Source organism: Rhinolophus ferrumequinum, chromosome 21 (genome assembly GCF_004115265.2).
Source record: "Rhinolophus ferrumequinum isolate MPI-CBG mRhiFer1 chromosome 21, mRhiFer1_v1.p, whole genome shotgun sequence".
NCBI classification, from domain to species: domain Eukaryota; kingdom Metazoa; phylum Chordata; class Mammalia; order Chiroptera; family Rhinolophidae; genus Rhinolophus; species Rhinolophus ferrumequinum.
The window spans coordinates 12,825,041-13,113,398 of record NC_046304.1 but is presented as its reverse complement, the minus strand read 5'-3'; the positions used below and the strand labels follow the sequence as shown (position 1 = coordinate 13,113,398).

At 41.4% G+C, this 288,358-nt stretch overlaps 9 protein-coding genes and 2 pseudogenes across 30 annotated transcripts; 7 read left to right on the top strand and 4 right to left on the bottom strand.

Annotated features, from left to right (window-relative positions):
* Positions 1 to 35,102: 35,102 nt before the first annotated feature.
* On the top strand, positions 35,103 to 81,240 carry NLRP1 (NLR family pyrin domain containing 1). 10 transcript variants are annotated; one of them, XR_004421361.1, is made up of 14 exons: positions 35,103 to 35,258; positions 35,614 to 35,952; positions 48,638 to 50,240; positions 53,312 to 53,482; positions 62,769 to 62,939; positions 63,467 to 63,637; positions 65,873 to 65,962; positions 67,091 to 67,252; positions 68,538 to 68,761; positions 73,956 to 74,215; positions 74,752 to 74,877; positions 77,281 to 77,308; positions 79,322 to 79,707; positions 79,797 to 79,921. XR_004421361.1 is itself a non-coding variant. In XM_033090954.1 (14 exons), coding segments are annotated over exons 1-14 (3,759 nt in total). In that variant the 5' UTR covers positions 35,103 to 35,257; the 3' UTR covers positions 80,117 to 81,240. The 10 variants fall into 10 exon arrangements, 7 of the variants coding, with proteins under 7 accessions (XP_032946845.1, XP_032946846.1, XP_032946844.1 ...); XR_004421360.1 differs by having other exon boundaries at positions 77,281 to 77,419; XM_033090954.1 differs by having other exon boundaries at positions 67,154 to 67,252; positions 77,281 to 77,419; positions 79,322 to 79,366; positions 79,797 to 81,240.
* LOC117013632 (actin, cytoplasmic 2-like) lies at positions 55,880 to 57,009 on the top strand (annotated as a pseudogene).
* A 5,536-nt stretch (positions 81,241 to 86,776) lies between the features above and the next one.
* Positions 86,777 to 87,240, bottom strand: LOC117013823 (uncharacterized). The gene has a single exon (XM_033091316.1). The coding sequence runs from the start codon at positions 87,143 to 87,145 to the stop codon at positions 86,777 to 86,779; it is 369 nt and encodes a 122-aa protein (XP_032947207.1). The 5' UTR covers positions 87,146 to 87,240.
* Positions 87,241 to 94,941: 7,701 nt separating this feature from the next.
* Positions 94,942 to 101,265, bottom strand: MIS12 (MIS12 kinetochore complex component). 4 transcript variants are annotated; one of them, XM_033090453.1, is made up of 2 exons: positions 100,942 to 101,265; positions 94,942 to 97,716 (listed from the first exon to the last, which is right to left on the bottom strand). In XM_033090453.1, the coding sequence occupies exon 2, from the start codon at positions 97,674 to 97,676 to the stop codon at positions 97,056 to 97,058; it is 621 nt and encodes a 206-aa protein (XP_032946344.1). In that variant the 5' UTR covers positions 97,677 to 97,716; positions 100,942 to 101,265; the 3' UTR covers positions 94,942 to 97,055. The 4 variants fall into 4 exon arrangements, with proteins under 4 accessions (XP_032946344.1, XP_032946345.1, XP_032946346.1 ...); XM_033090454.1 differs by lacking the exon at positions 100,942 to 101,265 and adding an exon at positions 100,641 to 100,796; XM_033090455.1 differs by lacking the exon at positions 100,942 to 101,265 and adding an exon at positions 100,392 to 100,624.
* Positions 101,266 to 101,406: 141 nt separating this feature from the next.
* DERL2 (derlin 2) lies at positions 101,407 to 116,128 on the top strand. 4 transcript variants are annotated; one of them, XM_033090449.1, is made up of 8 exons: positions 101,407 to 101,548; positions 102,399 to 102,464; positions 104,392 to 104,465; positions 106,620 to 106,713; positions 107,475 to 107,670; positions 107,941 to 108,031; positions 112,932 to 113,011; positions 115,414 to 116,128. In XM_033090449.1, the coding sequence occupies exons 1-8, from the start codon at positions 101,456 to 101,458 to the stop codon at positions 115,452 to 115,454; spliced, it is 735 nt and encodes a 244-aa protein (XP_032946340.1). In that variant the 5' UTR covers positions 101,407 to 101,455; the 3' UTR covers positions 115,455 to 116,128. The 4 variants fall into 4 exon arrangements, with proteins under 4 accessions (XP_032946340.1, XP_032946343.1, XP_032946341.1 ...); XM_033090450.1 differs by having other exon boundaries at positions 101,415 to 101,548; positions 102,402 to 102,464; XM_033090451.1 differs by lacking the exon at positions 115,414 to 116,128 and having other exon boundaries at positions 101,417 to 101,548; positions 102,402 to 102,464; positions 112,932 to 113,438.
* Positions 116,129 to 118,140: 2,012 nt separating this feature from the next.
* Positions 118,141 to 135,374, top strand: DHX33 (DEAH-box helicase 33). The gene is made up of 12 exons (XM_033089561.1): positions 118,141 to 118,840; positions 121,386 to 121,546; positions 122,386 to 122,613; positions 122,815 to 122,985; positions 125,078 to 125,263; positions 126,002 to 126,113; positions 127,234 to 127,393; positions 127,566 to 127,654; positions 129,444 to 129,571; positions 129,945 to 130,148; positions 131,960 to 132,046; positions 134,851 to 135,374. The coding sequence occupies exons 1-12, from the start codon at positions 118,558 to 118,560 to the stop codon at positions 135,157 to 135,159; spliced, it is 2,118 nt and encodes a 705-aa protein (XP_032945452.1). The 5' UTR covers positions 118,141 to 118,557; the 3' UTR covers positions 135,160 to 135,374.
* Positions 135,375 to 138,840: 3,466 nt separating this feature from the next.
* On the top strand, positions 138,841 to 144,363 carry C1QBP (complement C1q binding protein). Its single transcript, XM_033089557.1, has 6 exons — positions 138,841 to 139,152; positions 139,757 to 139,907; positions 142,019 to 142,112; positions 143,374 to 143,469; positions 143,705 to 143,827; positions 143,972 to 144,363. Exons 1-6 carry the CDS (start codon positions 138,927 to 138,929, stop codon positions 144,119 to 144,121), a joined length of 840 nt encoding a protein of 279 aa, XP_032945448.1. The 5' UTR covers positions 138,841 to 138,926; the 3' UTR covers positions 144,122 to 144,363.
* RPAIN (RPA interacting protein) lies at positions 140,481 to 154,233 on the bottom strand. Of its 5 annotated transcripts, none has more exons than XM_033089558.1 (7): positions 154,129 to 154,233; positions 152,354 to 152,524; positions 151,259 to 151,319; positions 149,253 to 149,364; positions 149,051 to 149,114; positions 147,747 to 147,887; positions 140,481 to 141,295 (listed from the first exon to the last, which is right to left on the bottom strand). In XM_033089558.1, exons 1-7 carry the CDS (start codon positions 154,204 to 154,206, stop codon positions 141,083 to 141,085), a joined length of 840 nt encoding a protein of 279 aa, XP_032945449.1. In that variant the 5' UTR covers positions 154,207 to 154,233; the 3' UTR covers positions 140,481 to 141,082. The 5 variants fall into 5 exon arrangements, 3 of the variants coding, with proteins under 3 accessions (XP_032945449.1, XP_032945450.1, XP_032945451.1); XM_033089559.1 differs by lacking the exon at positions 140,481 to 141,295 and adding an exon at positions 144,451 to 144,597; XR_004421255.1 differs by lacking the exons at positions 149,051 to 149,114; positions 149,253 to 149,364 and having other exon boundaries at positions 141,164 to 141,295.
* A 560-nt stretch (positions 154,234 to 154,793) lies between these two features.
* NUP88 (nucleoporin 88) lies at positions 154,794 to 179,994 on the top strand. 2 transcript variants are annotated; one of them, XM_033089445.1, is made up of 17 exons: positions 154,794 to 155,100; positions 158,094 to 158,263; positions 159,113 to 159,238; positions 161,983 to 162,069; positions 164,885 to 165,061; positions 168,848 to 169,034; positions 169,504 to 169,651; positions 172,226 to 172,324; positions 173,677 to 173,767; positions 175,916 to 176,017; positions 177,697 to 177,855; positions 178,147 to 178,272; positions 178,389 to 178,454; positions 178,595 to 178,675; positions 178,960 to 179,086; positions 179,248 to 179,366; positions 179,821 to 179,994. In XM_033089445.1, exons 1-17 carry the CDS (start codon positions 154,807 to 154,809, stop codon positions 179,882 to 179,884), a joined length of 2,223 nt encoding a protein of 740 aa, XP_032945336.1. In that variant the 5' UTR covers positions 154,794 to 154,806; the 3' UTR covers positions 179,885 to 179,994. The 2 variants fall into 2 exon arrangements, with proteins under 2 accessions (XP_032945336.1, XP_032945335.1); XM_033089444.1 differs by having other exon boundaries at positions 168,848 to 169,049.
* Positions 179,995 to 180,460: 466 nt separating this feature from the next.
* On the bottom strand, positions 180,461 to 264,716 carry RABEP1 (rabaptin, RAB GTPase binding effector protein 1). Of its 2 annotated transcripts, none has more exons than XM_033089441.1 (18): positions 264,463 to 264,716; positions 236,478 to 236,606; positions 223,272 to 223,475; positions 221,341 to 221,501; positions 218,525 to 218,644; positions 211,644 to 211,779; positions 208,694 to 208,872; positions 206,021 to 206,152; positions 200,643 to 201,110; positions 199,283 to 199,387; positions 197,413 to 197,529; positions 192,211 to 192,309; positions 190,807 to 190,947; positions 187,862 to 188,051; positions 187,164 to 187,219; positions 184,982 to 185,080; positions 183,909 to 184,025; positions 180,461 to 183,137 (listed from the first exon to the last, which is right to left on the bottom strand). In XM_033089441.1, the coding sequence occupies exons 1-18, from the start codon at positions 264,494 to 264,496 to the stop codon at positions 183,036 to 183,038; spliced, it is 2,589 nt and encodes an 862-aa protein (XP_032945332.1). In that variant the 5' UTR covers positions 264,497 to 264,716; the 3' UTR covers positions 180,461 to 183,035. The 2 variants fall into 2 exon arrangements, with proteins under 2 accessions (XP_032945332.1, XP_032945334.1); XM_033089443.1 differs by lacking the exon at positions 264,463 to 264,716 and adding an exon at positions 263,926 to 263,994.
* A 21,459-nt stretch (positions 264,717 to 286,175) lies between these two features.
* On the top strand, positions 286,176 to 286,360 carry LOC117013716 (metallothionein-2A-like; annotated as a pseudogene).
* The last annotated feature ends 1,998 nt before the right edge of the window (positions 286,361 to 288,358 follow it).

Below are 288,358 nucleotides of genomic sequence, written 5' to 3'. Positions count from 1 at the left end.
AGGTTTAAAAGCCTTGTAGTATGCAAGAGTGACATTCAAAATATTTAACTAGCATGGCACAGCCACCAACCATTCAGAACAAAAGCTGACCTTAGTAACCCATCCAGGCAACCATGCTGACTGTCAGCCCTGCACGTGTTCATGAACAGCCTGGGTGAAGTGGAGTGGACTCTGCTGGGCTCCACAGCCTGGCAGCTTGCCATGCCTGGCACCTCCAGCCTATGTTGGTTACTGCTTTACTCTAAAGACTGGAGGAGTCTCTGCGAAACCCCCTTTGGGGGCCTGGGCTCCCCTTACATCTGTCACTTTACAATAAAGCTTTCTCCCTTTGGCCACCTGACTATCCCCAATGTAGTGAGATCCCGAGAAGCTTTAAATTCAGAACAGCCTGATGCAGCACTATTATGATGCATCGATCGAACTTTAGACCCAATGCTCTGCTGGAAATGAAAAAACATGTTTGGATTTTAGAAGAGAATTTTAAGAGAGTGGTAGATTACTTTTGCAGGGGCCACCCAGCCCCTGAATACCCAGCTATTCTTGGTAAAAAGTTATGACGATATAGCCTCATACAGCAGGAGTTGCATTCAGAAACTAGTATCAGAAACTGGAAATAACTTGTTTCTCTCTCATAAAAAAGAAGCCCCAAAATAGGCCGTAAAAAGTTTTCCATGGTAATCAGGATCTTCAATCTTTCTGCTCTATCATCCTTAGAACTTAGCCTCCATCCTCAACACCACACCTGACCCAAGATGACTGGAGCCTTAGCCATTCTGTCTGCATTCTAGGAAGAAATCAGGCAGGAGAGGAAAGAGGGAAAAGTCACATGTCACCATCTGTCCCTCTGTTAAAGCACTTTCTCAGAAGTTCTATCCAACCACTTCTTTTCCCAGCCAATTGGCCACTGCTAGCTGTAAGAAAGCTTAGTCCTTTTGCTAGGCCCATTGCCACGTGAAATAGAATCGGAGTTCTGCAATGAAGGACAAAGAGAAGAATCAATACTGAGGAGGCAATCAGCATTCCTCGCTTCACCTTATATAAGAAAGTTCCATGACTCTTTGAGGTCATCTGAAATGATGGGAGGTACATCCCAACAATACCTGCCACTGCTGTTGTACCCGCTAAGGCCTTCTGGAAGAATGGCTGACCTGAGCGGATAAGGCAAACCTAGTTCCTCAGGGATCCACACGCTGCCAAAAAGAAGCCTATCCCTCTGGGGGTGGATGAAAAGCTATAACCCTTTCATGCTTTTGGGCCTGGATCTTCCCTTCTCCTCCTCACTGGGTGGCAGAAAGTGGCACTAAAGCTCAGGAACCTGAGCTCTCCGTGAAAAAGGAGAAGAAACTGCTATGCTTAGCTTCATCCTGAGAAAAGGAAATTAGCCTTGAATCAGTTTTTAAAAACCTCAGGGAGACGACAACCAGGGGTTGGGATCGGGGGTCAGTACTAGGTGTCCAGTCAGCATCTCTGAGAGTGGTGGCCGCCATGTTCCATCCCAGGTATCTTTTTCAGGATTTACACCGGAGCGGGCGAGCTGAGTGTAGAGGCAGTGGTATTAGACATCTGTTTTGGGGAAGCTGGAGAGGGTGAGTTGGGGATAGCTCCTGCCCTCAAGGAAATTACATCACAAAGAATTTGTGTTGAAACCAAGTCAGAATGTGAGGAAAGGGGCTACAGATGCTCACCTGGGAGGGATGGGGTCAGACAACAGAGGCATCCTCCTACTCTATGGGTCCAGAGAAGCCTAACTAACTCTTCTTGAGTATGGAAAGGAGTGGATAGCAAGATGGGCCGCATCCTTTGAGACATCAGCACAGGTGAGCAAAGGCTAGAAGAATGGACCTTGTTAGCCTTGTGACCCTCTCCCTCTTCCTCCTTTTTTTCCTCTCACCCTGAATTTCCTTCCTGCTTCCTAAGGAGAATGGGAAGAAGGCTTCCTCTATGCTGACATGTCAGTCCCAGAGGGACGGCTTCACAAGTAATGACGTGCTCGTGCCCCTCAATCACAGTCCATCCCCACCCTCTGGATGCTGTCCGCACATCACTGACACTCAAGGCACTTTTTTGAACAAATTAGTGAGTAAACAACTGAATAATTGAAAGGGTGTCACCAGAGCCGCTGAACTTGCTTTTTGAAGGCTGTTATCCATGCAGGGCAGCACCAATCTACAGAACGAACTTGTTTCGGGCCCACCCAGGGAAAAGTGACCCATAAAATATGTTGGTGCAGTAAAACAAATGATCTGGGTGCCAATTATTTCGAAACAAGCCTCTAATGTGAATAATCAGAAGTGGGGAAAATCAATACACTTCTTCTCATTGTGTAGAAATGGAAAATAGCTTCATTTTACTCCAGCCCCAGGGAGAAAAGAGCAAATTAATGGTTCCTGTCAGGGGCCCTGTGCTACCTCTCTGCCCAGGACCTGGCTCATAAAGGTTACCATTAGAAGGGTTAGAAGTGTCCTGATCTCAGGCCTGAGCTCCCCAAGTGAATACAGGGTACACACACACACACATACACACACCATATAGAGGTGTACATGTGTGTTCTTGTGTGTCTTATACATGTCTATCCATGCCTGCACATATGCATAAACATAAGAGCATCTGTTTACACACATGCATGTACAGAGATGCCACATGTGTCCATCCATCTGGGCACATAGAATGATCACATGTACGTGTAAGTACTGGAACAGAGATGCCTGTATCCATTCACTCACATAGCTACTTACCTTTAGATTTTCTGACACACCAAGCTTGTTGAATTACATTACCGTACTGTGTTGGGTCGTGGCCAACTAATAAAGGAGTAGATGGAAAGTTTGCAGCCCTCCCAGGAATCTTCTAGATTCTGCACCCCTATTTGGTCACCTGAGGGGCTTTCCTCACTCAAAGACATTAGGACTTTTGAAAAGACATACGCACTTAGAAAGCCACATACGTACATATGCAGAAATCACATATTCAGAGATAATCACTCTATTGGTTTACTATTGCTGCTGTAACAAATTACCACAAACTTCATGGCTTAGAACAACACAGATTTATTATCTTATAGTTCTGGGGGTCAGAAGTCCAAAATGAGTCTACTGAGCTAAAATCAAGGTGCTAGCAGAGCTGCATTCCTTTAGGAGGATCTACAGGAGAATCTGTTCCTTTTCCAACTTCTAGATGCTGCATGCATTCCTTTGCTCATGGCCCCATCTTCCATCTTCAAAGCTGCAATGCAGCATCTTCCAATCTCTCTCTGACTCTGACTCCTCTTCCTTCCTCGTGACTACATTGGACCCACCCAGATAATCCAGGACCGTCTCCCTATCTCAAGGTCAGCTCCTACTGAATAGCGTCTATTGATTTGCAACCTTAAATCCACCTACAACTTTAACTCTCCCTTTGCCACGTAACTTAACATAGTCACAAGTTTGGGGGATTGGAACGCAGACACCCTGAGGGGCTATCATTCTGAGGAGTTATTATCTTTGAGGGGCTGTTACTCTGCCTATTGTACTCATACTCTCTTTACATGTTAACATTAAAGAGAACACAGACATTTATGGGATGAGAAGCAGAACAATTTTCTGATTAAAAGCATGGGTTTTGGAGTCTAATTCACAGATGGGTTCCGATGGAGTTCTAATCCTGGCTCTACCTCTGATAACTGTGCAACCTTGAGCATGTTTCAAAACCTCTTTAAGACTCAGTTTCATCATCTTTAAAATAGAAGTAATGGCGTCTACTCTATTAAGTATGTCTTTTAAAAATTACTTTTGTTTTTCAATTATAGTTGACATACAATATTATATTAGTTTCAGGTGTACAACATCATGATTAGATATTTATAAAATTTACAAAGTGTTTTGGATGTCTTTGGATAAATACCTAGAAGTGGGATTGCTGGAGAGTTACAAAACAGTCACAAGATGTAACATATAGAGAATATAGCCAATAATATTGTTAATAACCATATATAGTGTTAGGTGGGTACTAGTCTAATCGTGGGGATCACTTTGTAAATCATATAAATGTCTAACCACTATGCTGTACACCTGAAACTAGTATAAAATAATATTGAATGTCAACCATAATTTTAAAAAATAAATATTTTTTTAAGTTAACACATACAGAGTGGTCAACCCATATTACTCACTTGATCAATATTAGCTATATATATTGGTTCTGGAAAATAAAAATACTTTTTTCACTCCAAAAAAAAAATGAAGTAATCACCCCGGTTAAATCTAGTACCCATCTGACACCATACAAAGTTATTACAATATTACTGACTATATTCTTTGTGCTATACTTTACATCCCCAGACTATTTTGCAATTACCAATTTATACTTCTCAATCCTTTCTTCTTCACCCATCCCCAAACTCTTCCTATCTGGTCATCATCAAAATGTTCTCTGTATCTATAAGTTTGTTTCTGTTCTGTTTGTTAGTTTATACATATATTTTTAAGATTCCATGTCTAAGTGAAATAATATGGTATTTGTCTTTCTCTGTCTGGCTTATTTCACTTAGTATAATACCCTCTAGGTCCATCCATGTTGTCGCAGATGGCAAGATTTTATTCTTTTTATGGCTGAGTAATATTCCATTGTCTATATGTACTACCTCCTCTTTATCCATTCATCTATTGATGGAAACTTAGGTTGCTTCCATATATCAGCTATTGTAAATAATGCTGCAATGAATATATATGGATGCACACATCTTTTCAAATTAGTATGTTTCGTTTCTTCAGACAAATACCTAAAAGTGGAATTGCTGGGTCATTCTTTGTCCCTTGTTACACCATTCCTCTTAAAGTCTATTTTGTCTGGAATAAGTATTGCTGCCCCAGCTTTTGTTTGTTTCCATTTTCAAGAAATATATTTTCCCATCCATTTACTTTCAGTCTGTGTGCGTCTTTCAATCTGAAGTGAGTCGCTTGTAAGTAGCATATGTAGGCACCTTGTTTTCTTATCCATTCAGCCACTCTATGTCTTGACTGGAGCATTTAACACATTTGCATTCAAAGTAATTGTTGATAGATATGTAGTTATTAATTTTATTATTCATATTTTTATCTTTTTTTTATCTTCTTAAAGAAGTCCCTTTAACATTTCTTGTAATACTGGTTTGATGGTAATAAACTTTAGTTTTTTCTTGTCTAGGAAGCTCTGTCTGTCCTGTGATAAATGATAGCTTTGCTGGGGAGTAATTTTGATTGTAGGTCCTTGGTTTGAATATTTCATGCCAATCCCTTCTGGCCTGCAAAGTTTCTATTGAGAAATCAGCTGACAGTCTTATGGGAGCTCCCTTAAAGGTAACTAACTGCTTTCCTCTTGCTGCTTTTAAGATTATCTTTGTCTTTAAGCTTTGGCATTTTAATTATGATGTATCTTGGTGTGGGCCTCTTTGGGTTCATCTTGTTTAGTACTCTCTCTGCTTCCTGGGCTTGTATGTCTCTTTCCTTTGCCAGGTTAAAGAAGTGTTTCATCAGTATTTCTTCAGGTAGGTTTTCAATTCCTTGCTCTCTCTCTTCTCCTCTGGTACCCTTATGATGCAAACATTGGTGTGCTTGATGTTGTCCCAGAGGCCCCTTAAACTATTCTCATTATTTTAATTCTTTTTGCTATTCTGATTGGGTGTTTTCTGCTATCTTATCTTCCTAATCGTTGATTGGATCCTCTGCTTCATCTAATCTACTGTTGATGCCCTCTAATGTAGTCTTCATTTCAATTATTGTGTTCTTTGTTTCTGACTGATTCTTTTTTATGTTTTCTATCTCCATTTTTATGTTTCCTATCTCTTTGTTGAAGTTCTCACTGAGATCATTGAGCATCCTTATAACCAGTGTTATGAACTCCACATCTGGTAAATTGCTTATCTCCATTTTGTTTAGTTCTTTTTCTGGAGCTTTATTCTGTTCTTTCATTTGGAACATGTTTCTCTGTCTCCTCACTTTGGCTGCCTCCCTGTGTTTGTTTCTATGATTAGGTAGAGCTGATATGCCTCTCAGTCTTGGTAGAGTGACTTTATGTAATAGATGTCCTGTGGGACCAAGTGGCGCAGTCTCCCTGGTCATCTTAATTGGGTGTTGCAGGTGTGTCCCATGTGTGGATTTTGTATGCTCTCATGTTGTAATTAAGCCTTGATTGCTGTTTGCACATCAATGGAAGGGACTGACCCTCAGGCAAATTAGTTGTGAGGACTGGTCGTGACTACAGTGGAAAAGCTGTTGTGCAGGGGCTGACCCTATGGAGCAGGGTTTGCTGTAGTGGGGCTATGGTGCCTACCAAGTAGCATGTCTTTTTTTTATTAGTTTCAGGTGCACAAGACAAAGTAATACTTAGATGTTTATCATTTATATCCCTCACACTGTGTGAACCCCCCTCCCCCCATCCACTATCCCTCTGACATTGCACAGAGCCATTACATTTCCACTGTCTCTATTCCTAATGCTGTACTCTGCTTCTTGTAAGTATATGCATATATATATACATATATACATATATATGTATATATATATGTGTGTATATATATATATATATATATATATATATATATATATAAATTATAGTTGGCATTCATTATTGTTCAGCTTCAGCTTCAGGTGTACAGTGCAGTGATCAGGCATCTACATCATCCCTGAGGTGACATTTCTTGCAATGGTGGCTTGGTGGCAATAAATTCCTTTAGCTTACTCTTTTCTGGGAAGCTCTTTATCTCTCCATCAACTTTAAATGATAGCCTTGCTGGATAAAGCAATCTAGGTTGTAGGCCTTTGTTTTCCATCACTTTGAGTATCTCCTGCCACTCCCTCCTGGCCTTCAATGTTTCTGTAGAAAAGTCATTTGATAGTCTTATGGGAGTTCCCTTGTATGTAACCCTCTGTCTTTCTCTTGCTGCTTTTAGGATTCTCTCTTTATCTTTAAGCTTTGCCATTTTAACTATAATGTGTCTTGGTGTGGACCTGTTTGGATTTATCCTGGTTGGAACTCTCTGCACTTCCTGGACTTGTATGTTGGTTTCCTTCTTCAGGTTAGGGAAGTTTTCGGACATTATTACTTCAAATATGTTCTCAATCCCTTGCTTCCTCTCTTCACCTTCTGGTATTCCTATGATGCACATGTTGTTGCACTTGATGTTATCCCAGAGGTCTCTTAAGCCATCCTCATTGTTTTTTATTCTTTTTTCTTTCTGTTGTTCTGTTTGGGTGATCTCTGCTAACTTGTCTTCTAAGTCGCTGATTCGATCCTCTTTTTCATCTAACCTGCTGTTAATTCCATCAAGTGAGTTCTTTATTTTGGTAATGGTGCTCTTTAGTTCTAAGTGGTTGTTCATTGTGATTTCTACATCCTTCTTTATGTCGTCTCTAAGTTCCTTAAACATTCTTATCATCAGTGTTCTGAACTCTGTCTCTGATAGGTTGGTTACCTCTGTTTCATTTGGTTCCATTTCTGGAGGTTTCTTCTGTTCTTTTATTTGGGACATATTTCTTTGTTTCCCCATTCTGGCTGACTTTCTGTGTTTTCTTTGATGTATTAAGTAGATCCCCTAGAGTTCTTAGTTCTTGCTGGGTTATCTTATGTAGTATGTGTCCTTTATATTTGACTTGCACTACTGCGTTCTTCTCCTCTGTGTGTGCTCCAAAGGTGACGCTTGTGTTGTGTATATTGTCCTGTTAAAGAAGATCTTTAATTGCTTTTTGCTTGTGAGTAGGTGGGGTTAACTCCTAGGCTGACTAGGCTGACTAGTGAGACTTGGCTCTGCCCACCGCAGGGTGTTTTGCTACGTGAGGGTTGACCACTTAAATGTGGTTTGGCCTCCATGGGGTCTTGTGCCTGTAGAGAATTCCCTCTGGCTGTGTCACTTGTAGGTCAAACCCGGTAGTACTCTGGTTTGATCTGGAGTTGGCTTCTGGGTGTGTTGAATCTTGTGCCTCTTAAGCTGGGCCCTGGTAGAGCAATTTCAGAACAAAGCAAATCATCAAGCACAACAACAACAACAACAACAACAAAGAAAAAATCAAATACATTCACATGTAAAAACAACCGACAACCCCCACTCAACACAGGCAAAGATATCAAAGATAGAAAGACAAAACAAAACAAAACAAAAAGCAGCACAGCATGTCTTTTTATTCTGATGCTTTTACGTCTGGGGTCTTTCTGACCCTGGAGAGATTGCACCTCCCAAGACTATCCAATTCCTAGAGATAGTAAAGGACTTGCTTGCAACCAAGGCTTTAATATAAATCTTAATCCAGAGTCCGTACACCCCACCATCATCTCTATTGCGCTCTCACACTCAAGGCTAATATTCTTCTGCCATAATCACCCTGGGACCAGGTACCAGGCAACTCAGGACAGCCCCTACATTCCAGAGCCCACTGAAATTATTCACACTAGCCAGTCTAAACCTGTTTATTCTGTCTTGTCTGTTCCTTTCCATAGAAACCACAGTAAAGGCTCTTGCCACATTTTCCCCACTTCTTCTGTCTCCTGGCTGTTCCTGGTTCTTCCCCGTGTGGCCCTATGTGACATCGCATGGCCCTTCCTCTTCAGGATTGTGAGTAAATATCTTTTCAATGGCAATCATCTCCTCATCTCACCATACTTAAATAATAATAAAACTACATTTTTACGAAATTATTATATTATGGAATAATTATAAGGATTAAATGAGATAATGCATGCAAAGTGATTGGTAGAGTACCTAGCTATCAGTCAACTACTGCTGTGAAACGACCCACAAAATCTTACATAAAAGGCCCTAAATTTGGTCTTCTCCCCAAGGCTGTGTTGTAACGGGCACACCTTTGATTTGCTGAGAAACCACTTCATTTTCCAACCTGGTAATTTCTGGGCTTTCTACAGTACCTTGAAATTCTGCTTGCAAACTAACCAACTCCTTCTTGAATTTATCTCTTTCAAATGTAATTAACAGCAGCCAGCTCATATTTTCAACATCTTGCCTCAAATCTCTTTACCCAACTTGACAAACACTTTAGGTACATTTTTCTACCTTCCAGTTTATTTAAAGTGACAATTTTACCAAATATTTAATCATTACATCACATGAGTGCTATTTTGCCAGCCTCCTATAACATTGTCCTCACTATATGCCACCCAGTCTCAAACCAACACTACATATTTCAGGTTTTTGTTATGGAAGCATTCCATTTCAGGTACACATTTTTGCATCAGTTAGCTATGGCTGCATAACAATCACAAAATCCTGGGATCATACAACGATAAGCATGTATTTCTTACTCACTTTTTGAGGGGTTGGAGATTGACGAGAAAGGAATGAGTGATGAATAATAATTTAATCTACTACATATAGTGAGGACATAATGAGGTTTCAATAAATGTCAGCCATTATTGGCTATTATACCAGCTATTACCTTGTTAGCTATTATACAGTGCTACTATAATGGCATTATTAGCTATTATACAGTGATTATTAAGTAGTACATATGCAGAAGAAGTGGCTTCTAATCCCAATTCCATCATTACTTCACTGTGAGGTCTTAAAAAAATTACTCGACCTCTTTCGGCTTTGCCTTCCTCATCTGAAAAGTGGCATTAGCAGGACTAGCGTGTCAAATAGTTGACATAACAGTCACTGCCTCCCCTTCAGGGTCTGTGGCAGACTCATGAATAGATCAAAACACTACTTGCCTCTGAGCCTGAATTTGAACTCAGAATTGCTCTCCAAAAGATGTTCCATTTGGCCACCACCAAAATGATTTGAAGTCGGTTCGTCAAATGAGTGATTTTTGTCTCCTGCACTAGAATTGCAATGAGAACAAGATATGACATTGGTCATCACCCAGTTCAACTCCTTTATTCTTCAGATGCAAACTTTAAGGCCTAGAGAGGAAAACAACATGCCTGCAGGCACAGAGCTGGTTAGTGGAAGACCAGGCCCAGACCTGGGCTGTGTTCCTTTCATACCACAGAGCCAAAACGGAATGACACCAGACCTCAAACCCAGGTCCTCCAATTCCAAGAATGCCCCCTCCATCTAGATCCCTCACAGAGACACTGCTGAGGGAGCTGTTTCCATTGGGTGGAGGGAGAGGAAGTTCTCATTTTTTGGTGGCAGAGAGAGAGCCCTAAAAAGGGTGCAACGCTTTGACTGCCTTTTCTACAAAACTCATGGTCTTTGCTTACACTGCTTCACTCAACAGCTCTTCTTTATAGTCTTCAGAACCATCATATTGCCATATGAAAGTAAACAGGTTGCACACTAGAGAAAGGTGGGAAGGCAGAATGGATAAGAGCTCAGACTACAGCAGGATCGCCTGGATCTGAATCATCACTCCACCCTTATCAGCTATATTATGTTGGGCAAATCACAAGTCACTTAGCAATTTGTGCCTCAGTTTCCTCATCTGTGAAGTGGGAATACTAATAGCAGATCTTCCAAAATAGTTGGGAGGATGCTGTGTTATATATACAGAGGGTACCAAAAAAAATTATACACATTTTAAGAAAGGAAAACTATTAAAATTGTAATACTCCATATATACTGCTAACAAAAGATGAATACAAGTTACATTTGACTCCTACAAGAGGTGCTCAAAGTGGTTACCATCAGCGTCCAGACACTTTTGATTATGGTGAACGTTAACCAAAGTATCCATGTGTATACATTTTCTTGGCACCCCCGGTAAATATTCCGTTATATGTGTATACGTTATATATACATATATATTTATACATATAAAACTTAGAACAGTGCCTGGCACATAATAGAAGTACGTAAACATTAGATATTAGCTATTATTGTTTTATTACCTTAAAATTATGGAAAATGCACCAATTTGGCGAGCTACGCTCAGGGCAGCCCTGCTCCCACCCAGCAGTGTTGTCACCTCCCTGGCTAAATGAACCTTAAGTTCCCTCAGTCATCTCTAAAACACCACAATTCCTCATATCTTATGGACATAGGTGGTGAGAGAGAGCCCCAAGGAGAAGTTCTTTGTCCATGCAATGAGAAACTAGGACTTAATTTTTCAAAAAGAGTTCACATATTTTTAGAACCTGCTTTTAGCAGACAGAGGCTCTGAGTCAAAAGTTTCAGAGGCCTTTTCTATTGGTTTGCCTGACTCATTAAGGGCAATGGTGATAAATGAGAGAAGTTTGTGGAAGCTAGAGAAAGGTGGCAAAATCTTGCTTCAGGTTGGTGGGGGAAAACAATGCGCCATTGTTTGCAATGGATTGCTGAAGGAAATCCTTCTTGCTTGTGAATCATTTGTAATTAACTCAACCTGGGATGAAAAATGTTGTGTATATGAAAACGTTATGCTACCCGTGTAATAATAAATCATTAGCAGATGCTGGGGGGAATGAAGATTGTTATTAATGACTTTGGGAAGAAAGGGGATTGTGGGAAATGTTTGATTCAGAGGGAGAACACGGTTCTTGCTCAACTCCTGCCTGCCATGCTGGCACAGCATTGGAGGTTTATAGCACTCATGAAAAACAGAGAAACCCTATGTGCATAAGGGTCTAGTTTACCCAGGTTCATAGGTGGTCTCCTCCCAGAATGGAAGGTCTGGAACTCACCCATGCCGCTCCCGCAGAGAGACTGCATCGGGACTTCTTACACTGGTCCTCAGTCCTTGAAAGTCTGGGACCTCGCTCCTCCTATGCACACCTAAAGGGCATCTATCTGGGTGTAACTGTCAGACTCGGCCAGGCTAGGAGGAGCCACAATTTCATCAACAATGCAGTCTGAATAGCACCGTGGGTAAGCGTGGGCTTTGAGGTTAACCAGGACCAGGTTTGTCTGTGGTTTTGGCACTTGTTAGTGGTATAATATGATTTGACCTCTCTGATCCAAATGGATTTCCCTCTCTGGTCCTCAGTTTCCTCATCTCTAAAATGGGCAAGCTAGTAGAATCTATCCCCAAGTACTTTTGAGGATTAATGAAGATATGTAAAATACTTAGTCCAATCCTTGGCCAGTACTAACAAGCCCCCACATGTTTCTGATGGTGACGCTTCACAGTCCTCACCATGAGGGTCTTCATATCTAGGTTCTCCACCGCCCACCACCTTTACCTTTGGCACACATGCGCCCTCCACAAGACAGGATAGTGAGCATTTCAGAGCATGACCTTTGGGCCCCACAGCCCTGCCTTCCAGCCTTCTCCTCCACTCATTCTGTGAACACGAACAGGTTACTTCATTCTCGGGCTGCAGTTGTCCCATGTGTAGAATGAGGACAAATAGCAGCACCTCCCACATTGGTACTGGGGACTGAGATGATGGCTATAAACCCTTTAACCCAGCACCTGACACACAAGACACGCCCCCTCAATGCTCAATATTGTTACTCTCCAGATGCTACGGGGCAGGCGGGCTGGAGCAGAAACATGGTCACTGCCCCTCGGAACTCACAGTTCAGGACTCCATGCTGGCAGGAGGCATCTTATCCAGGCTCACTCTGCACAACACTGAGGTAAGCTGACGCTACAAATCCCTTTGATTCAGCACTCTTTCACTCCATATCCCTCCTTCTCCTTCACTGCCCTTCTGCCTCAGCTAGATGCTGGCTTCTTCAGGCCTGGGAGCCAGAGAAAGTTGGCCTCAAGTCCACACTTACTCACTGTGTGGCCTTGGCCAAGTGGCTTAACCTCTCTGAGCCTGTTTCTTCACCTGCAACTATAAAGATTAAATGAGACAATGCATGCAACGTGCCTCGTCCAGAACCTGTCACTGTTTAAAAGTTGAACAGATATTAAGTTCCTTTGATCCTTATTTGCAGTCCTAAATGCAAACCTCTTTCTCCCTGCCTCATGGACTTAATTAACAGTTTTCCTCTGCAGATGTATCCTGCACCTGAGTATTTCCTCCAATATGTCCTATTTAGCCCCTGTTATATTGAAATCAAAGTGTCCTACATCCTGCACTTTCTCTAGAACCACCTTTTCCATTTGCATCCTCTGTAAAAACTGTGAGTCTCTCCCAGAACCAGTTCTCCTCACTGAGGTAGATTGTTGCATTTATGGCTCCAGATTTGTTCACTCCCTCTTGTAACCACCCCACTGAATTATCTTCCCCTCACCTGATTCTGGGATTGCCGGGTGACTTGCTCTGGCCAATGGGATAGTAGCAAATATGAGGCAAGAAGACACCTGGAAAGTGTTTGTGCATATGGCTTGTCCTCTCTTCCCGCTCTTGGAATCCTGAGACAACCATGCAAGCGAGCCCGGACTAGCCTGCTGGAGGATGACAACCCTGGGGAGAGTCCCCAGTCATCCCAGCCGTCTCAGCAAAGACGTCCTAAATCACCCACCCCCAAATGGCCCATCAGCCCAATTAGCTGACCCACAAAACTTGAACTAAACAAATAGATGACATTTTAAACAACTACATTTCAGGTGGTTTGTTACAACTGACACACCCTCTCCCACGGTGCAGCATTTGGGTATTTTGGATGGGCTTAGTCTAATTCAACCAGGGCAATCCCAACCTCCTCGCCACAGGCTCAGAGACGGAGAGGGTTAAGCCTGCCAGCAGTAGAATCCCCTGGCCATCAACTTGTTCAGGAAAGAATCTATGACCCAACCGGAGCCAGAGAAACACAGGAGGGGTTTGCTGAAAGACTCTGAGAATAAAGCTTTGTTCTTATGAAAAAGTCTCCAGACATTTCCTCTTCCTCTGGATTTTTCAGTGTGTAGATGTGAAATAAGAAACGGCTAGCTCTTTTTTGCCTCCATACAAGCAAGCAAAGACAAAGAAAGAGGAGACCACAAATGAGGGGACTCAAGAAAAATGGACCCTGGAGCCATAGGAGTAAGCCAACCTGAACACCACTGGACTTGCCATTATGTGCTCGTATGAGCCAATACATCTCCTAATTGTTTGAGTCCAATTTTATCCTCTTTGCAGCCAAAGTCATCCGAACTGATATATCACCTCTCACACAAAGAAAACTAGATGTCTCCCAAATGACTATGTTTCCCATCCTGCCTACTCCCCCCTCCAAGCTCTTCTTCCCTCCCACCTGAGGGCCAGAGGACCCTAATCAGGGAACGAGCACCTCACTCCTTCTGAACCAACGGCTCTCTGCCATGGGAATGTGTCCTTTAGATTCGGTCTCTTTGGTGTTTAAAGCTATGAGAAGTGAGACTCAGAAATGCCATATGTTCTGCCGTATGAAGAAAGTTATTCACCATTGAAACAGCAAATGAAACAGACATGCCCAAGGGGCAAGGTATGGAAAGAGTGAGAGAAAGGCTGACATTAAAGTCTTTCGTTCCAATTGTTTTAGAGATCCTGCCACTTGCCTGCCTTCTCCACAGCTTGACTGATCTGCCCTTTCTAGGATGCTAGAAGCCAATAAATTATCCTTTTTTTTTTGCTTAAGCTTGTTTGAAGTTGGTTTCTATAATTTTGTGTGTATAGAAGTCTTTAAAATGTGTTCTGCATCTTATCCCCTGATACTATCATCCTTGAATATCCAAGATGAGGCTCATCTAACACCCTGGTTTTACAGTTTTCCAGCCACCTTAACTCCAGGGACATTCTCCTCTTTTCCACTGTCCCCCAAGCCTGGGACTTTGTCACAACTCTGCAATTCTTGACCTCTAACACCGTAAACATGCCTGTGACGTAGTGCATAATGCACTAGGTTTCATCAGAACACCTGAATTCACATTTAAGCTCCTAGAGGATGATCTAAGGATCTGAGCTTGGATATCAAACCTACATGTTTTCACAGGCCAACAGCCCAGCTCCTGGTTCAGTCATCTCCTTACAAGTCCTGGATGAAGTGCTATTCTTAGTGATACCCTGGGTCTTTGAAACCCATGCCTCACAGCCTGGCCCCCCTTCATCAAGGACCTTGTCCTTTGATTCATCTCTACTTCTCAAACCACTGAGTTTTGCTGGAAATGAAATAAACATGATGTGCCAGCATTTCTCAGTCGTTCAGTCCACACATATTTATTGAGCACCAATGATATAGAATGCACTGGTTAATCAGAGGTTAATCCAACCCAGATCCCGCTTTTACCAAGCTCTCAGTCTAATGCGGGATCCATACCATAAGCAAATAACATCAACACAGTACGATAAGTCCTATGTTTAAAATCAGAATATTATAACAGCCCGGCGGGGATGTACCCACTAGGGAAAGTGCCCTAGAGTTCGTGACTCCTGAGTTTAGTCTTGAAGAATTAAGAAGAAGAGGCAAAAGACATGACAAGAAGGAGCTAAACGCAAAGTCACTAAAGTAGTCATTCATAATTTAACAAATATTTGTTGAGCACCTACTAAATCCCAGGCATCATTACAGGTACAGAGGATACAGTAAATGAAAGTCTTCATATCCATGCCCCCCCCTTCTAAACCTTGCCGTCAACTGGGGGTATGAAAAACCGTGGCACATGTACTGGGCTGTTTAACACCTTAGTCACCTGTGGCTCTGCTCTTTCTCTTCCCTCAGCCCAGCCACCAAGAGCCATTGATCACAGACCTCTGTATTGGTAATACTTGAACACCATGGTCAGTTTCATCTCATTAATTTCAGGCAATTCTGTCAACCTATCAAGGTCATTTCAAATACTGACTAATCATTCAATGGGTTCGCTATCACTTCTGGGTTTGCATTTCCTGCAAAGTCAGTAACGCATCTGCCCCTGGCATCTTCATCCAAGCCCCTCACAGAAGTATTAGACACACTGTGCCTGAAATTAAATAAGCATCATGTGCCAGACACATTGTGCTGACCAAGCACAGCTCTTCCACCATTCCCTCACTCAACAAGCGAAAACTCTGACCATATGCTTGACATTGATCTATGACTAGATATGCAGATGTAACTAATTCTGCTCTTGAAGGGTTCAGTATCTAGCCAGACATACAAAGGACACAGACACTAACTCTGACAGGGAAGGCGGGAAATATTCCGAAAGAAGGGGACATTTAAGTTGGCTGTTAGCATATACATAGGAGGTTGCAGTGGATAAGTGCAAAATGATATCTGAGGGGAGGGAACAGTATATGCAAAGCAGGGTACATCAGGGAATCTGTATGTACATGGGTGTGGCTGCAGTTTGGGGCAAATGGGGAGTTGGAAAAGTGGGTAGGAGCCAAATGGTGAGTGGCCCCATGTGTGGTTCTTCAACCTGTCATCATCCATCATGGCCCCAAAACATCTTGAGAAGCTGCCAGTTTTATTGTGGGACTGAGTGTGCCTAAGGTTCCAAGCAGCATCACCTCTTGATAAATAATTCAAAGGCCTGTCTTTATGAGTCCACACATGTTTCTCATTCAAGGAGTACTGATTTATGGTCACAGCTTTCAAACAAAAAAGGCTCTGATTCCATTTTGTTTACAACAAAAACTGAGCAGAAGTACTCAGGATTCACTACACTGAGAGGCATGCATACAAAATGAAAGCAAGAAGGACGATGGACTATTTGATAGAAATATACAGGGATGCTAATATGGTCTAAGTGGAGAGCTATTTTGCTGCCTGCCTCCCGGTCCCTCCATCCTGAGGGGCAGACAGGGACAAGAGTACTTTCTGTCAGCCCCAGTGCTTTCCTATTATAGCTCAGTCCCTGAGCTTCACAGATGGGAAAATTGTCTGGAGCCCCACAAGAAGCGTGGCAGAATTGAACCACTTGGAGTTCTGCATCCCAAAGTCGTACAGTTTCCACTTCTTTGCAGCCTCACCAGTTTCTTCAAACCCAAAGTATGTCTTTCTGCGGACCTCTACATGGAGACAGCCTGGTTGAACAAACAGAACTCATCCTGACGTCATGGAGGTATGAGTTCAGTTGCTAAGTTCTGCCGCTCATCAGCTGCTTGATCTTAGACAAGCTACTTAATCTCTCCCTGCCTCATTTTTCTCATCTCTAAAATGGGGGAGAGGGTAATAATGGGTAGGTGTCATAAGGATTAGAGAATGTTTGAAATGTGCTTCCTATACACACTCAAAATTGTGCTGAAGGGACTTTATGTCTTTTGACATCTTTTTTCCCATGGATTATTGGTCTCTTTTATATTGTTTGTGCATGCCAGTGATGTAAACTAGGGACCTAACTTGCTTTTGTACTGTAAAAATAACATAAATGGCGCCACTTTAAAATGGAGCTGGAGCTGCCATTCCAGAAGAAGTGCCTGCATGTTTTATGCCTCAAACCTTTGGAATGTTAAAACAGGGCAAAATAACCTTTGGACCGGGCCTAAAGCAATATTGTGTCCCAAAGAACTGTTTGCAAGGATAACAAAAAAGCAGCAGATATTATGACTGCTGGACTGATGATTACTAAACTGAAAATTAAAAACATGTTTAGAATTAGCATTACTATCTTAGCTTACCTGCACCAACGGAAATGCCTTCCTTCTATCGGTATCATTGTTCTCCTTCCCTTTTTCATAAATACCCCTTTTCTTTGTCTCCTAATCAGAACACTGTTTGGGCTTCTGCCTGAATCAGGGCTTCCTGAATAGCTATTCTTTGATCTCAAATAAATGCTTGTTACCTCTCACTTTGAAAGGTCTTTCATTTGTAGGTTAACAGTACAAACATCTTTATCATGTACAAAATTAGACAGTTCTTTAATATAGCAGTTATAAGATGAGCAAGTCTAGTGTTGCTTAAGGTTGAGTAAGCAGCCTTTTTCTTACCATGCTGGCAGTGAAAATATAATTGGCATTCGATCTTGGCAAAAAGTGTATAAATATGTAATCAAATTTAAAATATATATACCCTAAAATCCTGTGATTCTACCTCTAGAACTCATATCTTACAGAAATCCTCGCATGGCCATGTAATGCAACATTGCTTATAATAGGTTTTTTTTTTTAAAAAAAAAAAAAAAAAGTGGAAATACAGTGTTGTGTTGCTTAACAACAGGGATATGTTCTGAGAAATGTGTCATTAGGTAATTTTGTCATTGTGTGAACATCACAGAGGGCACTTACACAAACCTAGATGGTAGAGCCCACTACACACCTGGGCTGTATGGTACAGCCAGTTGCTCCTGGGCTACACACCTGTACAGCTTGCTACTGTACTGACTACTGCGGTAATTGTAACATAATGGTAAGTACTTGTGTATCCAAACATATCTAAACATAGAAAAGGTACAGTAAAAACATGGTATAAAAGATTTTTTTAAAAATGGCACACCTATATCAGGCACTTACCATGAATGGAACTTGCAGGACAGGAAGTTGCTCTGGGTGAGTCAGTGAGTGGATGGTGAGTGAGTGTGAAGGCTTAGGACCCTACCGTACACCCCGGAAGACTTTATAAACACTGTCCCACAAGCCCTCTCTCTGCTTCCTTGCAACAGGGTCAAAAATAGAACATCAACAGTGCCAATGCTATGCCTTGAACAGGGATGTGGGCTGGATTGATTGGAAATATCCAGGAGAAACTGGTTGGGTAAGATGTACGTTCCCAAAACAGTGACTGTCAGAAGGGAGTGAAAGGCGAACAGTAGGAACAAAAAATCAAGACGGAGAGATAAAGGAACACAGGAGATTGTCATGGCCATGTGGTTCTGGCTACTGCATGTTGGATCAGTGGTCAGATTAAGAAACTTTGTGATATCCATTTGAAAAAAGGTTGTTTAACATGAAGAGGGTATAATAGACCTGAAGACTCAATATTTTGACTTCAGAAATTTGTTTTTGGTTCTGTTGACCCTATCTAGCACAAAGGGCTCTCTCTGGCATTGAACTGATGAAAGAAATAAAACATCTATGCATTGTATCATTACGACCTGAAAATATTTCCAAAGTACAAGGACAGACTGGCTCCACACTCCCAAAGAAAGCTTTTATTGAAGTGGCAGTGGCACTTACTACTCGTTAAGGTACTGCCTGTGGACTTGTGTCTTTCTATAGGATCTTAGGTCCTCAACAAAGAATTTACAACATACTCTGAATACCATCAAGCTAGGTCTGGGAGGGCTGTACAATCCTCTGAGTACGTACTGCTGGGGGTACAGGCTCCTCGGTGCCGAAACAGGCCAGTGGCTAACTGATTGGAATGTAACCTGTGCACTCAAAATTGAGGTGCTGTGGGCCGGCCCGGTGGCTCCGGCGGTTGGAGCTACGTGCTCCTAACTCCAAAGGCTGCCAGTTCGATTCCCACATGGACCAGTGGGCTCTCAACCACAGGGTTGCCAGTTTAATTCCTCGAGTCCCGCAAGGGATGGTGGGCTCTGCCCCCTGCAACTAATATTGAACACGGCACCTTGAGCTGAGCTGCTGCTGAGCTCCTGGATGGCTCAGTTGGTTGGAGCACATCCTCTCAACCACAAGGTTGCCAATTCAACTCCCGCAAGGGATGATGGGCAGCACCCCCTGCAACTAACAACAGCAACTGGACCTGGAGCTGAGCTGCGCCCTCCACAACTAAGACTGAAAGGACAACAAATTGACTTGGAAAAAAGTCCTGGAAGTACACACTGTTCCCCAATAAAGTCCTGTTCCCCTTCCCCAACAAAATCTTTAAAAAAAAAAAAATTGATGTGCTGTGAGTCAGAGGGAATCTGTTGACAAGACCCACAGATGTTGCTCCCATAGAGAAAAATAAGTCCTCCTGAACCACATATCCTTCCATTTCTTACAGGACCCATATACTCAGTCTATTGTTGACTGAAACATCCTTGGGTGTAACACGCCTGTAATTTAAATGTCTGTCCATATCTAAATGAATAAATTATAGCAACTTCATGCAAGTAAAATTTTACACAACCATTTTCTAAAAGTGCCGTGAGTACAGACTTGGAAAGAAGTCTGCAAAATATTGTAAAGTGAAAAGGGAAGTTGCGGCACAATATGTATCGTGTTAATACTCATTTTGGATTTTACAAGACGTAGATGATAAAAATAGCTAATGATTTATTGAATACGTCTTCTTTGCCAGGCACTTATCTAAATATTTAATCCTTACAACAATTTCATGAGATAAGTACTATTAGTCCATTTTTCAGATGTAGAAACTGAAGCACAGAGGAGTTCAATAATTTTCCCAGGGTTGTGGGGTTAGTAATTGGTGGAGCCCAGAACTGGGCCTGTCAACCACATGTCATAAGCATAGGACAAGTTCTTGGTGGGGGGAGGATGCAGACAGGGACTTTCTCCTCTTGTTTTGTCCACTTACATGTTGTTTGGATTTGTTACAGTGAACGTATAATTGACAAATTAAAATTTTATCACAGTGCCCAACCATGTGGAATCCCTGCCTGGGATGGGAGCCAAGAGGGGGTAGAAGGAGCCATAGACACTTTTCTCAGGTTGAGCTCAAACCTGACTTTACCTGGATCCCCTAACACACACCTTCCTCGTCGGCAAAGAGAGCTACAAGGGCAACGGCCCACCTTCAGCATAAGACAGTCTGAGTTCAATCCCAGTTCCAACAATGACCAGCTGGGTGGGTTTTGTCAAGTATCTTAACCTCTCTGAGCCTCTGCTTCTCAGCTGCAAAGTATTACTATCACCATTATGGGCTTGTTGTGAGGGTCAGAGAGAGAGTGACTGGCACACAGCAGGGGGTTGCTGTGCTGATGGGTCCCATGCTCTGTGCAGCTGTGGTGCCTGGGGACGTGGCATCACATGAAGGCAGGTAGACATCATGTGGGAAGGGTTTATGGTCCCACATTGTCCACATCCAACTTTCAGGTCCAAATTCAATTCAGAGAAAGGAGGATTCACAATAGTATGAAATGAAAGCCCAATGGCTCCCCACATCTCCTCCTAACTGCAAGCCCTCTCCCATTCCAAAGAGCAAAAAGAACAAGAAGAGAGATTTCTCTTCCCATTTTGTCCCATGATCTAATCTCAGCCCTTGGGGTTCTGAGTCTGGTCCACTGTTTGGAAGAAGTAATTTGCCTCAAGTTTCCCTCTCAGTGGGGACCGTAAGAGGCAAAGCTGGGATATGGAAAGAACAAAGCCGCAACTTGGGTCCTGCCTTTAGAAAGCCAGACAAGAGACTGCATGTGCGAATGGGGGATGGAGAAGATTTAGGAGGTGTTTTGACCGCTTTGAAGTCTCTTCTTCAACTTGAATATAACTTTAATACTAGTGTTTCAAATATAACTCATTATTACCTCCATTGATTGGATTGTCCAGATAGTTGCTGGAGTCTCCTCCACCCCCACCTCCACCCGGTAACTACATAGCTTCTCTCTTCTGAAGGTCCTTGCAAAGTTTGTTTGATGCTCTGTAATCTCCCAAGCAGCTTCGTTTATCGCCATTGTGCGTTTCTACAGACTCTTAGTTTAATGACACCCTTTCTGAAGCAGCAGCAATGGTGCCAAATGGCACTTGCATTTCCAGGAAAGCAGCCAAGCTCATTAAGTTAATAAAAGAATTTAGCTATATAGAGATGCCTCCTTCACATACATTCCAAAAAAACCCCACACTCTCACAACTCATCAGCAGCCATTAAACCTCTGCCTCCACCTGCAAAGCCCTTGCCCCACTGAGTCACAGAGTGTGGCCCCATGTGGGGCTGCGGAGCACTCTATGTGTGAGCTTGGGATGCCCTGACTTCTCTCCCATGTCTGCTCCCAAAGCAGCTCCCCAAACACCCCCTCTCTCCAAGCCACAGGGAACCCCACTGGAGCCCCGTGGATCCTTGTCAATGACAGGACAGGCCCCATCTATCCCCTCAGTTGTTACAGCGGGATTGTTTGCATTCAAGAAGGGCCAGATGAACCATTACAACAGCCACATGTGAAGTCTCCCGCCTCAGTCTTTCTCCTCTCCCACCATGCTTCCCCTTGACAGCTAGGGTAATCTTCCTAAACCGTAAATATGATTATATCACTCCTTCCCATTGCTCACAGGAGTACAGTCCCCCAAACCCCTCAGATAGCATTAGGCCTTTTGGGACACCCTCTCCCACCACTTAACCTCTCCAGTATCCCCATCACCATCCACCCACCTCCCCACCCCACACTCCAGCTCCCAAAATAGGTCCTACTCTCTCTCTCCAGATCTTTAAGTACCACTCTCACATGCCTTCCACACCTTTCCCCACTCCTACTGCTTCCTCTTTTTCTGGATAACTGCAACTCATCCTTCAAGACTCCACACAGAAGTCCCTTCCTCCTGGAAGCCTTCCCTGGCCTCCCAAGCTGACCTGAGTAGGTGCTTCTTTTTCAAGTTCCCATAGCAACAGGCATGCCCTTGTACAAGAACTCTTAACACACAAAATCATGGACATCTGCTTTATTATCTGTTTTCTACAACTAGAGCATGAGTGCCCATGGTTCCCATACCAGGAACTACGTCTTTTTCACCTCTGTATTTGCACTTACCCGGCGCATGGAGGTATCAGATCCTCTCTGATAGCATGATCATCAGTACTCTGCATGTTGAGTTCCTTTCTTTCCTGACATCCCATCCCCTCCATGACCTTTGTAGAAATGCCCTTCTCTTTTCTGATCCCCAGATTTCTTTTCCTCCCTGTCTTTTAGCTCGTTCTTTCCTCCTCTCTCCCTGCTCAATGAGAGTCATATTGACTTGTCAAACTGAAACTTTAAATATTTTCATTTCTCCACACCAAGGGAAGCATGCATCTGGTCCCATCCACTTCCGTCAAGTGGCCTCTCCATCTCCTCTCCAGCCCCACTCCCCGTGTCTCAATCCCTACACCTTTAATTCCACCAGAGCTTGGGAAAAGTCTCTTCACCTCCTGCCATCTTGCATAGGTGTATGGGAACCACCCATGGGGTTAACCTTGGGTCTATCTAGCCCTGGTTCTGGGTCTTGGCGTGGTCCCCTAAGGTCCGTTATCACTGCTCCACAGCAGGGGTTCTGCGTGACAGATTCATTCCCCTTAACAAAACTACACAGATCAATTGTGGAGTTTAGCCAGGTCTCTTAGGAAAGGTTTTATATTTCCTATTGGCACCAGCTCTTGGCATAATGAATTCCCGAAGTTTACTACCCTCTGAATGTGTTTCAAACATTCCTCTTCCAAGTGTCAAGGCACAGGTAATTAGCATCCTAGAAATAGTGGCTACACATGGATTGTGGTGTTGTACCACCACCCCTACCTCATCCTGCCAGGACCCACTATCCTCCTTCATGAGAACCACAGGGCATGTGAGGATTGGTTCAGCAAGGACCCAGATCTCCAAAATCACCCTAAGGGAATCATAAGGTACATATAAAATATATATAAAGCATTATAAAGCATGTGATGGCAGGGGACTACTCTGGCTCTTACATGGACCACTAATGGCTGCCTTGCAGGAACACTGTGGTTGAGGCAAAGGACCCCCATGAATAGAAGGTAGGACAGAGTTTGGTCGTTCCAGGAACCCCAGGTCTGAACATTCAGCTGGTCTAAGCAAGAAGACTGTAATTGCCAAGGTTTAGTTGGAAAACCTAAACCACTCTAGTATTTCACACTCAGGGAATTTAATACAGAAGATGGGCCACAGTGAAGATGAAAAGGCTAAAAAGCCAAACAAGGATGGTGAAGCAACCCAAAAATTAACAACAGCAGGAAGCCAGGATCCCCCCAGCGCTGTGGATTATGGTATTACCAAAACCCAGAAGCCAGGGCCACCCAGCCTGAGCTAGGACCACAGCAGAGGCTGCCCAGTAGGAGGTGAGGCCATGGAGGGAAGGATGTCCAGTAGGGATCTGGAACAGTCGTACAGATGGAGCCAGGGCCAGAAAATGTCCTCCTATGCCCAGAGCAGAGAGAGAAGGGGAAAAGCCCTGACTTCTCTCTTCCTCCCAAGCTCTAGTCTCCTGCCAAACTTAGACAGAAACCAGTGGCAACAGGCCTGGGAAACACACCCTGCAAGAGAAAGGCAAAGGATGGACTTGAAAGCTAGAGACAATGACCAGTCCAGGGACCAAAGAACCGATGCACCCCAGTAGTTCATGTACTCTCCACCCCTTTGTTTTCCTTAGGATTTCTTGCTTTCAGTTGTGTCCTTTCTCAGCTTTGGTCCTTCTTGACTGAAGAGTCTGTTCTCAAAGGGCAGTCTCTGTGTCAATCCTATGGGCTCAATTAATTTTACAATTTTCCAAATACTTAAAACACACCAAATACATGCCAGGCCCTCTGCTGGGCAGTGGGAGGAAGGGAATATGAAAAGAAATAAGATACGATTTTTGTTTCCAAGGAGCTTATGGTCTCAGGGAGACAGGTAAGCACATGGCTCTCTATAACAATAAATAAATAATTTATGGGAGGCCAAAAAAAGACTGTGCTTGGGGAAATGGAAAAGGTTTCCAGAAAGAGGTGACATCTGAACTTGTATAAGAAGGAGTTCACAAAGTAAGAAAATGGCATCCCAAATAGAGGGAACAGTCTGACACAAGGTACTAAGTAAGTGGCAAGATATGGTGGCTTCGGGGCACTGAGGAAAACAAAGCTGGAGTGGAGAGCACACATGGAGGGGGATGTAGATAAGACCTGACAGGTGGGCTAAGGTCAGAGGACTTTGAATGCCACACAGCAGAGAGGAGTAATAGAAGAGGTTTATCCAGGGGTGTGACATGATTCGGTTTATGTTCTAGAAAGATCTCTCTGGCTGCCTACATGAAAGATGGTTGGAAGCAGTGAGATCAAAGGCAGGCAGAAGAGTTTCAGAGGTGATTATCACAGTAATCCAGAAAAGAAATGATGAGGAGAAGAGGGGATGGAAAGAAGGAGCAAGTACTAGAAATGAAGATGGCTAAAGGACAGATTAAACGTAAGGGATGATGGAGAGACAGGGCACCTGACACAGCGTCTTTCACTGGGCTTCTGCAGTCTCAGCATATTTCCAAGGTGATGAGGATCCCAGAGATGAGCCCAGAGTCCTGAGAGTGGGTATTCTAGAGTTTGTACAAAGAAAAGGAGGTTTTCCTTTTATGCCTAATTCTCTGCATGGTGATGCCTGGCCTTGGGGACCCTTGTTATTGCTGATGCACTTTGAGCACTGATGTCAGGGTTCCTTGCATCATACTAGAGTTTGAAAGGTTTGTCATTTTCCCCAAATCACTCTGCATATCCACCACTGGGTACATTTATATTGGTGGCTATGAAATTGTATCTCTTCACCCACTTGTTTCTGAGCTGGGCAGCAGAAAACTATTTTCCCCAGAGCCTGTTCATCAACCTGAAATCTCTGGTCTTAAGTTCACTCCCCTGACTCTAGCTTTTGCTCCTGATTCTAACCTTCTCACTCTCTGTCTTCATCTTGTATTATGTGAGGGTCTGAGATAGTGTGAAGCGAAGAACAAAGAACTGGTTCCTTTAGTCAATCCAGATGTGAGTAAGCAAATACAAGTAAGAAATAAATGAAAATAGGGATCCTTCCTCTCTTATTCCTTAGAGAGTATTAACTGAGCCATTCCAGGGGGGCTAAGCTTAGAACCAGATTGGCATTTTCTAGATCCTCCAAACAGTGCTGCACAACTAGAAATTTTGCATCTCTTATTGAGCACTTACTTTGTGCCTGGAAATGCGCAGGACACTGTGAGTACTCAGAGATGGACAAAACACATTCCCTGTCTCATGAATTCATGCCTTACATCCTTCACAATCTGAGTCCAGCTCCCTTTTCCAGCACCATCTCTTGCCACTTTCCCACCACACAACCTTTACTGTAGTGGCATGGGAAGAAATGGAATTGAGAACTTAAAACTCCATATAGATGAGGATTGAAACATTTAACCTATTTGGTCATATGCAGAGAAACCCACTCTTTTGGACCCAACTCAGCAGGATCCCATGGCCCCCAGGGCACAGTAATATTGTCAACATAGTACATAATTCAGCAAGTATGCATTAGGAACATGTTTTGTGGCAAAACCCTGAAAAGAAAAGAAGGTAAAGGACCAATTTGCCAAAGGAAGCCAGCTACTGGTAAGGACCCTGGACAGTTCCATGTAGACTGGCTCTTCAACTATTTATTCATTCTTTTGTTCAACAATACACATTGAGGAGAAGGATCCAAGATGGCAAAGTAGATAAAAGCTGTGCTTGCCTCATCCAGCGATCACATTAAAATTAAACTAAATTATAGCACCATCAACCTGTAAACCATCTGAAGTCTAGCTGCACAGAAATTTTATGACTAAGGATATAAAGAAAACAAATCAAAACTGATAGGAGAGGCAGAGACACAGAATAGGTTAGCCACAAACCTCTGTATGGTAGCTAAAAATCAGGAGGGATATCTTGGCCACAGAGGTGGCCCTGGAGGATCAATGGACCCCAGCCCCATACCAGACCTGGTGCACTGGTGCTGGGAAGAGAAGCCCCCACAACATCTGCCTCTGAAAAATAGTGAGGATTCCAACCATCTGAGTGGGACAGAAGGCTGCAGGAAACCCAGACGTCTTCTTTAAAAGCCTGTGCACAGACTTGCTCACTTGCAGGCACACACCCTGGGCTCTGGTGGAGTAACAGTGACTTGGGGGGAGCCAGAGACATACTGAGAGAATCTGAGTTGTGTGGTTTTGAGGCAAGGACTGGAGGGACAGTCACCATTTTCCCTGTGTGGGGTTTTCCTCCCATGCAGCCAGCAGGCAGGCACCATTTTTCCTGTGTTGAGCCCTTCCCCTCATGGTCACATCTGAATCTGATTTGGCCTGGTGAGCTCCCCTTGTTCCACCTTGGTGACACCCTAGGACCCCACCCAACTTGCCAGATGCCAGAGGCACTTTCTCAGCAAGTATCCAGACTTGCTTGCATTGCACTCTTTCTTGGACAACTCTCGGGGGTCTGAGGGATCCCAGGTGGACTGTAGCTGGCCTTGGTGTGCTCTGAGACTTTTGTTGAGTAATGCCAGGCTCAGAACTGGCACAAAATCAGAATCTACATTAACCTGGTGACCACCATTCATCCCACCTGGGTGACACTGTGAGACCCCACCTCACCCAACTTTCATACTGTACAAGGCGTTCTCAGCACCTGAACCTTACAGGAGCTGGCCAGCAGCAGCAGGCCTCAGGTTGTCCTGGGCATTTTGCAGAGCTATCCCAGGCCAGGTACTGGTGGCAGACATCCTCGGTTTGCAGTGTGGCCTCTCCCATGCACCTCCAGGTCTAGCACAGACAGCAACAACTATGGATTGCTTTGTAACTCCTATCAGGTAGTCCCTGGCAGGTCTCAGGCAGTGTCTGACTTGGACCTCCATGAGAGTCCCAAGAGGCCCCAGAACCAACATACCTAGAGGTCATCTTCAAACCACAGCAAAGCATGATCCAATTAGCCTCACAAGTGGCACACGCAAAGAGAGGTCTCAATAGTCACCAGAACCTGATGGAGAAAATCCCATTTCACGGGGTAAGTAATCCCGCACAGCAGCTTGGACGCTGTGAACATGGCCAAACCCCACAGCCAGTCAGCCTGAGGGTCAATCCCACTCACTAACATGCCAATAGTAATCAAGGTTCAACTATAAAAGAGAGTGCACACAACCTATACAAGGGACTCTCCTGGAGCCACTGGTGCAGGTGACCAGGAAGTTTGTGCCACTGGGCCCCACAGGACATCTACTACATAAGGCCACCTACTACATAAGGCAACTTGGCCAAGACTGGGAGATGTAGCAGATCTATATAATACATATAAACAAACACAGAGAGGCAGCCAAAATGAGGAAACAAAGGAATAAATCCAAAAAGAAAGAACGAGAAAAAAACCCAGAAAAAGAACGAAACAAAATAGAGGCAAGCAACCTACCAGATACAGAGTTCAAAGCAATGGTTATAACAATGCCCAATGAACTTAGGGAAAGAATAGCTGAACTCAGTGAGAACTCCAAAAAAGAGATAATAAGCACAAAATGGAAAACCGTTAAAAAAAAAAGTCATATATGAAGAATACAATAACTGAAATGAAGAAAGCACTAGAAGAAATCATGAACAATAACTGAAATGAAGAAAGCACTAGAAGAAATCATGAGCAGACTAGATGAAGCAGAAGATCAAATCCACAATTTGGAAGACAAGGTAGAAGAAAACACCCAATAAAAACAGCAAAAAGAAAAAATAATTTTTAAAATGAAGATAGTTTAAGAGACCTCTGAGACAACATCAAGCATGACAACATTTGTATCATAGGGGAAACAGAAGGAGAAGAGAGAAAGCAAGGGATTGAAAACCTATTTGAAGAAACAATGATGGAAAATTTCCCTAACCTGGCAAAGGAAATAGACATACAAACCCAAGAAGTGCAGAGAGTCCCAAACAAGATGAACCCAAACAGGCCCACACTAAGATACATCATAATTAAAATGCCAACAGTAAAAGACAAAGGAAGAATCTTAAAAGCAGAAAGAGAAAAGCAGTTAGTTACCTACAAGGGAGCCTCCCATAAGACTGTCAGCTGATTTCTTAACAGAAACTTTGCATGCCAGAAGCAATTGGTAGAAAATATTCAAAGAGATGAAAAGTTAGAACCTACAACCAAGATTACTCTACCCAGCAAAGCTATCATTTAGAATCACAGAACAGATAAAGAGTTTCCCAGGTAAGAAAAAGCTAAAGGAGTTCCTCACCACCAAACCAGCATTACAAGGAATGTTATAGGGACTTATTTGAGACCAAAAAAGAAAAAGAAAAAGATTAAAAATATGAATAATAAAATGGCAAATAATTACATATCTATCAACAATTACTTTAAGTGTAAATGGATTAAATGCTCCAATCAAAAGATAGAGTGGCTGAATGGATAAGAAAACAAGACCTTTACATATTCTGCCTACAAGAGACTCACTTCAGATCAAAAGGCACACACAGACTGAAGATAAAGGGATGGGGAAAAGATATTTCATGAAAATGGAGAAAAAAAACTGAGGTAGCAATACTTATTTCAGAAAAATATACTTTAAAACTAAGCCTATAACAAGGGACAAAGAAAGACCCAGTAATCCCACATCTGGGTATTTATCTGAAGAAACTCAAAACGCTACTTTGAGAGGATGTGAGCATTTATATGTTCATTGCAGCATTGTTTACAATGGTCAAGATGTGGAGGCAGCCTGGGTGTCCATTGATGGATGAATGGATAAATAGCAGGTGGTACATATATACAATGGAATATTACTCGACCATGGAAGGGAATAGGTTCTTGCCCTCTGTGGCAACATGGATGGACCTGGAGGGTATTGTGCTGAGTGGAGTGTCAGACAGAGAAAGACAGATGCAATGTGATTTCATTTATATGTGGAATCTAAAGAACAAAATGAACAAACAAAAGACAAAAACTCATAGATACAGAGAACATTTTGATGGTTGCCAGATGGGTGTGGTTGGAGGTTGAATGAAAAAGAGGAAGGGATTAAGAAGTACAAATTGGTTGCTACACAGTAGTCATGGGGATGTAAAGTGATGTAAAGCATAGGGAATATTGTCAATAATATGGTAATAACTACATATAGAGCCAGGTGGGTACTAGACTAGTAAGTGGGATTACTTCTTAAATTACATAAACATCTAATCACTATACTGTACATTTGAAATGTATATAAAATAATATTTAATGTCAACTGCAATGGAAAATTTTTATTCTTTTTAACTTGGGAGATATTTATTTACTTTCCCATATCACCATTCATTGATAAATCTTATATCTCCTCAGGAAAACATAGCACTATTGAGTGACTGATATATCCTATGGAGAACTTCAATTTTGGTCACAGCAGAAAATTTTTAAAAGGGGTGGGGAGAAGGTGAAGGGAAATAAGAGATTCAAATTTCCAGGTATAAAATAAGTCATGGGGATATAATAATATACAGCATAGGGGATATAGTCAATAATACCGTGATAGCATGGTAAAGTGTCAGATGGTTGCTGGACTTACCATGGTGATCACTTCTTAGGTATATAAATACTGAATAACTATGGTGTATACCTGAAAGTAATATAATATTGTACGTTAACTATATTTTGCTAAAAATCTTTAAGAAAAGGATTTCAATTATTAGTGGTCAGTGCACAGCTTTATCTAAACCTGAGATACACAGACTTTGGGGAAGTGAATTGTCAAACCACTGGATTGCCTTGTTGAGCTCACAGGACCAACCACACACCAAAAAGGAATAGATGTTTTTGCATCAATTATCTGGAAGGAGGTTAATACTAGGCCCTGTGTTAGGAGTGTATGTGGTGATGAGCTTATTCTCTTTCTGGGGGTCTGAAGCCAGACTGACCCGGCCTCCAAGGTTTGGAGGTGGCTGGAGAATCTTGGAGCTGGGAAATGATCTGTCTGTGTTAGATGGAGACCAGCCGAAGTTACAGGGACACCTGACCTGGGATGGCCCTGACCTGCAGGCTTGAGAACAATGTTGGCAGAAGTCCCTGTGAGTGACAATTTGCTATTTCTACTTTCCTTTATCCCTGATCCTTCAGAGTCATACTCCAAGTCATATCTTCCTATTGTGGTCTCAGCTATGCTGTGAAGAATTGGGGAAAACTTTTCCAAATTTCAAGAGGGCACAGAAAAAATGCAGTGCCCCAGATTTGTTGAATCAGAGAAGACACTGGGCCCAGCATCTGAGGAGAACAGAGATGGTGTCTAAGACCGTGGAAGCAATAGCAAAGTAGTAAGAGGAGGAGGTCAGGGAGGAAGCTGAGGGCTGGCTGAAAATGCCCATGAGGCAACACCAGGACACTCTGACACATAGTTGGAAGGAGGGAAATTTTAAGGAGGCCAATTTCCAGAAGATATCCAGGTTTGGATTCAAGTTGTAATAATTTGAATATAAAAAGAAAGTATCCATTTATTCTGGAGGGTTATGGGACATATCGATTACCTACATGCATTAATTTTTAATAAAAATTAGCATTATTTGAATAAAAGTGGGATTTTAATGTGCTCCTAAAAGGCCCTGAAGTATCAGGAAGAGAGCAAAGACCCAAAGCACCAGAAACAGACAACTTCAAAAACTCAGACCTCTGAAGGTCCTCTGTTGACCAAACTTATGAAGCTGTTTAAAGGCACAGAAAGTACTTCACTGCCATCTCGTGGCCAGACGGATAAAAAGGAAATAGCTCAAAAGGCATTCAATGTATGCAACCTTTATTAGCTGACATTGTGAGCCAGGACACTGTTTTAGGCACAGGGAGTACAACAGTAAACAAAATAAGAAGACCCTGTATTCAGGGAGCTAATATTCTATTGGCAGGTGACGGTGACAGAAAGTAAACAAATGAATAAGGGGGTGGGCAGAAAAGTGCTGGGCAGAAAAATAAAACTGGGTAAGGGGCCTAGGAAGTGTTGAGATGCAGGGCAGCTTTACAGGAGGCAAGGTAACAAGCCTTCTGGCTATCTGGAGACAATCATTCCAAGAGGATGGAAAAGCCAGTGCAAAGGCCCTGAGGTGAGAGTATTCTTGGTAAATTCAAGTAACAGAAAGGGGATGTAAGGGGTGGAGCACAGGGAGGATGGAGAACGGAAAAATATCAAGGGCCTCGTGAGCCATTGGGAGGCCTTTGGCTTTTACTCAGAATGAAATGGGAAGTATTGGAAGGTTTTGAGCAGAGAAGTGACCTGACCTGGTTTGTTTTAAAAGGGTAATTCTGGCTGTTGGACTGAGAGTAGACACTCGAGGGCAGTGTCAGGGTCAGGGGTAACCGTTAGGAGGCAGTTGCAGTGATCTGGGTAGGAGAGGATGGCGGGCTGCGTCACGGTGGTATCAGTGGGTGCAGTGAGAATCAGGTTCCGGATCCATTTAAAAGATAGCATTGGCAGGACTTGATGACAGATCGGATGTGAGGTTTGAGAAAAAGAGAAAAGTCAAAGAGGACCCCAATGCTTTGGGCTCAAGCTGTCACTCACTGACATGAAGAGCCTGTGGGCAGGGAGGGCTGGAGGGGAGGCAGGACTGGGTGAAATCAGGAGCTCCAATTAGGGGTGTTCGGTTGGAGAGGACTGTGATACACCCAAGTGCAAAGGTTGAGCGGTTGCTAGATAAAGGCTCTGGGATTCAGAGGAATGATCTGGGCTGGTTAAGAATCCATCCATGGGAACAATTATGGTCCTGAGCCTGAATGAGGCCAGTGGGGGCATGAGTACAGCTGGAGAAGAGAAGTCTGAGAGCAAAGCCTGGGGCTCTGGGGCATCTAGCGCACCATCCACAATCAAATCCTATTTTCAGGTCTTACTCCCTTGTGATCAGGGAAATCCAGGTTCAAACAACAGAGAAAGGCTCCTTCCCCCATGTGGGAGATTGCCACAGGGAAATGGTGCTGCCTGCCACCTCTGTGTAGCCAAGCATGTGAGGGAGTGGTGCTCCCTTAGCTCCAAAGATGAATAGAGCGGTTTGTTTTGTTAACCATAAAGAATTGAGGCTGTAAAACAATTAAAAGTTTATTTGGGGTCATAAAGGATTTGAATCCAAGAGAGATGCAGATTCAGATAGCATCCCAAAATGTGCTCTAGAAAGAACAAAAAAATGTCAGAGTTTAAATAAAGGCAAAAAACCACAATGAGTGTACTTCTTTCATGCAAATGAAAGATTACTCCTAGGTGAATAGGAATTGGTTAGTTCCAATATGCAAACAAAGCAGGTGAACATGACAAGGAAGGAAGTAAAGTCTATATGGCGGTTGTTCCAGGATGTTTATGGCTTGACCTTGAGCTGAGTTGAACAACAGGTTTAGCCCCTCTGACAACTGAGGCACAAGGTGTGCGTAGGTCCTACTTCTTTAATAGCCTCCTGACTATTTTAACTGACGCTCTTAGCAATGCTTATTCCATTTATTTTTTTCCCATTATCAGATGGTTTTTACTAAAATGTAAAAGGTGCATAACCTCTGGATTCTGCTTCTCGGTCGCTATCCCAAAAGACATCAGCATTATCCCAAAAGGCACATGCAAAGACATTCACTGCAGGGTTCTTTTGTATGCATCCAGTATTACATAATAATAAAAAAAATGAAGCATGCTTTATAATAAAACATATGGTGTGTTACAACAAAGTTACATGTTTTATATAGATGCGTTGTGTGTGTCTGGAAGGACATAGAACGTACTAAGAACAGTGGTAAGCTCCATGAAGCCATGTCTGTATTGCTGACAGTTTTCATGATGAAATTGAATTCACGTGTTACTTGGAAATTAAAATTAAATAAAAGTAATATTTTAAATTACTTCTTCATTACATATATTATCTGAACACCAATGCCATGCAAAGCACTGAGCTACTTTTCTGGATCCAAAAAGGTAAGACTCAGTTACCTGCCTTCAAGGAACCCATGATGTTTCTCGACCCTCTGCTACGTTCCAGATCCTGTGCTAAGCATGTTCCTATTTATTCATTTACCTGTCACAGTAATTTGAGGCTTGGCTGTATTCCCTTACTTTACAGACAAGATACATTGGTTCATCCAAGGGCCCAAGGTCACAGTCGGCTGGTGGCAAAGACAGCCTCAGAACACAAACCTGTCAGATCCAAAACCCCTATTCTCTCCATTGCACTATTCAGCCTCCAGGTACAGACAGCTGAACTGCAAGGTATCTGAGATATGCTTAATGAACCATGGAATGGAAAGCAGGAAAGGCTTCATGAAAGAGGTGACATTTGGGTTGGACCTTAAAAAATGAGTAGGGTTTTAGGAGGCGAAATAAGAAAAAGGATAGGTCAGCTTGTATTAAGCATCTACTAAGCGCTCCAGCACCTGTGCTTACTGCATTCATGTACATTATTTGGTTTCATACCCTAGGAGGTAGGCATTATTACCCCCATTTTACAGACATAGACACTGAGGCCCAGCAAGCTAAGCGACTTGTCCACGATCACAAAACTGCTAAAGGCAGAGCTAGACCTTCTGACTCCAAGTCCCATATCCTTTCCTCCAAACTTTGCTGACCTAGAATTAAATGGAATGTGTTAGAAGAGGAAAACTTGTTGGCCCGGGTATTCAGAGATCTGGTTCCTGGTGCCAGCTTAGCTGCTGAGCTGCTATGTCATCTGAGCAAGACCTCTTGCTTCTCTGGGCCTCCACACCCCATTCTGCTGGCCCTCTGGATGTGCCCAAAATTAAAGGATAAGTCAAGGATTTCCATACTCTGTGCTAATAGCTTAGGGGCACTAAAGCGAACGTGATCATATCCATAGGTCAAGAAAAACAGGGACAGGTGACTGGGCCCCTAAGGGTTTTGCTTGGCTGGGGACATGGGTAAAGACAGACACTGGAGGAGTACATTTCTCTGCTACTGTTCTGCTCAATCAGCCCCTCTCTCCTTGGCCTTGATGTCCAAGCCTTCACAGTCTCCAAAGTTACCCAGAGTTCTAGGAGACCTCTTGTGATGTCACAAAAATATAAATCTTTGGTCTTTGTCTCAAGTTCCTAAAACCCTTGGGATCTCTGGAGTGACAAGAGAGTGTTTTGTGTGCTAGTGAGAAGACTGGGGCTGGGGGCCTCTAGATAACTTCTGAATGGAGGCTGGTCACCAGAAAGACTGAAGCACCATGTCCAGGAAGAACAAATCAACCCTGCCTATGTAATGAAATCTCCATAAAATCCTCCAAACCTTGCACTATGCACTTCTTCCATCGGGCTGTTCCTGAGGTCTATCCTTTCTAATCAACCAGTGTTTTCTTGAGTCCTGTGAGTCATTCTAGCAAATTACCAAATCCGAGAGGTGGGGCGTGGGGAGTTCTGAATTTGTTACCAACTTGAACAGAAAGGTGGGCAACCTGGGATCTGAGGTGGGGAGCAGTCTTGTGGGACTGAGCCTTTAAACCCAAGGGTCCTTGGGCTGTCTCTGAGTAGTTAGTGTCACAGTTGAATTGAGTTGTAGGACACCCAGCTGTTGTCCAGAGAATTGGTGCCAGAATTAATTGGGGTGAGGAGGAAATAAAAAATCTCACACCCCTCCTTCAGGCCATACCTCCCACCATACTTGGTCTCAGGACCCTTTATGGAAGTTTCAGATCACTCTGATCATCACACCTCTTAGGACAGCACTTTCTACTCCTGGCAAGTGTGACTGTGGAATGTCCTCCAGTGCGCTTACAGGCCATTTTTTTTTAATGTCCTGGCCACTCCCTCCTCTGGCCACGCACCCATGTGATTTCCTCTGGCTGTCCTTTGTTCCCGCTCTGGCTAGGTGAGACTCTTCTTCCTGTTTCTGTCCCAGAGTATCAAGAGACCTGGGAAGGGACAGCTCTAAGCTCATCCCTGGGTTCTGAAAGACCACCCTTTTCTCTACCTCTCCCACCACCCGATCTCCTGTCAGGATCGCAGCTCAAGGCTTGTTTGCAGGTGTCCAAGTCCCAGGAGAGGAAAGACTAAGGAGCTCAGAACAGTGAGTATTCTGAACATTCCATCTTCCCATCCTCTCATTCCTGCCCCTTCACACTCCTGACTGACCCCTGGCCCCAACCCAGCACCCTAGTAACCTGACTTCTTCCAGTGTTTCCCAGCCTCCTCTGGGCTCCTGCTTCCCATGCCTTTTCCTACCCATCCCCTTCCCTCCTTTCTCCCAACACCATCTACTGGCAGATGCCCTGGGTTTCACAAAAGTGAGTTCTGAATCCTGAATAGGAGTTTACCAAGCAAAGAGAAATGACCCTAGTGGGACTCTTGCATTGGGCAGAGGAAGACCGATAGTCTCTGCCTTCCTGATACCCCTCACCACCCACCACTTACCCCTTCCCCAGTGAACATCCCCAAGAACCCCCCATCTGGGGCAGACATGGCCAGTGGAGCAGACATAGTCAGTGGAGAAGAGATGGCCGGTGCAGTCCAACCGTGGCTGCCCCAGAACTTGGAGGAGCTGAAGGAGTTCCAGCTGCGGCTGCCTGAGAGGGAACTCTGTGAGCCTTCTCCCGGTGGGACCTCAGCTCAGCCAGAGAAGGCAAGTGGCATGGAGGTGTCCTCACGCATGGTGGCTCAACACGGGGAGGAGCAGACCCGCGACTTGACATTCCACATCTGGGAGCAGATGGACATGAGTGAGCCGCGTGTTCAGACCAGGAGCCTGATGGTCTCTGAGTTAAGTGAGTAGATAAATCGCCCTCTGCTTGCTGTCCATCTCCCGCTGCCCAGTACACATACTGACTACCCCCCAATAGACCTTTCTCTGGGCAGTGACTCCAAGATCCAGGCCCATACTAGGCTGGAGCTAAGAGGCTTTCTGGGGAAGGGGTGGCCTTGCTGGACCTCATTTCCAGCTAAGTGCATTCTCAGCACCCCATGTGGTCCTCACATTGCCTGGGAGGGAGTGCCTAGAGGGCCAGAGACTGGAGACTGACAATCAGAAGGCACCAGCAGGAAGAGTATGGGTTTCATGCCCAGCTCCCAAGCAGGCACTTGCCTGACCTTGTGCTATAAGCATAGATGCGAGTCAGAGAGAAGCAGGTCCCAATCCTGGCACTACCTCATTGGGCAAGTCGCTTCACTGCTCTCTGCCTCTATCTTTCCATCTGTAAATGGGAGAGTAACATCCTGTCTCCTGGACAATATGAGGGTTAAAGGGATCACCCATGTTAGACATTTAGCACAGATTCTAATTCCTAGAGAGTGCTCAATAAATAGGAGCTCTGTGCTGTTATTGCTGCCATTGCTGATGTTATTAGTATCAGCAGCCAGGGTCACAGAGGCTCTTAGCCCCACGTGGGAGAGCTGAGGCTCAGAGAGGAGTCATGACTTACGTGGGAAGGTAGAGACAGAATCAGGACAGAGACACACATTTCCTGGTCCCCACATCAGGACATTGTGCCCAGTAGTGTCAAGGGCATTCTTCTCTGATGAGCCTCTGGAGAGGTTGGGGAGGGCTGCAATGGGTTCACTGGTCTCTCCTGACCTGTCTAGTTAAGACAGGGTCTCTTGGTTTCTTGGTTCTTCTTGGTTGAAGAACCCCTGTTTAAGTCCCCTGGTTCCTGCCCCTCCCCTCTGGCACCCAACCTCCTCATCTGCTTCTCACAGCCCAATATCCTCCATTCCTCTACTCCCCAATTGCACCCAAGCAGTAGGCCCCCATGGGGTTCACCTCCACCATGGTGCTGAAATTCTGTGACCCTGAGTTCCTGAGGCTCCTCCAGGACTTAGAGAGAAAGAATTAGAAACACCTGCCTCACACATCTGGACACAGGTGGAAAGTGAGGCTTACTGTGTTGGCCCAAGGGCCCCAGATGTAACTGCAAACCAGCCAGTTGGGTCTCACCCAGGTGAGCCTGTAGCTGCATGGGAACCTGGGCAGAGGGAAACTACAGAAAAAAGAAGGAGGAGCCAGGATTGAGTTGTGGGGTCAGTAGGCCTAGGAATAATCTTGCAGGAACATTTAAGTGATGAGATTACAACCCCTCTGAATTGGCAGATGGGTAAACTGAGACCTGTGCAGGCCAGGCAGTGAGTGTTACCCAACAAGATGCCATGTGTGACATGGTCCTTGTCCAGATTATAATCTTGGTGGACTCAGAAGGTCCTTGAGGTCAGGGTGGTCCAAAAAGTTACAAGGGGAGAGGACTTTGTTCTCCAGATGAAACCCAAGAAGAGGGTAAGCTTAATCCTCAGCCCAAGTCAGTTCCCTCTCCTGACTTCTCTTATTTGGGCCTTCACCATACTGAGTCACCCAGGTTGCAAATCTCAGCTACTCCTTTTTCTCTTCTCATCCCAACATCAAAGTCCGTGCTCACACAGCACTTGGAAACAGAACCAGGACTGGAACTTAGAATCACCCATTCCTGGTGCAGTGATTTCTACCTCCACCCTGCTGCTGCTTTGTGAAGGTTGCCAGCCCCGGCTTCCCTGTCCTCCTTTTCTCTTTCCTTTCCTTTTGTGTCAATTGTCACTCCTCCTGCTCCCAAGCCCTGGTTACCAGCTCAAGTTCCATTGTCTGATATAATTATAGCTACTCCTGCTCTCTTTTGCTTTTCATTTGCATTAAATATTTTCTCCATCCCTTTCGGGTATATGTGTCCTTAAAACTGAAGTGAGTCTCTTGTAGACAACATATAATCAAGTCTTGTTTTTTGTTTTTTTGTTGTCTGGGTTTTTATCCATTCAATCACTCTAGTCTTGTGATTGAAGAGTTTAATCCATTTACATTTAAAGTAATTATTGATAGATAAGGACTTGTTAATTGTTTTTTCTCGCTATTTTATAGTTCCTTTTTTCCTTCCTCTCTCGCTGCCTGTCTGTATGATTTGATGATTTTCTATAGTGGTATGCTTTGATTCTTTCTCTTTATCTTTTGTGTATCTACTATAGGTTTTTGCTTTGTGTCAACCATGAATCTTACATAAAACATCTCAAAGTTATAACTGTCTACTGTAAGCTGATATCAACTTAATTTCAATCACATACAAAAACTCTACTCTTTCACTCCATCACCCATATTTTATGTTTTTGATGTCAAATTTCCATCTTTTATATTGTATACCCATTAACACTTTATTGTAACTATAAAATTATTTTTAATACTTTTGTCTTTTAACCTTTCTACTAGAGTTATTTACATACCACCATTACAGTATATGGTATTCTGAATTTGACTGTATACTTACCTTCACCAGTGTGATTTATACTTTCACATGTTTTCCAGTTACTAATTAGCATCCTTCTATTTCAGCTTGAAGAACTCACTTTAGCAATCCTTGTAAGTCAAGTCTAGTGGTGATGAACTCCCTCAGCTTTTATCTGGGAAAGTCTTTATCTCTTTCATTTCTAAAGCTTTGCTAAATAAAGTATTCTTGGTTGACTTTTTTTTTCAGCACTTTGAATACATCATCCCACTCTCCTGGCCTGTGAAGGTTTTGCAGAGAAATCTGCTTCTAGCCCTATGGGGGGTTCCCTGATATGTGATGAGTCATACTTCTCTTGCTGCTTTCAAAATTCTTTGTCTTTGATTTTTGACAGTTTTATTATAATGTGTATAAGTGAAGTATTTTGGGGGTTGAAATTGTGTCAGGACCTATGAGTTACATCTACCTAAATGTCCATATCCATCCCCAGGTTCAGAAAGTTTTAAGCTTTGATTTCTTTAAATGACTTTTCCTACCCTTTGTTTCTCTCTTCTCCTTCTGGGACTCCCATAATGTGAATATTATTTTATTTGATGGTGTCCTGTAATTTACACAGGCTTTCTTCACTCCTTTTAGAATATCTTTTTACTTTTTTCTCCTCTGACTGGATATTTTCAAATGACCTGTATTTGAGATCACTGATTCTTTCTCCTACTTGATCAAGCTGTTGTTGATGCTTTTTTTTTTTTTTTTAATGAAAGTTTATTGGGGTGACAATTGTTAGTAAAGTTACAAAGATTTCAGGTGTACAATTCTGTATTACATCATCTATAAATCACATTGTGTGTTGACCACCCAGAGTCAGTTCTCCTTCCATCACCGTATATTTGATCCCCTTTACCATCATCTACCAACCCCCACCCTCCTTACCCTCTTGTAACCACTAAACTATTGTCTGTGTCTGTGAGTTTTTGTTTCTCATTTGTTTGTCTTGTTCTTTTGTTGTTTTTGGTTCATACACCACATATCAGTGAAATTCTATGGTTCTCTGCTTTTTCTGTCTGACTTATTTCACTTAGCATTATAATCTCAAGATCCATCCATGTTGTCACAAATGGTCCTATTTCATCTTTTCTTACCACCGAATAGTATTCCATTGTGTATATATACCACAACTTCTTTATCCATTCATCTATCGAAGGACATTTTGGTTGTCTCCATGTCTTGGCCACCACAAATAAAGCTGCAATAAAGATTGGAGCACACGTGTCTTTATGGATAAGTGTTTTCAGATTTTTTTGGTAGGTACCCAGGATAGGGATTGCTAGGTCGTACGGTAATTCTATTCGTAATTTTTTGAGGAACCTGCACACTGCCTTCCATAGAGGCTGCGCCAGTCTGCATTCCCACCAACAGTGTAGGAGAGTTCCTTTTTCTCCACAGACTCTCCAACACTTGCTACTATTTGTCTTTTGATGATAGCCATTCTAACTGGGGTGAGGTGATATCTCATTGTGGTTTTTATTTGGATTTCTCTGATGATTAGTGATGTTGAGCATTTTTTCATATGTCTATTTGCCATTTGTATGTCCCTTTGGAGAAATGTCTCTTCAGGTCCTCTGCCCATTTTCCAATTGGGTTGTTTGTTTTTTTGTTGTTGAGTTGCATGAGTTCCTTGTATATTTTGGATATTAGCCCTTTATCAGAGGCACTGTTTGCAAAAATCTTTTCCCATTCAGTTGGTTACCTCTTTATTTTGTCGATGGTTTCTTTTGTTGTGCAGAAGCTTTTAAGTTTGATACAGTCCCATTCATTTATTTTAGCTTTTACTTCCCTTGCCTTTGGAGTCAAATTCATGAAATGCTCTTTGAACCCAAAGTCCATAAGTTTAGTACCTATGTTTTCTTCTATGCAGTTTATTGTTTCAGATCTTATGCTTAAGTCTTTGATCCATTTTGAATTAATTTTGGTACATGGTGACAGATAGCAGTCCAGTTTCATTCTTTTGCACGTGGCTTTCCAATTCTGCAAGCACCATTTATTGAAGAGGCTGTCTTTTCTCCATTGTATGTTTTTGGCATCTTTGTCAAAAATTATCTGTCCATATTTATGTGGTTTTATTTCTGGGTTCTCAATTCTATTCCGTTGGTCTATGTATCTATTTTTCTGCCAATACCATGCTGTTTTGATTATTGTTGCCCCGTAGTACAAGCTAAAGTCAGGGAGTGTAATACCTCCAGTATTGTTCTTTTTCCTTAAGATTGCTTTGGCTATTCGGGGTCTTTTGTGGTTCCAAACAAATCTGATGATTTTTTTGCTCTATTTCTTTAAAAAATGCCATTGGGATTTTGATGGGGATTTCATTAAATCTGTATATTGCTTTGGGTAATATGGCCATTTTAACTATGCTGATTCTTCCATGAGCACGGAATGTCTTTCCATTTCTTTGTGTCTTCTTCAATTTCTTTTAAAAATGTCTTATAGTTTTCAGCATGTAGGTCTTTCACATCCTTGGTTAAGTTTATTCCTAGGTATTTTATTCTTGTTGCTGCAATTGCAAAAGGAATTGTTGTTTTCATTTCTTTTTCTGAGATTTAATTGTTAATATATAGGAATGCAATGGACTTTTGTACGTTGATTTTGCAGCCAGCAAATTTACTGTATTCGTTGATTATTTCTAATAGCTTTTTGGTGGAGTCTTTAGGGTTTTCTATATATAGCATCATGTCATCTGCAAAGAGTGACTATTTAAATTCTGCATTCCCAATTTGGATGTCTTTTATTTCTTTCTCTTGCTTGACTGCTCTGGCGAGGACTTCCAACACTATGTTGAAAAGCAGAGGTGATAGGGGACAGCCCTGTCATGTTCCTGAACTTAGAGCAAAGGGCTTCAATTTTTCACCATTAATTATGAGATTAGCTGAGGGTTGTCATATATGGCTTTTAATATGTTAAGATATTTTCCTTCTATACCTATTTTATTAAGTGTTTTAATCATAAATGGATGTTGCATCTTGTCAAATGCTTTTCCTGCATCAATTGATATAATCATATGATTTTTGTCCTTTGTTTTGTTTATGTGATGTATCACATTGATGGATTTGTGTATGTTGAGCCATCCTTGTGCCCCTGGGATGAACCCCACTTGGTCGTGATGAATAATCTTTTTAATGCATTGTTGCATTCGATTTGCTAGAATTTTGTTTAGGATTTTTGCATCTGTACTCATCAAAGATATTGGTCTGTAGTTCTCTTTTTTTGTGTTGTCCTACCAGGTTTTGGTATCAGGATAATGTTGGCCTCATAAAATGAGTTAGGGAGTACTGTCTCTTCTTCAATTTTTTGGAAGAGTTTGAGCAGGATTGGTATTAGATCCTCTTTGAAGGTTTAGTAGAATTCACTAGTGAAGCCATCTGGTCCCAGATTTTTGCTTTTGGGAAGGTTTTGGATGACTGATTCAATTTCATTACTGGTGATCAGTCTGTTTAGATTTTCCAATTCTTCATGGTTCAGCCTAGGAAGGATATATGTTTCTAAAAACTTGTCCATTTCTTTTAGGTTATTGAATTTGGTGGCATATAGTCCTTCATAGTATTCTTGGATGATCCTTTGTATTTCTGTGGCATCCGTTATAACTTCCCCTTTTTCATTTCTGATTTTTGTTAGTGTCTTCTCTCTTTTTACCTTAGTGAGTCTAGCCAAGGGTTTGTCAATTGTGTTAATCTTTTCAAAGAACCAGCTTTTTGTCACATTAATTCTTTTTATCGTCTTTTTGTTCTCTATTTCATTTAGTTCTGCTCTGATTTTTATTATTTCCTTTCTTCTGCCAACCTTGGGTTTCATTTGTTCTTCTTTTTCTAGTTCTTTAAGGTGTAATATGAGGTTATTTATTTGGGATTTTTCTTGTTTCTTGAAATAGGCCTGTAATTATATAAATTTCCTTCTTAAAACTGCTTTTGCTGCATCCCCACAATTTTGGCAGGATGTATTTTCATTCTCATTTGTTTCTATGTATCTTTTAATCTCTCCTCTAATTTCTTTTTTGACCCGGTCTTTCTTTAAGAGTATGTTGTTTAATCTCCAAGTATTTGTGGTTTTTCCTGCTTTCTCTTTGTAGTTGATATCCAATTTCAAAGCCTTGTGATCAGAGAATATGCTTGGTATAATTTTAATCTTCTTAAATTTGCTGAGGCTAGTTTTATGTCCCAATATATGGTCTACCCTTGAGAATGTTCCATGTACAACAAAAAAAAATGTATAGTCTGATGTTTTAAGATGAAGTACTCTATAAATGTCAGTTATGTTCATTTCATCTAATGTGTCATTTAGGGCTGCAATTTCATTATTTATTTTCTGTTTGGATGATCTATCCATAGCTATCAATGATGTATTTAGGTAATTGTGTTTTGGTCAATTTCTCCCTTTAGTTCTGTTAGTAGTTGCTTGGTATATTTCGGTGCTCCCTGATTGGGGGCATAAATATTGATGACTGTTATGTCTTCTTGTTGTATAGTCCCCTTTACCATTATGAAATGTCCATCTTTGTCTCTTGTTACCTTTTTCACCCTGAAGTCTGTTTCATTTGATATCATTATGGCTACACCTGATTTTCTCTGGATACCATTTGCTTGGAGTGTCAGTTTCCACCCTATCACTTTGAGTCTATGCTTGTCCTTGTAGCTGAGATGTGTCTCTTGGAGACAGCGTATGGTTGGGTTTAGTTTTTTGATCCAATCTCCTACTCCGTGGCTTTTTATTGGTGTGTTCAGTCCATTTACATTTAGGGTGATTATTGATATGTGAGGATATCCTATTATTCTATCTTTAGTTTTCTGGTAAGATTGTGTCTCCATTGTTTCTTTGCCTTTTTGTTGTTGTCTATTATTTCTGTGTGGTGGTATTCTTTGATTTTTCCCTCTGTTTCTTCTTTTATTACAGTATATGTTTCAGTTCTGGATTTTTTTTGAATGGTTACCATTAAGTTTATGTAAAAGAAAGTTTGATATTTAGAGTATTCCATTTTCTTCAGCATGCTTACTTTCTCCATTCCCATGTTGCAGTTCAGGCCTTTAATCTCCCCCTTTTTATGTTTTGGTTGCCACAAATTTTCCCTGCTGATGGTGGTCAAATAGTCTCCTTTAGTATTTCTCGTAGTGCAAGTCATGTATTAGAAAATTCCCACAGCTTCTGTATGTCTGGAAAGGTCTTTATTCCTCCTTCATATCTAAAGTATATCTTTGCTGGGTATATTATTCTTGGCTCATAATTTCTCTCTTTCAATAGTTTGAATATTTGGTTCCACTCCCTCCTGGCTTGTAGAGTTTCTGCTGAAAAATCTGATGATAATCTAATGGGCTTTCTTTTGTAGGTTACCGTCTTCTTTTCCCTGGCTGCCTTGAGGATCCTTTCTTTGTCGTTAATTTTTGACAGACTCCATAAAATGTGCCTTGGAGAAGGCCTGTTGGGGTTGAGGTAATTAGGTGTTCTATTTGCTTCTTGGATTCGAGGATCCAGTTCTTTCCACAAGTTTGGGAAGTTCTCATCCACCATTTGTTTGAATATATTCTCTGTGCTCTTCTCTCTTTCTTCCCCTTTTGGTTTGCCCATTATTCTTATATTGCTCTTTCTGATGGAGTCAGAAAGTTCTTGTAGAGTTCTTTCATTTCGTGTAAGTGTCAAGTCTCTTTCTTCTTCCAACCGTCATTTCCAGGTTTCTATCTTTGATGTCACTGATTCTTTCCGCCATCTGGTCAACTCTACTACCTAAGCTGGCTATTTCGTTCTTCATTTCTTCTATTGAGCTCTTACTCTCCTGAAATTCTATTTGGTTGTTTTTTAAAATTTCAATCTCTTTGGTAAAATGTTCATGTTGTTCTTTGATTGTGTTTCTGAGTTCATTAAACTGCCTTTCTGTGTTTCCTTGCATCTTGTAGAGTTTTTTTAAGAACTGCAATCTTGAACTCTCTGTCATTTAAGTCACATATTTCCATATCTTTAAGTTCATTTTCTGGAGACTTTTCATTTTCTTTCTGAGCTGTCTTGTTGCCTTGGTTATTCATGGTAATTAATGATTTATTATTTCTCTTCCTAGACGCCTACAGGAGTGGGTTCTGCAACAGGTTGATAGGAAGAGGTCTTTCTTTTGTTTTCCAGTACGTGTTGGTAGAATGTTTTATTTTCTCTCCGACTTTGCAGTCTTTTTTTCTCTCTCACACTGTAGTGTTATGTTTTCTCTGCACTATTCCAACTTCTCACACAATGGGGGGATTCCCTGGAAGGCAGGTTCCTCCTCTGTTAACAGTTCTCCTGGGTCATAGGGCACTGTGTCCATGTGGGGATACAGAGAGCGTTTGAAGATGCAAAGCTCTTCCTAAACCAGATTCAGAGCCCATGTGTTTCAGCAGTTCTGTTTACTCCTGCAGGGATCTGCCCAGATAGGTGGGAAAAGGGGCCGGGTGGGTTGTGAGAGGTGGCCCAGAGTAGTGGAGGCGACTAACACCACAGCCAGTCCTGCTTCCACAGCTCCCTCCCCTCTGCCGGAACTAGTTGGGCTGTGAATCTGTGTCTGCAGTCCAAAGTTCTCAGAACAGCAAATATTCTGTTCTTTTGATCTGACACTGCTACTGTTCCGCTTCAAGCACTGGGCAGGTGGGGGCGGGGCGAGTTCTGGGAGGGTAGGGAGGGGGCTGCTAGGCTCAGTGCCTAAGGCTTCTTCTCTGCGGCAGTGGGGTTTAAACCACCGTTTTCAGTCTTCTTCCCTCAGTCTTTGCTCCAAGGTCTCTGCCATGAGCGTTGGGTTCAGCTGTGTTATATGCTGTCCCCTCAGCCCTGTGGGCCATAAGCAGACCCCTAGCAGTCCGAGTTCTTCCCTGTCCCGCAGCTGCAGTAGTTCCGGGATGCAGCGAGCTCGGAGCACTGAGCTAGGTCTGCGTCTTGCGCTCGCTCGGCGCCCGCTCCACACTTCTCCTTTCCCTCCTCCCCCACTCGTGCAATTTGCCCACCTTTTGATGATTTCAGTACTGAGACTCTTCGTCTTGCCTGTCTGCTGTGGGAGTTCTTTGTGAAGTTATAGTTTGGTTTGTTGTAAATTCCAGGGGAGATTTCCAGAGGCTCACCTCACGCCACCATTTTGATGACGTCAAATTCAATGTTTTCTATTACAATTTTAATTTCATTCATGGTATTCTTCAGCTTCAGAATTATTGTTTGGTTCTATTTTGTGATTTCTATCTCTCTGTTGAACTTCTTAATTTCTTCATGTATTGTTTTCCTTATTTCATTGAGTTATCTATCTGTGTTCTCTTGTAGCTGAGCTTCCTTAAAACAATTTTTAAAAAATTCTTTGCCCAGCAATTTGCAACAGATCTCCATTTCTTTGATGTCAATTACTGGAAAATTATTGTGTTAGTTTGGTGGTATCATGTCCTTGATTTTTCATATTACATGTAACCTTATGTTGATGTCCATGCATTTGATGAAGTATTTACCTCTTCCAGGCTTTACAAACTCATTTTGGTGGGAAAGACATTTACCTGTGGATGGGTGTGATCGTGCCACCTAGGTGGGGTATGACAGCTCTGATTTGAGGGAAGGTTCCAGGGTCATCTTGTGCAGCTCCATCAGCTGGGGTCAGTGTCAGCAAAGATTTCAGTGTTCCTCAATGGCTAAGACTGCTGCAGAACTCTTAATCACTTTTTCTCCCACAGGGGAGGAACCAAGAGGATCCCTCTTGGCACTGGGTCCTGCTTATAGGCACTGTCCTGGTGGTAATAGCTGTCTCACACAGGTGCACATAGAGTGGCTGCAGAGCCAAGTATAAAGCACAGGCACACATAGAGCATCCAGGACTCTGGAGTCTAGGGCATGCATATAGAATTATCAGGAAGGGAGCTGGTCCCAGGGCAGTACAATAGCAGCTCCTTCTGTAGGAAGTGCAGTAGTGTCTCTCTTTCCAGAAAGTCCACCGGGGAGATGACTATTAGTTTCCTAGGTGGCAAAAGCTGCCAGTGTCTACTGAAAAGCAGACCACTGTGTCCAAACTGATGAACACTACAGGGTCCTCTTTTATGAAAGCTGAGGTATGGCAGCTTTGTGGGTCATTGAGGCACTCAACAGCACTCTACAGATCATGCTATCAGATACCACCCACCACTATAATGCTGATACTGGTAGCCACTGCACTTTTTCTTTGTTCCTAGGTATTTCAAGCCAATCTTCCAAGCAATACTTTCTGTCCAATTATTCTTTGTTTTTGCTCCACTGTGTTGGCTTTAGTTCTTAATTGGATTCTTGAACCCTCCTCAGGCTATTTTCATTCATGCATAGCTACCTAATGTTTTGTGTAGGAGGGGGAAACTGGTATCACCTATTCCACCATCTTATTAAATTCTAAGGGTACTCTTCAAGTGGGAAACTTGAACAAAATAATATCCCAACAAAAGTTTTGTAGTGAGTGCAAAAACTACATGGTATGAATTTTGATATATGAAGAGAGCAGATAGGTAAAATTAATGTGTAAAGGACATGAAAGTAAATATTTTAAGCTTTGTGAGCCATATTGTCTCTATTGTAAATAATCAACTCTTCATGATAACCTGAAAGCAGCCATATATAATACATAAGCAAATAGCAGTGAGTGTATTACAATGAAACTATTTATGGACACTAAATCTTGAATTTTATATGATTTTCACATGCCATGGAATATTATTCTTATTTTGATTTTTTCAACCATTTAATAATGCAATAATCATTCTTAGGTCACAGGTTGTACAAGAGATGGACAGCTGGTTTTGGTCAGAGTTTGCCAACCCCTAGTCCAAAGCATAATATTAAAAAAGTAGAGGTATTGGTGGTAGGGGGAGGATTTTGAAAGTTTTACTAAATCAAGAGGAGTTAGATACGTGGCATGCTAACAGATCCATTAAAACCAGGATATGAGGGAGAACATAGCACCAAGAAGACCTAAGCTCTCTCTTGGCACCTCAGGCAGACACGGGACCTTGAGTGGGGTGGGCCATAGCCATGAACCAGAGTGACCCTCCTGACAGTCTTAGAAGATTTTCACATTGCCAGAAAGGTTCTCACAAGAAACAATTAAAATGGATCTACAGGTCATAATTTCAGAAGTAGGGGTGGCCCCCTGATACCTTAGTCTCATCAAGCTAAAGGTGAAAATTGGCCTCATATATTCTGGACATCCAGCAGGTTTCCCAAAATGAACTGGGCTTCAGGATCCCAGATGAATCACTTATGTCATCTCACCTAAGATGAGAAGTGAGAGGCATTCAATATATGTTGAGAGGAAGAAGGGTTGTAACAGTTATTCCACTTAGAATCTGACTCAGATATGAGCTTGAGGTCCCTCCCTGGGGGAAAATCCCTGACATGTGCTGAGCTCCTCAGTTCAAAAAGCACTTTCCTTACTGCCTAGGTGATTTCCCCAGACACTAAGAGCAGACCTTAAGACAGGGTTGGAGTGCAGATGGCTTATTCGAAAAGTGGTTCCCTGAAAGCACCAGTAGAAAGACAAGTGAGACAGGGAAGGGGGAAACCAAAGTAACCTGCATTATGGAGTAGTTTATCCCTGTGAGCAACTGAGATTCAATGCACTGAAAATCTCTAGGAGACAGTGTAGAACACACCTCAGAGTTTTCTCTCCTGTGGGCCAAGGAACTGCCCTCTGTCATTGGTAGAAGTCTCTTCCTGGAGCATTAACTCACCCGGCATTCCTGGCCTGTCCTGCTCATGGACTGAGAGAGACCCCTCAGATAGACAACCACAGGTGCTTACAAAAGGATACCCTTGGCATGTGCTTCAATGGTGGGTACAGAGGGGGAGCTGTCAGGAACCAATTGAATCTGCTACACCATCCATTATCTCCTTCACTCTATCTACCATGACCATGTATAAGGAGATATCATAATCCCCAATTTATGGATGATAAAGCTGAGGCTCAGTCATGAGTTTAATGAGAACAGAAAATTGTGGAAATCACACAGGACATGTGATTTGGTCAGGTCAAGACTTGAGCTGGGAACTTCTCACCCAGAACCCATGTTCCTTTCACTGATGTGGCAAAAACATACAAGTATCAGAAGCCAGAACAGTGGGTAGCTTGGAGTGGGTGCATTAAAAATTTGTTCAATGAAGGAAGGAAGGAACAAATGAACAAATCTATCCTATACCTTTATGTTCCATCTTTCCCTCCCTTACTTAGAAATCCCAGAAGAATACCAGAACCAAAGGAAAGAGAAACCCTGCCACATACAGTCATGGAAGAATGAGAATTTCCAACAAAAATTCACCCAGCTGCTACTTCTACACAGATCTCAACCCAGAGACTATAAGTTCCTGTTCTGGGAAGGAAAACATGAGATGGTGGTAGAGGAGCAAGGACATTTGATTGAAATCGGAGACTTATTTGGCCCAGGCCTGAGTACGCAGAATGAGCCTCACACAATCATACTTCATGGAGTTGCTGGAATCGGGAAGTCAACACTGGCCAGGCAGGTGAAGAGAGAATGGGAAGAAGGCCGGCTATACAGGGACCGCTTCCAGCATGTTTTCTACTTCAACTGCAGAGAGCTGGACCAGTTCGAGGAAATGAGTCTCAGACAGCTCATCACAAAATACTGTGCTGGCCCTACAGATCCCATTGGACAGGTCCTGTCTCAGCCAAAACAGCTGCTCTTCATCCTTGATAATTTAGATAAATCGATGTGGCACTTGAAGGGGCAGAATTCTCAACACTGTCTGCACTGGAACCAGCCTCACCAGGTGCCCACACTACTGGGCAGTTTGCTGAAGAAAACCTTACTTCCCGAGGCATCCCTGCTGATCACAGCTCGGATCACAGATCTGTGTAAGCTCATTCCTTCTTTAAAGCATCCACGCTGGGTGGAAGTCCTGGGTTTCTCCGAGTCTGCCAGGAAGGAATATTTCTACAAGTATTTCACACGTGAAAGCCAAGCAAACAGAGCCTTTAGCTTTGTTGAATCAGACCAGGCACTCTTGACCATGTGTCTCATGCCCTTGGTGTCCTGGCTGGTCTGCACTTGCCTGAAGCAGCAAATGGAGCAGAGGCAACAACTGTCACTGACATCCCACACCACCACAGCCCTCTGTCTGCATTACTTTTTCCACGTCCTCCAAGCTCAGTCTCTCGGGACTAAGCTGAGGGACTTCTGCTCTCTGGCTGCTGAGGGTACTTGGCAAGGAAAGATCCTGTTCGGACAAGGGGACCTCAGGAAACATGGGTTAGATGAGGCCATCATCTACACTCTCTTAAAGATGGGTGTTCTTCAAAGGCACCCCACTTCTCTGAGCTACAGCTTCATTCACCTGTGTTTCCAGGAGTTCTTTGCAGCATTATCCTGTGCATTGGAGAAAGAAAGAGCCAGGGGTTTGAGAAAGTTGACAGATATGTATGAGATAAATTCTCCATTTGGGATACCAACCACATGTTTCCTATTTGGCCTTTTGAGTGAGCATGGGGTGAGAGAAATGGAGAACATCTTCAAATGCAAGCTATCTCGGGAGACGGATGGGGAACTGCTACAGTATGCTAGAGAGGAGCTCCAGCGCAGAAATTCCTCCCTGCCACCATATTCTTGGCAGTTGCTCCACTGTTTGTATGAAATTCAGGATGAGAAGTTCCTGAGACAAATGTTGACCCCTTTCCAAAGAACGAGGGTGTACATCCAAAATGATATGGAGCTCCTGATGTTCACTTTCTTCTTTAAATGCGACTATGTGAAGAGTCTTCACCTGAATAATGGTGGACAATACAGACAAGCACAGATGCCCTTTGATGTCGTTCTGTGAGTACTTCCCCCCTTTCCTCTCTCCAGCTTCTCTGTGATTCCACCATCCCGGACACTGGAAGCACTCTCACTAAGCCTGGTCCCAGTGGCTAACAACTGAGGTCACCATTGACTTCTAACTGCCAAGTCTGACCACCATTCTCTGTCCTCCTAGGTCCTCTGCAGCAGCATCTGACTGTGCGACCTGCCCTGCCCGCTTCTGGGCATATTGTTATGGCCCGGCCTTGTTCTGCTGCTTCTCTTCCTGCCTCTGTCATGGCAGCCATTTTCTCTCCTGGATGCACTTCCACCATGATGCTGATGTCAGCTCCCCTCCACACAACCCACCTGCCTCTGTTTCTCTCTCTTAACATGTTTCCTCCAAGCAACAGCTCACTCAGCTGCTTCAGGCACCACCTTGATGGCTGTTGACTATGACATTGACCCTGAGATCTACTCCATCACCTCAAAATGTATGTGTCTGGAAAGGAGTCTCTATTTTTTCCTGCAAAACTGACTTCCTTGTTTGTGTCAATGATGCACTATTACCTCAGACACTCCGCCTGAAACCCACCATCTGAATATGACAGAGTTACTTTCTCTAACCACCCTCCAACCTCAGCAACACATCAACTTCCCCATCCAGGTTGCCCCACCTCAGTGGCAGTACTGATCATTTAATACTTTTAGGTGTCTATCTCCTCTTCAGATAATTCAGTCCATAAATATTTACTAAACACTGATTTTATGCCGGGCCCTACAGATCACAGATTAATAAAGCACATCCCTGTCCTCAACGAACTGAAAATCAGGAGGAGAAAACAGATATCCATCCAACAACTAGAATACAGTACAAAGCCTATGATAAAAGAGGCATGGACAAGGTGGGATGGTGGCCCAAAGAAGGGAGTGATCACAAGAGTGGACCAGAAAAGGACACAATCTCAGAGGAAGAAACACTGGATTTGGGTTTTTTATTTTCAGATTTTTAAAGTTTTTTTCTCACAATAAACTCATGTTCTTTGTAGAAAAATAAGGATAGTAAATTAGCAAAGAGGTGAAAATTAACATCAACCAGAATTTCATTACTCAGAAGTGACCATCATTAGGAATTGGGGTATATCCGCTAGTCTTTTTTCTATGAACATTTCTAGAGCAAAACTGAGCTATATGTATATTTTATTTCACAGTCAGCTTTGTTTCTTTATTTTTATATTAAGACTCTTCTCATGTGTTGAAGTAGCCTGATACAAAATCATTTTGAATGACCATGTGATATTCCACAGGGAAGGTGCCACAACTGATTTGACCATTCCTCCATTTTGAGGTACTTAGGTTATTTCTAGTTGTTCATGGTTATAAAGGTGAACTGGTCCTTAAAGGACCTGGGTACAGGTGTGGCAAATGCTAGTGGCCTTCAGAAGTGTCCTGTGCAGGCACAGAGGCAGAGGCCAGGTGGGGAGCAATGGGGCAAGGCAAGAGTGTTTGCAAGGGACAGGGGTAAATGGAGCCTGGAAAGTGTCCCATGGGAAAGTCAGAGGCTGCAGCTGCTGTGGGGAGGGAGATTTTAGAGGCGTCAAGTCAGGCAGGCAAGGCAGAGAGAATAGCAAGGAGGCTACTATAAACAAACAAAAAGTCCAGGAAGAAATGATGAAGATTAGCCAAAGGCTGTGGGAAAGGACAGGAGGATCAAACCAAGATAGTAAGGATGGGTAGCTCCAGGTATCTGGTTTATAATTAAGCAATGTGCATTTTGAATAATAAATGTTTTTTTTTCTTTCAGTCCCTCTGATTAAAGATTAATGATGGCAATTATTGACCGAAATAAAAAGTTCAAAAATGTATTATGCAAATTTCCCAAAATGAAATACATGTTTTAAAGAAATCAAATAATTAAACTTTCAAATGATGAGTTTTTGATACCATTGCAGCATGTATATGTCTGGAGCTGTTAAAGCTTAAATTTGGGGGATACTCTGTAATATCTTGACATCCTTACAAAACCCTCTCCAGTAGGAACTCTTATCTCCTTCTTGCAGCTGAGGAGACTGAGTGAGGCACAGAGAAGTGGAATTCACATGCAGGCAGCTGGCTCCACAGCCTCTGCTTCTCTCCTCTGCAGGTTCTACAGACTTGGGAGGAAAGGTGAATTGAATGGGGGACATAATGGGACGTATTAGGCCAAGGTGCTACTCAGCTGTTTAAGTGAGCTATCAGGCAAGAAAATAGAGATGCCAGTCTGGAACTTGAAAGAGAGTTTGAGTCACTGAGCCCGGCAATAGATGAAATCACTAAAGTGGTCTGTGAAAATGGAGAATTTAAATTGGTGGAAATCATACAAGGCAGTGAACCCTAACACTCCCAGAAAAAGCTCATCATCCTCTTTCCCCAAGCTGCAAAATTCTCTCCTGGGACATTCCCTTTTTGCCATGTCTCTCCTTGGGACGCTCTTTGTGGTCTTGCCATCTTTGGAAGGTGATAGGGTCCCATACAAGTCAACCTGGACAGCAGTATATATAGTCATATACAACTTTCCCATCACAACATCATCTTTAAACCACCTCTCCCAGAGTCTGGTCCATCCTCCCATCTCCTCCTTTCCTTTCTAAACACTGGGACTACAGAATATATGTGCCAAAGGAAAACAGGCATGTCTGCATTGAAGGGAGGAAGGCTCTCTGCATCCCCGAGTTCCTCCTCTGTGCCAGGCCCTATGCCAGTCTCTGCAATTAAATGATGGACAATATCTGCCCCTGACCCGAAGGAACTCCCAGACTGAAGCAGAAATGGATCCACAAAATGAACACTTCAGTATAGTATGGCAAGGAAACCACAAAATGAATGGACCCAAAAATGAACACATCACTATAGTATAGCTATACCATGAGGAGCCACACTGAGGAGGGCACCTAGCCCAGGGTGGCAGGGGCAGAGGGACAGTCAAAGAGGCTAATCAGGCCTGGTGATAACATTGCCCATTGCAGCCTAGCACTCACAGGGGCAGAGCCCCACTGTGTCGTGCTGGGCTGTGCACCTAAGGTCCTGCACACGCAGCTCACATCTCTCCTGTCCCTCTCTCCCTCCCTCAGGTCCAGCTGGGTCCCATTCACAGATGCCTGGTGGAAGATTTTCTTCTCCGTTCTCAAAGTCAGTGGAAGCCTCACGGAGTTGGATCTGAGTGGAAACTTCCTGAGCTGCTCTGCAGTACAGAGTCTTTGTGAGGTCCTGAAATGTCTTCGCCGCCGCCTGCAGACCCTGAGGTGAGTCCGGTCTGGGTTCTGTTCTAAAACAGGGATAGACAAGAGATCCAAGATAGAAGCTGTGTCTAGGATGGGTGGTTGATCTTTGTAGTCAACAAATATTCATTGGGCACCTCTCTGGCCATGCACTGTACCAGGGGCCAGTGCTACTATAGTGAGCAAACACAGACAGGATTCTTTTATCCTAGAGCTTGCAAGAGACTGACGTTAACCACACAAATGTATAATTATTAGCCCAGATAAGGGCTTCCAGTGGAAAATTTCCTTAAGAAAGTAAAGCTTGAAGGACATCTGAAGAATATTGAGGATTTACCTAAGTGACACAGGAGAGAAGAAAGTCCCAGGCAGAGGGAACAGCATGTACAAAGGCCCTGTGGCAAGAAGGAGGATGGGCATTCATGGAACTGAAAGCAGTCCAGTGAAACCAGAGGATGGAGAGCAAAGGAGCGACGAGGCTACAGAGATCAGCAAGAACCAGACTATGCAAGCCCTCGTGGGCCCTGTGGGAATTTAAGGGTTTTTTTCTAATGCAATGGAATTTGAAGCAGAAAATTGATGAGATAAGTACGTTTTCAAAGGAGAAACAGCCAGCAATGTGAAAAATGGTTTGGAGGAGAGTAAAAGTAGAGGTTGGAAAACCAGTTCAGAGGAAAGTTTCAGTAGTTCCTGTAAAGATGGTGAAAGCTCGGACTAAGGAAAATTACGTAATTTCTGCAAGAGATGGTGATATCCTAGACTACAATGTTGGCCATGAAAATGGAAAAAGGTGAATGGATTCAAGAGCTCTAAAAAAAAAGTAAAAGCTACCAGATTCAGTAATGGATTGGATTTATGGAGAAAGTGAGATGGAGATATATAGGATAATGTAGGTCTCTGGCCAGAGAAACTCATGGGACAGTGACACCTTCACTAAGATCCGAAATACTGGAAGAGGAGTGGGTGGGTGGGGGGATGGCATGAGTGTGATTTTGTGAATGTTTATTTCAAGTTCCTTTGAGGTATCCAAGTGGAGAGGTCAAGCAAATAACAAATAAAGCCCTGTGCAAAAATAAGATTGCTCCATAAAACAAATAATGTAATGAAATTAGAAGTCAATAACAAAAGGAAATTTAGGAAATTCACAAACACACAGAAATGAAACAACATATTCCTAAAAAAAAAAAAATGGGTCAAAGAAGAAATCACAAGGAAAATTTAAAAATACTTTGAGATGAATGAAAACAAAACAAAACAAAAAACCACAACATACCAAAACTTATTTGATGTAGCTCAATCAGTAGTTAAAGGGAAATTTATAGTTATTGATGCCTAGATTTTAAAGGAAGAATGGATACAACCACACACCCATTGGAATGGCCAAAATCCAGAACACTGACAACACCAAATGCTGACAAGCATGTGGAGCAACAGGAACTCTCATCCATTGCTGTTGGAAATGCAAAATGGTACTGCCACTTTGCAGTATCCTACAAAACTAAACACACACTTGCCATATGATCCAGCAATTGTGCTGCTTGATATTTACCCAAATGAATTGAAAACCTATGTCAACACAAAAACCTGCACACCAATGTTTATAGCAGCTTTATTCATCATTGCCAAAACTTGGAAGGAACCAAGATGTCCCTCAGTAGGTGAGCAGATACATAGTGCTACATACATATAATGGAATATTATTCAGCATAGGGACAAAAAAAAATGAGCCATAAAAATAAGAAAAGACATGGGGAAAGCTTAAATGCCTATCAGTAGGTAAAAAAAAAAAGACAATCTGAAAAGGCTACATACTATATGATTCCAACAATGTGACATTCTAAAAAAAGGCAAAAATATGTAGAGAGTAAAAAGATCTGTGGTTGCCAGGGGCTCCGGCGGAGGTAAGGATGAATGAACAGAACACAGTGACTATTTTGTATGACACTATAACTGTGGATACGTGTCATTTTATACGCGTATTTGTCAAAACCCATAAAATGCACGGCACCAAGAGTGAACCCTAATGTAAACTGTGGACTTTGGGTGATTATGATGTGTCTGTGTAAGTTCACTGATTGCAACAAATGTCCCCTCTGGTGCCAGATATTGATGATGGGAGAGGCTATGCATGTGGGGACAGGAGTATATAGGAACTCTCCATGCTTTTGACCAATTTTGCTGTGAACCTAAAACTATTCTTAAAAAAAAAAAAAAAAGTGTATTTAAGAAAAAAGGAGGAAATGTGGAAGAAGAAGAAGAGGAGGAGGAGATGAAGAGGAATAAGGAGCTCAAATCAATAATTTAACCTGCCCCCTTAAGAAACTTTAAAAAACCTGCCTGGTTGCAGCTGGCTCCCTCTCCTTGTCTTCTTGTTGTTCTGCTGTCTGTTCCTCTGCCCCAGGACCGCCGCCTCCACTGATCACAATGGAAGAAGAAATCACTGCACTCGTCATTGACAATGACTCTGGCATGTGCAAAGCTGGCTTTGCTGGGGATGATGCTCCCCGGGCTGTGTTCCCATCCATTGTCGGGCGTCCCTGACACCAGAGCATCATGTGAGCATGGGACAGAACGACAGAGACGTGGGTGACAAGGCACAGAGCAAGCGTGGCATCCTGACCCTCAAGTACCCCATTGAGCATGGCATCATCACCAATTGGGTTGACATGGAGAAAATCTGACACCACACTTTCTATAATGAGTTGTGTGTGGCCCCTGAGGAGCACCCTGTGCTGCTGACCAAGTGCCCCCTGAATGCCAAGGCCAACCGTGAGAAGATGACTCAGCTCATGCTCAAGACCTTCAACACTCCAGCTATATACGTGGCCATCCAGGCAGTGCTGTCCCTGTATGCCTCTGGCTGCCCCCGGTATTGTTATGGACTCTAGGGATGGGGTCACCCACACTGTGCCCATCTACGAGGGGTACGCCCTCCCCCATGCCATCCTGCATCTGGACCTGGCTGGCCGGGACCTGACCAACTATCTCATGAAGATCCTCACAGAGTGTGGCTACAGCTTCACCACCACTGCTGAGCAGGAAATCATGTGCGACATCAAGGAGAAGCTCTGCTATGTTGCCCTGGACTTTGAGCAAGAGGTGGCCACCACTGCATCCTCCTCCTACAGGGAGAACAGCTACGAGCTGCCTGACAGGCAGGTGATCACCATCGGCAATGAGCGGTTGCAGTGTCCAGAGGCACTCTTCCAGCCTTCCGTCCTTGGTATGGAGTCCGGCAGCATCCATGAGACCACGTTCAACTCCATCATGAAGTGTGACGTTGACATCAAGAAGGACCTGTATGTCAACACTGCTGTCTGGTGGGACCCCCATGTACCCCAGAATCGCCAACAGAATGCAGAAAAAGATCACAGCCCTGGACCCCAGCACAATGAAGATCAAGATCATCACCCCGCCAGAGCGCAAGTACTCGGTGTGGATCAGGGACTCAATCCTGGCCTCGCTGTCCACCTTTCAGCAGATGTGGATCAGCAAGCAGGATGGAGTATGACAAGTCGGGCCCCTCAATCGTCCATCTCAAATGCTTCTAAATGGACAGTGAGCAGATACATAGCACTTGCTACATGAGTTCATCAGAAGGATAAGTTTGCCCTGGCAAATGTATGCACCCCATGCTAGCCTCATGAAACTGGAATTTGTCCTTGAAGCTTGTATCTGATATCAGCACTGGATTGTAGACTGACTTGGTTGCTGATTTTGACCTTGTATTCAAGTTAACTCTTCCTTTGGTACATGTTTAATGCCCTGTACATATCTTTGATTTAAACCCCTAGTACACGTGACTCAGTCACTTGATGGCTGAAGCGAAAACATGTTTAAGCAAGAGAAATCCAGTGGCTTGATAATCTGTGAGACCACACATTTCTTGATCTGTGCAGGATTTTAATGTGCAAGAGCTACCTATTCCAGGATTTCTCTGGAGGCCAGCAAGAGTCATTTCTATCCTGCCGGTCTGATGGGGGTTGGGAGGGTCTGAGCATTAGGATCCATTTTCCTGTTTTAGCTGATGTTTTCCTGCCAGAACACTGTGGGTTATTACTTGCCTTGAGTTGGAAAACAGTTTGCATTTACACCTGTAAACGTATTCATCCTTTTCATTTATGTAAGGTTTTTTTATGCAATTCTCAATTCTTTAAGAGATGACAACAAACTGGTTTTCTACTGTCATGTGAGAACATTAGGCCCCAGCAACATGTCATTGTGAGGAAAATAAAGTACTGCAGTTAAAAAAAAGGGGGGAGGTGGGGGGACAAACATAACCAAAAGCTAGCTGAAGGAAGCAAACAATACTGAAAATAATGAAACCAAAAGTCTTTTTTTTGAAAAGACCAACAAAATTGACAAACTTTTAGCTAGACTGACTAGGATAAAAAGAGAGATTTAAATTACTAAAATCAGGAATGAAAGAGAAGACATCACAATTGGCCTCATAGAAAAGCTTTAAAAGAATTTTAAGGGAATATTATGAAATACTGTAAGCCAACAAATTAGATAACCTAAATGAAATGGACCATCTTCTAGCAAAACACAAACTACTTGAAACTGACTCAGGAATAGAAACATCTGAATAAACCAGATATAAGAGATTGAATTAGTAAACAAAACCTTCCTACAAAGAAAAGCCAAGGTCCAGATGGTTTCCCTGATTAGTTCTACCAAATATTTAAAGAAGAATTAACACCAATTGTTCTCAAACTCTTCAAAAAAATACAGAAGGAAATAGTTGCCAACTTATTCTTTGAGGCCAGCAATACCCAGATATCAAAATCAGACAAAGACAAGAGAATCACAAGGAACAAAATAAACTACAGACCAATAACTCTTATGAATATAGATACAAAAATCCTCAACAAAATACTAAAAACATATGAAAAAGATTGTACATCATGACCAAGTGGGACTTATCAGCATTGCAAAGTTAGTTTAACCCAGGAAACTTGATTAATGAAAAAATCATGTTAAGAGACAAAAATCACGTGGTCATCTCAATAGACACAGAAAAAGCAGCTGACAAATCAAACATCTTTTCATATTAACAATACTCAACAAACTAGGAGTACAAGGGGACTTTTCCAACCTGATAAAGAACACCTATGAAAATCCACAACTAACATTATACTTAATGTTGAAAGACTGAATGCTTTCCCTCTAAGACTAGAACAAAATAAAAATGTCCACTCTTTCCACTTCTGTTCAGTATTGCAATGAAGGGTCTATTCAGGGCAATTAGGCAAGAGAATGAAATAAAAGTATTTCAGATTAAAAAAGAAAAAGTAAAACTATCTCTATTGGCAGCTGATGTGCTCCTGTATGTAGAAAATCCTGTCACTGAGAGATTCAAGATGGTGGACTAGATAAATATTGTGCCCGCTTCCTTCCATGAACACATTAAAATTACAACTAAATTATAGAACAATCAACCTGGAGAACCATCTGAAGTCTAGCTGAACAGAAGTTTTATAACTAATGATATAAAGAAAAGGCTACGACGAGACTGGTAGGAGGGACGTAGATGAGGAATGGGCCCCAAACCTCTGAGCGACAGTTGAGAATCAGGAGGGATATCTCCACTGAGGAGGTTCCCCGCAGAGGAGCAAGGGGCCCCAGCCCTACACCCGGCTCCCCAGACCAAAGTACTGGTGCTGGGAAGAGGAGCCCCACAACTTCTCGCTGTGAAAAACAGTAGGAATTCCAACTGTCCAAGCGAGATGGAAGGCTGTGAGAAACCCAGAAGTCCTCTTACACAGCCTGAGCACAGACTCACTTGCTTGGCCACAGCCACTCACCTTGGACTCCAGCGGAGGGATGATGACTCAGAAGGCATCAGAGACTGAAGGTGGTGGGGACGGGTGAGGCAGACTGAGGTGTGTGGCTTTGGGGGCGGACTGAAAAACAATTGGCATTTTGCCTGTGTGAGGTCCTCCTCCCATGAAGCCAGCAAGTGGGCGCCATATTTCCTGTGTTAATCCCACCCCCACCACGGCCAAATCTGAATCTGATTGGCCTGATGAGCTCCACTGCTCCACAGCTGCTGACTCACTGGAACCCTGCCCCATACAACTCCCCCAACACTGAAGGCACTTTCTCCCCAAGCAGGCAGCTCCACCTGCATTGCATGCTTTCTTGGAAAACTATTGAAGTCCTCACAACCCAGGTGGGTGGCAGCTGGCCTCAGTGTGCCCTGAGACTTTTGCTAAGTAGCTCCAGGCTCAGCACTGGCACCAAACCAGGATTTACATTAATCTGGTAACCACAACTCTTCCCACTCTCGTGACTCCCTGCAACCCTGCCTCATCCAAACTGCATACCTCACGAGGCTCTATCAGCAGCTGAATCTTAAGGGAGCAGGCAGGTGGAAGCAGGCCTCGGGGTGTCCTGGCTTTTTGCAGAGCTACCCCAGGCCCTGTACTGGTGGCAGACATCCTCGGTTCATAGCATAGCCTCTCCCACGTGCCTTCAGGTTCAGAACATAGGCAGTGAACAACCACGGGTCACTTTGTAGCTCCTACCAGGTAGTCCCTGAACAGTCACAGGCAGTGGGTGAGCTGGGCCTGCACCAAAGCCCCTCCCAAGAGGCCCCAGAACCAACATACTTGGAGGTCGGCTTCAGACCACAGCAGAACACCACCCAATTAGCCCCACAAGCAGCATACACAAAGGGTGGTCTCAACAGGCACCAAAGCCCATTGGGGCAAATCCCATGCACTGGAATAAGCCCCCTACCACCACAGCAGTAGCCCATAAGCTGAGGATGTGGCCAAACTTCACAGCCAGTCAGCCTAAGGATCAATCCCACTCACTGACATGCCAATAGCAGCCAAGGCTCGACTATAACAGGAGGGCACACACAAGCCCCACAAAGGATATTCCTGGAGCACCTGAAGCAGGTAACTAGGGAGACTATGCCACTGGGCCCCACAGGACCCCTACTACATAAGGCCACCCAGCCAAGCCTGGGAGAAATAGCAAATCTACCTAATATATAGAAACAAACACAGAGAGGCAGCCAAAATGAAGAAACAAAGAAATCACATCCCAAGCCCCCTCCTTGCAGGCACCTGCCAAGATTTCATCATAGCTCCAGACCCAAACAACACCCTCCTCTGGGGTGTCCCAGAGGCTCTTCAAACTCAGTGTTTTCTAAACTAGACTTCCTCCTTAACCAAACAAATCCTGCTCCTCCTGTCAGGACCAGCTGGATAATTTGAAGGACCCTGTACAAAATGAAAACGCAGTGCCCTTGCTCAAACATCAGGGGGAAAAAGTGCTATTAAATGCATTAAGATATAAAGGTTTTTTTTTCCTCCACCCCAGTCTCTCTCAACCTGTCATGGTGCTTTTTATTTGCTGTTTAATATTGCACTCCCTTGGCACGCAGATGCATGCAGACTCTTGCAGGTACCAGGGGACCTGGCCTCATCAATGTGATCACAGCTCATCAGATGCCAGGTTTCTCCTCCCACCAGCCTCCAGACTCATGCACCGTGCCCTAGAATGGGTGGAAAAGTCAAGCCAGACTCCCCTTCCCGTGGCCCACCACCCTGACCCACAGCAGATGGATGACCCCCCCATCAGGGTATTGCCAGGATGCACCAGGTATCTGGATCCACAGAGGGTGAGAGACTTGCCCCCAACAAATCACCAAAGGTGCCATGATGCTGCATCATGCACAACTCCAAGATGCCAACCCAGATCCTCACCATGTGTGATTGGCGCTCCCATGGGGACAATGGTCGATGGGCAGAGGGAAGTCTGAGTTGAGCCCCATGGCATTAAGTGGAAGGGAACTAGTTGGCCAAGAACTCTTCCTGCGGAGGTATGGAGGTAGCAGAAGACGGGAACACGTGAGCTGAGTCTCCAGTGTCCCCTCAGTCTTCACTTACAAAAATAAATTCAAAGATAAAATTAATAAGAAACTCAACCTGGTGACCACAGGGCATTAAACCCGAAGCATGGGGCCATGGGCAACTGCACTGGCTGTATGTCCATGAGGCTGGCCCTGCCTCCTCTCACACTGATTCTCTCAGTGAGTGGCCACAGCATCAACTCTGTATCTAATGTAGCTCATCTAGAGAGGCACTGAGTACTGTTGGATCTGCCAGAAACATCTACCATAGCCAGTGCTCTGAGCCCACAGCTCATCTCATCCTCTCTCATCCGGACCAACCTGCTGCCTGCCTCGCCCCATCCAACCATCCTCCACTCACTGTCAGGGATCTTTCCGAAGCAAAGAAACACATCACTACCCTCCTCAAGAACTTTCGCTGGCTCATCACTGCCACCTGAACAAGGTCCAAACATCTAATAAGGACATCCAACCCTACCACTATCTTGATATTTTCTAGCTTTAGCATAAAACTTTGTCTCCTCTCTTGGAGCCTTTATGCCAACATCACTAAACTAAACACATGCTGCAATTTTTATCCACTGTGCCAGCCAGAAGTGTCTCCTCCCACCACTCTCATTTAGGTGAATTCCTACTCATCATTCATACATCTTCTCCTTCCCTGTTCTGAATTCACCCCTTATCCTCTGCTTTCAACTGTACCTGACCTGCCCCTCTTGACACTATTTCATTCTTTTATTCACCACATACTTATTAAGTGCTTACTATGTGCCAGACACTGAGTAAGGAAAATGGGCAAAACTCCTTCCTCATAGAGATTACATTCTGGAAACAGGGGACAAAAAGCAAATAAGTAAAATATATTGTATGTGATCTGGGTTATAGAAAAAAGTAAAGCAGAAAGGAGTAGGGGACAGGGCTGGGTGTGCACTTTTAGATAGTGAATGGGGTGAGGCAAGATTTCACCAAGCTAACTTTTAAGCAAACACCTGAAGCAGGTGAGTGAACAAGCCATGAAATATCAAATGAGAATATTGTTTCTGGCAGAAGAAACAGCACACGCAATGGTCCTGAGGTGGCACCATGCTAGAGTGTTTAAGGAACAGCAAGGAGACCAGTGAGGATGCAGATAAAAAAGATATGAGATGAGAACAGAGATGACAAGGAGCCAGATCTCCAGTGTCCCATAGTCAAGGACAATGACCTTGAATTTAACCCTGATGACATGGGAAATCATAGGAGGCGTTTCATTAAAAGAGATCTGAAACTGGCTCACTGCTATTTGTTTCTACGTTCCTCCCCCAGTACGTATGCATTTCTGGGGGCCTGAGGGATCTTACTGACCTCTGCCTAGCCCAGAAGAGGTGTTCGATGGATACTTGTCGGTGTTTGTGGAATCAACAGGTGAGTAAACTCAAGGCCATTGGTGCATGTCTCCCACAGGTTGGCCAGCTGCGGCCTCACAGCAGAAGGCTGCAAGGACCTTGCCTGTGGCATGAGTGCCAGAAGCACCCTGATCAACCTGGATCTGAGCTTCAACATGCTTCTGGACGCCGGAGCTAAGCACATATTCCAGAAGCTGAGAGAGTCAAGCTGCAAGCTTCAGCAACTGCTGTAATTGCTCCCATTGACACTACCTTTTTTTTTTTTTTTTTGGTGGGGGGAGGTGGCACGGGAGGCCAAGGGAGCTGCTCTAAGTCGATGGGGCAGAGAGAAGGTGAGAGTTTGGCTGGATGAGGTGGGGGAAGGGCAGATAGATGCCCTTAGTTTTGAAACCCACCAAAGCAGCCCATATCAGCTAACTGGCCATTTGGCAGGGTGGATGTAGTTAACAATTTGACCCATGTGTACAAGTGGAACGGTGGGTAAATTAATCATATAAGGTTGAGGATTAGGCAGGACTTGTGAGAATTACACAGGAGTGAAAAAGGGAGGCTGCCTACATCCTGAGTGGCTCCTTGGCTACAAGACAAAATAAAACCCTCCCAGGTTACTACATGCCAGACGTCTTTTATCTTCCTTTAATGTCACCAAGGACCCCCCAAGGGCCACAGATACTAGAAAGGGAAGCCAGACCCTTGTTACCCTAAAGAAAGGGCCCTCAGGACAATAATGTGGGCCTGTGTGTCTTTCCCCCACAGGCTGGTCAGCTGTGGCCTCACATCCAGCTGCTGCCAGGACCTGGCCTCCATGCTCAGTGCCAACTCCAACCTGACACAGTTAGACCTGCAGCAGAATGACCTGGGTGACCTCGGCATCAGGCTGCTCTGTGACGTGCTCAGACAGCCTACCTGTCAACTCAGGCTCTTGAAGTAAGGCCTTCTGGGTGTAGGGCAGGGAAGGGGAGGAAGGGGGGTGGCAAGGGATGCTGGTGCCCTGGAATTGGACAGGGGAAGTAAAGGAACAGATGGTCAGCCTAGATTTCTTACCAGCTCTGCTACCTACTTAGGCCATGAGACTTAGGCAGGTCTTCATCTCAGACTCTTCTATACAGTTTCTTCATCTGTATAATGAGACTATCATATCCACCTCAGACTGTGATGAAATAAAATGCATGTAAAACTAGGTAGTGCTGGGAAGACAGTTGAAAGGATCAAATGATAACTGTTACTGAAGCCACGTGTTCTAGGGGATGCTCAGATTCACTTCTCCATTCCAGGACAGTGCTTCCTTCATTCCTTCATTGATTCATTCATTCATTCATTTATTCATTGCATGCCTCCCATGTGCCAAGCACTGGGCCAGGCACTGAGGAGAAAACAATGAGCAACAGATGAGGGTCCTGCCCTCCTGAAGCTTACATTACAGTGGGAACGAGATAGATGTTAATCACATATTAACGCACAAATATGCATTTCTAAGCTCCATGGAGTGCTGTGAAGAAAAAGTGCAGTGTGTTATGAGAGTGCAACATGGGTGGAAGATGGAATTAGACTGATGGGGCAGGGAGGGCGTCTCTGGGAAAGTGACATCAGGCCAAGACCTGAAGCAGAAACAGGAGTTGACCAGGCCCTGTTAGGGAGAGCAGTCCAGGTGAGATTGGCTTGGGGGTGGCCCCAGACAGATACAGGCTCAGAGCACGGGAGATCTATGCGGTTCGAGTGTAACAAGCCCCAGACCTCATTTCCCATGCTGTCTCTTGGCATTTCCACCCTCTGTTTCCCATCCTGAAAACAAATCCACAGGCTATTTCTGGCTAAACACTTCCCTGCAGCTCCACACACTCACAAAGCTGAAAAGACTCCAAACCTCCATGTCCTGACCCCGTGGTCCTGCACTGAGACTCCAGCCGGCTCTTGGAGGAGGCCGTGAAGCCCAGGCCCTTGGGCTTTCCTCAGCCAGGACTACCTCTCCCAAACCTAAGGGAGCAGGAGGGCCAGGTTAGCAGGTGTTAAACCATCTACATGTGGGTCCTCCCATTCTCCACTCTGATCCTTGACAATCAGGGGAATTCCGGTCCCAGGCAGGGGCTGGGACCTTCGCATGCCAGCCCTCTCCCCACCGAGCATTAATGACTCTCACCATCTCCCACACCTGGAAGGGACTCTCCAGAGATGGACCTTTGCAGTCGGTCTGCATTCTTGCCCCAGCTCACCAGTTACTGATAACGTCTTGGTTGCCTCAGAGCAGCTTACTCTTGGATGGCCTGTGAAGGTTTCTGCCTCCCTCTTTCATGGAGCCCTGGGACTTGAATGGAAAGTCTACCTTGTGGGTTCTATGACCCTTCCCGGGGCAGAACAGCTCTGACAGCAGTAAAGAGTGAGGTGTGCACCACCCTTTACAGAGTGCAGAGTTCTTTCACCTACCTTGTCCATGGTTCACAACAGGGACAGCAGGTCCAGCCATGTTAGAGATAAGGGCAACTAGTTCAGAGAGGGCAAAAGTTATCCCAAATGCAACAGAAACCCCAAAACTCAAGGCCTGTGGGAATGGAAACAGGGCACTCTCTTTCCAGCAAACCTTCTAGCCTATATAGGAAGGCAATTCCAGGACCTACCCCTAAGTAGTCATTTTGAAGCCATGGTGAATGGCTGTCCTATGGTGGATGCTGTGAAGAACTGCCCAGGTCCCCTTCAAGAATGAAGACGTAACCCTCAGCTTCTGGGAGTGAGACCAACAACTCGCTAGAGACGACGTCTGCCAATAAGGACCATCTCACCCAGGGTCACATCCCCTTCCTAGGGTGAACTGCATCCAGTGACTGATTTATGTTGTAGTATAAAGCCCCTCATCCCAATTTGGACCACTCTGAAGGGTCATGTCGACATCAGAACCCCACAGAGTCTGTTGTCTCCCTTGAGACTACATCACAGCCCATCTCCTCCCTCGGCTCAGTCCTGCTTCCTCCCTCCTTTGCCCTGGTGTTGACCCAAGTACACCCGCTAATAAATCTGCTCCCTCTCTTTTCCATCTCGGAGCCTGCTTCCCAGGGAAACTACCCTGTGACAGGTTCCTGCGGGAGGTGGCAGATTTTATGATTCTGGGCCTGAGGACCTTGGGACCATGTGGTGGTCCCAGGAGAACCAGGCTTTCCTTTGTGCTTGTAGCCTGGACCAGCCTCAGCTGAGTGAGGAAGTGACACAGATTCTGAAAACCCTGGAGAAGGAGAAGCCTCAGCTGCTCATCATCAACAAAAAGTAAGGAGGGGAGACTCCAAATTTCCTTGGGCTGAACCAGGTTCAGGGCTGAGACCTTGAGGCTGGTCCAGATCTAACATGTGAGGAGGAGAGGCGGGGATAGATAAAGTCGGGAAGAAGCCAAAAAACCACAGCTGTCAGAGTGAAGTTGTTAGTTTGTTTCAAAAAAAAATCATGTCACTCTTCTGCTTAAACCCTTCCATTATATAAATAAGGAGATGAAGAAATTTTTAAAAATTGAATGAAAAATAAAATAAAGTAAAAATTGAATGAATTGAATTGGAACATGAAAAGCAATGACCATGAGGGGGAGACAAAGACAAAGAGAGAGAGCCTTGGAGGAAAAGACCCCTGAGACAGGGAGTAGGGGAGAAGCCCGGATGGGGACCATGAGTTCAAATTCAGATGAGTAGAATTTAAATGGGGATCTCAGGGAGAATGAACAACTCTGTGTCTAGGAAGCCAAGTCTGACAATCTATAAGGAGGCCCCAGATGAAAGAGAGATGAGTGATAACGGATCTGTACTCAAATGTCAGGAACCAGAATCAGGTAGCTCGAAGGGGCCACTCTGGGAACATCATGACTTGGCATGGGGGTGCGGGTGGGGCCTGTGATGCCTGCCATGGCAGGAGCCCATCTAGGAGAGCCCCGCCCCTGCTGAGATCTTCTACTCCTAGAACTTTGCGGGATTTCTGCTTCCCTCTTTCCCAGCCTTGGGGACTGGAGCTGCTCCTCTCCAGAACTTCTATGGCATGTCTCAGCCTCTGAGCCAGGGCTCAGTCTCCCAAGTCCCACTCTGGGCTCCTGAGGCTGGGATTCACCTCCCCATCCCTGCGCATCCATATTTTGAGCCTTGTTCCTCTCACAAGCTGCGCACCTGGGGCATGCTTGGAATAGCGGTACCCCTGGACCAGTGGGGAAGGGGAAGTAGGCAGGAGAAGTCAGGGGACAGCAGAGTGAGGCCTCCTCAGATAGCAGGCAGGCAGCCCCAGGAGCAGGGATGGAGGCTGCAGACAGCTCCTGACACTGTCCAGACAGACTAGCCTTGGGAAGGGCCTCTCCAGTCAAGGAGCTGGGGGAGGCCGGGCAAGAGAACCTAAAGCTGACTTTTGCCTTTCCTTTTCAAGAGGAGAGCACCCCTCAAGTAACACAGGTAGAAACTTCTGTCTGTCTTCTCCTGCCCCTCCAAGGGACCTATTCATGCAACTTCCGGACACTAAAGATGGCTTCTTGGGCCCCGAAGGGCCTGTGGCTACTGAGGTAGTGGACAAAGAGAGGAGCATGTACCGGTGAGTGACAGGGTTTTTCTGTCCCTGGCTGCCCCCCCCCACCCTGCCATTCCCACACAGACAGCACCCCACTCATGGCCCATTGGTCCCGTCCCCTTGCCAAGCCAACAGGCAGAGACAGAACTGAGATACTGGGTTGGTGCTTTTATTATAGTAAAAGAGATTTTATTATGAAAAATGTCAAAGATACACCAAAATAGAGTTTAAGGAACTTCCCTGTACCCAACTTCAACAATCGTTTTACCAAATTTGCTTAACCTGTTCGATTTCCCCCTTGTTTCAGTACGTCAAATCCAAGATTTCAGATTATTTCACCCTTAAATATTTTGTGATGCATTTCAAAAGTAAGACCTTCTCTGCCATAACCACACTGTCATTGTCGTATCTAACAAAATTTACAATAGTCTTTCCTATCGTCTGATACCCAGTCTGTATTCAGACATGCTCATTTGTCTAAACTGTCCTTGCAGGTGGTTTGTCTTAATCAGGATCCAAACAAAGTCCATTTTGTTGTATTTAGTCTGTTACGACTTGTAAATCTCATTTATATGCTCCTGTTTTAGTATTATCCACTACGTGCTAAGTTCCACACCAATAATGGGGAGCCCTGGGATGAATGTGGCAGTCTTGCCTCCCAAGGGTTCATAGTCATAAATCATAAATGTCCATCATCATAATCATGATCTCATATTTAACATGTTGCCATTCATTGTCACAGACATTATCTCTGCTGGGAGATAAATTTACTCCCAACTTACATCTACAGAAGCTGACATCCTGGGACCCCATTTGCCCCAGGGGAACCTTGGAAAAGTCACTTAAGATCTCTGTAAAGTGTTTTGAGCTCCAAGGGTTTATCATTAATATTACCATGTAGATTGTTGTTAATTACTGGCAAATAGGCCCTTTTAAAAAAAGAACCCTTTCTTATTTCATTACTATCGTCATTATCACCATCATTATGGAAACAGCTAACCACCTCCAGGCACATATTAAGCAGTCAGCATACATTAGGTCACTTTTTACTCACACCTCTTTGAGATGGGTACTATTATTGCTCTTAGTTACAGAAGAGGAAACTGAGACTAGGGAGGTTCAATAACTTGCTCAGGGATCCATAGTCAGAGAGCAGAGGAGCTGGGACTGAAACCCAAATTCCTCTATGATATCTGAGCTTGCAGCCACTACTGCATCCGCAATGGCTTGCATGGGGTCTGGTATCCAGTAGGTGCTCAGCAAGTTTGTGTACAGTACTTCAGCGTCTACCTCTCCCTGTTTTCCCCAGAGTCCACTTCCCTGAGGAAGGCTCCTACTACTGGCCCAACACGGGTCTCCGCTTTGTGGTGAAGCAGTCAGTGACCATTGAGATTGAATTCTGTGTCTGGGACCAGTTCCTAAACAAGCCTGATCTACAGCACAGTTGGATGGCTGCAGGGCCTCTTTTCGACATCAAGGCCCATCCAGCAGCAGTGGAGGCTGTGCACCTCCCTCACTTTGTAGCCCTGCAAGGTAAGCAAGAGGGAAGTGTGGAGGGAAGGTGATGCTGGCAAGAATGGGCCCGAAAGGGGCTTCAGATGGCAATGTCCTGAGGAAGGAGCTCATGGTTTCCTTAGAGAGACTGAAAGACGGTTAGAGAAGTGAGACAGCTTTTACAGTCATTTCATAGTGCTCTGGGCATATCTTTTTTAAAGCACTTTTGTCCCCCACATTCATAATTATTTTTGCCTGAATTACTGGAAATATCCTCCCAATCGAAAGTGGTCTCCTCAATTACAATAATAACTACTACTTACTAAGTTTTTTTTACATAGACTGTTTCACTCAGGGTCACAGCAAGAAACAGGTGATCTACTCAGTTATATACTCAGATATACTCAGAGATTTTCAAAGAGACTTTTCAAAGACAGGACTATTTGCAAAGTAAGGCTAAGTGAACGAACAAGGAATGTTGGGGTACCTACAGTCTAACAGTAAATGGGAAGCCTTTGCTACTGCTAAAGGAATGAAGAAGAAACAGTGTCACCAGACTTCATTTGAGAGTTCAAGCCACAAAAGAGGGGGCATCCAAGTAGGAGATGTGGTCATAAAGGGTAACATGGTTATCCCAACCTCTCTCACCTCCAAAGACTTCCCATAGATAAAGTTCAAAAAAATGTAAGTTCACAGTCAAAAATCTCACAAACAGTGAACAAGGCACCATAAGTGAAAGCCAGCAAACACCTCACGTACTGGAGTCAGTCCCAGACATTGAAATTATCAGAAACAGAACACAAAATAAGTATGTTTCATATGCTTAAAGAAATAGTCTTTAAAATATGAGCAAGCAGCAATAAACCATTAAAAATGATCAATCAAGTTTGGAAACATACTAAATTGACAGAAAATGTGGGGGAAAAAACAGGAAAAAAAAGATTAAGTGACATGGAGGATACCATGAGAAGGCCTAACATACATCAAATAAGAATTCCCAAAAGACAGGTTATTTCTTCCCACCTGAACATCTATCAAGGGATGAATACAGCCACTCCAACAACCACCCTGCCTCTTCTGCAAAGCAAGAACTTGGCCCAGGGCATCTCCAAGTGCTCTGTCAAAGTGACAGGGGCTTGGCCAATGGAGTCAGTGGGTTCCGCTCTGCCCAGTAATGACAGAATTTGGTCTACCCTTGATCTGGGATGTTCTGGGCTACACTGCCGCTCCCTGCTCTACACCAGGATATTCTAGGGGGGGAGAAACCTCATGTGTCTAAGACCCAGAGCCAGAATGTACCAACAGGACCCAAGAACACAAGGTGTGCGTTAGCTCCTGCTCCCAGCCCCCTCTCCCTGTTCACACCGCTGTCTCAGGGGTGGGTGAGCTGGCCCCTCCCTGTGGTGAGGACACCCTAGCCATGCCCTGGTCAGTCTGGTGGGCTTTGGAATGGGATTTTCCCAAGGAAGAGGTGACCCTCCAAGTACACAGGAAACTAGCCTAAGCCTACCAGGCCGAAGGCCAGATCTAGGCAGGAGTAAATTCACGAAATTGATGACACTTTCCTTTGAGGGCTCCTGGGACATGCATAATAACAACTGTGAATGATTACTAAGCATTCTGTGCCTGATATCAGACAAAGTAGGTCGATGTGTACTAATATCATCTTGATTTTCATAATGACCCAGTGAGTTTGGTATTATGGTTTCCCCCTGATGTATGAATAAAGAAACTGAAGCTCAAAGAGTTGACAATGCTTAAGCAGAGTTGGGATTCTAAGCCAGGTTCTCCCACATGCACCCCAGGCCAGCCCAAGCCCATGTTCCATCAGCCTTCCCTACACCACATTCTGGACCTCGCCCTGTGGCCAGACAAGACTTGTTCCCTTAAGATTCTGTACTCAGAGCAAGAGGCAAAAGGCAAAAAGGCTGCTTGTAGCTCACCATGCCTGGGCCCAGCCAGGAAACAAGGCCCCTTTCAGGAATCCCTGCTGTCTGCTCTCTGGCCTGCAGCTACTGGTTGTCCTGGAAATAATGACCTCACTGCCTAATGGTGGCCTCCTTTAGGACTTGGGCACTGGCTGCTTCTTCACCATCATTGGTGAGGTCCTACAAAAGATTCTTAACTTTCCACAGTGAGTTTTCTCCCACTATAGATAGAACCTAGAGCTTTCAGCATCTCAGCTTCTCCCCAAGGCCTCACTGACCTTGCCACTCTGGGAATTCTCACCCTGCTGCAGGATAGACTCCATTCATTTTGAGGACCAGAGCAAAATGAAAACGTGGGGCTCCTGTTCAAAATCTATTAAGAGTTTCAAAATGGTGAGAGTAGAGCATCAAACCCATCATGAGGCCCTCCTGCAGCGTCATGAAGCACAAGTAGCCAGTCCTGTCTTTTGGGGCCCTTCACCCCCACGACCCCTCTCCTTCAGCACACACAGACCCTGCTATCCATGTGGCTCTTCCTCCTGGAATGTGAGTCACTCCCTTTGGTGTGCTCACTCCTCTCTGTGCTGCCCATGGGGAAGGAGGGCCCTCACAATCACCTCGGTGGGATCATTCCCAGCTCCTTCCTAGCTCTTGCCCTACCTGTACCAGGAACTCACCTGCTCTAAATGGCTGGTAACCACCATGATATCCCATGTGCCTCAAAACTATTGCTTCTCTGGAACAAACACCTTCTGATTGTACAGCAAAGAGTTCCAAAACCATTACTCAGGTTTGGCAAAATGCATCTTCGGACGATCACAGTACTTTTTTCTCCTCAGACCCCAAGAGGAGTGGGCCAAGTCACTTAAGGAGGAAACAGAAAGAACCACACAACCAGGTTATGAGCTTCTTGGTCAGGCTGCATTTTACCCACAATCATAGCAGGTAACCCTTGCTAGTCCAGGTGCTTTACAGACACAAACTCATTTCATCTCACAATCACACTAGGAGGTGGACACTTTCGTGGCTCCACTTTGCAGGGGATGCACAAAGAGGTTAAGTAACTTGCGCAGACTCCCAGGCCTGGGAAGTGCATTTGCTGAGAGTCAAACTCCAGCAGCCCTTACCATGAACCACTCTGCTACACTGTGCTTCACACCCCCAGCTTTACATGGTGGGGGTCCCGGTGTTCCTCTATGAGCAGGAAAGTCACTTTATCCCTCAATAGCTCACTTGAGCCTGGAACGTGCAAATAGTAGGGTGACCATCTCGTCTTGGTTTGCCTAGCATTTTCCTGATTTAAAACTGAAAGCCCTGCATTCCAGGAACAGTATCAGTCCTGGACAAACCAGGACAGTTGGTCACCCTACCAACAAACAGAGTTAAATACACACAGAACCTACCAGAATTCAGCCAAAATTAATGTGGCACAAAGTGGCTGTGAGTGCCACAAACTATGGTCTGTGCCCAGGGATCTGGCTGGCAGTGGCTGGCTCATGACCTTGGGAAAAGCACTACCCTCTAAGGGTTTCAGTTCCCCCATCTGACACATTAGGACATTCCAGTGCTGCGGAGGGCGAGGTGACATCACCCACATAGTGTCACCAACAGCAGTGCAAAGCTCACCATCTCTTGGAGGAACAATTTGGCAAAACATGGCAAGTCATAGAACTGTTCTCATACGTTCACACATGAAGATGCCCTTGGGACTCATCAATTCAAAAGTAATAACCCAAGGGAAATAGAAAAGTTCTCTGCAGAAACATGTGCATTGCAGTACTATTCATCATGGTGAATGTTGGAAGCCACCTCAACGCTGAAACAAGAAGGGAGCGATGAACTACGAATACAGGATGATACGTCCACTAGCAGAGGTCATATGCTGCAGTCCCTAGAAAGCTCTGACAAGGTGCTTGTGACAATTTAAACCAATGTGGGAAAGGCAGGAGACAAAGCTACACGGACTATAATGGAAACATGAAACGGCGTTGCTGCAGAGAAAGACTAATGGAAAAGGGAAAGATGGTAGTAAGAGTTGTACTGTTTGCTGAGATAAGAGGTGTATTCTTTTGCATTTTTTCAGGTTTTGTACACCACTGTGATATTATTGTTCACACAAGAAAAGCAATTAATAAGTGAGAAAACTTATACAGTGGTCTCCATGGCCCCTCCTGAGACTAACATCCGTCAGTAATGTTCTGATAGGTGCCCATGCACACCGAAGGACCTTGCCCACCTTGCTGGATGTCTCTCTGAGGCCCAGAAACCACCTGCATTACAGCAGTTGCCAGGCAACTCAGGGATGGAGCCAGGACTCGTGACCTGTAGGCCAGTGTCTCTCCCACTCCCAGCCTTCATCTCTCAAGCTCTCTCTCGTGGTGTCAACATCCACACCTGGTGTACTGGTGAGTGTTCTTGGCTGCAATCAAGGAAACCAATTCCTGGCTGATTTAGGTAGAAAAGCAATGTACAGGAAGATTACTGAGTAGCTCTTAGACTTAACAAATGATTAGGCAACAAGTCAAAGAAAGAAGAAAAACGGCAGTGACCAAAGACTGCTGAGAAACCAAGAACACAGCCAAGGTCCCAACAAAACAACATGGAGAGACCTCTGCTGCAGACACAGCCACTGCAGAACCCTCCTGCTCTGGGGGCTGTTGGACCCTCGATCCCATTTCTCCGGCCAAAAGAATCTCTGTCTTTTCATCTGTGTTTCACCACCTCTAGATCAAGGTCCTGGTTAGGAGGATCCACTTAGTCATCTCTTGGTCACACGTCTGTGTCATAGCTGCCAGGGAGCAGCAGCTTCCCAAGTGGGAGGCACAGCTTGTCTCCTGCCAAGACCCACACAATAATGGAGGAGGAGGTCCTTCCCAAAAAGAAGAATCAGAATGGTGGGTAGCCAAACACTTGACAAATGTACACTACCTATGGACACTCCATTTTCCCACTGTCCCTTCCTCCTCCTTGTTCTCTACCTGCCCGGAGTCAAACCTGCCAGGGTCACTAATGGCCCTGCTATATACAGAATCCATGTCAGAACAGGTCACCATGGGATCAGTATCATTCCTGGCTTCAAGGCCAAGGGCGGTGTGTAGGTTAGGCTTGAGGGGGTTCCTACGATGATCACACTCTAGAGACACTATTGCCAGAAGCCCCCAAAGGCCCTAGAGCCAGGCATGCTACTTCCCCTGCTGGGACCCCAGAAAGGTCTCTGAGACTATACCCTGGGACCCCACTGCCCTGGCCAAGCCTGAATCAGTGACAGCACTAAATCCTCACCTCTCAAATCCATTCTTTGACAGGGGGTCATGTGGACGTCTCCCTGTTCCAAGTGGCCCACTTTAAAAAGCAGGAACTATTCCTGGAGAAGCCAGCCAAGGTGGAGCCGCACTACATAGTCCTGAAAAACCCCAGCTTCTCCCCCATTGGAGTTCTACTAAGAAAGATCCGTGCTGCACTGTACATTCCTATCAGGTCCAACGTGTTGCTCTACCATCACCTCCATCGTGAGGAAGTCGCCTTCCACCTCTACCTGATCCCCGATGACTGTTCAATTCGGAAGGTGACAATAAGAGCCAGAAAGCCTGGGCCAAGGGTGGGCTGATAGCAACATGACATGAACCCAGAGAGCCTTCTAGATGGGTCAACTGGGCATATGGATGGGCCTCTTATAAGAGGGAATCTTGACGTGGATGAATAATCTTGCCCCTCCTCAGCCATGCACTGGTCTCCTGGGTCCCTAAGGTCTCTCTCAGCTGGGGTCACTGTTCCATCACTCATCTCTCAGAACCTTTTGCAGCCTCTTTACAGGAGACAGAAGGATGGGAGGGCTCCAGGCCCAGAGCTGTCTCCTTTCCTCTGTTCTCACTTCTTCTTTAGCAATGGTCCAAGTCCCACCCTGAAAGTAATACAAGCCAAGTACGGAGCTCTCTGTGTAGCAGTCATGGGGGCCAAGGATGCAGGGGTGGTATCGCTCCTTGCACCCACATAAACATGCAGAAGCACCATGTCACTTTGTTCAGACCAGATTACATAGGGGGAATCTCTGAGCCAGCCACCAGATGCCCTCCTCCTTGATTAGTTCTGTATGCTCTTTAGGCCATAGATGATGAAGAAAAGAATTTCCAGTTTGCGCGAATACACAAGCCACCCCCGCTGATCCCTCTGTACATGGGCTCCCACTACACTGTGTCGGGTCCAGAGAAGATGGAAATAGTCCCTCAGGTGAGGAGTCCAGATGTTTACCTCTCCCTGGGGTCTGAGGTCATGCTTGGGAATAGTTGTGGGGCAAGTCCCAGAGCTTCCCCAGGGTCAGGGCAAAGTGGGGTTGGGCAGACAGTGAGTGGGATTTGGGGTGAGCAGGAATGCTTCAAAGGTTGGGAGAAAGGAAGCTCGAGGGAGGGTCACATTTAGATGGGGACAATGATGGGTTGTGACTTAGGGGCACTGAGAAGTGTTGGGCTATAGGGTGTCAACGCTCTCCAGGCAAATCCACAAGGAATATGCCTGTAGCTGAACACAGTGAGGTTATTACTCATTGCAGCCAGAGAACACGCTCCGATGGGAACCGTGAGGCCTCTCCGGACAAGGGCCTCAGAAAGAACCTATTACAGGATATGGACCTTGATTGGGTAATTTAGGGGAACATCTAAGGAAATGGAGACTTGCTCTAGATTGGGTGGTGACAGGAAGCAGGGCAATTCTGATTGGGAACCTCAACAAATTTTATCTTTAGGCAGGGCAGACACAGCAAGCATAAATTTATAATTGCTGAAACAGCAGTACATATTATAGCGGGGTGGGGTGATGTATGGCTATTTGTGAGTTACACAGTGACCTGTCTGAAGGGGACATCCTGTGAGATTGTGTATGTCCAACAAGAGGACAACATGGCTGAGATGGCAGCCTCAGATAAGTTTGTAATAACACTGAGGTCTACCTGTGAGCATCACATCAGTTCCTGGACATCAGGGGCTGTCTCTTGTTCTTCCTCAATCTCCCCTTTTGACAAAAGTGGATGATGTCAAGCCACTGGACACTCATCCATGATGTCCACATTTTCACCATTGCCCACATTTTGCTGCTTGGGTCAGAGTGTCCACTGAATGATAGTTTGTGGTTGAACCACGGTCAGTCCTTCTTTTTCCTTCCATTGTCAGATGAGTCTTTGGACCAGCTTAAGTAATGACGGCAGATGGAATGGATGTCCAGTTAAGAGGAGTGTGATATATCTTTTCAGTTGGGAAACATTAGTCCAAGCATGAATACCTTAGATTTTCCTGCTGTGTCAGTTGTTGACAAGAGATGAGAGTCATGATTCAGTTATTCAATAAACATTTACTCAGTGCCAACTAGGCTGTCTTCATTTGGGAACAATTCAGTGAACAAGACAGACAAGGCCCTGCCCTTGGGCTTGGGAAGATAAGATCCAGTGGGATGAGACTCACATAAATATTAAATAGTGACCAAGAACCATGATGTGCTGTGAGGAAGACAAAACCAGGCCATGTAAGAGAGTGATGTGGGCTACTTCATACTGGGTGATGAGGGCAGGTGTCTCTGAGGAGGTGACATTTGAGCTGAGGCCTGAGTGACAAGGAGTTCTGGCAGATGGACATTTGTGGCAGAGGGCTTCAGAGGCATTGAGGAGCAGGCACACTTATAACTCCACGTGATAAAGTGGAGGCCAGTACGGCAGAGCTTAATGACCAGCAAGACAGAGGAGGAAGATGAGGTCAGACAAGAGGCAGAGGTTTCCTAGGGCCCACCACCCTTTGGTCCTGATGCGGAATTTAGATTTTGTTCCAAGTGCAATGACAAGATCCTAGAGGGTCTTAGACTTGGTAATACAGGAGCTGATTTACTTTCATATAGATGCTTCTGGCTGCTCGGTAAGAATGTATAATAATGAGGCAAGAGTGGAAGCAGAGAGGTAAGTTGAAAGGCTATTGCAATAATGCAGGAAGGAGTTGATGGTGGCTTGATTAGGGAAGTAGCAGTGAAGATAGAGAAAAGTTGATGGACTCAGGGTATCTGTTGCAGGTAAAGCCAATAGGACTTGGTGTGTGGGAGAGAAAGGTAGGAGTTATGATACCAAAATCTGGAACTTAGGTGCTCACTGCATGGCAGTGCCATTTACTGAGTTTGGGGAAACAGAGTAAGGAGCGTGTTTGGAAGACAGTTGGGAATCAAGAGTCTGTCTTGAATGTGATTTAGGAGAGGGGATGGATATGAATTTTCTGTTGATTGAAAGTGGGTCAAGCTTAGGATCCATTGGGAAGACAGGCTTTGGGCTGGAGAAATGAGGGTATGGATTCAAGATGGGACAGATGGAGAGAAAAGGATCTGGTTCAAGATGGAAGAAGGATGTGGTTTAGGATGTGTGAGTACTATATTATGGATGAGTCCTGATGCATCCATGGGGTGTGCAGCTGTGTCCTTATTTTTCTGAGTCAGGATTTATATAAAATTAGAAAAGAGCAGAGCCTGAAGTGGTGATTAATTTCAATACAGATCATCCAAGGATCCCTATAGAGTAGAGCTGGGCCAAGAACGTGCCACGTGGGGAAAAACCTGACTTGCAGGATAAACCACGGCTTCTCACATGACAACTCTTTCTCTCTTCAGGAACTGGAGCTCTGCTATCGGAGTCCTGGTAAATCCCAGCCCTTCTCTGACCTCTGCATTGGCCATTTGGGGTCAGGGATCAGGCTGAAAATGAAAGACAGGAAAGATAAGACTGTATGGGAAGCCTTGGTAAAATCAGGTAAAGTCAAGACAAGCCCAGGGAGCTCAGAAAGTCAATGAAAGAGTGTGTGTGTGTGTGTGTGTGTGTGTGTGTGTGTGTGTGTGTATTATCAGTTTGTATTATCACAATTTGCTGATGACAAGAAATAGCCTAGAGAAGTTATATGACTTTTTCTAGTTACACAACAGCTGGTGTGACCAGAATTTGAACTCAGGTTTATCTGACTCTACAAGTAAGCTCCATTCCCTTTCCCATGTCCCAAAGAGTCTCCACACTGCCCTGTATTAACAGACTTTGGCACCCACAAGTTCTTTGCCAAAGTTTATCACGATAGATTTGATGTTAGATGAAAGAATAAGAACAAGATGGTTATAAGGCTGTATGGATTAAGCCAATATTGGCAATAGCAGATATGCTAACCTGGATCATTTAGATATTTTCAAGGTAGACAGGAGGGAATCACATAATGAACTTTCAGGAATGGATGGAATTTTACAGTCTCTTAAACTAGCGATGACACCTCCCAAAATCAAAATCCCCTAAACAGTCTTTTTGGGGCAACCAGCCATGGTCCACGGTTGAAATTTGGTGAAGATACAAGCAGGAAAAAGAATGGGTCTTACCGAGTCTTGACTTGGAAGCAATCACAGGTGGAGAAATAATCAGCCCCAGTATGAGACTTGGGTTTGAATCCCACTCTGGCACTTACCTGCTTGTTGGGTGGTCTTGGGAAAATTACTTAACTCGTTTGAGTCTTGGGTTCTTCATCTATAAAATGAAGATCATATGTGTAACTGGTAGGATTGTAGGAAAGATTGAATAAAGTGAAGTATGGACACATCTCATGCAGTGGCCTTACACAGAGTGGTGATAATGCTATTTTTCCTCATCTTAGGCCAGTCTCTTCCTCTTCTCAGTCTTAATTCTGCCCCTGGGTGCTGACAGAAGAATCTGTCTCCATCCTCAAGAGAATGCCCTTCAGATATTTGAAGACTGTGATCAAGGCCTCCCTTAAAACTCTTCCTATGCAAGTTAAACTCTCTAGTGCCTTCCATCATTCCTCTTATATTTTAGTTAAATTCTTTGGCATCCTGTTGCCTTCGTCAGAAGCTGCTTCTGTTGGCAGATGAATCAAGATGGACTCTAAGACTGTCCAGTCAGAATGAAGGGTGTGGGACTCCCTACTCTGTCCATCCAAATGAACCTGGTGATCCCAGTGTCACAGCTGGACCTCCCCTGTGCTTGTGCCCACCTCCCCACACGTCAGGTCACACTGAACTTGGGTCTGTTCAAAATCTCAGGCCTGGACCCCATGAGCTGCTGTAGACACCCCATTCCTCTTTTTATGCAAGTAATTGTTTAAGTCCCTTCATTTGTTGTGGTGTTTATTACTTATTTTTCCCATAAAAAGTCACCCATTGCTCTCCAATGCTAAGAGTTACTTGATTTTGATTTTTGATTCTGACATCAAAATCCAGAACAAACACTGTGAGTCTAGAATGCCAAACAAGGACAAGGAGGTTGTTTCCACTCAGAACAAGGAGATTTCAATAGTTCAAGTTATCTAGCAAGGGACTGGGTTATTTCTCCACCAGGGTTGCTTTCAAGCCAGGACTGAATTAAACCATGTCTGCAATGATGAAAAAGAAATTGCTGTCTGTCTCTCTCTCTCTTTCTCTCTCTCTCCGATTATGGCCTGTGGGCCTCAGTTTCCCCATATGCATGAGGAAGGGATTCATCTACGTAATCTCTAAGGGCCCTTGCAACCCTTACTCCAAACTCTATCAGAATTAGTTTGCAGTTTGTTCTCAGAATCAAAGAAATCTCAGAAGTGAGACATGGGGAGGAGTTTCAAGGCTTATCATTTGTGTTAGTAACTGGCACTATTTTAGATGCTTCTTCCTGTCTGTTTTCCTCCAGGAGACCTCAGACCTGCAGCTACTCCAGTCCCTCCGGACCTGATAGGTCAGTAACAACTGTTAGAGATCACAAGAGCCATGACAGTTCTGGGGTGCACTATCTGGTCTTGGAGGGGAGGAAACAGAGAAAGGAAGAGGCTCTATCATTGCAAACCTCACAAGGAATCAGTCTTTGGAGAGTGATTTGTGCCCCAGGGCAGAGTTGTTCCCTATCCCCCATGGAAGTCCTGGTCCTTACCACTGGACAACCTCAAATGCCTCCAACATGCACCCCACCCCCAGCTCAGCACAATGCTAGGCAAGATGCTGACATGAGGGAGGGCAGAGGTGCTGCTCTGGTGGTCCAATGCCTTCACAGGGAGAGGAGAAGCCAGGGATGCAAATGAGGTGAGTCAAGACTTGGAGGTGGAGATCAGAGGTAGGGACTGTGGTGGGAGCCCTTCTTTATTCGTTGCCAACCTCACCTTCATCCCCAGATAACCCAACCTTTTCACACTTTCTGGACCGGCATCGGGAACAGCTGGTGGCTCGAGTGACATCGGTGGACCCTGTCCTGGACAAGCTGTATGGACGGGTGCTGAGCAACGAGCAGTATGAGAGGGTGCGGGCTGAGTCCACCAAGCCGGACCAGATGCGGAAGCTGCTCAGCTTCAGCACGTCCTGGGACTGGACCTGCAAAGATCAATTCTACCGAGCCCTGAAGGAGACCCATCCTCACCTAATTATGGAACTCTTGGAGAAGCAGGAGCAAAGGAGGCTACACGGGCTCTGCACAAGCTCAGCAGCTGAGGTCTGAACAGCTGCTTGTGAGTCCTGGCTCTGCCTGACCACTCTTTACGTCTCAGTTTCTTCATCTGTAAACATGTTGCCATCTGAGTTGCCTTCTAGCCCTAAAGTTATAGAACTTTGATGATGGCTTTGCTGGGCATTACATGTCTATGGATGTCAAACGGTCACCCAGACTGCCTTCCTTGGCATTCACAGGCCAGCTGTTCAAGTGGGATGACAGCATCTCAGAGAATGTCCATCTGCAGCTGACAGGACATCTGCAGACCTTGCAGAAGCCTAACCTAAGAGCCTCATCGAGTGGTGACGACAGTCAAGCCTAGAACCATCCCTGTGCCATTCAGATGCAGGATTACGGCAGTAGGGGAATGGGGAGGACTGGACATGTCCAGCTGCAGACAGACAATGGAAATGGACAGTTTGGGAGTTTTGAATGGTTGGTGAATAGGAGGGGAAAAAAAGGTTTATTTTTCACTTGTCTTTGTTGAGCTTGATTTTTCTATTAGTGGATTGTGCTTTGTTGTTTCTGAAGTCTAGGTGAATTCCTAGAGCCAGGAGAGGGGTGAAGAAGGAGGCTGCAGGGGAAATGGAGTCAAGGTTTTAGCTTAGATGACTCCTTCTGTGGAAAGTGATTCCATGCCCTTATACCTGGCTTAGGTACCACTGTCCTGTGCCCCTGCAGCACCTCATGTCCCCCACCCCATCAGAGCACTCAGCACATGGCAGTGTCCTTCATGTGTCATTGCTGGTCTCTCCCCACTAGATGTTTAGATCCCTGAGGGCAGGAACCATGTCTGATCTGCTCATCAGTTTCTTCCCAGTGCCTAGGACAGTGACTGGCACATGGTGGGTATTGAGTGAGGACTTATTGGTAAGTAAATGGTAAAGAAACAGTCCCCACTGACATCCTGTCATTCCTTTCCTGGCTACCATACTGTCTATGTAATCCAGGGATCCACCCTGGTAACAATTCCCCAGTGAGTAGGCCACCCCGTGGCCTCAGTGAATCAGTAATCTTAGAATTCAAACCATTGTTGTTGAAAGATTTATACCAGTGTTGTTCTTAACGTGTGAGAGCAAAGCTTCACTCAGGCTGCCTGAGCCTAAGACACAGCGGTCCAAGTTGATTGTGCCTCCCTCAGAATCACATCTTCCTGCCCTCTGCTTGGGCCTCACCCTGTCCTTAGCCTCCACCACACAGCCTACGGTGTCTCTTCTTTGGCTTTCCTGACTCTGAGGTTAATCTGTTAGTTAAACGAAATAACACATGTATGAGTTCAGATCAGTGTTCAGCTCAGTGCACATAATGAGTACACAATAAGCAGTGGGTATCGCTTGGTTTCACTGCTCCCTGGGTGTGTGAGAGAGTTCAGCATATCTCTCAACCTCCCACAACTACCCACAAGAAAGAATTCAATAGGGTCAGTACACAAACATCAAGAAACTCAAGAATGGAAAGCCCCACTGTTGTGGCAGCAGTCCCAGTTTCTTCATAAGCATGTGCAGAGGTGCCACCTTCTGGACCCTTTGACCTTTGCTCGGATCACATTGCACATTCGGTACATTTGGCTGACTCTGTCGAGACCTTCTGCTGGATGAGAGAGTCCCTGAACTTTGGATCCCAGCTCTTAAAGCTGTTTTCTAGTGAAAGTGGAGTGTAGCAGGACACCCATACTTGAAAAGGAAGTTCTTTTCCTAAGATCCAGGGAACCGTGCTGCTTTCTGGCCCCGGTTAAGCACGTGTAGGATAGGTAGGATAAGCCTGTGTAGAAGGCCTGATGTCATCAGGACTCAGCCCCCAGGACTCTGGCTCTCCACCTCCAAGAACAAGAAAGCTTGCACAATGAACTTGCTCGTTTGAGCAGAATCCAAATCAGCTGCCTGCATCAGTAGTTTTCTGCCAAATGTGGCAAGTACATGACTTGATTCTGAATTTAATGTCATTGGCTATTTTAGGAGAATAAAGATATGCCAATTTGTCATAGAGCCTGTTTGTTTTCCAAATAGCCAGAGCCCTCATGTAAGTCCCTAACAAGCATGGAAGAATACTCTCAGGACAAAACTACTTGCTCCTGCTGCCTTGCATTGGGTTTCATATTGCACGGGACAGTGCCCGTTCATTGTTTCTAATTTGCTCCATCTCGAGGTAAAATCTAGATCCCCCAGAGGAAGCTCTGCTCCTCTCCATAGGATGGTGCAGGTGGAGCCTGATAGCTCAGGGCCTGTCCCAGGCACTATCCTCCAAGTTATAGATCCCAGGTGGGGCTGTGACCATTGTTGGGGCCATACAGTAAAGAATCGATGCAGTCAGGGAGCTGGGGGCAACCTCCCACTTCCTGCCCTGCCACCTCTAAGGAGTACCTGACCTTTGGGAGAACCCAACGGCCCTCACACCCTTACTGAGGGCATGAGGATATTTTCAATAACCCAGGGATGTGTTCAAAGAGTGAGAGAACATAGGCATCCATGAAGCTAAAACCAGATATGTGCGAACACGGAAGTTATAGCCCACTATAGTGGGCAACAATCCCTGCACTGTTCTTAAAGTATTACAGGTATAACTCATATAACCCTAATGACAACTCTATATTAGTCATGGTTCTCCAGAGACACAGAACTAATAGGATGTATGTGTGTGTGTGTGTGTGTGTGTGTGTGTGTGTGTGTGTGCCGGGGGTGCCAAAAATATGTGTACACACGACTTGTATTCATCTTTTGTTATCAGTGTATATTGAGTATTACAATTTTAATACAGTTTTTTCCTTTCTTAAAATGTGTATACATTTTTGGGGGGCAAGAGAGGGAGAGAGACAGAAAAAGAGAGAAAGATTGATTTGAAGGAATTGGTTCTCACAATTATGGATGCTGACAAGTCCAAAATCCGCAGGGTGAACTGGCGACTGGAAACCCAGGGAAGAGCTGATGTGGCAGCCTTCTGGTGGCAGAATTCCCTCTTGCTCAAGGGACATCAGTCCATTGTTCTATACTGGCCTTCAACTGGTTATATGAGGCTGACCACATGCTGGAGGGCAATCTGGTTTATTAATATCAATGTTACCAATTTCAATATTGCTAATTTAAAAGGTCATCTCATCCAAAAACACCCTCATAGAAATCTCCAGAATAATGTTTGACCAAATATCCGGGCACAGTCAAGTTGACACATAAAATTAACCATCACAAAGCCTATGATAACAGGTATTACTATCATCCTCATTTGCAAAAAAAAACAAAAAAACAAAAAAAAGAAAACTGAGGGAGAAAGATGTTAAGGAAGAGTCCTAACGTCTCAAGAAAGTAAGTGAGGGACTTGGGATTCAACCCCTGGCAGGCTGGCTGCAGTCCTCCCTCCTAATCCCCAAGACTCTGTTAGATAAATGGCTCACTGTCATTCCAGACATGGAAATGCAAATCCGATACAGCGACTCCTGGGACTTGTTTATTTCTGCCCACGATGGCCCCAGAAGATACATTGGGGACTGGGTCATGATTTCTTACTATCAGATGGACTTCAGTTGCCTAAATTATAGACTTCTACTCTTTGCGGGCCTGAAATCATTTTTATTAAATTCCCTGTGGTATCCACTGAATTCCAAGAAATTCTAATTTTCTTCAACTGGTGGGATGCAGTCAGTGGTATTTTCAGGATCTGTATTCTGCCCCACTTGTGATCATCTGTGCCAATATATTTTACCACAGTGTGACAAAAATGACTTTGGTGTGGGGACAAGACCCAGGAATCCCACAGGAGTGGGATCCAGTCCTCCTGCCCCAGGATTAACACTTCCCAGGATAGACGACAGTGGGACTATCCACTTCCCCCTTCACCTCTGCTGGCAGGAGCAAGAATGTTTGGGGACTGGGTCTCTTCAGCACAGACAGTAACTGTTTGTTGTTTTGTACAACAAAAGTAAATTGTGTTAGGCCCAGGCATCTTTGAAATACTATTGATGAGGGTGATGTGTGTACTGTTTGTGTGTTCTGATAGAAGTGTGTGTCTGTGTGTGTGTCCTCCTGTGATGGGCAGGCAGGAGTAGAGTGTAATGGACCCCTCCTGATGGCCTGCCCAGCCCTGCCCCCTATTTCAAACAGCCCCCTCTCCATCAAGCTAAATTGTAGCAGGAATAGCCATGTTTGTACAACTGACCCGTTTCCTCGAGCCCCAGCAGACTGGCTGCAGATAGATGTTAGCAAAGGCCATTTTCTGGGAATACCAGAGAAAGCCAGGCTGCAGTAAGAAAGAAAATGATGTCGCTGACCAGAGAGAAGCGAGGCTGAGGGATGGAGACCATGGGGACCTGGAATGCCCGGTATTCGTCACTGCTTCCACTGTGTGCCCTTGAGTTCCATAAGACATTCTGCTTCCTTTTAATTTTCCCTTTTTGCTTAAGCTAGTTCCAATGTCTTTTCTGTTATTTGCAACCAAGAGTCCTAAGAAGACTCTATGCCTTTGATTCCTTTTGGAATAAGACAGAAACCTAATGAACTGAATACCTTTCCAGGGTCTTCTAAATATCTACCCCCTTCCCACTAATGCACTATATCCAACTCCTCACTATAATATCAACATGAGTTTCTGGTGACCCTTAGTTATCTGGGACCCCAATCAGGCCCAATCAGGTACTGTCAGAGCACGACCTCCCCCAACCCTATTATTCGGGGCTGGTGGCCATTTGTATATCATGAAACTATACTTTCCAAATTGGGGAACAGCAAGGCAGAATGCTGGGCAGACGGGGGTGGTGGGTGGGGTCTAAGATTAAGAAATATGTGGGAGACATTAGATCTAAACTGTACAGTGTATCGACTTGTGGGACAGTACAGAGGGGCAGTTCAGGGAGCCACTAAGTTCTAATGGGAAGGCAAGGACAGACCATTGGAAGGCAAGAGGAGAAGGCCGGCCATAAGGAGAAAAGAGTGGGGAGGGAGCATGCAAGGATGAGCCCAAACAGTGATGGGTCAATAAAAGGCAGAAAAAGGCCAGGTGGAGGGACTCTCAGTCCTGCAGGGCCGGCCTCTACTGATTACAGCCTGAATGCCAGAGCCATGTCCTCTGCACCCCTAGAATTTCCCCATAACCTTGCTCCCAGGGGCACCTCATCCCCTCCAAACAGGCCGCCCCGTCCTTGGAAAGCATAGCCTAACGAGGACAGGGATCCCTCTTTTTGCTCAAGGGTGGAAGGTCTTAGGTCCTCCCTACCTGACAGTGCAAAAAAGAGCTCAGAGCTGGTCAATGTGCAGAGAAAAGAGCTTTATTGCTCTGGCTCCCACAAGACAATTTTCACACCACACAATGCTGTTTGGATACAAACCTGGCACCACCCGCAAAGCCTCTAGATTCTGACTGGGCAGCGTCACATGCATCCATTAACAATTCCCCCAGCACAATTAGTTAATAAAGTGACCCTCTAGTAGTATCCCCACTCCCATTCAGCTCAGGCAAAACCACTGCATTCCCACTACTTCCCCTGGTTGCCACAAGGATACCTTTCGAGATCTGTACACCCTCAGAGCTTACCTGTAGTAAGCACAGGTTCAGGGCAGATAGTATGTTTGCTGAATTTAAGCAACAAATGCATTCTCAAGTGAGGATTCTCTTTTAGTCAGTCTTCCCGCAGAGTGAAGCCCCCTTTTCCCTTTTGGAGGCTTCCTCTAACAGAAACACCACATTTCACCTGAGCTATTTTAATGCTGAATTATCTAATACTGAGCTATTTTAGCTCTCTGATTTCATCGTCCAGACTTCTCCCCACACGGGTTAAAACTTGCTTCCACAGTCCTGGAGGACAGCCCTCCCAAGGATTCCAGCCTGGGCCACATCCTGCAAAGCACAAGCTATAGGCCTGTAGTCCCAGGGAGGTCTGCAGCAACTGGTCCCACGCCGTCCAAGACATGATGAGAGCATGTGTTCCTGGCAGGACAGCTCCTCTTGCTATGGGTCTCCGCTAGGCTCAGGAGGGACAGCAGTGGCAGCAGCAAAGCCTAAAGCAGGAAAAACGTTCAGGGCAGTTTGAAGCCCTGGGAACAGGTCACACTACTCTGACAAAAACCACTCACTGTGTCCAGCACTCTGGGGGCATCCCCTGTGCGCTCAGGTCCGCCATCTCCCACTGGATATCTGTCTGCGCCAGGTGGAGATACAACTGGCTCCTCCTGCAGCGATGCAGCTTCACAGGGCTCTGGCCTCGTTCTGGCCAGGGCGCCCATCCTCCCTGTGGAGCCCTCTCTGGAAGGCCTCGGGCCCAGGGCTGGCTCATCCCTTACAGAACAGAATGTTGGGCTCGCTGTGCATGCCCCAAACACAAAATGATGGGTTCCCTGTGTGTTCCCCCACCTCATAAGGCAGTAGGTTCCAAGGATATTATCTTAATTACAAATGGGGTTCTACTGCACCCCGAGATTCTAAACGTTGGGGTCTGACTGCTCCCTCCCCTAATCTTCAGGTGCAAATAGACCCTTATTTCATTACCGGTAGCTGCTTTGTACGTTTCTACTGATGGACAAAGGTAGTGACAAGCAGTGAAGAAAGCTAAATGCAAGGAGTACAGCGTTGTCTCCCAAACACAAAAATACCGAGCCCTTCTTTTTCCTTCCCTCTCCAATCCCTCTCACCCCCCCGCCCCAACCCCCCACCCCCACCCCCGTGACCATCCAGTCCCACACCCGCCACTCAAGCAAGCTGTAAATGGATATAGGTAAAGATGCAGGAGATGATAGAGAAGGCAATGGCCGCGTAGATAAAGATGGAGAGGTGCGGGAAATGATCAAGATAGCAGCCCTCGTCCACTGGAGACGCCTCCTCCTTGGGCAGGGGTCGCGCAGTGGCCTTTGAGGTCTGCCTGGCACGGACCCCCTGCGCCCTCTCGCCCGCACGCTGCCGACCAGCCTTCTTGCCCGAGGCAGCGGCGAACTTGAGCATGCGGGCAGCAGGAGGTTGTTCCGGGGGCGGCACGTCAAACAGGCCTTCCGAGTCAGTGTCTGGGTCCAGACGAATCTGCTCGGGGTCCCAGGGTTTACGCTGAAAGAGTTCGTTAGCCATTGGCGAGGAGTGGTGGGGATGTGGGTCTGCTGGGCCTGGGTGGTCCTGTGGGAGCGCAGTGAGCTGTGACCCTGGCTGCAGCTGTATTTCTATCGCTGGGGAGGGGTAGCGGGGGTGGGGGTGGGGGTGGAGCTAGCCAGACCGGGGAGGCCTCTGCAGGGTCCGCCCGGCTTCTCAGCCCAGGCACCGCTTTCTCTGGCTCCTCCTTCTGACTCCAGCCTGTTGCAGAGGTTGGCTATCCAGGTTCAAACCCTAAGGAGCTCCAGGGCCTGCAGCTGGTAAGTCGCTGCACAAGCTGGTTTGTTTCCATGGCAACCTGAAGCCGGTCGCCAGACCGAGGGAGTGCCAGCTGCCAGCTGAGAGCCAGAGGCACGAAAAGGGGCCTCGGCCGGAAAGAAGCTGAAATGGAGACGGCCAGCGCCCCAGCGGCGCTCAAAGCTTCCCCAGGACTTTATTTATTTTTAAAAGAAATAATGATTGCCGGGTCTTCTTTTAAATTTAAAACTTAACACATGAAAAGACTAATACATAATATTTGTAGAAAACTTGAAAGTTTGAAATCACTATAAGCAAAATCAGTAATAAATAAAGGCTCCCACAATCCCAAGACCCAGAGGTAGCATGGTTAAGGTGTTGCTGCTTTTCTTCCTTTTCCTTTTCCTGTCTCCCTAGATCTACATCTATATCTGTATCCTGAATTTTCCGTGCTCCTCGCCCACAAATTCAGAATTCCAGCCTTTTGGACGTATCCTGTATGATTAGGAACAAGTACGGTGCTTTCAAAGGCCTGCCTGACCTGAACCCGTCTCCCCACCCCCTCTTTGTATCCACCAGGCCCTTCTCTGGCTTCCATTGGTACTGCCACAGACTGTTGCACTCGAGGTTCCAAGGCTGGTTGGTATTCCCTTGTGGAATGTGGGGAGAACAGCCACTAGGACTTATTTGGATCCTAGCGGGTTGGAGGGGTGCACTGGCAGATGCTGCTGGTGGCAGCAGACCCAAATCAAACTTCATCAGGGAACTCACCAGTCCTGCAACTGAAAGGCCTGGGGCAGGGGAGAAACAGGAACAGTGTGATGAAACAATGTCACCAGGGTGTTGTCACCTCCATCTTACAGAATTGTCAGGGACTTCTTGCAGTGCCAGAGGGTACCACGTAGTGGTAGGTACTCAGATAATACTTGTTAAATAAATGATGCAACAAATGAATAGCTGTTGGTAGCAGCTCATTCACATTTCTCACAGCTTAGCAACTCCAGCTGAAAGAGCTTCTAGTTGGCTAGGAGCTGGAAGCTATGGAACCCTCATACACTGTTGTTGGGAATGTAAAATGGTGCAGCTGTTTTGGGAAACAGTTTGGCAGTTTTCATAAAAACTTAAACATACACTTACCATATGACCCAGGAATTCTACTCCCAGGTCTCCACCCAACAGACATGAAAGCATACGTCCACACCAAGACTTGTACGTGAAAGGCCACAGAAGCATTATTAGTAATAACCTCAAACCGGAAACAATCCAAATGTCCATCAAATGGTGAAGGGATAAACTAAATGGGATTTATCTATGCAAACACCATTTAGCAATAAAAAGGAGTGACCTGCTGACACATGCTACACCGTGGATGAACCCTCTGTGGGGAAAATAGAGCCAGGCTTCCCTCCTCCGGCCAGCTGCTGACCCTGACCAGCCCGCTGGTCCGATAAGAAGGAATGCTGCTCAGGCTCAGGCCATCCTAACATGTTAATGTAAATACCCTTACGTAAGCACCTTTGGCTGTGAGCCACCTTTGTCTCAGTGGGATATAAAAGGGTCCAGCCATTTTAAGGGGGCGGATGCTGGACTGGACTGCTGTGGGCTGCTGTGAAGCAGGCTGCTGAGAGTTATGAGGCTGCTACTGGCTACAGGTTGTAACCTGAGAATGTCCAGCTGTGTAAAGCAGCCGTGAGAAACCCTGGGCTGAGTCCCAGGAAGCCTGTAAATAAAGCATGTCTACTTGCCTTCGGCTCCATGCACCTTCTTCCAGCTCCGAGTCACAGACATCTTACCCCCAGAAAACTATCCACTCGGACAACCTCAAAAACATTATGCTAAGTGAAAAAAAGGCCAGATGAACAAGGCCACAGATTGTATGATGCCATTTATATGAAATGTCCAGAAAAGATAAATTTATAGAGACAGAAAGCAGACAGGTGATTGCCTGGGTCTGGAGCGGGAGAGGCGATTAACTGCAAACAGGTTCAAGGCAACTTTTTAGAGTGATAGAAATGTTCTAAATCTGGATTGTGGTGATAGTTGCACAACTCTAAAATTTTCTAAAATTCATTGATGTGTACACTGAAAGTGGGTGACTCTCATGGTATGTAAATTATACTTCAATAAGACTGTTGTTTTAAAAAACTACACTGAGTTATCATTTCTCAGGTTTCAGATGGGCAAAACAAAACAACCATGTGGTTTTATTCACAATTCTGTGGGTCAATTGGGAGATTCTGGTTTGAGCTGATTCAGCTGATCTCTACTGGGTTCTGCCATTCCTCTGACAGGTCAGCTGGAGGCTGGATGATCTAGGATGACCTCATGTCTGCAGTTGGGCAAGTTGTTGTTCAGATGCCTCAGTTCTCCTCATGTCCTTTCATCGTCCAGCGGGCTAGCTTGGGCTTATTCACGTGGTGGTCTCAGGGTTCCTAAGGAGAAAATGAGGGTAAGCTACAAAGCACAAGGACTTTTCAAGTCTCTGCCTGCATTATATTTACTGTGCCGTTGGCTAAGCAAATCATATGGCCAAATCCAAATTCAAAGCCTGTGCAAAGCCATGCTGCAAAGGGATGGACAGCATAAGTGGCTGTTTGCTGCAATCTACCTTACAAAAGGAGAGGTTGCCGGGCAAATAACTTGCAGAGCCAGGATGCTGGTGCTCACACTTTTATCCACTATGCCATATACTGAGGGATGTTTTTGAGGAGTAGTGTTTGAATGTCGTGCATGAGATAGAGAGGGATTGGACATGTAGCCAGAAAGGAATTTAGACTTTATTCAAAAGGCACTAGAAATCCATTAGAAGATTTAAGCTGATTGGCATTTTAGAAAGCTCACTCTGGCCATGTGGAGGCTGGACTACAGGGGGAGGAGTTGGTGGCAGAATGACCAATGAGGACTGCACTGCATTAGACTCAGTTAGAGATGAAAAGAGGCTGAAGTGGGGGGCGGGGGGGGATATGAAGAGAAGAGGATAGAGTCAAAGAACATTTCAGAGCGAAATAGGAATTTGCTGAGAACTGGCGGGGGGGATGGGGAAGAGGTGGGATAACTGAGGTTTCTCCAGCAGGTCTAGAGGGAACACGATGAGTTACTATGTGGCCACGTTGGTTCTGAGGTCCTTAAGGGACACGTGGGAGTAAATGTCCCTTGGCCAACAGTATGCTTATATGCCGGATCTAAGCTAGAAATCTAGATTTGGGAATTATCAGCATGAAGGCTATGGTTGAAACCACAAGCATAGATAAGATTGCCCAGGAGGGTGGAAAGAGATGAGGCTTCACAGAGCGCCCTGAGGACCACCAACCTTTAAGGGATGAGCTGAATGAAAGAGGTAGATGAGAAGTCCGAGGAGTTAGGTCTTGGGATAAAGAACTCCAGGGAGTGGTCAGCAGGGTCAAATTCAGCAGAAAGGTTAAAGAAATCTGAATGGAGGATGTGCTGTCTGATTTAGCAATCCAATCGTCAGAGATCTTTGCCAGTTTGGGTGGCCGTAGAGGAGGGAGACGTATCACGCAGGCCTGAGATAGGAACGGGAGATGATGAAACAGTCTTTGAGAAAGTGAGAATGTGTTTCAGACTTACAAACTGCAAGTGTGCTCTCCAGTCCTAGTTCTGACATTTTCTATCTGTAAGGGATTTAGAAAATCATTTAACCTCTGTAGGTATTGGTTTTCTCCTTTCCAGAAGGGGCTTAAGAATATAGTGCAGCTAACAGGGTTGTAATGACAATACAATTAAATAATTAGTGCTTCCCTAAGAGTGGTATTGTGTATCCCCACGGATAAATAAGACGATTTTAGGTGGCATATGTACAACATTTTTAAAAATGGTTCTGTATTTATTTTGCTGTGTTTGTACCGAATTCAAGATTCCACAGATATTACTGCTTAGGACAAGACAAGACTAAAAATATTTAAGTAATTAAAGGAAAAAAATTAGTAATGAAACTGTACAGATGGCCCACAGATATAGCAAAAATCAACAGGCCTGAGTAAGAATGCTTGAAATTTGGGAAGTGCCAGAACAATGACAATACTCTTACACTCTATAGCTCTTTACAAATATGAACAATTATTACTAAAGAAAACGATCTCTCTCCCTTGAAGATAGTGGTGAATTCACGGGGACATGAAGGGGGAAGTTTAACTCCCCGGTAATCTCCACTAGTCCCCCCCTTTCTTTGATCTTGGCAATGGATGTTTTTTGTTTTATTTAAAGTGTTATGTGATGCAAATGGTTTCAAGTGCCCGCTACCTCCTTCCAACCAGATTTGTTGCTTTGAAGCCCCTTCGCTGTTAGAATTGCTGAAGCCACCCCTGTGCATAAGTCAGTGTATGGAGCCTCAATTTCTCCACCTGGCCTCAAGACCAAGGGTCAAGGAATTTTTCAAGTGGCAGACCACAAGGGGAATGAGAGCTTGGAGGTGTAGGGTAGCATGGAAGAGCTGTGTGTGAGGCTGAGACATGGAGAAAGCCACACCAACCTGTCGGTGGGGTTGGATGTGTGTGTGTGTGTGTGTGTCCGAGCAAGGGCTTACTGAGGAGGGGCTGAGGGTAAGCGAGGAGTGAGGATGTTAGATGTGCTCTAGCTACTGCGGAGGCCCATTGCATATTAAGAAGCTGTGAGGCTGAACAACAAAGACTCACTGTCCCTAGGACACCTTGTTCTTTTCCACCTGATACATCTGTACAGAAATGAATACGTGTAAAACACCTCTGGGCCCAGCCCAGGGGATCTCTGGGGACTGTTATTTCTCAGGGATTGAGAGGGCTTGACCAATTCAGTGGGCTCACCTTGGCAGACACCCTTCTGGTGCCCAGCAAAAAGACAAGTAAATCTGCACTAGGCCAGGGAGCTTGGGGTTCCACACAGCCCTGAAAAGGCAGATACCTGAAGGTCACTCCCTGCTTGGCACCAAAGTATTCCAGGAAAACCTTCATGAGTCCTGGGCCGGGAGCCAGAATCTACCAAAGGCTTTGAATGGACAAAGACTGCTATTAGCTCCTGCTTCTGGGACCTGCCCAGAGCACACACCCCTCTCAAAGGGGAGAGAGCCAGCCTCTGCCAAGAGGATCTCTGCTCCGGGCTGAGATGGTAGGTCTCCATCCATTTAGAGAGATCTGCCTGTGGAAGGAAGATGCATCATCTGAGTGAACACAAATCACGGATCTGAGTCTGCCAGGCCAGCGGCCAAATCTGAACAGGGGTCAATTCACCATGTTGACGACACCCCTTATGAGGCCGGGATGATGGTGATGGTGGTGATGGTGGTGGTAATAATAATAATAATAGCAACACTTTACTGAGCACTGACTGTGTGCTAGGAAAATTTTTGCAGAGATGGTCTCACTTAATTTTTAGGACCCTGTGAGTCAAGCACCCATGTTTTCTCCAATGTTCAAATGAGGAAACTGAGGCTTGAGAGGTGAAGCTTGTCCAGGACCTGCCACTAGCACTGCCAGCACTGGGGTTCTAACCCAGGCCCCTTTCACCTATGAGGAAGAGCAACACCTCCCAACGTCCCACCCACTCTAACTGCCCACTTGGGCAGGCCCACCTCCAAAGACCATGTCCTGGACCTCACCCTGCAGCCAGACAGGGCTGTTCCCTTTAGAATCTATACACAGAGCAAGAGGGAAAATTCACAAAGTTCACTTTTAGCTCACAGTGCTCATGCCCAGCTAAGGAAACAAGCTTTGGAGGTGGTGGTGGTGGTGCTGGTGGTGGTGGTGGTGTGTGTGGGGGGAGGGCAGTTCCAGGAATCCCTGCTGTTTGGGCTGCTGCTAATTGTCATCCTGGAAAACATGAGTGCTTTTAAGCTGATTGCTGGATTCTCTCTCCTGACAGTCCCTAGATCTGTGCCCTGTGCACTGCCTCGGTCGGACAGGGAGGTCAAGCCACGCCATGTCCTCTTTATATGGCTCCCCGCCCAAACCCACAGAAGATAGGAAATCTCAAAGGTCTCTTTTTAAAAAAATTATAGTCATTTTAGTGAGTGTGAAATGGTATCTCATTGTGGTTTTGCCTTGCATTTCCCTGATGGCTAATGATGTTGAGTAGTATCTTTTCATGTGTTTCTTAGCCAAGTGTATTATCTTCTTTGAAGAAATGACTATTCAGATCCTTTATCCATTTTAAAATTGGGATGTTCGTCTTGAATTTTGAGTTCTTTATATATTATAAATACAAGTCCATTCTCAGATGATTTGTAAAAACTTTCCTCCCATTCTGTGGTTTGTCTTTTCACTTTTGTGATGCTGTCTTTGAAATACAAAACTTTTTTTGGATGATGTCCCATTTATCTTTTTTTTTTCCTTTGTTGCTTATGTTTTTGGTGTCATCTCTATTGCCTAATTCAAGACCACAAGGATTTAAGCCTATGTATTCCTCTTAGAATTTTTAGTTTTAGCTTATATTTAGGTCTTTGATCCATTTTGAGTTATTTTTGTACAGGGTATGAGGTAGAGGTTCAACTTCAATCACCAATGATCAGTTATTTATGTAATAAAGCCTCCTTAAAAACCCAAAACAAATGGGTTTGGAAGGCTTCCAGAATGATTGGGTAACCAGAATTCTCCTGTCAGGCCCAAACTTCATGGAGATAAAAGCACCTTTGTTTGCGACCTTGCTCTATGTATCTCTTCATCTGGCTATTGATTCATATATCCTTTGTAATAAACCAGTAATCTAGTGAGTCAAGTTTCCCTGAGTTCTGTGAGCCACTCTAGCAAGTTCATTGAACCCAAGGAGTGGGTCATGGGAACCTGGGCTTGTGGTTGGAATCTGAAGTAGAGGGCAGTCTTTGTGGGGCTGAACCCTTAACCTGTGGAATCTGATACTATCTCTGGGTAGATGGTGTCAGATTGAGTTGAATTGTAGGACAACCAGCTGGTGTCCAAAATTGCTTGGTGGCGTGGGCAAACGGCCCTCGCCCCACCACCTCTCCCCGCATCAGAATTGAGTGCAGAACCTCTTACATAGTATTTCCTTATAATTCTTTTTATTTCTATAAGGTTGGTAGTAATGTCTACTCTTTACTATTAATACCACGCCAGAGTGTCTCAATTGACTGCCTGACACAGGAGCAGCAGGATGAGAAACGTCTACTTGGGAGTCTATAGTGGGAAACAGGCATGATGTTTTAAGGAAGAACAAATAAATACAAGGGAAATCTTAGGAGTAGGCATTTAGGGAAATTGAAGGTTTAATATTACAAAACCATAGGATCTGATGTAGAAGCAGGAAATTGGGTGAGACACATGCTGCTGGATGGGAGATACGGCAATGAAGCACAGTGGGTAACTGTTTACTATCCTGATTTCTGATTTTTTTATTTTTTTATTGGTGAATATTGGGGAACAGTGTGTTCTTCCAGGACCCATCAGCTCCAAGTCGTTGTCCTTCAATCCAGTTGTGGAGGGCGCAGCTCAGCTCCAAGTGCAGTTGCCATTTTCAATCTTTAGTTGCAGGGGGCGCAGCCCACCATCCCATGTGGGAATTGAATCTGGAAACCTTGTTGAGAGCTCGCCCTCTAACCAACTGAGCCATCCGGCCACCCCTCTGGAAGCTCAGCAGCAGCTCGTTGTATTTAGTCTAGTTGTGGAGGGCGCAGCTTACTCACTGGCCCATGTGGGAATCGAACCCGCAACACTGTTGTTGAGAGTTCCCGCTCTAAACAACTGAGCCATTCGGCTGCCCCTATTAATGAATTTTTGAGAGAGGAATTTAATTATTAGAAGACAATGGTGCCAAGCAGATTAATTTGTTCCTGTAGAGACACTACTATGACAAATGGGAACAGTATTAATATCCAATGATTAAGCACTTACTCAATATGAAATAGACTCGAGTTCTAAACACTAGATTTCACGCTTCTATCTAGATCACATTCATATTTTAACTGTATTCAGACAAACCATACTATTACATGTATATGGAGACCAGCGAGTTCTCAGCTGTTGTTTCCTTAACGACAGCTTACATCCTTATGAATACCTTAGTATTTTAATTTCACTAGGTACATTAGTTCCCTGCGGCTACCATAACAAACTTAGCGACTTAAAACAACAGAAATGTATTCTCAGTTGTGGAAGCCAGAAATCCAAAATAAGGATGCCAGCAGGGCCACACTCCCTGTGGAGGCTCCAGGGGAGAATCTGTCCTGTGTCACTTCCAGCTTATGGTGGCTGTTGCCGTTCCCTGACTTGTGGCTGTATCACCCATTCAATCTGCCTCTGTGATCTGTCTCAAATTTCTCTTTTTATAAAGACACTTGTCATTGGATTTAGTCCACCTCACTCCCCCAGATAATTCAGAATGATCTCCTTCTCTTCAGATCCTTAACTCAAGAATACCTGCAAAGATTTTTTCCAAATAAGGCACAATCACAGGTTCCAGGAATCAAGACATGAACACACCTTTCGGGGAATCACCATTTAATCCCACTACACTAGGAGATTTTCAATAAGCTTCAAATGTAAAAAAAAAAAAAAGCATTTGGGTAAAACGTCATATTGAAGGAAACATACCATGACATTATAGACAGCAGAAAATCGAAAACCAAAGCCTTTAAAAACATATGTATTTCATACATGATTGGAAAAAGAACTCTTTGATAATAAACATATTCCAGTTAAACAGAGACTTCCTAAATCTATGAATATTTACTTGCAAATATTAATATACTAAGTTATTCTTCTACATAAAGGAGAAACTCTAAATACTGTTTCAAAGGAAGACATGGAGGGCATGCAATACCTTGAGAGTAACTATTGCTATATCTTCCCTTTCCTTGGGTGACCGATCATGTTATATGATTCCAAAAGACATAGCTAAAATTTCCCAGAGAATACTAAAATTTGATGCCTATGATTATTTACATAAGTTAATTAAATATTAGATACAAGGAAGATTCTAAAATTAACTAAAGTATGAAAAAAATGACATAAAGACCTAACAGTTAATATAAACTTTGCTATTGGGTATGTTCCAGGCTTCCTTTTCTATTCTAGTGAGATCTGCTCCTTTTTTGGCCAAGGTCTTTCACTGTTGGGCTCCAAAACAGTAAATTGTTTAACATCACCAAGGCCTTGGTCAAAAAAAAGGATTTATTTTAGAAACAAAACAACTTCTTTCTTCTGTACTTTTTCTGCTACCTGCTTCTTTCCGCTAGTTATAAACTTCCTCATGGGCAAGAGCACACACTCTGTGTTGGCTGTCCCACAGAGTAGTGGCTGGTTAATAAAGAAGCCACCCACTCAACCTTTTTCTCATTTGATCTCATCCAAAGAATAAGTCAAAAGAATCAAGGTTACAAAGGACTCATGACTAAGGTACAACTTTTACAAATATCTTTGACTAGGCAGGGAAAGCTTTATTTCTTCAATCATGACCCCAAATGAGTTGTTATTGAATCAAGAATCCCTTCCCACCTATTAGAAGCTGGTAAGGAATAGATGCTTCAAAGATTAGTTTGGGGTAGTACACAGATATAAGGAGAGTGAACCAAAAAACAGGAAGATGCGCAAATACAAGAAAGAGTAAACAAAGAAAATCCAATAAAATATACAGTTCACTAAAATAAGAATAGTCACTGATATAAATCCCACAGTCATTGTACTTTTGACAGGCTCCTTTTACTCTTTAGAAATTAAGATATTTTCAGTCTTTTGCTTTCCTTTTCCACATTGTCTCTAATATTCTGTAGTTTTCTGGAGTTCTGGACCAGGAACACCAAGCTCTCCCTAAAATCACTAGTCCCATGATCTCTGCCAACATTTTCAAGCTCATCAAATAAAGCCAATGTCTGTTTGAGTTTGGCCTGAACAATTTTTTGCTCTTCTAATTCTGCAAGAAGGGCCTGTTTAGTGCATAACTCAGCCTTATACTTCTCCTGTAACTGTTCAATTTCTTTTTGGAGAAGCTGAAATTCTTCCTCACTATAAGGATATATCTCCTGAGATTTATCTTCTGGAAGCAAGATGTTTGGGGGAATACGCAAAATCCACTGTAAAAACAGCTGTTCCATTTTGACAAAAAGGTTATCAAAACGTCCTTTCATGAAGGAAAGAAACTTCTCCGTGCATTTACGAATCTGGACTGGACTGATCTCAGAGTTTGGGATGCCATCGAGCTTCTTCAGAATAACCTGTTCAACAGCCTGCATCACTTCAAACAGGTAATCTTGAAATGCAATGTAGATCCTGAGCATGCAAGTTTGTGGTGTGAAGCCAAAGAACTGGGTCTCATAGGTCATTGGATCGACAGACATCTTGGCTTATTTTGCTATGTTAATTTTGATTGTGAACAATCTGCAAATGTAAAAAAAAAAAAAATCACTTGGATGAAAAAAACAACCATCTGAGGAAAGTAACATATCACATTACAGATAGAAAAAAAAAAAAGCAAACAAAAATAAGAAGTTTGTGTTCCTTGATACGCAATGCCACTTCCAGCTTCACTCATCCACAATAGGATACAAACCCTTGCCTCTGTTGAGCCTCTTTCCATCAGCCTATAACTTTCCTATCCTCTTCCTCATTGTTCATTTCCCTCACCTCTCATATACTCAGGACTCTGGCCTATGGCTCAATCTTCTGAAGTCTGTTATCCTAGACAATGTTCGAAATTAGACAGATGACCTAACCAGCACCCTAGAGACTCAGTTTCATGAGTTTCAATGGCTTCATCTTCACTTTAAGACACCTGACTCTTGTTGGTATTTGTACCTTCTTTCCCCAACTGCCCCTATTTTTTGACAATTTCCTACACTATTCTTCCAACTCTCATTCACATACTTATACTATGCCTTAATCATCAAGACTGTCGGCCCTCTGATCCTCTCTTCCTTGTGCTGTCTGTCCCATTTCACATCTTTCCCTATCCATTTTAGGCTCCAAGATTCATCACTTCAACCACTTCCTTCCCAATGTTCTCAACTCCCTGTCCTTCCAATGTAGCCATTTGGAAAAAATCCCAGTTAGAAGCTGAGCAAACCTCTTGTCAGCTTTACAACCCCAACATGTTTTTAAGGCCCTAGGAGTCATTCCTTTAGACATTCAGGAAAATAGCACTCCTATTTCCTTGTCACCGTGGGAGTTTAACCTAGGCACCTTTTCCTGAGCTATAACCATATGTTTGTCATAGAAATAAGAGAAGTGTTATTATTCCTTCAGATAAAGGCAATTAGCTAAAATAAATGGCTACTTCAATTACCAGGTGAATTTAGGATGAACTTTATGAAAGAATTTGAAGCACGTGGTAGAGGCAAATCTTTTTACGGAAAGACAAAGATGCCATTAACCTTGAGAATTTACGTATGTAATGGCTAAAAATAGAATGGTTGTAACTGCATGGCTGTATAAACAGGGCAGAATTTCTTTATCTCACTCAGATTACCTACAATGTGTTGTAATCTGGATGACTATTTATTTAAAAACTGCTTTCTTTTCTATGTCCTGTGGAGAGGATTCTTTGGGTTGGCAGGATTTTTATTTCCTCAACACTGCCCTATGCTTTCAGGATCAAGATCAAACTCTTTCAAAATGGCTTACAAGGGCCTTCATCATCTGAACCTGACCGATCATATAGTCCTTTTGAAGGACCTCACATGCGCATAACTGAGCTGATAATAACTTCCTATTTCACGGCACTCTATTTCATGCTAGGTCTTCTCTTACTTATTTTATTCTTTTCCACATTTCACCTCCCACAGGAACCTACTCTAATGTTTTTAACATACGCTTTTTCAATTCAACTTTAGTTTTAATTCATCTTTAATTAAGTTTTAGATATATATTCTTGAAAAAGTTTTGTATATATATGTTTACATTTTTATGTTCGCACTTACTTCATGTTACTATTACACTAAGTTTACTTCATTGGTTCTGAATGAAGTGTTCCATCAATTTTATCATATTCATACACCACACTTAATGTCTCATTCTCCTTGTGACAGACACCTAGTTTGCTTTCAGCACCTTACTACCAGAAATAATGTTGTAATAAATACTCTCCTGTAATGTCTCCTTAGGGACTCGCAAGATATTTACATAGGCAAGTAACTGCTGAGCCATAGAATTTATTCATACATGATTTCACTAAATACTGCCAAAATATTCTCCAGAACATTTTGCTGCGGCACAGAGTTCCTAGGCTGGTTTACATTCCCACGTGCAGTATATGAGCATTTCTCATATCTTCGCCAACACTTGATATTATTCAACACTAATTTGTGCCAATCTGGTAAATATACAATTGTTTTACAATGTTGTTTTTTGAAAACCAAAACCATCCAGCCCTACACACAGGCTGGACACTGAGGACTGAAACTATCTACAGCCCCCAACCCCAACAAACAACTTACTGTTTACATTAGCATGACTACTATTCCAGGAGGCCAAAATAATATTTTCGCGGTTCTAATGGTTTGAACTCCCCAAAAGATGGATCAGCTCTTCAATGGGAAGCATCAATTTGTATCCAAGGTTCCTGAAACACTTGCCTCAAAAATCTTTGCCTCAGCTGTTTCTACCCATCCTGCACTGTTATTTCACGATCCCCAGCCAGTCCTAACCCTGCCCCCAAATCGAAAGATCCACCCACCTTAAACCAAACTTGCAATTTGTAAAAAAATTCCGATCTTGCCTGTCTTCCCTTTGAGACACCGCCAAAGTTCTGTCAGGTCTGTTATCCTCCCTTACCAGGGTAAGCAGTACACGCAGCATTGTTTTATCAACGGCTTGTAGGGGTAATATTTGGGGAGCAGGCAAAAAATATTTTAATGTGCGTTTTTGATTACCAGTAGAGTTACCACTACATACATGTTAGCTCTTCAGATTTGTCCTCTGAATGACTCATTCATACCTTTTAAAAACCACTTTTCCTTGGGTCTCCACCCTTTTACTTGGTTCCTTCCTTATATATACTACCAGTCTTGATGGTTACTCCCGGTTCTAACAACTTTTAGTGCTTCCTTATAACTCACCTGATTAACTATGATATTCTTTACATGGCCTGTCAAAATCTGATTGCTCCTTGTTCCAACCAAACCGAGCCATTTTCCTTCCCTGTTACGTCCTTCCCTCAAAGAAGGATGCCGTGGCCAAATATCCTTCAAGGATCAGCTTAAATACACTGCCCTGGTGACGCACCCCCTGCTTTGAATCCCCATCAGGACTTGTCTTCCGGCACTGACCGAGTTCTACTTTAGGCTATTATCACGGGCCTGTCTCACCTTCTCAGCTAGCCCTCGAGTTCCAGAGGGCAGGATGAGGGTAGCTAAATCAATATTTGCAGAGTAAACGGCGGGAGGCGCCCAGGACACCTCGGTGAGTTGAGTTTACTGAACTCCAGAAACCGCCCGCAGGAACTGCTTCCGGCCGGAGGACCAGCTCCTCCCGCGCCGCGACCCCAGGGCATGTCGGGAGTTTTGGGTAGCCGGCCGGCTACGCTGCTCCAGCGCCCGGCGAAGATGCCTAACCCAGTACCACTCCTTCCCTCTCCTCCTCTCAGAAAAAGCAGCCCGTGGCACTTACCGAAGCGACCATAAGGGTGACGAATTTTATCAAACACCGGCTTCCCGCCACCTCCTTTAAACCACCTCTTGCTGCCAGAGATCGGCGGCACCGCTGGCTCCCCAAAATTTCGACGGACGCCTGCCTCGGCGAACGAGAGCAAAGGCGGGATGCTATCGCGCTCCTGATTGGCTGCTGTCCCGTCGGGAATGGGCCACCTAGATTGGGGACAGAAAGGGGCCGGGCGGGCAAGCTAGCTGTGGCCCGCGGGGATTGGCGGAAGAAACGGGTATTTACTCTCTTCTCCCGACGCTGGTGGCTGAAGAAGCAAGGCTGGGACGCCGCGGAGACGCAACTCGTGATTGGTGAATGGCTTTCCTTAGGGCTCTAGCGATTGGTGGCTGGCCGATTGCGCGGCGCTGATTGGACATCAGCGGCAGCTAACGAGAGGGCTCCGCTTTGATCCCGCCTCGCCGCTTGGACTGACTGGCGGAAGGGGAAGTGGGGGGTGGGGGGGCAGGTGGCGGTGGGGAAGATGGCGTACCAGAGCCTCCGGCTGGAGTACCTGCAAATCCCACCGGTTAGCCGCGCCTATACCACCGCCTGCGTCCTTACCACCGCCGCTGTGGTGAGCAGCTGCAGCGCCAGCTTCTCATTATCCGGGCTGGATATGACCGGGTCCTCAGGAAACTGGGGTTTGGGCCTCGGGGAAGCCCAGATGGGTTGGTCTCGGGGTGGGTGGAGATGGACAGGGCTCACTCTGGGGTTCGAAGTGGCTCCGAGAGTGCTTATCTAGTGACCCAAGAAGGGAGTGCTGTTGCATGATTGGCGGAGGATCAGGATTGCATGTCAGTTTTTGAGAGATGAAGGCCGGACTTACAGCAAGTCAGGGCTGAGGGAGCCGCCCACCCAGAAAAGGTGCCTGAGAACTCGGGCAATGGCCAAGTGGTATCGCGGTGACTAATGGGAGAAAAGTCTGGTTAGTGAAGAAGCTTGGATATTGAGGATAGAAAGTTGGAAGTTGTCGAGAGGGAAGAGTCTTGAAATAAAGAGAGTGTAGATATAGAGGTTGGCTGGAGTCACCCAGGCCAGACGGCGGCAGGACCTCGAGTCTCGGTTCTTTTGAGTGAGTTGCATTGCTTCACACAGGTGTTTCAGGTGGTGCCCATGTGATGGGCAGATTCGTGGCAGCTGTCCTTTACTTGTCCTGTATCTAAGATAACAGCACCTGGAACACCACCTTCATGTCAGCCTCAACTACTGCAATGTAAAACAAACTTATTCTGTGTTAGTTTTTGGGGATACAAAGAATTGTAGCAGTTCTAGAGAATTCTTTACCATCCTCTTCCTCCTGCCTTAAAGAATTCAGTCTAAGTGACTGAGAGTTGGAAATTGCTAGGCCTACTGATCCTTTGTTATAAATGATGCAATTTTGTTTCTTGATCGATTTGCTTTAAAGAGTTCTTTTTCTATTTCAGCAGTTGGAATTGATCACACCATTTCAGCTGTACTTCAATCCTGAATTAATCTTTAAACACTTTCAAGTAAGTGATCCATCATAACCATGATTATTTCAGTTTTTAAACTTTTTTTTCTTTTTAGTAGCAAGTCCTGCCATATACTATCTCAAGAAGCATATCAGTGGGAATATTTGATTATAGTCTTATTGTGGGGGGTATAAAGCAGTGGTTCTGCAGCCTAGTTGGGAGATTCTCAAATTCCTCATCATGTACCAAATCAGAATCACCAAAGATAGTAATTAAAATCTTATTTTATTTTTAAAGTTCTCTGCATGGTTTTGATTTGATGTGTCCAGTTCCTATATTTAGGAATCAATAGTTCAGAGTTAATATTGTATTTGAGAGGAGACTAACCAGCTCACTGCCCAGGGAAAATCTCACAGGATGTCCTTAAATTGATCCATCTTCCAGAGATCATAGTAACGAAACTCCAAAATACGGACATCTAAAACAACGTGCCATATTTATTAGATTACAGTGGGAGAGAGTCCTTTCCAGTAATTAGAATGCTGAAAGAGAGATGTACTGCTCCAGGATGTGCATATAGGTTATAGTAGGAGTGGGAGAGAGACCTAAAAGCCAGTAATTCTGCCTCTATACGTGCTATTCCCTGTCTCAGATGTGTTTCATTCACTTTATATCTACTGAATTCCAGCTTGCCTTTCAAGACACAGCTTTTGTGTCACCTCAGACTCATTCTCCTTTGTGTCCCTAGGATATCTGTAAATAATCCTTTTAGAGCATCTCTCATCTCATACTTGCACTTATTTATATGCTTGTCTCCTCACTAGGTTGAGGGTTCTAAAATCCTGGATACAGTTAAGTTAGTATGTAGAACTGAATTGTTTTAACTTCAGTAGTTACTGATGATGCATAAAGCAGTCCTGTGGACTCTTGTCACTGTCTTCTTCCTTTAATACTCACATGGCCTTTCCCGGAACCTGTATCTCCATCTAAGCTTTGCTTCTAAGTTAATACTTGCTTGGCTTGATACCGCATATTTGCTTTAGGAGTTAGGAATTCTAAGTGTAAGTTCAGAGTCCTCCTTTATAAGCCCTTGTGTCCTCGGGCAAGCCATTTTAAAAAGTATTCAAGTCTCTTACTTTCTTTGTATGTGAAATGGGGGAGGGGGTGGCACAGGATTAAGATAATAGAATATGTTAAAACACTTTAAAATGTTAAGTGCTCTCTCTCCCTTTGTGAATAGATGTTTTCATTGTGGGTGTGGAGGATTGGATAGGGAAGTCTGTATCAGAGTTTCATACAAGAAAATGAGTGTCCTTATATCAATCGATTAGACTATAATTATTAGAGCATTAGGTCTTATAGGGAGTTGGCTGTTTGTTCAGACTAGAACTTGAGTATGCACTTTAGAATTACTCTTTACTCTGGATGTTTTGGACTGCCTAATATAGAAACATTTCTTTGCGATTTATATTAGATTCCCTAGAGTTTTTCTCGGTTATCTCAAGACTATTCATTACATTATGAGACTATGTATACGAAAGCATTGTTTTCTATTCAAATTAACCAAGTCTTTCCATTAAACTTTTTTCATAATTTGCCTGACCATATATATATATATACACATACATACATGTATATATATGTATGTATGTATATATATATGTGTGTGTATATATATATATATATATATATATATATATATATAGTGTGGGCTTTTTAAAAAGACAATCACAATCTCAAGTTTTCTGTCTTATTATCCTTACAAATTTCAGGGCTGACTTTATGGTTCAGACTTTCAACTAGAAGCAGCACAAAAATCAGTGTCAGATTGTGTGCCCCGCTTTTTGGTTCTGAACATAGTATCATCTATCCATGGCCTTTCAGCCATTGTAGTCATAGGATATATCTTTTGTCTTAATATGGAAATGTTTCCTAGTATATTTTACTTAATCTATCTTTCTCTTGATTGTTTTTCTTTTAACAGATATGGAGGCTAATCACCAATTTCTTATTTTTTGGGCCAGTTGGATTCAACTTTTTATTTAACATGATTTTTCTGTATCCTTTATTAAGCGGGGTTTTCGTAAAAACTAGGTTTACTTAGGAAATATATTAAGTTCAAACAATTAATCCTGTTATTTTTGTTACCATCTTAGCTGTAACTTCTAGTGCTGGCTCAGTGGTACACAGAGTAGTTAGTTGGTCAAATAGTAATGTTTCGAGTGTGTTTATAGGTCACTGTGCATTCAAGTGGGAGGTATTGAACCATCAAATGATTACATTTCTGCCCACAAGTCACTTGCAAATCTGATCAAGGGAGAGGAGGGATTTAATTGAGGCATAATTACAAAATAACATCAGCAGATACTGCTGTGTCATTGGAATTCACCCCTGGTCATTCCCAAAGGGTGAAAAAATTCAGACTCAGCCTGAAATGCGGAGAGCAGGGAAGTAAGTTTATTCAAGAAGAAAGATGCTGGCATTGAAATTGCCGGGGCAGACAACTGCACCTAACTTTAGGTTAGCTTTTTCTTATAAAGGAAAAGGGTAGGTAAATTTTCTTACAGCAGGAGATGTGAGTTATATACTGAGGTCATTTGATTGACGTATGTTGGATACGTAACTAGTTTCTTTCCACACATGCTCTTACCCAGAATGCATACAGACAAACCCACTGGGGAGCCAAACCTTAATGTTCATTTTACTTTAATTGTATTATAATGAGGCTAGAGTTCTAGTAACAAACAGGTTTTAACAGTTGGCGCATGTATGAAGAACCAGTTAATACCAGTTGGGTCTTATCTCCTCTTTTTAGGAGAGTGTTTGGACATTTTGATTTATTTCTAGGGGATGAGCCTGGAAGGTTCCTGGGGAGGGGAGCCAGGCCTGGGCAGACCCCTTCAGGTTCACTTCCCCCCCCCCTCTTCTGCCTCCCTCCCCCCTACACGGTTCAAGCCATTGTTTCTCAGTCTCGTTGTATAGGACACAGCTCCCAGGGCCATTTTGGTATTATGAGCCTTGCTCTCCCCCTGGCTGAGGCAGTTGGTTGTCAGTTGTCGGTTGGTTGCTCACAGCAGCTCTCGCTGGCTGCCGGTGGCTCATGCTGGCTGCCGGCCACTCACGCTGGCCACCAGCCGCTCGTGGCGGCATATGGTAGCCCATGGCAGCACTCAGCAGCCCATGCCAGCTCATGCCAGCTTATGCCAGCTTATGCCAACCTCTGGCTGCTCATGGCAACCCAGCTCCAGGGAGAGCTATTGTTCACAATCTTAGCTATAGAGGATGCAGCTCTCTGGTCAATGTGGGAATTAAACTGGCGACCTCGCATAGGCTCTCCAACCACCTGAGCCACAGGTCCAGCCCCAGGTTCACTTTTGTTAATTCTTTTCTGCCTCATTAGATACCAAGTAATAAAACACAATCTGAGTACAGTAATAATTAACAGTTTTGATAGAGGTTTGGGAGTGGGTTCATGAGGAATGGAGAACTTGAGATTTCCTTGGATCTTAGTTGCTGGTTCTGCTGGCTGAAAAGACAATGCCATAATGTCTGCCGGGCTTGCCGCGTTCCAGTTCATTGAAAAAGAGGAAAAGTTGTGCTCTGGTCATATGATAATCGGGGCCACTCAGCAGAGCTTTCTCCTCCACCCTGCCCCTCTGGATTAAGAGGGAAGTCACAGCTGAGATCATCTGCAGTAGACAGAGGGCCACTTAGGGGTTACAGGATTCCTGTGTCTCCTCTATGGTATATCATTCTGGTAAGTTTCTAATAATTAAATTTTTTCATCGTAATGCATTGACTGAGGTATAGGAATGCTTAATCTCCCTGGTCTGAAAAACTAGGTTTTTTGATGGGGATTTCTTCCAAGTTACATTGTGAGAAAGCAAGGGTGATGTAGATTGTGGTGTGGTTGAACATGGAAAAGATGATACAAATCTGAAAAGGTTTAATAGGTAACTGGTTTAAAAGGTTTAATAGCAGTATTATGCAGCATTTGGCTTAGTTCCCCCTTCAGGAACAGTTTTTGTAAAATATGGAGCTAGTCTAAAATGCCTGGTAAAAAACAAGTAATCATCCTACCACTCATAAATGTTCTTACAGAAACGAAGACTTCTTGCAAATAACATGGACTCCAAGTGTACTTAAGTGATACATTAAATTTTACTTTCTTCATGTTTATGTGTGTAACATTTTCTTAACTTGGAACTTAAGATACCGTTACTGTCGAATGCTAGAAGAAGGCTCTTTCCGAGGTCGGACAGCAGACTTTGTATTTATGTTCCTTTTTGGTGGATTCTTAATGACTGTATCCTTTAACAAATAGAACAAATAGAGGACAATGTTAAAGAACATCCCATCTCTTCCTAAAGCTTTTCATCTGTCTCCCACGATTCATGGGATACTCTGAACAAACAGATAAAAGTAGACCTCCAGATTTTAGCTTGAGAGTACTATTTATTTTACAGCACACTTTATGTGACAGCTTTCTAAGCCTAGAGATTGGATAGGGTGCTTTTCTACTGTGAGCAAATCAGAGGAACTTTTAACCCAGGAGGTTTACTATTACGTATCTTAGATATATTATTATTAATGGGTGTACTTCACTTTTAAACTAAGTTGGTAAGATATTTATTTGTTTACTATCAAAACTGGTAAATTACTTTTTTTTTTTAAAGAATTGTCAGCTGTATAATAGACTTGAATGTAGTCCTGTCTAACAAAATGGTTTTTACTCCTACTGGCTTTATTTACCTCTGTAAAGGTACTAATGGTGAGTGAATTTAATACAATTATTGACCAAATAATTAACACATTTTCCAAAGAGGAAGCAACTTCATGAAAGCACAATATTGCTTTGAAATAGATACAATCCAGATGATTTGCCCTAAGAAGGTTTTTGCCTGATTGCTCTGGGAAATTATTTTCAGGCTCTTTTCTTCTAAAGATGTAAGTAACTAATGCTCCATGTTCCTAATTCAGACTTGTTAGAACACAATCCTTAGTTCTCTTGGCCCTCTTCCCTATTACACTGTTAATGCTTATATTTTCCTTAATGCCATCTGCTAGATATTTGGTTTGTTTGTGAGCTTAGTTTTCTTGGGCCAGGCCTTTACAATAATGCTTGTCTACGTATGGAGCCGAAGGAACCCATATGTCCGCATGAACTTCTTCGGCCTTCTTAATTTCCAGGCCCCCTTTCTACCGTGGGTGCTCATGGGCTTTTCCTTGTTGTTGGGGAACTCAATCATTGTGGACCTCTTGGGTAAGAATCTTATCACTACTTTTTCTATTATTTCACTTACAAACTTATTTTGTCACTGTTTTTCATGTTTAGTCTACTGGCTTTCACATAATAGCTATTGTGGGATTATTTGATAGTTCTATGCTCAAAGACTACAATATTAGTTTTTAAACTTTTAATAGTTAGTTATATTGACATTTCTTCCTAAATATAAGGAATTCATGTTGGCAGACTCACCTGCAATCGAAATTTTAATCCTCTCTCTCATCCTTTATTTCTGGTTGACTCTAGGTATTGCAGTTGGACACATATATTTTTTCTTGGAAGATGTATTTCCCAATCAGCCTGGTGGAATAAGAATTCTGAAAACACCATCCATTTTGTGAGTATTTAACACCAGGTTACGTGTTTGGGGCAGATAAACTGGGACAGGGTTGATGATTTGTGCTTTCCTGAGACTCACTCCTATAGCTCCTGGCACACACAGCAGGTCAGTATATAGGCAGAGGGAGCGGTCTGGGTGCAGTTGAGCAATTGTAGTGGGTAGGAGCAGACAGGGCCAGAGTTGTGGAGGAGCCAGGTAAATAGGCTCAGGACGTCTGACGCTGACCTGGAAGGGGCTGTCCCGGGTAACCTAGCACCTCCTGTCGCAGGGAGGAGCTTCCTGGTTTCACGGAAAGCCGCCGAGTTTAGGGAGGTGAGGTAGCAAAATGAGCAAAGCTGATCGGAGGAAAGTTTTTAACAGTGGAATGTCTGGTTTTCCGGACAGATGGTAGAGATGAGCAGTGGAGTGGAAATACAGCTTTGGGCTGGAAACCAGGTGTAGGCTGTTCCACTGACCAGCTATGTGATTTTAAGCAAGTCCTTTCTCCTTTTTTGCACTTCATGTTTCCTGGGGGTAGAGCTTTGTTATATAGGACCTCTTTCTACTCCAGCATTTTGTGTCCTTGGGATATACTGCATTAAAAAAGGTTCACCTGAGGAAGAAAATGTGAGTTTTTATTACAAAATGTTGATTGTAGAATAGTGAAGCAAAAGGAAAGTAAAATCTTCAGTCCCATCACTTATATGTAACATTGTTAACTTTTTGATACATATTCTTCAGTCTTTAATTGTCTGTGTACTTTTAAAAAAAATGCTTTTTATAACCTTTTAAAGTAATATGTCATAAGCATTTTTCCATCATAAATGTCCTACAAAGTTGTAACAGCTACATGGTACCCCATGGTATGAATGTAGTATAATTTTACTAATCCCTTATTGATGGACATTGATACTAGTTTTTCCTTTTCCCTTCTATAATTGGAGTGGTGAACATCCTTGTAGCTAAATCCTTGCACACAGCTGTGATTATTTTCAAAGGACAAATTCCTAGAAGTGGAATTGCTATTTTATTGCCAAATTGCCATCCAGAATGATGTTCAAGTTTACATTTCTACTAGCAATTTCTACCATTTCCCCACATCCTCATCAAACGTGGGAGGTATTGTATTAACTCTTTCCTAGTTTGATAGCCATAACATGGTGTCTCTTTGGTTTTTATGTATTTTTTTAAAATTTTGAAACAGTTTCAGACTTAAGAAAATTACAAACAGTACAGATAACCTTTTTTGCCTTTGTATTTCAAACTAAATTGTCAATCTAATGCCCCATGCCCCCCCCTTATGTGTATTTTCTATAAACATGGACATTTTTCTACGGTCAAAATCAGGAAATCAGTGTTAATCCTCAAATCCAGTTTCACACTTGGCCATTGTCCTAATAACGTTTTCTTATAGCAGAAGAATCCAGTTCAGATTTAGGGGTTGCATTTAGTTATGTCTCATTAGTGGCCTTCAGTTTGGAACAGCTCCTTAGTCTTTTCCTTGATTTTCATGACGTCGACATTTGTGAAGATTGTAGGCCCATTTTGTACAATGTCTCTCAATTTGGGTTTGTCTAATAATGTTCCCTCACATTTAGGTTCAGGCTTTACATCTTCAGCAGGAATAACAGAGAAGTGACACTGCGTTCTTCTGATTGCAGGCTGTTAGCACAGGATTTCAGTTGGTTGAATTTGTCAAAGTGGTTGTAGTCACTTTGCTTACTTTATGAAGGCCTGTGAGTCTTCTCCATTGTAAAGTTCCTGTTTTTCCTTTTGTAATTGCATTGTGGAAAGGTACTTTAAGACTATGTAAATATTCCTTTCCTTATAAAATTTCAACTCATTTATATCTGCATGAATTCATGGTTTCATGTCTTATTCATGAATTATAATCCCTTATTGTTTGTTTTGATGCTCGCATTGTCTCAGATTTGCCCAATGGCAGCCCCTTCAAACTGGCTTCTTAGTGCTTCCAGCATGCTCCGAGCTTGTTGTTGTTAGCAGCACTTTATTACTTTCTGGCCCAATAAGGTATCCCAGGCTCATCTTGTGCTCTCATTGACGCTGTGTCTTCAGGGAGCCCTAGTTTTTTCTTAGTGGAGAATAGTATTTGTAGCCAGGATCTGGATGTGCGTATTGTTTTTGGAGTGTTCCTGTTCCCAGGTCCTCTCGGTGAACAGAGCAAGGGAATTATGTGTATGCATATAAGTATATGCTGTACATTTATATTTATAGTTTTAGCTCTGTATATTTTTTAAAACACTGGTTTATGCTGATACTCCTGGATCTAGTACAATTCCACATGCTTCTTTCTAGATTTTTTCTTTACTCTTTCTCCAATATTTTATTATGGAAATTTCCAAACTTACAGGCAAGTGGAAAAAATTGTACAGTGAATATCATTTACCCACCACATAGATTCTACAATTAATGTTTTACTGTTCTTGCTTTTTATACATCTATCCATCCATCTTTCCATTCCAGTATACTTAATTGTCTAGGTACTTTATGGTGTATATCATTAACTAGAGTTCTTTACTTATATACAACAGTATACACGAATCTCAAATGTGTCAACTAAGGTCTTGCATAAATGCACATAGTTTACATAGGTTGCATACCCAAACTCCTATCAAGATAAAGAAAATTACCATTACCCAGAAGGTTCCCTCATGCCCCTTTCCTGTCAGTCCTTATATAGAAACAGTCACTATACTGAAATTGTTCTTCCACAGATTAATTTTGCACATTCTATAACTTGATGAGTCGAATCATAAGGATGTGTGTACTCCTCTGTGTAAAGCCTCTTTCATTCAACATAATGTTTTTGAAATCCATCTATTTTGTTGCATGTTATCAATAATTGTTCTTTTTTTGCTAAGTAGTATTCCAGTAGTACCGTATGTCCCCAAAAATAAGACCTAGCTAGACAATCAGCTCTAATGCATCTTTTGGAGCAAAAATTAATACATGTAAGACCCGGTCTATAATATGATATGACATGATATGATATAATATATAAAATGATATTATAATATTATATAATTTAATATAAGACAGGCCTTATTTTACTATAAAACCACTTTACTATAACACCTACTTTGTCGTCCTGCTCCATCTAATGTTTGGGAAGTAGAAAGGGTCTTAGTTTGTAACATGATTTCCTTTAATTATTGTGAGAGCAAACATGTTCATGTTTACTGACCATTTGGATTTATTTTTTTTTAAGATTTTTTTTTTTTTTTTTTTATTGGGGAAGGGGAACAGGACTTTATTGAGGAACAGTGTGTACTTCTAGGACTTTTTTTTTCTCCAAGTCAAGTTGTTGTCCTTTCAGTCTTAGTTGTGGAGGGTGCCGTTCAGCTTCAAGTTGTTGTTCTTTCAGTCTTAGTTGTGGAGGGCGCAGCTCAGCTCCAGGTCCAGTTGCTGTTGCTAGTTGCAGGGGGCGCAGCCCACCATCCCTTGCAGGAGTCAAACCGGCAACCTTGTGGTTGAGAGGACGCCCTCCAACCAACTGAGGCATCCGGGAGCTCAGTGGCAGCTCAGCTCAAGGTGCCGTGTTCAATCTTAGTTGCAGGGGGCACTGCCCACCATCCCTTGCGGGACTCGAGGAATTGAACGGGCACCCTTGTGGTTGAGAGCACACTGGCCCATGTGGGAATCGAACCAGCAGCCTTTGGAGTTAGGAGCACGGAACTCCAACCGCCTGAGCCACCGGGCCGGCCCCTGGATTTCCTTTTTGAATTATCTGATCAGCCCTGTATTTTTTCTATTGATGTGTCTGTTTTTATTGTTAATTTATAAGAATTAAAAGAGCTCATATTGAAATATAGATGCTTTTCCTGACCCCAATATAAAATAGAAGTTTTCAGATACATTTCTAATTTTATCAACTGTGGGGAAGTACAATTAGAAATATGAATGTAAATAGAGGAAGCTGCTTTAATGGTTAATTCTTTAGGGAGATTTTGAATGACCACGTAATAGTGTTTTTGTTTTTGTTTTTCCCATCCCCCTCTCCGTAATAGTATTTTTTAAGTTTTTGGACATTTACTATCCCATCCTATGTTCTATAATTTTTCTTGGAATAACTTGTTAATTTTTTTAAATTTTTGATTGTTGTAAAATACACATAACATAGAATTTATCATCTTATGCATTTTAAGAGTATAGTTCAGTGGCATTAAGTACATTCACATTGTGCTTCTGTCACCACCATCTATCCATAGAACTCTTTTCATCTTGCCAAACTGAAACTGTACCCATTAAACAATAACTCCCCATTCTCCCTCCCTGCAGCCTTTGACAACCACTACTCTACTTTCTGATTCTGAGTTTGACTACACTAGGTTCCTCATAGAAGTGGAATCGTTCAACATTTGTCCGTTGGTGACTATCTTATTTCACTTAGCGTACTGTTTTGAAGTTCATCCATGTTGTAGCATGTGTCAGAGTTTCTTTTTAAGGTTGAATAATATTGCATTGTACCTATATACTATTTTGCTTATCCATTCATCTGTCAATGGTTGTGGGGAGACATTCATGATAAATTTAGTGAAAATCAGGTTACAAAACAGAAGAAGTATGACCTAACTTATAAAACTACATATATAAAAGTTCTGGAAGAGTAATGAAAACATCAATAATTATCTCTGGGGATTTAGGATGTTCACATATCGTTCCTGTTTTCTCTACAATTAACATGTTTTGCTTTTGTAGTAAAAATTAGTAAAGGAGGTGAAAACTAATATAAATATGAAATAATTATGAATACTTTCAAAATATGATAACTCTCTCATTGGTAGGTAGATGTAATGCTTGTCCATTGGTGGAAATCCCGTGGAATCTTTTTGACTTTGCAATATTTAGAACCTAGGTTGACTCTGGGACTAAATTATATCTGTTGCCTGTCTTTTAGGAAGGCTGTTTTTGATACGCCAGATGAGGATCCAAATTATAATCCACTACCTGAAGAGCGGCCAGGAGGCTTCGCCTGGGGTGAGGGCCAGCGCCTCGGCGGGTAAAACAGCAGTGCCAATAATGAGACCCAGCTGGGAAGGACTCAGTGACATACCCATCGGGATTCTTTTAGCCTTTGTGTTGCAAAAGTGTCGACACTTTTGACAGCTTGATAGATTTTAACTCCAGAAGCACTTTATGAAATGGTACACTGATTAATCCAGAAGACATTTCCTGCAGTTTGCCAGTGGTTCCTCACTACACTGGTACTGAAAGTGTAATCTCTTGGAGCCAAAAAACTGGAGAAAAAAATACCCGCCGCCTCTAACGAACAAGTACATGAGTACTTGAGTTCTATGGTGTAAGGCAGAGCTTTTTCCTCCTCTTCTTTGATAGACGAGACCATGGTGTAAATGGAAGTTTCAGAGAGGACATAATAAAACTGAATTCCATCTCTCTCTCACTGAATTAAAGCTTTTGTGTGTGATCTTTTAAATCATGATAACATATTCCAGCTCTCCTGCAAAGGTCTGAGCTCGGAGCAGTTTACATGCCCACTCTTCGTGTATCTCCACAGCTTTCAACTGGATTTCATTTCACGATTGGAAATATGTGGCTGATATACTGTGGCTGTATATACACCTTACTAATTCAGAATGCCAGCTCCAGTAGGAAGAAGATTTATTTCTGTTGTCTAGATAGTTCTCATCTGGGTTTTGCAAAACTTCCAAGTTGTCAGATGACATGGAAAAGGCAGAGGTGGGGTAGTTCCTATAGCAGCAGGAATTTAGCAACAAGAGAGTCCATAGTCAGTAAGCTAATGTGACATGTTATTTGCTTGCATTTGTACATTAAGAAATATCCAGAAAAAGACAGGTAATGGCCACCTGTTTGGAAAGCAACAGAAATATCTTTAGACCTGAAAAACAAATTAGAATGTTGACTTTGGAGCCAGATGAACAGTTAACCAGTTAGGCAGGGATTCATTTCTCCTGGGCCTTTGTCTGATTGACATTTGTCGTTTGCTTCATGAAAAGCCAAGAAGCTTTTCAGAGCCAAGTACCTGGTTTACATTCCCAATCAGGTCAGAATTAGATATGTTCCACAGAAATAGGCACTTAAATGCCCGTGATTCAATAAATACTTATCCAAAATATTAACTTCTCTAGGTCTCATCAAGTTTGCCTTCACACTGTCTTAAGTAATTCAGAAAACCGAGAGGACAAAAATGGACACCCCCAGGAAAGAGATGGTTTCAAATAGTTTTAATAAACAGCATGTAGGCACAGGACTATATCCTAAGTAGTTCCAGCCTGGTTAAGTGGTAGCTAACTAGGGTGTGAGATTTTTCTCAAAGATGAAGGTTTAGATTAAACACAATAATCCTAAGTGGGAATTTTCAGATTGTGAAGTTAAGTGAATAGTATTTTAGCATCTTTAAATGGAATATGCATAAGTAATGGAATTTAAATATTTTACATGTTGCTGATCGGTAACTTTGAATATGATTGTTGCAGTTTTATGGAATGTAGGTTTAATGGGACTGCTTTTTTTCCTAAGTGGTTTTAAAAAAGTCTTAAATGTCAATCTTGGAATGTATCCTTATGGGATTCTTAAATTTTGTTGTTTTTTTGTTCAAGAAAGTTTGAATTTAATTAGAAGGATTTTAAAGATATTTTGGGTCTGGAAACAGGTTTCTCTAGTTATATTTGTTCTCCCTTAGTTAACTTTGCGTTATCCAATTCGTGGAATTTTTGTGGCAAAATTTTAATCCTGAAATCTATTCACTGACCACTTAAGTAGGGGATGTCTGTACATACTAATGCCTGGGTAAAACAGGAAACAAATTTTGAATTTATGGCCTAAACAGTCATTTATGGGATTTTGATTTCTCTGATTTTATCCTTAATGGCAGGATGCCATGCTGTCTACTACTCTGGGCCCTGGGCAGTGGTAATTTCAATCACTGACCTCTCACCAGTTTGGCCAGTTCCACTACCACCATCCTTAGCCCTGTGTTGCTTAACAAGTTACCCAAACTTCCCTGAACATAAGAAAGGGTCCTCATTTCTTCCCTAACTTCTCAGTATTAATTTTTCCAAAACATCCTTCTTTTTCATAATGCAAATCAACTGAAAAGTGAGATTCAGGATATGGAATTTTGTGACTAATTTACCTAACATAATTTAAGGGGTTCCTGGATTCTACCAGTAATATTAAAAAGCACACTTGACTAAGGCATAGGTTTTTTGTTGTAGAAATACAATAGATGTTCATTTAAAAAAAAATGGACGTGCAAATTGCATCTCCCTAGGAGATACATTTTATATGCATTTTGGTGCGTTTTTTCACTATGGATTTCAATTTGTTTCTCTCTTCCACTTGTTCTTTTTCTGTGTCACTCTTACATGTCCTAATATCTTTCATTTCCTCTTGTGTAGACCTTCTAAGCAGAAAGCACCCAAGTCCTGGATCTTGGTAATGAAACCCCTCACTCTGTCTCCAGGACCTGTGGAAATTAGGAAATATTGGAGCTATTGGCATGTCGGGTAAAGGATTACTAGAATTGTCATCTATCCTTGATAGCCTGCATTTTATGTATGGCTGTGTTTTCCTTTGACAGGTGAGTGCCATCTGTGTTGTCAATACTGCCGAGGTTTCCAGTATTCTGTAGGATGTCCCCTAAGTTATTTGCATAAGCTATATTACATAAATTTGCTTTAAAGTAGTTGGACTTTTTATGATCAAGTCACTTCTCTGCTCAAAAATCCAGTGACTTCTTAGCCCCCATATCAAATGCATACTTTTTGTCTTCCTTTGAAACTTCACTCCCACTTCTACCTAAGAGGCACCTCAATTTACCTTTCTTCAGTCCTTCAAGGCCTGGCCCCTTTCCTGGCTCCTCAAGAAATCTTGATTCTGAGGCCTATTTCATTGTCTTTTTTGAATCCCTATAAAGCCGCAAGTCTGTATGACATACTCTTACACCACATTCTATATTGTCTTGTACTGTTTCTAGCTGGTACATGTATGTTAGTTTTGTCTCCATGAGAATGTAAGCTCCTTAAGGGCAGGGACTATGTCTTCAATTTTGTATCCACCACAGTGCCTAGCACAGTGCTTGGCACATGGGTGCTGAATAAATACTTTATTGATCAGCAAACTATCTGGTATTTTTAATAAAGGGGATTAACGTATGTGCACGCAAGCTTATACCCACTTGCTGAGGCTTATGATTGTCTTGAAGGAGGGTGGAGCAACACTGACCATGATCAAGTACAATGGTTTGGTGGTCAGGCAAGCAAGCCACAACAGTGACCACCAGACGGTATGATCGCAGAGAGAACAGACAGTTACGTCCACAGACCATCCCAGAGCAGTTAAGAGTTAAATGTGTCTGACAATTCAGCATTTGGAAGAAGAGCCCAAATATTCTTTGAATCGTTATTAGCTTGTGATCATCTGCATATGAAAGCCACTTGATTACCAGAGACTTCTTTCAGAGGGATACAGATTGCAGACTCCTAATATTGGGGTAGGGGAGGATGTGTGTAACACTCCTTGATGCCTCTATATAGGATTTTATTTTCAACTCGTTGAGGCTGCAGAATAGTTGGATTCATAGGCCAGAGGTTATAGGTGAGTGGCCTACATATGTGGTTTGTTTGGTCTGCACCATTTAAAAAAAATTGAGTCAACATTTAAAATTGACAGACTTCACATGAAAATCTTCATTTTTTTCTTTTTCTTGAAAAAATTGGAAGACCTGGCAATACCTGGCATACACGGCAGCTATGGTTTAGAGGTAGCTAGTGGCTGCTTCTAGAGATAGCATGTTCTCAAGAAATTATTTCACTCACTTATATTACTTAACCTGGACTCTCATAATCATTTGGAGCATATGTCTCCTCCATTAGTGTACTCTGGAAAGCACACTGGGGAAAAGGACTGAAGTCTGTCTTTTACGTACTCAAGGTCCATAATTTGAAAGTTAATAGTGATTGCTATTGTCTGAATATTTGTGTCCCCCAAAATCTATATGTTGAAATCCCAATGCCTGATGTGATGGTATTAGGCGGTGGAGCCTTTAGGAGGTGCTTAAGTCATGAGGTAGAACCCTCATTAATGGGATTAATGCCTTATGAAAAAGTTCCAGAGAGAGCCCTACCTCCTTCCATCATGTGAGGACCCAGCAAGAAAGCAGCAGCTGTGAACCAGGAAGAGGGCCCTCACCCAAAGGCAACCATGCTGACACCTTGACCTTGGACTTCCCAACCTCCAGAACTGCGAACAATAATTTTCTGTTGCTTGTAAGTCTGTGATTTTGTTACAGCAGCCTGATCAGACCAAGATGGTTATTTTCCCTTTTAGTTTGGGTTGCCTTTCTAAATATTTAAGGGTAGGAAGTGAAATTTTGTCAATTTATTCTTAAGCACGTGTCAGCTGTTAGTTCAACACGCACATTTTCAGTAACCCCTGGTCACTATACTGTCAACGACTAGAGGAAAATTGCCTCTGACCTGGAGGAAAGGGGAAGGAGGATTTTTAACAGGTTCACAAATATGAGTTTCATGGAGATGAACTTCAGAGGATGCCAGAAGTCCTTCACATGGGTTGAAGCTTATGACGAAATCTTTGGAAATCATTTCCTGTACACAGAGCAAACAGCTGCTCGCCAGTCTTTCAGTGGTGAATTAGCAAATCATCTAAGAGCTTTGAATTTAGGAGGAGAAAGTGAAACTAGTTTTTATCCTATTTTCCCTGGTGGAGTTCTGAATCTTCATTGATCGGTGTTTGTGTGATGGGGTTGAGAAGTACTGTGGGAAACTTCAGAGTCTGGCAGGGATAATTAGGAAAAGAAGGGTAAAAGACTATTTTAGTTCCATTCAACTCCTTCTTTCCTGGCTTGTATTACAGGAGCAGACCACGTCCATTGGGATAGTCACTTTCTGAAGATAATATGTGATTGTCATAGAATATATAATGCTTTCCTCTTCTGTAACACAAGATGATCACCAGTATTCTTTTCAACATTCTGACTTTGTGACTTCTGAATGACTTTAATCTCAGAGGCTCAGTTTCTTCATCTGTAAATCGGGGATAGTATCAGCATCTATATAAATTGTTTAGAGGCTTAAATAAGCAATTGTGTGTTCCTCATTGATTTTACAAAAGGAAGCACTCTCCTTGAAGAGAATTATTGTGGGCAGAGAAGGGGAAACGCGTGTTTACTAGAATTAGTATTACCAGGATAATTAAAACAGAGAAGATCACTTTATTATTCAAGGTTAAGGTCCCATGGAACCAAATACTCTATCTTTCGCTCTCGTCGCTCCGGGCCTTTTTCACTTTGTACAGCGGAAGCTGCTTTCCCCGCCCTCAGGAAGTGAAAGCCTTCCCAAGCTCCCAGTGCTTGCTGGGAATTGCAGTCCTTTTACTAAAGGCTTTGGGTGGCCGTGAGGTCATCGGTGGTCGCCACGAGCCGCTAGCACGTGGCGGGAAGTGGCGGCGCGCTCCAGCTGTCTGCTCCCGGGAGCTGCAGCAGCTGCCCGCCCTGGCGCCTCGCGTTGCTGTGCCCTCCCGACATGCCCGAGGAGGCGGGCTTCCCGCCGGCCAAGAGATTCCGGCAGGGCTGTGGGCCTCCGAGCCGCGCGGGGTCCTGCCCTCCCACGAGGCGAGTGGTAATGCTGCTGAGTGCCGGCGGCGGTGGCGGAGGAGGAGGCCGGAGGCAGCAGCTGCCCCTGGCCCAGCCCTCGGCCAGCCCCTACCGTGAGGCTGTGGAGCTGCAGCGCCGGAGTCTGCCCATCTTCCAGGCGCGGGGGCAACTGTTGGCCCAGCTCCGAAACCTGGACAGCGCGGTCCTCATCGGTGAGTGGCCGCGCGGCCAGGTCCTCCCTTGCTCTCGGTTCCTGGCTCTGCGAGAGCAGTTTTTCTTAGGTGCCTCTCACCCTCTTTTATTTGTTTCCGCAACAAACCTGATCGCCTTTTACGTGGCTTGGCCCGGGGAAGGGCCTTGGAGGAGTCGGAGAGGCCCGCTCTGGAGGTTTTCACAATCCGGTGGGAGTGATCGACGTGTTAGGCAAAGACTCAGCCTCCCGTGTGAAAGGGTAGGGGCATACCGGAGACTCTGGGAGTTTAGAAGAGTGGATCTGAGCCAGTTTGGGAGGAGGCAGCGGGGAAGGTGGTGCCCAGGGGAGGCCGTTCTACGCCAAGGGGAGAGCCTGCTGCGCGACGGACAAAGTGGAGGCGAGAAACTGTCCGGTCTGATGAGAAGTAGTAGTTTCTGGTGCATAACTAAAACGCAGAGTTGTGGATTGGGAGCTGATTACAAGGGAGTTTGATTCCCAACGTTTAAGTCAGAGGAGCTCCTAAAGGACCGAGAGCATGAGCCGCCAATGAGAAGGAGACCCAGAAGAGCTGGTAGTCAAAGGAATAGAGTTATAAAAAGAGGAGAGTGAACGGATGCAGCAGTGAGGTCCAGTAATGAATATATGGACCCAAAATATGCTCACTGAATTTGGATGCGAGGTATTAATTGTGGATCCCATTGAGCGCTGTTTCAGCGGAGCTGTGGGGTAGGAGCTGTTTTGTCATTGGGCTGAAGACTATGTAGGAGGTGAGGGAATGAAGGCAGTGGGAGCAGGCTTCTGTTTTGAGAAGAAGGTGGGGGGCTGGGAGGAACTTGCAAGGAAGTATTCATAGGCTGAGCCAAAGAACTCAGTAGAGAGGGAGGCTGATGATGAAAAGTGGCACTAATAGAGCAGAGGTCAGGGGGCACAGGGAAGGGCTGCCCTTGGCAACAAAGGCTAGAAGCACAGTTGGTCTGGATTATAACAAAGGATGTCCAAGAAGCTGGGCACGTGGGGCTGGAGAAAGGAGATGAGAATGGATGGGATTGCAGAAAAGCTGGCAGGGGCAGGTCACATCTGAAGACTTCTCTTTTTCTATGAAATAGGTGCAGGAACTCTGCTGAGAGTAGGGGTTTCAGGGCCTCCAGGAGGCCTTTTGGGAGGATGGGAACAAAAGACAGGCTGCAAAAACAAAGAAAAGGACGGATGGTAGTGCTGGTGCCCAGGAGCACTTGGCCCCACGACAAACTTAGGTCTTTGTCTGCAGTTGGGTTATTTTGCTTTATCAATGCTCAGTTGCCTGGTGTAGGAGCGGAAAAGATGGATCGGAAGACATTGATCCACATCTGGAGTTTTGCCTGGTGGATTCAGCAGAAAGAGTGCAGAATAATCAAATTCTTTTTTTAAATTTTTTATTGGGAAACAGTGTGCTTTTTCCAGGACCCATCAGCTCCACATGAAGTCGTTTTCAGTCTAGTTGTGGAGGGCGCAGCTCGCTGGCCCCTGTGGGAAGCAACGGTAGATCTTGGTGTTATGAGCACTGAGCTCTAACCATTAGGCAAACCAGCCAGGCCCAGAATAATCAAATTCTTAGTCTGTGATTCTTGGCTAGGTCAGCAAGGATGAGCAGTTAGAGGGAAGCACATGGAAGAATAAAGAGACTGTAGGACTCGGTGAGGTTGGAGATGGTGTAGTGACAGCAAGGAGAGAAAGGATGCACAGGTTTACTGATTCTTTGTTCTAAGTAAGCACTGTTAAAGGAACCCACCAAGGTCGAAAATAACATTGAGTGCTTACTGTGTGCAGATGCTCATGTACCTGAAACAGACAGACACACCTTCTCTGCCCTCCAGGAGCTTCTGGGATTGGAGGAGCACAGAAACATTTAAATACTTCCGCACAATGTAGGATGGTCAGTGCTGGAAGAGAGCTGACCAAGGCAGTAGGGAGCACACTGGAGGCCACCGGTGCAGCCCCAGGGTCTAGCTCACCCTGTAGAGTTTGCCAGGCCGACATAGTGAGAACAGATGATACCGAGGGCGAAGGCAGAGGGTTTAAAGGAAGGCGGCAGGCTAGGGAATGGTGAGGAGTTTGTAATGGCTGCACTTCACTTCGTGTCAGAACATATAAATCTCATTTATTCTTTTGAATAGTACAACATTTTTATATTGCAGTTGTATTTCAGTTGATGTTTTTACTATACGTATTGTTGAACATTTATATTGTTTCCAGTTTTTTGCTGTCGTGAGCAAAGTTGAATGAAACATCTTTGAAGCTGCATCTTTATACACATCTTTAATTATTTCCTTAGACTCAATTCCTGCAAGTGGAATTGTGGATCAAAAAAAAAGGGTATAAACATTTTAAAGATTTTTCTAATATAATTTGGTCTCCTGACACACAATTCCAATTAACACTCTACCAGCAGTATTTGTGAATACCCATTTGCCTGTGGCTTTGCCAACTTAGAGTATTTTCTTTTATCTTTTCCTTCTGACTTTGACCCATTTGTTTGGTGAAATTTGTTTCAGTTTGCATTTAAATGAGACTTTTTTCTTTCGTAGGGGAAACTGGCTCTGGGAAGACAACTCAGATCCCTCAGTACCTCTATGAAGGGGGAATTAGCCGCCAGGGCATCATTGCTGTGACCCAGCCACGTCGAGTAGCTGCCATCTCTCTCGCTGCTAGAGTCTCAGATGAGAAGAGAACTGAACTTGGGAAGCTGGTACCTAATTTCCTCCTTTATGAACATTTCTTCTCCCCCCCTTTTATTTTTCTGAATAAGACATAGTGAGCTTCTTTTTTTTTTTTTTAATTGGGGAATATTGAGGAACAGTGTTTCTCCAGGGCCCATCAGCTCCAAGTCGTTGTCCTTCAATCTAGTTGTGGAGGGTGCAGCTCAGCTTCAAGTCCAGTCGCTGTTTTCAGTCTTTAGTTAAGAGCTTGCACTCTAACCAACTGAGCCATCCGGTCGCCCCATGAGCTTCTTTTTTGCCACAATTATTTCAACCTATCTCAGAGTTCTTAACCAGTTCCTAAGAAATCAAAGGGTCTGACAGGCTATCAATCCCATTTGCTTTGCTTTCAAATCTGTTGGCAGGTTGGCTAAATTAGCTGTTTTTCTTGAGCATTTTAAGCTTCAATAACCTCTGTTACATCTTTTATCTATACGTCTTTCTAGAAAAACTAAGCATTTTTCTATAGCATATATGTGGGTATTGAGAATGAATCCCAGAACTATACATAAGTCAAATTTATTTGTGTGTGTGTGTGTGTTTATACATTTCACTTAAAAACATCTTGGACATCTTTTCATATCTGTACCTAGTTTCACTTGAAACTATTAAGCTGTGGGTAGGAAGCTAGTTTTAAATTCTTTATAATGCTTATTATCATTGTATTAAAGTTATAGGTACATGTCCTTTGTCTGTGTCTGCCCCCAGACGGCCTGCTCCTGGGGGAGCAGGGCAGTGTCGGTGCTGGTCTTGTTTGCTGTTGGCACAGTGCTGGTTACATAGTGGGTGTTCATGAAGTGTTTGATGAGTGACTGATTTCTCTGTGCAGGTTGGCTATACAGTGCGCTTCGATGATGTCACCTCAGAAGACACCAGGATCAAGTTCCTGACAGATGGCATGCTTCTTCGTGAAGCAATTTCAGACTCCCTGCTTCGGAAGTACAGCTGTGTCATTTTGGATGAAGCCCACGAACGGACTATCCACACAGATGTGCTCTTTGGAGTGGTGAAAGCTGCACAGAAGAGGCGAAAGGAGCTGGGGAAGCTGCCTCTCAAAGTAGGTCCAGTGCGCTTAGGGAAAGAGGCCTGTATTTCTTCCTCAGCATGTTCTCCGTCACCCATTCTGCCTCAGTACTGTGGAGACAGTTAACCATGCCGGGAGTGACATAGTCCTCGTCATCCACGTCGAGGGCTTGGGAGGGACACAGAAAGGCCGTGGCAATGTCTGTTTCCCATCCTCCTCTTCATCTCCTACTAGGTGATTGTGATGTCAGCTACAATGGACGTGGACCTGTTCTCTCAGTATTTCAATGGCGCCCCCGTCCTCTACCTGGAGGGTCGGCAGCACCCCATCCAGATTTTTTACACCAAGCAGCCTCAGCACGATTACCTGCACGCTGCCCTCGTCTCAGTCTTCCAGATTCACCAGGTGAGGGGTGGGTGTGGCTCCTGCCACGGTCTGCTTTACCTTGCACTTGATAGAGTACTCAGCCTTGAAAAGAGAAGCTCCCGAAGGAAACCACTTGGTGAGCCATGTCACTGAGTAAAGAAGTCACTGAGCATGCCCAGGTGTTTATCCTTTTTTATGGTAGCTCTCATTTATTTTCTCTAAAAAAGAACACCTAATTTAAGTCTGACCGGTGTCTTCCCTCAGCTGATCCAGAATACTTTCCAGTGGCTCGCAAACCTTTTTTGATCATAACCCCCAGTAAGAAACACATTTTATGTTGCAACCCAGCACACAAATACACAATTGAAATGACTCTCATGAAACACTGTCTCCTTTACTACATGTGTTGTTTTCTGGTATTTTCTGCCTCATATTAAAAAAAAAAAAGTTGGTATTGAGCCAATAATGGATTCCAATTTAGTTTCCTTTTTAAAAATAAAACTATTAGAGAAATATTTCAAAATCTCTTCTCATTTTATTAAGCATTTACTTAAAAATTTGAGTGAGTACGTCACCTCATTTATGTTTAATTTGTATAAAATTGACTGTTTTTATCTTCCCGTTAGCTTTCTCAAGAAATCTAGAGGCAAACTTTTTAAAATTAATTTTTATTTTCATCTAAGTGGTGCATGTGTAGTTTGAAGTTTGAGTCAAGTAATTAATTCTCAAAGGCTCATAAAAAAACAGCAGTTGCTTTTCTTTCCCCATCCCAGATCCTGCTCTTTAGAGTAACCACTTTCTGTTTCCCCTGGATATTACTTTCATATTTCTAAAATAACCTGCTTGTATTGCTATTTGTTGACTTGTTGGCATTATATATTAATTTCTTACCATAGTAGATGAGGATTTAGAAATACCCCTCTCCTACCTTTTGTTTCTCTCCTTCATCCTCAATGTGGTTAGATCACAATGTTCTTTAAATCAAGTATCAGTATTTGCAATATTATGTCCCTACATTGCCAGTGGTGCACCATCCCAGTGCCATATTCCTTGTACTGTGCAGTTGTACAAATTTTCTGTGTATGTATGGCTAATTTTTTCCCAACTGTTCCATCATCTATCATATGCCAATCAGGAATGTTTATTATGTGTTCAAACATATTCCAGTTTTTCCCAGAGTCCTTTATGCTGCTCTTCTGTTCAGAACAGGTTGCTCTCCTGGGCCTCTGTGTAGCTGTCATACTGATTCTTCCCTTTGCCACCCTCCTGTGTTGAAAATCCCATTATGTCACCATGTGTCTTCCCAGCCTCCTGACTGCATCGGGTAGAGGAGGGGAGCTGGGGGGGGTTCAACCACACTCAGACTGAGCCAATTCCTAGGTTTTCACCCTCCCACAATCCACCGCTGCCTTGCACCCAAGTCCTGGTCTTTCTGGCTTCTCCAGGGAAAAGGGCACATCTCTTGTCACCATTCCCTTTAGCAGGCACCCAGATTGGACTTTCCTCTGCCCAGTCAAGTCATCCACCTCTGCCCCATCTCTTCCATCTTTCAAAACGGGTTGAAACTTCTGATCTATTTTTGTCTCGCGGTGTCTGTATCTTTCTGGGCTATGCCTTCACTGTTATCTCAACAGTATTTGGAGAAGAAGGTCAATCTTCCTTGTTTAACTGCCAAAAGCCAACTTGAGGTGAGGCTTTTTCATGAATGACGGCTGCAGGTACATGCAGGTTACATGGTGGCTTTGATGAGTCCTCCCATTGACGAAGTTTTGACTGTTTTAGATTTTACACTGTCTGTGTGCCTTTGAATATTTGTCCTATTAATACTGGGCTAAAAAAAGTACATATACACAAATTTCACTTAGTTACAAACATATATATTTATATATTTACATATATACATATACACACATAAAAATATATATATTTACACATATACATATACACACATATAATTATTATTACACATTTTTTTAAGTATTTTGCCATCAAGTACTTTACAAATATATCTGAACAGACTTCAAGGAACGATCAGGTGAATGGGTGTGTTTTTAACACTTGGACATTCCTTCCTTTGCAAGGTGAAGCATTTCTATTAATGCCTAGTAATCCCACTTCACCTTTTTTATAGGAAGCCCCTTCTTCTCAGGACATCCTAGTATTCCTCACGGGTCAGGAGGAGATTGAAGCAATGAGCAAGACCTGCCGAGACATTGCGAAGCACCTCCCAGACGGCTGCCCTTCCATGCTGGTCCTTCCTCTGTATGCCTCCCTGCCCTATTCCCAGCAGCTCCGAGTCTTCCAGGGGGCCCCAAAGGTGAGCGCACCACCTCCTCTGTCCAGCCCCATCCCTGGGCACGCAGACGGATCCACCAGTGGGGCCTGTAGGTGTGCCTGTCACCAGACTCCAGATGAGGTGTGTGGGACGGGATGCTCAGGCACCCGATACAGTAGCTGAAAAGCTGCAGGAATATAACGTGTAGCTACACATACAGTTTTGTGGTGGTAAGAACGGGGAAACGGTTGTCGGGATGAGGGAGAGTGCAAAGGCAAACGATGAAGGGTAAATGAGTGATGCTTCTAAGGTCCAACGTAACAAGCCGCATTTGTCCGTAATACCACTTATTGGGTGCCCATGCTGTGCCAGGCACTGTGCTAACATTTTACGCGCACTGTCTCTTATCCTTTCAAGAACTGGCAAGGTAGGTTATGATTTTATAAACATTGAGGCGCAGAGAAATGAAGTAGCAATTGCTCCAGGGGCACAGAGTAAGTAACTGGCAGAGCCAGGGTCCCAATCCACATCTACCTAATTCTGAATCTGTGCCTGTTCGCTACATCTCATCACCCCAAAATAAGCTTTGAAGACTGGAATATCCCTCCTTCCCCGACCCAGTTTAATGACTGACCATCAATATTAACAGCTGTCTTTAATAGCAAAGTCATCTTTTCTTGATCATGATTACATTGTGAAAATTAATGGTAAGGAATATATTTTAAAACTTCTGAATCATATGTGTGTCATACGGCTTTTTGGTTTTCTTCCTCCTTTTAGGGCTATCGCAAAGTGATCATTTCAACCAACATCGCTGAAACCTCCATAACCATTACAGGAATAAAATATGTAGTTGACACGGGCATGGTTAAAGCAAAGAAGTATAACCCTGGTGAGAATTTGTAGATCATGAATGTCTCTTCTGTGTGTAGTGAGCCACCACTGAGTTTCCTGTAGTCCTAGTTTGCCCCAAATGAGCATTTCATGTTTGTAACTAAGTGAGATTTGGGTGGCAGGCACCAAAAGTGAGACAGTCCAGAAGCCAGGCCAGAAAGGAGACTTGAGGCAGGTATGTGAGACAAGAAAGCAGGGCAGAAAGAGAAGCCTGGATTTAAAGAGAAACCTGGGGACAGAGTCTCAGGAACCTGGGCAGAGGGTCTGAAATCCCATCAAAAGTTGGGTGAGATTGATGGCCCTGGGCCAGGGACAGCCTGATACCACATCAGAGGCTCTCATCCGAAGTACTGTTTGAAGATGGCTGGTTTGGGCACCAGGTTTCCTAAGATTCCCTGGGCTTGGACGAGGCTCTCGCTGTGTCCTGAGGATGAGCAGTGAGAAACTGACTGGAGTCATTTTTCTGCGTGTCTGTTGTACACCTTGCTTTATTCTACAGAGGATTTGAGGCAGCTGAAATGATCACTCCAGAATATTTCATGGAAATGCACTGCTGAGCTGCTGACTTTCACATGTGTATCTCTTGGGGATAACATGTGAAAGAGCTTGGTTCCTCAGTGCCTGGCACAGAGTACACCTTCATCAAGAAAATTAGCCTCGTTTACTCCAAGGAGTAACAACATCACGGTGTCTCTCTTAGAGGTGGGAGTGAGGATATAGCACACAAGGGACTGGAGGCATTTCATTTCCGAATCATTGATTGATGGGTGACCAACCATCCTAGTTTGCCTGAGACCGTCCCGGTTTTGTCACTGAAAGTCGCAAATCCTGGGCCAACTGGGGTGGTTGTCACCCTGTGATCTAAGCCAGACCTTTAAAATGTATTCTTCTAGCCCCCTGCTATGAATGAGCATGAGGCTTTTCTGATATTTCAGTAACAGATTTCACAGAGTGTCCACTGCAGAAAAGTCTGGTGTTGTGCTTTCCAATTCAGCCTTGAGTTTTTCTAGACTCGTGTCTTACAGAAAGGATCACTGCTGTTCTAAAGAATGCTTCTTTTTGTCCACACTGTCGAAACAGTTTGTGTGAAGCACTAATGTGGGCCATTCTCCCTCCAGACAGTGGCCTGGAGGTGTTAGCTGTGCAGCGGGTGTCAAAGACCCAGGCCTGGCAACGCACAGGCAGGGCCGGCAGAGAGGACAGTGGGATCTGCTACCGACTCTACACAGAGGATGAGTTTGAAAAGTTTGAGAAGATGACCGTGCCAGAGATCCAAAGGTAGGCCTGAGGTGCTCCTACCCCCCTGCCACGTGTGCCCACGTCGCCCTTTCCTGCTTGCTCGTGTCTTCCCAGAGCTGCAGTTCTCACTAACACTCCTCAGTGGACCGTTCTGGCTCACTGGCTGGAGGATCAGGGAGAATGCACAGCCCGAGTCTCTCACTATTCGTAGGTGTAACCTGGCGAGTGTGATGCTGCAGCTCCTAGCAATGAAAGTCCCCAACGTGCTCACCTTTGACTTCATGTCCAGACCGTCCCCAGGTGAGTGTAATCTGCAGTGGGGTAGGTGAACCAGTAGACAAACAGCAGCAAATGGACTCTCCAAAAAAATGTTTTAGAGGTCTCCTTTTGTGCTTTGGTGGAGAACAACATTAATTATTAGAGGGGCATCTCAGAATCGTGAAGCATAGATTCTGTGCCATCGGCGCCAGCCCAGGGCAGAAACAATGGCTTCCTATAGGGACTCATTCGGTTCCACAGCCACAGGAACCAGTGAAGGTAGTCGAGGGGGACCTGTGGGTTACGCAGAAACCTGATGGAATTCTACTTCTGCCAACAAAAGGACTGAAAAGATCAAGCTTCTTTGCTTTTCACTGGCATTTGATTGGTTGCTGCCCTTCACTGGTAATCTCCATGGAGGAAGAAAAGTAATGGGGATTTTTAATAACAGCTTTAGTGCTCGGCATCTCTTCATTACATCATTTTCCTTTATTTTCTCTCCCTTTTTAAGTGAAGAAATGCAACTGATTAAAAATAAATAAATAAATAAAATAGTCCCCATCAAGGGTCCCACCCCTGATCTTCAGGTTCTTAGTTTCTGGTCCCTAAGCAACCACTGTGACCATTTTCTAGTTGTCTTCTAGAGACTCTCTATGCATATGCAAGTATATATAGTCTCTTTTAAAATACAAATAGCAATACACCTTGTGCACTGTTGTACCCTTTATTTTTTATTTTCTTCCCAGTTTTATTGAGATATTATTGACATATATCACTGTATAAGTTTAAGGTGAACAGCACAATGATTTGCCTTACATATGTTGTGCGATGATTTCTGCTATATTAAGTTGGCGTCCATCATCTCATAGACACAATAAAACAGAGAAAGCAAAAAAAGAAGAAAAAAATGTAGTTTTTCCTTTCGTTGCTAAATTCCTACACACAAACGAGGAACATACATGTAGGTAGAAGTAGTAAAACCAACACCTGTACACCCCTTACCAGCACCCTTACAGCACCCTGGACCCCTCCCTGCCACCCTCACTTCCTCCCCATTCCCTTGAGGTAACCGCCCTCCCACATTTTGTTTGTAGTTCTCGTTTTTCTATAATGTTTTATTCTGTGTGTGTGTTTCCCTAAACAATGTATTGTTTCAATCTGCACATATATGTATGTATCAGTTCTTCAATAACCTTCCCTTTTCCTTCATCATGTTTTGTTAGGTTTATTTGTGTTGATACATTTTACCACAGAATACTATTCCATTTTATGCATAAAGCAAAAAATGCACGTAGCTATTCTATTGATTGAGACATGGCGCATTGCTTTGTGTATCTAATAGGTCTTTCAGATCATTTCCTCTCATTATGTACATATATTATTACATCTTAGAAATGCTTTTTTATTCTCTAATAGGCAACGAATTTATATGATTCCAAATTCAAAACGTATAAAAGAGTGAATAGTAAATAGTGTCCTTCTCACCAGGAACCCGTGAGGCACTGGTATTTGCATCGTGTGTGTGCTTCTGGAGATAAAGGTCCCCGCACAATGTACGAGCATGTCTGTGGGTGAAGTTCTTACATGTAACATTGCTGGGTTTAAAATTTACATGCATATCGCCAAATTACAGATCCGTCTTTAAAGGGAATGGAACTGAAGACAGTGGTGTCATTAACTGCTTTGAAAGTGTGTCCTGGGGACAGCTATGGTTGTGATCTTTGGTGTGGTTTGATCAATTGTAGAATTATGAGAAGCTCCCAGAAATACTGAAGTAGCTACAACTTCTTTTTTGGATTTTTGGCTCCTTTTTATGTCTCTGTTTCTTTAGATCACGTTCAGGCGGCCATTGCCCAACTGGACCTGTTAGGTGCTCTTGAACATAAGGATGACCAGCTTACCCTGACTCCAATTGGAAGAAAGATGGCAGCATTTCCTTTAGAACCCAAATTTGCCAAAGTAAATGATACCCTCTCCTCAGCCCCCTTTCTGTACAGTAGAGGTTAGCCATCCCAAAGTGGGCTCCTGAACCCAGTGCTTCTAGATTAATCTTCACTTTTTTTCCTAAATAGTTATCAACCCCTACTTTGTGCCTAACACTGACTTCTGTTCTGTGTGGGATTCAAACTCACATTAAGTCATGAGCCCTACCCACAGGCAACTTGGAATCCTGCGGGGAAGGCAGTTATCCGTTTTACAAAAAAGTAAAATAACACATAGTCGTGGTTTTAGAAACACCTGCCCTTTAAACACCTTAGAAGGGAAGCTGCAAGAGCAATATACAGAAATAGGAAGAATCTTGGTTTACACAGTATTAAATTTTGATTTGCAGACCATCCTCCTGTCCCCCAAATTCCACTGTACAGAGGAGATACTGACCATTGTCTCCCTGCTGTCTGTGGACAGTGTTCTCTACAACCCCCCCTCCCGGCGGGATGAAGTGCAGGGCGTCCGGAAGAAGTTCATATCCAGCGAGGGCGATCACATTACCCTGCTCAATATCTACCGGACCTTCAAAAACGTAGGAGGAAATAAGGTGAGCCTTCTTTCATTCCTTTTCTCAAATGAGCCCTCCTTTCGGGCAGGTGCTTCGAGTGGAACTTCCTTTTTGGCTGAATCATCTAAAGCAGGGGTGTCCAAACTGCGGCCCATGATCCATTTTTAATTGGCCCGCAGCAAATTCCAAAAATATATTTAGTTTACGTAAATAAACCAGGTGAGGCAATACGTACTTCACCTCGAGTGAGTGGCCCGGCTGTTTGTGTATTTTACCAAATATGGCCCTTGGTGAAAAACGTTAAAAAAATGTTTGGACACCCCTGATCTAGAGCCACCCAAAGAATGCCAGATGTCATTTCAGAAACATCTGCATATAGGAACAGTCCCAGGGAAGAAATGTAATTCCTGCCTTTCTCTCTGCTTGTGTTTAACTCGTACTTGATGTAAGCAAGTTAATTAAGTATTTAGTTACCCACTTTCTTAGCTACCAAATGGATTTTTCCCCCCACCTGCCCCTAACTTTCTTCATAGTAGTTTTTGTTTGTATGATATTTCAGTTCCTTGGACCAAGGTGGAAAATGGCAGTATGTTGTTTCATTTATCAGTACAGTCAGTAATTGTGCCATTGTGTACATGCTTTAACTTTGTCTGCTTTTTAATATAAATTATCTTTAAAAAAAAAAACAAAAAAAAAGCTACCACCCACTTTTAGCAGTTGTGAACCTTTTGCTATATTTGCCTCAAATTAGTTTTTAATTTTTTTTGTTTTTGTTTTTATTGGGGAATACTGGGGAACGGTGTGTTTTTCCAGGACCCATCAGCTCCCAGTCAAGTCATTGTTTTCAGTCTAGTTGAGGAGGGCTCAGCTCACTGGCCCATGTGTTATCGAACTGGCGACCTTGGTGTTATGAGCACTGTGCTCTAATCAACTGAGCCAACCAGCCACCCTCTGTTTTTAAGGAAATGAAATGCTGTAGATTTTACACTGCAACAGCCCTGCTCTGCTCCTGTCCTAGTCCTTCCTCTCTACGTAACCACTGTCCCGAAGCTGGCGTGTGTTCCCATGGGTGACAGCATACTTTCACTTCCTATCTGTGAACAGTACATACTGTCCATGTTTTCTTACACTGTCCTTTCGCAGCTTGTTTCCACTTCCAGCCCAGCAGTGTACAGGTCTCCTTGTGCACAGTGGGGAGACTTTCTCTGGGGTCAACACCTAGGAATGGACCTGATGGTCTTGGGGTAGCTGCATCCAGCCTTACCTGGCTGCTATCTGGCTCCCCAAAGTTGTCAGCACCTCTTTATACTCCCCATAGTAATGTATAGAGTTTCCATTTCCACCGTCCTCTCCAACTCTTAGCTCAATTTACTTTAAGTTTTCCCAGGTTGGTGGATGTGAAATAGTATCTCAGCTATTTAAACTACTTTGCCTTGATTCCTCACGAGACTGAGAATCTTTATATAAGTTTATTGGTCACTATTCTTTTCTAGTTAATCTTCTGTGAGTTGTCTGTTCACATCCTTTGTTCATTTTCTATTAGATTGTTGGTCTTTTTCTTATTGATTTATAGGGTTTTTTTTAAATATATTCTGGAGGTACTTATACTTACGGGGTGTAGTGATACAAACATCTCAGTCTGTAGCTTTCTTCATGGTGACTTAAGAAAATTTTTAGTTTAAATGATTAATATTTTTTCTTATGCTTCATGCTTCTTGATATAAAGATATTTTCTTGTATTTATTTTTGGAAACTGAAGTTTTGTAGCTGAATTCAGCTACGTTCTAAAAATTATGTTATTTTCCCTATAGAAATGAGAGGATTGTGATAGCTCTTTCTCTCCTGCTCAGGACTGGTGCAAGGAGAATTTTGTCAACAGCAAGAATATGATGCTAGTAGCTGAAGTCAGAGCACAGCTGAGGGACATCTGTCTAAAGGTATTCTTTCTTCCTGGTTGTTCTTCGGGGACTAAGCTGTCACTCTTTTCTAGGTGAAAAAATTTTAATAGCTTATTACTAGTAATTACAAAAGAAGCTCTTGTTTTAGGGAAATTTTAAACTAAGGAAGAAAGTAAAAATTACCATAATTACACCCCTCAGCATTTTGGTCTAATTCCTCACAGACCTGTTTTTAAGTGTAGATACATTGTATATATAATTTATATTCAGCTTCTATAAACTTTAAAAGTATTGTCAAATATTATTAGGATTCTTCCTAAGATTCTTTTTAGTAGAAATGTTTAGTTTTTCAGATTACAAAAGCAGTGCATAATTGTTACAAATTGATACAATACAAAAAATAATAATACATAATGCAGAAAGTTTCAAAGAAGTATCCATAATACTGCCCTCCAAAGACAAACCACTGTTAATAGTCTGGTGTAGATCCCTCTAGAATTTTTTCGTGTGTGTGTGTGTGTGTGTGTGTGTGTGTGTGTGTGTGTGTGTATGTACATATACATCGATACACACATAAAATTTTCTTTTTGAAACAAATATGATACACATTTTGTTTTGCAACTTGCTTTTCTCCACTTGGTAGACTTCTTGAATACTTAGTGTGCGTGGGCTGTCTTTCAATGTCTGTATGTGTCTGAATTTTTTTAGTGACTTCATAGCATTTCATTGTATCCACATTTTACTTAACCAAGCCCCTAATGGTGGTTATTTAGATTATGTTGTAATGATATGTTGTGGCTTGGGATCGCTTCTTCGCCTTTTGGCTAAGATCAAGTGTTTGTGGCTTGGTGTACATAGAATGAATGATGAATTCATGGATGGTGGATTTAGGTCTTGATAGTTATTGCCAAATCATCTACTAATAAGTTTTCTATTAGCTTGTATTCCCTTTTAGAGTAACATCACGTTTTAAAGTCCTCTCATGTGTCTGTGTATTGATTGTATGACACTCCACGTTTTACCTCAGAGGTAGGGGAGAGGAGTAGTTTACATAAGCATGTGCTGTTGGACCTGGAAGTGCCCACTCTTTGCGGTCACAACAACGCTGTGGTGGGTGTCTGTGCCTCAGGCCTCGTCTGAGACTGCCCCTCCCTGCAGACATCTGCATGTCCCTGAGAGCGAGCTCTTGCCTGTTGTCAGCCTGTTAATACTAAAGCTATTTCTTTTCATAGTAGCCTGTTGTGTTCTGAATTTTACTCATTTTTCCAAATGCCTCTTGCACTTGAACAGTTTTCCTGCCAGAACACCTCTTGGCTTCATGAGTTTTCTCAGCTTATGAATGACAGTAGAAATGGTGTTCCTCTATTAGTTCTGACTTAGGACGCTTTAGTGGCTGACCGCTATATACCAGACACAGGTCTCGGTCCTGGGGTTTTACAGATCTGCCTAAGGCTAAGTATCTTACAGAACAATCCAGAGGGCAATCTGACATATACATACGAATAAGTGATGTGAGGAGCCGATAATGATAATTGCCTTTGTTTATGAAATACGGCACCCTAAACACTTTTCATGTATTGCCTTACTTGATATCCTCACTTCACTCCTATAAGGTTGATTCTGTTATTTCTCCCATTTTACAGATGAGGAAACTAGAGCCTAAGGAAGTTAAGTAATTTGTCCCAAATCTCACAGCCAGGGAGGGTGGAGCTGGCAGTCTGGAAGGTGAGAACGCGACGTAGCTGTAGGACTCTGGGCTTCCTGGAGGTGGTGGCACTGAGCTTATCCTGACAGATGAGGCGATAGTGTCTTCATCCAAGAACAGAACCCCTTGAGCCACCTTAAAGGGAAAAGGTGGGTAGGGGATAAAGAGGTGTCTCTGGGAACCAATGGGCAGGAAATAATCCAGCCTTCAGGGACTGGAATGAAGAACCAGAAAAGGCTGTCAGGAGCCAGGGCAGCTTTCTCTATGTCTGGAGCCATGGCCTCTAGTTGGCTGCTCTCTGCATACCTCCTTCCCCCTTCTCACCTTCTACCTCAGACTCCTTGCCCCAGCCTTTCACTCAGGAGACTAACGGGCTTGGTCAGATTTCCCATGTTCAGATTCCAAATGCCTGGAAGAGAGAAGCTCGCCCAGCGTGGGTCAGGCAAGTGCCTGCCACTGGTCGGTTCAGCTGTGACCTGGGGTGTAAGGTGACACGACCTGCTCAGGACACTGACTGACGGCTGACACCTCCACTGTGGGGCTGAGGGGCGTCTGTCTGAGGAGTGGCCGGCGAAGGCCCTCTGCCTGGGGAGAAGGCAGTTGATTGCGGAGGACCTCCGCGTGTTGAGGCGGCCTCATTCACGGCTTCGCAGTGGGCAGCTTGCCTTGCGTTGCCAGAGCGGGAGGGACGCGGAAGGTGTTTGAGTGGATGAGGAGTGGTTCGAGTTGCGCTAGAGGAAGATGAATGTGGCGGCAGTGTATGAAATGGGTCGGAGTGAGGAGATGAGGAAGGAAGTGGTCAGAGGGAAGGGCCTTTCCTTCCCGGGACGTCCTGGACGTTTCCGTGGGGGGCTGAGGACTGGCTCATAACCTGTCCGTGGTCTGGCACCTCGAGACCCTCTTGGCCCGCACTCTCCCAGGCTGCGATTTTCCTATTTTCAGTCCACTCTCCTTCAACCCGGCCCTTCCTCGCCCTGCTGATGGCGGAGGCAGGTGAGGAACCCCGCCGAATGGCAGCATCCACCTTGTCAGGCTTGCAGTGGGGGCTGCCTTTTAGCTACAGGTGTTCCGAATACCGTGCCGTGCTGAGCGGTATCTGTTTGGGGTCTCTTCCACTTCTCGCTTCCTCCTGAAACAGATGTCGATGCCCACCGTGTCGTGCCGAGGAGACATGGAGAGCGTCCGCCGCTGCCTGGCTCACAGCCTCTTCATGAGCAGCGCGGAGCTGCAGCTGGACGGCACCTACGCCACCACCGACACCCACCAGCCGGTGGCCATCCACCCCTCGTCCGTCCTCTTCCACTGTAAGCCCGCCTGCGTGGTGTACACGGAGCTGCTGCGCACCAACAAGTGCTACATGCGGGACCTCTGCGTGGTGGACGCCCAGTGGCTGTGTGACGCCGCCCCCGAGTACTTCCGCCGGAAGCTGAGAACCGCCAGAAACTGAGCCGCCGAGCCGCTGGCGGCGCTGCTGGGGCCTGGAGCTGGGACCTGGAGCTGGGACCGCAGCCGTCCTGTCCTCGCCCCTGGCTTCCAGCGTGGCGCCTGGGGAAGCGGCTGGTTCTAATGCAGCGGGCCGTGCCCGGCTCCAGGAGCTTGCAAGCATCTTTGTTTAACCTCTTAGGACGGAACCGTGTAGACATCTACCTACCATTTATACCTTTGAGATGTCGGAATTATGCTTTCGGTTCTTGCTGGGCGATGTAGTTAACTTCTGAGCCTCAGTTTCCTCATCTGCCACGTGGGGGTAATAATACTACTTGTAAGGTTGGTGTCATGAGGTTTAGAGAAAATGAAAGTATCCCTTTCATTTCACATCAGCGCTGTGCCTGGCGCGCAGTGAACGTGCATGAGGTATTATTCCTTTTTACATAATGTGAATGGAGTACAACAGAATCCCGAGTTCTCGTCACTAAGGGGGACTTTCTGGGAGGGGACCATAGGCGGTCACAGAGCTCTGATGTTGTCCTTCGATCTATTTTAATGTCTAGCTGTATGAAGTTTTTAAATAGAAAACATCGGAGATTGGCATCTGCAGAAATTTCAGGAGGGAGGGGCTGTTGCCTCTTACCTGTGGGCTGGCCGCCGCTGTTGAGCCTCCTGCCCAGTGTGTGGACTCCTGCCTCCAAGCAGAGAACAACAGTACAGGAGAGCTCGCAGGTTCCTGAGCGGTGCCCCCTTGCCCGTGGTGCCTCTGTGGCACATGTCCCCATCCGTGCTTTCAGGACCCGTGGAAGTTTCCCAGGTGAGGGTTGCTTTGTATTTTTTAAATCGTGATGGCTTCCAGCATAGCCAGTTGCCATTTTCTCTGTCACTGGGTCCATGTAAATATGTGAGCATAAGGAATGGCTCCGTGCTATACTTCAACTATTTCTTTCCTGTCAGAGCCCCTGCTCAGCTATTGGGGTGGGTGGAGGGGAGAGACGAAGGGTCAGTGAGAACCCAGACAGCATTAGCGCAGCTCGTCCCATCCACCTCATCTGGTGTTTATATTCTTAGATCTTATTTATTTTCTATGATCTCTTTTTCTTCTTTGGGACTTGGGGACAACTTGCCTTTGCTACTTCCTAACCGTGCCAGTCACTCCTCTCTAACCCTGTTTCTACTTTTCTCAGAGGGAATTAGGTCTTCACAGTCTTTCTGTTCTCATTTTGAGAAAGGAAAAGACACTAAAGGTTCTTCTTGGCTGTTTAATTATCGAAAGCAAATGATTTTTCCCCTGATAATGTTTTGCCCTAGAAGAATCCAAGACTTAGCCCTTTTATTGTGCTTAATTGGTCTAAACACATGTGTGCAGTATTTTGGTCATTACTTAAAGTGAACCATGCAGTTTATAGGCAGGGGGCTAAACTGAGAGACTCTTCAGCGACAATGGATGGTCTCTTCACTCTGGATCCATTGAACTCTTCTCCAAGACCATAGCCTGCTGGAGCTCATTTTGGGTCTCATCTGTTCATGCTTGTGTATGTTAAGCCTGGCTCAGGCTTTCGAGCAGTAGCCGTGGCCCTGAGAAGTCAAGCTTTCATCTAGTGTTCAGGGCTGTATGGGCACTTGTGATTTAATTATATTAGGAACAGTTACGTTTAGGCTAAAGAGGATTCCACAGATCCTATATACCCTGTCTTATTGAATGCTTAGACTTAGCTGGCTCTTCCTCAGATTGACTTGTTTTTACTGTTGCAAAAGGTTTTTAAAGTGTGTTTTTCTCATTTATTTAATAGAGGCCTAGGATGTTTAGCCTGACTGGGTAAAAGAAAATATTTTTAATAAAACATTCATCATGCTGGTAAAAAATAGGGAGTGGGCTGATTTATCATGTTCCTCAGCCAATTCTCTATGGAGAGGTGTTCTCTGGGGCAAATAAAACTTAGAATAATTTGTGTCCAACTTAAGTACCTAAAGAGTTTCTGGAAATATAAATTCTTTTCTGAGCAGGAATAGGGATAAATACCTTCTAAATAAATGTAAATAGCTTCTAAGTAGCTTTAATGTTTCTGTACAGAAATATGTTTATCATTGTAACATTCTGGTAGAGTTTTAATACAGTAGTTTTTTATTGGGCTTTTTAAAAAGTTAATTTTTAACATAGCTGCTCAGGGATTAAATCAGATTAGAAAACCCATTCTGACTCCACAAATTACAACAAAGAAATAAATGGTTATTTATATTGAGCTGCAGGGGACAGCACATTTTAAACTTAAACTTTCTTAAGAAAGTTAAATGTTTCACAGTAATGTTGCAATATCATCTTGAGCTACTTTTTCCATTCGTCAAATTTACGATGGTGTGACACCTCTTCTAAACTGTGAAACCCATATCTGCGCGAATCACTAGCTCTCACAAGCATCTTCAAGCAACTGGCATGCCTCAGCTGTCTTCTAGTAACGATGGAGCCTGGAACATCCAGGGCACTGAGAACAGACTTCATTATGGGAAAGAACTGCCAACAGCCGGTCCTTGTTAAGAACCCTTACTTAACGTTGCATTTCTGCTGGTTGTAAAACGATGCCAGAATGGAGACAAGTTTTTGCTCTGTGGGTAAAACTTTTTATGTACCATGATACATACATTTAATCCAGCTATCAAGAACTGCTTGGAACCGTGGCCAGGCATCTTGAGCATGTAAAGGAACACTGCATCTGTGGGGGAGCAAGGATTTGATTATATTTGATCAAAATATTATAACCTGCAGAAAAAGAAACCAGAAAAATCAAATTGATTCTGGTTTGTGTTGTATTTTGAGAATCTGGTCTTGTTCAAATAGACACAGCTCTATAAAAACATCAGTTCTTGTATATAATGCTCAAATTTGCACATGATTTACATCCATTAAAAGTGAATCTTGTACATGGTGTGTATGGCTTCTATCTTGAGTCTTCTTTCACTTTACAGAATGCTGTTTAGAATATATTGTTCATCTTAACTTTGCCACTAATTGGGGAAGACTCACTTTTTTGGTACCTTATATATCCTGTGTGTCCTGTTAAAGTAGGAACATCGGTTCTTAACCTAAATCTGACGTAAGCCATGGCTTCTTGCACCCCCCAAAATAATGTCCCATCAGAATCTGAGAGCAAGGTTAAGGTTGGAGGGTATGGAGAGGGAAGGTGGCAGGAATTAACCAGGGATCCTGCCCTTCGGGTACTCCTAGTCCGGTGGGGGTGAGGGGAGGCTGCCAGGTAAACCAGCAGTGCCAGGAGGTTTCTCCTGAGAAAAGACTGAAGGGTAGCGGCGGGGCATGCGCCGGCGTGAGTTCCTATCACGGAAGAGAGGAGGAGGTTACAGGAAGGCATCTTAAAGGAGATGACCTTGAAGGCTAGTCTTTGTAAGCTGTTGGAGGTGGCAAGAGTGCGTTCTGCGAAGTCACAGCCTGGCGTGCTTTCAGACCAGTAGATGGAAATTTGGAAAGTGTAAGCAGCTGCTGGAGACAAGTGATGCTGGCGAATCAAACAGAAAGCTGCACACCAGACTCAGGCCTGCTGATCAGATAAAAAGTTAGCTACCGGATTTGAGGCCTCCCCCGGACGCTGCTCAGGAACGCGCCGCCCCCCGCCCCCAAGCAGAGGGGGCAGTCCTACCCACCGCGTTTGACCCGCAAAGCGACGCTGCGGAAGCGTTTCCTGGTCGAGGGCGGGACTTCCGGCGGTGAGCTCGGTCCGGTTACGCCTTGGCCCGAGTCGTCCTCAGCCGCACGTGTCCGCTGCAGCTTTCGCGATGCTTCCTCTGCTGCGCTGCGTGCCCCGAGCCTTGGGCTCCGCCGTCGCCGGCCTCCGCGCCGCCGCGCCCTTCCCGCCGCTCAGGCCGCTGCTGCAGCCCGCGCCCCGGCCGTGCGCCCGGCCCTTTGGGTTCCTCAGCGTGCGCTCGGGATCTGCGCGACTGCCCAGCCTCCTGCGGCCTCGCAGACCCTGCTCCTGCGGCTGCGGCGCGCTGCACACGGAAGGTGAGTTCGCGCACGTGGGCCGGGGCCGTGAGGGGTAGATTTCCTGAATGGGGTGGGGGTCCGGGAAGTGTAGACCACGAGTGGGCCGCCCAGAGCGGCCCCGCGAGGTCCGAAACGTTTTCCCAGTGTTGGGCAACCAGAGGATGAAACCCACGTGTGATCACATTTCCCCTTTTTCCTGTCCGCTAAGTGTTTCATTTTAGGGTGAGATGTACAATTAAATCCTGGAAACCGACTTTAAACTTAGTCTCAAAAATGGAATTTAAGGAAGGCCCAAGGTTGTGGTTGAAAGTAACGTGGTTATGACTTGGCGAGTGGGAGAAGGTAATTGGGAACTCGTGCTTTGTGTGAAACGTGGTAATGATAATGAGTTCGTTGTTGCAAATCACTTTTCCAGAATATAGCTCGGCTTCCCACTGACAGTATTACAGCATTTTTACAGAGAAGGACACTGAGGCTTAGTGGATGTGAGTTGGACTAAGTTCCCAGAGAATGATTATTAACAGTCCAAGTCCAGATTTCTGGCTAGAGTAACCCGGGTCATTTGTACGTTTTAAACTGATGGGCTTTTCTTTTTCTGTATTTTAATGGATTTTCGTTGTAGGAGACAAAGCTTTTGTTGAATTCCTGAGTGATGAAATTAAGGAGGAAAAGAAGATACAGAAGCATAAGTCTCTCCCCAAGATGTCTGGAGGTTGGGAGCTGGAAGTGAATGGGACAGAAGCCAAATTAGTGCGGAATGTTGCTGGAGAAAAGTAAGTATGGTGGGCTCCAGGGGCCTAAACCCATGTCCCTGCCCCAGGTCATCCCCAGAACAGCTTGAGTTAAGGCAGGTACTTTGATACATAGTTTCCAAGAGACAGAAGGATTCATTTGGATAATTTCCTAAGTTCCTGGTAGTTCATTCATTGCACACAAATTTCCTGTGGGCTGGTTACTAAGGAGACAGTAAGGAGGTAGCACAAAAGCATGTAGCGGTGCCCAGCAGAAACAGCTCATTCAGTAAACCCCTACTGGTGGCGGAGGCCATGCCCTGCCTCTAGGCATGCACATTCAGAAATTCCTATCGTAATGACAGCATCAGTTAGATCGCAGGTTTACAGTGCTTGATTCACTACACTACAGGCTCTGAGTAAAACAAGGCCCCTGCTTCCTGATGTTTACAGTAAATGAAAATGCAAGACATGCAACTCATATGGAACAGGATGAGATTCCAGTGTAGTAAATGGTTGTCATTAGAAGGGTGGGGAGCTTTTGACCTAGCTTAGCTCTTTTTATGATCCGTTTCGAGTGGATGTCTAGATATGTTTCTGAAGTAGGGTTCTGGCTTTTTTTTTTTTTTTTTGGCGTAGTGGCATATTGTGTTTTTCCCCACATATACAAGTAGGTCAATTCTGTAATTTTCACCTAAACCGTTTTCCTAGGGTGAGTCATGGCCAGTTTGGGGGCATTATAAATTATGTTCTAAGACGGGTGTCAAAACTGCGGCCCATCGGTCAACTGTGGTCCACAATCCATTGTTAATTGGCCCGCAGGACATTCCAAAAAGTATATTTAGTTTACTTAAATAAACCAAGTGAGGCAATACGTACTTCACCTCGAGTAAGTGGCCCGGCTGTTTGTTTGTGTATTTTACCGAATATGGCCCTTGGTGAAAAACATTAAAAAAAGTTTGGACACCCCTGTTCTAGGAGCTCAACTTGGTCATCACATTGCAGATCAGACAGATTTTGTGGCTGAACCTCAGACCGTCATTGTTCTTATGGGAAAGCGGCTTCCTAGCAAGGCAGCTGGTTGGCACAGCTCCCGAGGCCACACGTTTACAGTGTGCTGTTGTGTGCACATAATGCCTGCTGGAGTTGGGCAGCCCAGCAGTGTTTCAAATCTCACATCACTTCTAATTTTGACTCAAACTTTGGAACGTGATTTGTTAGGTGGATTCTTGTACCTTGAAATTGTTCATTAATTGGTGTTTCTGGCCTGCTTTGTGGTTATAAAACTTCCCACAAGTACTCTGAAGAAGGACTGTACTGCAGCTTATTGTTCTTTGTGAGGCTTCCCCTTCCTGGGGCCAGGGCTGCTCTTGGTCCTTAGCTGATGCAACCCTCCAGTGCTCCTTCCTTTCCTCCAAGGGGCAGATTTTCTGATGGAGAAAAAAAAAGCTTTTTAAAAGAGACATCTATTCCATCCCACCCGCTTCTCAGCTGCTCATTGCCGCTGGAAGATGCCCTGGAAGGACAACAGTGAGCAATGTCAGCTGGCTGTGGCCATGAGACCACCAGTGGATACAAGATGGCAGTGAGCCCTGGGATGCTGGCCTGATCACACATGCTCGTTTTAGCTGAGATAAACTGGGGCCTGTTAGTTTGACTTCCAGCAGATGGCACATAGTAGGCACACTTGAGACCTGCTGAATCCATCTTAGGTAAGATGTAGGCACCCAGGCTTTTCTGGAAGGTCTGTAAATAATTCACATGTAAAGACAGCTAGGTTAGAGACTTTGTTTCAATACATATTTTTAACTAGCAGGTTTCCATACTTATTTAACTACTCAGTTAAAACTACCCTGTCCAGACGGGGGAACTGGTTGAGGAGCTGGGTGAAAACGGTGAAGGGATTAAGAAGCAGTACAAATTGGCAGTTACAAAATAGTCATAGGGACGTAAGTACAGCATAGCATATATATAGCCAATATTGTAATAACGATGTATGGTGCCAGGTGGTTCCTAGACTTATAGGGGAACACTTCATAAATTATATACATGTCTAACCATGCTGTACACCTGAAACTAGTATTGAATGTCAACTGTAACTGAAAAAAAAGAGAACTATATTCTTTCTGATGTGTTTTCTTTTGCCTTTCTAGGATCACTGTCACTTTCAACATTAACAATAGTATCCCACCCACATATGATGGGGAGGAACAGCCATCCCAAGGGCAGAAGGTTGAAGAACAGGAGGTAAGCTTGTAACCCTATAACCAGCCTTTACCTCAGAATTCTGATAGGCTGTTCCCGGGGCTTAGAGGAGCAGTGTTTTTGTTTAATTTCTCTAATGCTAGAGAAATTAAGAGAGGAGAATGCAAAGGATAACCATCCTTGGGACTTTTACTTGCAGAGCAGCAGTTTCCTTTGGCCCCAGGGATAATGTATGGCCCCTTTTCTTTCCCAGGGACTGAGTAAATTACCATCTGCAAGCTTCGGATTTATAGTTTGGCCTGTGTTCTCCAAATGGAAAGGAATGGAAACGGTTTTAACCCTTCCACAATGGGAAGGTGTTTGATAATCAGAGATTATCATTTGGAGTGTTGCCAAGTGAGGGATGTTCTAACACATCACAGGCTGGTAATAAAAACACCAGCCACTTAACCAAAGTAGCAAAGCCAGGGGCATCAGATTTAATTTAACACCAGAGATTTTGGCAACGTCTTTGCTTATGTTGCTGGCCCTGTTGGTTGGACCTGGATGGTGACCAGACTTCAAACATTTTAGGAAGCGGTGTGTCTAGCCTAGAAACCAGCTGGTATGAGGGCCACAGGGTCTCCAGACTTTCTGACTAAGCAGGCATCTGTATTGTCTCATGAACTAGCACAGATCCCTGCTGTGTTGCTGTCTCAGCTACCCTAACTAGGATCTCTTTGACATTGGATGGCTCACCATCAAAGGGCGAGTGACTGTGATTATTCATACATAGGACTGCCAGTTAGCCAGGTGCACCGGCCTTTGGTCCTGGGCCATAGGAAGATCCTGAAATAGTCAGTTGGAAAGAGATCTTAGAGCTTTAGGCCAGCTTCGCAGTTTATGGAGAAAAAGGCCCAGGAAGAATAAGGAACGATCAAGACCTCAGTTAATTGGCACATAGCTGGGGCTGGAATTCAGATCTCTTAATTCTAAACCTAGTATATTATTTAGGGTGCTAATAGAGGTGACTGTTCTAAATATAGGGTACTCTGCCCTCTAAAACATAGTCTTTAGAAGATCAATAGGAAGAATTCATCCCAGTCTCCTGAATAAGCCAGTATGTGGCTTTAATACCCCATGTTAAATAAAGATTCTAGGCTCCTTATTTAGAAACACTGTAGAATGAGACTTTAACAATGGCTAAATAATATCCTGATAATGGTGGCTGCCAAACCCCCTGAATTGTCTGAGACCTTTGGTCCAGGCATCCAACCCACCCCTGCCAACAATGGCATGTGCTGACTTGTTCTTGTTTCCCCAGCCTGAATTGACATCCACTCCCAATTTCGTGGTTGAAGTAATAAAGAGTGGTGGCAAGAAGACCCTTGTGCTCGACTGTCACTACCCAGAAGATGAGGTATGTAGGATGGAGTCCTAGCACCTTGGCATCCCTGGGGACAAGGAGGGCCTCCAGAGATCTTACTGGTCCCTTTTCTAGTTTAGGCCAGCAAAGCAGGGGAGTAGAGGTATGGGGAGTCAGGGAGCAAGGTTAAAGTCTGGTGAGTTTTAACCTGTAAATAGTCCTTTTCTTTGCATGAGTCTGGCTTGTCCTGGAAAACCCTTCAGTTTCCCCAACTATTGTGTCTCATCAGGTTGGGCAAGAAGAAGAGGATGAGAGTGACATTTTCTCCATCAGGGAAGTGAGCTTTCAGTCCACTGGCGAGTCGGAATGGAAGGACACAAATTATACACTCAACACAGATTCCCTGGACTGGGTGAGTGCTTGATAAGATGGGGTGCTCTTGGGCCTTGCGGGGGGTACCCATAATCCAAGGAGAGACCAAGAAGCATTTTAATTAGTAAATGTTACAGATGAAGTCTTTTTTTTTTTTTTTAAGTAGTAAATGTTTTTCCTATAGGCCTTATACGACCACTTAATGGATTTTCTTGCGGACCGAGGGGTGGACAACACTTTTGCTGATGAGCTGGTGGAGCTCAGCACGGCCCTGGAGCACCAGGAGTACATTACTTTTCTTGAAGACCTCAGAGGCTTTGTCAAGAGCCAGTAGAACAGACAGGACACTGAACACCTTCACTTTATGGCAGGCTTTGGCCAGTGAACAAAACCTACTCTGAAGCCAGACATGTGCATTGAAATGGTTTTCCTCCTAATCATGGAAAATAATTCAAATTTAAATTATTTCTGTTGCCCTCTTATTTACTATTCATTTATTTCTTCCCTACAAATCTATTATTTCTAGTTTTTTGTATATCATAATGATGGACAATAAAATTGGTTTGTCTCCTCTCAGGTGATTTGTCTTTTCTGTTTCTATTCCTTCCCCCTTCAAACTGCGTTACAAAACACCCAGAGTAGAGACTTTGAAAAGTTCTTTTTTAAAAAAAGTTTTAATACAAAATAAGTTGTAAATGAAAAGTTTGTATTTACAAGGCCCCTTCTCAGATGGAATACATTGTTTCCAACCCAGTAGAACGATGTGAGTAAAGCCTGGCTTTAGATGATCACAGCCCAAGTATCGCAAGCCTGGATTTAAATAGAAAAAAGCTTATGTTGTTTTCTCTAAATCTATGGTTAAAAGCTGTAATCAGTAATGACGTGCTGCAAGTAGAATTCCTACATATGAGATAGTGCTGAGTTTAAGTTACAATTAGGAAACAGGTGGTATGGTCGTCAGAGGCCAGTCATAAGCCCTGTCCAGGCTTTGCTGGACATAGTCCTGTGGCCTCAAAACTACCTTTGAAACCATCAGCAGAAACATAGTCTTCAAGCTAAGATTAAATCCTGGAGATGGACTGATCAAATACCCTCACCCTCAGGAAACCCTGGACCAAAAAGAGGAAAAACTTCTGTGAGCTGGCAGCTTTTACAGTCCAGCAAGGAGGTGAGGTCCTTTCAGGGTATCACAAGATTGAAACAGGCTTATGCCACAGGGAGCTACAAACCACGCATGCTCCCTACAATCAACTTGGATATCCATTAATTCTAGCACACCTTCCTTCCTTGCTCACCCCTAATACAGTAAGCACGTGAACATAAAGCTGGTGGTTCCTTGACAACTCAGCCCCATCACTGTGCTAAGGAATCCTGTGCTTAACTTTGACTCGACACTTCCATAAGTAATATACTTGGCTTTCTGGTAGTCTAGCACATCCCATCCCCATGACTACTAGACCATGGTCCCTGTCACATCTCAAATACTCCAAGTCCTCATGGCTATATGTACCCATCTGTAACCCACACCTGTCTTCATCCTTGACCTCTATCCTGAATCACCCTACAGCCTGATGTCATTGGATCTTGAACCCAACCGTCCTCGATTTCCCCATAAGTAAAACCAGATGTCAAGTGGCACACTGGAATTCTAGAGCATTCCAAATGATCTACCTTTTAAAATGGTGAACTCTGGGAAAGCAGGGGTGCTGGACCACTGAGACCTGGGCTCCAATACCAGCTCTATCTTTTCTTAGCAGTGCAACTTTCGCCGAATCACCTCACTTACCTGAATCTGCTTCCTGTTCCCTAACATTGGGAACAATATCCACCTCATGACGAAATGAAATGATGTGTAGAACACTTGGTTCATAGCTAAGTGTTCAATAAGTGTAATTCTGTCCTCCTTCCCCACAATCCCATCCCTTCTGGTAGGTCTGGCCCTTGTTTCCTCATTTAACTACCCACCCCCACTCCCTACAGTAACCCTCCAGTGAATCCTCCTCAATTTACAAATGCACTCAAACATTCTTCCTTCTTAAAAGCCAAGTTAACACCTTTCCTCCTCGTTATGGCTAAACTTCTTGGAAAAACTACTCTCCAGTTACTGTTTCTACTTCTGGGCTCCCTACTGACTCAAATGTCTAAAACTGAAATCTGGTAGTAGCGACCTAACTCTTTAACTCCACTGAACTCATCTATATGAAGTCACCAATGTCTACTTCAGTCTCTGGGGTGAGCGTTGCTACCCACTCACGCCTTACTTTCGGACATGTCCATGCCTCCCACACTTCCATTCTCCAGCCTCTTTTCTTCCATCTCCACTAAAGCTCCACTTGTTCCCCTGCACCCTAAATGTAGGCAATGCCCAAGAATACATCACTGGCCTTTTCTACAAGTCCTCCTCTAGCTGTGTCATCTCATCTGCTACTTTTGGCAATCAGACGGAAACAACCGACTTCTAAAGTTATCCCTCTCACCTCTATTCCTACATTCTTAACTGCACCCCAACCTGGTGTCTCACAGAAATCTCAAATTCAACATGTCCACACTCGAACTCCAGAATTCTCTGCATAAACCTTGTCTTTCATAGATGGCTCCGCCATTGCCTGGTTACCCAGCCTTGAAACCTTGCGTCTTTTTTGATTCCTCCACCCTGACATCTGCAGCTACAGAATTGCATCAGTTCACTTTCTAAGCCTCTCATATCCATTCCACCCCTTTTACTGTGTAAGTTCAAGCTCCACTTCTCCCACAGAGAATTGGGGCAGCCTCTTAAATGTTGTTTCTGACTCAAAACATCTCACATTTACAGCTACTGTATTGACTTTCTCATCAGATCATGGCTCTTCTCTCCCTCAAGAACCCAATTTGCCAGCTAAGCAGAATGTGATGCTCTCCATACATGATCCACAATTTTCTGTCTCCTTGTTCTTCTACTTGGGGATCTTACACTCAAGCTCCTACCCCAACTCGCCATATCTACATGTCCAAATCTTATTCCACTCTTCAAAGCCAAGGCTAAATGCCTCCTCTGGGAAGCCTTCATCCATAAATGAGATCACTTCCTCTGAACTCCCACAGCCCCTCCCTTTAGAGCTCTCCAGGAGTACTTATACCTGTTTTCTGTATTCTTCTTTTAATCACTAACCCTAGAGCTCTGGGAGAGAATGCATACTTTAGAATTTTAAAACGTCCTCAATACATTTTTTTTTTTTTAATGAATGAGTAGAATTAAATAACTTAAGAAAAAAACGTGATAAAAGGAAATGTTATCTATGTTAGTAGGCAGTACTGCTTGTAATAACAACTGCTGGAATGAGAGGGCTACGAATTAACTATAAATACCCAGTAGGAAACCATAGTTTTGGACTTCCTTAAGTGCAGAGTGCTCACAATCCCCAAGTTCCCCTGGAAGCTATATCCATAGATTACTGTAAGGGTTACTGGTTCCTACAGTAAGCTTAAGCTTCTAAACCACTTGTGTGGTCCTGTTCCGTCACACCTGAGTTGTCACCTAGGGGACTAGAGACTAGCCCTTGATCCTCTGTGAAGATTCTTGCTGAAGAGACAAGCCTGATGCTGCCCTGCTGTGCTTCCTGTTCTGTAGCCTTCTACAAAACTGGTAGCAGGATGGCCTATGTAGGTCTCATGAATATGAAAAAATCAGCTTCATCCAAGACCACAACTGCCAATCAAACAAGAGTAGATAGTGAAGCCGGCTTCCTAATTACAGACCAATGCACTTTCCACGATTCTGTGCTGCCTCTGTCCCTTCCCCTTTCAGGGAAAGATTGGCCTTTTAGGTGAACTGACTTGTTACCCTTACTTTTCCATTCCCGTAAACTCCTCAGAGAATAAACCACATTTTTAAACATTTACCTGTTTCCAGGCTATTTCTACCAGGGCGGAAAAACCAAACACTGACCCACTCTTACCAGTGGGTCCCATGAGAGGCTTACCGGACAGCTCATGAGAAGACTGGACTTTTCTTCTGTCCCTTCAGTGACTGAAAATTCAGGTGTGTGGGGACAGTGTGCACTGTGCTCATTCACACTGGCGTCTAAACAGGCGCGGAGTTGCTGCTCTGTCAATTCTGGAGACTAAAAAACAAAAAAGTTAAACTACAACCTAATATTAGTTACCTCATAGTCCACAGGTTCAAAATCCTGATTCCTCATAACCCATATAACCATAACTCAATGTGACGGTTTAATTCCTCGGACCTCTAAAAATGCACTTGGCTCACGACTATACTAAAAAGATCTCTTAACCAGTCTCCATCTATCGCCTCTCCAAGTACAATCAATGCGCTCTACTCCTGCTACAAAACACACTGCCACTGACAGCGCTGGGAACACTCAGAGCCTCCCTTGTGCTTCAGCCTCCACCAGCCAAATGGATCCCGTATCAAGCGCCAGCAGCGCCTGGTTAGTATCTGTTTGTGCTAACTGAACTTGCTACTGTAACTGAGAGTAATTTAATTACATGTTATGTAAACCAACAAAATAAGAGAAAGAAAATAAAGTTTTGGTTTTTTTGTGATAATAAGTGGGATGTTTAGAAAACATTCAAAAATATGAGTTGCTTAAGAAAAAAAAAAAGCTGTTGAATTAGGTAAAAGATAGGGAGGAAAAATCCTAAAGCTGTGGATTCAGCTTCTTGATGCGCTTTACAGAAACAAAACTGGAAATCCAGACTTTGCATAAGAGTGTTTTATGTAAAAAAGACTCAGCTCTCCAATCAGCAAAGCCCCACTCAAAGGACTGGCAAACAAATTTATATGTTTGAAACTTACTATAAAATGTTTCAGTTTTATAACTCTCCACTTTAACCAAGTGACAAACTTTCAGTCCCCATCATGTCAGATAAGAGGGCTCCTTCTGTATTTTAAGATCACTGAAGCTTAACTTCTGAATGTAGGCGTGTCTTCATATATGGAAAACTTTCATGGACAATCAGATACGAGTGTTTTGAATTCTAAACTGGGCTCTCTATGAAGATCTTAAGCAGTGGTACAGTAATTAAGTGTTTAACAAATGGCTCGGGGGAGGGAGCAGGAAACACCCTGAGGTGAGGTGCTTGCTAAGTTTCATGCTGTATACTCGTATATTCTCACCGTGGCTGATTGCAAGCTACCAGTGCGAACTGAACATGAGTTGGGAGAAGACGTGCATAGCTGGCTCCAGCACACCACTGAAAATTCGTAAAGAAAGTAGAAATATGTAGAAAGAGGTGACCCAAAATCTGCGTGTGGAACACTTACATGAGATGGGATGTACAGGCCACACTGACACATGACCACACCGCTTGTTATTCTCAGGTTGTACCTAGAGGCAGAATTGGGATCCCAGAGCTTCATGGCAAACAGACCAGGATCCCCAACAGATTTAGGCAGGGGGTATTTCCACTCACCTTGGAGTGGGGGTGGAAACCAATAATGCTGAAAAGGTTTGGAAAACTCTTACTTTGTACACACAGGACAGATGAGGGAGTTTGCTTCCCACTCAGACAGTATGATGCTGACACACTTTTCATCAAACTGCAAGCTCTTCTCATATTCACTGATAATGGACTGTTCTGCAAGGCAATGGACAGTTGGAGTGCTTCATCATGCTTCAGCCACATTGCCCTGTCTTGAATGCTAAGCTTCACCTTCAAAGGTTCATCCACACAAGAGAAAAATTCAGGCAAAATCACACTGCCAATCACGAGGTATTTACTGCTCTGTCAAGCTTCCTCTTGTTGGGTTCCTGCCCTGTCTGTCCTCTTATGAGCACAAGAGGTGAAGTGGTGACAAGGCTAAGGGACAAGGAGAAAGCTTTCACACACATCTACGAAGGCCCTAAGAGCAGAGGTATACAGGGTCCCAGGGGCAGCTGGAGGAAGCTGACACTTACAGGGCACTGAATTCTGACTCCAGGCCCGCCCTGCTGAGTCTAAAGTGATCTGTTCCCTAATGTCTATATACTCAGAATCTGTGTGTTCATTCATTCAGCAAACATGCAGTAATACCTAGTAAGTGGTAGGCATGGGGTACAAAGATGAAAAAGACTAGTCCCTGCTCTTGAGGAACATACAGTCTAGACTTTAGCGCAGGGGTCAGCAAACCACAGCCCACAGGCCATATCCAGCACACCTTCGTTTTTTTTTTAAATAAAGTTTTATTGGAACATAGCCATGCTCATTTATGTATTGTCTATAGCTGTTCCCATACTACAACAGCAGAACTGAGTAGTTGCAACAGAGAAAGCATAGACCACAAAGCCTAAAATATTTACTATCTGGCCCTTCACAGAAAGTTTGCCAAGCTCTGTTCTAGAGTATTCCTTATGACTGAGTATGGCAGAACACAGTAAATCCTTATCACTTCAGATTCTTTTAGTTAAATATACCCCCAAAGAAATATTTAGTGAGTCCTATGTTTCACCACGAAGATAGGTTTTGTAGGTAAGGGTGAATCAATAAAAAAAAGATAACTAAAGTAAAAAAATCTACAGTCTAACTGAAGTCAATAATACGAGTCATAACAACTAACACTTGCAGAGCACTTACTATGTGCCAAACGCTGTTTCAAGTCCTTTATATATATTAACTTCTTCACTATTATTATCCTTATTTTAAAGAGGAAGAAACTGAGGCACAGGGAGATTAAGTGGTTTGCCCGGTACCACGTAAGTTACAGTGGCAGAGCTGAGAAGTGAATTTTTAGCAGTCTGGCTCAAGAGTCTAGGCTTGCATCCTCTTAATAGTATCTATCATTTGTTGAAAGTTTTCTATATGCCAGGTACTTCTCTAAGTCTTCTACACATATTATTTAGGCCTACAAACAGACTTACAGGGTGGGTCTACTGTATTTTACAGATGATAAAAACCAAGCCTAGTCAAGATAGGGCTATGTGGAATAAATGACTTAATTATATAAGGTGCTAACTTATGCACTCTATGGTGCTATGAATGCCTCAGGGAGTGGACACTCACAAGGCCCTGGGGAGTCAGTAAAGAACAGATGAGAGAGAAGGCACTTAAATTAGGTAGCACAAGAGATCTGATCGTGCACTATATCCTGCAAGGTGATAGTAATCTATTAATAGAGAGGTACTGTGGGATAGTAGAATAAACATGGGAACTGGATTCACAAAATTGATTGTGCTTCCAAACCACTAGCTGTGCAACCTGTGTAAGATACCACTCCACTCTCTTCTGTCTCATGCTGCCTTGTAGGGTAGTCATAAGGAGAAAACAAGCATGGAATGAGAAGTCTGAGCATAAGGCCTAACATACTGCAGACTCTTATTACTGAGAAGACAGAGAGCCAAGACTTCAGAGCAAAAACAAACTTCTGGACACTTGACTGCAGATGGAAGTAGAGGAAGGGGAGTTAAGAACTAACTGTTTAGAAAAAAGGTCAGCATTAGAACAGCGAGATCTAGGCAGGAAGGACCACTCCCAGAGGACCACTCCCAGAGGTCACCTTGGTCAATCAGCTCCTGTTGGACTTCCTCCAGCACAGCCAAGTCCACCAGCTCCTCCAACTGCAAGAGAAAGTAGGATCATCAGAGGTGTGAAGTTATAATCAGCTGACAAGCCCTACAATGATTCATGCTTGGAGGCTAGTTTGAAGAACCCAGGGAGAAATCAGTCCAGTTCTTCTGCAGACTATGCTGACAATGGAGTAATGTGGTCATGCTGAGAAGTCATCAACAAATGATTAAACTACCCAATGACAAAACAATAGCACTTAATTTGGAGGAGACCATATAGGGCAGCAGCTAAGTATTTGGTTCTGCCAAAGCTATGTGACTGCTAGAAAGTTCCTAACCTCTGCAAACCTCAGTTTGGGCTTCTATAAAGTGGGAATAAAACCTATTTGAGAAGGTCATTGTGAGTATTAGCTGTGATTACACAACACAAACCTTTTGCATACTATAGGACACATAGAAGGCACTGAGTAATGCACCGTTATTATAGAAAGCCTTGATGCTTTCAAAGCAGTTTCCCATGTTTTCTTATGCAGTACTCACAATGCTGACATTATTGTCTTCATTTCATAAATGTGAAAACTAAAGCTCAAACAAAAGGACAGAGTGGAGTTTAGACCCAATAGGAAAATCAGGGTCAAAATTCCAGAGCTCCTGACTTCCAATCCAGTACTCTTCCTGACACGTGGTACATGGTTTCCTAGCCATACTCAGCTCCCAACTTTGGCTGAGATTAGAATTCAGAAAGCTCCTGGAGACCTTTTTAAAAAGAAAGATTCCTTAGCCCACCCCTACTGAATCAAAACTTCCAGGGATGGAGCCAAGGAGTGAAATTACTGTCTTTTTAAGTTTCATAAGTGATTATAATGCAATGATGCAGCAGGTCAACAGTCTGGTGTTTAGGAACCATTATTCTAGAAGAGTCTGGCATTAAAGATATTAGAAGCTGGGTTAAAGACTCTTAGAATCCTGATTGGAGGACTTCAGAGTACATGGGTTTAGAGAACATGGGGAAATTGGTAGAGACAGGACACTGGGCATTCTGGATGTTACAGCACCCTCCCTGAAAACACATATTCCAGCCTGACCTGAGCCAAGGCCTCTGGACAGCCTTCCATTGACTGCAAAGCATGCCACTCTTCTTCCATCACCTCTTGCACTAGAAAGGTGTTCTGAGCTCTCCCTGGCTTGTTGCCTCCAGCCTGGCGATATTTGTTCAGGAGCCTTTCCCGGCTGTTTCTCATTCTTTCCAGGCATCCCTTGGAAGAAGGAGAAAATGGGGGTTAGGTGGGGGTGGATGAGAGAAGCAATTCCATTAAAAAAGAAACTCTTAGTTGTTAAAACATGAAAGGAAATTTATGGACAAAAAATTTCAACTATAATTCTAACGATTGTTAATTTTGTACATTCTCTTCCTTTTGCACATATAGATAGATGAAATTACAATGCCTTGTTTATGAATTTGCAGATCCCATATTTCATGTTCTATCTTCAATGCCAGCTTCCTTCAAGGTTGGATGATAATAGTTCAGCATCCACTGTCCTATTACAGGGCATTTCGGTTGTTTCCAAAATCTGGCTGCTCTAGATAAGTGGCTATGGTAGCCACTAGGGTTTCCAGGTGGGAATTCCCACCCCTTCTCAGGAATTTTTTTCACTTTCCCATCCCCAAATCCTGAGAAAAGGTGGTCAGGAAATCGGGAAAATCAGCTCCTTGAACCCAGTAATACCCACAATGGGAAATAAACGCACAACTCACAATGTATCTCTTAGACATTTGTCGTATTTATCGCTATGGTTTCTGGGCGGGAATTCCCACCCGTGCTTGGGAACTTTTTCACTTTTCCGTTCCTGAATCCCGAGAAAAGGTGGTCGGGAAATCGGGAAAATCAGCTCCTTGAACCCAGGTGGTTGGCAGTATTGGCCGTCACTTTGTGGAAATGATTCATTGTAGAGAACAGAAAACAGTTTACATCTTGGGATTTGGGAATGGGAAAGTGAAAAATATTCCTGAGAACAGGCAAGAATTCCCGCCTGGAAACCCTAGTAGCCACCTCCCTACACAACAGTGTTTCTCAACTTGGGGCAATTTTTTCCCACAAGAGACGTCTGGCAATGCCTGGAGACATTTTTGGTTGTCATAACTCTACTTCTAGGGCCACTGGCATCCAATGGGTAGAGGCCAGGGATTCTGCTAAGTATTCTACAATGCAGAGCAGCCTCTCACAACAAATAATTATCTTCCTCAAAATGTCAATAGCCACGGTTGAGCAACTCTGATGTCAACAGACATTTCTAGCATCAGATTATTTTCCTGGGATAGTATATCCACCACTTATGGAATTCCTGTGGACATAGGCAATATTACTTATAGGGACCATGCTGATCTCAGACTAGGTCAGAACTGAGATGAGGTACAAGTCTGCTAAGACTTTGTAACTGAGGTTCTTCTGAATAGACGCTCTCTCTTGAACAGAAATAATTTCTCTCGCGGGTGAGGTTACGTATACGATGTACAAAGTGTCTCTCTCGGTGCCCACCTACCCAACAGCAGGTTGCAGATGGGTGGCCATGACCACACTTCAAATTTAAAACAAACCCAAATCCAAAAATAAGGTTCCTTGGGACTGAGCCGGCCCAGGCTAATCCCACACCTAGAAACTCCGGGAGGCGGCCGGGCGGTGGCCAAGGCCCAGACCTACGGTGGGAGACTTGAGCCCCAGGTCCACCTTCACAAGCCAGGCGCTCCCGGCACCTGCCTCACCCGGCTGGGCTGAGGCGAAGGCACAGAAAGGAGCGACTCCTGGGACGAATTACAGGAGTGACGACGGCCCAGTCAAGGCTTCCCAAGCGCCACCCTCACCTGCCTGAAAGCCTCTTTCCAAGGAGGCGAGCCCAGTTTGTACAGCGAGCGGTGCCGAGACCCAGACGGCTCTGCCATCTCCTCTTCGCGGAAGTCGCCGCCAGAAATCCCCGCCCCCTGGGTGCGCGCAGAACCCTGGGAGTTATAGTTTCTGGTTGCTGATCGCACTACGCGGCAGGGAATTCTGGGAAGTGTTGTCTTACTGGCCAGCCCAACATGGAGACAGATTTGGGCAACTGAAAGATGGGTAACTGAGGTAGTGACATTTGTGATGTTAACCCACCCTGGATTGAGGGAGGTTAGCCTTCAGGAAAGGTTTTGTATAGCTAGGTTTACCCAGGTGGAGGTGTCCAATAAGCAATCAGATACACAAGTGTCACGGTCTCCCCCAGGTTCTAGACTGCCCGCGGCTCCAAAACTTTATCTAAACAGGCACTGGCCTATTGACCTCGTCCCGCCCCCTTTGGCTCCAGAATAAATGCTTGACTGGCAATTGGCTTTCCACTAGAGATGCCCTAACCTGATGGGCTGGTCTCGCCTGCGCCCCGCCCCTAGCTCTAGCTCGTGTTTCCGGGATGCCTGCTAGATGATTGGATGAAGCAGTGGGCGGCTGGCCGCCGATTGGCTGCGCTCAGCGGCGGGCTGAGCAACTGGAGTGAGGAGAGTAGTCGGGCCAAGATGGCGGCCGCCGAGGGACTCTCCGGCGATGGTGAGCTGTGGCAGACTTGGCTTCCTAACCACGTCGTGTTCTCGCGACTCCGGGAGGGATTGAAACACCAGAGCCCCGTCGAGGCTGAGAAACCAGCATCTTCATCATTGCCTTCGTCACCACCGCAGTTGCTGACGAGAAACCTGGTCTTAGGCCTCGGCGGAGAACTCTTCCTGTGGGACGGAGAAGACAGCTCTTTCTTAGTGGTTCGCCTTCGGGGCCTCAGCGGCGCGGGTGAGGAGCCCATCCTCTCACAGTACCAGGTACCGCCAGGTTAATCTTGGAAATGACCTTCAGCTGGGATTTGAACTAGTTTTATTTTTTTTGTTCCCTCCCCATCCTGGCTTTTTTTCGTTTTCTGGTAGATGTGCTGTTCAAGTGCCCTTTGTGGGACGTCCGACTTCGAGTAGAAAAGTCTCTCTTCTTTCTTGTTTTCATTCCGCTCTAGCATGGTCATATAACCTTTTTTAGCCTCTCTTTCCGTATTTCAATTCTTAGACAAATGTTTGACCCACACGCTGTGCCAGACACAGTTACAGGAATTCACGCTCTCAAGTTGCTTAAGTTCTTGGGGTCTGTGAGGAAGGGAAGAACCACGGAATAATCAATAACATATCAGTGATGCAAATGATCTAAGAAAAACAAATCAGGGTAAGAGGATAGAGAGTGTGGGTGCAGTTGCTGTTTTTAGTAGGGTGATCCTTAGAAACCTCATTCCTGAGGTGACACTCATAAAATAATAGGGATAATCCTAACTTTTTCTTGGGGTTGTTATGAGCATCAGTCAAGTCAGGTAATAGATTTGAAAGCACCAAGTTTTCTGCCTGACATGCAGGAGTCCCCTGTTAATTCTTTCTTTTCCCATTTAGAAAAGTAGGTCATCCCCAAAGTCGGAAGGGATTTTTGTTTGTTTTTGATAAGCCAACAGCATGTGAAAGTGGGTGTGATGAGAAAATATTCCAGACTTGCTGTAATGAAACATTGCTTTATGGAAATGTTTATTTGCAATACACAGATTCTTTTCTTTTAAAGGTTAAAAAGTAAAAAACACTTGGCACTCATTCTAACACATGACATCTATTGTGTGCCGTTGCCTGATTCTTGTTAATGAGAAATGATTTGAATTTAAAGAGATGCTAGCTATATTTTTGCAGTTTTGAAAATTGATCACAGTCTTTTTTTTAAAGATTTTATTGGGGGAGGGGAAACAGGACTTTATTGGGGGAACAGTGTGTATTTCCGGGGCTTTATTGGGGAACAGTGTGTTTTTTCCCAGGACCCATCAGCTCCAAGTCAAGTTGTTGTCCTTTTAATCTTAGTTGTGGAGGGCGCAGCTCAACTCCAAGTTCAGTCAATGTTTTCAATCTAGTTCCAGGGGGCACAGTCCACCATCCTTTAGAGACCAACCCGCAACCTTGTTGTTGAGAGCATGCGCTCTAACCAACTGAGCCATCTGCCTGCCTGGGAGCTCAGCGGCAGCTCAGCAGCAGCTTGTTGTCTTCACTCTAGTTGTGGAGGGCGCAGCTCACTGGCCCATCTGGGAATCGAATCAGCAACCTTGTTGCCCAGAGCTCACGCTCTAACCAACTGAGCCATCTGTCCACCCCAAGTCTACAATCTACTTTAAAATTTCAGTTTATCAGGGTAATTTTCAGATGCACAATATTCCACTGGCACCCTACATTACTGTGCAGCATTTGGCACAGTCATGATTAAGTTATTCATATTTGTTTATTAATTGTCTGCTTTTCTAGACTATAAACACCAAGGGAGAGACTATGTCTGCTTACTATTTATTCATTCATTCATTTGATATCTCCAGTAGTTCACTGAGTGCATGGGACATAGAAGCTCTCAGTAAATATTGGTGGCTATCTGAATGACCCTCAGCCCTCCAGAATATCAAAAACTCAGATAGGCAAATAAACAGCTTAGCACGAATTACAACTTTAACATTAACAAAAGCATGAGTAGTGACTTAGAGACAAAATAAACAAACAAAAAAACCCTAAATACTGTGATTATCCCTACTAATTTAAGTAAATTGGATTGTATTTATAGCAGAAGAAAGGTGGCCCTTGTTTGATTTGAGATAGACTGTCAAAATCAAGTAGAAAGACAATGGGGTGGAGAAGATAGGGAAAAGAAGGAAAGAACCACTGACAGGAGAAAAAACATTAGATTAGAATCAGCAAAGTGCAGCTAAAAATCAAAACAAAAAACAGGCTTATAGATACCAGTAACAATAGAAATCTCATATTCAGAACAGTCTTGTCTAAAAGGATTTTGGCTTAGGGTGATTCTCTACACATTGGCATTTTCATCACTGAAAGTAGAAAGAAATGAAAATGGGAACTCGGTCATGAGAGAAGAAATAGGAAGTACGAATAGAAGTGAATTTTTTTTGAGGGCATTTGATGCTGAGACAAAGGCAGTTCCATATTAAATTTGCATAGGTAAAGCACCATTTTACTTGCTCTTGAAGCCATTCTCTATCTTATTGTAGTATTTCTTTTTATAACAATAGTTAGAATTTCTTAATACTTCTGAGTTCTTCATTTGTCCACTAAAACATATCGAGTGAGTCAGCAATATGCCATATGCTATGCTAAAGATACAGCGAGGAAAGATAGATTCATAAGTAATTCATTCTAAGTAATTCATAATTTGTGTGGGATAAGAAAGTAAAAGAATGATTAGAATGCAGGGTGATAAGAACTATAATAGAGTTGTCCACGGTGCACTATAGGATTACAGAAAAGATGCATTTATCCCTGTCCAGAAGATCAGAGATATTTTCTTGGGAAAAAAGTGCCTAGAAGCTGAGTCTCCAAGAATATGTTAGCCAGCTAAAGAAAGGAAAATGAGGGCATTGCAGAAAGAGGAACAGTTCTGCAAAGACACAGAGGCATAACAAAGCATGATAATTACCCAGAAATACAAGTTAATCTGATTGGAGTACAAGTGGGGAATGATGGAGAGTTGAGACCGAAGTGGTAGGCTGGAGCTTGATCATAAGGGAAATTATGTGTAGTATTTATTTAACAAGGTAGGGAAATTTGATGTATTTCATATAACATTCCAATCAAAATGGTTAAAACTATTTCATCAGTTAATGGCCCAAGTGTTAGTAATTATCCAGAACGCTTCATTGTCTTACAGTTATGGGAAACTAAAGCAGTACTGTGCTTTCAAGTAACTGCCACATATATTTGCATTAAAATGAACTGTTTTGACCAGTTTGCTTTAATTTCAGAAATTGCTTTGCATAAATCCGCCCCTGTTTGAAATCTATCAAGTCTTGTTAAGTCCAACACAACATCATATAGCACTCATAGGAATAAAAGGACTTATGGTATTAGAATTACCTAAAAGATGGGGGAAGAATTCTGAATTTGAAGGTGGAAAATCAACAGTGAATTGTAGGTAAGTTGTATTTCCATTTACTGTTTGTCTGTATAATTTGTAATACAAGCAGAAAATTGTTCAAGACCAGTGGTTCTTAAGGTATTTTACTCTGAGTAATCCAGATGGTCTGCACATTGGCCTCTCGTGATAATAATGTTTATAGTATAGGTGTGATTATACTTTTATTCTGCCTGAATTATCACATTGCTCTCTCATTGGAAGTCAGGCTGTTTTTCAAGTAAGTAGAAATAAGATTTTTTTTAAAAGCAGTTAATTATCTGTGAGCCAGACAGTTTGCTCATAAGTTCAACTAAGTTTTACTTTTGTATTATTTTCTTTTTCAACAAAGCCAGAAAAGTGAGAGACTGAAACATCTACTGAAAAGAATATAAGGTAGAAACCCACCTTTAGCTCCATAACTTATAGGTTGGGTCCCCTTAAAATATTTCCTTTCTAAATCTCTTATTTCCTTTTTTCCACAATAAGAATGGTAATATCTGCCCTTGTAGTTTCCTTACAAGGTTACTAAAGAACAAATAAGATACTGTTAGGTTGGCACAAAAGTAATTGCGGTTTAAAAGGTTAAAAATAATTGCAAAAACCACAATTACTTTTGCACCAACCTAATATACCTAAAATCACTTGTAAAGTACAGTATAAAATACTCTACAATTTAGGAAATATTTTTGTTTTGGTTCTTTAATGTTGACCGAATAGATAGATGCTTTGAATGCTCTCTCAGCAAGACTTAAGAGAAAGAAATTTGAAGGAAAGAAGAGCAAAGAATGTTAAAATAGATTTTCCTTTAGACAGTTTTTCATCCAAGTTCTACAAAATGTTTTTGGAAAATTGTTGTCTTTATTTTAGTACCACTCCAATTGCTGAGAGATTTTTCACCAGTTCTACCTCTCTGACTCTAAAGCATGCTGCCTGGTATCCAAGTGAAATGCTGGATCCCCACATAGTGCTGTTAACATCGGACAATGTAATAAGGTAAATTTTATTTCTGTGTCTTACTGCTTTGTGAGTGGGGAGGTTCTGTTTCTGTTTCCCAATTAATAGCTCAAGGTACCACTACATGAGTCCTTGGATGTTGGAATGCTTTATCTGATGGCTGTTGTAACTCATTCTCAATCATCTAAGAATGGTCTCACTGCCCTATCTTACATGCTTAATTACTGCTGTTCCCTCTCTACTAGTCTTCCTGCCTCCAGTCTCTCCTTTCCTAATCTGACCTGTCAGTACTGTTAAATTAATCTTCCTAAACTGTTTTCTTTATGTCACTACTTTGGAGGTAATGTAGCATTGGGGAAAGAGAATATAATTGGGAATCGAGAGATTGGAATTCTTGTCCCAGTGCCACTGGTATCTTTGAGATCTTAGACTTCTTTTTAGGGGAGCCTCAGTTTCCAGTTTGTAAAATGAGCAGATTTGATTTGGTAATTTCTAAAGCCTCTTCCAGGTTTTGCACTCTGATTTAATGCCCTAATCCTACAGAGATTTCTGTTACCAGTTAACTTTCTGGATCTGCCTTATATCAAATGTTTATGGGGAGACTCAAGTAACTGAGGTACAAATACCTCCAGTTTTATTTTTCCTAATCAGTGCTTTTAACTGCTCTACCAAATCTTCCTTCCCTACTGAATTCTTGATCCCTTATTGGCATCTTATACTGATCTCATAGTTTTCTGGTTACTTTCAGTTATGAAAACTTAGTCTGTCCCGTTTAAAACTGATCTCAAATCTATTTCAAAACTACATCCTGGCCCTATCACAGGTTAGACCTTGAGGCATCTGAAATGAGTGGAGACGGCACGATCTACTCTTTGGTTCATCTTTTTGTCCCAGCACCTTGAGGTAGGGGGTGAAGTGTAAGGAGGGGGCCTGCCTCCTCCTTCCTCTGGGTCTAACTCCTTGATGGTGGGATAGCCGAGGCAGGCATCTTACCTAACTGGGTGTGTGTCAGTTATGGGGTGGGAGTATATCCTTGATCCTAGTTTAATCTAGTTCCATCTGCTGCTGGTGGCCTCTGTTGACGTGGTGCTCTCTGCACAGATGGTGTGTGTGTGTATGTTTTCCAGGGCAGGATTTAGCCTTTCCCTCCCTCCATCACTGAGGCGCTATCTCCCATTGGCCCTTTCAGCTCTCCATGCCCTGAACCTGTTCTCAAGATGGAGTGTCCCCAAACTTGATATCTTCTTCCTTCTCAGCTTAACCGTTGTGGTCTGTCCTGTGGAGCCCTGGTAACTGCCGAGGTCCTACTCCCTGCCTTCCAAGCGCCACAGAGAACTGGGCATACTATACCATAGTCCTTTCTTAGGTTGCTCCCGCCTCCCTCTTTCAGAAATCTCCATATAAGAAGTAGATAATCATATAGTGTTCACATGCCCCCAACCTCAGGATATGTCAGTTTCACCCAAGAATTCCCCTACCTTGGTGGCTTGTAGTTTTCTGCAACACATCTGGCATTCAGCTCTGAAATGAAATACGCATCTCCCCTTATTATCGGCACCCCTAAACCTGGCTGAGTGTTTCTGTTAGAGCCTTCCTTGCCCACCTTTTTGGCTTTGGAGTTGGGGGTAAAAAAGGAGGAGGGAATACCCTCCATTACAAACATTGTACTGTATTCCTGAGGACCCTTGACACCCTCTCTCTTAGTCGTCCTTTCATATCTGCTGGAAAAGGAGATGGTGGGAGATCACATAGGCCTATCTTCCTCGCTTAAGTTCTAAGGGAGGTATGTATCTGGCCTCAATTATTGAAGGATTTTTTAAGATATGGTATATTTAACACTTTTCTTTTCCTAGACTGTGGACCCTGTTGACAATTTCAGGGCAACAAGAAATTCCCACCCAGTGTGCTGTTGCATCACTGTTTCTTTCACTCTTCCCCTTTCCAATACATACTGTCTAGTACTCATGTGTGTTTTGAAGTCAGTGATGCTTATAGGTAGCTAGTAAGACCATACGAATGTATGTTCAATTGGATCAAATTTTCATTGAAAACGTTTATTAAATGGCATTTTATTGATAATGGAACTAAGTTGAAAAAATTCTTAGTGTGTCAGACAAAATACGGGATTAATTTGATGAAGACTTTACAAGGGACATTGGATTTTTAATAATAATATTACTGGCCTTTTGAAAATTCTTCCTCCTTTTTACAATAGCCATATACGCTGTGAAAATTTAAGTTATTTTAAATTAAAATGATTTTGGTGAATTAAATTTTTTTCAGTATTATACTTCCCTTAAGAAAATAAGGATGACATAATATTGTGTCTTTAATATGACACAAACATGTACAGATTGCAGGCTACACGCCACTCACTCTGCTGGCCAAAATAGTGAAACATGGTTCCTTCTCTAATGAGATTTGATGTCTGACAGGCAGAGAAAAATGATTATAATTGAAGGGAAGCTGGCGACCTTAGGGGCTATAGTGAGATTACTAGATAAGGTGAATATGGCTAAGGACTTAGGATGGAAGAGAGAGGTGCACTAATAAAGAAGTTTAATGAGGATAGAGAATTTCTTCAGGTCCTAAGGAAACCTTCCTACAATGTTAAAGAGCAAGTGAAGTAGTCTACTTTGTCAGTAACAGCAAGACCTTTGGCAAAGAAATGGTTGTGATAACTCGTAGAAAAATTCTCACAAACTGACTAGATGTAGAAGAAAAGACAATTTTGGGAAATGAAAGAATTTTAAGTGCTGGCTTTCTTCTCTTTTGATTGCTAGAATTTACTCTCTACGTGAACCCCAGACACCCACTAAGGTTATCATACTTTCAGAAGCAGAAGAAGAAAGTCTAATACCCAACAAAGGGTAAGTTTTTATTTATGTCATGAAATGCTTTTCAGATTAGTTTATTGGTATTGTAAATGCAATTTTACCAGAGATATTGCAAGGTTTTCCAGAGGTGACTTGAGCATGCTTTTGGTAATGTGAGAAGTAAGCTAAAGTAAGCACTGTGAATAAGTATCAAAAAGTTACAGATCTGACTGTCACTGTAACTACCAACTTGATCTGTTTTTAAGAAAATTCTGAAATGTGAGTGGCTGAAACTGTTGTATCTTGAATAAGAAAATAAATTATAACATTGCAAAAGTACAGAAAAGGTGAAAGGTAAGAGTGTTGGGCCACAGGCCTCCCCGCTGTTCATTCTGTGAAGAGACAATTGCTGAACTCCTAGACCAGCCTTTGGTATCCCGGAACCTGGAGTGGAGCGTAGGTGGCCCTTCTGATTCTCCTGTGACCCTGGCTTCTTTCTTTTCTCTTACCCACTACAGGGGCACCTTCCTCGCTACTTTGACCTTTAAAGAATCACCCTTTGAACTCACAAACCCCATTCCTCTGGCCTCCTGATCAGTCTTTCTGGTGATTACCACACATGGTCACCCACAGTGTGTGCATGTAGAGTGAAGCTTTTTAGTAGCAATCTTTCTGGAAGTTCCATTTAGTTCTTTTTGTGTCTCCATGGTGGTTGTATCTAATAGGCTTATTTTTGGTTTTTTAACATTTATTCCTTTGAATATTTCATAATAGCTATTCTGTATTTGGCATTTTTAATCTTCGAAGTTCTTGTGGGGGTGACGTGGGGATCTAAATATGTATTGGTTCTTCTTCCTGACCCACAATCATGGTGGCTTCCTCCTGTGATTGCTGATCTCTAATTGTGAGCTTATGTTTTCTTGATCTGAATGTTTGGGAATATTGGGAGCCAGAGTTGGGGTGTCTTCCTCCACAGAGGATTTCCATCTGCTGCTGCTAAGGGTCAGAGGTTGCCACCAACCTGGAGCCACTTTGATTCTCCTTGATAGTCCCAGAACTGCAAATTTCAGTTAAATGATTCTAATGTCATAGCACCAGCTTCTTAAATTCCAGTGCATCTGTCTTCAGAATGGGGAAATAACTGCCTCTGGTGCTGATCGGTCCTGTTCTGGGGTCAGGTATTTGCTCCCCTGCAGTGTGTTGCCATAGATTATCAACCTCCTTTGACGACACGTTGCCTAGGGGAGAGGCCGTAGAGTGATGCAGGTGTTGCAGCTTTGGCTCTGCTGTCAGCACCCGTAGGTTCCGATCTCAGCTGTGGCATCTGGGCAAGTTACTCAATTGCACTAAGCCTCATTTCCGTAACTCTTCCATGAATATAATGAATAATAACAGTGCTTCTTTATTAGGATTATTGTGCAGAATAAATGAGATCATGCATAAAAAGTGCTTAGCATGGTCTTGGCACAGAGTAAGTCCTCATTGATTGATACCTACTGTCACTATTAGATACATTATTACTGTATTTATTAAGTTCCAGTTAAATGTTGATGGCTTGGGAGTAGTTTAAGTCTCTTTAAATTAACTTCTATGTCTGTTTATTCCCATTCATTGTCTTGATTTTTTTACTTTAACTCAGGCAGTTCTTTTATTCTGGATGTTGGGATTTCTCATTTTTTGCTTTCTGATACCAAATACCTTTCCATGTGATAAAGAAACTAAGATATATTACTTATAATACCTTAGAATGATGTTGACTGTCACAGCTACATGAAATTGTGATTTTATTTTAACCATATTCACTAACCTCGTGTTAAACTGGAAATTTTTGGGATAACCAATTATACTAAAACTTAAAATTATAAAAACAGCATGTTTTATCATTTGTCTTTCCTGATTATAAAGGTAATATATATTTATTGTAGAAAATTGGGAAAACTACAGAAAAGTATTAAGGAAAAAATGAAATCTTTTGTAATCTCCTATAGTCTCCTCAATATAGCAGCCAGAGTAATACTTTGGGTATAAATCAGATCCTTCTGCTTTCCTGCTCTCCACACCCATTTATTTCCCCGAGTCTTTATCGTGGCCCTGCAGGGCCTACAGGGATGCCCCCGACGCCACCCCAACCCCAGCTTCATTCCTCCCTCTGTCTTGGCCTCCTTGCCATTCCTTAGACAACATGGACCGCCTCCCCACTTAGAGCCTTTGCATGTGTCCTTCCCTCTCCCAACTGCTCCTTCCCTATGGAACCACAGACTTGTTCCCTTACTGCCTTCAAAGCTTTGCTCAGATGTCACCTTATCAGAGGCCTTCCCAGAGCACCTAGTCCAAAGTAGCACCTCCAGCAATACCCTCTGACCCTACTTTAGTTTTTCTTCATAGCATCATTTTCTGACTTTCTCTTATGTGTTTATTTCTTCTCTGTTCGTTGTACATCTCTCTCACTAGATGGCAGGGCCTTTGTTTAATTCATTGATATATTCCCAGAGCCTAACAGCGCCTGGCACAGCGTAGGTACTTAGTAAATATTTGTGGAATGAATGCATCCTACTGCTCAGGGATAACTATTGGTGTTTTCATATGTTTTCTTCCTGTTTCCTTATTGTGTTTATGCATGCCTGAATGTGTATAATTTTACTATTTGTGTGTCTTTACATATAAACTGTTTAAAATTAAAGTAGCACTATATAATTTTATGGCCTTTGTCTTTCATTTAATTTTATAAGAATTTCCCAGTGTTGTTTATCATTCTTCATAATCATAATTTTTTGTCTTCTCACTCCATTGAATACAAATCCTATCCCACCTCCTATGATTGGACATGTTGTTTTGTTTGTAACAAGCTGGTTTTTAAATCTCTTTTCAGAAGGGCATACACCGCCTCTCTAGGAGAGACAGCAGTTGCATTTGACTTTGGGCCACTGGCAGCAGTCCCGAAGAATATATTTGGACAGAAAGGCAAAGATGAAGTAGTGGCATACCCACTGTACATCTTGTATGAGAATGGGGAGACGTTCCTTACATACGTCAGTCTGTTACACAGGTAAGTTGAGGAGGTAACCCACCGGAAAGGAAGCCCAGCTTGTGCTCCACGAGAGATTGTCGTAGTCGCACTTGGGATCCATGTTTTTGAGTTTGTGGAAGTGTTGCAAACTTTCAATGCTTGGCTTGATATTTTGGAGAAAGACTTGGTACAGATCATATGACCTTTCATTTACTCATATTATTGAGGTAAGTTCAGTAGAATTCTTAAATAATCACTTAAGATAAAACTGGATTTGTTTTTACAAAGTCTAATCAATGAAAAAAGTATTTATTGTGTATCTTATGTGAACAAGGCACCATGGGGTGGTTAGACATGGTAATGTGGTATCTTATATCCCAGTTGTGGGGAAGAGATATACACATGAAAAGATAACTGTACCACATTAGTGGTACATGGACACATCCCAGAGGAAGGAGAGATCATCTTGACTGAAGAAGTAAAGGAAATTGTCATAAAGAAGCACTGATGTCATGTGGGACTTAAAGGTCTAATGCAGGATTAAATGAAGCGTGAAGGAAGGGTAAGACCATTTTAATCACAAGGGCAGCATGAAGTAGGGAATGAAAATAAGCAAGTGTAAGTGTCATTCAGGGTTCCATGATTAGACATTTGGGTCTGGAGCAGAGGATTCACATAGGGGACATTAAATGGTAAAGCTAGAAATATCTGCCCAGGGAAAATTTAGTGGAGTTAAATACTTAATTAAGAAATATGAAGGTTTTTTTCTGTAGGAATGGTGTAGTAGGAAGCTAGTGATTGTTTCTCAGTAGTAAGAGAAGGCTAAAATAATTGGTACTGGGAAGGTACTGGGGCAGAAAGACTTTTAAAGAGGCTGTTGTAAAATTTAGCTTAAAATCTACAAGAGTTTGAAGTAGGATGGTTGTAATGCAAATGGAGAAATGAACATAGTAGATTCTACAAAGGAAGGATCAATACAATTTTGTTATTATTTGGATAAGGGAATGAGCCACTACCAGAAATACTGAGGTCAGGAAGGGCAGCTAATTTGGGGGAAGAAGATTTATTATTACAAATAGTCCGTTTGACACAGTATTGGCCCAGTAAAGCGGAAATATTTCATAGACAGTTGGAAATACAGGACTGGAAAGAAGATACCTGTCATAGTGAGAGTTAGTGTCAATAGAGGATAAGAATTTGGGGAAAGTTTGTAACTTTCACCAAAGGCTGAACACCAAAGGCTGAACATTGTAGTTTATTCATTTATAAATCAACTCAGCAGACATTTATTCAGGGCCTGCTGTGTGGCAGATGAGAATGTAAGATTGAAGGCAAGATCCCTGCTGTGTGGTTCCTGGTCTACTGGAAAGTCATATGACAAACCAATAACTAGTGCAGTGCAGTATGCTCCAGGCGTCACAGGGCACCGTAGGATTGGGACAGAGTACATGCTTAGGCCTGCCTGTCTTGGACGACTGAGAAGATATTAATACAAAAGCTTATACCTGAGGAGGATCCACTAGGTAAAAACAGGAGCAGAAGTGGTTCCAGGAGAGAAGAGAGTATGCAAAATGATAAAGATGAAACAGATGAAAGAGCTTGATAGATTGCAGAATGGTGGGGCTTCACGACCAACTGCATTCTCCTTGACAGAAGTGTTCTCTACCTTCCACGCGTGATCTGTCTCTTGTGAGGCTTTTGTGGTAACGTTATTACCCTCCCTCCCCCTTCTTCCTCTTACCACTTGGCCTCCATTTGTCCGCATTATCACCTACCTAGTAATCTTAGCCCCAAACCTGCACCATCTACATCCTCTTACATCCAGTCTGGTCCCAAAATTCTATTGATTTTATCATGAAAATTTATCGAAAGTGCACCTTCTTTTCTGCGTTCTCTTTTCCTTGCTTCAGCCCCTGATCATCTTCTGCCTCAGTCATTCTAAAATAGTTGCCCTGAATCCTATTTTGGTCTCCTCCATGTCATTCTCCTGACTACTGCTCACTCTTAGATTAATCTTAGTAAAGTGAAACTCCATCAGTCTTGATTTAAACCTCTAGTGACACACTGTCACCCAACAGATGGATTCTGAGCACTTTACTGTGGCAAACGAGACCGTCTGCTCTAAAGGCCAGGACTGAATATTTGCCTCCCTACTTTTCTGTTGCCTTAGACTTTGTATTTCGCCTCCCATCATACTAAGCGAAGTTTCCTTCCTGTTAATCCCTTATCTTTCATGCCTCCAGGACTTTGTATATGCTGCTTCCTGGCTTGGGATGTTTTCCCTCCTTCCCAGAACATACCCTTTCCCCATTGATCTTACTTGTTTTTGATACCTTTCTTACACACCTCACTTTCTTTGTACCTTTCTGTGTTCCATTGTGCCCTGTAAATCCTTGCTTTTTTATACTTACCATATGGTATAGTAGTTCTAGTTAAATGTCTCCTTCTCTAGCTAAACCATGAGGTCCTTGGGGGTGTCATGTAGCACTCAATAAATATGTTTGTCTAATCCAATTAAATATGTGGGTCTGAAGCCCCTAAAGATAAGCTACATGTCAGAAGAAAAAATTTGGGAGTCATCAGACTATACTCGGAGGTAGTAGTTAAAACCACGCGTAGCTTAATATGCTGTCATGTAACGGTGTATTTTGAAGAGACCAGGGCTTACAGCAGCAATACTTTTTTTCATGGTTGAGGTCTGCCAGTGAAAACCGGAGGCTTACTAGACAAAAAGGAGCGGTAAGCACTACTAATGCTTACGAGACAGAAATTAGAAAAAGGAATTAGAACGGTGTGTTCAGAGGGGCAGGAAGACAGAACTCAGAAAAATTGCTACAGGTGTTAGAGGTTTTAAGAAGCAAGCATTGTTAACTAGTGGTAAATGCAGCAGAAGGTCAAGCTAAGTGCCGTTTGGATTTAGCACCTAGAATCTCATTGGTAACTTTGACCAGAGAACAGCTTCAGTGGAGTGGTGAAGGCAGAACTGTAATGAAGTTAGGGTAGGGTTTTTCAGCCTCTGCGCTATTGACGTTTTGAGCCGAGTAATTCTTTGTTGTAGGGGGCTGTCCTCTGGGGGAGTGTTTAGCAGCATCTCTGGACACCAGTCATCCACCCTCTCTCCTTCCCTCCATCCTCTCTGTCACATAGGGTTGCCTGTGGGGTCTCTGGTCCCACTCCCCACATAAGAACGCAGGACACGGTGAGGCCAAAAAGGAACACCCACAGAGCCATAGATAGGGGAGTCATACCACTATAGTCTCGCTGGCGGCTGGGTTGGAGACACAGGAGGCAGGAGCCACACGATCCTCAGCCCGACGTCCACTTGTCCCTGCCAACCAAACCTCACTTTCTAGCTGCCGTCCGCCATGCTAACTGCAATCCATAATCCACACTCCGCCACGCCACGACACCACTACACCACCACATTACTTTGCTAGCTTAGCCACGGCAGTTATATCAGTGGCTAATGCTAACCGGTAACAGCCGATGGCCAACTAGTCACAGCTGATGGCCACCTACTACCTGAGCCAGCACCTTTCCACGTGAGGCCGAGAGCCTGGAAACTGCTCTCTGGGGCTCTATCCCCACACCCCCAGTTGTGACAGCCAAAAATATCTTCGGACATTGCCAGTATCCCCTTGAGGGAAAAATTATCTCCAGTTGAGAAGCACCAGGAAAGCAATCAAGTGGAGCCATTGGAAATACACTGTTTTTAGTTAGGGGGTAACAGCTGGAGAAAGACAGAGTCAAAAAGGCTTTAAGTGATGGGCATGGTTGTCTTCTGTCAACACGGTTTCACTCAAATATGTTTCCCTCTTTCTTCAGCCCTGGGATCATCGGAAAGCTGTTAGGCCCGTTGCCCATGCATCCTGCAGCTGAAGATAACTACGGTTATGACGCTTGTGCTATCCTCTGCTTGCCCTGTGTCCCCCACACCCTCGTGATTGCTACTGAGTCAGGAATGCTCTATCACTGCGTGGTGCTGGAAGGGGAAGAGGAAGATGAACAAACAGTGAGTCTGGCTAGTGTGGGTATTTGTGTCCTTTATCCACAAGTCTGACTGCTTCATGTATGAGGACTCTTAGTGTATACCTGACACTTCGTATAATTTGGAAATTAAACGATTAAAATTAATTGAAGCCCGTTTAAAAATTTAAATGGGGCAAGTTAGAAGGTGCCCAACTTAGTTGCTCCACCAACTTGCATATTTCTTTCTGAACTCTTAAGTTGCATTCTTCAATCACATATATAAAGAACCTTTGAGTCACTGTATTGGCTCTTCTCTAAACTTCCTTATTTACGTCTTCCTAAGAGAAGAGAGACTTCTTTCCCCTCAAGAATAACAAGCCACTGTCAGAGTAGGGGGTGGAATTAAGAATTTGAAAGCACTACTTGATCCAGCTGTTTTTGCTTCTGTTTTTAATTGTGTACATTTTCAAATGAACATGAAAGACTAAAATTACAATGCTTTTTTTTTATAGTCAGAAAAGTCCTGGGATTGCAGGGCCGACCTCGTCCCTTCTCTGTATGTGTTTGAGTGTGTTGAGTTGGAGCTTGCCCTGAAACTGGCGTCTGGAGAGGATGAGCCCTTTGATTCTGACTTTTCTTGTCCGATCAAACTTCACAGAGGTAGGGCATTCACTAAATTAATATTTTATCCCATTAGATTTATACCAAGACTGTCACAAATTTGTTCCCTGTCATTTATTTGTTCTATGGTTCCAGCCTTTAAAAATTTGACTGGGTTCTTTTGGCCTTTTAGTTATTACATGACCCTGTATGTTCAGGGAAGACTGAAAAAATTTCCTAAGTTTTAAGATAGTGGTCTTCAGTGTGGATCTACCCAGATTTATAATAGTGAATTATTCCTAGTCCAATCAAAAATATATTTCATGATTCAAATATGTAAATGTATGCAAACTTGAATAAATTTTAAAAATCAAGTTCTACTGATACGAAGGTATCTCTTTAAAATAGCTTTCTTCATTTTTTAGAACACAGTATCTTCTTATATACCCAGACCCGGTTTGAATGTTGTCTTCTTTCTTTCTTTTCTTTGCTTTTTTTCTTTCTTCCCTTCCTACCTGGGTTGGTTCAGATCCTCTGGGCAGTTATTTCTGTTCGTCTGGGGAGCTTTTGGATAAACAACTGAGACAATCAAAGAATGTGCTGTTCACACAGTGGCTGAATGGAAGGGGTGTGTGACTAGGAATCTGGAGTGTACTGGGTTTTCGCTGTAGCTCTAATATTAATATGCCTGTAGTATTGGGCATTTACTCAGCCTCTCTGGTCTTCAGTTTGCTCCTCTGAAAACAATAGGGATAACATCAGGGGATCTTTATGGGCTCTTCTAACGCAAAAATCCTGTATTCCTATTTGCCCCTCCACCTATTCTCAGCGTCTCTTCTGGGATCTTGTCTTCTCTCTGGAACAAAGATTCTGATGAATGAGGAACAAAGCTTACTCAGTCTGGAATAATTGGATGTACCTGTCATAGTTTTCTTCTGTCCATTAGAGAGAGAGGGAGTTTAATCTTGTAGCAGTCAGACCTAACCTGCTTACAGTCCTAATAGCCAGTTTGCCTAGGTTTGGTAATAATGGCTTCAACTCTATTCAAGTATAGCCAAAACATTTAAGGGGATAGTAGTCCTTATATAATAAACCAACAAAGAGAACTCACTGGGGGTGTCTAATTAAACAGTGTTTGAGTCTTGGAACTTTGTTTTGTAGATGAGGGAATTAAGACCTAGTGAGTGAGGTAAAGTAATAAAAACTAATTGGTTCCCTTTAGAGATACATATATATATCTTTGAGAAATGTTAAATGTAGGCATTTTTATCTTGAGATGAGAGTTAACATTTTCATATGTGAAACTAATGAATTTTTGACTTGTTCACATTTGTATTTACAGCATATACAGTCACTGAAAGTCAGATTTTTAATGACATAAGTGGAATAAACTACCGTACAACATGTGGGGGAGTATTTAGCAAATTTCCTACTTCAGTTACTAATTTTGCCTCTTTTTCATAACTGATTTCTGTTACATCCCAATATTCACATTTTTCTGTTGACCTCAGCACCACAGACACATTTTGAAATGCCATTGTAAGCAGTGGTAGACCTAATGAGATGATTTTGGGCCTTCAATTAAGTCTCAAGTGTGGGCAAATGAAAAGAAGCTTTTCAGTATTTTATGGTACAGAGATATGATTACCACAGACCAGGAGTTTTTCAACTTCTTATAGCATAATTGTGTGTGCAGAGGTGTTATGCAGAATCCCAACACATAAAACAGATAAAAATAATACACTTATCACTGGAAACTCAACAGTAAGCAACTGAGGCTGCTAGATAAAACAATATTTTAATTTAGGGGCTTATGGATGACAGTTGCCATCTTAAATCAGCTTTAGCATATACATTATTTCTGTATCTTGTTTTAGTCATCTAATGTTTTAAAAATCTTGAGTCACAGAAATAAATACTTATAATTAATAATAAGTATTCCAGTTGCTCATCTTTCAGTCTTGGGATAGTCTTACTGATAATAGGGCTCAAAAGTATAGAAAATTGCATTATAATTATGTAACAATGCTCATATTTCTAGTTATAAATATAAATAATTATCAAACAAAAATTGTATTCAAAACTTAAAAACTATCTGTAAGACAACATTCTCAAGACAAGTAGAACTTCACATTTCACCGCTGACGTACTGTATGTACTGTGACAGAACTAGTCATTAACCAGTTGCCCTGAAGTCCTTTTAGTCCCTGTGCTGTCGGCGTGCACTTGCTTCAGCAATCTCACGTGAGTAGCCATGTGCGAGCATAGGTTTCCTGCAGAGCTATAATCTTAATCACCATTTTATTTTGAAGAACTGTAAATAGCACAGAGGTGGACAGAAGGGCATAAATGAGTTAACTGACAGCAAGTACTTACGTTTTGGTGACTTCTATTGTGTTACTATTTAAAAAATAACATTTTGCGTTTATTAATTACACTTCTAAAAATACTTAAAATATATTTGAAAATTGAGTTCAAATTTTAAAATTTCAAAACCCCTGACATAGTGCCACAATATAAAGGTCCTGTAGATCTTCCATTGTTTCTGTCAACAACTGTGTTTGTGGGCTGCTGAGGTGGAGTCTTTCAGTTTTCTAATGGCTACCTTTATGTCATTAATGATTCCATTTGCAGATCCCAAGTGTCCCTCAAGATATCATTGTACTCATGATGCTGGTGTACACAGTGTTGGGCTAACTTGGATTCATAAACTTCATAAATTTCTTGTATCAGGTGAGTTTTCTTTACTTTTCATTATGTTTCACAGACTCTATCAAAAAGTAGTTTGGAATAGAAAAATAATAGTAAAAAGCAATGAAACCAAAAGTTGGTTCTTTGAAAAGATCAACAAAATTGACAAACCTTTAGCTAGACTGACCAAGAAATAAAAGAGAGAAGATTGAAATTACTAAAATTCAGAATGAAAGAGGGGATACTACTACTGATCTTACAGAAATAGAAAAGATTGTAAGAGAGGGGCGGCTGGTGGCCTCAGTGGTTAGAGCACAGTGCTCATAACACCAAGGTCTCCAGTTCAATTCCCACATGGGCCAGTGAGCTGCGCCCTCCACAACTAGATTGAAAATAACGACTTGACTTGGAGCTGATGGGTTCTGGAAAAACACACTGTTCCCCAATATTTCCTAATTAAAAAAAAAAAAATTGTAAGAGAATACCATGAACAACTGCATGCCAATTAGATAACCTAGATGAAATGGAAAAATGTATAGAAAGACATAGACTACCAAAACTGACTGAAGAAGTAGAAAACTTGAACAAGTAAAGAGATTGAATTAGTAGTTCCACTCCTGAGTATATACCTAAGAGAAATGAAAACACATCCACACAAAAATTTGTAAAGGAGTGTTCCTGTTAGCATTATTCATAATAGCCAAATAGCCAGTGTCCATCAGCTGATGATTAGGTAAGTAAAATATGGTATACCCATGCAATGGAATATTACTCAGCAGTAGTAGAAAGGAATGCAGTGCTGACACATGCTACAGCATGGAAGACCTTGAAAACATTATGCTGAATGAAAGAAGGCGGTCACAAACAACTGCATGTCGTATGCTTCCATTTATTGGTAACGTCCAGAACAGGCAAGTCCACAGAGCTAGAAGTAGGTTAGTGGTTGTTGCCTTGGTCTGGAGGATTGGCAGAAACTGGGGAGTGATTGCTAATGGGTATGGGGGTTTCTTACTGGTTGTACAATTCTTTTCATATACTAAAAACCCATTGAATTATATACTTTAAATGGGTGAGTTGAGTGAATTACATTTGAAAAAACTTATAGAAATAATATTGGTGTGGGTGAGGAAGAGACTGGAAAGGAATGATTTCTGGGTTTGTTCTCCTCAGTGAAACATTTCTGCATTTAGAAACTTGGCCGAGGAAAATCCATTTACCTTCTTGGGGCAGAAATCTAGACCCCTATGGAAAGATTTCTGTCAGAAAGACATAGTCCTTAAGCAATGGTCTGAGACAAGTACTTAATTACATGTAACTAGTATCTTCAGCATTTTAATTTGGAGACTTTGATGTGTCAGTTAACTTACATCATGTGATAACATGTTCCTTTGTAGATGAAGAGGATAAGGATAGTTTACAAGAACTTGCTACCGAACAGAAGTGCTTTGTAGAGCACATCCTTTGTACGAAGCCATTGCCGTGCAGGTAGGAACCTTCTCTTCTTGTATACAGGTAACAGTCGTTTGTTTCAGTAATTCACATACGTGTATATACATCACACTTGCATGCAGACTCACCCCTAAGAGTATCAGTTCATCAGATGTTCATCCAGAGCTCTCCCCTGCTTCAAGACCATTCCATATAGTGTGTCCTCTGTCTGGAAGGCATTTTCCCAGTCGCAGCCAAGTTTGTTGTCTTCACTTGGTTAACTCTTCTTCTTTCTAATTGTAACTTAATTCTTTAGGAAGGGTTCCTTGCTTCCCCAGTCTAACTTAGTGTTCTCCTGTTACTCTCCTTTTTTCTTTGTAGCACATTAAAATTGATGTTTGTGTTAGTTTAACGTCTGTCACCACTAGTGGAATATATGTTTCATGACAGCAGAGCATGTCTGTTTCATACTATTTCCTGTCCGCTCATGTCTGTATACTTGGTGTCTGTCGGAGTGCCTAGTAGGTAGATATTCTAAATATTTGATGACTGGAATAGAGATATCTAGAATGACTCCCAGGTCTCTACCTGGGATAACTGGGTAGACGTGGTACCCTTCAGAAAAACGGGACAGGAGAAAGAGTGTGTTTGGGAAGACAGAAGATGTGTTAATGTGGCACTCGGAGTTTTCTGTTCCTGTAGGACACCCACGCAGAGGAGTCCAGTGATGGTTGGACACATAGCTCTGGAATGTGGGGTGGTCTGGGCAAGCACGGTGTGGATGTGAGAATTGTCGGCACTGGAGCTGTGACTGGTGAAGGTTACTCAGAAAAGGGCCTCGAAGGAGTGAGCAGACCCGGGAAGAGAGTCTCGAGCGATACTTTCTTATAACCAGTGAGTGGAGATAGAGGAGGCCAGAAAGGAAACTCGAGTCAAGGACTGCCAGAAGGATTGAAGGAGAACCCGAAGGAAAAAATATCAGGGATGCCCTTTTGGGGGTGGGGGAGGGTAGCACCAGGTTTAAAAATGAATGGGGAAAATAGATAATAAAATTCCACTTATATACATTTCAAAAACAGGTAAAGTTAAGCAATATTGCTTAAGAATGAATACGTAGATAGGAAAATTATGAAGCAAAGAACATGAATGTGATAAAAGTCAGAATAGTGATTACTTCTCTGAGGAATGAAAGCTTATGATCAGGGAGGGTCACGTGGGAGATGTTAGGCCACTGCGTACGTGGTTCTAATTGTTGACGTGGATAATGGGTATAGTGTATACCTGCACTCTTCTATGTGTAGATTTCATACTGAAAAGAGACATTTATTAACCTCGCAGACTCCCCGACCACCACCACCCCTCCCCCCAGAAAAGGTGAATGAGAGATATAGAAGAGAAATAGTATTATAAGCCACAATTTAAAGACTGCTGATTCGAAAGGGAAGAGGAGAAAGAATAGCTCCGGGGGAGCTTGAAATTACAGTAGAGTATTTTGAATGGAATTGAGATGTGAGCGTGTGTATAAGCTGAGGGTAAATAGACAATAGGGAGATTTTGAAACTAGAGGCGATGGGGCCGTCCTCAGAAGAGGTGGGTAGACAGCATCATCAGTCCAGGGGCAGGCACGTGCTGGGCGGGGCTGAGCACGGGGGCAAGTGGAGAGCGTGTTGGCAGGAAAGACGTTTCCTCTCTGAGGTCCTGAGTTTCTTCAGTGAAGTAAGGGCCAAGATTGAGAGCAAGATGCAGGCTGTGCACGTAAGTCCTGTGACAGACGTTGGGCTGCACTGGGTTTTTAATGTGAGACTGAAGTTCTGTGTAGTCACCAGTTTCTGAGCACTTCATCTGGGTTGGGCACTGAGCTAGACATCCAGGGGTAGCGGGGACTTCTGTGCACATTGGGCAGAAAGACGCACAGAATTAACTGCACTGTAACATGGTAGCTGCTGAGATTACAGTGGGCGGCATGAGGCTCTGGCTTCCTGAGGGACTTATAACTCAGATGGCCTCTAGACTTAAGTGACAGCTGTTTCAAACCGATCAGAGCTGTAAGTATTACAAGTCACCACCTTTGAGGTTACTGCACTGATGACATGTCCCTGGCAGCTGGTAGCCCAGGCCTGAGAAGGTGGCGAACCTCAACCATGTCGTTGCTTTTGGAGCCATTGCATTTGCTGTTTTATAACTTAACTGCCTATGTTTTTCCAGGCAGCCGGCTCCGATCCGAGGATTCTGGATTGTCCCTGACATTCTGGGGCCCACGATGATCTGCATCACCAGTACCTACGAATGCCTCATAAGGCCTTTATTGTATGTACCGTTTTGTATTCCCACACAATTTTTCATTCTGGAGAATCTAAGCTGGAAAAATGCCCCCGTTCCCTGGCTTGAAGATACTTGGTTTATGCTTTGGCTTCTGACTTGAGGCTTGGAAGGGCAGATATTTCTGTTGTTCCTCACATCTCTGGAAAGATTTGTTTTAGGCATAATTTCTGGTATCTTCCTGAGCTAGCCAAAGTCAAGAGCTTTACTTCAAAGTGTGGGAAAGAATACTAAAGTTAAATATTGAACTCCAATATTATGAATTAGATTTAATGTTTATCAAGCTCTAACCTGTGCCAGGCTTAGAAGTAAGCCATTTACCTGCATTGTCTCTTGTAATCATCAACCCCAAAGGACAGCACTGTTACCCCATCTTGTAGAAGAGGAAACAGCTCGAGAGGTTAAGTAAATGCTGAAGTAACACACTGAGGTAGGCTGCAAATGCAGGGTTTCTGACTCTAAATCCATACATTTTAATTTCTCCGTCTCTGCCAGGCTCAGAGGGACCTGAGAGAATGTGTAAGCTCTGGAAGACAGGTGGTATATGGCTGATCTCATAATCCTCCTCCTTGAAGAACTCAGATTACGTTATAAGCACCATTTTTCTTTTTCCACAGCTGTGGAATGCCATTCTGAGTTGTACAAATGCAGGAACAGGAGTCCCTGACGCGCCATCAACATTGAACATTAGAGCCTCCTAGTCTTTTGATGTCCATTCAAAGCATATGCTTCCAGACACTGACAGTTCAAAATATAGCCATTAATTTACGGTCCTTCAAGGAATGCCTGTGCTCTTTGAAGATTGACAAGTTATACTATTTGGACAGGAAACTAAATCTGTATGAATTTTGTGCTACTGATCCTAAAAGAGACTAAAAACTCTAGCGAGACTAAACAAAAGTAATGAAATCACTGGAAAAAAAAATTTTGTCTTTTGCAAGCATGTTTTTAAAAAACCCATCCTATCTTTTGTGAAATAAGACCTACTCACACTAGATTACTTCAGAATAAAAACATGAATTCCAAAGGAAAGGAAAACTCTTAAATATTAGTTATCTAGATACATTCGAATCATGTTTCTGAGTCCCTGAAATACTTTTCTATGTTGTTTAACAAATTCCCAGATTGTTGCATTCAAAAGTCACCTATCATGTTGTTAACGTTTACAATCTTTCAAGCTTTCTGAAAGTGAATACTTGTAATATTGTGAATTTTTGTAATATTTGAGTGGATGTAATTTTTAGAAATCAAGTTATATAGAGCAAATATGGTACATATAGTGGTTATCTGGCTGAGTATTGGGTTTGATCAAATCTAAATTATACCTAGGAAATGAGTGATTCATTTATGTTTGTGACTGGCATATAACTGGCCTTCAAGTCCTTGCAAAAGAGTACATAATAAATGTATACTCTCTGCTGCCTTGATCTTGACAAAAATAAGTTTAAGTGACAGAGTCCAAAATGCTTTGACAAATGGTTGCGTTAGAATAAGGGAATAGCTTCCCAAGGTGACCTCTTCAAAGGCAGAAAACGTGAGTTCTGTTCTTACACAAGTAACATTTTGGAATTTGTTAGATTTTTGGAGTTCTGGATAAATGTGGCTCATGCTTTCCTATAATACTTACAGTAAATAACTCCATGGTAGATTTTGTTTGTATTTTGCAGAAGCACAGTCCATCCAGCGTCTCCTCCCCTCCTTTGTATGCAAGAAGATGTCGAAGTGGCAGAGTCTCCCCTCCGAATTCTGGCTGAATCCCCAGATTGTTTTGAAAAGCATATTAGAAGCATTTTGCAACGTAGTGTTGCAAATCCAGCATTTTTGAAGTATGGGATTTGGATATATAGGTTTTAAGAACTGGTTCACCTCTGTTTTCGTAATTACTGTTTGTCCTTTCTGTGCTCATCTATTTATTTTACTTCATGTACTTTTTGCTCTATTAGAGTTAGAAGAAACATAGGGCATATTTAATCAGCTAGTGAATAGAGGAAAAGAATAAAGGCACATGAGAATGGTAAATAAAAGTATAAAAAGAAGGGAAAGCAGCAGCTATGACTTGAGTCTATTTTTAATTGTTTTACTCAGCTAAGGAGTAATGGTAGAAACTTTTTTTAAAGATCATCTGAAAAAGATACGGCCCCTCCTCCCGAGGAGTGTCTTCAGCTCATCAGCAGAGCCACCCAAGTGTTCAGAGAGCAATACATTCTTAAACAGGACCTGGCAAAGGAGGAGATTCAGCGGAGGTAGGATGGCCTTCACTCGCACGCCAGCTCCTGGCAGGTAGCTGACACTTGTATAGTGGCCTGGACCTGGCTTCTGATTGATTTTTTTTTTTTTTTTTTTTTTTTTGCTCTTGAAGGGTCAAATTACTATGTGACCAAAAAAAGAAACAACTAGAAGATCTCAATTACTGTCGAGAGGAAAGGTAAGTGCCAAAACCAGGGTGAGAAAAAAACAGTAGTTCAGTAAGACTGGGACTGTATCTCACCGGAAAATGCCGGACCACATTAGGGGGTTTTACCATCAAGGTGGACTGTAAGTCTCGTTTTATTTTTATGCCACTAGGAAAAGTCTACGGGAAATGGCTGAGCGCTTAGCTGACAAATATGAGGAAGCCAAGGAAAAACAAGAAGATATCATGAACAGGTCAGTGGGTTGTACAAGATTCAGTTCCCTACTCAGGTACCACTATTAAGTACTCAGGTATAAACAGTGCTTGAGCACTTGTTCCCAGGCCTGCAGAATTGAGTGCATGCGCCTCCCTCTGCTCTGAGCTCTCAGGGAAGACAGTGCACAGATGCTTTTCCCCTGACCCGTCCTGCAGGGCCTCCTTCAGACACCACGTTCATGAATTAGAGCGTGAGTTATAATTGTGTTTCTCCTAAGTAGCAGAGATCTTAAGCTGAGATGTTTTCTTATCTTTTCTAAAGGATGAAAAAAGTACTTCACAGTTTCCATTCTCAGCTCCCAGTTCTCTCTGATAGTGAGAGAGACATGAAGAAAGAATTACAGCTGATACCTGATCAACTGCGACATTTGGGCAATGTCATCAAACAGGTAGGAATGGATGAAGGGTGGCTAAATTTTGTACTTTTTGTAAATTGCTTGCTCTACAGAAAATAATTTTATAAAATGTACAAGAACAGACTAAAATAGATACTACGAAAATGTTGTAGCAAACCATAGCCAAAATATCTGTGTTCTGTTTGATACTTAAGGTTACTATGAAAAAAGACTATCAGCAGCGAAAGATGGAAAAGGTCCTGAGTCCTCAAAAACCCACCATCACTCTCAGTGCCTACCAGCGGAAGTGCATTCAGTCCGTCCTGAAGGAGGAGTAAGTAGACTATGAGTCCACTTAAAATCAACCTTTGCCAACCTATGCCAAAGTCAACCTTTCTCTGCCCAGATAAGATTACTTGGCATTTGCCTGTTCAGGAAGTACTGGAATAGGAGCCATGTGATAGATAAGGGCTTAAGAGATGAGTATGGTGGATCAAAAATGATGACTTTCTTATAATATGATTTTGTTGTGCTCAAGGTATTCCTCAGTGAATATGTTCAAAAATATTTCCAGCAGTTGCAATACTGTTTGCTGCCGTCAGCCTTAAATGAATAGTAAACACCATTACTATCCAACTGAAACCTTAAGCTGTTAATTTTAGCATAGCACTTCTAAGATACTTCAACAATACTAATTTAACATTAATGGCTTATTAAAAATAGGTATTTATTAATGGCCTTATTCATTCATTGTATTCCTAAAAGTGAGTGACTTTATGATTTTACAGGGGTGAACACATAAGACAAATGGTGAAGCAAATTAATGATATCCGGAATCATATAAACTTCTGACACCAGCAGGAATGGATTCACGCCTGAAGTTAACACAAGTAAAGGCTTAAACTCATATTGTAAAACAAACAGGTAGCATTATCTAATTTATAAAGAGGCATTTTGGATGAGCTTTGGTGTGGTGGTTCATCATTTTTATAGTTTGTTTTATAATTACTGAATAAATGCTTTTATTTAAAAATTGGAATGTGCTTTATATATAAGCTCAAGTTGATGATTGTATTCAGCAAGGGCCTAGGATTTAAAAAAAAAAAACCAAGTCGGAGACATTCAGCAGCACACTGCCAGGTCTCCATGAACCCTAATGAGTTTTCTCCACAGTTGAACAAGCAAGAATAAGCTGCATTTTAGAGTAGCAGCACTAGGAGGCAGTTGGTTAGAGTGCGTCGCTCTTAACAAGTTTGCCAGTTCGATCCCCACTCAGGCCACTGGGAGCTGTGCCCTCCACAACTAGAATCAACTAGATGGGTCCTGGAAAAACACACTTAAAAGTTTTAAAAAATAGAAAAAAAATAAAGCAGTAGGACTGTGAAGAGGGACAGGACCTTAGGATTCAAAGGAAAAGGCCACACAGTATACTAGGCAGCAGCTTTTTTAATTTGAACACTTTCTTCTTAAGGACACACCTTCAGTACAGTTAACAAATGGTTACATCTGAAATCTGCTTAGCACTGAGCCCAGGATCCACAGTTGTAAGGCCACTGCTGGCTCACTTCTTCGACAGGCAGTATTACCTTTCAGAGCTGAGTTTGGCTGTGCACTGGGTCCTGATCTGTGTTACTGAGCAAGTATGGGGTTAAGTGCAGGACTTCAAAGGGAGAAAGAAACAAATAATTTGGTATGCAGTACATGGTTTTGTCCTCAGTTAACTTTAGGCAATATTTTTAGACCTGCCAATATGAGTTCTGAAAGGTAATACCGTACCTGCCTAGAAATGGCTGACTGCCAATTAAAAGCCACATGGTAAGGTAGGTTACAGGTAGGAGGTAAATCAGGTTAGACATGCGTGAGCGAGAACACGTGTGTACAGACTGAATACAAGCACAGGAACACTCATGAAACCCATGAACTTTTGTCCAGGCAGGCGAAATCCTACCTTCTAAATCAGTTTCCCATTTATACAGAAAACCCAGTTTAAAGTGTTTCCTACCAGGATAGTGTCAAAATAGTCTGTTTCATACCAGAAGTAGATTGTTAACAAAACTTCAAGTCTCACTTTGGGTTTTTCTAGGATATTTTTTCATCACAGTGGGTTCCAACAGTTTGCATCTGCCATGGTAGAGACCACGGTTCTCTAATCATGATTTTATTGGCCCAGGACCATCTTACAGAGAAAAACATCTGCAGGGTCTCAGGAGAGCAGCTCCCTGGGAGCTGTAGTTCAGTTCAGGACGGTTATGAATTACCCATCCTGACTTACAGTGCCAGTTTTGGTAATCTGAAACAAATTAGCTCGGGGCTTAGCCAACGGACTGGTTTTATGTAATCTAAACTGATTGCATTTTGGAATTAATAAAATTCCCTGTAACTCAGTGAGGATGTATGTTTCCTTTAAACCAAATAGCACTTTATACAAAGGAACTTGAAATCAATTAAAATAATGTTTCATGCATGGCAAGCCGATAACACTATTTCCATAATTAGTATTTACCTTTAAATTCATAATCATGAATGCAAGACAGTAACAATAACCCAAGGAATGAGGTATGTAGTCCTTACCTTGTCCCACGGAAGACAGAAGTAAAGATCTTTAGGGCTAGTCCATAACGACTTCATTTAGAACAGACAATTCACTTTAAACTGTAGCTTGGTAGCTTTACGTGAGCCAATCAAATTTACTTAATCCACTTGATTCCCTTCAAGTACCCTGTTGTTACATAATACCAATCACAAAAATTATTTGAAAACAGTTTTACTTTTGAACCATCTGTGTGATGAATTAATAGTATAGCCTTCCACTGGCTAATAGTGCGGCAGCAGGTAAACAGCAAACAGGAATCCACTCTGCTTTCTGCACCACTTCCTCAGGCCACGGCAAAGGGGGCCTGTTCACTGACATTTTCTCCACGTGAGAAAGGAATCTAACCTCACAGAAATGACAAAGCAGATTTCTAAACTCATGAATGTACTAACTGGGTTTTCCCCAACTTCACAAGCATTATCACACTCCAGGTCTAAATTATAAAAGAAAAATACAAAATAGGTTATCTGTCAAACGTAGTTATCACCATTTTTATATTTGACACTTTTAAAACAAACATTACTCTGGCCCACTGATTTGAGCTGAAAATAAGCAGCAGCCTTATAAATTTATAAATACTAGATGTTGTCAGTACAGCTTGCTTTATTATTATTTTTCCACTGATCCAATATCTAAAACAGTTTTCAAAAGAGTAGCTGGTACCAGTTCAGCTTGATCCAGGTACCTGTGGGCCCACAAAATTCATCCAGGCGGCAGAAAAAGTGCTTCCAAACAGTGTCTTGTGCTTCTCCTTTAACCTCAACTTCCAATACATACAGCCCCAGCCAAGTTTTCAAATTCTCATAATTCATTTCTTGAATTGATTTTGTTTGCCACCGTCTTATGGTTCTCAGGCAAGTTTCAGTAGCATTTAAGGTCCTCCAACGCAAGGTAAAATGGTTAAAAAAAAACACTGAGCTACGAAATACAGTCACTAGCCAATGGCCTGCTCTCAAACTTCATATTTTAATATAAAATATTCATACAGCATATTACACCTGTCTGCTAACTGAATACTATTACTGATGAACTCTAGACAACAGAAAAAATTCTCTTCCAATACCTATGAACGGGAAATGTAATTCCACACACTACTGGGATGGTGCTTTAGGGTAGGGAAATGTTGGGTAATGCAGGCCGGGAAACAGCGCTTTCTCCATCACCAAATTTGATCCGACACCTGCTGGAATCAAGTCTGCAGTTTCATTACTGTTCCTATTTGAAAGGTCTTTCGGCTGCAAATGACCAAGACTGCTGTCCCTGTGCTGCACAGTCTTCTCCCACTAGACATAAGCATTTCTCCAATCTTCCTTATTGTGACTTCTTCAGTTAAGAGTTAAATAATAATTAATGTTGCTCTAAAGATGAGTTAAAAACCCAAAGTGCAGACTAGAGTCCTGCTCTGAGGCGTCATGTCTCAGGGAGCTGGTTAATGTCTGTCAGTTTGGTGTCATTCAGAATTGCCCGGACTCTCTCCAACGAGTCTGCTTGCCGGATCCGCTCTAACTGCACCTGGAGAAACAATACAGTGAGATAAATGCAGAAGGCTCCTCCTAGGTTTTCTGAAGTTTCCTTTGACTGGTTTAGCTGAGATGGAGCAATTCCCAAAAGCTGCTGGGTAACAGACCCAGTGTAAGGGGCTGGGACTACGGAGGTGAATGAGACCCAACCCAACCCAAGAATCCACAGTTCAGTTGGGGGAGAAAGAAAACCGTATAGAGAATTTCAGCCCAGTATTCTAAGCATCACTGTTGGCAGCATGTATCGAGTGCCAAGGCAGCATAGCCTGGGGGTGGGTGGTGGGCCACTGTCGCCCAGCTTGAGGACCTAGAGAGGGTTCCATGGGGAGAACAAAGCTAAGCTGGGCCTTGAAAGGAGTACGGAGGTGATGAGACACGATGCTTACCAGAGGGATTAGCACCCTGGGCAAGAAACCACGTAGTTACAACACATTAGAACATAAAGTATAAAATGTACGCCAGGGAGATTAAAAAATACAGGGCTAGGCCTGGTGGGGAAGGGTCTTATCCGGTATGCTAAGGACTTTATACTTGACTCGTAAGGACCAGCAAGGTACAGAGGGAAAGGGAAGGGGGACAAATCAGGTACACAGCTGGCTTTAGGCGTGAACGACCAGGCCGGTATCTGGGCTGGGGGAGGGGCCGCCACAGTCTCTAATCCTTTAGCTGTTGTCAGTGGTAGAATTAAGGACTGGCAGGTTCTCCTGGGTACCAAGGCCCCCTAAAGTGCCTTGGTGCTCCAAAGGTTCCCCAAATGCCTCACCTGAAGGGTCTGAGAAAGCTTTACAAAATCTCTCTGGACTTGTTCACTGACATCTAGTTCTGTCTGCAACCTCTGAGCTTTGTTCTTCTCTTCAAACATTAGTTGTTCAATGGTAACCTAAAAAATAACAAGTTTTGAGAGAAGATTACTGCCAAGGAGCCGTAAGTCAGAATCACCTAGAAGGCTGGGAACCTGTAGTCTCCTGCTAATAGAGAGGAAAGGGGAGTGTCTGTCACATTCCTAGATCCTACTGGTCTCCCGTTATCTGTAGGGCAAAAGTGCAAGTTGCCTAAGCTACCTGTTGTAGGTCCCTAAAATGAGTATGAAAGCCAGAATAAAAAAATGAATTAACGTACTGCGTGCACGCGCACACACCCCCGTACCCCCAGCAGCCTGGTGACAGTGATTAATCATCAAAAAGCAGCTGCTAAGATCAGTAGCTACCAGGCAATAGGGATAGAAAGTTTGGGGATTTCCTCTGACAACCACAACAGTCAAGCATCTGTCAGGGAAATTCTCAGTGAATGTGCCCCAGGCAGTCCCGGCTATCTCCCACCTTCCTTACAGACACTTGAGCAGGACCGCGTGGGAGCATTTCTAAAAACAAAGGACTACTGAATAACATGTCCAGTGTTTTTACACTTAAAGGTCTGACCACCCAGCTCACTGAGACTGTTTCTAGGAAACCTCCCCCACAATTAGCCTCATGCACTTTTATTCTAACTGGAATAATCAAAATTGAGGCAGCAAATATGGTTCAATGAAATATTTGAAGTGAGTCAAATGGAATGATACTTTGGAAGCAATGCTTCTATGCCAAGTTTGGTTCATGGCCCTTTAGCCCAACGCCTCAAAAGCCAGGAAGGCCTATGACACAGGCCTCGAGCTGGCAGTGTCCAGATTTGACCCAACTCTAATGAAGTCAATTCATTTCCTTTCTGCAAGCAGAGAATCTTGACAATTTTCAGAAGGTGGCACTATTCAAAGCAGCAATGTATAATTTTTAAACAGGCAAGATGTGACCCTACATTCTTAGCACTGCTTTTATATTTAATTACCAACAAAAATATTACCTTAGCAGCAGTCTCTTTCTTTAACTGTTCTTCCAAAGTGATTTTCATTTCCTGAAGGCTCTCAAGCTGTTGAGACTTCTCTCTTAATGTGGATTCCAACTGTGAAAGTAAGAAGGGAAAAGCTGAAACTCGCTCCAGGTCACTGCCCACGGCCTGGAGGAGCCTGCAGCCTGGAGAATTCCGCCCGAGTCCTGAGGCCCTCCTAGGCCCAGGACATTGGCTGTGCCGGTAATGCTCTTCTCACCTTTTGGTCTCTGAACTATTTATTCTTCAAGACCTATTTCTTTCATTAAATATTTCTTAGGCACCTGCTATGTTTTAAGGCCTGGGGATGGAGAAATCAGGAGAGATGAACATATAAATAATTTGACATGTAAACATGGATGAAGAAGCATTTAATTCAGCCAGAAAAGTTGGGAAGGGCTTCTGTGAAGAGATGACATTTAATCCTTAAAAAATGAAAAATTTACAGGAGAAGGAAAAAGGTGGTAAGGAGGAGAAAGAAGGTAGAGAGAGAGACTCCAAAAGGACAGAGCAGATGACATGAGTAAAACATGTGTTCAGAACTGGCGAGTCTGCCGAGCTGCAGCCGAGTGCGGGGCCCTGCAGGCCGAGCTGGAGAAGCAGTGTGAGCACAAGGTCCCCGGTGGGGCTGAGAAACAAGGACTCGATCCTGGAAATAAAGGGAACCACTGGAGGGTTTTCAACCCGATGGGGACAGCGTTTATAATTTTTAAAGACCACCTTGGTTTCGTTATGAAGATGAATTGGGATGGGATAAATTTTGGAGGCAGGGAAAGAAGTTAGGCTGTTACATTAAGCCACATGAGAATTGAAGTCTGAACATAAACAGCAGCAGTAGGAGTGGAAAGGATGGGACATGATGAGAATTCTGGTAATTTCTGCCAGTGCAGCCGCCACAGCGCAGTGGTGGCCGAAGCCAGACTGCAGCTGAGGAGTGACGAGCTCAGGCAGGGGAGGCTACTCTTTCAAGAACCTTGAAGGTAAAGGGAAGAAAACTGGTAGCTTGAGAAGTGAGACCCAAAGAGAAACTCTTCTCCTTGTAACGCGAAACATCTAAGCATGTTTATACACAATGGAAAAGGCCAATAACGAGGTAGTTCAAGGCCCATGCGTGAGGGGGAGGCTGAGAGGATGCCTGGAAAAGATGTGAGGGATTCAGTCCAGGCACAAGTGCAGGCGAGAAGACTGGTCAGAAACAGTCATTTTCTTTAAAGAAACTAGAGAGAAGGCTGGGAAGAAGAGTAAGAGAACAAGTCCTTGAGGGGCCCGGAAGCTGAGGTGGCACTGCTGATAACGGGGGTACAAGCCATCGTCTGCTGAGTTGGGGGTGACTGTGACTGTCTGAAACAGCCACTGGGAGGAACGGAAGGGAGACAACTAAGGACAAATGAAAGGCTGACTGAGGAGCACTTCAGGCCCAACCGATGACATGAGCACGCAGTGTTACTCGTTGCAGTGCCATCAGCAGCTCGGGGCAGAGGCAGGGAAGGTGGACACCAGGATTAATCCAGAGTTGGACAGTATCAAGTGAGGGCAGCAGAAAGACAAGGCCTCGGGACGTGCGGCTGTTGGTGGGAGACGAGGTAAAGAAGCAGCCCCTGTAAGTAAGATGCGGCTGAGAAGGGAAGAAAGCAAGGCCATGAGGAAGTCGACAGGAAAAGTTCGGGGACTTGCGATCTGAGCGAGGTGCTCACAGACGGCACTGCGGGATTAAGAGCCGGAAGGATGATCACGAGGTCAGGGAACGTGGGGCTTGGAGAAGCCAAGAGTGGGAAGGCGGGCCAAGTGGAGGCGAAGGTCACGGAGCCGACAAACAACGAGGCCAGGGAGTGGAGGGGGTCATCTACCAAAGGTACTGACGGTGCCTAAGAGCAGGCGCCGCTGAGCGAGCTAGAACACATCTCCTGTTTGCAAAAGATCCCGTGCACGTTTCTACTGTAGCTTGCAGTATATATCACGTCACGACCATGCCTCTCAATAAATAGTCTCTTATCATTACACCCTTATCCCACTGTTATTTTCCCCGTTAGACAGAAGTTCCTTGAAGGCAGGGACATAGCGTAACTACGTTTTTTTTTTTCCTTGGGTCTAGAACAGTAGGATTCAATAAATAACTACTGGTTGCTGACAGAATGAATTTGAAACTCATGAAACTCACCTGTCCCTTTTCTACTTTTATTCTTTCCAATTCAGCTTTTAAGCTAGAAATGGAAGCTAGGAGGAAAAAAGAGGGAGAACTGTTAGCATTTATTGATTATTGTGCATTAAAATGTTTTTCTTACAATTCCCTTTCTACCATAACCCTAATCTCATAAGGAAAGGAGTCAAATACATACTGAACACGGGGGGGGGGGGGGGGGGGGGGGCGGGACACAACCAACATCCCTTCATCCCTTTCTCAAAGTGATCCCCAACCAATCAGCATCAGAATCCAGCTCAGGTAAAGGCGGAGTCCACATGAATGAATAATACAACAAATATCCACCTCTCACTGGGGTGTGGAGTGGAGACATTCCCAGCAGGAGTCTGTTAACACATCAAAGTTATGCAAGGAAATGCCACCCATCTAGTCACGTTCCCCAGTGGTCTGGGTTCAATACTGAGTTTCCTATTTACTAGCAATTGCCAGAGAGGCCATTGGAGCCTCTAAAAAGACAATGAGTTTGGGCGATTTTGGGGTTCGTTTTTACTCCCAATTACTGGATATATCAGAATATCTGCAAAAATGGACTGAATCCTTACTTAACTCTTTCCTATCCCTTCGTTTTCCACATTCTATGGCCATGTGTTACTTCGTATAGTCAGAAAAAAGTTTTACTTAGTGCCTTCATTTCTAAACTACATCATTTTTATCACCTATCTCTTCCTTGCAGTTTTCTATTTCCAGCTGCAGGGTTTCTTCAAGGTTTTCTTTTAAGCATTGTTCTGCTTGAATCTGCTCTTTTAGGAAAAGGATCTCGGCCTTCAGCTTCTCTTCCATGTGGTCTGCTGCTGTCCGCACATTAATGATGTTCTCCCGGTATTTCAGTACCAACTCCCGGAGTGCCTGCATTCAAGAAACAAATGGTTACTGGGTTTGTGAGGATGAAAGAAAATATAAACAATAGAAGCTAAAGATTTTCTGCAATCAGAATTTCAGATATTGTTTTAAATGACTCAAAAGTTAAAGACTTTCAACTCCAACCCACTTGGGGCTTCAAGGGGCTAGTGCCATGTCACAAGAACATTCAGTACGTTAGAAAAATAAGACATTTTCAGCCAAAAAGTTTGTATTGTGACCTACATATTTTCCCCTCAAAACTGTTTCATAAGCAGAAAAATAAAAATGCTAAGTGACTAAACAATGTGCATTCACCACGAACCGCTTAGGAGCTTCTCTGACTTGATTAAATTTGAGGGGAGTCAGGGTATGAGGACCACGAAGACAAACTCAGAAGCAAGTTCGAACTCGAAGACCAAATTTGCTCACTCCTCCAGACACCTGCTGAACATCTACCACGAGCAGAGTAGTGTGTTAGTCACAGGCAAACAGGGCAAAGAGTGGCCTTCTAAGGTGATCAGCTGTTTGCTACAATAAATTCAGCTTAAATCTTAGTTTTTCCCTAAATTTTAGTTGTCTTCTTTTAAAAATCCCCCCGATTATATCTTAAAGCAACTTTAAAACAAAAACTGGGTTTCTGAGATAACTACCAAATGTACATAAATTTAAGGGACAGCAAAAAAAAAAAAAAAAAAGAGAGAGAGTACCTAAAAAACTGTCACAAGGATATTTCCTAAGACATATTGCTGAAGCAGCTCTAATAAGAATCAAGGCTTACAGGCTAGTCTGATTACATCCTTCAAGGATTCTCAAAATTTTTTTAAGTCTGGGAATGAAAAGTCTTGAGAGAACATGGAAGATAGGAATCTTTCCTGCCAAAAGAGAAAAGTTTAACAGAGGTGGAGAGTGGTATGCTGATGGCAGGAGACAGGTCCCCCAAACTTTCTCCTTGATGAGATCAGTCACCAGTTCAGAAAGGAGAGCTCTCCTGAGAGTGCCAGTAACCTGAGCTGAGAGCACATGCTGGGGGGGCGGGGAAGAGGGATGAGACAGAAGGAGCTTAGGGCAGGTAGGCAATGGAGCCCTTGAGAATGAGTAAAAGGAAAACCAAAATCAACACTAATGTTATGTGTGTATACAAGAGAAAGACGAAAGAATGAGGTGCAAACTGTAGAGGTAGGATTAGGGAAAACTGTTACTTACAAAACTATAAATTTAGGTAATGTTTTATATTTAAATAACTCTTAACAATTCTTTTTTTAAATAAAAGAAAGAAAGGATATTACAAGTAACATTTTTCTGTTTTGCTGGGAAAATTGCTCTCAGAAATTTCATCTTTGCCTGACTGTTTATAGTGTTTATTTGGGTTTACCCTAAGATGACATGTTTTTTATATGTTAAAAGGTTTAAAAATGTATGGGTAATAAAGGTTAGAGAAAGTTAAGGAGATAGTTATGAATGTCTCAGGGAAACTTCTGGTTTTGTGGCCCAGATTCATCCAACCACAGAAGAACGGAAGTGACTAGAAGTGCCATAGAAGGTACTGGAAGTCAGAAGGAGAGTGAGTGTGGTATATTCCCTTTCACGTGCTAAATAGAAAAACATCACAAGGAGCCAGCGTGGTGACCCCTTCAAACATTTAATTTCTGGTGCTTTCTCACTTTGGTCCTATAAGAATAATTTATAAACCTTTAATTTGGCAAAGGATTCTTAGATACGACACTGAAAGCAGGAGCAACAGAAGAAACTGGACTTCATCAAAATTGGACTTCATCAAAATTTAAAACTTTTGTGCTTCAAAGGACACTGTCAGGAAAGTGAAAAAGATAATCCAGAGAATGGGAGAAAATATCTGCAAATCATTTACCTGATAAGGGACTTATGTCAAGAATATATAAAGAACTCTTATAATTCAATAATAAAAAAGAAATATAAAAATGAGCAAAGGATCTGAACAGACATTTCTCAAAGGAAGATAAACAAAAGGCCAATAAACACATGAAAAGATGCTCAACATCATTAGTCATTAGGGAAACGCAAATCAAAACCACAATGAGGTACCACTTCACACCCACTGCATGGTTGTAATCAAAAAAGTGAGACAAGTGTTGGTGAGGATGTGGAGAAACCCTCAAATGATTAAACACAGAGTTCTCATAGGACCCAGTAGTCCTATTTCCAAGTTTATACGCAAGAGAAATGAAAATGTATGTCCACATGAAAACCTGAACATGAATGTTTATAACAACATTATTCATAATAGTCCAAAAGTGGAAACAACCCAAATGTCCTTCGACAGACGAATGAATTAACAAAATAGCCATACAGTGGAGTACTATTCAGCCATGAAAAGAAATGAAGGGATTAACATGCTATGACACGAATGACCTCGAAAATAGTATACTATGTGAGAGAAGCCCGACACAAAAGGCCACAAATTGTATGATTCCAGTCATGTGAAAGTCCAAAACAGGGCCATCTACAAACAGTAAATAGATTAGTAGTTGCTTAAGGCTATGGGAGAGAAGGAATAAAGGGGGAGGAGTTTCTTTCTGAGGTGATGAAATGTTCTAAAATTGATTGTGGTGATGGCTACACTTCTGAGAATATACTAAAAATCACTGAATTGTACAATTTACACAGGTGAATTATTTGGTATATTAATTATATCTCAATAAAATCTGTTGTTTAAGAAGAAAAATTTTAGCCATTTGAGAAAATGTACTTGTGCACATTTTTGATCATGTAGAAAATAAGTTACCTCTATAGTATCCGGGAGAATGAAGTCTTCTGCTTGCTGTAATGACATATGCAAGCTATGCTTTCCCTGAAGACTGTCATTATCTTTCTGTAACCTCACCAGCTCTTCTGAAACCTGTTCCCGTGACTGCATCAGCACTGCCTAAAATAGAAACAGATACTAATCACAGCCAGAAAGGTAAATCCTATCTGCTCATAGCTGCACCAGAGAAAAACAAGGCCAAACCAAATGAGGGCTGAAGATGGAGGGTACATACGAAAGCTCTCTAAAACTTACAAAGAGCAGCTCAGAGATTTTTTTACTTGCAGCCTTTCTACATATATTCAAGGAGACAGGTGATGAATCAAGCTATCTGAGCTCATTCTCTGCTGTTTCTCCCAACAGCTTAAAAGTAATGAATCTCTTTCCCCATATCCCTGAACTACAGAAGGGCCAGTATCGTTAGCTCAATGGAAGTGGCTGACACAATCAAGACTTACATCAAACAGGGCATGTACTCCAAGACAACTCCTCATTCCTCATTATGCATTCAGCAGGAGGCAGGAGAAACAAAGAGCAGCATCTACATCTTTTATTACATATACAGATGACCAAGCTCAGGGTCACTGTGAATGGCCTAAGAACCCCCATGAGCCATCATCAAGAGGAGATATGCTTGCGAAATATAGGACACTTCAGTAGCTCATTAAAATGGGACCGGCTCCTACTCTGCTTGCTGATGTATAAAACAATTTTAGGAACTTCCTATGAATTTATATCAATTTATAAGCTATTACAATGAATTTTAGTATAAAATAAAATTCTACAAAAGTGTTTAATTTCTGCTAAGTTTTAATACTAAGTCACTTAACTTAAACATATACATACCATGTTTCCCCTGAAAATAAGACCTAACCGGACAATCAGCTCTAATGCATCTTTTGGAGCAAAAATTAATATAAGACCCGGTATTATATTATATTTTATTATATTATATTATATATTATATAAGAGCTAGTCTTGTACTATAGTAAAATTTTTTTTACTGTATTTTTTACTATACAATAATGTCAGGACAGCCAGTTAGCTCAGTTGGTTAGAGCGTGGTGCTCTTAACAAGGTTGCCAGTTCAATCCCCACATGGGCCACTGTCAGCTGTGCCCTTCACAACTAGACTGAAATAACTATGTGACTTAGAGCTGATGGGTCCTGGAAAAACACACTTAAAATAAATAAAAGTTTAAAAAAAATAAATGATGTCTTTACATAATAATTATGTCTACATAATCTTGTCCATTACTAGCGTCCAATAGGCCACGGAGAACATACAGTAACCACTTTGGTCGTATCAAAGATGATTTCAAGATACAACACAAAGGACTATATTTAATACAGTTATATATGTTTATTTAAATGTTAACTTACCATCTGTTCCTGAACATCCCTCTTTGCTTGGGAAAACCCCTGCTGTAACTCTTCAAGTAAGATCTCAGATGCTTGGGCTCTTAGGACAAGTGCAGAAATCTTTGGGGGAAAAGAAATGCATACACAGAAAATAACACAGTTAGGAAACCAGTTATTCTAAAACTAACTCTTCCATCTCCTGCTTATTTAATGTACAGAACTGACGTTTTATTTGTTCATTATAACCCACTCATCATTCATTCAACAGATACATGTGCATCTGCTGTGTACAAAGCCTCAGCCTTTCAGGTAACACAAAGCAGTAACAAAACTGCCTGGGGTCATGTGCTGCCATTTAGATGGGTCTCTAGACATAGATACAGATCCATGTGACCTAGTTATAAGTATTAATCTTAAAGGAGCTTAAAAAAAGAAAGAAAAAGAAAAATTTGAAACTCTGTCCACAAAAAAAAAAACACCCAAAAAACACATAGTTTAAAGGACAAATGAAATATTTTCTGAACAGTTGCAATCTTCTACAATGATTTACTAAGAGTAATAAACACATGATTAATATTATTGAACTCCAAACTCCCTTGAATTAGTTTTAATGTTCCTGGGGAGAGATTTATGTGAACGTTGATGACTCATACATAAGAATTATAAAAATAAAAAAAAATTTAAGTATTTAAAAAATTATTGTCAGAATTCTGCTTCCAATAGTAGCAAATTAGATAATGTGAACTAACCTTTCTATTGAGAATTAGGAAAACAAGACAAAAATATAAATGACATCTACTTGAAGGCACTGGAGAACAAGGCAAAAAGAATCACAGAGCCAAGGACCACAATGAGGACACCTAGAGTTCAGTGAAGCATCTGGAACACCCCTTATTTAGAGGAATGTGCCAATTCAAAAGAAACAGATGTGAAACTGAGAAGCTGAGCAAAGAGTTTGAGAGCCCCAGAATAGGGTGGCAAAAGTTAAGAGTTCGGGATCCATTATACAAAGGGACTCCTGTACATTGTATTGTGTCCCAAAATGGCCACAACTGAGGGTAAAGGAAGAATTTAAAATAATACAACTATCACGAATTCATATAATCTCAATTCCTATAACCAGATTAAGGTGATCCAGGATTGTTAGTACAATTATTTGCCTGCCTTTTATAAGGAAAATGGCTTTATATTATTTCAAAAATTCTTCACATAAAGCACTCAAGTAAAAATGCACAAGAAAATATGATTAAAAAAAAAACAAAAGGAAAAGATAAAAACAAACTTGATAACAGAAACAGATCTACAATGAATCCAGATGTGAATTATTAGAGGCAGACTTTAAAATAACTATACTTGATATGTTCAGAGATTTAAAAGACAAAATTTTCCAGAGAACTGTAAACAATGAAAAATTACCAAATGGAAATAATAAACTGGAAAAAAATCAGTTACCTAAATTAAAAATTCAATGGATGAGTTCAACAGATTAGACCCATTTGAAGAGAAAATTAGTGAACTAGAACATAGATCTGAAGAAAATAAACAAAGACAAAAAACAGGAAAAACAGGAGAGATTAAAAAAAACACGTAGACGCAATGTGAAGGTCTAACATATATAAATATTTGAAGAAATAATGGCCAATGGAAATAGCTAGTAGAGCTAAAAATAAGCCTATGCAACAACTCTGCAATTTCACTCCTAGGTATACTCAGGAGAAATGAGTCCATATGTCCACATGAAAGACACATACAAGAATATTAGAAAATATATTATTCATTCACAATAGTCAACATCCAGAAACAACCCAAGTGTCCCTCAACTGTAGTATAAATTATGGTGGTATATCCATCAAATAGACTATACATAGTATTAAAGTGTAACTACTGATGTATAGAACAATAAGGACGAGTCTGACAGACATAATGACAAAATAAACCAGATGCAAAAGGCTACATCCTATATGATCCACTTATATGACGTTCAAGAACAAGCAACGCTAAAACATAGCATTAAACTTCAGAATACTTGCTACCTCTATGTATACGCGGGTGCGGTATTTATTTATTAGGAAACAGCATGAGTGTATTAGAAATGTCCAAGGGGTTTACCCTGGTAAAACTTTTCACATATTGTACACTTGACATTTGTGCGCTTTACTGTATGTATGTCTCAATAAAAACAAGTTTTTTAAAGGGACATAATTAATGGCTGAGGCTATTCCAATTATGATGCAAGACATCAATTCAGAGATCCAAGAAACCCCGTGAACCCCAAACAGGAGAAATATGAAGGAAAAAACACCTCGGTATATCACAAACACTGCCAAAAACAAAAGCCAAAAAGAACATCTTTAAAACAGTCAGGAAGGGGCCGCCGGTTAACTCAGCTGGTTAGAGCGCAGTGCTGTTAACAACAAGGTTGCCGGTTCGATCCCCACATGGGCCACTGTGAGCCTCCACAACTAGACTGAAACAACTACTTGACTTGGAGCGCATGGGTCCTGGAAATAAGCTCTTAATATAAATAAAAGTTAAAAAAAAAAAGTTTAATAAAAAATAAATAAATTCAATAACCAGGAAAACAATCACGGTTTACCTTCAAAGGAGCAACAATAAGACAGCCAGCTGACTTCTAATCAGAAACCTGAAAGCCAGAAGCAATGGAATGATACCTTCAAAGTGCTGAAATAAAAGAACTTAAGTACTCAGAATTCTATAGATGGTAATAGCAACCTTGTTGAATGAAAGTGGAAAAAAAAGATATGTCTGATAAACAAAAATATGAGAGAACACAGACTTCTGGGACTGTCCGAGATGGACTAAGCACAATATGGCCTTTCTCTCCCGATTACAACTAAAAACTCTGGATAAAATACAAAAGCAACTACCTGAGGACTCTGAAAAATAAGCAAAAGTAGACAGTCTAGGAAGGGAAGTCAAAAAGGGAAGAAGCGATTCATACAGGAGTGAGTTTACAGTTTGGGGTGGTTTTTTTCCTACTTCCTTTTCAGCTTTAATCTGAGGGTTGCCCCAGTTAAAGCATCAACAGCTGCAGCAGCACAGGAGATAAAACTCTTTCTGATCACGGGGCCTCACAGGGCCAGGACAGGGTCTCTGTGAGCTGAAGAGCAGAGGTAATCTGAGAGGAGATAGCTAGAAAAAGGATCCCCTAATACTGTGTATAAACCAGCACAAGCCCCGCACTCACCCTTAATGTATACATACGTGTACAGATCCAAAGCAGCATTGCAAAGGCTTTTAAAAAATGAACTGACATTAGAACTACCACTCACAGAAGGCAAGACAGAACCTGTGACGTGAACCTAATCAGACGAACAGAATCCAGAGCTTCATAATAAAATATTCATAATTCCAAGGATACAATATAAAAGTACCTGACATGGAAAGAATCAGGAAAATGTGACTGATTCTCAAGAGGAAAGAAAATCAACACATGCTAACCCCATGATGACCTCAGGTAGAATTATCAAAAACTGTAAAGTAGCTATTGTAACTATGCTGCATCGGATAAAGGTTAAGTACTTCTGAATTGAAGGAAAACAGAGTTCTCAACAGAAAAATAAAAACTAGTAATATACAAAAGAACCAAATGAAGATTTTACTATAAATTACAGCATAGAATTTGGCACAAAAAATAGATGAATAGCCCAGTCTAACAGAAGAGAGTCCCCAAAATGGACCTGCACATGTATCTTCACTTGATAGATGATAAAGACGACCTTGCAGAGCAGTGGAGAAAAGATGATGTTTTCACTAAACTGTATAGGAACTAGATGTCCATATAAAAAATAAAAGTTTAGCCTTATCTACAGCACATGCATAAAACTGTTCTAGATAGGTTTTAGATATAAATGTGAGTGGACTTCAAAATAAAGCTTGTACAAAATATATGAAAAGATCTTCATAATCCCAGGGTAAGAAAACGGGGGCAAAAATCACTAATCATAAAGAAAAGATCAATAAATTTGACTACATTAAAATTAAGAACTTCTGTTCATGAAAAGACACCATTAAAATAATGAAAGCAAGATATTGGGTAGAAAACATCTGCAACACAAATCACTAAAAGGCATAATAAGATTATATAAAGAACTCCTAACAAATCAGAAATACAAATAATAAAAAAAATTTAAAAATAAAACACAAGCCAATAGAAAAACGAGTATAAGAACTTGAGAAGGAATCTCTCTCTCACACACACACACAAAACGATATACCAATAGCCAACAAACATGAAAGATGCTACATAACCTCAGTGGTCATCAGAGAAATGCAAACTAAGCCACAGTGAGATCCACCAAAACAGCTATAATTAAAATAACTAACAAAATGAAGTCTGTCAAGACTGGACCCACAGGAATTCTTCTCATACACTGCTGGTGGGACTATAAATTCACACAACTACGTTGGAAAACTGTGTGGCATTATTATCTACTAAAGTTGACATACATTTTGAACATTGTGACCCAGGCATTTCACTCCTAGGTACATATCCAGTAGAAACATGCACAACAAGCCCTACCAGAAATTTCAAAGTAGAATTATTCATAACCATCCCAGAACTGGACACAATCCAAACACTCACTGTGATATATAAATTGTGATCTATCCATACAATGGTACAACTGTACTACATGAAAATGAACTACTGCTACACACATCTCACATGTGGAATGGAGGAAGACAGACACAAAAGAATACAAACTATATGATTTATTTGTTACAATAAACAGACAAAACTAATCTAATGGTGTTAGAAGTTAGGACAGTGCGGTTACCTCTCGAGGAGGGGAGAGGTAAGGCTTCTAGGGTACTGGCTAATGTCTATTAACTTGACCTTGACGGTGGTTACACACATGTTAGTTCTGGTATGTCTGGGTTTTTACTATGAATGCTATACTTTTAAAAAGTCAAAGAGAAGATAATTAATATCTTTCTTGTCAGCAAGTTTATTGCGCAGCAGCAAAACCAAATGAAAAACAAAGGGGAAAGGAGAATCAGAACTTCCTGATATTCATTAACCAGTTATGTCAAATGTTATTGTTGTAACATCTATAAAACAGATACCAGAGTAAAACTAGTAAGAGGAAACAAAGAACTGCCACATCTTCAGGGCAAGAAAGAAACTTTACTGTTTTCAAATGTTTTAATTTAAACAACCCAGTCATGTCCCATGGTCACTTTCTAAAAACCCTCATTTACCTGATGACTTGAATCTTCAGTGCTCTGCTTTATGAAGTCTTCTAGTTCCTGTTTATCTTTCATTGTCTTCTCTAACTGGTCATTTGCTTGCCTTAGCATCACCTGTAGTTTTTTCACCTATGTAATTTTAAATGTCAATTAGAAGGAAGTACCAGAATTTTTTATAAACTGAAAACAATCCATAACTCCAGAAAATTTTTTAAAAATCGAATCTTTCCTTTCCCTGAAGAACATAATGGACTTGTCAATTCAGAAAGAAATGAGATGGACGACCTAGTTCAATGACTGTACTATGCTCTACAGTTAACAAGTCATTTTTCACATACATTATCTCATTTGTAAATATCTGCTTTTCCTCCTGGGTCCTCTAGGCTAGGACACCGGCCTCCTGGACTCTAGTCTATCCTCTGCCTCCAATCTATAATCCATACTAACACTATACATTTTTTCTAAAACAAAAGGCAAATTGTATTAATATCTCCCTATTTAAAGTCCCTAAATGCCTCCGAAAGTAAAATTTAAATCCCTTCAATCATCACCCCTCCCTCAATGAGCTCGTAGGGGCCTTCCTCTGTAGCTTCCTCTCCTGTGAGTTTGTAACACACACACACACACACACACACACACACACACACACACACACACCCATGGCCAGGCCCATGAACTACTCACACTTCCTAGAACACATCATTTTCCTTCATAACTCTGTTCCTTTGTACATCTTTCCTCTCCTTGAATACCCTTTCCCCACTTCTTTTCCTAATTGATTTTTACTCCAGCTCTAAAGCAAACTTAGCTCACGTGTTATGCACAAGTGTTACTCAACTGAGCCCAGAGTTAAGTCAGATGCCCTGCCCCTCCTCTAGTTTTACGTGCACATCTCAAGAAAAAACTATACTGACTTGATGGCTTGGTGGGCAACACAGGAAGCTGCTCAGGGCAGTACTGTGCTCTATCTGTACCTGAATGCCCAGGATTCGGCAAAATGCCAAGCGCAGATGAAGCACCAGTAAGACGTCTACTGAAATAACTATGGGCCCAAGATAGACCATTCCAATGCCATACTATCAGAGGCCAACTATATTAGTTTCACAAATAGCTTTAGAAATTTACTTTTAAATCATCTACAAAAAAAAGCATATATGCAAAAAAGCATGCCAATGGCATTTGAAAATATTAAACCATCATTCTAACTGCTTAAACTTATTTTAAAGACCAGGTGAACAATCTTCATAACAATCAAAGAACAATTTGGAAATATAAGAAAAAAAATTAACTTTTTCTTACATATACTTTCACAAGCCCACTCTCATGAAATTCTACATTATTTCCTAAATGTTATCAAGGAACCCATTATTAGGCACTGTGTTTGGAAAGGTACTCATCAATCTCACCAGATCTGCCTGATCTTAATTTCTGTAACTCTGTAAATTATCAACACATTTATGATAAGAAGTAGGTAATAAATAATGAAGACTCCAAATACGGATTAATTTATATTCAATTAAGCTTTTATTCCATTAGGGGCTAAAGCCAATCTTTTACCTCCCTAAATCTCCATATCATAAAGCATTTCCCACGACAATATCACTCTTAGGCCGTGGGCAGAAGGGCTGCAGGTTGGGAGGGAAGAGAAAGGAGCTGAGCTGACCTGTGTAGTGCTGGGCAAACTAACGAAACAAAGACACAGAAAAGCAGAGGTTCTAATGTGCTCCCAGTGGAAATGTAACCGACATACATGCACCACATTACTTCATATTTAACAAGATGGGTATACTTCATGAAGCAAATGGGAGAGAATAAAAACACAATTATTTCTGCCCCTCCAATGAAAAGGACAACCAGTCTGGCATACCCAAAAGAAACTCACCTGGTCTCTTGTTTCAGCCTCCTGAATCTGAATTCCTTGTAACTGTTTTTCATAATTGGAACACATATCACAACGTCTACCAAGTTTATTTCCAGCATTATGTACCTGAAGGGCATCAAAATTACCTCTTATCAGGTAGAACAAAGTAATTCTACATCCCACACTTGAGCACAGGCACAGTCTTACCTACTCATATGTTATTTAAAGTAGAACATGGAGTAAACAATTTCTTCAGGGACTTAAGGCAAAAAATTAAAACACCGGGTCAGATTCTAAAAAGTCGTAAGCTCTAATGCAAGTATGACAGGAAAACAAGGGACACAACTTGGCCACCAACAAGGCTAATGGCTACAAAACACCACATGTGAGGACAACACAAAGTAAGCACAAGGTACTACTGTACTCTTGCACTCACAATTTAAATCCAACCAAGGAGGGGGATGGGAGGAGGAACCAGTACCCAGTAACCGTCTCACCTGCTCCAATTACAAGCAGGTATGAAACTATTAAGTCGCACCTTCTCACGTGCTTTGCACAAGACCAAGGAGAATCGTTTCTTTCACGCTTAATAAGCTGTTCCACTTACTGAGTGACAGCTTCTTTAAAGAAAAGTAGCCCCAAGCAAGGGAAAGCACTGCAAGTCAGAAAACCTGGATTCTAACCCAGGTTTGGCTGCTAAGTCAAAGGGGAAACTTAAGCAACTCACTTGACCTTCTGAGCTAGTTTCCTCATCTGTAAGTTGGGGACAATCATATCCTGACTCCTTTATTATTATCAGAAAGCTCAAAGAGATGTGAAAGGGCTCTGTATTCTACAAAGCACTATGCAAGTATATACTTAAATTTTTATCTCCTAATCTTACTTCTGAATTTGCAAATACTATCAGTAGAAAATTCACTTCATTAAAGGTTGCCTTCTTTTCTCTCCCTTATTTTCCACCCCCTCCTTTAACTCCCTCTCAGCAGTGACTGCTGACAAGCACCTGCACTTTAGATCTCAAGCAAAGATGAAAAAGTAGGAATCTTGTAATACATTGAAACTACAGAAACTGCAGAACAAACCAAATTCAGGCTACTCTAACTTAAACTCGGCTATGCTATTCAGGCAGGCTGCTCCCACTTCAGAGGTGCGGCTTCAGGTGACGGTCACACTCCATGTGATTAGCTAGTTAGTTCCCTTATCCATCACAGTCACCTGGAACAGCCAAAGCAGACTCTGTAAGGGTCAGACAATAGGGGTTAACATCCATCTGCAGGCAACATGTGAAGGTCTGACTCCAGGACTATCCTCTGAATGAACACTAAATCCCAGAGCTACCCAGTATCGCTCAAAGTGAGCAGAAGGAAAAAAGACAACTCACCTCTTTCTGCAGGAGATTCCACTCTGTCTCACTGACTAAGCGGTAACCACTGGGGGACACGTAAGCACTTTCCACACCCTGGGTGACACTGGAGAGGAGCGACGCCGTCTCTTCTTGTTCTGGTGTCATTGCCTTGATTGCTTTTTCCTGATCTTTGGTTAACAGAAATCCACTTGGCATTTGCAGTGACCCGAGGGAGGCAGTATCAAAGTTCTCAGACACCGAATCTGCTCCGACCAACGGTCCAAAATCTGATTCGTCCAAGTTTCCAGCAGATTTTGCTTTGTAGTTATAGCCTAAAGCTTTGGATTGCAGTGAGCCTGAGGTTCCCAAGCTGTCTGTAGACTGTGCTCTCCTGAGTCCATCTTTAAACATGTCACTGTCCGATTTACTGAATGGATCTCCCGAGGGCAACAGTAAATCTGCATCTAAAGAATGGACTGAACCATGGGTGCTATCTAGATGCTCCTGAAATGTGAACATACATATTGTCACGTTAGGCAATTCTTTATATTTAAAAAAAAAATAAGTACCATATGTTAAAAGTATTTTGCCATGTGTTACACATGATAATCATTCATGTGTTACCTTCATATATTCATTGAACAAACATTTATTGTCTTCTATATGCTGGGCACTAAACCAAGCACTCAGGATAAAACTGTGAGCAAGACACCACTTATATCTATGATACAGAAAAATACAACTTGCATCCTGTGAGCTCAGGACACAACTGTGAGCAATCTCTGACCTCAAGAAGTTTACGGTTTCGTGAAAAAAAATAAACAAGCAGGCTGTGAGAAAATTGTATTTAATAAAATGATAGGCTACAAGCTCTGTACCTAATGCTTTGGTAACTCAGAAGAGGAACTTAGTCCAGACATAAGGAGTCAGGGAAGGTCTCCGGAAATTCGTTGCTGGCTATGTTGAATGTGAGGGGCCTGTTGCATATCCAGGGGGAGATGTCCGCCTGATACAGGGACATCTAAGTCTTTAGACAGAGACTTGGGAAGTAACTATCATATAATGATAATTATAAAGCAGCAAATCACAACACCTAGGATGAGTCTGTAGGATGAGAAGAAGGTGAAGGGCAGAATCCTGAGAAACACTAACATTTTGGGATGGACAAGATTAGCCAGAGTGGCAGAAGGGAAATAGGGGAAATGTGGTATGCTGGAAACCAAGTTTCACGCAAGGTGTAATCAGCACGCTAAATGTGGTGCACTAAGTGAAAGGCAGACACAAAGGTTACATGTGGTTTGATTCCAACTACATGAAATGTCCAAAATAGGTAAATCCATAGAGATTGAAAACAAGCTAGTAGTTGCCAGAGGCTGCAAAGAAAGAGAATGGGGAGTGACTCCTTAATGGATATGGGGTCTCCTTTTAGGGGTGATGAAAATGTTTTGAAACTAGACAGAAGTGATGGTTGCCTAACATTGTAAATGTATTCAATGCTACTGAATTGTATACTTTAAATGGTAAATTTTATGTTATATGAATTTCATCTCAATTATTAAAAAATGTGGTGAAGCACGTTCCCAAAAGCATACCAGTGCCATTCTATGATGAAGTTGCATAAGCTAGTGGGGAAATTAGTAAAACAAGAAAAATTCAGTTAAGTTTTTCTTGACACTAAATGTACTAGTCTTTATTTTATTTTATTTTATTTTCATCTTGTTTTATTTTAAGAAGGGCACAGCTCACAGTGGCCCATGCAGGGATCGAACTGGCAATCTTGGTGTTATCAGCACCACGCTCTAACCAACTGAGCAAACTAGCCACCCCTATCCTTTATTTTAAAGTAATAATAGCCTTTCTACTTTTTGTTGTTAAACACCGTTCCTTTTATGATCTAGAAAAAACTGGAATGTACACTTTTTAAAATGTTTTAGAAATATCTTTACTTGGTATTATAAAAAGTTGACAACTTTTATGTTAATTCCTCCATTTCTTCCTTTTTAAAGATATTTTTTATTCTGTGACATTCAGGTGACTGGGAAACACAAATCTAGTACATATTAAGCTAGCTATGGCAAAGGTTCCAAAGAAGTATCCTAATACAAATTAGAATCAGAACCCATTCTATTACGTTACGTAAGAGCTTAATATCTAATGTTATTACATACAAGGCTGCTGTGACACAGAAAGAAGGTGATAGGGGCAGAAAAGTTGTGATGGCCACTTTAAAAACACCAGACTACCATGATGGTAATGCTGTATTTCCCCGAAAATAAGACCGGGTCTTATATTAATTTTTGCTCCAAAAGACGCATTAGGGCGTATTTTCAGGAGATGTCTTATTTTTTTATGTACAACAATCTACATTTATTCAAATACAGTCATGTCATCTTCTTCTAAAACATCGTCATAACGTACTAAGTGCGGCCATCTGGCTGACGATCTTAACTGGGGCTTATTTTCGGGATAGATCTTATTTTCGGGGAAACGTAGTAGCATTAGGAACGAAACTGTTACAATCTTTCCAAAAGATGATTCAACAATATGTTCTAATACCTTAAAAATGTTTATATCCTCATTAGGAGTTCTTTTCCCAAGAACTTATACTAAGGAAGTAATCAGAAAAATCCATAATGATTTTTGTACAAGGAAGAATTATATATAATAGTATTATGGCACTACTTATAATAACGAAAAATTTTATACTAGTAAAACAATGGAATCAACTTGACTATATATCAGTGTGTAAATCATGTTTTTTATTTCCTGTATTATATGATGTTTTGACATTTTGGGGGCCTTGCTGGCCAGGGGGAGATTGCCACTCCCAAGCTAGCTAATTCCTAAATTAAATAACTTGCCTACAAACATGCTGTTCATATACAAATCAATCAGTCCCAAGTCCATACCCCAATCAACTCCTTTATTTAAATTTTACACACCAAGCCCATATTTCCCCAAAGCCCACTGGAATTATTCAAACTTAGCGAATCCTATGCTGTTTACACTGCCCTGCCTTCCCTTTTCCCTCAAAAACCCCAATAACGGCTGTGGTCCATGCTTTCCCCTTGCTCCTGCTTCTGCCTCATGACCAACTCTGGTGCTACATGGCTCTGCGTGGTGTGCCACGACTCCATGTCTCAGAGGGCTGTGAAGAACATTAAACTCTCCTTTCAATGGCATTGACTTCTCCGTGTCGTCGCTCAGTTACCTTTTAAATTAAAACCTGGGCACAAATCAACAGTAGGAGAAAGGAATTATGGTATCCTTACATGCTGAAATATATCAACCATTAAATATTACTTCTGGGGAAAACATTTACTGATGTGCCAAAACCTTTAAAAACAGATTTACATGGGGAAAAAAAGGATACATAAAACATGTAAAGTTACATTTGGATTATGTTTAAAAAGTATGAACAGAAACACATATATGTTAACTTTGGAAACGAAAAAGGAAAAAATGGAAAGGAGAGGCACATACCAAAATATTACTGGTGGTTATCTCTGGGCAGCAGAATTACCTACTAGTTATTTTTATTTAGTATGACCTTACTGTATTTTCCAAATTTTCCATAATGAACATTTATTAGGTTTGTAGTGAGAAAAGTATATTCTAAGCGTCAGGTTAAAGAAGGCATAGGGTCCTACAAATTTAAATGTTTTTATCGGTAAATCTGACTAAATCTCCCAAACATTCCATATTAACTTTAAACCAACAGGCTAAAGTAAACCATCATGACTCTCAACACAAAGCAAGTAAACTCAACATTCAAACCGCAAAATACCAGATCTGAAAGTCTAAAAGGCATTTCAAATGTTAGAAATGTTATATAGAATATACTGTATAGATCTGTTAAGAGAGAATCAAAAATAAAAAAGCTTCATTGAAAATCACAACAATTCTCCCTTTCCTATTTTCCTGCTAAAATATTTTTGGAAAAGTTTGAAACTTTTTCAAACATCCCTGGACACAGGACTGCATGACACAGAAACCACATAATATTTGGCAGTATCTAAAAGTTGAGACATTCTCCTGGGAATCTATTTTTTTTTAAAATGCACAGTAGAATTAGGTCAAGTAGTCCTTGGTGTATGACTGAAAACAAAGAATGTAGAAAAACAATTACATCATACTTTTCAATGTCCACTAGAATTTTTTAAAATGATTTTAATATAAAACAATCCATAAACATGGAAATATAAGCCACCAGGAAGTAGACTATACATGGCTCAGAGTAAATCTTCAAACTAAACAGACACATGACACCTCTGAAAGTAGGATAAGACCCTTATCTAATTTAACTGGTTTAGCAGGCTGGGAAAGGAGGTGGGACAAGGAGAGTGAGTATGAAATTCTAAACAGCAGGGACAGTATAAACAAGGCAGATGAGCACGTAAGTAGAAAGGTCTGGACAGCATAGTAAGGCTGGAAGGGTCCTTCAACTGTGAAGGCCCTCATATGCCAAGCTAGGAACCTTTTCAGTTTTTATCCTAGAGGCAATAAGAGAAGCATTTCCTTCATTGAAGAGAAGGTATCACCATGAGGCTTGAAGAATGAATAGAAGGATTTCAATACTCAGAAAGGAAGAGGGAGGTAAGCATTCCAGGTGAAGGAACCAACATGCGTGTTGGGGAGTGTAGCACAAGAAAACCAATGTGGCTAAAACAGTGCATAGTATGAAGGGCCTGGATTGTCTGAGTGAGAAACTTGTACTTAATTCTGTAGGCAATGGGAGTCAGTGATGGCTTTTTCAGTAGTGGAGTGGCCTGACTTGCAAACGCACTTAAGAAAAATAAACCTGACAGTAACACTGAGGGTGCAGTGCAGTGCTAAAGACAGGAAACCCAGTGAGGAGACCCTTGCCACAATGTGACTGAGAGGTGCTGAGGCCAAAGGAACCCCACCTTATACCTTTCATCTCTAGCTCTCTCCAGTCTACGCATTCCCAATACCTAAAATGTTCTACCCGACCCCATCACACTCTGCAAAATGTCACCTACTGTTCTTAGGGCTCAAGACCTAATACTGGTTAATACTTAATGTATACTACAGGGAGTTAAGTGTTTCAATACTTTAGATAGTGTCTTTTAAACAAAAAGCTCAAAGTATTAGCAATATTAATTATTCCTATCAAAAAAGATTTTGCAGATATTAAAGATTTCTTCTATGTTTTAATTTTGGAACCACTGGAAAAAACAACACCTAATTATTTCAGAGACTGAGAGAGAAACTGCATGTTTCAAATAGTACTATCTATAATACCATAAAAATGACTGGAAGTAAATATTATTTTATCTAATTTTCAGCTTGTAGCTATATACTTCCCATATGAACAACATAATTGATGTATGAGAAGCTAAAAATGGTAACATCATGTGTATACAAAGATTTTAATTATAGATTCACTATACCTCTTCATTTGATAACTGGGCTGAAGATTCTTCATGAGTTAAAGCACACACGACTGGTATTTTTACCTCTTCCTCAATATCTGCTCTTTTGTGATCCTTTCTCTTATTAAGTCTTTGTTGTTCATCTTCCTCCTAAAAGTTAGGGGGAAAAAATATACATATTACCCAGGTAATCTATATTTAATGATTCAAGTAGTTCTTAAACCACTCAAAACAAAAAAGAACAAGAGCTTTATGATAGGAGAAAACTGGACACTTAAGTTTGTTTTGCAATCACATCCGAGGGCATATGGTCATAACAAAATATTTAAATACTGTAAGCATAAAGTATGAACCCTTGTAAAAAGAAGAAATCAGGGAACAGCTTCCAAGGAAAGTAGAATATGAAAGGCAAAACAAAAGCAAGCATACCAACACCTCTTCTTTAAATGATCCAAGAAAAGAAAATTTACGTAGAACATTTCTTCGGATTATTACAGAAAATTAACAGAAAACATGTACAAATTTTTTGAAACACAAAAGGATTCAAGTTGATGTAATCATTCACTCATCAAAGGTGAGTAAGATACCTACTCATGCCTAGTGGCAAGGGACAAGCACCCACACAATTATAATACTATACAAGTATGTATGCTTTTTCACAATGACTGATTTCATGAGGGAGCTAGAAAAGGGGGCCCAAAGAAGGTACCACTTCATCTGGATCATAAAGCATCAGTAAGATGAATTTGCCAACTTTGTGAGAAAAAACAAGCAAAGATTCAAGGGAGAAAGGAAGCAGGTACAAAAGTACAAGGACACAGAAGAGCAGAAATAAGGGGGAATACTGAATAACCTGATATGACTATAAAAGAGGGCAGGCACATGAGAAGTGAGGTATATGGGGCCGGCCCGGTGGCTCAGGCGGTTAGAGCTCCCTGCTCCTAACTCCGAAGGCTGCCGGTTCGATTCCCACATGGGCCAGTAGGCTCTCAACCACAAGGTTGCCAGTTCAATTCCTCGAGTCCCGCGAGGGATGGTGGGCTCCGCCCCCTGCAACTAAGATTGAACACGGCACCTTGAGCTGAGCTGCCGCTGAGCTCCCGGATGGCTCAGTTGGTTGGAGCGCAACCTCTCAACCACAAGGTTGGCGGTTCAACTCCCGCAAGGGATGGTGGGCTGTGCCCCCTGCAACTAGTAACGGCAACTGGACCTGGAGCTGAGCTGCACCCGACACAACTAAGACTGAAAGGACAACAACTTGACTTGGAAAAAAGGCCTGGAAGTACCCACTGTTCCCCAATAAAGTCCTGTTAAAAAAAAAAAAAAAGTGAGGTATATGGAAAGGGGGTGGTGATTTAAGTGCTTAGACTCTGGAATCAGAACCTGGCTCAAACCTCAGAACTGCCATTAGTCCCTACTTCACTTGGAAGGTACTGTTGTTTTGTTTGTTTGTTTGTTTCCAGAACTACATGAGATAAAACTTTATATATAAAGCCTTAGCACAATGCTGACATATAGTAAAAGCTCAGTAAATGTTAACAAAGGCCTTACATGACCAGCTATAGGAATTTAAACTGTTTTAATGGGGAGCAGGAGGGGCATGATTACATCTGTACTTTAAATCTTTCAGTTTACTGTGTCTACACACAAGATGAATGAGTCAGAATTAAGAGACAGAAAAGAACATTAAAAAGGAAGACGCTTCTGAAAAACAAAATCTAACTTAAGTTATATAAAGTAATTTAAAATATTTCTAGAAAGACCTAGAAAAGCTTCTACATAGTTAACTGTGCACACATACACAATGTAGTGTAGGATATTAGCTGCAACACTGTTTGAAATGACACACACACACAAAGGAAACCATCTAGACGCCCACTACAAGAAGAATTAAGTCAATTAGAGTACATCCATGCTCCCAGCTAGTAAGAATGAGATAGATGTCTGATGCGAAAATATTTCCAAGATAACGCTTATGAGAAAATAAGTTATAGAATAAATACTTATACTATGATACCAGTTGTATGAAAAGAAACATCCTGAACATACATTTATAAATATATACTCGTAGAAATGGTCTGGAAGACTACTTTCCAAACTGATTATTTTCAATTACAAAGAAGATGGTTACTTCTGGGAAGGGAAGTGTGGGAGATGTCAAAGGACACCTTTTCACTTATCACTTCATATTTATTATTTTACTTTGTATTTTAAAACAAAATATTTTTAACATGAGGGTGTATTTGTATATTACTCATATAATTTAAATAATTTTTTAAACTATAGGAGGAAACACGATCTAGGGTATGCAGTACTCTAGACACCTGCCTTTTCATATCACTCAGCCTCTCCATCCCCACCCTGTCACCTTCTAATCAGGCTTTGAGAGCAATGTCACAGAAGAGTGGCCTGGATTAACACACTTCAAGAGCCCTAGGAGAACTGGACAGAACTGAAGAGAAAGATTTTCTCAGAAATATGCACTGCTGCATCCTGAAGTCTCTGAACAAGATCATTTCTAAATCAGTTTTTTTCTCCAGACAAGGTCATTTCTAAAGTTGAAAAACAAAATCCTTCAAATGCAGCTATTATGCTTTTTGAAATGACATACTTGACCTTATTTCAGGCTTAAGTCAATCTCTAATATACATAAAGTAATGCAGTCACATGTGTGGGTGGGGGGAAGTGTACCTGATCTTTTTTTTTCAGTTCTTCCACTTGTCGGAGCTGTTCTGAAGTTAGCACAATCTCCATTCGCTGCATGTCCCTCATCAGCAAACGCTGCGATTCCAGAAACTGGTCATTGGCCTTCTGCCACGTGTGTTTTAACTGGTTGTGTTGTTGTCGCTCTTGCTCCAAGAGGTGGCAAACTGTAGGAATCCCCCAATCAAAAACACTGAATTTTAATGGTAGGCAATACGTTATTTCCCAAATTTATTTGACAGAAAACAACAACAACAACAACAACCTTTCCACAGTGCCACTCACATAACAAGTGTTTTAGGAAATATACTTTGGGAAACATTGCTCTAATGTCCCAAGGTATAGTAACCATTCCTAATTGTCATTAGTAAAGTCTGATAAATATGTTATCCAGGAATCCTTCTTGAGCCCATTTAGTTTTGACCTCTCAGGATAAGTCAAAGAATCTTTGTAAACGCTTGTGTTGTTGACATCCATTAGCTCAACCATCTTCTACCAAAAGGTAGCATCATCTCTCTACTCATCTCCTTAGGTACCCAGGTCAGAAACCTAAGAGACAACTCATATTTCTGACTTTTCTTCCCCCAAACACAGTCAGAAGCCTCCTAATGCTACCTCCTGTGCAGCACCACACAGCCATCTTCTACCGGAGATCAGCCGCAGGGCGCAGACACCTACAACTAGTCCCTTTGCTAGTCTTCCTGCCATTAGTTCTGTCCTCTCTGTTCTATCCTCCACACTGCTGTTAAAATAAACTTTCTAAAATTCAAAATTAGTACCATCACTCTCAAGTTTAAAGCCTTTCAGAAAAGTCAAACACAAAAACCACATATTGTATAATCCCATTTATATGGAAATCCAGAGTAAGCAAATCTATAGAGACAGAAGTGGATTAGTGGTTGCCAGGGGCTGGGGGGAAGGAGAGTATGGGGGGTATCTAGCAATGGGTACAGAACTCTTTTTGGAGTAATAAAAACGTTCTGAAATTAAATAGCAGTGATTGTGCACAACTTAGTGAATATTTTTTAAAAATCACTGAATTGTATACTTTAAAAAAGTGAACTTCACAGCATGTGATTTATATCTCAATTAAGTTTTATTTCAGGGGAAAAAAAAATTTTTAAGCCCTTCAGAGGCCCCCTAACTGCCCACAGGATAAAATCCAAAATCCTTAGCATAAGGTGTCCTATCTCACTCACATTTTGCGGCATTGCCTCTTGTATCCTATTTTTGCTGAACTACACTTCTTACACTTCCTTCCCTTGTGGCACCACATACAAATGACCTGGAATGTTACTCTCATATCTGACTACCTGACAAATACCTACCTATCTTTCAAAACTCCACTTAAGAACAACTTTTAAGAAGCCTATCTGCGGCACTGCTTCCTCCTAAGCCACTCCCAAGCCAGGCACCTGCCATATGCAACTGCACCGCTTTGGCAGCATAGCTAATTCCCCCAACTTAGGCTGTAAATTACATTGCTACTTAATTTTTATTTGTCTTCTTTTCATTAAAATACTATTTTTTGGTGTGAGTTTTTCAGTATGGAAATTAATCTATCCCCTTACTCATTTTAATGGCCTTCTCAGATACTTTTCCAGATATATTAGGAAGATTTGGTAGTCTTACACTATTTCTGGAAGGGTTGGGGCACATAGTTTAAACAGAAATTCCTTTTTTTTGGACACCCTTTAGAGGTGCAGGAGCACATTTGAAAAATGTTTTCTGAAAGCCAAAGACTCGTTCAAACTTTGGGTTATTTCATAACATTTCATGAAATAATTCTGCATGCTTATATAATTTCTGCTTTCCACTATTTGGGGGGAAAAAAACAACTCATACGCAAACCTAAATTATTTATGACAGAGCTTTATCTTCCACAGCATTTGACATACTTAAAAGTATTCATTGTAGGACTCTATCACCACAGCCCTAAACCTGAATATTAAAATATGTTACTAGAATAACCTGCAAGAAGTATAAGAGTTCAAGGGGACCCATGCATTTGGATGAGAGAAAAAAATTAGATCTTTATTTTCACTACCTCTAACTAAAATGTATCATTTCCTTCAATTATGAAATATAGGCAACCAACCACAGTAAGTATAATAATATCTATGACTTGGTCACCATCAGAAGCCACAGGTATTTTCTTATTTCAGTACAATTGATGCAGGTATCTTAATATGTCATATATGCCCACCACTACTTCAAAATTACAGCAGTTACTAGACCTGCTACTACACCTTATTATTTAAAGCATTACTAAAATAGCACATTTATTACTATACCATAAGTTTGCGGTTACTTGTATTTTGGTAACTGTTTTATAATATAATTGGTTTCTTTTGTAATCCTATTACATAAATTAAAAACATTATTCTGAGAGGGCCTGGTAAAGGAGTCTGGCACAAAATGGTTAAGAACCCCAGGCGTATAGGAATCACTAGAAGAATTAGACAAAAGTGTATTTTTTACCTCAGTGGGGAAAAGATGAGTTTTCTTCCCCTATCCTGGGAGAATAAGAGTTAATTTCTGCATCGATTGTCCCTTATAAACAGAAATATTACTTAAAAACACCAGAATACACTATCTGCTCTCTCTGTCCCACGTTCACTTTTGCTAATCCACCTCCATCAAAATAGGTCTAAAGAAAAGAGCAATTTAAGCAGAAGTTCCCAACTTGTTGTCTTTTGGCCCATAGCTCATGCCCTGTGAAGTTATTACTGGGGTCCTGGAGGAAAGAGAACAATCTAAATAATTTTAGTAGACCTCACATCCCAAAATTTTCATGAGAATATTGCAACCAATGGTAAAGCTTAAATTAAATCATTAACATAATAGACTGGGATTTTAAGACTTGTTGTTAACCAACATCAATTTGACTTTCATATTTCTGTTAGAGACTGAGATAATATGCAGAATATATATTTACCTTCATGCAATTCTTTCCGCAGTTTCTCAGCATCTTCCTGTAGAACGGATTTTTGAGTATTCAAAACAGCTACGTACATCTCTAGGTCAGTCCTACAAGATTTCTCAGCTTCCAGATAATGATTCAGTTCTTTAACCTGAAACAAAATGCAATTCCATTAAACTAAAATTTACATACATACTATAGAAAACTTGGAAAATAACATATCTAACAATAGGCATTATCTATAATCATATCACAAGAGTAAAACTATAATTGGGATTACACATAACAAGTTTTGTACCTTGCTTTTCAAAAAGGTAGTTCCAATTTGTACTCCCAGAACGACACATACATGTGCTCATTTTATGGCATACTCAGTAAAAACAGGTTTTTATTGTAAACAGTAATTACTTTCTAAAGATAAAAATAACACCATACCTTTATAAGTTTGCTTATCTTTGATTCCTAATGAGGTAATTCCTTAAATTTATAAAAAGGAGACATTTTCACAGATACATATATTCACGGAAGGAAAAAAAGAGGAAGTCACGATAGAAAAAAATAACTGGTCTCATACTGTAATGAACACAAATTTGAAGTACAGAATACTTTTTAAAAATCACATCTTTTAAAAATTTGTTTTATTTTTGTTGAACAATTAACTATAATGTTCAAATATTAATAATTTAGTCTAATATCTGAAATAGTCATAACCAAAATATAATAAAATGCAATCTTGCCCCAGAAAGTGATAATAGAATCATCACTTGTTTCACCCTGTCTTACAGATTGCCCATCCACTGGCCATTTTTAACTTCCAACTTTTTCAAATGGTTGTGTCTAATTTCATTTTCAAGGTCATTTTAAAGCCTATTATTATCTTCCCACTACACTTCAAACATGAAATAGCTGACTAATCTGTTTTCAGATATCTTTACTCCTAGACCATTAATACAATATAGTAGTATTGATCATGGACTGAAATGATTACTTAAAGCTGCCACTTGATACTTCACTGAAGGTTGTCAGCCAATCAAAAAGATATTAACCAAGTATGACAAAGTGCTGGCTATTATGAGGCATTTTCCCTATCATCTGGAGAGGATGATAATTCAGTTGATGGTAAAGGAGAGTCAATATGGCGCATATAAAATGGTGGCATATGACCACTCATCAGTTATTACTTCTTTGAACAAATACTTGATTCAATAATTAATGAATTTCTAACATTCAAAAGCTACTAAGAAGAACTCTGGGAAGATGGTGGCAATGGTGGCCATACTTTTTAAAAGTATGAGAATCTCCTTGAATTCCAAATATCCTAACAGAGTTATTAAAATAACAAAACCAAAAACACATGGATATTTACCAAAAAAACAAGTGATAAATAGAGGGTGGGGACAAATCACTGAAAGCTACCTACATGGACCTATATGATATCAGCATCTACACAGGTGAAAGTAAAGGGAAGCAACAAGGGCCCCAAGAACCCCAAAATAGACAACTGGGGCTCCAACTTGACAATGGCAGCTGAAATTGCGAAGAGTTTCAAACACTCCAATAGTGGGTGAATGCAATAAATTTGTCCCGTAAGACTTAAAACCTGGTTAGGGTAAAATGGTATCACATTTCTCTGATTTCTAGTGAGGTTCGGTATCTTTTCACATGACTATTGTGATTTCTTCTTTTGTGAATTCCTTGTTCATACATATTCTTTATTCGTTTCTCTGCTGGGCCATGTATCACAAGAACTTGGCAATTTCTATTAATTTTGAATACTAATTTTTTGTCAGGTATATGAGGTATAGATATCTTCCAACAGTCTATAGTTCTTCAAGTTTATGTGATATTGTTTAACGAGGAAGTTTTATATTCTAACGTAGACGAATCCGTCAATCTTTTCTTTTATAGTCAATATTTTTGTCTTAAGAAATGTTTTTTTATCCCAAATAACATATTCCTTTTTTTCATCTAAAAGTTTTAAAGATTTACTGTTCACTCTTATGGTTTTTAATTCATTGAAATTAATATTTGTAAAGTGTGAGGCACAAAGCTAATTTCACTTTATTTCATATTTACAAATAATTATTTTAAAAGCCTACTTTTAAACAATCTATTCTTTTCCCACTGATTTGTAATGCCACCTATCATGTCAAATTTCCCACTGAATATACATATATGTGCGTGTGTGTGTATATGTGTATATATGGGTATATATATGTATATGTGTATGTATGTGTATACATATCTATCTATAGCTATATATAGAGAGATATCTATATGTATATGTGTGCATGTGTACACACACACAGAGGGTGCCAAAAAAATGTATACACATTTTAAAAAAGGAAAAGTGTTAAAATTGTAATATTCAATATATACCAGTAACAAAAGATGAATACTAGTCACGTTTGACTTCTGCAATTACAAAAGGTGCTCAAAGTGGTTACCATCAGTGTCATTTTAATATAGTTCTTTCCTTTCTTAAAATGTGTATACATTTTTTTGGCACCCTCTGTATTTCTGGGCTCTTTAGCCTGTTTTTATTGGTCCATTTGTTTATCCCTAAACCAATAATAAACTATCTTAATTATAGCAGCTTTACTGTTAAGTCTTAATATCCGGTAAGCAGGACAAGTCTCCTCACCTTGCCTCCTTAAAATTTTTGCAGGGCGTATTTCTGATCCTTTGCATGTCCATATGAATTCTAGGATTTATTTACCTATTTATCAAGTTCGTTATTAAGTCCTGCTGGATTTTGAGTGGAATTTTTAATTTATAGATTAATTTGGGGATATACTGCCTGCTTTATAATACATTATCCTTCTATGAAGAAACACAGAAGTATTCAGATCTTCATTTTGAATGTACTCCATAAAGATCTTGCCCATTTTTGTTTAGATATATTCTAGGTAAATTAAATAAAGTACCCCTCCCTCATCCGTGGGGGATACATCCAAGACCCCTAGTGGATGCCTGAAACCGAGGACAAACTTTATGCATACTATGTGTACCAAACTGTATACATACTATGTTTTTTCCTATACATACATACATACACTTTACCGTTTCTCTTTTGAATTGCCAGCATCACTACTCTTGTGCTTTGGGGCCATTATTAAGTAAAATATGGGTTACTTGAACACAAGCACTGTGATATCGCAAGCTGATCTTATAAACCAGATGGCTACTAAATGATTAATATGCAGGTAACAGACACAGCATGGAGATGCTGGACAAAGGGATGATACACGTTCCAGGTGGGATGGAGTGGGACTGTATGAGATTTCATCATCTCAGACCAGCACTCAATTTAAAACTTACCAATTGTTTATTTTTGAGATTTTCCATGTAATATTTTGAGATCACGGTTGACCTTGGGTAGCTGAAACCTCGGAAAGTAAAACCCAGGATAAGGGGGGACTGCTGTAGGATTTTTTTGCTATTGTGAATGGGTTTTTTGTTTGTTTTTCTGACAAATACATTTAATGATACATTTTTCTTCACACAGATGACTACAGAGACTTTAATCCAGGAATATACACCTATACAACATAAACTAATTAGCCAGATCTAAAATAAACTGGCTTCTGAAAACTACCCTGTAAACATTATATCCTTTCTCCCGTCCAAAATGACCCTAATCTCATATGAAAACAGTTATTGTAGGGGAACCAGAAAGCTTTGTGGTCAAAAGTAAAAACCAAAGGAAAAATAGCAATTCAGTGGTTAGTTGGGGAAAGCAGGGAATCTGGTGCTCTCCACTGTGCTGCTTTGGTCTTCTTACTCTCGCTCTTTTTGTCCCTCTTCTTCAGCCCATGTACGTTAGCTCTCAATAGGTTTGAATAAACCACTGAAACTTACTGACTTCTTTGGAGCTCACCACAGTGCTCACCTTCTTTTTCCCATCAGTAGCTCCTAACAGACACTTGTTGTCTGAGGGCTCAAAGCCCTCCACAGACTTTCTTCCTTGGAATGGGTTTACTTCGCCCATCATCCTTCTTCAGGGTGATGAACACGCTACCTGACAACCAACATTTCTGGAAGGGCCTGGTCAGCTCCACCAGGAACTGCTCCATCCCGGCTCCGCTAGCTCTGCTCAGTCAGCATAAGTCCCACGCAATTGTAGCTGGAAATTCCTCCCAGGCTGCGCAGGCTTTCCACTACTGAATGGGATCTTTTTAATCCCCATTACAGTGTTTAATTGGCTACTACTGGGATATAGAAACACTATTGTGTTTGTATGTTGATCTTGTTGGAACAACTTTTCTGAACTCTTATTAAGCCTAATAACCCTTTTGTACATTCTCTTGCTTTTCTATATAGACAATCGAATCAGTTTCATCTTTTTCTTTCCAGTTCTTAAGCCTCATTTATCGTTTTGCTGCATCATCCAAGACCACAAAAAATCTGAACAAAATCATTGAGCACAGGTCTCCTCATATAGTTGCTGTCCTTAAATGGTAAGGCTGCTAAACACTGACATTATGTTTGCTAAAGGTTTGATAAATAGCCCTTTATTAAGTTACTGGGTGTTTCAATTTATCAAATGCCTTTCTGAATTCAAAATGAATATATTGCTAGTTCATTCTGCTTCCAGGGGCTACCTTGCCATTTGCATAGCTTCACCTCCCAAGGATCAAAATTTACATCAATCTTTATGGATAAATGTTTTCTGGGTTGTGAACACACAATGTGAGATACAGATAATGCATTACAGAATTGTACACCTGAAATCTATGTAACTTTATTAACAACTGTCACCCCAATAAACTTTAATTTAAAAAAATAAATAAATAAAATGAATATATTGCACTTCTACAATCTTTTTATGTGGTACATAATAATAGTTTTCTGGTGATACACCATCTTTAAATTCCTGGGAATACACCTTATTTCGTCATGATATCTTTTTTTCTTTTAAGCTACACTGTTGAAAAATTTTGTTTCTGTATTCCTCAATGAGCTAGACCTATAAGTTTCTTTGCTTATCCTGCCTTTCTCTGTGTGTGTTCGTAATGAAGTTATACAAGTTTCATAAAATGACTTGAAGAGCTTTCCCTTTTTCTATTCTAACACAGTTTATAAAATATAAGAATCATCTCTTTCCTAGAGGTTTGCAAAAACTTGCCTGCAAACCAGATGAATCCAATGTTTTTTGGAGGGGAGGAAAGAGGAGAAAGGAAAATTTTTCACTATGAATCATTTTCTTTAATAGCTACTGACGCCTTTAGATTTCCTATTTTATTTTGAGACAACTTTGACTAATTACCTTTCATTAGAAATGTTTTCATTCCATCAAATTTATTTCACTTCCAATTTATTGGTGTGACACTGTTCATAGTATTTATTATTTTTAAATCTCTACTGCTTTGTAGTTATGTCCCCTCTTTAATTTCTAATAGTAGTTATGTCTTCTCCTTAATTTCTAATAGTTTGAGTCTTTTTTCCTCACTAGTCTTCTTAGATGTTTGTCTATCTTATTAGTTTGTCCATTATATTGACATTCTCTATTTTTCTTCTGCTTTTCTATTTCACTAATATCTACTCTTATCTGTATTATTTCCTTCCATTCATATCGTTGGTACTATATTGTTTTGTTTTGTTTTTAGATTCTTGAGTAAAATATTCAAATCACTCAAAGTATAATGTACCTAAAAATAATACTTTATGCCATGCACTTTCCTAAGTGCTTTACATGTGTTAACTTTTACAATCCTCATAATAGCCTTATAAGGCAGGTAACATTATCCCCATTTTACAACTGAGAAAAGTACAGTAAGATTAAGTAATTTGCCCAAAGTAGCCCAGCAAATAAATGCTGAGCTCTTAACTACTATGCTCTACTACAGTATAAAATATAGTCTCTCTTTCTTGGGTATAGGGTCTGTGTGTCTATTACACCTAAGTTATTAATCAAGTTGATCAAAACTCCTATATCCCTACTAATATATATTTTTTTTGCTTGCACTATCACTTGCTAAAGGTGCTTAAATCTACTATAATTGTAAATGTCAATTTCCCCTTAATTGTCCCATTTTTCAGTTTACATATTTCAAGGCTATGTATGGTGCATTCAAATTCATGATTCTCGTATCTTATTGATAGATTATTTATTAGATGGAGTCCCTCTTTAACTCTATTAATTCTTTTTTCTCTTACATCCTGTTTCATAATACAAATGCTGTATCAACTTTCTTTTGGTTAGAATTTACATGACATATCTTTAAATATCCCTTTATTTTCAATCTGACCTTGTAAGTTTCATTTTAAGTATATCTCTTATAAGCAATATAAAGTTAGATTTTTTTAAAATCCAATCTCTTTCAGTATATGATTTATCAGTTTACATTTATTAGGATTACTGATACATTCACATTTCTACCTTCCTACATTTATTTCTACATTCCTATGTTGTGCTTCTGTTTACTATCTTTTTTCTTATTTTTTGTTTCTTCTCTACTTTTTTTAAATTAGTTATTAAAATCTTCCACACTCCCTTTGTATTTCTTCTATGTCTTTATGGACAACAAATCCAGCCAACTTATAACTACATCATCTCTAAAAGATCAATTCTGGGACTGGCTTGATCAAACAAAGTCAACTTTGAACAGCTTATTTTCCTTGATAACAAAATGCATGAGATCCGGTCTCATTCTGATAAGAAAATAAATACCAACTTTGTAACAAAGCAGCACAAGCGTCACTACTGTGATTATTTATAATATTACAAAAGACAAAATCATCTCTAAGCATTTTTTTGCATTTTAAATAAAGCAAGATTCTTAAGATACATAGTCTAAATTACAGTTTTTACCACCCTTAGTGATTCTAATTTTGCCCAAGACATTAGGGGAGAATCTTGGATTTCAAGCAAATGGATTACAATGTTTCACAACCTTTGAGGCCTCCAACTCTTTAATCTTGTCTTCAGCTTCTGTCAGTTTATCTTTTAAAGCTGCAATTTCCTTCTCCATGGGCATCACAACAGACCGAAGTTTTTCAGCATCCTCTTGGGCCTAAGGTTAAAAAGAATGGAATACTGCAACTTACTGATTTATTGCTTTTCTAAGAAACTCTGATCCACCCACTTATTAAAATTAGTGTAACATATAAGTCTACCAGACACTGTATTAACACTCACAAAACTGAACCATGTCCAAGTTTAAATGTTGCATTACTTTGAATGTCAAATCATAATAGTTTTCACAAATATTCCACTTAGAATTTGGGATTAAATAGGAAAATAGATTCACTATGACAATTGACTTTTGAATTAATTGAGTAATTGAGTTGGAAAATATCCTATGCATAAAAGGAAATACACATATTAAATACTTTTTTAAAATCTGGTTACTAAATTAATGAAACCATAATTTCTTATGAATATTGAAAACACTTTTTTAAACATTAAAAAACAGAACAATGTATTTGCTAAAATATTAGAAAATTACATTGCTATAAAAAGGCTTCCATCCAGTTATTTAAACAGACAATTTAAATATGAATTTATTTTTGATATTTAAATAAAACAAACCCAAAGATGACCCCTAAAATTATCACATTGTTTTCCATCCTTCATTCTCAAAAACATGGATTAAAAAGAAACAACATCCATAAACTCTTAAACTGGTGAGAAAATTAATTTTCATTTTATTTATACACACACACACACACACACACACACACACAACTGAAACAAAGGCAGACTCAAAAAATTGGCTTGTTTCCTTATAGTAAAAATGAAAATTCACCTTATTCACTAAATTTAAATGAGCTCAAGCTTATCCTAAATTCTTCATGATAGGGAAAATATCAAATGTGAGTGAAGATTTTCCCTAAAATAACAAACCTCTCACACAAGAGAGATTCACTTTGTTTTCCAGTCCTTACAAAGTCATTTCATCATTTATTTTATTTTGCACTAAGTCCTGTTTGGAAAAGACATGATTTTAAAATATCTTCAGTCAAGATTAATTTGGTATCCTTACAGAAGTCTGCTGATAAAAAAGAGCAGGAAAGCAAATAGGAGGGAAAACGCAAAGAATTAATGGAACTATTTATTAATGCAAAGATGACCTCACAATTCTAAGTGCTGCATAACATTATAAACAAACTTTTATAAGATAATATTTTTAAATGACAGGAAGGTCATTAAAAACAAAGAAAATCTGAGAAACTGTCACAGCCAAGAGGAGCCTAGAGACATGACTAAATGTAATGTGGTATCCTGGATGAGAGCCTGAACAGACAAAAGAACATTAGGTAAAAATTAATGAAATCTGAATACAAATAATGGACTTCAGTTAATAATAAATCAATACTGGTTTATTGTGACAAATGCACCATACTAACATATGATGTCAACAATAGGGGAAACGGTGTGGAGTATATGGGAACTCTGTACGGTATTCACTTTTTTTGTAGATCAAAAACTATTCTAAAAAATAAAATTTATTTTAAAAATTTTTAAAATGACAAAAAATAGCAGATTGTGGAAATCATGAATGTGAATATATTAGAAAAGTGGAAAAAACAACTATCCTCATGTGAATGGGTAGCTGTAGCTAGGAATAAAATTTCCAATGGCAGCATCAAATATGAATTCATCTCAACTTGAGAGAAATGAAGGTTGTCTATTGTTAGATGACTAAGTGACGCTAGTGATGATGAAGACATTGTCAGATCCTCATGAAGATTCTGAATTAAAATCTTTTCCTAAAATGAGAGAATGGAAAAAACTATTCCTCAAGATTCAAACTTTTGAGTGTTGGGTTCTCAGATTTTTACATTATTTTAAAAAACTAAATAACCATGAAAGTAGTCCTTGTATGGAGCAAGAATTAGGAATCTGAGACTATGATTAATCCCATTGAAAAGAAAAATCAAATTCTAATTATTATTTTCTATAATATGTGATTTTAAATATAATATATATACAAGTACGTATACACACACACACACACACACACACACACACACACACACAATTTAGTAATGTAAAAGTTTATATAATCAAACTGGCCATAAAGCTTTTTAAATTTTCTCAAAGATAACATATTTCACCTTATATTTAGTTGGTCTATGTTCAGGCATCTTATAGTAATATGTTCAAGCACAATATGCAGTACATTCATCACACAGGAACCAAGGTATATTGAGAAAGAAATAAAACCAGAAACTAAAGCACCAAGCAACAACACTCATTCAACAAACATTTATTGAGCACCTACGTTCTAGACACTGTTCTAAGCATTGAGGATACAGAAATAAACAAGACTCCTGCCCTCGTGGAGCTTACATTCTAGCAAGGAGAAAAAGGCAGCAAACATTAAACATGATAAATAGCTGAACACTGGATATTATAAGGAAATATGTGCTGTGGAAACAGAAAAATTAGAATAGCATAAGGGTGATCAGCAGAGTTGTGGTAGGCGGGGGAAGGAGATGGGCAGGCTGCAGTGTTAAATGGGAAGGTCAGGATAGGCCTCATGAGGCAGAGACTTTTGGTCAAAGATCTGAAGAAGGTGAGGGAGTTTCCTATACAAATATATGGGGGAATGGCATCAAATTATCTAGTATTATAGTTAGGTCTGTGTCCAAATAATTCCTCTAACAGAAAACATGAAAATACAACTTCTATTACCACAATAATATTAAAGCATCTTGCATTTGGATTTTAAATATTTCTACAGATGAATACATTCCTTCATACCTTTTTCATTTCATTTTCTAAATTTTCCTCCTCTTGACCTTCAGACAGCCTTCTCCTCAAATCAGCTATTTCCCTCTCTGCGGATTCTCGATACTGTGCCCACTGTGTTCGCTCCTGCTCCAGCCTAAGGTGGAACTGGTGCTCATAGTCACGAACTGTTTCTACAAAACATCACCAAATATTTCACGTCTAAGCATTCTGAAAAAAAAAATGTCTGGCACACTAAAATTTAAAAAGTAGTTATATAAAGAGCTTTTGCCTAATTTCTGGAAATCTTTTAATTCACTAAAAAAACCCCACTAAACTAACATTTCTAGTTCTTATTATGTGTAGAAATTTTGCTAAGGGCTTTAAATCATTTCTAATCTTCAAATAAACCTGTGTCATATGTTATTTTACAGATAAGGAAAGTTGAGAAAAGGTTAAGTGCCCTCGCCAATGTTTCATAACCCAAAAGCAGAGCTGCAATTCAAACCTAAGGCCACTCCAAAACTCGGTTCTCAGATACTACGCTATGGCTCCTAAGTCAAATACAACATGTCACCCCACTCCAACTACCTGCAAGTATGAGAAAAAAGGATGTATTTCTGGAATATTTTACTATAACCCAAGATTCTGAATTGAAATAAATTCGATAGTCTTTATAAAATGGCTTCATTTGTAATACAATCTGAAAACATTATGTGATAAACACCGATGGTTGCCCATTAATTTCCACTGCTCCTTCTTCCTTACTAACAAAACCCCAATTTTGTCCAGGAAGTCAATGGCCCAACTTAAAAACTAGATTTTCCAGTTATATGTAACCACATACCTCAATTAAGTGTGTGTGTTTGGGGGGGGATGTATGCTGGATATTTCTAGCAAAGTTTTGCTTTTCTGAGGCAGCCTGAAGGAGCAGCCATTTTTCAGCCATGAGGCAAAATGAAGTTGAAAACTACATACTAAGGATGAAGGAACAGAAGGATTGAAGGACCAAGAACACTGGGGACATCGTGGAACCACTGTAACCAGCTCTGGATTACCTACCTGTGGATATCTTCTTCTGTGAATAAAATAAACTCCTATTTATGTAAGCTACTGTACTCAGTATTGTCACAGAGGTTCAGAGTCATTCCTACATGATAGCCACAAACTGAGAAATAGGGCTAGTCTTACCAACTTTTTCCCAAGAGCACTAAAGCAAAAAAAGACACCCAAATGCTAAGACGGAAAAAATAAAGTCACCACTATTTCACACTTATAATATTAACTAAACAAATTCCAGGAACCAAAATATTCAGGAGGCAACTGACTTCATTTCATTATCTTCTCAGAAATGCAGGAAATAATTCAGCACTGGTACCAACATTAGAGAGAAATTAAACCACTACTCTTCCTTGGACAAGCTGGCAGCCCATAAAGCCTATTCTAACCCATAGCCCATTCTACGTCATAGATTGCAGTGAAGGTGTTACATAAAAATCCAAATTTTTCTTAAAAATGTGAAAGATATGGCAACACTGTACTAGATGGGCAATAATTAGCTGGAATTAATAAGTATAAATAGTAACTTTTTGCATGGGAGGTTTCTCCAGCTCTACATACTCTCTGTACCCACACAGCTTTATTAATATTACTTGCCTGACTCTTATAAAAAAAATCCATTTAAAAGCCCTGCTTTAAACCTCATGATGAACTATAGTTCTCATTTAATGCAATATCTCTGTAACACTCTTATTATTCTCCATATTAAATTAAAAATACAGATGATATACCCATATACAATATTATTGGCTTCCCTTTTATTTGGAAAATGATACCTTGAAGATGGTAATACAGAAAGCCACAAACAAAACTCAGGGTATATTTTAAGACCCTCTGAAAATGTTCTCAATCATCACAATCAGTTATCTTAGAAAATCATAACACAAATCTTTCTTTATCTTTACCTTTCATAACAGCCTGAAGTGAAGCAACTTCTTCTCTCCACTGTCTTTTCACTTCATCTATAGCTTCTTGCTTGGTATTCTCAGAGACTGTGGCAATGGCCTTAATATTCTCCATCTCTGCCTGGGCTTCCCAGAGCTGTGTTCGAAGGTGTCCCAAATCATCCTGTGCAGCTTGTAACACTGCACTTTGCCTCTTCAGATCCTCTGGGAAAAAAGTAAAAGACTCCATTAATGAGGCATTCACTTTTATCAGGCTAACATTCCAAAGAAACAAAACATTATATTTATAACGTTAACAGTGTTATGAAGAAGTTAAGCATTTAATTTTAAAATGTTAAGTTAGACAATGAAACCATTTTAATTAAAGGTAAGATGTAAGATATGCTGGGTATCACAAATCCATTAATATTAACTATCTAAACAAATAGGGATGAAGGCCATAGTTTTAGAGCTCAATTTAAGCTCTTTCACCTATTGGCTAAATGAGTTTACTTTTAACCTCTCTGGCCTCCATTCCACATACCTCACTTTATTGCACTTTGCTTTATTGTGCTTCAAGATGTTGTGTTTTTCACAAACTAAAGACCCCTACACACACACACACACACACCAGCAAAAAGACGACTCACTTTATTTTGATATTCGGTTTATCACAATGGTCTGGAACTGAACGTGCAACATCTCTGAGGTGTGCGGGTATAGAAATGTTACTCCTCTGTAGCTCTATTCCCTTTCCCCACATCTACGTATGCTATTACTGTGATATACATTGCCATCTATGCATGTTATAAACTCAACCATACATTGCTATAATTACTATTTCATGTAATTGTTTTAAAAAACCTGAGAGGAGAAAGAAAGCCTAGTGTATAATTAATAGCCTGTGTTATATTAACCATCACATTTATCATTTCTGGCTTTATTCACTTGCTTCTATGGGTTGCAATTACTATCTGGTGCTGCTGATCCGTATTTCCATAGGACCCAATAAGACCATAATATACATATTGGTTTATAGAACTGCTTTTAAATCCATTAAGAAGTATTTATTTATACTGTTATAATTACACAATTACATTTACTGAGGACATTGTTTTTTTCATTTGAATTCAAATTACTGTCTGGAATCACTTGCTTTCAGCTGAAGAATTTCCTTTAGTATTTCTTGTAAGAAGTCTGCCAGGAAAAATTCGCTCAGTGTTTGTTTACCTGAGGATGTCTTTATTTCACCTTCATCTTGGAAAGATGTTTTTGCTGGGCGTAGGATTCTTGGTTAACAGGATTTTGTTTTGTTTTTTATCTTTGAGCATTTTAAAAGCCATCCCACTGCTTTCTGGCCTCCATTGTTTCCAATGAGAAGTCCGCTTTTTTTTTTTTTCTGGCTTATTTTAGGATTTTTACTATGTGGGGTGTGTGTGTGTGTGTGTGTGTGTGTGTGTGTGTGTTACGTGCATTATCTGTATCTACACATCTCTATCCTACCGGGAGTGCAATGTGTAGGTCTCATCAAATTTGGGAACCTTTCAGCCATTATCTCTTCAAATATTTTGTTTCTCTCACCTCTCCTCCTGGCACTCCCATTATACATACGGGTATGTTCGCACACTTAATAATATTTCACATTTCTGAGGCTCTGATCCGTTTTCTATTTTCTTTCGGCTCTTCAGACTGGATTTTTTTTTAAATTGGGAATATTGGGAAACTGCGTTTTTCCAGGACCCATCAGCTCCAAGTCAAGTCGTTTTTTTTTTTAACCTAGTTGGCAAGTCAAGTCGTTCTTTTCAATCTAGTTGTGGAGGGCGCATCTCAGCTCCAAGTCATTTTCAATCAAGTTATGCAGGTCGCAGTTCACTGGCCCATGTGGGAATGGAACCGGGGACCTTGGTGTAATGAGCACTGTGTTCTAACCAATTGAGCCAACTGGCCGCCCCCCAGACTTGATAATGTTAAGTGACCTGTCTTCAAGTTAACGAATTCTTCTGCCAGTTCAAATCCACTGTTGAGCCCCTATACTGAATTTTTCATTTTGATTATTGTACTTTTCAACTCCAGAGTGTCCATTTGATTGTTACAATTTCTTTATTGATATTCTCTATTTGATAAAACATCATCACACTTTACTTCTTTTAAGATGGTTTTCTTCAGTTCTTTGAACATATTTATGACTACTTTGAAATCCATCTGTTAAATCTGACATCTGGTCACCCTCACAGGCACTGTGAGCTTTTTTTCCTTTGTATGGGTTTTTCTGGTTTATTTCATCTCTCCTAAACTATTTTGTTGAAAATGAGATTTTTGATAATATATTGCAGTAACTCTAGTTCATCACCACCCCCTTTCTGGCTTGTTACTGTTGTCTGCTGTGTATTTGTTTCGTGGTTGGCTGGATTATTTTAATAAAGCCTATTTCTGTCCCCCCCGCCCCCCACACACACACACTGTGTAGCCACTGACGTTGCTCCTCAGATGGCACAGCCTTGGGCATATGCAGTCACTCGACGATGAGTTTTTGTAGGGATCCCTTCTGAGTGTCTCTTTTCCTGACCACATGCATCTGTCAAACGCCACTTAACTGCTGGTGCTCATCTCTCTGAGTGACATATCTGCTTTAGGAACAGGGCGCTGAGTGGGGGAGATGGAGTGGTAGGCTCTGGTCTTCTTGACTTGCTTCTCCCAGCATGGAATCTCCACCCTACAAACAAGCTAGGGCAAGAGCTATCAGAATTTTGAGTATACCACAACCAAGGTAGATTCTCTGTCCTAAGAGTGGGCGCTGGGTGGAAGAAAAGACCTCTAGACCTCTTGGCCACACTCAACTGAAACTTTGCCGCCATGACAGGTGTGGGGGGTAGGTGGGTAATGATTCTGTAGCCCTCAACTGTGAGCTGGGGAGAGAGGCAGACCTGTATTCCTAGCATCATCTGCCTGGACTGCAGTTTCTATCACACCAAGATCGGAGGGGAGAGGAAGGGAGTACTTCATCAATCAAATGCCACAGACTCTATTTTTACCAAGATTTAGTAGATTTTCTTGAAGAAATGTCTCATTTTCTGTATGCCTTAGGACCACTTCTAGAGACTTTAAATGGTGGTTTTTAAAAATAATTTTCACTGGTTTTGCTGGGGAGTGGGTCTATGGGAGCTCCTCACATTATCATGCCAGAAGTAGAACTCTCAAACTTACTATTTACCCATAAATATTTCAGTATGTATCTCTAAAAGGACCATTTCTTAAAAATACACATAAAATGTGCCATCTTAACACCACTGAACTGTAAATATACAGTTCAGTGGTGTTAAGTTATTCACATTGCTGTACAAGCTCCAGAACTTTTCATCTTACAAAACAAACTATCATATTTTGCTATGTATAATGTGCACTTTTTGGCCCAAATTTGTGAGGGAAAAATAAGGATGTCTATTATACATGGGTAGTACTAATTCCGCATCTATATATGTTTTTAATTCTTTTATTTATACTTATGAGTTAAAAGTGTAACTCTAGAAATCAATAATGATACCTGTATGCAAAATAATATCCTGGAATACGATAATCAGTTTTGTTGAACTTATGACGAACTTGCAACAATGAAGAGTTCTTGGCCTTCTGTGATGTGGTAAATATTGTAAATTTGTTACCGGTACATAAAACTTCTTGTACCTTGTATCTGTTCCTGTGTTTTGTTTGTTACATAAAATTTCTTGTACCATAATATGTTTTTAAAAATGCTACAATTCCTTTATAATACAAAAAACAAATACCTAAATGTAAACAAATAAAAATTTGAATTAAAACGGGGGCGGACGGGTGGCTCAGTTGGTTAGAGCGCGAGCTCTGGGCAACGGGGCTGCCAGTTCGATTCCAACATGGGCCAGGGCGCTGCGCCCTCCACTAGAATGAAGTCAATGAGCTGCCGCTCAGCTCCTGGGGGACAGCCGGATGGCTCAGTTGGTTGGAGCGCGGGCTCTCAACCACAAGGTTGCCAGTTCGACTCCTCAATTCCCGCAAGGAATGCGGCAACTGGACCTGGAGCTGAACTGCGCCCTCCACAACTAAGATTGAAAGGACAACAACTTGACTTGGAAAAGTCCTGGAAGTACACACTGGTCCCCAATAAAGTCCTGTTTCCCTTCCCCCATAAAATCTTAATTAAAAAAATAATAATTAAAATGAAAGATTTTTTTCTCTGGAACTTTGGACGAAAAACGTGGGTTAACATTATACACAGGAACACATTTATACATGGCAAAATACGGTATATCCATTAAACAACTCCCTACTTCCCCCTTCTCCAAGCCTCTTCTACTTTCTACTTTCTTTTTTCAATTAGTTTAATTAGTCTAGATACCTCATTAAGTGGAATCATACATTATTTGCCTTTTTCTGACTGGCTCATTTCACATCTGAAAATTTTTTACAATACCGGAGTATCATAAAACATCCAGTGTTGAAATTTCCAGTTGTCTAAATTTTTAAAAATAGTTTAGCTCTTTGAATCAGAATCCAAATAAGGTCCATACATTATAGCTAGTTGTAATGTATTTTAAGTCTCTTTTAGTCTATAGGTTTCCCCTCCATCTTTTTACCTTGCAATTTATTTGTTAGTTGAGGAAGCTAAGTTTCTTGTAGAGCTTCTCAGAGTCTGGATTTTGCTAATTGCATTCCTGTAATATTGTTGAACTTGTTACTTTGTTCTTTGTATTTTCTATAAATTGGTAGTTCAATATAATGGTCACCATCTTGATCTTGTTCTTCCTTACACAAAGATACTTTGGAAGACCCATAAGGGAAAAAAAAAACTGAGATTTTAATTCAAATTGCTCTAAATTTATAGATTAACTGAAGAGTTGGCATCTTTGAGATTGAGTCTTTCCACCTATGAACATGGTACCGTGTTTCCCTGAAAATAAGACCTAGCCAGACCATCAGCTCTGATGCGTCTTTTGGAGCAAAAATTAATATAAGACCGGGTCTTATATAAGACCGGGTATAATAATATACTATCTGGGTATAATATAATACCAGATCTTAATATTAATCTTTGCTCCAAAAGACGCATTAGAGCTGATGGTCCGGCTAGGTCTTATTTTCGGGGAAACACGGTATCTCATTCCATTTAATTAAGGTGTTTCTTGTATGTCCTTCAATACTATTTTATAATGTTCCTTTATAAAGGTTTTATATACATCCTTGGTTAGATTTATTCCCAAGTGACTAAGGGTTCTGATTTTTTTCTTTTGTCTTATTTTATTTGCTTCAGGATTTCTTTTTCTTGTTACTTCAATAATTAGTTGTTACAAAGAAACATTATTGATTCTTCTTTATTAATCTTTATTCCAACAATGTTGATAACCCTCTTTAGTTCTAATAATGTAGACTGTCTTGGTTCCTCTATGATAGTCATCTAGTCTCTACACAGAAACAAAACTATCCTTAACTTTCCAAATTTTATAACTTTTTTTTTAAATTTTATTGCATTGGCTAGGAGACCCTATAGTACAAAACGAATTACAATACTAATAATAGGCCTTTTTGTCTTGTTTCCCATTAAGTATAATATATGCTATCGGTTTCTAATAGAAACATTTTCATAGGCTAAAGCAGGTCCCCTCAATTACTAGTTTGCTAAAAACTAGAATGAACTGGTATTATTAAAGGGTGTTCAATTTTATTGATTGTCCTTTCTGTTTTTTCTCATTTGTTAACTTAGTGAGTTACATCAATAGATGTTCTAAAGTTAAACTCTCGTTGCATTCCTAATACACATGGTCATAGTATACTATTTTTATATACTCTACAGAAGTCAATTTTATTTAGGATTTTAATCTCTATGGTCATAAATGAGATTGGTTTATTGGTATGCTAGTATTAGTGCTTCTTGTTTAGGTATCAAGGTTAAATTAATCCCACAAAATAAACTGGATGACTTTTTTGTTTCTGACATAGTATACAAAAGATAGGAACAAATGTTCCTTGAAGTTTTAACAAAATTTGTCTATAAAATCTATGCCTGTGGAATCTTGTGTAAATAAGAATTCTGTTTATTGATTCAGTTTCTCTTATGGTTATGGTTTATTCAGGTTTTCTAAGGTACTTTTGTTAATTCATATTTCCTGGGAAATTACTCATTTCACGTAAATTTCCAAATTTATTGGCCTAGACATACACAGTACTCTTATGCTGTTACATTGCTACTGCATAATCTTTTTATTTTCTCATTAGTTTTTTTCCAAAAGATGTGCTTTTGATTTTAACTGTTACTTTGTTTTCTATTTCATTAATCTCTATTATTATTTTCTTTCTTTAAGTTCACTCTTTTTCTATCTTCTGGAGTTGAACAATTAGATCATTTATTTTTGATCTCGTGTCTTTTAACAAATGCATTTAGGGGCAAATGGGTGGCTCAGTTGGTTAGAGCGCGAGCTCTGGGCAACGGGGCTGCCAGTTCGATTCCCACATGAGCCAGCGAGCTGCGCCCTCCGCAACTAGAATGAAGTTAATGAGCTGCCGCCCAGCTCCAGGGTGGCCGGATGGCTCAGTTCGTTGGAGCACCTTCTCTCAACAAGGTTGCCCTGTTTGACTGCTCGACTCCCACAAAGGATGGTGGGCTGCGCCCCCTACAACTAACAACGGCAACTGGACCTGGAGCTGAGCTGCGCCCTCCACAACTAAGACTGAAAGGACAACAACTTGACTTGGAAAAGTCCCGGAAGTACACACTGTTCCCCAATAAAGTCCTGTTCCACTTCCCCAATAAAATCTTTAAAAAAAAAATGCATTTAAACTTATAAACTTACCCTCAAAGTACTGTTTTAACTGCACCCCACAAGCATATTCATTGTATGCTAAGTACTTTGCAAATCTCCATTGCGATTTCCTCTTTAACTTATGAGAAATAGGAATATATTTTTAGTTTCCAAACTTTTGGAAAAAAAATACTTAATTGTTAAAATCTAATTGCATTTGGTAAGAAAACATGGTGAGTAGACTGATTTTGAATATGCTCAGTCTTCCTTTGAAATGTAGACAATTTTTTAAGCGTTCATTGTTTAATATACAGAAGTCTCCCCCCTTATATGCAGGGGATACATTCCAAGACCTCCAGTGGATGCCTGAAACTGCGGATAGTACCAAATCCTGCATATACTGTTTTTTTTCCATACATACATATCTTTTCACTTAAAGAAAGCACTTTACGGCTTCTCTTTGGCATACCTGAATTACCAAGCATCACTACTCTTGTGCTTTGGGGCCATTATTAAGTAAAATAAGGGTTACTTGAACACAATCACTGTGATATCTTGACAGTTAATCTGGTAACCAAGACAGCTACTAAGTAACTAATGGGCATGGATACATTGGACAAAGGGATCATTCACATCCTGGGAGGGATGAAGCAGGGCAGTGCAAGATTTCATCATGCTACTTACTCAGAACCACATACAACTTAAAACATGATTTTTTTTATTTCTGGAATTTTCCATTTAATATTTTCAGACTACAGTTGACTGCATAACTGAAACTGCAGAAAGCAAAATTGCAGATGCAGAACTACTGTAAAAAAGGAATGCGTACGCGTATTTTCTATTTCTTGGGTACAGAATTTCTCAGAGATCAAGCTTTTTAAAATTCTGTTGCTGAAAGCGATTATATCTTTACTTATTGCTTGATCTAGCAATTGATATAATGTTAAACATCTCCTATGTGTGCATTTATCAATTTCCCTTATAGTTCTATCACTTTTTGTTTCACATGATGTGTCATGGCTATTTTGTTAGGTGCATAGAAGTTCATGATTATTACATTTTCTTGGTAGATGGTTTCTTTCATTGTAATAGCCTTCTACATCCCTTCAATGCTTTTTGCCTTTAAGCACCAATCTTATTACCTCAGTTGTTTCACTTTCTTCTATTAAAAAAAAAATAGTGAACTAGGTTTGGTTTTGTGTTTAGTCAGATTTATCAGTTGAGATACTTAGTACTGTTTCTTATATCCTATCCATTCCTTCTGTTTACTTTTCTTTCTGCAAATGTTATCTTTACTAGTTCATTTGGTGATTTATGTGGGTGATAAATGCTCTCCTTTCTCCATGCTTGCAATATCTATTTTGCTTTTACTCTTGAATAATTTAAATTTTAGTTTGCATATAAAATTTTAGGTTGACGATTATTTTTTCTCTGCACTTCAAAGATCTTGTTTCATTGTCTTCTGGCATCTATTTTGCTTTTGTGGTATCTCTTGTCAACATAATTGTTTCTTCTCTCTGGTAGCTTTCAACATTTTTTCATTCTTGATGTTCCAGTTTACGATGTGTCAAAGTATGAATTTACTATTATTTACCTTGCTTGGTACTCAGTATTTATGATAAGGACTCACTTTTTTTCCTTAATGCTGAAGTTATTATTTCCTCAAATATTTTCTATTATTCCCTTCATTCTCTTCTCCTGGAACTCTTGTTAGATGTGTGTTGAGGATTCAATTCGTCCTCTATGTCAACTGCTCTTTGAGATTTCTCTGTGTCTCACTGGGAGAGAGGACTCCACAATACATTTTTCAAATTTACTAACATCTCTGAGCTTTGTCTACAGTTTAAACCATCTATTTACCTTATTTCAATTTATTTATTGTGTTTCTAAGATTTCTAATGGTTTAAAAAGTTTTAAATATACTCGTTTTATTTTCATGTCCAAGCGTTTCTATCTCCCTAAATATCTCCCTAAACCTAGATTTTACCTAGTGAAACTCAGTTAGTTAGCATCAGACTTTAGTTAGCATCAGACTTCAGTTAGCATCAGTTAGTTAGCATCAGACTTTTATACAAATTATGACCATGTACAAAATCTTTCCGAACACTAGAAAATTTCATGGTCTTCTGGTGATTCCATTTCTATTTCCTTCAAATTGAGAACTCTATGGCCTTTGTTTGCTGCCTCATGTAATAGGCTCTTACTCATTGCCCAAAATTGAGGATTGCCAAAACACAAAATACAAACACTGCTGCAGTGTCAAAGCTTTGTAGTGAAGATGGTTAAAGGAAAAAGCTAAATCAAATAATTTTTGAAAGGTAAATAGTTTTTTTCAAATTTAACGGAAAAGCAACAAAACTTTCAGAAATATTTATAACATTCCCAGTTGAAATCGGCTGGGAAAAGAATGGGTACCAATGTAGGAACAGGCAGCAAGAGGAATCAAAAGGTAATCTCTTTTATTATCATTCCTCAATACTGTCTGCAATTCCATTTCAGCTATTCTCCAAATAAGTGAAAGCACCAAAGCAAAAACTGTTTCTATCGGGAAAAATACCAACGTTGGGACTTCTGGGGTTACCTTGACCCGGTTTGCTGAGAGATAAAACAAAGACTGCTGAACCCATCAAAACAATGACTTATACTGTTATGACCTGTGACAGTCATAAACGACTAGGTTTATACTGTACAGTATATGCAATAATATAAGTTGCTGCTTTAGAGGACACCTTTAAATTTGATTTTTATTATGATATATAGGCAAACAGCCAATCAGAAACTAAATCTACATTTACCTTTTACACACTATGCATTTTCTTTAGACACCAAAAACTCTCAAAAAGTTCCACATTATTATTCCTTTTGAACTTTTGTTACCTTAAGTGTTCTTTATGGCCAGCTTCAATTAAGTTCACTGAGAACTTCAAACAGTAGATAAACAGTACACACACAGATTTACTGGGTTTAGATGTATCAAAGCAATTTTAACATACCAAGTGTGTTTTGTGAATGAATCCACATTACAAGCTGTTTCAGTTCAGAGATATGAAACTGTAATTGATAATGTACTTCAGAAATGAGAGATTCTTGGTCATTTTCATTTCTTCAGAATTTTATAGAAAAGTCAATTTTATCATTTCAAAAAAGAAAATAAGAAAACAAAGAAACCCTAACAGTTTTATTTGGGGACAGGAAAAAAACAAAGCAAATGAACAAACTTTGGACAAGATTAACTTGAATTTATTGAATAGACAAAGACAGAAAGAAAAAGCTGCAGAGGGGATTATTGGTGTGAGAGGTGAAGGGAAAAAAGGATGTCACTAACCAGTATCACAGTGAGTCTGAATTGGTCATCAGAGGAAATACTGCCATGACCTTATACATATACTTTAAAGGTTTTATAGGTTATCTTGACAACATACGATTGCAGAGTCTGAAGTGGTCTCACCAATTCAAGGTTAAAACAAATTTTAAAAAGGAGAGGTTTACAAATTCACATTGAACATAATGAAGAACTGGACAGAACTTATTTCTCATAATACTTCACATATATTCAAACAATGATGATACTGTGCCAAATGCATTATCTACCCCCGTAGACTAACTATCCTTTCAGGAAGACAAAAACCGAATCTCATTCACCCAACCTCCACAGTGTCTTGCAGAGTGCCACCATGCCTAGCCAGGCACACTAGCTTCCCAATCTCCTTGTCAGCCTATAAAGGAACAAAATAAAACAGGAAACAGCCCTCCTGCAAGCCATCAGAAAACAGAACCCCATCCCATATTCCAGTCAGTAAATATTTCCAAGCCAGAGCTGAATTCTGTGAGGCCTAAGAACCTTCCATCCTATAGAACAGTGGCCTTCAAATTTCTTTGACCACAACTAATAGTAATACACACACACACACACACACACACACACACACACAAATATATATATCACAACTCTATACATACATGTATATATTTAACTGAAACAAAAAGACTTGTGTAACTATACTTACTTAACCTTACCAAGTATAAGGTGCTATTTGTTTTCCATTTTATTCCTATTATTTTAATTGCTGGTCACAATCCCCTCAATTTTGTTATCCATCAATGGGTTACAACCTGTAGTCTGAATAATACCACTCCACGGCAGTGGTTTTCAAAGTATACATACATGTACCCCTGGGAGTATGCAAAGATTTTCCACGGGATTCATAGGAACATGTTGTTTTAAAGGAATCAATGTCTAGATCCTCAACTTTCATAAATATTCTTTCCTAAAACAAATGGTTGTTTAAATACAGGTTCTCCTTGCCCACCTCCTTTTTCTTAACATCCTTCTCCCACTTAACAAAGGAAAGTCTTTTTACCCATCCTGAACTTTACTATGGTTCACTGCCATTATATAAAAACTCCTCTGTTATATTAAATCAGAGGGATAACTTAAAATATCAACGTCAGTAATAAAAAAGTGAACGACTAATAACTGAGTAACAAATCTTTTGGCAAGTGAGGTGATAGTCTACTTTCAACAAAATTGAAGGAAGACCTAACTGAGTTGTCAACCAATAGAATAAAAATATTTCTGAGGCTAGAACACTTTGTGATTTAACATACAATTTAGAAAGAGTTAAGTGAATGGAATAATTGCTATTTTGTAAAAAAATTCTATTTTCATCTACTTATTTATAAGAACAAAGGTTCTCAGCACTTGTATCTATTTACTAAAACAAAAAACCTGAAACTTATCTTCTTCTGGAAGTAAATAATATTCAACCAGAGGTTAATGACTTAATTGGGAGGAAGACCCAACATAACTCATAAGACTTGCATTTCCAGTAATTTTTACATTTTAATAATTATTTTTTAAATGTGCAAAATATCATGTGATCAATTGTGTACTTTTAATATCTATAATGATAATACAGAATACATTTACATGCATACTTTTTGGTTCAAAAAAAATTTTTTTAATTTATTGGGGTGACAATGGTTAGTAAAATTACATAGGTTTCAAGTGTACAATTCTGTAATACATCATCTATATATCACATTATGTGTTCACCATCCAGAGACAGTTCTCCTTCCATCACCATATATTTGTACATGTATATTTTTGTTGCAGAGAAGTCTCACCAAAAATTTTTTAAATAGCTTAAGCACAAAATATTCTTTAAATACTTTATTTAGGCCAATAGTTCTCAAATTGTGGTGCCTGAATCAATAACATCATCACCTGCTTGCTGGAAATGCAAATTCCAGGATCCCACAGACATAGTGAATCAGAAACTCTGGGAGTGGAGCCCAGCAATCTTTGTTTCAACAAATTCTGCAGGTAAAATTCTGATGCACATTCCAGTTTGTGTTCTAAAAAATACACTTTAAGAATAATATTATAAGGAGATGTAAAAAAGAAAATCCAATACAAGGAAGGAAGGGAAAAATATAAAATGTCTGCTAAAGACCTTATTCACTAATTTGTTTTGTTAAATCAGATGGTAATGGAAAGTTTTCATTTAAATATCCTTCACAGCTTTTAAATTTAAAATAAAAAATTTTAAACATCAACTTTAAAAAGGTGTGAGGGGTGTATATAAATACCTTATGGAGTACATAAATTTGAAAGTTGGATGATCACTAGTCTAGAGCACTGGTTCTCAAACTGTGGTCCTTGGACTAGCAGTATTGCAGTCCCCTACAAGCTTACTAGAAATGCAAATTCTCGGGCCCCACCCCAACACACTGTGTTTTAACGAGCTCTCCAGGTGATTTTTCTCCATGTTATTCAAGTTTGACAGCCATTGGACTAGAGGGCTGTGAAAACCATATCCATATTTTCCAAGGTTAATACCCAAAATGTAAACCCTTTCCTTTATCCTTCAGATTAGGTCCCTCATGATATGCTCTAATATATTTGCCCTTTTTAAAAGCATGTCATACAATTACTTAATATCTGTTTTCCTCACTAGAGTTCAAGTTGTATGAGTTAAAGAACCACGTGACTCTTGCTCCTTTGGTATACCCAGCACCTAGACACAATATCTGCCTCGTTAAACAAATATTAAACAAATATCTATTAATAAATAACTGAATAATTGTTGGATAAATTCCATGAACTATCAGTTTTAATATAATGTGGCTAAGGCTGTTATTGAAATGCCAACAGTCCTGATTTGCCTGGGGCTCTCTCTCAAGTGTTAAGAGCACTGAAAATCCTGTCCCAGGACCAGGCAGCCTACTATGTTAAATATCATCATTAAGGTGAAAAGACAAGGACAAATCTTAATAACGTATTTCTCATTTTGTTTTTCTATTCCATTCTTAATCCTTACCTCTAAACAGGCTTTTATTATACAACGTAGGTACAAATAAAATCAAGGTTTATTTAACGACAACATTGTATTACCAAGAAACTTGACATTTTAAGGCAGTTTCAGTATAGGGGTTAGGGGAAGACTTATAAACTTACCCTCTTTAGCCAAATACAACTCTTTAAATTTTGCTCTCTTTTGATTAAATTCTTGCTCAAGCTGCTGCTGTGCACGTAAAAATTCTGCATTAATTTTTTCCAATTCTGCTACCCGTTGCTGAAGAGAAACTGGAAAAAAAGATATTAATTAACAAATAATAACTTTTATTTATAAATTAAGTTACAAGAATAAATTAGTATTCCAGCTGCACATTTCTAATGAAACAAGTAGTCAAGCTTCTTCCGAAGATCCAATACAGTCAGGAAATTCTAATTTTTTTTTAAAAGACACTTCTGTTAGACTTAGTACGTATACACACTGTGAATGAATCATGTAAATGAAACAGCATATATACAGAGAATCACATAGGCAAATTTCCCAAGAGAACTTCTAAGTCCCTTTGCCTAACTCACAGACTGTCAATCCACTGCTGGAAGTGTTAAATTATTGGATTATTTGAGCTATTTATGCCACAAATGAACCCACTGCCAATCTTGCTAGCACTGTTTCTCTCAAGTGTTACAAGCAAAATCTAACAATTTCCCTGATTAGGATAGCCACACCAGCCTGAACTACTCCTCCAATCTCAAGACAATTCAGTACCATTATACTGAAATCATAATCAAAAACTCTTTTATGTAGAAAGGATACAGAACTCTACATTCTATATGAACTCTCCGTTACTGGGCGATTATCTGGTTTTTAGATTCGTGTTGACTGTGGTATGGCAGGGATTTACTTCAGGGGCAGGGGCTCTACAATTTGGCCATTAAACAAATGCCTATCCTGACCAAACCCAGAGGCTCTTCTGGTTGGAGAGAGGAGTGGGACATCCAGGAGTCTAACCCTTGACCTCCTCCTTTGCCCAATAACAGCCCAGCCACAAAGCTACGGCCCTAATCCCTGCAGAGGACACCTATCAGTACTAACGCCCCTGCCTAGTTACCTAGGCCAGCAGAGGTCCCAGTTTCCTACTACAAGCCACCCCAGAATGATGATTTGCCTAGAATTTCGGCCATGATCTGAGATTATCTCGAAAGGCCCTCCTCTCCCCCAACCCATTACCCCAGTTTAATTGAGAGCTGACTTCATCGTATGTAGAAAAAAGACTGGAAAAATACACCAATGATTTATCTATTAGCATCAGAATTACGGCTCATTAATTTCTTGCATGTGCTTTTCAAAGATCTCTACGACTCCTTTGATAATAATGAACTAAAACCAGTTCATTTCCATGACATCTTCAGACAAGCCTCACTACAGCAGATCTAACAGTATCTATGCAATCCAGGGCAGGAAGAGGAAATGACTGCTGCTTTGAGTTCCGCGGCATTAAAGGTAAGAGTCGTTTTGAGGAGCACATACTAGGGTCTTTAGGTCAAAGCAAAGAATGACATTGGGTCATTGGAACATTTGATAACCTTTGCAGAAAAAGGGATGGAGAATGCACTGAAAAGGGGAAATGCGCAGTTCTGTCATATTTAACATTTGAAATCATGAAGGAAAATTGTTCTGTGCTATTTATTTCTCTAGTATTTTTATTGTCCAATCACAACTGTTAAACAAATTAAACAAGCTTTCCACTTAACTCTTTAATATTACTGGTAGCTACTGATTACTGCATGAGGTAGGGAAGGGCTCTAGGGAATCAAAAAAGAAGGAAAAGCAAGATCCCTCCGTTCTTACTTTTCCCTAACCACCACACCACCACCCACTCCTACTTCCACCCACACACACACCCCAATACCTTTCAACACTGTATTTTATATTTAGAAACGGAGGCTAACGAATCAATAAAAACTAAAATGCATCCTTTAAAACTGCAGCCGAGATTAAGGGTGTTGTTCTGACTCCCAGCTCAGACACAGGCCACACCCCTCTCACCCCTCTCTCCAGGCTTCAGGACAGTTTTCTATTCCAGGATTCAGGATCCCTTTGAGGATATACCAAGTAACTCCTTTATTCCCTTTTTTCTTTTAATAAAAAAAATTTCAAATCCACCTCAAGTACTTCTAACATACTGCAATTTTACAATACAGAAAAGGCCAAAACAACTGCTTTTGATCAGAATGCCTCTACGGCTAGATCTAGAAAAATCAATTCACCTTGCATAAGACAGCAGGAGAGTCTACAAACAGGCACATCCTAGGGCATTAGCCTCCAACTACAAATCAAACTGAAAACAGCTCTCATCACACAAAATATTGTATAATTTTCTAACATGATGACTAGTAGTTCAAAATAATTAGCTAATAGTTTACGTAAAAAGTAGCACTTTATAGAAAAATTGATAAATGTTACCTATAATTATTAAATTAGTAATATTTATTTAAGTAAAGGGAAAAAGCAGAGTGATCAAGTGACTTTGTATACAGCCACAGAAGTCACTTCCAAACTCATGACTCTGACTCAGTCCCATGCTTACACTTCCAGTTCATCCCCTTCCCTATGATCATGTATCTTCAAAGCATCACGGACAAATTAATTAGTGTTAATGTTAACCTTCCACAATATTAAGCCTTCTGTAATTCAGCTGTGGACAGCTATTAGTACGCCAGCCTTTGTTAACCATTCCACACATGCCTTCTATTGTTACCTTTATTTGCATAATAAGAAAAAGGGGGAAACTATCTTATGCAATGGCTACTTTTAGTGGTTTTCCAAAGGGAAAAATTATTATATATACCATCTATTCAAAATACGTGAATTAAGCAACAACACAGAAAGAAAAGAAAAAAATAACATGGTAAATAAGTGAAGACTCAATAATTCTTAGGTATATCTCCTTCCCTAATTTTGGTATGAATGAGAGACCACATAATAACTTTAAAGTATTTTTAACCCCCAACCTGTGTCCTAGTACTATAATAGCTAGCACCTATTTAAATAAATTTGTAATAAATTTGGTAAGACAAGCAATGGGAGAAGGAAAAAAGCAGTTTTGGTCAAAAGATTACTACAATCAGAATCTTTTTGCTTAAAGATATTAAAGATCCAATAAAATACCTATTTCAAGCCAAAAAAAACCAAAAAAAACAAAAAAACCCACACACAACAGAACATAATTCCACTGTAACAAAAGATCTGAACAGTTCCTGTAACTCAGAAGTCTTAACTTGTATTTTAAAATGACACTATTAAATGTGGTAGGTACATCCATCCAGCAGAATAGTATCAGGCCAGAAAAATTATATTAATCAAAAAGAACAAGATACAAAACTATATGCAAACAATATGAGCTATGCAAAAAATATATAGGAAAAAGACTGGAAAGAATATGCTAAATTATACGAGTGGCTGCCTCTCTGAATCAAACAGTAATGAAAAAAATAAATTACACTGATGGGATTTAAATTAAAAGGTAATGAAGTACTTCATTTTATTTATTATTATAATTTTATCTTATTGCTCCATATCAATCTTGGTGCTCATTAAAAGGGCACATAATTTACTTCCGTGGTCTTAAAATATTTGTACATATACTATATACAATCTTTTTTTTTTTAACTACATATATTTTCACAGGACAAACAATTTACTAAAATAATTAATTTTCTGAAAAACGTAATTTCTTCTTCTGTTTCAGAAGTGGCCTTCTAGGTAGCCTTCTTTTTGTGCTCTAAAAACTCACTATGAAAATAAAAATTAATATTAAAAAAAAACCTTCATTATGTCCAGCTTCTTTTAGAAATTACTAAAAATGATTATTCGCAGTAAATCTATCCACTGAATTGTGATTTGTTTAGGCTAACATGTAAATAAATCCATACTTACTTAGCATGCCTCAGAGAAGAAGGGGAGAGGAGAAAGTGGGTGAGGCTCCCAGGGATTACTAATCTAGAGAATACGCATCACAAATAGCAGTCCACATGTGGGTAACTGGATTAACATTACTTTACAATATTAGAACAAATAGATATGGCATAAATAGGGCATTTGGGAATCACTTTTTCCATAACACAAAGATAATCATAATTCTTTAGTACAACAGAAAATTGTCACTTCACTTTATATAATCCCATTTTACTTTATATAATCCCCAAAACAGCTGACTTGAGCAACTTGAAGAAACTGCATCCTTTCACCTTGTCTTACCGAGATGAACCAATTTTAAAACAGAATAACATTTGGTTAAAGAAGTTTACGCAGAACAACTTCTTAGCCTTCCTTCAGTGAATCAAAGTGAAAAATCTTATTTTGTCTTTTACTTTTCTCTTTTGCAACTCTCTGAAAGCAATTAGATGTCAATATGCTTCAGATAAAAGGCAACACTTTTAAGATGACGGGTTTCAAATAAGAAAACCAATTATTTCTTATGTAAAGATTAGGTGTTTATGTTAACTACCTGAAGACATTATTATGAATCCAGGAAAAATACTGACACCCAAAAGAAAATCAGAGCAAAAATGAGATAATGAAAAACTATGTAATAAGAGATTCTTCAAAAGGGTAAAAGTAGAAATAGGGAAAAGAAACAGTGGAAAAGCCTGATTTGGGAGAGGAGTTGGAGGGGTGGTAAGGGTGGAGATGGGAAGATTCCAAGGGCACAGGAATGTTTTCTCATTTTCAACCTCCCTAGAGACATTTATGACCAAAATTAATAACCTCCAGGCACTTGCAGTATAGAATTTTCTGGGCCTAATTTTTAGTTCTGTTTATCACTTCAATAAGAACAATCACAGGATCAGTGTTGAAACAATTTTAGATTATTCTTGTCCAGTGTATCTCAAACTGAGTCTCAATTGATGAGTGAGTTGTTAAATCAACAATGTTTAGCAATCTGCCTTTTTAAAATAATGAAATATAACAGAAAATATCAGCAACATATTTAATACGTGTATATGTTATTTCATGAAATTTGTATTTTCAGATACAGGTATCCCCCACTTTTTGTAAGTTTGCCTTATGTCGTTCTGCTTTTATGGAAGGTCTACATTAGCACTGTTGTCACTAACACAAAGGAATTTCACTTTTAGGAAAAAAGGCAAAAAGAGAAAACAGTGTTCAGTGCTTGTTTTGCAAGGAGCCGTTATAGAGGCAGCATGTGCCCTGAGCAATGAGAGTAGCACTGCTTTTACTATATGCTAGTGTTATTTTAGGTTTTATATGTTATTTGGTATGATTTAGCAGGTTATTTTTTGGGTGTGGGAACACTCAAAATTTTTTCCATATAAATTAATGGTAATTGCCTCTTCACTTTACACCACTTCAGCTTACAAAAGGTTTCATAGGAACATTCTACTTTCATATGGCAAGGGAAACCTGTACTCACACATTTATAATGGGGTGCAATGAAAAATGTGTTTCTCACTGTGGAGAGAGGTCAAAAATAGTTTGCAAACCCTGATTCCTAATTCATGCAGGACTCCATTCCTACAATATCGCATGGCTTCCACAGGAACATAAATATAATAACTCAGTTTCCTGCCTCACGGGGCAGCCACTTCCACTGTTCAGAGACTTTACATCCTCCTCCTCCACGTCCATTCCCTTGGCTAATTGGTCATTTATTAGAAATATGTACTTTTAGTAACACAACCCTAAATTGGCTTCCTTAGAGATCTTAGTTCTGCCCTACAGACTTAGAGAGGAAATTTTCTAATATCTGACATCCTACACTTGCTCTCTCCTTTCTTCTTTAGATGAAACACTTCCTAACCCTTTAATAATTTCTAAGTTCATCATTATCTCAGTTGCTCTCCTCACATACTACAGGTAGTCAAGTTCTACATAAAATAAGACATGTGATCCTAACACAATACCAGCAAAGAGTCTAGTAGAAACATTATATCTGAGGGCTATACTCTTAATAATGTACTGTAAATATACCCGAGCTTTTTTTGGCCACACTGCCACACTGTCATTGTTAGCCCATAAGATTACGGCAATCTATCCAATAACACTATCCTTAAATCCTTTCCTTTGAACTACACTTAAGCCAAGGCTTCCTCCAACCTATAACTGGTGCAAATGTAGCCATGTTGCAGAGTTTGGGGATTCGGGGGGTTGTTTTGTTTAAACAAAGTTTTAAATTAGAACTAATGATAGAGCCCTTTGGTGCATCATCTGAGATCTCGGGTGGAGGTTGATATTGACATATTAGATTATTCTGTTAGTTACAAATTCATTCCAACTATCTTTAGTATCAAATTACATTTCTTCACCTTATCCATGATTTCATAACAGCTTAGTCAAACGTCTTATTAAAATTCAAAGATAAGCCATCTACAATTTTGGAGTCAGAGAAACTTGTATTTCAACCCAAGCCCAAGCTTTTGTTATATGGACTAGGGCAAACAGTGTAACCTTTCCAAGATTTCTATATTAAAATAAAGATGATACCATTTCGCAAACTGTCACATACTATGAAAATTAGACATAGCATCATATAGAAGCAACTCACATATAATGGGCACTCAAATGATAGTTACTATCAACAACTTCAGAATTTAAGCTTCAGGTTTATAATTCTGCTTAAAAAAAAATGAAGCTGTTCATTTAGCTCAACTTGTTCCAGAGATTCTTCCTAGTGATAATTACAAAATCGCTTAATTTTCTAAAATGTTCCTAAACCGCTTGCTCAATAATCTATTCTTTTTCAAATGTTCCAGAAGTTGTATTCAAGCAAAGTTATCAATTAAGACCAGCAAGTAAACAAAGGTTTGAGAAAGTCAAAAATACAGACGAGAACTGTGAACAAATTTCAGGGAATGTTCAGTAGATAAAAAATGCAGTATAAACTATATTCCATGCTCTATTTCTATATTATCATAAGGCTATAAAGCTATATTCTACCATTATTTCCATATGGGATATTGAAAATGTGAACCATGAAAAAAGTCGCAAGTAGTTACCAAACAAGGATAACTTCAGAAATAAGTCAACTATACAATTTTTCTGATTACATTTAGTCCAATTATCATAATTGTCAAAAGCTGGTGTTCAACAGCTGACATAAGTACACATGGATAAAAATGGGCTGTTATCTATTCAATCTGTACAAACTGGTGTTATTCTACTTCCCAAGTATTTGAAACACCGTAATGCCAAGGCAGATGAAAAAGGACGGCTATCAGTGGGCTGATTACCAGATATATTTTCTATTTGGATACTTAAATATTTCAGTTCCGCACTTACAAGATGAAAAATTCTATTCAAAACTCAAGTATCAGGCTTATTTAAGGAAACAGCCAAAAGAGTTCAGTTTTCTGCCTATAACTCTACTGGCATTCATAAATAGAACTACATCTTGCCACTGCAGAAGGACCTGGCTTAGGACCCTAGAAATTCACTACCAGTGAAGTTAAATTTAATCCTTATTTTGTGCTTGAATTTACCAGGTTTTGGTAAGGCTTCCAGTGGGAATACAAAATAGTGCAACCACTTTGGAAAACAGTTTGGCTGTTTCTTATAAACACACACTTATCATGCGATCCAGCATTCCTACAACTGAAAACATATTTGCACACAAAGATTGGTACACAGATGTTCACAGCATCTTTACCTGTAATAGTCAAAACTTGGACATAAGCCAAATGCCCACTATAAATTAACAAATTATGGTGTACTCACACAACGGAGTACTATTCAGCAACCAAAAGGAATGAGCTACTAAGTAATATACACAGCAGGGTAAAGCTCAAGAGCATCACGCGAAGTGCAAGAAACCAGGCCCAGAAGTATGATTCCACTTACGTCCTGGGAAAGACAAACTAGAGTGACAGAGAGCAGACCAGCGCTTGCCCAGGAGTGGGAGGAGGGGTTTAACCCCAAAGGGGCATGAAAGAACTTTCTGGGGTAAAACATTTTACAATATATTAATAGTGCTGGTTACAGGCTGTATGTACATGTTTGTGAAAACTCATGGATCTGTATGCTTAAAATTAGTAAATTTAAAATACAAATTGGTAGTCACAAAACAGTCACGGGGATATGAAATACAGTAGGGGGAATACAACGATAATGTTGTAGAGACTGTGTGTGGTGTCAGATGGGTGCTGGACTTACCGGGGGATCACTTCATAGATTATATATAAAGGCCTAACCACTGCGCTGTGTACCTGAAACTAATATAAATAATGAATGTGAATTATAATTAAAAATGTGTGTGTGTATATGTAATGTATATAATGTATATACGTATAGTCACAGGATATAGAGCACAGCATAGGGCATATAATCAATGGTATTGTAACAGCCATACAGGATATCACAGGGGTAGTAGACTTGGTGGGGTTATCACTTTGTAAAGGGTGTAAATGTTTAATCATTACGTTGTTTTGTACACCTGAAACCAATAATACAATTTAATTTAATTTAATTTTAAAAATTAGTAAATTTTAGTGTATGTAAATTATCTTTTCATCAGGCTTATTGAAATAGGAGTTTAAAGTTGCAAGAATAAATTGGTGCTTTCAACAGAGGTGATTTCCTCCTCAGGCTGATTTTATTATCCGCACAGCACTTGTCACTATCTGAAATGATTTCTCTTAAATGTTGCTTCTTACTAGAGTATCTGCTCAGTGCAAACAGAGACCTTATGTATCCTGTTCAATGCTACATTTCCAGCACTTAGCACAGACAGGGTGTTCAATAAACACTTACTAAATAAATAAGTAAACAAAAAAGTGAGCTGGACTAACTAAACCCCACTGATAAAGAAGGACACAAGTCAGGATTTTAAAAGACAGCAAGGATTTGAAGAAACCAAGAAGAGTATTCCTGTGGGAACATCAAAGGCAATAACACTATGTTATCCATCCAGGGGCCAACAAGCAATCACCTCTCACTGGGGAAAACTGCATTTTCCCTATATAGCATAGTCGGCCCCTTGAGCTCTTTTTCGGCTGTTACTTTCCAATATGATAGCCACTAGCCACCGGAGGCTACCGAGCACCTGACATGTGACTGTCTGAAATGAGATATGCTGCTAAGAATGAAATTTATATGGAATTTTGACGACTTTAGTACAAAAAAATCTAAAATACCTAAATAATTTTTAGTGATTACATATAGAAATTATAACATCTGGAATATACCAGATTAAATAAAATGCATTAAAATTAATTTCCACAGAAAGTTACACACAACTGTTCAGAGCAACATTATTCTTAACAGCCAAGAAAACAACAACAAAAGAAATACAAATGTCCGTCCACCAACCGATGAATGGACAAAATGTGGTATATTCATACAACAGATTATTACTTATCCATAAATAGGAATGAAGTACTCATACATGTTATAAAATGCGTGAACCCTGAAAATATTATGCTAAATGAAAGAAGCCAAACACCAAAGGCTACATATTGTATGAATCCATTTATATGTAATGCCCAAAACAGGAAAATCCATAGAGACTAAGAGTAGATTAGTGGTTGCCAGGGGCTGAAGGAGGGAGGAATGGAGTGGGGAGTGACTACTACTGGTATGGGATTCTTTTGGGGGGTGATGAAAATGCTCTGGAATTAGTGGTGATGAATGCATAGCTCTGTGGATATTCTAAAAACCATTGAATTGTATACTTTAAAAGGGTGAAATTGATGGTATGTGAATTAAATCTCAATAAAGCTATGTTGTTTTTTTTAATTAATTTCACCTTGTTTTTAATTTTCAAGTTTTTGGGGTTTGTTTTGTTTGTTGTTGCTGTTTTTACTTTTTTAATGTGGCTACTAGAAAATTTTAAGTTGCATTCTTTGGCTCACATTACATTTCTACTAGACGGCCCTGTTTGGAAGGGTTTATTGGGTATCCCCAGATATTTTGAGCCCTCATTTTTACCTCTAATTGTCTTACCTGCTCTATTTTTTCCCAAGTTGCCAGGCTGCTTCAAGAATCACCACACCTCAGAGCCAACTTAGACCCTACGGCCAGCCATTTTAAAACCCGAGATTCCCTTCTCTCTTGCGCTTTTACAGTAGCACAGTAGTATGTAGTGTGCAGACTAATGTAGCATGCAGACTGTTACTGGTCTAACGAGATAGGAGTTTGCGCCACAACGTAAAATCAACTAAGACCCCAAACACATTGCTCAGTTCAACTGACATTTTTTGATGAAGGAAGCAGTACATGAATTTACATTCTGATGCAAGCTCTTTTATCTCCTTGCAGACAACTGTCAAACCCACGTCTGCCCATCACCTTTTAAACAGCCATTCTACATTTAAAGACATTTCCATTTTATGAGTTGCAGCTTTCTAAAACAGAAGTCAAACCAATTTCCAATCTCCCTTGAAACCAAAATGCCAACATATCACCTATACTCCTCCAATCATACACACACAAATGTAACTTCAATTCAGAATTGAGCAGTACAAAGAAACAAAGTTCAGTTCTCATTACTGTGAGGCTTTCCGTGGCTTGCCACTGGTTATAGGTCTAGTTCCTGAACCAGAAATGTACAAGCAGCATAGCAACTGTATTAAAGTGAAGCTTCATATGCTCAGCAGCAGCAGAGGGAACAGCTTCCTATCAGGCCAGTTCAATGACAGCTTTTGGGTGTTAAAATTTAGCAAGAGCAGTGATTCTCAAAGTATGGTTCCGAGATCACAGAGTCACCATCACCTGGGAACTTGTTAGTAGTGCAAATTCTCAGACCCCACCCAGGACCTTCTTGAATCAAAAATTCTGGGTATTTTGGCCCAGAAATGTGTTTTAACAAGTCCTTTAGATCCATGCTAAAGTCTGAGAACCAATAGCCTAGAATCTATTTCTCCAGGCCCTCCTAATGACTTTGTAAGCTACCTCATAGCTTCCAAAAAATTCCTTTTATGCTTAAACCAGACAAGATAAATTGTTTTTGCTTGCAAGAAACAACCCTGAGTGAAACATACTATACTGTTACTTCCATCACCATTCTCTTAGACTGCTCATAGGTGCTAGACATTGACTTCAAAAAAAAAAAGTCCAAAAAAAAAATCCGGGGCCGGCCCAGCGGCTCAGGCAGTTGGAGCTCCGTGCTCCTAACTCTGAACGCTGTCAGTTCGATTCCCACATGGGCCAGTGGGCTCTCAACCACAAGGTTGCCGGTTCAATTCCTTGAGTCCCGCAAGGGATGGTGGGCAGCGCCCCCTGAAACTAAGATTGAACACAGCACCTTGAGCTGAACTGCCGCTGAGCTCCTGGATGGTTCAGAAGGTTGGAGTGCATCCTCTCAACAACAAGGTTGCCGGTTCGACTCCCGCAAGGGATGGTGGGCTGCGCCCCCTGCAACTAACAATGGCGAATGGACCTGGAGCTGAGCTGCGCCCTCCACAACTACGATTGAAAGGACAACAACTTGACTTGGAAAAAAGTCCTGGAAGTACACACTGTTCCCCAATAAAGTCCTGTTCCCCGTCCCCAATAAAATCTTTAAAAAAAAAAAAAATCCACAAGGGATTAACCTTGGTTAGAAGATAGGAAACACTCTGGAAAAATCTGCTTACAATCAAACTAGTTGATTTATTTCATAACATTATGTCAGGGGCACATACTGACCTCCTTCCAAAGAGCACAGTATGTAAAGTCACACACACACAACGAAAGAGCGAGAGGGAGAGAAACTTGACATTTCCTTGAAACTAACAAATACTACATTTAATAGGGGTGATAATAATATAAGCCACGCTGATAGTATGTACTCTTGACATGATGCAAAGAAAATGGCACTTTACCTGTGTAATCTTCTCCGCAAAAATGTACAATCCCAGTCTAATCATGAGAAAGACAACAGATAGATTCCAATTAACAGGGACAGTCTACAGAATATCTGACCAATACCTCTTAAAACCAGCAAGTTCATCAAAAACAGAGTCAGAGAAATTTTCACAGTCTAGAGGAGCCTAAGGAGACATGGTGACTAAATGTAATGTAGTATCTAGGTAGGATATAGGAACAGAAAAAGGACATTAAGAAAAAGCTAAGGAGGGGCGGCCAGTTAGATCAGTTGGTTAGAGCGTGGTGCTCTTAACAAGGTTACCAGTTCGATCCCCACATGGGCCACTGTGAGCTGCACCCTCCACAACTAGACTGAAACAACTACTTGACTTGGAGCTGATGGGTCCTGGAAAAACACACTTAAAATAAATAAAAGTTAAAAGAAAAAGAAAAAGCTAAGGAAATCTGAATAAACTATGGACTTTAGTTAGGAATAATGCATCAATATTAGTTCATTAATTTTGACAAATGTACCTTACTAATACACGAGTCTGGCAATTAAGTTTATGAACTCATCCTAGAAAAAGTGCTGCATACCTCACAGCTGAATATCACTACGGTCACCTTCAAAGTACTCCCCTTGGGAAGCTATGCACCAACACCAGCATCTAGTCCACCCTTCAAAGTAATTTTGGAACTCTTTTTCTGGAATGGCCATCAGAGCTGTCGTTGTATTACCCTTGACATCCTAAATGGCATCAAAATGTCTTCCTTTCAATATTTCCTTTATCTTCAGGTAAAGAAAGAAGTCACTGGGGGCCAGATCAGCTGAGCAGGGAGGGTGTTCCAATACAGTTATTTGTTTACTGGCTAAAAACTCCCTCACAGACAGTGCCGTGTGAGCTGGTGCATTGTCGTGATGCGAGAGCCATGAATTGTTGGCGAAAGGTTTAGGTCATCTAACTTTTTCACGCAGCCTTTTCAGCACTTCCAAGTAGTAAACTTGGTTAACTGTTTGTCCAGTTGGTACAAATTCATAATGAATAATCCCTCTGATATCAAAAAAGGTTAGCAACATCCTTGCAACAAGTTCGCCAATTTAATTGTCCGACCTCATATGAAGTTAACGGCAGGAGATACTGGATGTGCAGCATATGAAAACTCTCCATACTATCTTCCCAACTTTTCTGTATATCTAAAACTATTCTAAAATAGTTTTTTTTTTTTTTAATGCTATTAAGCTTCAAATAGTTTTCAAATCCAAATAAATGAATACCTTTTACCAAAGCTGGAACTAGAGGTCTGGCAGTGTTGACCGCCCAGAAAAGAGCAAATACCCCTCCACACACCATCACCACCACAATGCCCTCCCTCCAAAAGAGACTTCAAGCTTAATAGAAATGAAAAACTCATGCATCTGAATGCTTACTTAGCTGAGGAGAGGACACACGTCCCTTCCTATCTGACTTAATATTACACACTGTAAGATCTGATTTTATCTCCTAATAACCCTTAGTTTTATTTAGCCAAGAACAATGGATACAGAAAAAGCCAAGTTTAGAGATCAGAGCAGATAATACTAAGTTGAAAAGCCCTGTATGTAAGAGACCCCACTAATACCAAGGAGGACTGGGTCACGGGGAAACAAAAATAAAACAATGACCAGAACTGCATTGGAATTTGGTCCATTTAATATAAAGGCAAATAAATGTAATTTTAAAAAAACTTCAGCAGCACTGGGGAAGTCACCGGCTTACAGCTCAGTCCCAAAACTAATAAGGTTCATAACAGTATGTCATCAATAAAAGATTCAATGATGTCCAGTGTACTCTGTTTAGGAAGCAGGGTAAAGTGCAATTTAAGAAAAATTTCTAGTAAGAAAAATACATGCTATCCTTATAGCACCCGAATGTGGTCTCTAAATACCATTTCCCACTAAAAGGAACCAGGGATCCTTGGAAAAAACTACTGATTCCAGGCCTGGCAGGAAATACACACGCTAAACCTGGAACATCTTGGCATCTATTGCAGCTTTATCAAAGGACTTGCAAGTCAACTTACAGGATACACTGGCCAAAAATGAGATAATTTGAACATCAGTGTCATAGGCTGAACACCCCCCCAAGCTATATTCACTTCCTCACCCCCAAAACCTGCAAATATTTATATGGCAAAAGCTGTGATTAGGTTAATTAAGGGTCTTGGGAAGAGGATTCCCTCCTGGACTATCTATAGTGGGCCCTAAATGCAACCACATGTCCCCTTACAAGAAAGAAACAGTTTTGACAAAGATACACAGAGGACTATGCAAGGGGACAACAGAGGCCGAGATTGGAGTGACATAGCCAAGGAATGGCGGCCGCCACCAGAAGCTAAAGAGGCAAGGAACGGACGCTCCCCTAGAGCCTCTGGAAGGAGCACAGACCTGCTGCCGCCTAATTTCAGCCCAGTGATACTGATTTTGAACTTCTGGCCTCCTGCCTCCTCAACTGTGAAAGAACACATTTCTGTTGTTTTAAGCTACCCAGTTTTGGTAATTTGTGGGCACAGTCATAGTAAACCAATACAATCAGTAGGAATAACTACAATGAAGTAAAACACATATATATTAGGTTGGTGCAAAAGTAATTGTGGTTTAAAGAGTTAAAAATAATTGCAAAAACCGCAATTACTTTTGCACCAACCTAATACACGATTTTTGTTTTTTTTTAACTCGTGTCTTGACGATATACAAAGAAAAAAACAAAAAACTGATTGGTCACCGTTCAAGGATTCTAGACTACCAAGTCATTATTTTGAAAACTGGCAAAGGGAAAAGTATCCAACATTTCTTTTCCATATCCTACATAAACTGTACCTTAAGCTAGCAAAATATATGAGGAGAATTTGTCTTTATGGAAGTATTCTAGCTAATAAATTACAATTTTACAAATCCTAAGGAATGGAGATCTAGGCAATGATCATCAATGGTCCTAACATCTCAAAGAGAGACAGCCAGACATGACGTGCCTCCTGAGGAAGGTACACGCTACCACTTCAGAAATATTCTCGTAAAAAGCAAAACAAAGTCACCACAAAAAATATAATGCATAAACAAACACAAAAAACACCCTGGATATCATCGTGACTTTAGAGCTAACTTCCAAGTTAGAGGAAACACAAAAGGCAGAAGAAAATGGAGAATACCGTCATACGGATGCAATTAGGAAATTCCAAGTGTGAGCATTCTACAGAATGGATTTCTTCAACAAATAAATTATAAGGGAGGAGAAAAGACAAAACATACCAACCAATTTTAAGGATGGCCCTTATGTTGGATCCTGATTTAAAGAAACTCAATTTTTAAAATTGAGACAACTGGGGAATTTCCACACTGACCAGATATTTGGTGATATTAAAGAATTATTACTGTTTTTAGGTGTTATAATAGTATTGTGGCGACGTTTACATATATACTGAAATGTTTCCAAATTAAATCATATAACGTCTGAGATTTGCTTTTTAAAAATCCAGGAGGGTAAGTGGGGAGAGAATTATAGATGAAACAAGACTGGCTATACACTGATAATTGTGACACATAGAGGGCAGTGGGTCTACATCCTAATCCTTTTACTTTTAAAGTGTTTTAAAAGTTCCATATGAAGGACTCCCAATGTTAATTTTTTTTTTTTAAGTCTTGCCATTTCTGTGCTTGAGAGCCTAAGTCTAAATTAGCTGAAAAATAATGTACCCATAAAATAAAACATCATTCTTGAACCATTCCTGAAACGGGGCATTATACATATTCACACATACAATTCACAATGGGGAACTACTAATAAAAAATTTAATTATTTTTGGTTATTACCAATTCCTTTCATATAAAATGATAACTGGTTTAGAATATTCTGAAGATTTTTTTAATCATTGACAGGGGAAAAGTCAAGCTTAATGCAACATTAAGATATGTTTCATTATATTGTAAAACAAATCAAATGCCCTGCGTAGATACTGTCCTCCATTTTAACACAGAAAACAGAAAATGTAAATGTAATCTCTTATCTCCATACACTGTTACAAAAAGGATACAATATAGCTATAAATTTGACATTAGGAGTTACTTATCAGAAGTTCTTCATAAATAAATAAAAAAACAAGGGTTATATTTTATTTATAAGGAAAGTTGAATGCATTATTTATGAGCTTTTCAGAAATATCAAGGTCGTGCATACAGAGGGATCAGAATTTTAATAACTAAAATAGATTAATTGTGTATCTTTAGAAGGGGACATCAGAAACCAACAGATAAAACATTTTAACAAGAGAACACTGATGTTAAAATTGGAGGTGGGAGAGTCTCAAAGCTAGAAAAATTGACATAAGAAACAACAGGTGCTGGTAGTTATTGCTTATTCACCAGTTATTATATGGGACAGTATAGCATAACAGTTGAGAGCACAGGACTGAAACGAGGGTTTGAAGCCCAGCTCTACTACTTATAAACTATTAGGTTGGTGGAAAAGTAATTGCGGTTTTTGCAATTATTGTTAACCTTTTAAACCACAATTACTTTTGCACCAACCTAATAGTTCCTTCTCTCCGTCTGTAAAAAAGGGGACTAGAATACTACCTCCTAGGATTGCAGCAAGGATTAAATAAACCATATGTAGCTCTTCGCGGAGTATTAGGCAAGTTATTTTATGCACTGGCTCATTAAATTTTCAAAACAAACCATAAAGTAGGCATGATCATCCCCAGTTATAGACGACAAAATATTCTCTGAGAGAGTAAGTAATCTGCCTATTGTTAGTCAACCAGTAAGTGGCAGAGCCGGATTCAAACACTGAGCTTGAGCTGCCTGGCTCCAAGGCGTGGGCAGATTTCCCTGTGATTACAAGCATTTAATAGAAGAAATTAATATAGGAGATTTAGGCATCACGAACAGAATTAATACCACCTCCTAGGGATTCTTTTATTTAATCACAATGTTCACTTACATGTTGAAATACCTATTCTTAATTAGCATTTTGTTATAAACCAGTGGTTCTTAACCAGAGGGGATTTTGCTTCCCAGGTGACATTTGGCAATATCTAGAGATATTTTTGGTTATCACAACTGGGGGAAGGGGTACTGGCATTTTAGTAGGTAGAGGCCAGAGATGCTGCTAAACATCCTACAATATACAGGACAACCCTCCACAACAAAGAATTATCTGGCCCACACTATCAATACTGACAAAAGTGAGAAACCTGTTATAAACTAACAGGGTTGAGAACTTCTGACAAAGAGTGACAGACTAAATCTCTGCAACAACTCTCTCAAATACTCATTTACCTGCTTAGGTGTTTTCCAATACTCTCAGTCTCAAAAAAATGAAGTTTAATTTACATATTGGAGAGATACATGAAAGACACAGCAGTCCTATCAAAACTAAGCAAACACTGAAACTAAAATACTCACGGGTGTTTTTCAAAGTTTATAAAACTTTTTTTTTAATGAGGAAAGACAGTGTGAAAGTAAACAATCCAATTTCTTGTTCCAAATTCAACCAGATCACTCAACAGTAGTCAAACAAAAAGGCTTTCACTTTCATATCACCAAACAAGAAACTCTGGTTTGGGAATAAAGAGAAAGGAATTTATCCACAAGTGTTTTCTGTACAAAATTTTTAAGGTTCTTGAAGGAGTAAACATGGTCCAAAGGTCCAAAGTATTTCCATCAATTGTACGTCAAATCAAGAGATAGGGACAGCAAAAAAAAAAAAAAAACACGAAAAACAAACCTCACTAGACTTGATGGTGTAATGTCCTTGTATAAAAAGCTCTTAATGATCAATAAAATGACAAACATTATAAGATAGATCTTTTGTAAAAGAACTCCAAATACAAACAGAAGTCAAAGAAATGCAAATCTAAACAAGACTTTTTACTCACCAAAATTAGGCAACTTTTTTTGTGGATTTATTTTAATTAAAGATACCACTACCTAGTGTTGGCATGCTCACACACTGCTGGTGGGGGGACAAAGTACTGTAATCTTAAAGGATGATGTATAAATGTATTTTTATTTTCTGTATTTTATGATACTTTGATGTCATGGGGCCCTGCTGTCCAGGGAGAGAGTGCCCCTCCAAGAGCTAGCTAATTTCTAGAGATAGTAACTCATCCAGAATATGGCTATCATATACAAACCAACCAATCTCACCCCCGTCCATACTCCAACCACCTCTTTCATCTAACTCTCACACACCAAGCCAATGTTTCCCCTGCCGTAAGTCAAATTAAAACAATGACATACCACTACACACACCTGCTAGAATGGCTAAAATCCCAAACAGACAACACCAACTCCTAATGAAGAAGTGGAGCAACAGGAATCCTCATTCATTGCTGGAGGGAATGCAAAGTGGTACAGCCACTTTAATATCTTACCATACATATCATCTAGCAACAATGCTCCTTGTTATTTACCCAAACGAGCTGAAAACTTAACATCCACACAAAAATCTGCATTTTAGCAGTTTTATTCATAATTGCCAAAACTTGGATGCAACCATGAGGTCCTTCAATACATGAAAGGATAAACTGATACATACATACAATGGAATATTAATGAGTGCTAAAATGAAATGAGCCATCAAGCCACCAAAAGACATTAAGGAACCTTAACTGCATATGACTAAGTGAAAGAAGCCAATTGGAAAAGGCTACATACTGTATGATTCTCACTACATATATGACATTCTGGAAAAGCCAAAACTATGGAAACAGTAAAAAGATCAATGGTTACCAGAGGTTTAGGGGAAAAGATGGATGAATAAATGGAACACAAGATTTTTAGGACAATGAAACCATTCTGTATACTACAATGGTCAATGGATACACATAACTGCACATTTGTCCAAATCCAAAAAATGAATCCCACCAAGAGTGAACCCTAATGTAAATGATGGACTTTGGGTGATAACGATGTGTGGGTTCACTAATTGTAACAAATGACCACACTGGTGTGGAATGTTGATGGTGGGAGTGTCTTGCAGGGGACACAAGTAGATAGAAACTCTCTTTACTTCCTGTTCAATTTTGCTGTAAATCTAAAACTGCTCTAAAAAATAAAGTCTATTACATTTTTTTTTAATTGTAACTATAGTGCCTGGCCTATAGTAAATGCTAAAGAAAACAACCCATGGCACAGTGCAAGGCATACAGCTTCTCAATAAATCATAGTTGTCATTTTATTGTGAACCAATATGATACAGTGAATTAAAAGATAAATTGAGGGAATGTTAGCCTACATTAAAAAGAGTTGAAGGTCTTGATCAAGATGCTTTTGCTGTTCTTTGCACAAGTCACATAAACTCTGTCTGTTTTCGGGGATGAGCTCCCTGTCTCACCTCTTGACACTCAAGCTCCTGATCCACATCACCTGCCCTCAGTTCCTGACATCTTGGTATCTTTAGGCTCTCCCTTTCCACTGGCAGTTCCTCCAGCATCCACAATTATTTACATCTGTATTCTTAAAATATACACACACACAAACACACACTTGCCACAATTCTACTACTCTCAAGTGAGTGCCCCACTTGCACGTGTATCACCATAAGTTTAAAATGTAGTCTATATATGCTGCCTCTACCTATCTGACTCTTCCTTACTGAAACTTCTCTTAGAGGTCCTGATGACCCCTTAATTACTGATGTCAATGACCATTTGTCTTCATCTGACTTCTCTGTAGCTTTTAATACTGGTGACCATCCCCTTCCTCCTTCAAACTTTCTCTAATACTGACTTCTAATACTAATTTCCCTCCTAACTCTCCTTTTCTATGATTCATCATTGGTTTCCTCTTCCTCATCCAACCCCTTAGTTTTACCTATGACTACCTCATAGCCTGTACTTTTGTTGTCATACCCAACACAAGGCCCATCACGCAATAAGCATAAGCAATGAGCACTGTCCATCCTGGATGATTTCCAAGCATTTGACTACGAAAAGTATATCTACACCCCTGATTTCTTCCTCCAGGCCTATCCAGCTATCCACTAGGGATTTCTACGTGGCTGTCTCACTAGTATTCCCCATCAATATACTAACACCAAATTTGCCACTTTCTACTACTAAATCCACCCTCCCACTGGTTGCCTAGATTGGTAAATAGCATCTACATTCTCAGATTCCTCAATTTCTCTCCTGTCTACACCCCAAACTAAATGTTCATCAAGTTGCTATTTTACCACCACCGTATTTCTCACGTCAATTATTTCCTTTTCTCCACTGACATAAGTTATAACCCCATCATCTCTCCTGGACCACAGCAGTAGCCTCACCAATTTCCTTAACCAAGCATCTGCCTTAAAACCAAACTAACCTCCATATGATTTACAGAGCGAGCTTCCTACAGCACAGTTTGGGCCACCCTATTACACATAGGCCTAGCCACATCATCTAGAAAAACCCAAACTCCTTAGCTGGCAGCAAAGCTTTCTACCATTCAGGCTCAACCCCTTTATCAAACCTGTCTCTAAACAGGACTCACGCTCCCAGGACATCAGAATATTCACACACCGCACCTTACACTGCATATGTTCAACCCATACCCTGCAAAGATTCTCGCTCTCCTGCATCTCCTGCAACAGCTTTCTCCAAGACACTGTTCCACCTGTCAAAACTTCTACACAACTCTCTAAAGCTCTATTCAAATGCCACTTTCTCTGATATAACTTGGGGTGAGGTGAGGGTGGAATAGAGGGAGGGTCCTATGTTAACTAAATTTCCTGTATAAGATGTTCCTGCTGTGTTTTGTGAAATACTGTGAATAGTTAAGAGCTACCACATTATTGTAACTGCATGTTGTCCTCTGACTTTCTTTCAACAAATACCTGTATAGCTCATTCTATGGTAAGTGCTGTGCTGGGGATACCCTCATCAGCCAGACAAAATATCCTTCCCTTATGGCATTTGTCTGTATTCATCACTAGAGTTTAAGCTCCATAAGGAAAGGAGCTCTGCCATAATGCAAGTCACTTCCACTTCATTAGTCCCTTACGTTTCCTGATCTGTAAAATGAGGAAAGATAACGACTCTTTAGTATTCCTTTCAGTGATATGTCTGTGTATCTACTACTCTCTATGGTTATGTCCATCTAGAGAACATCAGGTACCACCAAGTCATTAACAACTAGAATCTGTCTCAGAGAGAATCAAAAGAATGTTAAGTAGGTTCAAAACCATCTGATAGGAGAAATAAGAATATTTAGGAAGGACATAATGTTATTATCAAATTTCTTCAGACTAACATGGAGAAGAATGCCTTGCATTTCCTCTGTATGGTGAGGCAAATTTCCATTTAATTAAAGGATAAACAAAACATCAGAACTAGTCAAAACTAGGAGATAATGAGTTCCTTCTCTGCAGAGGCATTCAAAGCGAAATCAGACTACCTCTTGGAAGAGATTCAGGTTTCTAATGAAAAAATTGAACAAAGGTACCTTCCTTCATTGCTCTTCCAGTTCTTTCACTTGTGATCCAACAGAGGAAAATGATCTTCTTTGGCTAGGAACCTCCTCAATTCACATCAGCATGCCTAAGGCCCATTCCTCTATTAGATCACACAGTTCTTGTTCTACATCTCATTCATTTCTATATCCTTTCCATATTACCTAGCACAACTCTAAAACACAAAAATAAAAAAAACAAACGTTTACTAAAATCGTATGAAGACTAAACTCAATCTAACGATTACACAAGAGAAGCACGTCAAGTTTCACTGGCTAAGAACCTAGTGTATATCAAGCTATTTTAGAAATCAGAGCCCTTAAGATTCAAAGATAGTTCTGCTCACAGATAGTCAAGTGAGATCCACATGTTAAAGGACATTACACAATTCCAGGTTACTGTGTTGGGACATTGGAGTGATCAAACTACTGTGAGGAAAGGGCAGAGCTCTCGTGATTTGGATCAAGTCTCTGAAGTTTAGTGGTTGGGTAATTGATCAAGTTATAATAAACAAACCAAATGCATGGATTATTGAATAAATTGTGTTAAGACAGTTGGCTGTCCATTTGGAAGAAAAATAAAGTTTGATCCCTATGTCACATCAAAACTAAATTCCAGATGGAGGCAACTTTCCCCAGCAAACAAGAAAGCAGCTTTCCAGCAAGTTCTGCCAAAGTGAACTCTGCCCTTCAGAGGGCCACATATGCACCCTCTCCAACCAAGTCTGGATCTCAGTCCTGGGAGCGGCCTCTCTTGAAGATCTGTTCCTTCCTTGGGTGCTCTGCCTCAGCCCTGGAGGTAGCGACTGCTCCTTACATCTGCTATTGCAACCGTTTCCCCAAAAATATAAGACCTAGCCAGACATTAAGCTCTAATGCATCTTTTGGAGCAAAAATTAATATAACATAATATTATATCTAAGACCGGGTCTTATATTAATTTTTGCTGCAAAGGACACATCAGAGATGATTGTCCAGCTAGGTCTTATTTATGGGGAAACACAGTATATTTTTTAAGTTGTTTTTTTTTTTTACCTCTTAGGTAATCTACTGTTTAGTTAATTCTTTATATTAAACTTTCCCTATTTAAATTTACAAATAAATAAATGCCAGGTAGCTTAAAGTACTAAATATAAAAGACGAAACTGGGCCAACCCGGTGGCTCAGGCGGTTGGAGCTCCGTGATCCTAACACCAAAGGCTGCCGGTTCGATTCCCACATGGGCCAGTGGGTTCTCAACCACAAGGTTGCCAGTTCGATTCCTCGACTCCCGCAAGGGATGGTGGGCTCCGCCCCCTGCAAATAAGATTGAACACTGTACCTTGAGCTGAGCTGCTGCTGAGCTCCCGGATGGCTCAGTTGGTTGGAACACAAGCTCTGAACAACAAAGGTTGCCGGTTCAATTCCCACATGGGATGGTGGGCTGTGCCCCCTGCAACTAATGATTGAAAAACGACGACTGGACTTGGAGCTGATGGGCCCTGGAGAAACACACTGTCCCCCAATATTCCCCAATAAAATAAAAAAAAAAAAAAAGTTTAAAAAAAAATAATTGGAACTCTAAAAAAAACAAAAAACCTTTGAATGATCCTTACTTCCTCTCCCCCTTGCATATCTAATCCAAATCCTGTTGACCATACCTTAAAATATAACCTCTACCAATATACCCTTGTTCCGAGCCTCATCATCTTTTTCCTGGATTAATGCTTTCCTTGCCTCCCTTTACTCTCTATTGCCAATTTAGCAACCAGAGTGATTTTTTAAAACATAAGTCAGATCACATCACTCTGTTCAAAACCTTTTCAATGATTCCCCATAATGAAAGCCAATGTTTACATTTTTTGGCTACAATGTAGATAGGGCCCAACAAGATCTGCCGCCCACCCCACCACATCTCATTTCATACCCAACTACTCACCTCTCCCATCCCCTCTCCCACCTATCCCCTGTACCCCCATAACTTCATTTTAGCCACCGACATTCATGTCATTCCTCAAACATGCCAGATACACTCCTTTGCTACGATTTTGCAAAACTCGATCCCAGTGTCTGGAACACTTTCTCCAGATACCCTAAGTAAGGTAAGGTATACAAATTAAAGGACATTACACAATTTCAGGTTACTGTGTGTTGTGACATTGGAGTGATAAGACTGTGAGGAAAGCACAGAGTTTTCGTGCTTTGGATCAAATACCTGAAGTTCAGTGGTTGGGAGATTGATCAAGTTATAACAAACAAACCAAATACATGGATTATTGAATAACTGGTGTTAAGCTAACTCCTCTATCTTTTTCAAGTCTTTGCACAAATATCATCTCAATAAGGCAGCTCTGACCACCCTCTTTAAAACCAGCCTATCTCCCCCTTCCTTTTACCCTGCTCTATTTTTTCTTTCTTCCACAGCACTTATTACCTAACAATACATATCATTTGCTTATGTTTGTTCTTTAATATCTGTTTCTCCCACACTAGAACAGGGGTATTTATCATCTGTGTTGCCCACTGATGTATTCCAAATACCTAAAAATGTGCCTGGCAAGTAGTACACACTCATATTTGTGGAGTACGTAGTTTTGCACTTGTCTGTGGGAATCATCCAATTACCGTATTTTGCCGTGTATAATGAGCACTTTTTTGCCCAAATTTGTGAGAGAAAAATAAGGATGCACATTATGCATGGGTAGTACTAATTCCATATCTATATAAGTGTTTTTAATTATTTTATTTATACTTATGAGTTAAAAGTGTAACTCTAGAAATCAACAATTTCCATATGCAAAATAATACCCTGAAATACGATAATCAGTTTTGTTGAACTTACGACAAACTTGCAAAAAAAAGAAGAGTTCTTGGCCTTCTATGATGCATAAATATCGTTAATTTGTTACCAGTACATAAAATTTCTTGTACCTTGTATCTGTTCTTATGTTTTGCAATCATTTGTTACATAAAATTTCTTGTACCATAATATATTAAAAAATAAATGCTAAAATTCCTTTATAATACAAAAAGTACCTAAATGTAAACAAATAAAAAACTGAATTAAAAAAATTAAAACAAAAGATTTTTCCCCTGAAAGTTTTGGCAAAAAACATGGGTGAGCATTATACATGGGTGAGTATTACACACGGTACAATACAATAATGGCCATCTGATTCACTACATAGGAATGGGGACTGCGTTTGCTTTTGTTCGTTACTGTATTTTCTAGAGCCTAGCATAGGGCTTGCCACAGGCTAGGCATGGAAACATTTGTTAATTGAAGAATATCATTTTTTTTTAATCCATCAGAAGATACAAATTTAAAACAACTAACATTATCCAGGACTTGTAAGAGTGTAGGGGAAATCCACCCTCTCATACACTGTTGAAGGTATGTAAATTGATACTTTTTTTGAGAGTAAGCTAGCAATAGCTATTAAAATTTAAACCACTCAGAGCTCATGCCCTTTAATTCAGTAGTCTTACAGAAGTAAAAGCAAGAATACCTGAAAAATATGTAAAACAGTATCTATTCCAGCACCGCTTATAAAATAACGAAAAAAATCTAAAGCAATCTACTTGTCCATCAACAGAGAAATAGGCAAATAAATTATGCATGGTACATGCATGTGATGGAATACTCTTTAATAAGAATGAGGTAGATCTATAACAGTAAAGTGGAAAGTAGTCTATGATCTAGCAAACAAAGAGACCAGAGGGCCCTGGCATCAGATGACCTGGATTTGAATCCTGTCTCCCCCCCCCATGTCTTAGCTATATAACTCTAGGCACTTTTAACCTCTCCAGGCTTGTTTTCTCATCAATAAAATAGGAACAATAATATTACAATAGTACCCACCTTACTAATACGAAGATTTCCTGAGATAATGCATGCAGTGCTTATAGCACATTACATGGCATGACCATTTACACACATATAATAATTATAGCTAACATTTATTAAGTGAAATAGACAAGCTGCAGACATATGTATGTAAAGCATGTGCATTTCAGGACAGGGGAAAACGGCAGAAAAAAGTCAAGGACAGAAAACTTAATAGTAGTTACCTCTGGGAGATGGAAGAAGTCATACTTACATACATACGTTTTAATAGAGGGACTTTTCGAAAAGACATAAAGTAAAATCAGACCACATGTTTCTAAGATACAGTTTAGCTTAGATTTTAAAATATTAAAATTTCAAATTTTTACCTTATAGTCTTTGAATTCTCAAGGCAAAATGGAATAATCAGCTGAAATGTGTTTGGCTATTAAAATTACCTTTATTCTAAACAAATAAACTAAGATACACCAAAAAAGAACAAAACTTTTTCAAAAATTTACAAAATAATAAAAGAGAATAAAGAAAATTATTACAGTTCATCCTGTCAATTACACACAAGTCGATTCTTTTCTTAACCTACCATATCACCATGAAAAACAAAGATATGTCAAAAAGGAAAAAAAAAAACAAAGGAAAACAATGTCAAGGTTGAGGGGATGAGTGAAAAGAGGGAAGAGATTAAGATGTACAAATTGCCAAATATAAAAACAGTCATGAGGATGTAAAGTACAGCATAGGGAATATAGTCAATATTTTAACAACTCTGTATGATGTCCGATGGGTACTAGACTCATCGGAGTAATCACTTCATAAGTTATGTAACTGTCTTATCACTATGTTGTACATCTGAAACTAATGTAATACTGTATGTGAACTGTAATTAAAAGTAAAAAAATTAAATTAAAAAAACAATGTCAACATAAAAGACAACTGCTTCTCAAATGGGATAAAAGCAAAATTTTTAAAAAAGCATTTATCCTTTGTCAGTTTAACTCAAAAGAATTCTGCAATAGTTTTTTTAAAAAATCAGCAGGGCTAGGAAATTTGACTGTGCTTAAAGCTGAAGTGTTTTAAGATCTGATCTATATAAAGTTCAGCCAAACAGAAAAATTAAATCCCCAAGATGAACTTCTAAGAAGACACTGAAACACAAAGCACTCAAATAAACCAAATTCTCCTTTTGTAAACAGTAGCTGTGACTGCTCATTTACTACACTAATTGAAAATAAATACTACAATCTATGCAAACTGAATATCATCCTAGAGTCACAAGATTTGAAAAATAGGGAATAAGCCTGTATGTACTAAGAATAGCGAGAATAAGAGATTTCCTAAAGCTAATTTTTTCTAGCCTCTTTCAAGTGCTTAGTCACTTCTGCTTATTTACAAGGAAGACCATTTCACATCTCAAAAGAGGCAGGGAATTTTGATTCCAGACTGTCATGTCACCTGAGCTGCCCTAGACATTTGTTTCCATGCAACTCAAGAGAAGGCAGCAGCCAACTAAGCATACCTACCTACCACTCCAGATCAGAACCAGAAGCCACTGGAGCTCTCTGTATTCTGCCTGTCTGCAGGAACAAAGAGGGGTTTGTGGGAAAAGCAAAGTTTTCTTCCCTGACACCAAATGCAAAAGGTGAGAATTAAAATGTAGCCTGAAAACACTCCAGCTTCCGCTCTCTGATAGCCAACCAGAAATGCCTCCCTTCTCTTCTGCTGAAAGGAAAACAGCAAGCGGATTCTTACACAAGGTAAGGGTACTGGACACCTCTCCTCAAGTAGCTAACAAAACCTAAAACTAGAGGCTAACAGGCTTTGAAATATACTTCCAGAAAAGCAGCTAGCCTTTAAAATCTGATAACATTGTTTCAGGTTCTGCAAAAGCAAGAACAAAGAGTAAGGTTTACAGGAAAGGTTATTTTAAGAGACAACCCGACACAAAGGCAAGTTTTAAAGTGCCTACTGTGTGCCCAGCACCATATCCCAACATTCCACTCACACTTAAAGATGCTAAGCACACACACTGATTATAGAAATACACCTGAAAGAACTTTCTCAACCAGATATAGTAGGACCTTGACACAGATCAAGCACATTCTTTCTAAACCTAACTCCATGTAGTAAAACCTGGAAGGATGCGGTCAATCTCTGAAGCGGAGCTTAGTCCCCTTCCCAGAAGGTCAGGAAGGACTCTGACAACCAATTTAAGATCACTTAGGATGGGGCTCTTTTTCCTTCCAAGAATATAAATGCTACAAAAGACACGTTTCCTCCACTTCAGCATTATCAAACACCATCCTTTTCATTATTCCCAAATAATGGTACTAATAATACTATAATACTAAAAGTTTACATACATACATGTTGCCATCTTTACAGATAAACTATAAAGGCACGAAGTAACTTCTTTTCATAAGCGAGAATACTTTGGTTCAAAGAGGCTAAAAAAATCTGCCCAGAGCTCGTTAGTGAAGGATCCAGGTCCCTTAGACGCCCAGGCCCCAGCACTTACCATGAAGCCACACTGCCTCTCCAGTTACTGATCCCAACTAGTTTTGTCACAAAACCGGGTGCAGAGCTGTCTGTAGCATGGATCGAGTCAGGGGAGGCGGGGGGGAGGGGAGGTGGGTTGGGCACACCACCACTATCGAAGCAATTTTTTTTTCTTCAACGAATACAGCACAGCACATGTTCCCCATTTCCAACCTCCCCACGGGCAGAACCCACGTGCCAGTCCCACCGCCACCCATAGCAGCTCCGTCTCCACGCAACCCAGCTGCAGCCAGGTCCCGGCAGCCTCCCCACGCCCTTCCCTCCGCCTCCCGCCAGCGCAGCCGCCGGCGCCTCCCGCCCCCTCCCCAGCGACGGCCGCCCAGGCCCCCGCGCCGCCCTCGCGCGCAGCAGGCGCCGGAACCCGCGCGCTCCCGCCTCCGCCCGGCGGGGTCACCCCCGGGGCCTGCGCGTGCCCTTCCCGCCGCCCAGAGGTCCCCCTGCGACGCCAGCGCCGGGAAGGCCGCACCCGCCGCGCCTGCCATGGTGGGCGCCTCACCGTCAGGCTGAGAAGCCGGGCCCGGCTGCGCCATGGCCAGGCGGCGGGCCTCGGGGAGAGGAGATGGACGGGGAAGCGGCGACCCGGGCTCCCGCGGGCTCAGCTGGCGGAGGAGGCGTCGACGGAGCCGCCGCCGCCGCCGCCCAGGGAGGAACCGCTAAGGCTGGAGCCGCCGGCGCCGCCACAGCCGCGGGCAGAGACGGACCCGAACGCCGACCTCCGCCTCCTCATCCTGACAGCGGGAAATAAGCGGTGCGCAGGCGCGTGGGGCGGGGGGGGGGGGAGACGGAGCGGCACGTGACGTCGCCCTGAGGGGGCGGGGCTTCGCGCTGGGACAGTGAGCGGTGGGTGGGGAGGCTCGGAACGCCGCGGAGCTAGTTGCTGGACCGCGTTAGATAAAATTGGGGAGAGGGATAGAAGGGTGTGGAGGAGGGACGGCGGCAGGTAAAGCCCGGCAGTTTAGAGCGACCGCTTCCGTCCCTTCGTCCCAGCACAAAGGCAAAGAAACAAATACTAGAAAGATGAGAGAGGAGGCCGGTTGGTGAAGTGAGTGCAGATCCAGCGTCTACACTTCTAGCTGTGTGACCTTGGGCGAGTCACTTAACCTCTTTGAGCCTCAAAGCATGATGGCTAAGATGAGTTTAAATGAGGTAAAATGTGAGGAACTGTTTCGGACTTACTTTCCATAAGCACCTACGCACTATGTGACTTAGGTGGCAGGCACTGTGCTAAATGCTAGAGATAGATCCAGACACGGTGCCTGCATTCAGGAGCGAGAAGAGAGATGATAAAGAGACAGTACTGCCCTTAACCTGGGCAAGAGAGCCTACCTTAGGTCCCGTAGTTAGAGGCTCCTTTCTAGCCACATTCCTCCTACAGGGTGATTCCACAGGTCCAGGGAACATACCAATCTGGCTCTTGTGCCAAGTTCTGGGAACCCCAGACCCCAGAATTCCTTCCGCAAATGGCTGGAGGCTGTGGCCTCTTCCCCAGGTCCATTCTCTCTAGGACAGAGTCAGGACATCCCTAAAAGTGGCTAAGGGGCAGCTGTGTTTGGGGTACGTGGCACAGCATTTGGACATTTGATCCGCTGTGGCCACAGATCCCTAGTGCAGGACAGAGGTGGGAAAAGAAGACAGGTGGGCTATAAGCCAACAGTGCATTCGCGTCACCACCTCATTCAAGTTCATAAATCTGAGGAATCCAGGAATTCTAAATTTGAATCTGCATCATTAAAGATGTATATTTGTCCAAGCAGAATAGAATATACTAAGGTTACCAGTTAGTTGGAGTGATTTATAATTTTAAATAATTAGGTAGCCATGCGGCATCTACTTTTGTCCTAAATCTTGCTAACATCAGGGGAGGGCCTATATCCAGCCTGAGTTTTTGAGCAGTTAATATCCTCGAATGGGTGATGTGCCTTTGGGAGAGCAAGCAGGATCATTCCCCCCCCACCCTCACCTCTCCATAAATGACTTTCCTGGGTGGGCAAATCTGTGCTTGGCTGGGAGACCTTTGTCCAGAATAAGGCAGCCCAGTGCATCCTCTGTCTTGTGATGACTACTGTGAGGCAGTGGCCATAAAAATAGCAGACATGGATGCTCTCTACAGAAAGGGCTCCTTCCAGTGAGTGAGAGACACGTTCACTGCCATTGATAAGCTGGGGCTTGAAGCCAAACCCTCAAGATCATCAGTCAGAAATGGTCAGGCTGCTGGTTTGGACATCTATAACTCCCCATACCAAGGAGGTGGTTGAAACACAATTTTCAAATCAGGAGATGTAAGAGTTACGTATATTTTCATATTTTTAGATAAACCCCAAACCCAGCAATTCCACCCCGCAGTATATATTTAAAGAAAACTAATGTGTGCTCAAAGCCTTTATTAAGTGTAAAAGAGATGATTTTTATGTTCTAAAGGAAATTGGGTGATAAAATTTAAACACATGAATTAATTACTTATCAATTACATGGCACATTGTGCACAAAATTATTCATAGTGGCAAAATACAACAAATACATAAATAACCCAAATATTTATTAACAATAGAACAGATAAATTTTAAAATATTCATACAATGGAATACTTTACAGCAATGAAAATGAACAAACTACAGCTACATAGTCAACATAGATGAATCTCACAAACAATTTTGAGAGAAAGAAACAAATTATAAAATATAGCGTGATTCCATTTATATAAAGTTCCAAAACGGGCAAAACTAAACATTATGCACACATAGTTGGTAAACTGTAAAGATAGGAACAGAACCAGTATCACAGAAGGTATGACAGTGGTCCCTGGACCAGGGAACGAGGGGCATGCGATTAAGGAGGGCGCGTAAAAGCCTCCCTTCTCGGGTGCTGGCAATGTGATATTTCTTAACATGGGTCCGTTTAAACTAATTATAAATCTGGGAAGCACAAACTTTGACGTAGTTTGGTGATAAAGATTTGGAAGTGCTTATGGGCACTGGGCTTACCAGGGTGACCACTTCATAGACTGTGTAGATGCCTGACCACTGTGCTGTACACCTGAAGCTAAAGTAGCGCAATATTGAATGTCAACTATAACTAAATATGTAGGTATGTATAGTCACGGGATGTGGAGTACAACATAGGGAAGAGAGTCAATGGTATTATAACAGCTATCTGTCAGAGTGGTAGTAACTTGGGGGTTGGGTTATCACTTTATGAGGGATTTAAATGTCTGTTACATTGCTTTGTACACCTGAAACTAATAAAAAATAAATAAAAAAAAGATTTGGGAGTGCTTGTTGGTTACAAGCTTAAAATGAGCAAATTCGATGCAACTGCTGGAAAGCACTCGAGTTGTGATTCATTAATACAGCCGCACAGTGTAGATTATAGGAGGTGATACCTCCCCTGCACTTTGCCCTGATCAGGACACATCAGCAGTGTTGTGTTTGTTCTAGGCACCATTATTTGCGAGGAGACGCTGACCAGCTGGAGTAGGTGGAGCCCCAAGGAGTGAAACTTTCTCTGTGCAAAGTACATGGAGATACCAGAGAAAGTTAGTCTGGGAAAGAAAAGAAGACTTGAGACGTGAAGACTCGCCCCAAACACTGGAGGACAGAGGGTACAAATGTGCTGTGTGCCCAGAGATTGCAGCAAGACAGGCTTCAACTCAATCTAAAGAACTTTTTCTCAGTCAGAGTTAACCAGAGAGAGAAGTGGCTTCCTTTTGGGGAGTGAGCTCCCTGTCATTGGAAGTATGCAAGTAGAGTTGGCTGGCAATTGATCAGAGGTGCTATAGAAGGGATTCCTGCTACATTTGGGAGATTAGACGAGACCATCTTTACAGCCCTTTTTAATTTTGTATTCTGTAATGACAGTAATAAGTTTGCTGCATTTTAAAATTTACTACGCGCTTTCCTGTATATCGTATTATTTCGTTTAACTCCTCACAGCAACCCAAAAGTTGTACAATAGGCACAGAGTAGATAAACCAAATTTTCCTGGATAAGTTCCATTTCAAAATTCTATCCTGTGGCTTCTGTAAGTACAGACATGGCTATCAGACCAGGTGTCCCAACTTGGGGTTCAGCTGATAGTACTCAGTAGTGTTGGGGCTCTCTCTCTAGGACCCAAACTCTCAATGGCAGGAAGGGACCAGGGAGTAGGGTCAGGGTACCATACTTCTCTGGCTTTCAACAGGGAGAGCTTCAGGGAAGGTTATAGGGGAAGAACAAGAATCAGGACTCTCCCTCAGGGGCCTGATCTGCTTTTAGGCACATGGTGACTTGGAAAGTCCCAACCTGGGTGCTGGCTTCCTCGATAAGGGTTCCCAGGAAGAGCCCATCAGAGACAGACACCATTATGTCCTCAGCCATAATACCCCAGCCTGATCCCTGTCTCTCCAGTTATCCCCTAGTCCATTTTGCCACGAGCAGCTACTTTCCCCTCCTGGGACCTGAAGTGGGAAGACAATGATTAGTGAGCATTGCTCCTATCCATCCTCGCCCTATTCCTCTCCCAAGTGAGAAGTATCCGGAAGAGTACCCAAAACTGAAGGATGACTTCTTTCCCATACTCTCACAAGTTGCAGGTTGATGTCCAGGGAAGGGCTCCAAGCTTTGAATCGGAAGACCTGGAAATTCTGACGCAGATTAGCTGTTGACTCAGAATACATTATTTAACTTCTTTGAGCTCTTGTTTACTTATCTCTAAAATGAGGTTAATAGACCAGTCTCATGGCACATCAGGAGGACTAAAGCAATACAGTACCTAGCCCCTAACACACAATAGTTGATCTATAAATGTCTGCTTCCTCCTCTCCTTCTCTTCTTTCCTTCCTGTTTTCCTAGATCAGTAGTTTCCATCCTGGGGAAGACAGACCCCTGCACCTTAGAAGTCAGTCTGTGAAAGTATTCCCAGAGATCCAGGGTAGAAATTTCCAATATTCCCAAAGCCTAACGGAACTGTCCCATTGACACTAGATAAGGTCCCAAGGCTAAAATGTCAAGTTTCTTTGCTTTGGACAGAAATTATATCACATAGCTTATCTCATGCTGATTAGAAGTTCTTATTCCAGTTCTATATTTGCTGTTGATTAATAATACAAAGAAGGACCCATTATTACTTAAATATGTAGTTTGCTAGATAGACAAGTATCTTTACATCTGGTGGGTTCTCCCTTCTCTCAGAATCCCCCTCTTATATAACGTCAACCACACAGTGGCATTATTGCCTGGAAATAAAAATCACTGACATTTACTAGTGTACACCATTGTGCCAGGCACTGGGCAAAGTATTTTACGTTTGTATTGACTCATCTAATCCTCCGAAGAACCTTATGATGGGGAAATGGGGGGAGGAATGTTGTCAACCCATTTTATTGATGATGTGACTGAAGAGGTTAAATAACTCATCCAGGATCACAGAGCTAGTAAGTGATAGAGCTGGAAGTCACACCCAGATGGGTCCAGTGCCCATGTGTAACTCCCATGCTACATTTGTTGCCAACTATCTATGTGTCTCTTTCTCCCATTGGTGTAAGGTGTCAATTCCAAGAAAATAGAGATAGCCATTCATTTCTAATATTGTATGTCTAATGCCTAACATAAGATGTGCTCAATAAATACTTATTGAATGAATAAATGGATGGATGGATGAACAAATGAATAACACTAGGAATATATGGAGCAAATAATAAGGAATCCTTGGTGGTGAGAAGATCTACAATCTGCAGATTAAATCTGTGTGATTTAATTCTATTTGGTCACCATTCACCTGCCTTTCACTTCTCATTGGATTACAGACCAGAATTTTAACCGTTACTGCTACTAATAATACCTACCATTTAACCCAGCACCGACTACAATGCTAGAGATTTTTACCTGTGTTATCTCCACAATCCTCATCACAAGTCTTTGAAGTAGGTTCCACTTAATATCCCAGAGCTCAGAGGTTAAATGATTTGCCAAAGTCACACAGTGAAAGGAAGAACCAGAATTCAAATCCAACTTTCACTCCAAAGTGTATATTTCTTTTGCTGTCACTTCCTTGCCAATACTGGCTTTTATCAATCTTCTTTATGTCTGTCAATCTGATGGGTAAAAGATTATATGTTAATGTCATTTTAATAAGCATTTCCCTGAATATCAGTGAGGTTAGAAATCTTTCCATAATTTTATTAGCTGTTTGTATTTTTTCTACAATGAATTTTATTTATCTTTTGCCCATTTGTCACTTGTTGTCTTTTATTATTGGTTTGTAGGAACTCTTAACATATTTTGGATATCAACCTTTTGTATGTTATATACGGTGCATTTTCTTCCAGTTTGTTATTTGTTTTTTAATTTTAATAATACTAGTAGTATTACGTATTTACAGAAGTTTTACATTTTAATTGCCAACTAATCTATCCTTTCATAGTTTCTGAATTCTTATCTTGTCCAAGAGGCCTTTCTCACTCCCAAATTCATAAATGTATTCTCAATAGTTTTCCCAATATTTGTACAGTTTCACTTTTTCATTTTAGCTTTTTAATCTACTAGGAATAACTTTTTATATGGTATGAGGTACGGAAACTAACTTTATTTTTTTCAGATGGTTAGGCAATTGTTCCCAAATGATTATTTCCCCACTGATTTGAAATGCCACCTTTATTATTGATACATTTTTATAAATATATTAACAAATTGCTTTGTTGCAAGAGAAAAAAAAAACACTCATACTGGTTTTTAAAAAGAAGGTGAATTTGTTTGCTCGTATTACTGAGATGTCCAGAACAGCAACTGGTTTAGGGAGAGACTTTGAATAAAATCAACTAGAGCGATAGGGGGATGGGCTGGAGTTGCTTTGTCTGAGACCTGAGTGGGAAAATGGAGGCAGTCACAGGAAGATGTGGAAGGGAAGAATATTCATGCAAAAAGAGGAGAAACGTAAAACTCCTGAGAGTGTGTGTATAACAAGCTTAGCATGTTCAAGAGACAAAAGAAAGCCATGATAACTAGAGCAGGGAGAATGAGGGCCAGAGTGGTGGGAAACAATTAGAGAGGTAGGCAAGGGTCAAATCCTGTAAGACATTGAAGCCGAAAAGAATTGAATTCTATTCTGTTTTATTCCATCTACCATGGGTAGCCATTGAGAGTTTTAAACAGAAGAGCTATATTATTTGATATATACTTTTAAAGAGAGCACCCTGATCACTATTTGGAAAATGGATTGTGGGGTTGGGGAATGGTAAAGAGGAAGTGGGGAGGCCAGTTAGGAGGTGTTAGTTAGGGAGATAAATGACGGTGGTTTGGTCCAGGGTTATACCAGAGGAGGTACAAAAAAAAATGATCAAGTGTTTGGGTATAATTTATTTTTTATTGGGGAATATTGAGGAACAGTGTGTTTTTCCAGGACCCATCAGCTCCAAGTCAGGTCGTCGTTTTTAGTCTAGTTGTGGAGGGCAGAGCTCACTGGCCCATGTGGGAACTGAACCCGCGACTTTGGTGTTATGAGCACTGCGCTCTAACCAACTGAGCCAATCAGCTGCCTGGGTATAATTTTTTAAGATGAGCATTTGCTGAGGGGAAAAACAAAGAGTACTGTTTTTACCATGGTGTATCTAAGAGCCTATTGGGTATCTAAGTGAAAATGTCAAGTAGATAGTTGGATATACAGATTTGGAGCTCAGGTATGGCATATGGTTTCAGAGTCAGCAGTTTAGATGATATTTATAGTCAACAGCTAGAGTATGTATATATATGTATATATGTATATATATGAGAGAAATGTGTGTGTGTGTGTGTGTGTGTGTGTGTGTGTAAGACCAAAAACGTGATAGAAAAATGGGCAAAAGACAGCAGTTCATTTAAAAAGTCATCAGAAGTTCTTTAAACTCAAGATGCTCAACCTCACTCAAAAAAGAATTCAAATTGAAACTACACTGAGATATTGTTTCTCACCCATTGATTGACAAAAATTCAAAAGGTTAACAACCTACTCTATTAGTGGGCTGTGAGGAAAATAGGCACTCTCTCTTACATTGCTGTTGGAAGCACAAAACAGAACACTATAGAAGGAAAATTTGGCAATATTTAATGAAATTATATATTCATATGCATTTACCCTTGACCCAGTAACCTCTTTTATAGGAAGTTACCCTGAGGCTATATCTGCAAAAATATGAAACAACAAATACACAAGGTTATTAATTGTGGCATTATTTTTAATAGCAAAACATTAAAAACAACCCAAATGCAACCTACATAGGAAACTTGTTGAATTATATATGGTACAGCTAAATAATTGAATACTATGTAGCCATAAAAAGAATGAAGAGGAGTTCTGTGTACTAATTTGAAGTGAATACCAAGATACACTGTTAAGTGAAAAAAGCAGAGTTCAAAAAGTACATATAGTATGCTAAATTTTGTTAAGAAAAAAATGGGGAAATTAACCTATATGTCCTGTATTTCCTACTTTTTTTATTACAGCTTTATTGAGATATAATTCAAATAACAAAAAATTCACCCTTTGAAGGTATACATGTCAGTGGTTTTTAGTAGGGTTTCCATGTGGGAATTCCCGCCCATTCTCAGAAATTTGTTTTGCTTTCCCGTTCCCGAATCCCAAGATATAAACTGTTTTCTGTTCTCCACGATGAATCATGTCTGCAAAGTGACAGCTGATACTACCGACCACCCGGGTTCAAGGAGCCAATTTTCCTGATTTCCTGACCAACTTTTCTCAGGATTTGGGAACAGAAAAGCGAAGAAATTCCTGAGAATGGGCAGGAATTCCCTCCTGGAAACCTTGCTTTTTAGTATATTTATTAAGGTAAACAATCATCACCACAATCAATTTTAGAACATTTTCATCAACACAAAAAGAAACACTGGGCGGCCTGGTGGCTCAGGTGGTTGGAGCGCCATGCTCCTAACACCTGAGGTCACTGGTTCGATTCCCACATGGGCCAGTGAGCTGTGCCCTCTACAGCTAAGATTGTAAACAACAGCTCTCCCTGGAGCTGGGCTGCTGTGGGCTGCCAGGAGTGGCCAGTGGCCAGCATGAGTGGCCAGCAGCCAGCCTGAGCTGCTGTGTGCTGCTGTGGGCTACTGTGTGCTGGCTTGAGTGGCCAGTGGCCAGCGTAAGTGGCCAACAGCCAGCATGAGCGGCCACCAGCCAGCGAGAGCTACCATGAGCTGCTGTGAGCGGCCGTCTGACAACCAGCGACCAACTGCCTCAGCCGGGAAGAACACAAGGCTCATAATACCAGCATGGGCCAGGGAGCTGTGTACTACACAACTAGACTGAGAAACAACAGCTTGAACCAGAGTGGGGGGCGGGGAGGAAGAAGAAGGGGGGGAAAATATTTTCCATTAGTCCATAGCAATACTAAAATGAAAAAGAGAAATAGAAATGAAAAACTCTTCTTTATAGGAGAATGCCAGTTTAATAATCATAGAAGGAATGATAGAATAAAAGAAAATAAATAGTCTGCAATTCCCCAGTGTGATAGTTGGTTCAGGCAAGGATTGTCAATGGATCCTTGATTGATTTTCAAAGGATCATCAATCCGAAACTATTGCTTAAAATATTTTGGGGCAATAAAACATTCACAAGATCTTCAAGTATCACCCCACAGATTATTTACTAATTACAAAGGTAGAAATGTAGCTTTACAATAGAGAGATCCAGTAGCCTCCACTTTAGGTGATCACACTTAGGGACCACCAAGAGGGACAGTTTGACAGGAAGGGCCTCCTGATGAGATTCAGTAACAAGCCACAATAGCACCTGTGTAGTTTTCTCACCAAAAACTATCGAACCTGAATCTAATCATAAGTAAACAATCAGCTACATCTACACTAGGGTTTTTCGACCTCAGTACTACTGAAACTTTGGGCTGGATAATTCTTGTCATGGCAAGTGTTCTGTGCACTATACGACGTTTTAGAAGCATTTCTGGCCTCTACCCACTCACTACATGTCAGTAGTACCTTGCTATAGAGTAAATGTTTGTGTCCCCCCAAGATTCATATGTTGAAATCCTAATCCCCAAGGTAATAATAGTATTTAGAGGTGGGGCCTTTGGGAGGCAATTAGGTCATAAGGGCAGAACAGAGCTTTCATGAATGGGATTAGTGTCCTTATAAAAGACCCCCCAAAAACTCCCTCCTACCTTTTACCATTTGAGATTATAGTAAAAAGACAGCCAGCAGGTTCTCTCCAGACACTAAGACTGCTGACACCTTGATCTTGGACTTCCCAGCCTCCTAAACTGTGAGAAGTAAATTCCTGTTGTTTATAAGCTACCCAATCTATGGTGCTTTGTTATAGCAGCCAAAAAGGACTGAGACATACCTTCCAAGTTATGACAACCAAAAAAGTCTCCTGCCATTGCTTAATGTTCCCGAAGGGGCAAAATCATCCCCAGTTGAAAATCACTGATCTAGAATGCATTCTATAATAGGGAGCTCTTCCAAAAACATCAATTTTGTAGAGAGAAAAAAAAGGCGGGCCGTGTTTGTTTCGCAATAAAACAGACTAGAGATGTAATGACCAAATGTAATAGGTAAATCTTGATTGGATCTTGGATTTAAAGGAAAAACTTTTACAAAAGTAATATTTTGGAGATTTGGGGAAATTTGAATAGGTACTACATATTAGATGACATTAACATATTGTTAATTTTCTTAGATATACTAACCATATTATAGTTATTTAGGAAAATCTTTATTCCAATTTTGGGATATACATGCTAAAATATTTAAGAGATAAGTGTTATGTTGATTGAAACTTGCTTTCAAATGTTTCAGCAAAAAATTAAGTGAACGGGGATGCAGGAGAGGTGAGGGACAGAGGAAGAGTGCGCACACAAATGTTGGCTAAATGTTAACAACTGATGAATTTCATGGAAGAGTAGATGGGTGTTACTATTCTTCCAACTTTGAGTAAGTTTAAAATTTTTCAAAATAAGAAGTTGAGAGGAAATACAATAAAATTTGTGGAGAAAAAAATTAGGTAAAGAGGCTGAAAATCACTAAGGGAAAGAATGAAGGTAGAACATAAGACTATTAAGGACAGAGTGCTGGGAAACCTGCACAATAGGTTGAGAAAGATGAGAAAAACCAGGGGAGTGGGACATCCTGGAAGTTCAAGAAGAAAGTGTTTCATAGAGGACAGTGTGCAACAGTATCAAATGCTGCTTAGAAGTTCAGTGAGGTGCCAACAGAAAAATCAAACAAAAATTGGATTTGGCAAGATATAGGTCATTGGTGACCTTGATAAAATACCGGGGATGCAAAAAAAAAAAAATGTGTACAAGTGGACACTTTAGTCAACATTGCTAAAGCAATAGTTCACCATAATCAGAAGTGTCTGGACGCTGATGATAACCACTTTGAGCACCTCTTGTAATTGTAGAAGTCTAACGTGACTTGTATTTATCTTTTGTTATCGGTATATATGGAGTATTACAATTTTAATACAGTTTTCCTTTCTTAAAATGTGAACACATTTTTTTTGGCACCCTCTGTAGTGAGGACAAGAGCCTGATTGAAGCAATTTATGGAAAAGTTGGAGATGAGGAAGAGTGACAGTAAGAATGGACAATTTGGCCGGCCAGGTAGCTCAAGTGGTTGGAGCGCTGTGCTCCTAGTGCCGAGGTAGGTGGTTCGATTCCCACATGGGCCAGTGAGCTGCACCCTCTACAGCTAAGATTGTGAAACAACACCAGCTCCCTGGAGCTGGGCTGCCGTGAGCAGCCGGAGGTCGGCTTGAACTACTGTGTGCTGCTGTGGGCTACCGTGTGCTGCCAGGAGCAGCTGGTGGCCAGCGTGAGTGGCCGGCAGCCAGCGTGAGTGGCCAGCAGCCGGCATGAGTGGCTGGCAGCTGCCGAGAGCTGCTGTGAGCGTCCGACCAACGACCTACGACCATTGCTTCAACCAGGGGGCGGGAGGGGAGGGAGAGCAAGGCTCATAACACCAGCATGGGCCAGGGAGCTGAGTCCTACACAACTAGACTGAGAAACAACGGCTTGAACCGGAGTCGGGGTGCAGGGGAGGTGGAAGAAGGGGAAAAAAAAAAAGAATGGACAATTCTACCATGTTTCCCCAAAAATAAGACCTAGCTGGACAATCAGCTCTGATGTGTATTTTGGAGAAAAAAATTAATATATGACCCGGTTTATATTATATTATATTATTATATGAGACCCTGTCTTATAGTAAAATAAAACTGGTCTTATAGTAATTTTTGCTCCAAAAGATACATTAGAGCTGATTGTCCATCTAGGTCTTGTTTTCGGGGAAACATGGTAATAAGGTTTGTTTGGGAAAGGGAACAGGGAAATGAGGCCAACAGTTGGAAGGGGACATGGGCTTGTTTGCATTTTTGAAGATGAGGCACCTGATGATATGTTTACATATCAGTGAAATGATCCAGTAGAATGTGAAAGAAGGGAGATTGCAGAAGTGAAGTCTTGGAGTAGGTGAGGGGATGGGATCCACTTGGAAGGGTGTGATTGGCTGAAAGAGGAGATAGAGCTCCTCTGAAGGCATCTGTTTTCTTGAGGGATCACTAAATGGAGGGGGAGAGAGAGATGTTGGAGATTTCAAGAGAGAGAAATATGTAATAGTATCACAGAAAGTAGAAAAATGAATTTACTAAGAAAGTGAAGAATAGCCTGGCAGTGTTGCCAGCTCGTTTGAAACTTGTGGCCATAAACTGAAAGTGAGTTCAATCAGTATGATGAGATGATTTTTCTCTTACAACATTCACTTTTCGGTCACAGGTGCACAGTAAGAGGATAGTTGGGGTTGACAAGTTATAATGGACTTTTATAACTTTTATTGACCGCTCAGAATCGAACCCCTTCCCTATGTATTGGAACTCCTTTCCCATATTTCCTATATTTGGAACTCCTTTCCCCACCTTTACAGTCTTGGTGAATGGCATAACCCTCTCACCATAGAAGCTAGCACTGCCAGATGCTTACTTTCCCAGTGTCCTTTGCCGCTAGGACCTAGATGCAGCCAGTCAAATGCACAGTCCTGAAGTTTTCATCGGGAGCTAAGGAACGAACAGAGACAGTGGAGCATCATCACTAACAGGAGTGGAGATGGTGACGGCAACGTCCAGTTTCTGGTATCAGCAGTGGCAACAATGCCAGTGGTAGCCTCCAGTTGCAGAGCCCTTGTCAGTGTCCCTGCAGCATCCACCCCTCTGGGATGGCAGCAGAAAACGTCCTCACAACACTGGTTCTGTGCCATAATTTTGGTTGTGGTTCTCACTGCACAACCTCAAACCTGGCTCTCCAGCCGTCCCAGCAATTCTTTGACGCAACCAATGTCTATGCAATGCAAATAACTTCATTTATAAAACGGTACATTAATTATCACAAAACCATTGAATTCGTTTACAGATTAAGTGAGCAAATTTAATTTCCTATAACAAGTGTATTTTGTGGCCTAAATGAACAAATACGATCTGTCAAAATAATCATATTTTACAAGTTTTATGGTTAGTCCGAGCCTTGTAGTTAAAGGTTACATTCCTGTGAGATTAATCAGAAACAAAAATCCTCTTGTACTCTAACAGATGAATATCTCATGGAACCTCTTTAGTTCCTTCTTCTCGAATACCAGTGAACACACCAAGAGGAACTGCCATCATGACGACAAGGAAGTAAGCATGTACAGTTTAATCGTAAATTAGATCTTTGGTGACACCTGGCTAGTCTCCAACAGTGCTAACTTCTTCTTCCTTCTCTTGCTAAGATGGTAGTAACCAGCACAACACTTGCATTCTCAAATAATTTTGGCAAAAATATATTTCTCTTCCATCATTCTCGTCCAATAACCTTGTGACTGGTAGTTTCTTTTGATTTTAACTAAGGCTAGATTAAACTTTTGAGTCATAATTTAGAGTCTACATTTCTAGCAAGTGTAAATTTAGTATTTTTTTTTTTTTTTGGTCTCATTGCATTGGTTAAAACCCTCAGCTCTTTTTTTTTTTTTAAAGATTTTACTGGGGAAGGGGAATAGGACTTTATTGGGGAACAGTGTGTACTTCCAAGACTTTATTCCAAGTCAAGTTGTTGTCCTTTCAGTCTTAGTTGTGGAGGGCACAGCTCAGCTCAAGGTGCCATGTTCAATTTTAGTTGCAGGGGGCGCTGCCCACCATCCCTTGTGGGAGTCGAGGAATCGAACTGGCAACCTTGTGGTTGAGAGCCCACTGGCCCATGTGGGAATCAAACCGGCAGCCTTTCGAACCGGCAGCCTTTCAAACCGGCAGCCTTCAGAGTTAGGAGCATGGAGATCTAACCACCTGAGCCACCGGGCCGGCCCCAAAACCCTCAGCTCTTATTAAATAGTAGAGATAAGATGATTGTAGTTATCCTTTTAATTGTGCAACTGAATTCCTTCAGCAACCAGTGTAAATCAATTCTCCAGCATAGCTATAATTCTGGACTTTGGGAAAAGGTAAAGTGCGTGACATCTGACATGTATACATCAGTCTAATCTTTCCTTTTACTTATCTTGGCTCCTTATTCTTCCCTCTGCCTTCAGTAATCTCATTTTTGCTTCTTAGACCTCCTACATTAGTTTTTTGGTCTGTTCTTTTTTTTTTTTGGTTAATCCTCACACTGCAAGCCTTCAAGAGCTTAAGTATGAAGTCACGCAGGTAATTAGTGACCACCAAATCTATGCCCATATTTTTTTCCCCATATCTTCCCCCCTTCTTCTACTCACCCCCCAGCTCCGGTTCAAGCCGTTGTTTTTCAGTCTACTTGTGTAGAACACAGTTCCCTGGCCCATGCTGGTAGTATGAGCCTTGTGCGGTCCCCCACCCTACCCGTATCGCCGGTTGCCTCGGTCAGCCACTCACGAAAGCTTTCGCCGGCTGTTGGCCACTCACTATGGCTGCCGGCCACCCTGGCCACCAGCTGCTCCTGGCAGCACACAGTAGCCAGCGGCAGCTCACACCAACTTCTGGCTGCTCACCACCGCCCAGCTCCAGGGAGAGTCATTGTTCACAATCTTAGCTGTAGAGGGGTGCAGCTTACTGGCCCATATGGGAATCGAATGAGCAACCGCGGCGTTAGGAGCAGGGCGCTCCAACCACCTGAGCCACCGAGCCGGCCCTATGCCCATATTTTTGTGGCAGCAAATCCAAACCCTTTTCAGGGTATTCCACAAGCTTCTGAATTCTGTGAGTTTGGTTTTTGTTCTAACTTAAATTCCCATAAGGTAGTAATAATATTTTTCTATGTTTATATAAAGTAAGTCACTTAGCCAATGAGGACAGATCTTCAATTAAATTTAATGATATTAGTTAAGAAAATTAGTTAAGAAAGTTTTTAATTGAGTTTAAAACAACACTGAAGCTTTGTAAAAAAAAAAACACAACAAAAACAACTTTTTCTCTCATACAAAATATTTACTTTGGAAGAAGATTCATATGTCATAAAAAGAAAAGACTAAGAATGGAAGAACGTAATAATGTTCTAAAATTGTATCTTCCAGAGAAACGGGAACATGCTTTACACACTATTCAACAAATCACTTTTTAATTTAACATATCATGAACGTTATTTCATTTCAGTACTTACGGGCCTAACACATTTTTATAGTATTTTAGCTTATAGATGTGCCATAATTTTTATTATCCGTTACCCTGTTGAGGAATATTTGGCTTGTTTCTAATTAAAACCAATACTACAGCAATGAATAGTAGCTTTATAGAGTTTTGGCTAGAGAATTTCAATAAACACTGTATGCTATCAGTCTTTTAAGTTTTGGCAATCTGATAGGTGAAATATGATATGAAATTTTATTTTGTATTTCTCTGGTTTATTCATAAGTTAATTGCCCACTTTATTTCTAGTCTTGAATTGCCTGTTCATATCATTTTAACTGTTTTTATCACTGAATAATCTTCCATTGTTTGGATGTACCATAGTTTGTTTATCCATTCTGCCTGAGTTTCTTTGTTTATCTTTTAATTTATTTATAGGAGCCCTGTCTACATTATAAATAGTAATCCTTTGTCTGTTATATGTGTTACAAATATTTTCTCCCAGCCTCCTGCTTATTTTTTAACTTTTCAATGTCTACCCCAGTATGGAAGTTTGGATTTTCATACATATATAAAGTCAAGCTGGTAAATATTTTCTGTATGGCTTCCAGTCTTTATAAATTTGTGCTGTATCCTACCATGTAACTAAATTGAGCTCAGCCTTAAGTGATGAATAGAAGTTAGCTGGATGAAAGCAGGGAAGAGCATTCCAAAAGGAGAAACCAGAAGGGCAAGTCCACAGACGTGAGCAGTTGCAATCTTTTCCATAGACTGGCTTCCTTCCAAATTGCTTCATTTCTGCCCCAGGGCCATGTAACTGTCCTTGCTGGGCTCCAAGTACCCTGCTGTATAATTAAGTGTAGGGCTTATTAACAGAAGAACACTGACTTAGTGTGAGCCTTAGATCTGCGCTCACTAGGCCAGTTACTTTGGCCAAGTCACCAAGCCCCAAGAATGTTTTTATAACATGTATCTACTCCATCCATCCATCCATCCATCCATCCATCCATCCATCCATCCATCCATCCAATACTGAAAGTCCAGAGAAAGATGGGGGCTAAACCCAAAGTCAGAGGCAAAGTTAAGAGCCTTACAGAGTAACTAACATCTCTAAGCGATGGACTTCCGTGAGGTTCCTCGTCGCCAGTAGGGAATCTGCAAAGGGCCTTTGATCGACGTCCTAATAGTGAACTGGTACCTGAATATCCTGCCCAAGCCATGACTTTGCAGATTCCCCATATTTCTCTGGACCATGCTTTCTCCTACCACAAATACTTTTCTTTCTCTCGAGCAAGGTTGTGTCCTGATTGCCATCCCAAAGCAAAGATCTGGATCTGCAAGCTTGGGAAAGGCGCAAGTCCTGGTCTTTTCCCTGAGCACACACAGGAAGTCAGCCAGCCAGGCAGACAGCCAAGTTATATTTAGATTCTGTCACCTGATGGGGTCATCCATTAATCAGGGCACAGTGGCAGCTGTGGCATTTCGGGTGTAAACTGAGGTGGGAATAGGGGCAGTGAAGAAGTGGGCAAGAAAGCCAGGCATTGACTTCAGGATCATTTAAGCAAGTCACAGGCCAGAGATAAAAATGTGTGCCTTACATTAAACCTGGAGAGATGGAGGTCAGACCCAAGAAGGTCCATGACTTGAGTGAGAAATCAGTGCCTGGCTTGGACAGGGGAAGGACAGCTGGGGGATATCAGCCGGAAAAGTGGCTCAGTGGGTCAAGTCCCCTTCCTGCCCTGGAGACCGGGGTTAGGGACAAATCTCCAGCCCCTTCCTGTTTGGTAAGCCTCAGTGAGTGAGTGACTTTTTTTTTTTTCCTAAAGATTTTATTGGGGAAGGAGAACAGGACTTTATTGGGGAACAGTGTGTACTTCCAGACTTTTTTTTTTTCCCAAGTCAAGTTGTTGTCCTTTCAATCTTAGTTGTGGAGGGTGCTGTTCAGCTTCAAGTTGGTGTCTTTTCAGTCTTAGTTGTGGAGGGCGCAGCTCAGGTCCAGGTCCAGGTGCTGTTGCTAGTTGCAGGGGGCACTGCCCACCATCCCTTGAGGGACTCGAAGAATTGAATTGGCAATCTTGTGGTTGAGAGCCCACTGGCCCATGTGGGAATTGAACTGACAGCCTTTGGAGTTAGGAGCATGGAGCTCTAACCACCTGATCCACCGGGCCAGCCCGTGAGTGACTTTTTGACAGGCAGTAACACCCAGCTGCGGTGAGCAGTAAGAGCTGTGATCACAGAACCCCATTCACAAGGGAGAAACCAGAAAGAAGTGGACATACAGGATTTTTGTTTCAAGCCTTAAAGGCCTTCCTTGCCCCAGATTTGATTTATCAAATTACTGCCCTGGGAGGCAGGGAAGGGGCCCTAAATTATCAATGATCTAGTTGCTTTTCCTTTTTTTTTTATCTCTGGACTCCATCCCCACCCCTCAGGTGGGGCCATTGTAAGGATATCCTGACCTGGCTTTGGCCCCTCCAGGACTGGCTTCCCACAACCGAAGCTGCCCCTGGCCTCAGCGTCATCCACGCCCCTCTGTCTGGCTTTCAAAGTCCTCCCCGTTCTGACACCCAGCCTTCCCCACCCCAAGACTTTTTTCAATAGCTTTGCTGAGGTATTACTGACATAAAATAAACTGCACATATTTAAAGTTTTGTATATATCACAGAAACCAACATCACAATAAAAATAATGAACACGTCCACCGTCCCCCAAAAGTTTCCTCGCATCCCTGTCATTCCTTCTTTCCACTTCTCCCCAAACCCTTACCCAAGCGACGGTTGATATGCTTTCTGTCACTATAAGTTTACAATTTGAGAGGTTTTTAAGTACAAATGGAATTGTACAGTGTGGACTCTTTCTTTTGTCTGGCTTCTTTCACTCTGCACAATTATTCTGAGATTCATTCATTCCTGCTGCTACGTGTATCACTAGGTAATTTCTTTTGATTGCTAAGTTCAATGCGTCCGATTGTATGAACGTACTACAATTTGTTGATCAATTTACCTATTGATGAACACTTTGATTGTTCCCAGTTTTTGACCCTCAAATAAAGCGACTCTGAACGTCTGTGTACATGTCTTCACGTGAATATATGCATTCATTCCTCTTGGGTAAATGCCTAGGAGTTAATGGGTAAGTGCTTACGGGGATTTAATTTTTTTTTAGAAACTACCAAACTCTTTTCCAAAGTGGTTGCTCCATTTTCCATTCCCACCAGCAGTGTGTGAGAGTTCCATTTCCTCCACATCTTCACCAGCACATGGACGTCAGTCTTTTTAATTTTAGCCATTCTAATATAGGTGTGTAAATATCTCATTGAGGTCTGAATTTGCATTTCCCTAATCACTAATGGTGTTGAGGATGTTTTCATGTGCTTATTTGCCATTTGTATATCTTTTTTGCTGAAGTATCTGTTCAAATATTTTCCCTGTGTTTTAATTGGATTGTTTGTTTTCTTAATGTTAACCCATATTTAGGCCAGGAGCAGAAACTTTGTCTTAAAAGCCATCTTGTCTTGATCCTGTCTTGCTTTGTCTCCTATGGGCCTGTGATCAGCGGGCCTGGGCAGTCCCTTCAGTGACCTGAGGCAGGGCGTGGAGCTAGAGGGCTTAGTCATGCCCTGAAACCCCTTGTCAACAAAACCCCCCTGAAGCATTGAAGGGGGAACACCCTCGTTTGACCCCTCCTATAAAACTCCATACCCCTCTTTGCTTGAGGAGGTTATGGTCTTTTCTAGCCTGACCTCCTGCAGCTCAAACATGCCAAGTAAATTCTAATAGACCAATCTTGGTCTCCCAACACTCATTCCTCCGGCCGTGCCTAACACGTAATGTTAAGTTTTGAGTGTTCTTTGTAATATTCTGTATACATGTTTTTATAAGATACATAATTTTCAAATATTATCTCCTAGTCTGTGGCTTGTCTTTTCATTCTCTTAACAGTACCCTTTAAACAGAAGTTTCTAATTTTGATGAAGTCCAATTTATTGATTGTTTTTTCTTTTATGGATAGTACTTTTGATGTAGTATCTAAGAAATCTTTGCTAAACCTAAGGTCATGAAGATTTTCTCCCATGTTTTCTTCTAGAAGTTTTAAGTTTTACATTTTGTTCTATGATTCATTTTGAGTATTTTGGTTTTGTTTTGATTTTAGGTTGTTTTGTTTGCATATGGATGCCCTATGGTTTCAGCACTATTTGTTTAAGACTACTTCCTTTCTCCACTGAATTGCCTTTGCACTTTTGTTGAAAATTGATTGACCATATATGTGTACTTATATTTCTGGACGCTCTATTCTGTTCCATTGGCTGTTTAAAGCATTGAAAAATTATCCTTTCTCCAGTGAATGCCTTTGCAACTTTTTAAAAAATCAGCTGAGCATGTATGTGCAGGTTTATTTCTTGCTCTCTGTTGTGTTCCACTGATCTATTTGTATATTTGATATAGTTACACTGATAACACATTGTCTTTATTACTGTAGCTTTGTAATAAGTCTTAAATTGGGTAATACTAAGTTCTCCAACTTTGTTCTTCTTCTTCAATGTTATTTTAACCATTCTAAGTTCTTTGCATGTCCACATAAATTTTATTTTATTTATTTATTTTGTAATACTTTGAGGTGGGTACTGCATTATTATTTTCTTTAGTGGCAGTATTACATGATGATCAATGTCATGGGTGATAGGCTCTGGACTTTAAAAGTTCCTGGATTTGAATTCTATCATTGTCACTTATTAACCTAATCTACCCTAGGTAGTTATTTAACTTTGTTATGCTTCAGTTCTCTCATGTATAAAATGGGCTTATTAATACTTATCTCCAACAGTCACAGGAATAATTAAATGAGATAATTATATTAAGTTCCTAGAATACTGAATAAGTATTCAGTACTAGCTGCAACTGTTATCCCCATTTTGCAGATGATAAAAATTGAACTTTAAGAGGTTAAATAACACTCCTAAGGTAGAGCGTAATGGTGATATAATAAATGTATAAGTGACACAGCCACAGTGTTTGGACTCCAGACCCCAGTTCCCCAGTCACTATAGTATAATCTATCCCGTAAATTTTATAAAGATAATTTTTAGTCTTCATACATTGCTGCAATAATAAACTTTTCTATACTACTAAGTTTGTGCTAAACATTATTTTAGTACTTTACATATCCTAACTCATGCAATCCTCACAACTCTATGAGATAGATACATTATTATCCCTCGTTTACAGATTAGGACATTAAGGCACTATTGTGTTAAGTAATTTACTGGAGGATGGATAGATAAAAAGTGGAAGGACCAAATGTTGCTTTGGCCATTTTAGGTCCATTGCATTTCCATATAAATTTTAGAATCAGCTTGTTCCACTCCCCTCAAAAAAGCCCACGGAGGGGCTAGCCTAGTGGCTCAGGCGATTGGAGCTCCGTGCTCCTAACTCCGAAGGCGGCCAGTTGCATTCCCACATGGGCCAGTGGGCTCTCAACCACAAGATTGTTGGTTCAAGTCCTCATGTCCCACAAGGGATGGTGGGCAGCGCCCCCTGCAACTAAGTTTGAACAGGCACCTTGAGCTGAGCTGCTGCTGAGCTCCCGGATGTCTCAGTTGGTTGGAGTGCGTCCTCTCAACCAAAAGGTTGCCAGTTGGACTCCCGCACGGGATGGTGGGCTGCACCGCCTGCAACTAGCAACAGCAACTGGACCTGGAGCTGAGCTGTGCCCTCCACAACTAAGACTGAAAGGACAACTTGAAGCTAAACGGCACCCTCCACAACTAAGACTGAAAGGACAACAACTTGAAGCTGAACGGCACCCTCCACAACTGAGATTGAAGGGACAACAACTTGGCTTGGAAAAAAAGTCATGGAAGTACACACTGTTCCCCAATAAAAGTCCTGTTCCCCCTCCCCAATAAAATCTTAAAAAAAAAAAAAAAGCCCACGGAGATTTTGACTGGAATGGTGTTGATTTTGTACATAAATTTGGGGAGACTCAACACTTTACGAATATTGAGTTTTCTGATCCATGAATATAATATAGCTCTCCATTTATTTAGGTTTTTCTTTAATTTTTTTCTTAGCAATGTTTTCAATGTGTAGTTTGCATGTATAGTTCTTGCAAATCTTTGTTGGATCTCTCCCTAAATATTTAATATTTTTATGGTATTGTAAATGGTATTTTTAAAATTTCAATATCTGATTGGTCACTGCCAATATATAGAAATACAATTTAGGGGCGGCTGGATGGCTCAGTTGGTTAGAGCGCGAGCTCTGAACAACAGGGTTACAAGTTCAATTCCCACATGGGCCAGTGAGCTGCGCCCTCCACAACTAGATTGGAGAGAACAAGCTGTCGCTGAGTTGCCAGAGGGGTGGCTGGATGGCTCAGTTGGTTAGAGCCCAAGCTCTTAACAACGAAGTTGCCAGTTCAATTCCCTCATGGGATTGTGGGCTGCGCCCCCTGCAACTAAGATTGAAAATGGAATCAGTGACTGGACTTGGAGCTGAGCTGTGCCCTCCACAACTATATTGAAGGACAACAACTTGGAGCTGATGGGCCCTGGAGAAACACACTGTTCCCCAATATTCCCCAATAAAAAAAAGAAAGAGAGACCACATGTCATACCAGCACAGGTTCCTCTTAGCCTCTCACTTTGGACCTCCTGCCTCACCTCTGCTCGAAATGGACCCCAACTACTCCTGCCCCAGGGTGGCTCCTGCACCTGTGCCGGCTCCTGCAAATGCAAAGACTGCAAATGCACCACCTGCAAGAAGAGCTGCTGCTCCTGCTGCCCCATGGGCTGTGCCCAGTACACCCAGGGCTGCATCTGCAAAGGAGCATCGGACAAGTGCAGCTGCTGTGCATGACGTCAGGGAGAGCCTGCTCTCTGATATAAATAGAGCAACATGTTCAAACCTGCGTTTTTTAATTTTTTCATAAACCCTGACCCCCTTGCTACATTCCTTTTTGTATGAACTATTTGAATGACAATAAACGTATCTAGACTCTTCTGGGTAAAAAATTTAGTTTTGTATTATATCCTGCAACAATATTAAACTTCTTAATTCTGGTATCTTTTTTGGCATTTTATAGAATTTTCCACATAGACAATCATATCTTCTGTGACTAATACATAGTTTTACTTTTTCCTTTCCCATGTTGGATGCCTTTTGTTTCTCTATTGTACTGACTAGAACTTCCAATACAAAGTCGAATATGAGTGATGAAAGCAGACACTGTCGCCTAATCCTGATCATAGGGTTAAAGTATTCAGTATTTCAGCATCAAGTCTGATATTAGCTATACGTTTTCATAGAGGCCTTTTATCAAGTTGAGAAAGAGATTTTTTAAATAATAAAAAATTTTTTATATTTATCTGCATATTTACCATTTCCGGGTTCTTAATTCCTTTGTATAGATCCAGATTAGATTTTATCTGGTATTTTTCTTTTGACTGAGGACTTCAAGTTCAGGTCAGCTAATAATATATTGAAAATATCTCAGTTTTTCTTACATTTTTGTAAGATATTTTCACTGGGTATAAAATTCTAGATTGATTTTATTTTTATTTTTAAAGCTTTTAAAATGTTTCCCCACTACCTTCTGGATCACATTGATTCTGTGAAAAATAATATAAATGGAGCCATTTTAAAATGGAACTGGAGTTGCCATTCCAGAAGAACTGCTTTGCATACCTTACTCCTTAAACCTTTGGAATATTAAAACTGAGCAAAATTACCTTTGGGCTGGGTCTAAAGCAACATTGTGTTAAAAAGAACTGTTTATCTCTTTATTGCTAGTTTTAAATAGTTTGATGATGATGTACCTTGTAGTTTTCTTGATGTTTCTTTTGTTTTGGTTTTTCATAGAGCTTCATGGATCTGTGGGTTATAGTTTTCACTGAATTTGGGGAAAAAAAGTATCCATTATTTCTTTGAATATGTTTTCTCCTCTTTTAAGATTCCAGTTACATGTATATTAGGATTCTTGAAGTTATCTCACACTCAGTGTTCATCTATTTTCAGCCTTATTTTTTCCTCAGTGTTTCATTGTGGATAGTTTTTCTTACTGTATCAAGTTCATTAATCTTGTCTTCTGTAGTGTCTAATCTGTAAATTTCATTCAGTGTATTGTAAGTATCTTTCTGGGTTTACTGGCCTTTTGAATTTTATACATATTAAGTAAAATAACTCTTTTCTTGTCACATAGTACAGATATTTTTTACAATTTGTCTTTCAAATTTGTACTTGCTGTTCCCTATGCCTGGAATACAGCTCACTGGAATACTCCAATTTCCCTTATCCTGCTCCACTTTTCTATAAAATCCTTATTACTACATGTGTGTCTATGTGTGTGTGTGTGTTATGTTTCCTTTTGTGGTTGTCTCCTAAGTAGAAAACTGTAGAAGAGCAGAGATTTACCTGTTTTATTTACCTCAGTATCCCCCAAGCCTCAAGAACAAAGCATATGATAAGTATTTATTAAATATATTTTTTGGGGAAAAGGATTAGTTTTTTTTTTATTTTCGTTAAAATCAATCACCTTTTCAGCTCTGGTGTCTGACTTTAAGACATATTTACAAAGACTTTCCTACTTCAAGAATATTTATTTTTTGCATTTAAATTTTAAAATCTGTTTAGAATTAATTTTGATGTGTGAAGTATGATTCTGATTTTACCTATACATTTTCTCCCCTCCCCCAGCTCCTGGCAACCACCATTCTACTTTCTGTCTCTATGAATTTGACTGCTCTTGGTTCTTCATATAAGAGGAATCATACAGTATTTTTCCTTTTGTGACTGGTTTATTTCAGTTAGCATAATGTCCTTTCTTTTTATGGAAGGACATGTGACAGAATTTCCTTT

Excerpts from the sequence above, each read along its gene's own strand:
- NLRP1 (XM_033090953.1), top strand. Across the intron at positions 67,253-68,537 it reads AAAGAGAGGAGCATGTACCG|AGTCCACTTCCCTGAGGAAG; the intron begins GTGAGTGACAGG and ends TGTTTTCCCCAG. Across the intron at positions 68,762-73,955 it reads TCACTTTGTAGCCCTGCAAG|GGGGTCATGTGGACGTCTCC; the intron begins GTAAGCAAGAGG and ends ATTCTTTGACAG.
- LOC117013823 (XM_033091316.1), bottom strand. The coding sequence starts at position 87,145 with ATGGCTAACGAACTCTTTCAGCGTAAACCCTGGGACCCCGAGCAGATT.
- MIS12 (XM_033090453.1), bottom strand. The coding sequence starts at position 97,676 with ATGTCTGTCGATCCAATGACCTATGAGACCCAGTTCTTTGGCTTCACA.
- DERL2 (XM_033090449.1), top strand. The coding sequence starts at position 101,456 with ATGGCGTACCAGAGCCTCCGGCTGGAGTACCTGCAAATCCCACCGGTT. Across the intron at positions 104,466-106,619 it reads TTATTTAACATGATTTTTCT|ATACCGTTACTGTCGAATGC; the intron begins GTATCCTTTATT and ends TTGGAACTTAAG. Across the intron at positions 106,714-107,474 it reads TTGGTGGATTCTTAATGACT|ATATTTGGTTTGTTTGTGAG; the intron begins GTATCCTTTAAC and ends GCCATCTGCTAG.
- DHX33 (XM_033089561.1), top strand. The coding sequence starts at position 118,558 with ATGCCCGAGGAGGCGGGCTTCCCGCCGGCCAAGAGATTCCGGCAGGGC. Across the intron at positions 125,264-126,001 it reads TCTTCCAGGGGGCCCCAAAG|GGCTATCGCAAAGTGATCAT; the intron begins GTGAGCGCACCA and ends TCCTCCTTTTAG. Across the intron at positions 127,394-127,565 it reads ACCGTGCCAGAGATCCAAAG|GTGTAACCTGGCGAGTGTGA; the intron begins GTAGGCCTGAGG and ends CACTATTCGTAG.
- C1QBP (XM_033089557.1), top strand. The coding sequence starts at position 138,927 with ATGCTTCCTCTGCTGCGCTGCGTGCCCCGAGCCTTGGGCTCCGCCGTC. Across the intron at positions 139,908-142,018 it reads CGGAATGTTGCTGGAGAAAA|GATCACTGTCACTTTCAACA; the intron begins GTAAGTATGGTG and ends TTGCCTTTCTAG. Across the intron at positions 142,113-143,373 it reads AGAAGGTTGAAGAACAGGAG|CCTGAATTGACATCCACTCC; the intron begins GTAAGCTTGTAA and ends TTGTTTCCCCAG.
- RPAIN (XM_033089558.1), bottom strand. The coding sequence starts at position 154,206 with ATGGCAGAGCCGTCTGGGTCTCGGCACCGCTCGCTGTACAAACTGGGC. Across the intron at positions 152,525-154,128 it reads GGAAAGAGGCTTTCAGGCAG|GGATGCCTGGAAAGAATGAG; the intron begins GTGAGGGTGGCG and ends CCTTCTTCCAAG. Across the intron at positions 149,365-151,258 it reads ACAGGAGCTGATTGACCAAG|AACAGTCCATTATCAGTGAA; the intron begins GTGACCTCTGGG and ends ATTGCCTTGCAG.
- NUP88 (XM_033089444.1), top strand. The coding sequence starts at position 154,807 with ATGGCGGCCGCCGAGGGACTCTCCGGCGATGGTGAGCTGTGGCAGACT. Across the intron at positions 169,652-172,225 it reads TCCGATCAAACTTCACAGAG|ATCCCAAGTGTCCCTCAAGA; the intron begins GTAGGGCATTCA and ends TTCCATTTGCAG. Across the intron at positions 176,018-177,696 it reads TGCCTCATAAGGCCTTTATT|AAGCACAGTCCATCCAGCGT; the intron begins GTATGTACCGTT and ends TGTATTTTGCAG.
- RABEP1 (XM_033089441.1), bottom strand. The coding sequence starts at position 264,496 with ATGGCGCAGCCGGGCCCGGCTTCTCAGCCTGACG. Across the intron at positions 211,780-218,524 it reads AAGAGTTGGAGGCCTCAAAG|GTTAAAGAACTGAATCATTA; the intron begins GTTGTGAAACAT and ends ATTTTGTTTCAG. Across the intron at positions 201,111-206,020 it reads CCCAGTTATCAAATGAAGAG|GAGCATCTAGATAGCACCCA; the intron begins GTATAGTGAATC and ends TTCACATTTCAG.